Source organism: Siniperca chuatsi, linkage group LG24, assembly GCF_020085105.1.
Source record: "Siniperca chuatsi isolate FFG_IHB_CAS linkage group LG24, ASM2008510v1, whole genome shotgun sequence".
In the NCBI taxonomy this organism is placed as follows: Eukaryota; Metazoa; Chordata; class Actinopteri; order Centrarchiformes; family Sinipercidae; genus Siniperca; species Siniperca chuatsi.
This window is the reverse complement of record NC_058065.1, coordinates 9,699,907-9,973,643: the sequence shown is the minus strand read 5'-3', so window position 1 is coordinate 9,973,643 and position 273,737 is coordinate 9,699,907. Positions and strand designations below refer to the sequence as shown.

Here is a 273,737-nt window from a genome sequence, read left to right as displayed (position 1 = left end):
ATTGTTTTAAAAAGTTACATATTTTAAATACAGCCTAATGACACCTGTATCGATTGATTACCTGTAATTGCCATTTAAAATGAGTGTTCACAAAAACGCCGGCTTAGTGTGGACTGAGGGTCAAAACAGAGACAAAATGTGTGCGTTTTCAGATTTAGCCAGCTTAGAGTTGATGCAGTCTAAATAGTTTTTTGTATTTATGAAACTACTGAATGCAGTGTTGCATGCTTCATCTGTGCAAGCAACAGCTGTTTTCCAACATGAAAGAGAGCCAAACTCCTCATCCTATATATACTATATTATGTCCTTGAATGCATTGAAGTGATGTATATAAACCCAAACACACCTTCTGTACTCAAGTCTCTCTGAACAAACTTGCAAAAAGGTGAAATTAAAAGCCTCCAACGGAGATATAGTAACTCTGGAGGTGTTTTTACAGCATGTTGCATTACGCAAACATGCAGACTTGTATGTGGGTGAGTGTCTGCATATATAAATGGGTGTGGTTTTTCTGTATTTTGGCTTTTCAAGTTCATACTCCAACTGTCAACAACTAGTGGTAGCAGTAGTTAGACTGTGGCTCACAAGTTCCTGCTCTGTTTTGTTTTGCGTCCACCTACGCACGCGCAACATCTTTAGAATCTTCTCTGTCGGTTTTCCCTCCTGTGCCAGCTCAATTCTCTGTCTCTCTGTCTTATCTGTTTCTTCTCCTCCCATGGAGCAGTCAGCAGAATCTCATCACAGTGATTTTTAGGGAGGGCGGGAGGATGGATATCGGGCGGGTTCCGCGTCATCGTGCCAGTCGGATGCAGGGCTTGGGGGTGAGGTTACCAACAGGAGGTGGGCGTGGGGTGCCAGGCAGAGGCTCCAAACGGAGATACATGCTTAATTAGCATCTGAGATGGATGGAGGGATGAAGAAAAGGATGGATGGAAGGAAGAATAGATAGCAATACAGGAGGCAAATTATGCCGTTTGAAAAGAGACGTCGGAGGAAAGCGGTTTGGAAAAAGCAAATCTGAGCATCTCAATCATAGGATGAAAGCGCTGCTCAGGCATTGTGTCAAAGCACTTGGACTCTCATTTGAGGTTTATTGTACATATGAGCATCACTAATTTACAGCAAAGCCAAAATGCTCCAAGAAATTCATTTCCTGAGCTCTGGCAATACTTTGTGATGAATGCGACAGCTGTGCTGCTAGAGTTGATTGGTGTGTATATGTGTGTGTGTGTGTATGTGTGTGTGTGTGTGTGTGTGTTCCAATGCGTATCATCTGGCACTGTCAAGGCATGGCTTTCTAATTTGGAAAAATGGAAAAATGACTTTCTGCTCATTCACACTCACACACACGCCAAGCATTCTGTCAGAGTGTTTGTCAGCTGGTGAATTGCGGCAATGACTCGACACAATTCTACACTTTATAAGAGAGATTGTTCTGATATGTTTAATCTCATTTGTTTTCCCCGATGAGAAAGTATTAAAAGCAGTCTGAAGATCTGCTGATTGTAAGGTTTGGGTTTAGATTACACACAACTGCAGTGCACTCCAACATTAACAAAGTCTTTCAGCTTTCCAGTTTTACCACATGACACTCATGAGAAATAGGAAATTCCCTATCGTGTGTGTATGTGCATGTATTGTGGTCTGGCATGGAGTCCAGAGAGAATCTGGCTTTCTGTCAGCTACTGTCTGCGCAAGACATTAACTTTTCCACTGATAACCACACGGCACACATACATATACTGCAGATACATACAGTACTGTATATGATGTCACCAGGTTCAGGATGAGGACGTGAACTTGCAGGACGTGCAAGGAATAGCATAGCATAGCTATGTCATAGCTCTCCACCTCCGGAGCTGTGAAGGCTCTTTGCTCACTGACCGTCTCCTCAGAAGTCTGACTGCTACATTTTTACTCTAATCTATTGCTGTTTTACCAGTTGCCATAGTGAGACTGAGTTTTGTGTGTTTGTTAACTAGTGTGTGTGTGTGTACGCCACAGCAGTATTTCAAGGAACATCATCTGGCACTAAAGCTAGCTGTCTAATTTGGGGAAATGGGCTTCCGCATGAAAAGCATCCATATGACAGACATCCATAATGTGTGTGTGTGTGTGTGAGTATGTGTGTGTTTGTTAATAACTGAATCTTCCAGACCTATGGCTGGAGGCAATTATGTTAATACAATCAATGGACAAAGAATTTCACTCATTTTATCCAAACATTTCCTCCCCTCCTCATCATTCTCTTCCTCTTTCCTTCCCTTTCCTCTCCCCCGCTTCATACTCAGAAGATGTATTATGCCTTGTTCAACACACACACATCGCCACACACACACACACAGAAGGTCTTCCACCTGAGTCCCAGCTTCTTGCTGAGACTAATGCCCCCTTTACCTCACATTATGCATCTCTTTGCATAATGTCCCCTACCTAACACACACACAGCCATCCAAAGATGGAGCATTCACTTCCAACATCATATTAAACCTGCACCCAAAGACACACACTCCTGCCCCGACTACCACAATATTAACATACACACACACACACATAGGCACAAAGCCACTTTAGTAGATGGAGCAGCAGCCTTGCCCCAGCCTTGGCTCTGATGTGCTTTCACTTCCTGGCTCCCATTCATAGACATTAGAGCTCCCTACATTACAGAGACATGCTAATGATATCTGGTAATGCGCTGCTGCTGCATTGACATGCAGAATGAGTTTTATCTCATACATACATGCAAAACACAGCAATAGACTGATCCTGCGTGGAGTCATTTAGACTCTTTATAGTGTGTGTGTTTGTGATATGAAATTCTGTGTATGTGGGTGATTGCGGGGTTGTATCGCTTTGATAGCCTGGATCAAATGTATCTCTGTTTACCTCTTTAGATTTCCATGTATGTGTCTGCCAAACCTGTGATTGCTTGTTTATGTACGCATGTGCATGTCAGTTATTGTACATATGGCTACGTTTGTGTATTTGACCAACGTTCTGGTGTGTGGATGTTAAGCTGCAGTGGTTTATGGTGTGTTTGACCGATGAAATGTCCGTTGAGTAAACAGCCTGTGTTTGTATGTGAAAACTCAGAGCCCAGAACCTAGATTACAGATAATTGAAACTGTATGCTCTGTCCTCTCTGTCTACCCTCTGCCTTCCTCTTCGTTTGCCTTCAGGGATGGCTTGTTTAAACCCCCTTGTGTTGTTGTAACCTTAGACCATTTGACACCACATCTTTTTCTCTACACATTAGCCTTCGATCCACACTAAGCCAGTGCTTTTTGCACCATAAAAAGGATGATAGCATTTCATCCCTCTAAGAAAGTTAGGAGAGCATGTGTCAAGGAGTGTTAATGCTGTTCTGGAGGCCTGCGGAGGACCAACACCTTACTAAAACACTATGTAAGTCTCTGGAAATTTACTGGATTAATGAACACCATTATTCCAAAAGCTATTCCCCCATTTAGTGTTTTGATGATGGTGGTGGAGAGCGCTAACACGTCATCTCCCACAGGTGTTCAGTTGGGTCCATCATTTTCATACTCATTTGATGAGTTCAGTGAGCTCTCATGCCCTGTATGGGATCTGCATTTGTTATGTTTCTCCACTCATTTATCCAGATTCTTCCTTTAATTTATCACCCGTCTGTAAGTAATAGAGTAGAGGTACATCCTGCTGAGACCAAGCTGAGTAAACTGGCTGTGACTCCCCTACTCACACACAATGCCTTTAACCCTCAGTTGTTTGCCAAAAGAAAGAGAATGAAGAAGAAGAGATTTAGCTGGTTTTCTACTACTTTGACATTTCAGTGTGGAAAGAAAATGACCTGAAAATGCTATTGTGTACCCAAGTCATTTTCATACGTAAACAGCATTTCCAGTGTTTATCCGCCTGAGCGTGGATGTGGCTTTAATCAATCACTTCCTGGTGTGTGTGGATGAGAGCATGAACAACCCTCTGCCCAAAACCTACTCTCAATGTAATTTTTTTCATATGACTGGTGTGTTTGCATGAACGGTACACACACATGTTCATCGGAGGGGCACAGTGCTTACATGTGGTTACATGTGTTTATGTTACCACATGTGGGGCATTCTATAATTTCTCCCTCTCTTGTTTTGTTTGAAACCATAAGTCTGCGCACAAACACATTCATGCTTTAAATACTTGTACATGTGCATCCACTGAGTTCAATTTCCATAGGACTGAAATATTACTGAGGTTAAACATATAGCCTGCGGACATGTAGGGTCCACAAGGTTTAGCCACTTGAATAGGCCTAAAATCAGTTAAACACATTTTCTTTTCATCAAATCTCTACCTGAGTGACTTCCAGTGAGGGAGGTATGCCTTGCTCAAAGGAATTTTGACTGTTGAGTGACTGAACCCTGGACCTTTGTGGTCTACATACTTACATTACTTGTCCTGTGTCTCCTCGCAGATGGCACCCAGAGGAGCTGAATTTCGACCTGTGCATCGCCATGAAGAAGTGGACCCACAGTACCACACACACCCCAGGTGAGACCACTTGTGTGTGTGTGTGTGTGTGTGTGTGTGTGTGTGTGTGTGTGTGTGTGTGAGAGAGAGAGAGAGATTCTTAATCCTCAGTGCAGGAAATGAAGGGATAACTTCTTGCCACTCCCTCCCTTTGTGTCTACCCCACTCACACAAGCACACACACACACACACACATACACAGCACGGACTAATCCTCTTTGGAGCTTATAATTAAATCTGGAGTGTCTGCCTTGGGAGTGTGTACTCATCCCAGGAATAGTGTTCAGTTCTCCGGAGAGCAGGGCACAGGCATGAGCATCACACACACACACACACACACACACACACACACACACACACAGGAGGATGATTTGCTCTTATGAAGAATGTATAACCTCTAGTGTGGGTTTAATGGAACTCTACATGTTCCTTCTATTTGTTTAAACGTACTCTTGTCAAATTAGGCACATGTGTACACTCGCATACCTCTTCTGTTCTCCATATATGTGTTTCCCAGCAGTGCTACAGCACACATACATCAGTCCAACCACACCAGAATATTACCTGACTCGTGCACATGCTGCGCAAATGCCATCTTTGTGATGTTCGCGGCCCAACAGCTAAGTGGAGCATGTAGTGGCGTGGTGCGAGGAAAGTGAGAGGAGGAGAATGAGGAAAAGAGGGGACACCGGGATGGAAAGGAGGAGAGTGAGAAAAAGAGAACAGTCATTTCACGGGTTATTGCCCCTCCTGATATGACAGGCACCAGGGAGCGCAGACATCAGCACTGGCTCAGGGGGGACGAGACACAGTGAGAATCTGGGAGAGAGAAGGGGGGACATGACCAAGCAGCAGAGGGACTGAGAGATTAGCCAACTGTAACCGTGGAGACAAACCCAAATGGAGACAGACAGACTGAGGGAGACTTGGAGGATCTTTGACAGCTCAGTCCAAACTGTACTTATGTACAGTAAAACGAAGTCTGAGATCATGCCATCCACTTATCGAAACTTTCTCCATTATAGAATTGAAGCAAGTCCAGGAAATTGAAAACCTTCCGAGCCATTCAGACTGGTAGAAATGAAAGACGTCACCTTGGGCTCTGGAAAATAATTGATGTGCATTTGTCACCTTTTTTTTTTTTTTTGACAAATTATAGACAAAACGATTAATTGTGTAATTATTTAATTAATTTATCAGGCAAAAATGCCACATATTCTCTGGTTCCAGATTCTGAAATATGAATTTTTCTGTATTTCTTTGTTTTATACCATTGTAATTGAAATTCTTTGGGTTGTAGGGTTTTTGGTCAGACAAGACGAGCGAGTTGAAGATGTCAACTTGGACTCTGGGAAATCGTGACTGGCATTTTTCTCTATTTTCTGACATCTTACAAAAGGATTAATCAAAAAAATAATCAACGGATCAATTCATAATGAAAATAATCATTAGTTGCAGCGCTGCTGCATTTCCAGTGTTGCTCTATTGCTTAAACTGTGTATTTCAGCATATTAATTTACTGAGGCTTTTATTAACACCTTTCCAAATAAGAACATTTATCCACAAACTACATAGGACGACAGCAGGTTTTGGCTGAAATATTGGAATATATTATATATAATAACAGCTCAAATGTTTTTGATTTGATTTTTATTTAAGTGATAAAGTAGTAGCCGCTCCTATTCGCTGGCTTTTATGATTAGGCGTGACGATAACAAGTCAGGTTCAAATAATGTTCATTACCTAAAGAAATGTTCTCATTGTTATTTAACTGTTCTTTCCTTTTGATGTATTTTTAGGCCCAAGACCCATAGGATATCATCTGTTTGAAATGCATATGGTACAGTTAACATGCTTCTGGGGGACATTTGCCTCAGCGGAAGAGCAAGAGCAACAAAAGGCAGAGGAAAAGTGCCAGATAGAGTTTGAACACTATTCAAACTCACATGTTTGTGTTCTTGTTTCTGATGTTTCTGTAAAGATAAATCACGACTCCTTAGTCCCCAATACTCCCTCGACTCCCCCCAGCATAAATACAGAGGCAAGAGGAGGAGGGGACGCAAATATATTCCAGGAATGGGGTTTTTTTTTCTTGTTTTTTTCATTGAGGGGGAAAAACAGGAGAAAGAGAGAGCAGACACAGCAGTGAATTGAATGCATTTTTCAAAGTGGAGCTGAACTTTGTGCAAAATCCCCCCGGGGGCCGCCATTATTGAAAGCCATTTCCTCTCAAAATGAGTGCGGCTCCACCATTGGCCTGGCTCTCATTAGCATACATTTGGCCTGCCTTTGTGTGGAGCCGGCTGGGGCTGCAGCTGGAGGGTTGGGAGTGAAAGAGGTGAGTGTGTGTGTGTGTGTGCATGGACAGGAGATGTAGCAAAGCACCTCACAGATGGGAGCATATGGAGAGAGAGTAGAGGGGAGGTAAGAGTCCGAAGGATGGAGATGAAATCAAGACAGAATCAAGGCGCTCAGGCAGACATTTAAATATTTCAATTTCAGTGTTGTGTTGCTAAATGTCAACATGTCCATGCGCATTATAGCTCTCTGAATGAAAGCACACAAGTATGGTCTTTTTTTTTCTCCCATTGGTTGAAATGCTTTGGATTTTTTGAAGCTTTAAGGAAGACCATATATTCTTATATATATAAATATATATATTTTCTTACAGTCAAAACAAAGACAGAACTGCAATTCAGAGTTTGCCCTGTTACCTACTTACTTCCTTCACTGTATCGGAAAACATTTCTCATCACAGTCCTGCAGTCCAAATTGTGGGTTCAGTATACTGAGATCACCTCTCAGTTCAAGAGTTTCTTTGGACCTGAAGGAGTGGATGCCAAAGTAGCAGGGCTGATGGAAAGAAAGTGGACCTCAGCCTGGGACTTAGTGCTGAGGGCTACTGCATGGCAGCCAACAAGAGAAGCTGAAGTCTGGGGAAGAGGATTTGGAAAGAGGGCTGGAAGTGGCAGCGTCGAGAGGTTTGCCCCAGGGAGGGTGATAGTCCTACTTTGGCTCTTACCTCCCTCTCCATTGGCCATTAACGCTGGGGTGCAGCTCAGCCTGCGGATAGGCTCTGTGCTTGTGGACACACACAAATGCACACGCACGCACGCACATGGCCATATGGAGAATATTAACATCATTACCAATTCAAAGCAGCAGGTCATGGGCGCGGCGACCCAGCCTCGGGTTATCCAATCAGAGCACCCCCTGACCCACTCCCCCAAGGTGATTGGATTAGGGGGCCGGGTTGGCGCAGCAACGTTGCTGGCCAGGGCTGATAATTGGCTGATTAATGTGCAGCCGATGGCCAGAGAGCACAGGGCTCCAACCAGGGGACCATACTGGCCTCATGAAGCCCCTGTCACATCTGGACAATGGAGATGACCCACTGAGTAGGACACAAGGTGTGTCTGTGTGAGTGGTAAAGGTCTTCACAGGTCCATTCGGTTCCAAGACCACAGGAACCAAGTCAGACCGTGTCTAAATCAGTCTAATATATGTCTAATATCTAAGTGGATCCGAGCAGATCACTATCGGCTCTGATCACATGGTGAAAAAATGAGTGTGAACTGTGGAGCACAGGGAAAACGTGGCTGCTCGTTAATTCATAGCACATCATTCCGCTGGCAGTGTTGGCGTCCCGTTCTGTTTGGGTCTGTGTGGTTCGACCGATTAGGTCTAATAGTACTCGGGGTCTATTTCGGACTGGGTCTGACTGTCTTTGGATCTCTTTTGGATCTGGTTTCTTTTTTAGCCAGCCACGCTAGCGGTGTGGCTCCAAGGATAGCAATGTTGGTCTGTCGGTTTGCAGACTAAAATATCCCAACAACCATTGGTTGGGTGGCCATGAAATTTGGTTCAGACATTAATGATTCCCCACAGAATGAGTTGTAATACCCTTGGTGATCCCTTCACTTTTCCTCTAGAGCCATTGATCAAGTCAAAATATTAAGTCAAATACCTGCAAAACTAATAACGTTCCCATCATCCACAACTGTACTTTGTGTTTAGTGCTAATTATCAAATGTTACCTTACTAACAGGCTAAACTAAGATGATGGATTTGATAAACAGAATACCTGCTAAACATCAGCATGTTAATAATGTCTCTTTCAGCATGTTAGAATGACAACATTTGCATTTAGCTCAAAGCATTAATTCATTTATTTACAGCAGTTTGGGTTTGTTTTTCACAGGTCAGTTTGGATCAGGTCCAACATTTTGGATTCCTGAAGATCTCTAGTACACACATCTTTTTGCATATGTTTGCAGTCAGTCATTCGAAGAAGCCTCTCAGGTTCATTGTTTGAGGACTGACTGAATGCTCAGTACTCATCAAGCGCTCTCTGCCCCTCCTTAAAAAACAGAGGGCAACATCTTGATTGTCCTCAGCATGTTGAGTATCCTCTGTTATGTGGGAAAGTGTCCCTTAAGGACTCTTATCTGACCTTCCTGAAAAGTGCACACACACTTACGTGCACTTCCCAGACTTACAGCCACTTGGTTTTCTCCACCATGTCTCAGCACATGAACCTCTCACCCTGGCTGTGTCAGCTCAGGCCCTAATGAGCCACGTCCAGACTGGACACACCTAGCAACACAGAATAGGAAAGAATAAATGACTCTGCCCCCCTCTGAGTGAAAGCAATCTGTTGATTAGAATAGGATGAATAAATAAGGAAAGATGAGAGGAATATTAAAAATGAAAAACCCTTCTAAAATGCTCATATTCCCTCATTAATGCTCGACTGTCTGATTTTGTCAACTGGAAATAAGCTCCCAAAATTTCACTCCTACCTCGCATGGTTGTATTTATTACAAAGGTTTGTTATTATTTTAGCACAGTAATATTGCAGGGCCTGTAGTTTGGAGCTCTCAATGAATTTGGATGGCTTTTTCAAGGTCAGTGGAGAAATCATATTTTTGCTGCACTCGCCCCATCTTTATTAAAACCCAATCCTGCTTCTCACAGTTTCATAAGTGATCAACTGTTTCCCCACCTGCTGCTGTCCAGCTGTCGAATGACTCATTTTAAACTCACCCAACTCAGTTATAGTTATTGTCTCCGTAACTCATTTAATTTCTCGGGTCCCGGAGAGCTCAGAGTATGAATACTTTTTCTACATTTGCCCCATAACAGCTGGTAATGTCTTTCCAGGACCCTATGTGATTGGTTTAAAAGGTGATGTGACCCCCTATTTTATTGTTAAATAAGCAACCCAAGAGCATCTGTAGCAATGTGCGGATTATTTTGTTTGATTTCCCAAGAGTTGCCCTGACCCTTTTCTTATTTGCGGGCCCTTTATGAAGGAACGGGCGTGTGCAGAGGGAGCAGTGTTTGTCCAGCTAACGTTGTTTGTGCTCAGACACAGGAAAATGTAATGGAATCAGCAGTAGGAAATGAATGGGCTTTAGCCAGCTCTGTCACATGCACAGCTGAGGCACCAGTGGCTCTACCTGTTTACAATAACTTCTCTATTTCTGTTCTGTGCATTTTCCCCTGATTCCATCAATCCTTTTGTCGGCATTTTTGTGTCGCTTCGGTTTAAATCTCTCTTACGTCTCTTTGTATCTCGTCTCGCTCTCTGTCTTCCTCTTCCTCTCCATCCCTTTCTCCCACAGTCTCTCAGGTCTGTGTATGGGAAAATGAAATCACCGCTTTATAAATAAAACAAAAGATATACACTTTGAGGCCTCGGCGCTCTTCGTGAGCTCAGTGAGAAATACAAAGACTGTCATGTACGAGTCTGCATGACATTCAGTCCGCAAATACAGATGGACGGGCAGCTCTGTGGAAGAGACGTCACTATGAATTCAAATGCTCTCTTCTTTGCACAGAATAGAATAGAATAGGCCTACGCTGAACTTAGTTTGAACTGCGTTGAATCTGAGAAATTGAATATGAGTTGTGGAGAGCCTAAAAGTTTCTGCTTTTAGTGAAAAAGAAATCCCATCTGTTTCTGTCATTACTGCTTTTCCCCAGCACGTCTCTATTACATGATTGCTCTCCTTCTTGGAATACTGTCCAAGAAGTACATCTGACCTTTGACCTCCTTAGTAATGGCTGCATGTACTTTTGGTCGTCATTTTTTTTTGTACTCTTGCAGTCATTGTAATTCACTGTGGATAAGAGCAGCAGTTGAATGTCTTAAATGTAGTGCAAACCATTTGAATAAAATGAAATAGAATATTGCAGAATAAATGGTTATTGATAGTCGTCTAAAGCATGACATCACTAAAATGATGAATGAGTCATTAAATGTTCCTATGAGCTTTATGAGAGAGTGCCTATTCTTAGTTTACACACAGGTTGTTTGCTCTAGTGCCTCCCATCTCTCCTCACTTTCTCATTTCTAACCGAAAGCTCACGCTTTGCAGTCGGACCCACTGCTACCTGCCACTGATACTGTACACATTCCTTGTCATTGCTCAGTATATAGTAGCAGACAGTGTAAACATGGGCCCATTTAGATGAGGCACGTCTAGGTGAGAGCCAATTTCCACTGCTGTTGTTGTCATAGCCTGGTTTGATTAGCAGAGCTGCCTCGGCGGCCAGGGCCAGAGTGGCTAATGGTTTCCTATGCCGTGAAAGCCAGCCAGGCCTGCTCTGTGTCTGTAGCACTCACCTAGTACAGCACCATTAGCACTATGACTTTGTGTGTGTGTGTGTGTGTGTATGTGTGCAGGGCTCGGACAAGGATGAATTTGGAGAATCTGGAGAATGCCTCATACACTAATGAATATATCAACTTGCTAAATATACTGTAGTACATCTTTTAAATAAACAAGTTTTACGTGAATTGATTACCACCACCAGAGGGAATGTTTTGGTTCTAGCAACAACACAACTTATTATCTAGAAACCATGGACAGTGGTTTCACTACCTTAAACCACAGATTGAATACGGTAAATGCATGTCACGCTACTTTACTGTGTGGTACCGCTGCAAATTATGACACATTAAACATTTTACCCAGTGTGTGTGGACATGCATATGTATGTCTGTGCGTGGGAGTGTTTGGCATTGAGGTGCAGCAGCTGTTTTTTGCCAAGCAATTAATGTATTTTGCATGCAATGCATGTCTGTGACGCGTCAGTTGACTAACAGGTGAGCGCATAACTGGCAGATGTGTTTACATATGCATCTGTATGTTCTCTTCATCTTTGCAATCAGAACATTAATACATTTAATGTGCAAATGTAATTTAGAGCAGTGCAGTTAAACGTCTCAGCATTTGCACAAATTTTTTATGTATGCGTGTGAACAATAGAAGACAAACATACATACACACATCGTTAAACTTTAAACATAAGGCAGAGCAGGTAAGTAATAGTAAATAAAGAATAATATATACAGTAGAGTGCAATTAGCTGCCCCCAAAGCTCCAAATTGGTGCTTTGTTTCATTTAATTGTTTATTTTTTCTCTCTATTTAAGAGTTTGTTTCCAGCGCAAATAAGTAGCACAGAAAAGTAACTAAGACAGAGTTGTTCTGCCAATGCTTTTAACACCCTTTTGCTTTAACACCAACTTTAACATGAATGCTGATTTATGACATCTTAACTCAAACAACCACTGCAGATTTTCAGACATCTGTTTCTGGCTTTACAGATAACTGGCAGAGTTTTTAATTTAACTAACTGTGCCTTAACTTCATAAACAGTATGTTTCCTTGAATCCATCTTATTTATAGTTCTTCCTGCTCTTCTCTGTAATATATATAATAGATTTATATTAGCTGTCTATGTGTACGCCATACAGGAACTTAAATCTGTGTGTGTTTGTGTGTAAGTCTGACAGAGACACATGGTTGTTTTCCAGCTGTTTAGGACCAGGGGTATTTGGGGGCCCAGGATGGTGAGTGCAGGGGTCTAATAAGGAATTGGGAGTTAGGAGGGGCGCTACTAATTTCCGCCTTCCGTTTCCTAGGGGCAGGTGCAGGACAAACCCCCCATTCCCCATGCTACCACCATACACACAAATTCTTCACTGTCATAAGGCGGAAGCTATGTCTAAATGGCAACATATACTCTCACAGTCCCAGATGGACATACACACTCACACATGTTTCTTTCACTGTTGAGTATGTAATCATATACACTCCCAACACACATTCACATGCATATAAATATGGTTGTAATATTCAGTCTGTCATTTGCTTTCAACACACACACACACACGCACTCTCTCAGAGGGTGGTTGGGAGTGTGGTATATGGTGCTGATGTTCTCGAAGTGTGAGTCAGATGTATTACACGGCGTGTCATTACAGCTTTCCACTCTAGTTGGTCCCTGTGGTTCACATCACACCCTGCATTGCTGCTCTATATAGACCTCAGAGGGACAGACAAGCTTCTACATCTGTCTCTCTGCCTGTCTCCTGCTAAACATGGCTCGTCTTTTTCAACGCAGGAACTCCTTTTTTTTTCTGTCTGCCTCTCCTTTTCTTTACACTGTCTCCATTTTCTGTGCTGAATTTTTTATTTATTTATATATATTTTTTTCAAATCATGAATGCCTCAAATTTAAAGAGCAGAGGTAAATAGGAAAAATCTGTAACATTTCGGCTATATCCCACAAGGTTTCATACATTTTCATAAAGAAATAATTTAATACGGATGGAAATGCATTTGCTAGTGAATAATCATGTAGACAAATGGCTCAGTTTCATTGCAAAACAGATCAAAACTGGCTTTGCACTTTGTGGAATGTTATCTGTAAATTACCTCTTCCTAGTAATGTCAACTACTGTCACTCCCATGTCTGAGTCATTAAATAATAAATAACACTGAGAAAAATAACAACCTACCAAGTACTAATTCATTCTTGAAAGACTTTCCATTTTCCTTTTTTAACATTCATTCAAACCTATGTATTTGTTTCAGCATCGCTCATGGAAACTATCTAAATCAAAATTTCCTTTCGAATTTTTTATTTTATTTTATATTGTGACATTTCAAAAGTGTGCATAAAACTCGCTTGACAGTTGAATGAAAACTCAGCTAGTCTGCATGTGTCTTGTTGTCATAAGCTCTTTTCAAGCTGGATTAGCAGTACTGGCGGAGCTCCTTTAATTGTCATCACTGACGATTTTATTCTGGCAAGAATCTGCCATGTTTGGCATGTTTTTTGTAAGTCAAAAGCAACAGCTCTGGAGGAAAAACACCCTATCCTCGGGAAACTGTAACTCACTTGTTATGTTTTTAGTGCCAGACGTACATGTATGTTAATACTTAGAGGGAACTGCAATGCATTTTTCATTCTTTCTCTTCACTGGCCTCTCTTTTTGTCTTTCTGTTTCACCTTCATTTAGTTACTGTTTTTTAGGTGTTTTGTTCCTTCTATGTTAGTATTTCTTTCTCCTACTCACTCTTCCTCTCTTTTCCAAATTCATATGGGACATCGCACACAAACTTAGTTATGAAGTTATGTAAGTTAACAAGTAAACAAGAGATCTCATTCTGACACTTAGAATATACAAACGCAACCATGCACTTTTCCTCTGGCTCGCTCTCTTACTGAGGCACACACATACTGGAAATGTTTCATTTGGATCCGCTAAATTAAATCCTACTTCATGTAAAATTCAAATGTTGCGGACATATGACATGGTTTGAGGACTTTTCAGGTTAGCAAAGGACCACAGACGCACAGACTAAACACATTCACTTCCCTCCATCTCCCAACCAGGCTGAAGCCAGCTGTGTGACCCAGGGATGATAAAGTCCCTGAAGGTCGCTGAGGCCTGTCGACCCCCTAATCCCCCAGCTGCTTGGCTGGACACACACACACAGAAATGCATACTCTCATATGGTTGTAGGCAGACATGCTATCAACCACAATATCTCAGAACTTTCCCAATGTTTGCTTTTATACAATGTTTTTACCATAATATCAGATATTACACATTTTAAATCTGGAGGTAAAATGACTTACAAACTTAAGATACTCACTTCCCTTCTGCTCCTCCTGCAAACACATTTAAACTGTCAGACGCTCCTCCCTGAAGAAATACTCCCATATGAGCACACAAAAGGCAATTCATACACAGCTACTTGTCCTGGGCTACTAGGCCATGTCATGCCAGGGTCAAAGGTCATCCAGACCCTATGTACCATGACACTACATGAACGTTTGTTAATTAATTAAAACAGATGAATCTATCAGTGATTGTATAGCCAAAAGTTACAGTAATGGACGTTGTTTTTCCTGCAATTTGCATCCTTACATTTTCTGCACAGGTTACTATATTGTCAAAGGATTACTCCACACATGAATTTATTGTTGCTCATATCACTGCTTTGCCCTGGAGAAACTAAAAATAGCGGTGTAGATGAGTAGGGAGGAAAAGAAGAGGTGCAAACATGACAGGCATTTATATAAAAGAGTGCATAAGGAAGTGATGAACAGATATTAAGGAGAGAGGTCACATAGGTGATGGAGAAGGAGAAGAAGATGAATATTCAAGTGGAAAAGATGTGGAAATTGAAGATTGCAGCAGGGGGGAAAATAAGGAGAATGATGAGAGAAGAAAGGGGAAGCCGGCGGAGGTTCCTGTCTGTTTGGGTGGCCCTGAGTCAGGTTGAGCACCCAGGTGTTCCCCCTCCTCTATCCCTATATCACTCCATCCTTCTTTCTTTCTCTTTGCCTCCCCAGGTGGTCTTCACCATTTAATCTGGATTAATGGGGAGGTTGACCTTCGTGCCTCTTTCTCTCTCTAGCACTTTCCACTCCTGCCTCGCAACTCCTCAGCAAGCGTTACATGGAGGAATATATTCTTTTTACCCAGACTCCCTCCAGATCTGCTTCTCCTCACATCTAAATTTCAGATGAAATCTCTCTCTCTCTCCTCTTTCTACCTCTCAGATTCCTCTTATTTTGTTCTTTTTGGTTCTTTTCATGCTTCTTCCCTTCATTCCTCTTTTCTTCCTAATCTCAAGCCTTGGCAATGCATGTGCATATGTGTGTGTGTGGGTGTGTGTGTGTCTTTCCTGCTCTGCTGACTGACAAGGCAGTGCTGTTCATTCTTTGGACCACCTGTGTATCCTGTCCCACCGCTCTGTTTGGGTGGTCAGCCCTCCGAGCCCACAGAAAACACACTCAGTCATATCTGGAATACACACACACACATAAAGAAATCCACCCCACCACAGTCCATGAATATCCTCAAGGGAAGTCTGCTTATGCACAAGCACAGACACACACACACACACACACCCAAGCTGTGTGCGACCTAATCTGTGGTGAGTGAGTCATTCTAATTGGCCAGTCAACAGGTGCTGAGCTCGACTCAAGGGACTGGACAGAGGAGACGCAGGGATATGATTGCGGAACAAGGGAGAGGCTAAGCTCAAAGCTTCTGTATAAGTAGCAAGCAACAGAAGTATAAGAAGTAAATGTCTTAATCTGTTTAAATCTGTTGCCCTTTGTTGCTGATTGATATAGTATAATAGTGATTTGAACTGTAGCCATTTAACATAGCTTTAACATTTGCTGTTTAGGCTAAGACCAACAATAGCACTTCATCAAAAAATGTGCATCTGACACCAAGTAGCCTCTATAAGTATAAATAAGTTGGTTTCCACCACTGAACAGATTCACATTTGTGCTGTCAGTCCAAATGTTCAAATGTGCCACCAATCCATGAGGACACTCTCGGTCTGATTGAGGCTCAAACAAGTACGGCCAAATCGGTCCAATGTTTCCTTTAACTCTAGCCATCTTGACGCGCATCGCTCTCTCACCATGGATGTATGTCTCTCACCCACATCCACGCTCTCACCGGCACCGGTCAACCTTACATGCAGCGGTGGTGGGCGGGGCATTCAGAGATCCAGAATTGCTCAATGAGGGAGGAAGAGTAGATGTGCTTTCAACCCTGGTTTTTAATTTTTATGTGGGATAACCATGTTAAACAATATTAATCATAGCAGAGTATATTTACATGTTTTAAAATGTGTCTGGAAGGGAACTTTAACATTTGGCAAGGGGCAACAGATGAACATTAGCCTTACAGGGTAATTGCTGTTGATCAATGAGCACTTTGCCTGACAAACAAAAATAAAAGCGGATTTTGCAGCAACCAGATTTTAAAAAAACAAAAACAACGAATTGCAGGCTCATCTGGCCCAAAATAGTTGATCCTGTGTCAAAGTTTGCCACAGCACAGTGCAGCGTGAGCCAGGAACACATTGCTGTGGTCAAACACCAGTTTGTGCATATAAACAAGTAGAATATTGTACTAATTTACCTGACAAACAGCAGAGTAACTAACTTTGTTGTGTCTTTGTTTCTGATAAACCTTCAAACTGGACTCCTTGTTTCATACCGGCATTTCATCTTCTCACCGGTAACCTGCAGCAACAAACACACTAGCACAGACCCTTGAGGTGTGTGCATTTGGTTTGAATATGCCCTTTAACATCCTGCTGTGTATGGCAGAAAAGAGTTAGTGATGTGGTTTATGCTAAAGGTGGAAAAAAGTTTTAATGAATGAACAGAAAAGGTTTGTCTAAGTTTGTGTGAGTAGTGAGTAATGTAATGCCAAAAGTTATCATTTATGATGTTGACAGGGCTGTTGCAGATCACCACTTTTAAAAATAGGAGAGTTTCCCTTACAGCTAGGCCGATGAAGACCTGACTTTTAGATTTGCTTACTTGCTCTAGCTAAACTTGTGTATCACTCAGCACTGGAAACAGCACATAAGATGGAAAACATTTGAATGGGCCTATGAAAGGTGATGAGCCCTCCCTTTTCTCTTCCCCTCTCTCACTTTCTCTCTAGTCCCCTCTCTTTCTCAGTGTCTCTCTCTCTTTCCTTCCGTCTCCCCGAAGCCCGCGTGTCGCCTTACCCAGGGGTTTAGTCCCTAATCACCCAGAGCTAGTGGGAGGGAACCGTAGACTTCCAGCTGGCTGCCTCGTTACTGCAGACACACACACACATTCCTACACACACAAGCTAAACACACACACACACACACACACACACACACACACACACACACAACCTCATATATGCTTACCAAGGCATTTGCTGTTATCTCTTGGCATCTCTCCATCCACGTCTCCCCCACAACTCGATCCTGCCAAGGCCACAGCCTCGCCACGTAAACTGAATAACAGGAGGAGGCTTACCGCAAGGGAGGGCCAAATCTCCGGCACGTCCTCTCTCCAAACCAGTTTAAACCAGTATTAAATATTGTCTTCCTCTATACTCTCAAGCATACATACTGTAAATATGTGTGAGTGTGTATTTGTGTATCTTTACTAATGGTGTCAGACAGTCCTTCAGACCAGCTAGGCGAATATCAGCTCCAGTCACTACTTTCTAACTTCTTACAGACAACCCACCTTTCTCTTTCAGGAGGGATCCATATGATTATCCCACCCACTCCAAATCCATGCCAAGAGAGTCAGCCCCCTACCCTGGCCACTACCATGACCCTCCTGTTTCCAGCCACCCCAGCCGTGTGCCGCTCCCCCAGACGGGCACACAATCCCATGAGGCGCCCAGCAACCCGCGCTACTACCCCTCGTCTCCCCGCACAGGACAGCAGCACCGTGCAGCAGTAAGGCAGGACGTTCCCCCTTCACCCACCGCAGGCCGCAGAGGGCGGCACTACTACGAAGCCGTTGGAGGGCGAGGCGACGGCTACCGGCAGGCCAGCCCCAGCAAATACACCAGCCCAGAGCGCTACGACTATGGAGACGAAAAACAACCTGACCCAAGACGGAAGAACCCCATGATAGGTGCAGTGTAAAAGGTGGTCTTGAGTGACAGACCCCTCTCATCTAGTTGAGTCAGTCATACAAAGAATATAAACTCCAAAATTCATGTGTTTCCAGATTTGTGAAACATAATATCAGCTGTCACCTTGGTTGCCAATGTGGATAAGTGAGATTTTGCCATATTAATTTATCTGATCAGGAACCCTGAAAGCAATAAGTGACAAGCTGAGAGGCTAAAATGAGGCTTATTTTCAGAACCATCTGGTCATAACTGTCTCCGCAGGCCAAGACAGATTTAACAGCGTTAAGGACTCATATGTGTGTGTACATATATACATGTCTGCAATTGCTTGTGTATATTTACAAGTGTGCCAATGTTTATAAGAACAGGATCTTTGACATAGATTTTATATTGTAGAATTGAAATTAAATTAGGGGCAATTAAATTAATAACAGATATATAGAGTAAACTTAGTATATGTTGTATAGAATCTACTCTATTCCAGCAAACAGGGCATGAAGGCAGTGCTTACTTGCATTTTGCACAAGCTGATCAAACTGAAGGAAATAAAGAGGGATCACCTTGACCAGCCGGACCGCTATAAGAGAAGAGACACAGGAAGTTGAAGCGGACAAACAGGAAAAGGAAGCAACTCCCTTCAAAGTATCTTCTTGTCCTTGATGTTTTGTCGCTTGGACTTCCTTTACATCCTGCTGTCACACTTTGTTTTTTTTTTGTATTTTTGCCTTTCATTATTTGGATGTGGACATGGCTGATACATTTACCGTACATTTGTTAAACGTATAAATGCAATGCAAATGAGTTTATTTGTGATATTTTTGTGGTGTTTCTAATAAAATGTATAAATCTTGATCCACACGCAAGCAACAGACTATAAAAGTAAGCTGTGTGACTCCTCATACACTGTGCAGCTAATAAATTGCTTAATTAAACATTTTAGCCTTTAACATATCATTGCTAAATTTGCACTGAAAACTCACTAAATGTGTCAATGGTGGTTTGATTCAAACGCACTCAAATAAATGCATGATTTTTTATACAAATATTTTGCATTAAATATTTTGAAATTCTCTCTCTGTGCCGCACCAAATCTTTTCATCCTGTTTCTGTTTCATTTAACCGATTAGCCAGACTATGCATATTTAAAATATTCAGTCAAACTACGACAACACAATGAGTCATCACTTTAAAAATTCATTATAATATTCAGCTTAATTTCTCTGAGCACAATCTCCAGATAAATTTGCCCTGTGAGATGACTGATAAGAGTAGCCAGCATTCTGATAATGACTAAATCATCTTCAACAATTAGAGAAAGGGAAATCTCCACTAGAAGATGATTACTGCCCAATTTGCTCTCAGAAATAAAGATGGCACTGATTGGTGAAATTAGACTTGAAATGGGGAATAATTAGAGTGTGGAGAAGGCTTTTTCTATCAGTTAGTGTTTAATTAGCGTCAAGGCCAACAGGGACCAGGCCTCTGCTGATCCGCCTAGTCTCTGCACTGCTTTGACCCTCTTCTGTCTGAGCTGAAATAGACCTTTCAAACCAGCCAGCACAGGCAGATACATGGTTGATCAACTGTTTTATTTAAACCAATTTTAAGCAAATTAACTCTTTCCAAGATAGTCAGGGCACACATCAATGATCCTAACATATTTAAGTAGAGGCGCAAGCTATCTGAGTAACAGTAATAAACAAATGCTTATTATAACACATTTCTATTCATATAGTACATTTCAAAACAGCACTACAATGCACCACAAACCAGAATAGATAAAAGCTGGATAAACAATAAAGGGGAAAAAACATAGCAGCTGTCTGCTGACCATCCTGTGATGACAAAACAGGGGGGAAACAAAATGTCTTGCTAATACCTTGAACTAATTAAGCACATGCAAAGATGCAAAGCCAGTGGATCAGATTGTTCAATAAAAACATGATGAAAGGATGTAATTTGTGTTTTTCCTCCTTTTTGCAAGAATTGGTTACCGTCATTATATATTCACTGCGGTTTTGCATCGGTTTAGTTTTGCTCTTGTAAGCCTTTAGACACAAATATTTCATTCACGTTTCACACTTTTTAGTTAATCAAAAGTCACATGTACCACGGCTTTACCATTACAAAAGGCAGTACTAAACAGTAATCTAAACTTTCAGTGTCAGCTGATGAAAATGTTGCATTTATGGGCTATAAGACAATAAAATCCAGAAGACAAACAATGAGAGGGCCTTTGAACACACCAATAGGAAGATTTTTTTAAACCAGTCCCTCCTCACAATTACATACATTTCACTAAAAAATAGTTTTAACTAAAGGTGCACTTACTAGGTTTTTCCAGGGCTGAGCAACTCCTTCCTCTGGAAACTCCAGAAAAAGCCAGTAAATGGACCTTGAGTTAAGAAAACTGTTTGTGTGAAGTCTGACTAAAAGTAAAGGGGATCATAGAGGGTAAAGCAAAGAAACAATTGGCTGCATAGAAGAGATGAAAAGTATATAGAGTAGGCAGATAAAAAAACAGTAGTTTCTGCATGTTTTTGCATCACCGAAAAGCCAGTCCAATGTAGTCTTTATTTGGATTCATCAAAACTCAAAATATCATTCAAATTAGACAATCCTTAAATTCCACCAATAACTAGTGTGGAAATATTTCCTGTAGATCTCTCATTTGCTGAGGGCAAAACAACTTACAGCACTTAAGCTGGCTTCACTGGCTATTGGCTGTACTTTAATGAATAACTGCACAGTAAAAACAGCCTCCTTCAAGTGCTTGTGGTCAGTTTGCTGCCAAAGACAATAAACAACAGCAATTGAACATCCAACAATTAATTGCATTTAACGTCAATTAAACAAAAGTTTCCCAATAACTGTCAGGAGTATTTGGCTGTAACACACATCTGATTGAAATTACTCTTCCATCCACAGTTTATGTAATCAGTTACGGGGTGTGTGTGTGTGTGTGTGTGTGTGTGTGTGTGTGTCTTGAGAGTGTCTCCCTTTTGTTCATGGTCATCTAGAAGAGATTCTTTAGTTAAATCACATGACACACTAAGACTCAAACACACACACACACTCAGACTGGACGCAGTCACGGCCAGTTGATACACTGACAGACATATTTTCATGCCTGGTATCAGCTCACACACTTGCCACTGTATGACAGGAAGGCCATACCCTTCCTTAAAAGCTATTTGTCTATTCTCTACACCCATCCTCCTTTCGTTGAACTTCCTTGACGATTCTGCTAGGTTCTTTTTGGTGCTTGAAAATTCACTTACATTTTCTTCTTGTGTTATGAGGGGTTTTTTGCGTGAATTAATTTGACACCTCATAAACCCACATTCTTGTTGCAGTTCCTGAAAAAGAAAAAAATGCAGAGGCACACGCTGTTCCCCAGTCGATTGTCATGAACCACGGGTTGTGGGAGAATTCCCTGGTTATGTTCTCTTAGCATTACCTATTCTGCCGGCGCCCCTGTCGAACACCTTAGCTTGTTAGCATGTGTCAATCAAAAGCCATGCCATGGGGAGGGCAAAGTGGAGAGCTGAAGCAGTTATCTCTCTCCCACACAGCTCCCAAAAAAGACAGAGCTGGGAGAGATAGACAGAAAGAGATGGAGGGGGTGTGTACAGTAGAGAGTGTGTATGGGGACTATACACCCTTGCACCGCAGAATGAAGGTACGGGTGAGCGCCCACAGTGACCTCTGTCTGCTCTCGTTCCCTCCCTTTCATCCTCTTCATTAAAGGCACATTCCACCGCATTAGCCTGCTGTCCTTCTGTCCTTCACCTGCCGCCATTCATTTCAATTCAGCCCTCGTTAAGGCATCATGGTCTCAGAATTGAGAGTAGTCGGAGTGGGCCGAGCGGAGCTTCTCATTTAATTATACAGTTCATTAGAAAGCCGGCCACCCACCCTCCCAGGTCTGAGACAGGACATGGGAATAGCTGGTGGCTAATGTGCAGTTTAAATGGCCGGAATATGGAGATTGGTCGAGTTATGGATTACCGTTACCCGTTAGCCTGCCCTTCACCCACCTCATTCGCTTTTATGTCTGCTGTGTAGCCTTTTGATACAGTATCACTCAAGTTAGTGTGCTCTTTCAGCCAGCATGTTTGTTTGATATTGTTCATGAGCTGTAAAATTGAATTTCCACAGTTGGGCTGATATTGGAAATAATTTCATATCCTGTGCAATATTCTTGCTTGGTTTCACCTTGTGCTGTGTTTAAGACATCCATTTTTACTTAATGTCTTTTTCTTTCTTCTTTTGCAGAGGCATCACAGCAACACTGTTAATTTAGACCATGTTTACCCTAAAAGCAATGTTGGGTTGCTGACTGCCTCTCGTTTGCCCACAGACCACAGCCAAACCACCAACCACTATCTTTTACACCAACTGTCGCCATGGCAACATGGCCGCCGCTCCTGGCACAGCAGCCCTTTTCAGAGCTGATGACATCGTTGTGGCAACAATGAAAGGTTCATATATCCCATTATGGAGAAAAGCAGGATTTTTTTTTCTTCTTTTTGGGAATGCAGGGTCACTGAGCCCCTGAAACCTCATATACTGTAAAATCCTTGATCAAATACAACTAAAGTCCCTTTTTGCTTTGCACCAACGCTGGTACCAAGTAATATATAGGGAGCATGCAGCTGGAACGCCATCTGCATTACATTCAGCGTTGAAAGTGGGTATCAGTTCAGTGTGGTAAGCTCTTGTGGGTGCAGTCATTTATTCAGTGAGCTGCACAACATTTCTTCCTCTATTTTTTGAGGTGCTTCTGACATATTTCTGTCATTTGAAATCAAAAACATTGGCCCATTCAGTGAGTCATATTTTAAACCAGTGGGTGCAACATCAGCGTGAGACCACTGAATGGTTTGTAGTCCTGATCCCTGTGTGCTCCCACCTGAGTAGAACAGTAGTGTGGTATACCAGGATGAGGGGACTGCATTGTTTATTTGCTTCCTGTGCTAAGGAGGCTCAGAGCTGTTGCAGTGGTCAGACCCCTTCCTCTGTTCCCTCTTACAGCCCTGCAGGCCCCGGCATCCAAACCCTCCAGAATCTTCTCTTTATATATCTCCCCCGACCCTCTCAGCTTTCCTATCGCTCTGACAATGAAAAACACCAAAAAAGCGCTGTGCACTCTGGTGCTAACCCAAGGCTAGCAGTGTGGTTCACTGGGTTGTGATGTGGCCAACAACAGCTGAAGTCCGTGACCCCTGGACCCCATCCATCAGGCTTTCAGCACCAGCCATGGCCTCTGACACATACAAAACTTCAGCCAAGGAATGGAAGCATGCAACAGGGAAATGCATCAATGTCAGAGAGACACTGGAACCATATAAAATTATATGTAGGCACTTTGTCCAACACTTGATGCATGCATACAGTACAAACGTGTCTGCATGCAAGTTAACACACCAGTGTGGTTGTGCATGTGAATATAAAGTTATAAATGTTTCCAGAGTACTGACGCTGCCAAACTGTGGTTTTGTGTGTGTCCAGACTGAGCTGTCTGTCATGCACACACTGAATTCTTATTCTAACACATACTTTTCATATGCTTCCACTGCCGTCTCTCACATACACATGCCTGCTCTCTGCTCAGACACACACAAGTTGACTTTGCAGGCAGACAGCACATCCGTATCGCTCTGCCCTCACACACATGTTACCAATATGTGTGTGGCAGTCACTGTGAAACTGGCACCCTTCTCATCCAGATGCCAGGTGTTTTGCTTGGCAGTCAGGGGGTGCTGGGGGGGGCTAAGCTTGTGTCAGGAGTGTTGGGTTGCTGTGAAAGGCAGGGAAAGGATGGGGTAATATGTCTTGTGTCCCTGTTAGCCCGGCCGCTTGGCTAAGATCAAGTACTGCCAGGCCCAAGAGGAATTAGAGACTGTTTAGTTTCCGTATGAGTTTGAAACTGGTGTGTGATATATTGTCTTCTCTACAGGTTATTTCCCAAACACCACTGAAACTTGAAGGTATGAGCATCATCTTCAACTAAGCATATTTTACTGACTGACATAAGGATGTGAAACGTGATATTCCACACAAAATACACTAGACAGATTTTGATTCAACATTTTGACTTGAACTGAATTGAATAAAAAAATAGCACCCTTTGTCCTGATGCGTCAAAAGGTCAAAGGTCAAGATTTCTTGGGGTGTTTAGACCTGACACAGGTTAGTCAATGAACATGTTAGACAAACATTATGTGTCATTAGCGAGGAAGGTGACGTTTTGTTTGGCCTGGTGACACAATTTCATTTTAAAGGAACAGTTCAACATTTTGGGAAATACTCTTATTCACTTTGTTGCAGAGAGTTAGATTGATACCACTCACATATCTGTATGATAAATATGAAGCTACTTCCAGCAGCCGGTTAGCTTAGCTCAGCACAAAGACTGGAAACAGGGGGAAACAGCTAGCATGACTCTGTCTAAAAGTAACAATATCCACCTACCAGCACCTCAAAAGCTCACTTATTATAACGTTATATCTCGTTTGTTTAATCCATACAAAAATCCAAGTCTAAAAAGTGGTTTTACAGGGATTTATGTGGCAGACTATTTCTTGGCTGGGGGCAGTCACTTCCTGGAGTCTAAGCTAAGCTACACAGCTGCTGGCTGTAGCTTCATATCTACCATACAGATATGAGATTGGTATAGATCTTCTCATCTCAGAAGATTCTCAGAATGCAAATAAGCATCTTTCCCAAAATTTCAAACTATTCCTTTAAAATTTTAACTGGAGAAAATATGAACACCATGCTCAGTAAAACTATTCAGCTAAAATAATAGCATTTCAAATTTGAGAGAGAAATATTCAAAAGATTATTCCAATGAGTTAACATTGCACTTCTATAAAGTTGGGGGACTTGTGAGATACATTCAAAGGAGAATGGTCAAAATCCATGCAGTAGAGGCTGAGATAGCCTGACTTTTCATAATCCCATAATGCAACTTGATAGCATCTTTCATTAGTACCTACTTGCCTGGTAGATCCTGGTGCCTGGTTCAACAAAAATAAATTGACTTTGACAAGTAAAATCAGATGGAGTGGCCCTTTAATGTCCTTCATGTTTATACAAAGTCTGCATATGATGGAGACAGTCCTGGGTTTGCTTGTGTATTCCAGAGAAGACCTGTTGTTGATATATCATTATTTTGATGAAATTTGAAAGGATGATGCATTTGAAGTGCCTACATCATTCATGGTCACAACATGTTTGCTTCTATTCTATTCTGCATTGCATTGCGTCTTTATGTAGAACATATGTTTTATGAAAATATTTTTCCATTTGGACACTATATGGATACCAGTATGCAGTGCAAATCACACCAAGCGGTGTTTAATTTCTCAAATCACATGTCTGCCCATGCAGCTGTAACAAACAGGCAGGTCATTTGATTTCCGGCCTCATTTTCATTTTGCAGAGATGGTCATTCCAACGTGGATTAGATAAGGGTGAAGACAAAGTGGAGCCTCATTGGAAAGTCGCTATAGCAGCCAGCAGTGAAATCCATCCACGCATTCCTTCCAGAGAATGCCAAACAGCTCGCTGAAAATGAGCTGTGGACCCGACTCCATTAGATCTCCGTCCTGTCTCTCCGCTTTCTGTCTTTCAAAAACACACACACCTCACACTGTAGCTGGGAGTGACACACACACACACACACACTCACTCTCTCTCTCTGCGCCTGCCACCAGCTTCATTAGTGCTAAGAAATGTCCTGTTCATTAAGGCGAGGCATTTAGTGGCTAATTGAGAAGCTCTCTGCAGTGAAGACAAATTTGTTTCCTTGTGCTTCTCTTGTTCCAGCCTCCCCACAAGTGTGTCTGCATTTTGACCAGTTTGTACATCTGAATTCCTCTTCTAGCTCGTTTTCTTGAGGCAATTGTTCGCTACAGAGCTGCAGCCTGAGGGAGATAAGGAGCAAAACACAGAGAAGTTTGCTAGCTTTTTAAGTTTTTGACTCTTTTTATAGCAGGAAAGAGTTTCTGGTGGATGAGCAAACACATCTGACACATTATTATTTAGTATATTTGTTTATTTATTGTAAGTGCAGTTTGCTGAGACAGCTTAGAGCTTCTTTTGCAGAGTTGTGTCATGCGATACACAAAGAAAAGGCATAATAGGGAGTTTCACTGAGTCATTTTAATGTGCCTTCCCCTTCATTATGCCTCCTTTCTAGACATAACAGTCAAACTGCCACAACTACACTCTACACTTTCTCACACACACAAACACAAGTTACCAACTGCCTGCCCTTCTCACTCCGCAGCTTGACTTTCCATCCCTCCATCTCTCTGTTTCTCTCCGCCACACTCCTCTGTCTCCTCTTTCCATTCTGTCACTCCTCTCCCCCAATTCTTTGCAGTCCACAGATAAGCTCTATGATAGGGAGGAAATAAGAGTGACACATACACACACACACACACACCTGCCAATCTCTTTCACAAGTTGCTTTGATAAAAACTTACATTCACTTCACTTATTTGTGCAAGCTACACAGATGCTGATCCTGACTTTGTCCTACAGGGGGCAGAATCCTTGTTACCCCGATGCACTTTGTACTCGTGTGACCTCTTCCCTGATTTAAATACACATTCCCTGGCACGGCCTGGCACTCACAGCGTACCATCGCCTTGAGTGATATACAATCTTTCCCTAACAAACGTAGATAAATGAAACATTTAGCCAGTTCAGTAAATAAACTACACACACACACACACACACACCCACACACGGTTGTTCTGTCTCCTTGGACCCGTTCAGATCATGGATTTCCCCTGTAAACATCAGAGATATGTGACCTGCCTGCTCTGACCACCCTCTGAGCGAGTGTGTTTTTATAACACGCCTTACCTCAGCCCACCCCACTTCAGTGGGAGAAAGGCGGGGGGCTGAGCCGGGGATTCCCTGTGTGTTTTACTTAATTCACAGCTAGCACACACACACACACACACACACACACACACACATACATGCACAAACCCAAACCCATTTTCATACATTATAGCAGAATAGAGTTGCCATAGCATTGGTGTGTGTGTGTGGGCAGTCACATAGACACCATACTGGTAGAGGTGAGGGTCTGGACACATGGTCAGCCTGGGGCTGACTTGACTTGATAATGACTCATGAATGACACACACACACACACACACACACACACACACACGTATAGAGACACCCTGGAGGGGTGAAGACCTATGGGTGTCCATGAGGGCAAGTCACATCCTATTCCTCCTCTTGAGTGGAGAGCAAAGTGAGCAACAGCCCTAGAGATACCAAGTTCTCCTATGTGTGTGTGCGTTTACATGTGCATTTACTGTATGTGTGTCCAGTTGTAGCAGAATGACAGGAGATGTGTGAGCCAGTTGAGCAGAATTGACAACAGGAAGTGTGTGGACAAGATGTGACAGATCTTTTAGGCTGTCAATGTTGAAGACTATATTTTTATATTCTTTAACAACCATGTGAACTTTTAATTTCACAAAGTGCAATATGCATATCATAATGATGAACAGGTGTTTTTAAAGGTTCATCATATCACTAGAACAGCTTATGTGGCCCAGCTTTGCCAGGCGGTCTGCTCTCTAATACGGGCAGGGACAACTGAGACACATACTTGTGTTAAAGCAGCTCTTAAGAGTCACTTTGATAATACTTCAGCTCACACTTCCTCTTTGCTTGCTGCTGCTGGATTCATAACATTTCAGGCAAGCCACTCGCCAAACAAAACATTGATACATTGGATGAATCTGCAAAACCCCAGATTAGGTTCAATGTCATTCAGCATAATGTCAGTGTTAATGACTGCGATTGGGCCATTTCAGAAACAGTGGAAGAATAGGATTTATTTTCATTGCTAAGATTTTTACACAAAAAACATCCACATTATATTTCTTACTGTAGTTCAGTTAATTGTATTGGTGTGAATATTACTGGTAATGTACTTTTTCATATCTTACTCTGCCAGCGTCAGTCGAATTGATGCCTTTTTACTCTTCTTCAGTTTATGATGCCTTCCAGTAAATCACACATAATCTATGGGAATGTTTTTTTCCAGTTTGGTTGTTACTATTTACAGAGCCTCCATTGAACGCACCATCAGTCTTGACTGGTCTACTTGCCATTGAGCTAATGCTAGTTGAAGTAGCATATGTAATGCCACAGTATACACCAGTATCAGTCAAGCTTTAGTTTTAATTGCTTCTTGGCAACGGCATTGTGTGTGCGCGCATTCCCAGTATCTTGCAGCAACCACGTCAACTTTTACAGTGAAGTAAGTGATGAAATTTGTACACCAAACTGATAGTTATGTTGGCATACACTGGGAAAATAAGGCCCAGGTTGAAATTAAACCAGATCATCCTTTAAGTGTCCTCTATTATGAATCCTACAAACTACAAGAACACAAGCGTATTTTAATAAATATGCACAAATATATTACATTTGTACTTTAATGTGTGTGACGCGAATGCTCAGCATGCATGTGCTCTCACTCTCCAGCAGCATCCAGGCCCTCCTCCTCCTTCCCTCTCCGGTGAGGCATATTGATGCAGTGTGAGGAGGTTAAGCCGTCGGTTTAGTGTCCGGGCGGCCGTGACATTCTGCCTCGCTGGCCTGTAATTGACTCGTCGGTGTGTGTATCAGTTAAACCTCGGCTCACCTGCTCCGTGCGTGTCAAAGGGGTCGTGATTGACAAACTACTCTAATGCCGCAGCTCTGCAATTTGGAGTGGCTGGGGTTTCTTCCTCTCTGTGGCATTTCTCACACTTGTTTTGTTTTCATCCCTCTGCCGCTGTGTTTGGCTGTCAATCTGTCTCCCCCATTCCCTTTCTCCACCTGTATCTCTGTTTTCATCTTTCTCTGGTCCTACCCAGGGCCTCCTCCTCTTGGATCCAGAGTGTCAGTTCATGTTAGTGGAGCGTAGCAGCATTAAAGTTACACTGCTCTTTTGAGACCAGCTGGGGGTCTCAGTTACTCTGGAAAGTTTGCAGCTCATGCTACAGGCATGCCGTTCTGCCTTTGGCTTGGTTTCAGCTGTCTACTCCTGTACATGCACCCACTCTCCCTGTCTCTCACTCACACACACACACATACATGCTCACATGGACTATATGCTCAGCTTCCCCAGTGACTGGACCCCAGTACAGGAGCATTATCTATTTAAGGCCACTAACTCCGCGGATTAGTTCAAGATTCAGCCCCATAATGGCTAGTCTGGCACAGCCCCCTGCTTCAATTAAGGCCTACCCCGACATGTCACACACACACATACTCACGTCAGAATAATGTGATCTCACTCACACCCAGATGTGATCACACAGAGTAAAAATGGCACACACACGTTTTAAAATCTTGCATTGAATTTAATTGTATTTTTATAGTTTTCACTTTTTCCTTCCAAAATGACATTTACATCATTTGGAAAAATCTGTGCCTACTCATATAAAATCCCTGCTGGCAAGAAAGTAAAGCAGATTACATTATTAGCATTATGAGACATACCTTTAAATGTAAAAGAAGTAATAGCTTAGAGAATAAAAGTATCTGTGCTGTTGAAATGTTAGGATCATCTTTTCCTCCCCAAAAACTGAGTGTGTAAATCTGAAAACGGCGTCATTGCATTGATGATAAAAATGGAGCTTTTGGAAAACTGATATAAGCCTGCTCAGTGACGTTCACATTTGTGTTTTGTTTTCCCTCTGGCATTGTTGGAGAACATCACCGTGGGAATTGAATGATAATGATGATTTATAAAACAGAACCATCCATAAGTTTTAGTAGAGAACCTACTTAGAGTTTTTTGCATCTGGCCACTGGTGTCATCACCAACCTGTATTTATGTTTATTTTGGCAAATGCCACCTTTCCTATTGTTTGGTTTTGTCTTTTTCACACATACAAAGCATTTTAAGTTTTGGTCGGCTTAGTGTGAACATAGTCTTAGACCTCTGACATGAATAGCCAAAGGAGAATCACACACACATATATTCATGCAAAAAGGAAGCACTTTTTCAATTATGGTCAACCCGAAGACTGTAACCAACTATCTTCACATACTGTCACATTTGTAAAAATAATGTGGACACCACTTCCCACACACACACAACCACACACCATCTTTCCATAATGATGAAGTTGGGCCATTTGCTATTCTTGGCTTCTGTTTTTATTTGTTTATATCATGGAAGCAGCTCTGTGGAGTACTTAGAGTTGGGAATGTTAGAATAATGAGGCAGGCCTGTAAATAATGAAACTAAGGATGTAGCACATCAATTAAGATCCATTTACTGCCTTGCATCCATCTCATCTCCATGTGTGAGTTTGTGCCTGTGTAAGATTTCAAATGTGTTTTCGTGCGTGGGTTTTTGCAAATACGTCCCTGCGCGCTGCACATGTCCTTCTGAAAACACATTAATCAAATTGTGAAACATCACGGTCTCCTCTGATATGAAAATGAGCCGTCCAGAACATTGAGGACATTGTCACCGTAATTGCTCTTTGACAGCTACGCACACACACATGCACGCACACACACATATAATCTTTAATTGCCTCCAAAATGTTTATGTCAAGATGGCATTGCTAAGATAATGGCTGGGGATTGCCTGGCCCACACTAATGGCATCTCCGTATTTAGCGCTTCATATCAGCAGAGAAATCGGTATCAGATATTTAGTGTGCGTGCAAAGGCTTCTATTGTTGGGGTAATATTGTGCTGCTGGATGCTGGCCAATTCATTAAAAAACTTATCGCACCAGAAGGAAATCTAGAGCACAGTGAGGCATAGCAGGAAGATTTTAATAAATATAGCTAATGTGACATTTTCAATACCCTGCTTCTCTGTTTACATGCTGGAATTTTATTCTTCATGTTGCTTTAGCGCCAGCTTGTTTGGTACTATGCAGCCATTTTCCCATCCCGCTCTTCTATAGTTGTTACTTACATTCCAGAGTTCATTAATTAATCATTACAAAGACAATGATAAAACATTAAACAGCTGTTTGTTATTCATGAAGTGGGCTATAGTAGAAAATACTTGTGGGTATGTCACTGAAAATAACACCCGCGATCATCGTGTAAACACATTAGATAGTAGAGAAAGTTTTAAGAGTGCAGATTTATAATAAATAATCTTAATTCTCCACGTAAATCTTTTAATTGGTACCCTTTTCACATTTCTTCCAACTGAAAAATACGTGTAAACTGTTCATTTAAACTATTTCATCATTTTAAATTTAGGTAGAAGCTCGTCACCTGATCAAAAAAATATGCATAAGAGCCCTCTAACAATGACTTTACTGACTGTCAACAAGGAAAAACAGACATCTGTTCCAACCTCCACATACAACTGTGGGTCAGTGAGCTGCTACTGGTGTGAGGAAAGAGCTTCCACAAGCTTGAAAGCTACAGTAATAAATATTTATGTTAACATTGGATCAAATGACAATGTGCAATGTGAAAGCGATCGCTCATAGTGACACAACTACAGAGAATTATCATTTGATGTTTTTAGCTTCTGTTAGCTACTGTAATTGTTTAGGTTTTCCCAAAGCTCCACTTTAACTTCCAGCCGCAGAAGGCTGTGATTTCAACAAACAAGCTCTGAGAAACCCACTGAAAGCTACCTGCCCAGCACCAAATGGCAGACAGACAAAGCTACCAACTAGCCAGTGAACATAGTGGAGTATTTAGTAGCTAAAGAGCCAGATATTTTTCTTAGGAGTCGGTGGAAACCAAAACAGAGCTCAAAGAAATGTGAATATTGGACTTACATTCACCAGGTGGCCGACTCCAGCACTGATGTTGCTCCCTGTCTGTCGGATGTATAAATAGGCAGCTGTTTGCTAACACCTTTGCCACAACAACTTTAGAAGGTGATATATCAGTGTTTTCAGCGTGTTCCACTGTCCCCCGGTGGCCAAAAATCTCTTGATTCAACTTTAAACCATTAGCCTCAAAGTAGGATCAGCATCTAAAAACATTACTTTCATTAAAGAGTAATACTATGCTGGAAAGTGTGGTACCGAGTGGTATCTTTCTTTCTGGTACATGAAATTTGGTGACCTCACATAATTGCCTGCATAACTCCACCCAAATTCACCCTGAGCAGAGGTCTAATCAGCCAGAATAAGTGAAAACACCTGTGCTTGTGTGCCTTTAAATTGGCATTTCAAACCAAATGTTATGAGCTGATAGTCTCAGTTTGTCGGTCTTTCTTATTCACCATACAGGAAATAACTGATTTCGGAGTTGACTTGTGGGGGGTCAGAGTCTCCATCACTGAGGAAAAACACCTGAATAACAACAACTTCACTATCTATCAGAACTCTCAGCTCACAGGTACAGTCTGTTCCTCTGTTTATGCACACGTCTCTCTATTTTCTCGGTTTCACACCCGACTCGCACTATAGACAGGTTTCTAAGTTTGTTTTTTTTGCACATCATGAAGTGTCATATTAGAAAAACTGTATTGGAAAGGAAAAATTTTACTAAAAAAAAACATTTTCTGCTTGCTCTAGCCTGGTTTTGCTTTTGTCACTTAGGAGTTTATACTTGGATGGACAGCGAACAGACAAGTAACATGACTGATGAGCTGTTTTGACTGTGATATTCTTATGACAGTCTCCAGACAACATGAAATACAATATGGCAACATGAAACATGGAAAGCAATTCAACTTCAGTTCCTTGATCCATTTTTCTCTGTGTAGTTTTGTTTTGTTTTATGTGACTCAGCTCTGGTTTCTTATTAGATGGCTAAATGTAGCTATGCATTACTACCATCAACCCAAGACACCTACCAGACATTTTGTGTGAGATATTTTTAATACGCTCCAATAATGTTGATGGAAATGCACTTAATTTGCATTTTATTAGGAAAGTTAGAAAAGTCCTCTTAAAAACCTTTCCGAAATGGATGGAAATGTAACCGCACTCTCTCACACACTTGCCAACTCCCTCCTCTCTCTCCCAGGCTCTCCATCACACACTCTCTCACACACACAGTCCTGCGGCTGCAGTAGTGATGACCTTGCTATCGTTTACAGCAGCTGCCAGTCCATTGTGTACTGTGGATCAGCTCAGTTACCCTCCCCGTCACCACCACCACATGCACTCACACTCTGCATATGGTATCCCAGTTGTAGCCTGCCTCTCCAACCTCTGCCTAATTATCATGGTACTGAAGCTGTCATAAAAAGCCTATTGTGGTCGCATGGAAGCAATTCTCTTCACAAAACCTCTGAAAGATTGACATTTACTAAGTCGGAAACTTGCGCCGGGATTTTCTATCACAATCGCAGAGAGCAGAAAAGACGGGTATAATGTGGGATAGGAGGCTGTAGACTGCGATGCATTCGTCTCTTCCATATCTGGGTTGCAGAATAACAAGTGAATGATTTATGAACGCTAGTACTTTCCCACAGCGGCTGAGGATTTGAAGTGGAAGTGAAATGACAACAGGCTCAGGCAGATTGTTGTATTTACTCAGCAGGAATTCAGAGTGTAAACTGAAACTGGCCTGTTGTAATGACAGGTTTGCTGTTGTCATAGCATGGATATTAAAAACCTTGTAATCACAATCAGTTGCTAAGTACAATAACTGTGCGGGGATTTGTCTTTGTGACAGTGGAGAGAAAAGCTTGGCAGCTTGTAACGACGCATACCAAAAGTCTAGATGCATCTATGATTCTAAACTACAGCCCCAAACCTTCCCTTTGTAAGTCAAATAATTGGAAGAAACTACTTAACTTCAAATACTAATGATACTGTTCTCATTAAGGTTAATGCAACCGCAAGGGGGCACAAGCCAGTGTCTTCTTGTGCCAGTCCCAAGTCTGGATAAATGCAGAGGGTTGTGTCAGGAAGGGCATCCGACGTAAAACACATGCCAAATTAAAAATGCGTGAAAATGACTTCCATACCGGATCGGTCGGTACCCGGGTTAACAACGACCGCCACGGTGCTGTTGACCTACAAGGTACCGGTGGAAATTGGACTACTGTTGGTCAAAGATGAAGAAGGAGAGGAGGAAGGTGTGTTCGTAGGCAGAGAGAGAAGAGGAAAGCTAAGAATGTAGGACTGACAGTAGGGACTTTGAATGTTGGGACTATGACAGGGAAGGCTGGAGAGTTAATTGACATGATGCAGAGAAGGAAGGTGGACATACTGTGTGTCCAGGAGACCAGGTGGAAAGGTAGCAAGGCTAGAAGCTTAGGAGCAGGGTTCAAGTTGTTCTACCATGGGTCAGATAGGAAGAGAAACGGAGTAGGAGTTATCCTGAAAGAGGAGTTTGTGAGGAATGTTCTAGAGGTGAAAAGAGTATCAGACAGGTTGATGAGTCTGAAGCTGGAAATTGAAGGGGTGATGTTCAATGTTGTGAGTGGTTATGCCCCACAGGTAGGATGTGAGTTAGAAGAGAAGGAGAAATTCTGGAGTGAGTTAGATGAAGTGATGCAGAGCATCCCCAGAGGTGAGAGAGTGGTGATTGGTGCAGATTTCAATGGGCATGTAGGTGAAGGGAACAGAGGTGATGAGAATGTGATGGGCAGGTTTGGTCTTCAGGACAGGAACGCAGAAGGACAGATGGTGGTAGACTTTGCAAAGAGGATGGAAATGGCTGCAGTGAACACTTTCTTCTAGAAAAGACACGAACATAGGGTGACATATAAGAGCGGAGGTAGAAGCACTCAGGTGGACTACATCTTGTGTAGACATTGTAATCTGAAAGAGACCAGGGACTGTAAAGTAGTAGTAAGGGAGAGTGTAGCCAGACAACACAGGATGGTAGTGTGTAAAATGTCTCTGGTGGTGAGGAAGATGAAGAGGACAAAGGCAGAGCAGAGGACAAAGTGGTGGAAGTTGAAAAAGGAAGAATGTCGTGTAGTTTTCAGGGAGGAGCTGAGACAGACTCTGGGTGTTCAGGATGTGCTCCCAGATGACTGGACCACTACAGCTACTGTGATCAGGGAGACAGGTAGGAAGGTACTCGGTGTGTCATCTGGAAAGAGGAAAGCGGACAAGGAGACTTGGTGGTGGAACGAGGAAGTGCAGGAGTGTATACAGAGAAAGAGGTTAGCTAAGAAGAAGTGGTACACTGAGAGGACTGAAGAGAGTAGACAGGAGTACAGGGAGATGCAGCGTAAGGTGAAGGTAGAGGTGGCAAAGGCCAAACAAAGAGCATATGAGGACTTGTATGCAAGGTTGGACACTAAAGAGGGAGAGGTGGATTTGTACAGGTTGGCCAGACAAAGAGATAGAGATGGGAAGGATGTGCAGCAGGTTAGGGTGATTAAAGATAAGGATGGTAATGTATTGACAGGTGCCAGGAGTGTGATGGGAAGATGGAAGGAGTACTTTGAAGAGTTGATGAATGAGGAAAATGAAAGGGAACGAAGAGTAGAAGAGGTGACTGGTGTGGAGCAGGAAGTAGCAAAGATTAGCAAGAGTGAAGTGAGGAGGACGTTGAAGAGGATGAAGTGTGGAAAGGCAGTTGGTCCTGATGACATACCTGTGGAGGTATGGAAGTGTCTAGGAGAAGTGGCAGTAGAGTTTCTGACTAGTTTGTTTAACAAGATCTTGGAGAGTGAGAGGATGCCCGAGGAATGGAGGAGAAGTGTACTGGTGCCAATTTTTAAGAACAAGGGAGACGTGCAGAGCTGTGGCAACTACAGAGGAATAAAGCTGATGAGCCATACAATGAAGTTGTGGGAAAGAGTAGTGGAAGCTAGGCTAAGGGCAGGGGTGAGCATTTGTGAGCAGCAATATGGTTTCATGCCTAGAAAGAGTACAACAGATGCAGTATTTGCTTTGAGGATGCTAATGGAGAAGTACAGAGAAGGTCATAGGGAGTTGCACTGTGTCTTCGTAGATTTAGAGAAAGCATATGACAGGGTGCCGAGAGAGGAGCTGTGGTATTGTATGAGGAAGTCTGGAGTGGCAGAGAAGTATGTTAGAGTGGTGCAGGACATGTATGAGAGCTGTAAGACTGTAGTGAGGTGTGCTGTAGGTGTGACAGAGGAGTTCAAGGTGGAGGTGGGTCTGCATCAAGGATCGGCACTGAGCCCCTTCTTGTTTGCTCTGGTGATGGACAGGCTGACAGATGAGGTTAGACAGGAATCTCCATGGACTATGATGTTTGCGGATGACATTGTGATTTGTAGTGAGAGCAGGGAGCAGGTGGAGGGAAATCTAGAGAGATGGAGGTCTGCTCTGGAAAACAGAGGAATGAAGCTTAGCGGCAGTAAGACAGAATACATGTGTGTCAATGAGAGGGACCCAGGTGGAACGGTGAGGTTACAGGGAGCAGAGGTGAAGAAGGTGCAGGACTTTAAGTACTTAGGGTCAACGGTTCAGAGCAATGGAGACTGTGGAAAAGAGGTGAAGAGGCGAGTGCAAGCAGGTTGGAACGGGTGGAGAAAAGTGTCAGGTGTGTTGTGCGATAAAAGAGTATCAGCAAGAATGAAAGGAAAGGTGTTCAAGACGGTGGTGAGACCAGCGATGTTGTACAGCTTAGAGACAGTGGCACTGAAGAAAAGACAAGAGGCAGAGCTGGACGTAGCAGAGCTTAAGATGTTGAGGTTCTCTTTGGGAGTGTCAAGGACGGACAGGATCAGGAATGAGTACATCAGAGGGACAGCTCATATTAGATGTTTCGGAGATAAAGTCAGCGAGGTGGTTTGTACATGTTCAGAGGAGAGACTGTGAATATATTGGTAGAAGGATGCTGAGGTTGGAGCTGCCAGGCAGGAGATCTAGAGGAAGACCAAAGAGGAGATTTATGGATGTAGTGATAGAGGACATGAAGTTAATTGGCGTGAGTGAAGAGGATGCAGAGGACAGGGTTAGATGGAGGCACATGATTCGCTGTGGCGACACCTGAAAGGGAACAGCCGAAAGGAAAAGAAGAAGAAGACTGTTCTCATTAAGGTTCTAAATTATTTGTCTAGAAATTGATTCAGATGCAAAACCTCCCTACTAGTCTTCTTGGAACATTCTGCCCAAACAACACTACTAGACACACTAGAAAACAGCGTTCAAGAACCACTCTTATTCAGCAATGATGTATCCAAACAAACCAAAATGACATGTGGAGTTCCACAAGGCTCAATCCATGGTCCTCTTCTATTCTATCCCCTTCCACCCTTTACATGCTTCTATTTGGCCAATAAAACCATCTATCATTATGCAGGCAACACCCAAATGTGCCTAAGCTAGTTCCCATAGGTGCATTGAATCTGTAAGAGGATGTTGCTGACTTCCCTCCAGCAAACTAGACAAAACGAAGATAATCATCCTTGGTACAAAAGAAGAAAGGCTGAGGCTCAATGCTCAACTCAAACAATGACATAAATCTTGGTGCAATCATGGACTCAGATCTAAATTTTAATCAAGCCAATACCAACGTACCTTACTTTAATTTTAAGAAACATGGTACAAAATCTGAGGATTCTTCTCCAGGCATGACTTGTCCACCCTTTAATTTACAATGGGGTAGACTGCTGTAATGGTCTTGTCTTAGGTCTCTCCCCACTTATTTTCAGGTCTCTTGCTTTGGCTTTCAGTTTGAAGTAAAGTTTTAAAAAGTTTACTACTGCTTGTCTGTCTATAAAACTTTTAATAGTTTAGGACCAAAATATATCTGTCTTTTAACATATAAGTCTTGTGGTAACAGTCCAAACTAAACATGGAGAACCAGCATTTCTTTTTATGCGTCACAGAGCTGGAACAAATGTCCAAAAGATATATTTGATTTATTTCTCTGTATTTATCATTATTTTAATTTATTTTTGAATTTGTTTCTTCTTTCTTAACATCTTATGCTATACTTCTTAATTCATGTCTTGCATGTATTATAAAAAGCACTTTGAATTGCTTTTGTGTATAACATGTCCTTTTATAAATAAACTTGCTTTGCCTTGCATATAAATGTTCATTATGCACCTGTCTATCACAGATTAGTGGCTCAGCCTATAGCCTTCATAACACCCAGTGTCTGCCTGGAGGCTTGGGAAGTCCTTTGGCACACAGCAAATGATGCATTTTACATTAAGTAAAAGAACTGGGTTGTTGAGCATGAGCAGCAATACCCACCAATGCTGAAAAATTCAAAAATTCTAAGTTTGTCAATAGAGAAACAGTCCAAGGAAACAGTGCTGCCCACACTGTTTGACTGACAGGTGATCTGTGGAAAGTGCATAGCAGAAACACATCCATAAGTGTAAAAAAAAAAAGAATGTCAAAGATTAATCATTTTAGATACACTGCAGATGCACAATAGACTCAACACACCCACCATTCTGTTGTTGTGTGGGTTTTAGCAGCATGGCATCCAGCCTGCTTCCAAATCATCTCCAGTTTTGAAGTTTGACTTGCTCGAATTGAAACCATATTGACCCCGAGCAGGGCGTGAGACGACGCAGTACTATGGCCATTATTAATAATGAGCATGACACGCAAGGTGCTGGCTTGACAAACAGGTTGGTGACCCCCAAAAACAATTAGAGGCTATTGTCATGACCTTTAGATGGTAACCATCCTGGACCTGGGATTGAAAATAATGACTCTGGCTGCAATCATTACCTGTAGGGGAGGAGTGTGGGGTGTGTGTCAGAGAGCAATTGGGTTACAAATAATCTCAGTGTGGTTCATATTTTGAATGTTTTTTTTTGTATTTTATATGTGTATGTTCTGTGTTTGAGAGTAATTTCCTGTACAGTACCCTTCACATGCATGTGTGTGTGTATGTGCAAATATATGTAGTGCAGCGAATATTTCCACAATTTACTGCATGTTAAGTTCTCTCTTACTTGGCTAATGTCAGCTAGACTCTCTGAGAGGAAGAAGCTTTTGTTCAAGCAGGCAACTGTGTTGCTGTCTGAAGATTTGGACAAACATTTAATCTTACATGTGGACATCCAAGCCTTCTCTCTTTCTGGCTCTCGTCTTTCTCTGCCTCCTTCTATCATCCTATTTCAAATTCAATCAGTTCGACATGCGTAGTCATGCGAAAGTTAAGGACAATGTTGTGGACAATGCATCAGTGTAAAAAAAATCAACATTTCTCTCTCTCTCTCTCTCTCGCACACACATACACCCTCTCTCTCCTGGTTGTGTGTTTACAGTATGTTTGCCATCCACAGAGCAGGCTAGTAGCGCTTTGTTGTGCCTCTCTGGTCCCCTTCCTCATTTGCCTTTGACAACAGTGATAATCCCCCAACAAGATCCCCCATTCAAACCCCCACCCCACACACACACACACACACACACACACACACACACACACGCACACACACACATGCATATATACACGCTAACAAACATTTCCAGATGCTCAGAAGCAGATTCACATACACAAAACCCTGCACACACAAATACAAGCATGCACAGAGACACACACATACACTAGGTGCCAACCATTGCCATGGCAACTCCAATCAGCAAAGGCTCCCTTTTCCCTATTACAGCAGAGATATGACAGTTTCTCTCTCCTTCTTCCTGTCCTCCTTGCATTATGATTTTTTTCTTCTCTTTCCTCCCTCTTCCTTCCTCCTTCTTTCCCAATGTCTTTATTTCTTATCATCCTCCTCCCTTTTTCTTATTCCAGGGCCCTACTCTTTCACACCCAGTGATACAAATTATCACCATAAGTCAAAAAACAATATAAATTCATTTCTGGTTTATTTTCTGTGAAAAGGCCTTGGCCAGCATGATGGTACTTGCCTGAGAAGAGCTGCAGGGTGGCATGGCGAAACAACTTGGTGAAAGATACTTTTTTTTCTTCCTGGCCTGATCCCAATTCCTGATGTTCCGATCCTGCTTTTGCTCTGGATTCCATTTTGATCCCATCTTAATTTATACCTGTGTTGAATACGGAGCTTATATCCAACATGATAAGGCTACCCATTCATTATCTATACCCGCTTGTGCTGTGCAGGCTTGTGGGAGGCTTGGATTCCTGCACACATTGGAAAAGAAAAGATGGGGTGTATTGGATGTTTCTGCATTTCATAATCTACATCAAATGCCAAAATAAATGCCAATGCAGGAGGTAGTGTTCCCTATATGTAGCGAGGCTGAAAGTGCGGATGTGAAGGTCGGGGTGGTGGATGGGCATGAAGCACGTCTGGCTGTCATGCAGGAGTTCGGAGTTTGCCTTCTGTCACAGACCTGCAAACAACATTCCTATTTTTCAGTCACCTTATCGCATTTTTTACCTAACCTTAGTCTTTCAAGGGCAACTGGACACAGTCGTTAATGCAATCCAATACAATAGTCTTGCAACCTACCGTGACGGAGTTTGTAATGTTCAATTCATGTTAAGACTGTTTCAAAGAGGTATTTATTCAAACTCTGGCAGTTCAGCTGAGGAAGATGTATCCCTTTTTTTAATGCTTTCCTTCTCTGCAGGATGCAGCATTTGCACCAGTTGAGATATCTCTCAGCCCACTGGCTCATGAGGTCCCATTGCTTCCAAGCCTGCCACCTGCAGTGGATTGTTCTTCTAAAGCACAGACAGTAGAGGAAAAATACCGAGATTTGTTCAACATAGTTTCCTTCTCTGGATGACAAAGCTCCCTGTTGGATGCCCCAAACTCTCAGTCTAATGGCTCATGAGATCCCACTCAGTAAATTCCAAAATAGAGTGATATGATATAGTACTGAGGGCCTATACATCACTGTATTTGGGAATACACTGCCAGTTGTGTTTGATGGGCTATGCAGCAGAATGATTGACAGCTTATTCAGTTTTTATTGAGAGCTCTTTGCTGGTTGGCGGGTGACTCAGGGCGATTTTGACATGGTTTGACAAAATACAGGAGATGGATCTGCACTGGGGAAATGATACTTAATGGGGAGACAAGGGTGGAGGGAGGGAAGTTAAGGTGTTTATCATATATCAATCAAAATGATTGTCAGTGTTGTTTTGCATATATAAAATTATTGTAAGATTACAACATAGAGCATAGTTAAAAGTATTATGTTAAGTTATTATCATCTAAAACTGGTATTAAGACAGATCATCACACCAAATTTTACAACTAACAAGTTGGATATACTGCATTGAAGCAAGGTTGGCCTCCCCTCACCCCCCCTGCCGTCCCATCCCCCCTCCCATGTTTAGCTGTTGAAAGGGCCATTTAGGGTCCATTCACATCAAAGACCCCCCCAGACACTTAATGGTGCCATTGTTGTTTCCTCTTCAAAAGAAACAGAGGTGAGAGGTGGAGAAAGAGAAAGAAAGGGAAAGGAAGATAATGTTTTTTACATACCCGCCCCCTATACTATCACTGTCTCTTTCTCTCTCTCACACACACACACTGCAAGAGATAAGTTACCAAGTCATTTAGTCTAGTATTGACTCTTCAAATCATCTTTTTAAAGCAGTTAAAATATTCAGTTAATTAGGTGATACTTCCTCTGTTTCCAAATCAAATCAACTTTTTAAAGAACTTCACTTGAGTGACATTATCTTCTTCATATATGGCCACTGGGTTCGCAGCTACTGAACCACTGACTCTCAACTGGGCTTGTCACTATAAAACCACACACTGTTCACTTACAGATGGTACACACACCCGAGCCAGTGAAACCCAGCCAAACCAACAGTGTTGCTTCCAACTCACAACTCTGATACAGAATTAATCTCAAGAGTATCCAAAGTGAACACTGACACATTTCAGACTCCTCTCACAGGATTTAAAGTGTATACTTAGCAGCTTTTCACTAATGAGAATGTTAATAGGCAACTGTCTGTCTGTGATGTTAGAGCACCACAGCAATCAGACAGGAAGTGTTTTGGGAAGATGGATGATTTACAGCTCTTTTTATGAGAAAAATTCAAATTAAACATCAGTTTTGTAAATTTTTAATGAGCTGACTGTCTTGAATTGTCTTGAATTGAGCTGCAAGACGGCCAAATGAGGCAATACAGCTGACTGAGAGGTGTTTCCTATCAACAATGAATCAGGCAAAGCTTTTGTCAGTGTTTCATTCAGAAAATGAGAATCACGCTGAATAAGGTGGTGAGCTGTTAAAATAGTGGTGGTAGTAAATAGCAGTGATGGGAATTAAAGCATATAAAGCATTCAGCCTTGACTAACAGAAAATCAAACTCAACATTTCTTATTCTGATAGTATGCCACCAGAAATCTCATCTTCTTTCAATAAGTCTGCTTTAAAGATTAGCAAGCTGAATATTAGGTCAGCCAATCAGTGAGAGCTGCCCGAGGAGACTCAATAATTTACTAATTAATTGATAATTCATTAAGAAATAAATACAATTATTTCGCTAGACTTTTGACCTCGGGGTGGATTCCCATTATGTCAATTTTGCACCACAGGAGCTTTATTTAAATGTCTCCCTAGTCAGATTTAGCCCAGCTCAAAATGCATTAAGCTCTACTGGCATGGCATACGTGTATGTATAATATAATATTAATAATAACCCTACAAAAACACAATAAACCAGCATCTTTGTTCCTTTGACTATCCACATCACTGGTCTCTATTTAAAACTAGTCCAAAAGTTGTTTTCAGTTGATATATTTCCATTTGATTAGACTTGCTGTAGCAGTATGAATACACAATTATTCAGTGTTTACTAGTCAATCTTGTAGCTTCCAGAGTAGAAAAACAGTTAGACCAAGATAAAACTGCTTGAAATGTGGGATCAATTTACAAAAATATAGCTGACAATTAATGAATAATAAATGTGCTAAAAAATCATTGGTTGTTTTACAGACTGCATTTATGCAGCTGGGGCCAATGAGGAATGCCCATCATTAGGTGGACAACAATGATTAGCCATATCTGATATTTAATAATTTAATATTGGACTGATATCAGAGTGGGATATCCGTGATACATATAACAATAAAAAAATCACATAATTCTCCTATTGTCTCTATTTTACATGGGATTTCTACATCATTTAAAGAAAGAATGACAAGTTAGAAAGTTGAGCTCTGTTATATTTTATAATTAAAGGCTGTGGAGACAGTATTAAGGCAGGATTCTGCTAATCTGGTTACAAAGGAACCTTTCTTATTACTTAACAAAGTCCCACTTTGGAAATACAAGTCAAACATTTTCTTTTGACACTTTCTGCCAGTTCAAGCAAATGAAAAACGAATAATGCTATTAAATCAGGAATTAAAAAGAGGATTTTAGTTTTGTACAGTGTACATTCATAAGCACCCTTACTTCAGTATGGTATTTATTTAATTTCAATGTAGGGTCACTGAGCCAACAAAAATGGCCTTCCAGCACTGGGCTATACATTAATCTAAAATGCTTCAGACAGAAATTTAAAATACACAACAACAAGAGTTAGCTTATCTAGGTCAGAGCCAAACATGAGTCTGGTTTGGCAGTGACAGCATTCACATGTTTCATTCATCATCATGGTGGTAAACCCTTGACAGTTTTGCCTCACTGTAATTAATAAGGTATAAATCCTTAACCATGTAGCTGCAGTGAGCACATGAGGTCGCCTCATTCAGTCTGAAGCACCAGGCCAGGTTTGGCTGGAAATCTCATACTCCTTCCATCCAGTCTGTCGGTGTCACATTTGTAAAGAAATATGATGATATTTCTTGATATGTTGATTTATTCTCCACAGAGTTGGAGTAATGGCATTAATTCTGACGTGGGTGGTGAATTAGGAAGTTAAAGTTGGAAAAACTGTAAATCCTATAATTTTCCTTTTGTAGAAGCAAAATCAAATTTTCCTCGAAGGTGAAATGAGTCCTACCAGTTTGCTTGTTGGTCTGTGGTCAGATTAAGATGTGGGGATGTTCAAATGTAGAGGAAAAAAGTCCAAAAAATACAAACTAAAAAGCTTTATTGATTTTAGCCCTTGCACTGTGCGGTTTTTTTTTTTTTTTTTTTTTTTTTTTTACTAAAAACACACCTCAGCGTGTTTCTGCCCCAACAGACCTTGTTACGTCATAAAGGACAATGAACAGTGCAGGTGGGTTGCAGACCCAGGTGTATTTAATTGCGCAGCTAATTAGATAGGACATTTCCTGTCAATAAATACTTTTTAAAAAACTTTTTCTCTAAAATTCTATCTCAGCTGGGCCCAGACCAACTACAGCGCCAAGGACAACACCTGGCTCTGACCTTGGACTTGTAGTGATGTCCACTCAGAGGAATTTGGTTTGGATTTGCAGCAAAGTTTTTAGGCTTTGGATTAATATATTTCTTGTTTTTAGATATTATCCCATTGATTTACAATATGTGACCAGAAAAGACCAGATGCTGTCTCCAACCACTACTGTGAAGGTAAGAAGATTAGTTAATTTGACTGGCTTATTTTTGGCAAATATTCTGTTTGTTGCTGTGCCTTAATTAGCCCACTGTTTGCTAAGTAATGACAATGCAATTTAATTACAGGCATACTATCTCTTTTAGCACCTGGCTGTTGATAGCATAGGCCAAACAGCTAGTTAACCACCTTGCTGCTTAAAGTGAAGTGAATTCATCAATTAAAATGTATTATAAAAATACCATAAACCTCCAATAAGTGGTTTTGGCCACTTGGAGGAAGCAGAAACAAGCTGTGAACACAACACTGACATATTATCAGCTTTTAAGTTGATTTGTTAGCTAACAGTTGCCTATTTACACATCCAGCAGACAAGGAGCAACAGCATTCATTTCAAGTTGTATTTCTGGCTACCTGGCTAATATTCACTCAACTTTTAGCTCTGTTTTCGGTTTCTCCTGACGGACATATCGGGTTCTTGAGTTGCTAAATGCTCCACTATGTATTGAGTGAATGAATTAAAGTAAACATAACAAGAATGTACCCCTAGCTATTAATTGATAAAACAATATATTGTGTTGATTTTGAGCTGCAGCTTCCTGTTTTCTATTGATCCTGACCTAAGATCCTGATTATGAAATTCCCAGTGCAGAACCAGTACTGACAGGCTCACTCAGTTCGGGTACAAGCGTTAGAAGTCAGCGCTGTGAGAGATCTGTGTTTGCATGTATTTGTTTTGTGATGTGTAGTGAAGTGAGGCTCATTGATTAAACATGCTATTTGCATACACTGCCCCAGGACCAGACAAAGAAAAGAGGAAAATAAGAATCAACAATGTTGAAGGTAAACGTTCTCTTTAAAATGTGTCCAGTGTTGGAGGATATATCTTGTGTGTGTTATGAAGGTGTAAGATGACCTATTCCCCTTCCCTGATAAACATGTTTGTTGTGTTTGCCCTGTCAGCCATTGATCTTCATCCATCTTTACTTTGGTTGCGCTTGGCTTCACCTGAGGTCAGTGCGTGGTTGATAACACCTTACTATCTCTGTCTTATTGCTATCTAAATTACAACCAGCATGAGCCACCACAGAGAGCTCTGAGAGTGCATACCAAACATACCCGTGTCACCCTTCTCTCCGCTGTTGCAGTGAGGGCTGAGACTCAGCCAAGCTTGATAAACACTGACAGTTGAGGCGAGGTATTTCCATGACTGACGGTTATTGACTTGGCGATATGGTGATTTGTTTCTGCGCTGCGGCACAATTGATTAGCCATAAGGAAACTCAGGAGACGTTATTGGATTACTATTCAGAAAGATTGAGTGTCAGTCTCCATCGGATTCCATATCTCATCCATCTCTCTTTCTCTCTGTCTTTCTCTCTTCAGAATATATTAGTCATTTTCAATAATAGCAGGCTGATATGGAGGCGCCTCCTGTCCTCCATTTGATATTCTGTATCCATGGCTAAATAATGTTCACTCGTTGGCCTATTCGTTCTTTCTCCGTCACTGTCTGTGTGTCAATCCCTCACTGCTGTTGTCTGTCTGTCTCATCCTGTATGCACTGAAGTTAAGGGAGCACTCCACCGATTTCACACAAGGACATTAGTTTACTCTCGAGGAGTACTACTCAACTTGTGAAAACAGTTGTACAGTGTCTTCTGTGGCTTTGGAGGGAGATTTCTGAAGTCTGAGAAAATTAACCCCTGATGATGTCACAAGGGTTACATGGCATGGGCTTAGAGAGCTTTTTTGAATGGAAAGCCTGTTTTACGAACTGAGAGCTTGGAGTTTAAAAGAAAAAGACATTTACCAGTCTAATAAAAGTTGCTACTGAGTTGAGAGCCAGTGTTTTTAGACCATGAACCAAGATATAAAAACAACATAAAGTCATATAATCTGCTGTTCAGTCTTTGTAGAACCAGATCAGACCTTCTCATCTGTGTGGTGGGCCCCCAGCGATGGATCATCTTTTTGTGGTTTTTGAAGTTACCATTACTGACTTGTATTTAAAAGTATTTCCTATACACTTCAATCTAAATACATCATTTGGGCAGGAGTTGTGCCGCCCCCAGTGATCACACTAAAGTTTGTCAATGTCCACGACTGTTATTGTGCTTATATTTGGCTTTGTTGAATCATTTTTTCCAGTACTCTCAGTATCACCTTGTACTTACCTGATTAGTGTATTTTCATTAAAAACGTCTAAAAAAGTCTTGAAAATCATACTGATACAATAACTTCAACAAACATACGAATAACATTACATTTATCATATTCATAGTTTGTAATTAGAAAATACATATTGCATGGCAATATTCAGCTTTTTTTTGGAGGGGGGGTTAAATGTTAGCAATACTACCTTTACCTTTTATTAATGGACATTTCTACTGTTTGGTAGAGCATGTTATAAATGTGATACTGTCTGACAGTGTGGGATAAGATGATTTTTCCACCCTTAAAGCTACTTAAGGGGAAAAAAGGAAGAAACTGTATGTTTAAAGGGGTTAAATGCCAGTTTTCACATGTTGTTCTGCAAATGCCAGTGTGTCTTTTTCCCTCTTTCCCACTCCGTCTCACCTCATTGTCCATATTGCATCCACTGGTGCATATCAAGGTCAGTCAGTGGCAAAGGGATGCACAATGAAGCAAATGTCATTTAAAGCTGTGTGTGTGTCTTTTTGTGTATGTGTGAGGTGACACGGGGCATTCACTTACATGACTGACACAGATGTTACCTTTGTGGTCAGAAGGCTGTAAGTCAATTAGGTTTTGCTAATGGGGCCAAGTGCTTAGCTGTCTCCAACATGCACGCGAAGACACACACAGACGATATTGATAAGATTACCATGGTAATGTGAATGCACCAGGGTTAAACCACATTAAGGGAGCCGCCTTTCTCAAAGATCCTTGCTTTTTTTTAAATTGTCAGCCATCTTATCCTAAGTGCCCTCTTCTGCCGCTCTCTCTGCCTCTTTTTGTTAATGGGACTCTTCTTCTTTTGTGTGCACTTCGCTCCCTCTTTCGACATCCTCTTTCTCCCACAGCAGATGCACAGCAAATCTCTTCTGTTGCTCTTTACATCTCAAACTTCCTCAACCCATCTGTCTCCCCATTTCTGTCTTTCTCTATTTAACTGAATGGCTCAGTGGCATGATTCTTCTTCAGAAGCACATAAAGAAATGTTTAAAATCCTTTACAGAGTCAAACTCCATTTTTCTCTCTTTCCTCTTCTTTCCATCCTACTCTATTTCAACATTTTTGTTTGTTGACAATGTAGAGAGAGAGAGAAATAAAGGGGGAAATATAACAGAAATGGCATGTTGTGGGCATGAAAAGGTAACATGATTGTGATCAAATAATTAAAGAATGAGGCTGGTGATATTCTAATATCAAGACCAAATCCAACAATAACTTGGTCCTACTAACATAACCTGTGTAGCCAAAACCTGATATAACTTATTCCTCTGTGCCTCCATTGTTGTCCAAAAGCTGTTAAAAACACACCAAAAAGCCTCACTGTTGCACTGGGGACATGTTCCTTCATTAGAATTAACACAAACACTGTAGTTTATTTTGAGTGAATCCCACATACACCATCCTGCTGTGATAAATATTCAATAGAGCACCAAAAGTATATTAATCCACCACTGAAAATAGTCCCCAATAATCAGAATCAGAATCAGAAATACTTTATTGATCCGCGAAGGGAGACTCTTTGTTACAGCAGCTCTTACAGTCTTTACGTCAGTGCACACAGGAGAAAAGTACTAGCAAAAAAATATATAATACAATACACTATAAAAACTATAAAAAACAGGTCAGAAAATAAATTAAGTACCAAGTGGGTATAAGTATAAAATAAAATAAATTGTGAAGTACCAAGTGGGTTTACCGGTTGATGATGATAATACGGTATAAATGCAATGTAATAATATGTCTAATAGGAAAAAAAAAAAAAACAACTAAATATTGTTCTTAGCCCAGTCCAGTTTATTGTCTAAGTGTACTCCCAGGTACTTGTAGTCCTCTACAATGTCCACACTGACCCCCTGGATGGAAACCGGGGTCACACAATAAATGCACTATTTACTCCTGTTTGAGTAATGTTTGCTAAAAAATACCGTACCCAGTTTTTTTAGGAAATTATGTAGGCTTTTTTTTTTTTATAAAAGTATGTATTTGTGACCCGTTTTTAAAGATTTATAACTTCAGTAGGAACCAGTGGGTTTGGGACTGTGTGCCACAAACAGGGTAAGGAAATAAGTACTGAAAGACAGGCTGATGCATTCTTGGTTTGGACCTAACCCTACACGGAATTTGTTGACAATAAGGAAAATAAAGAATAATGCCTATTTAATTCTTTAAGGGAAATACATCATACAGAAAATGTATACATTTAGCCTATGCACAGTATAAATATGTATATTTATATAAAATATGATGTAATATTACAGTGTGTCTTTAGTCACAGTTATAGCATTCATACATAATGTTTACATGCCTGACATCATACGATAAAGACATGATTCTTTTTATTCTGCCTCACATTGTGGTAGCAGCAGACAAAACTGTAGCTCCTAGCCATGCAGCACTTTAATCTCCCCTCACCAAAAAAATGTCTCTCTCATTAGCATGCACTTGTCCTCCAGTGTTTTCGCTCCCTGGTTTGTCAAGCGCTGATCTTTCCTTCAGAGGCCGAGTGATAAAGGCCCTGCAGAGTAAACAAGGCGTGGAGAATGGCCTCTTGTCTTTTTATTATTGCCTCCTAATGCAGCACTCATTCCTGCCATGATGGAGCGGGGTTGGAACCTACAAACACCATTACAAACACCATGTGGGGGTAAGGTATAAAAGATTAGCTGTAGCTGTAGTTTTTATGCAGTTGTATTTCCATTGTTCATTGAAAAGTGCTCAACATGTCAGGTATTGTATTGCTGTCTGGAAAATATGTGTAGTAAGCCCCCCTCTCTGGTCTCCAGACTGAAGGGGGTGATAGGGTGGCGAAGGTCACTTTGATGTGACTATAAAGACACACAGCAGGCCGGTGGAAAGAGATGAAAGAGACAGAGCAGAAGTAAAATAGATCCTGGTGGAAAAGCAAAGGAAGAGGAGCTGCATTCTCTCTTCTCTTCTGCAACATACAGAGGATAATGATGCTGTATCATAAACAAGAGGTGGCCGGGGAATAGAGCAGGCATCTTGCAATTAAAGTGAGCAAACAACGTTTTTGAACCAAGCCGACATCAGCTATGGGGTAGATACACAGGAGCGTGGCCATGTGAAACAAGCAAAGCTCACATCTGAATCAAAAACAGCAACTTATTAAAGCAGGTTAATAAATTATTATTTATCAAAATAGGGAATTTGGCAAATGCTGATCATCCACTGTGACTTATTAACTGAATAATTAATAAAATGCCTTATTTTAACTGCACTCTAAGATGCTTTGGATATGCCACAATTAAGCAAATTAGATCTGTCTAGATAGCTGTCGTAAGTGCAGTTTGCCTACATGCCTATTTTAATATCTTAACCGGTTTAATGTATGCATACTCTAACATCAAGTTTGTTTATATTTACACTATGTTCCTAAAGGTTGCCTGGAGCCTGGTTTCCTCACCACATCGGCTTGATGCAGTTGCCTGCCCCCATTAGGCTCAGTTGTGTACTGCAAATGAATCATCCTACACTGAATCAAGCTCTGAGTAGTCATTGAATATGACTCCAGACTACAGTGAGTGTTTTGTCATCTCTCTTCCCTGAATGGGTGACAAACTGATCTTAGCAACCACAAAATGTCAGATTAAGTATGTTAGAGTTTACAACAACACTGATGGACAAAAAACTGCAGAGCAAGATCACGAAATGTTGTGTTTCTGGGTGTCTCCTTAAATCCAAACACTGCATTTCTACACAGCTCTACTTTGAGGTTTCCTCCCTGTCTGGTGTGCATGCTGTTTCTAACTGCAGCTGAAAGTGTTTTGATGATTATACTGTTTTTGGTATTGAAGGTAGCACATACAGAAGCACACAGAGGGAGGAGGAAGAGGAGGAGGAGGAGGAGGAGGAGGAGTGGTAAAACAGCAGTCAGACACCAGATGTTTCCATACAATCCAAGCAACCAGCCAGCACAGCAGAAGCAAGATTAGTGTACGCAGTACAGTATGGTTGTAAGTAAGTGTGTGTAATTATTATCCTGGCCCTGGCCAGGACATGCCCATAGCCTGGGTGGCCCATCAGGAATTTGACGGTGGCAGTAAGTCTATAAATAGCACAAGATATGAGAGATTTGGAATTTGTGCCTCCTGGTGAAAAGGGGGAGATCCTTCTCACAGGAGGAAACAGTGTGGGAGTATTTAGAAATATCACAGGGCAGATGAGTGTGTGTGTGTGTGTGTGTGTGTGTGTGTGTGTACGTGTGTGCGCGCGCATGTGTACTTATAAGATAAAGATCAGATGAAACTTTAATGATCCCAAGGGAAAATTGGGTCACTGCCGCAGCAAAGAAAAGTGTGAAGATAAAAATACAACAAACAGGACATTTTGAAGATTACACATGCAGCAGCTACATCATTTTAATTCGGAGCTCCTATAGGCTTTGAAAGAGCTCTGCCTCCAACCTGTGTGTGTGTGTGTATAATAATTCTTATCATTTTATGTTTGTTTTCCCTAAAATGATTGGAAAGCTCTGATACTGCTAGCTGAGGAGATCGTAAAACTCCCTCCTTGACCCTCCACTACAATGCCCTTAGCTCCTCCCACACACACACACTGGAGATGCAATAGGGTCAAGTCAAGGCTATCTCTAGCTTATCTCCCCCACCATTAGATCTAAAGCCATGCCTGTCAGTGACGAAGAGAGGAAAGCTGAAGGCCTCGACCAAGATCACTCAGCCTCTCAAAAGACTACTAGACTTTCACACAGTTTCCTCCTTGAACCTACAGCCGGCTGACTGGCGAAACACACTGATGGGAGAGAGATGAGAGAGGAGAGGTGTTGAGAGAGTGAAAGAGGTAGAGAGGTGTGTGTGTGTGTGTGTGTGTTTGTGTGTGACAGAGACAAGGGAGAGAAAGAGAAAGAGAGGGAGAGTTATCAGTCATGCTGTCAGTCTCCGGGGCAGGTTGTGATAAGAGAGGCAGTATGGCAGCGGTTGGTATCTATCTCTCCCTCTCACACACACACATAAAGGGGGAGAAAGACCCTGTTGTGTTCTCCTCTACCGCCCAAGAGTGAACACAGCGCAGGTGTGCTGAGGTGAGGAGTTGGACTGTATGGCAGCCATTTGTCGACTGTATTTTGGGGCAGAGAGAAGACAGAGGGAATACAGATGGTAAGACCTGGGGAAAAATACATTAGAAAAAGGGGTTCACATATTGCAGCTGCAGGTTAAGTGTTTGATTTCACTGCTGCGGTACTTAAACAGCCTCTGACACTGAGATATACAGTGTCCTGTGGCTTTTTTAAGCCGGGGCTCATATTATAGCATGCCATGTGCTTGCAAGGAGTTTCATTTTAGTCATATGCAGCATATCTGACTCATTACTCTATGATAAATGTCTATTTTGCTCCTTTCTATTGGAGCTTATTTTATATAAATAGAAGTACAGGGTAGTTTGTATGAGTAGTGATAGCCACCATGGCTGAATGTGCGTCACCTAGAGAAACTCATATTTCATCAACGGAAAAGAAAAACGATGACAGAGTATCACCCATAGTTTGATTGACAGGTGGCCTCTAGGAAGTGCAGTGCAGCATTTAACATGTTGCCAAAAAGCAAATACTAATACATATACAGCCAAGAATTGTATACAGGAAGGCTACAGTATATGTACTCCCTTGTGGGGATAAATACAAACATATTCCACCCACAACATTCCCTCTCTATCTCTCTCTCTTTCTCAGGTTCTCTTGCGGACTGTTGCCCTCCATTAGCCATTCGTTGACCCAATATTTTGGGGGTTGAAAGCTGATGGTGGGGGCAGAGATGTTGACAAATGGGAAAGAGGAGTATCATATGACCCTTGGGGACTGGGGGGGGTAGAACAGAAAGTGGCCCAGTGTTGCTTGAAGGTTTTGTACTGGCTGTGTTTTCTCTCTCTTTATCTCTCTCTATCTCTGTGAAAGGGTCATTACGGGGGTTAATCGAGGATCACCCACTGCTCATCACAAAGAGTTTAATCAATGCTTTCTTATCAATAGACGCACACATATAGCACATGAGCGGCACTGGGGAAAAAAACAATCTCGCAAGCATAAACAACTCCACAATATAGCGCATGACAAACTGGTTTACGCCAGTGAGGACCACCGCCCAAAGGCTCAGATTAGCCAATCACAGTGACGTCTGACAGCCGCTGTGCCCTCCAGCTAGAGGTGGGCTTAAAAATGACTGACAGGCTGTAAGAAAGCTGCAAGTTGATGGCATCTAGTCAACCTGGGGGGTGTAGAGCAGCAGGGATGACAGTTGACTGAGGTGACAGACAGACAGTCAGGCAGTTACACCCAGACCTGTCATACAACCTTCTGTCAAGGGCATTGGTTTCCATGTTGGGGTCTTTTGTTGACATTGTTTACAAATCATGAGTGTCATGATCCAGGAAGAATAAGCCAAGATGGTTATGATTGTAAAAGCTTATGTGTGTAGGTGTTCATGACCATCATGTTGCTCTATTTCTGTTCTACAAGGCACCAACACTTCTAATGTTAAGTTCAATTCCCTTCAAAAAAGCATGCACCTATACATACCTATATAGTATAGCATGTTACATTGCCCCAAAAAGTTTCCCATGTGTCCTGACCTTTAGGAATGCACCTAGCTGTTCCAAATAAAGATGCCAGCGAGGCTACATACTGCACCTCATTATACAGCCAGGCCTCAGCCAGTCCATTACATTACACGGTAATACAAGCCATAGGCAGGGCACATGGGCTGGACGCTGGAGAGGCCTTTCTCAGCAGATTATTTTGAGCTCACTACTGTGTCATTATACAGCCTCCCGCTCTGTATTTAGGCCTGTTGATTGTAGGGCTGAGATTGGGCAGGGCTGAGGTGGGCTCTCCCTCTGTTGAGTTGAGGGCTTTGACATTGGCTTGGTCGTTTGATGTGTTTTGTGGTGAAAGGCTGCCTTGTGCCTGTTTACTGTGCAACCACCCCCCTACCCAGTCAGACACTCCTCCCTGTCTCACTCTTTCTGGGATTTTCTATTCCTCATCTCTCCCCTCTGTTCCTTTGAAAACAGCCCTAGGAGAAGTTCTGCTCCCTGGTTTACCATTACAATATGTCTTATCTAGGACTTATCTGTGGAAGAGTCCATATCTGTGGTATCTTCTGAAGGGGGATGCGTCTGTGTGTGTGTGTGTGTGTGTGTGTGTGTGTGTGTGTGTGTGTGTGTGAGAGAGAGAGAGAGAGAGAGAGAGAGAGAGAGAGAGAGAGAGAGAGAGAGAGGGGAGAAAGCAAGAGAGCGTGGGGCGCGTGCACGTGCGCTCTCTCTCCCTCCCTACAATCAGCGACCGACGGGAGAGGGCGGAGCCGAGGCGCCGTGACTGTAACGCGATAGCTGCTCAGTTCAAAAGCGCGATCACTCACTCACACACACACTCTACACACACCTCCCAGACGCGTACACAGGACACACGCCGGTGTCGGAGCAGAGCGCAGGCTGTACGGAGCCGCTACCAGAGAGAGACACACAGGAGAGAGTAGCGGTGCCGCAGGAGGTGGCATGGCATGAACGGTCTTTTTTGGAAGCAAGAGCGCAGCACTGTTTCTTATTTATTATTCTGTGACTTTTGTGCCGCGTTAAACAGCAACTTCTGACACTCGGACTGAGGCTTCCAGGGCTGTGAGAGCTGTTACTGTGGACTTTAGCTTGCTACTACCAAGCCCCTACAGGAGAACCAACCCTCGTGTGCGCAAAATACGCGGGGACGCAGAGAGGGAGAGACGGGGACTGGGATCCTCTCATTCGGAACTTTGCGCAACCTGGAGCCGCTGTCCAGACTCTCCGGAGCGCAGATATCGCCCGAAGCCTGCCAGCTGCGGAGCGCACGCAGTATTGATCAAGGAGTTTGTTTGTTCACTATTTTTTGGATGAGGTTTAGTGGCACCGCTCCGCTAAATGGACAGACTTAAAAGGCAAAGGGCTGAGCAAATAAAAAAATTCTGAATTTATTCAATGACATGTAGTTGGCACATAGTTTTCTCCACCATGGTTTAACAAACGCCGTGGGATCGTTACTGAAGCGGTCTAGTTTTGACTGCTACCAGCGTTTTTTGGTCCTAAAGGGGTGTGGATTTTTTGAAGGAACAGAAATATTTATATTCTACGAGGTGGAAACATTAGAAACATAAAGCTCTCCACGAGTTTCTGAGTCATCCAAGATGGATTTTGTGTCATCGTTGATTGGATTTTTAATGGCATTGTGTCATCTGGCATTGAGAGTCAGAGGAGAAGAGGGTGAGTTTTAGTTACTTCTTTGATTTTGACGCACGCATGGTCTGTCTCAACCAAAACACGCCAAATGGATATTCTAGATCACAGAAGCATGAATGTAGTGTAAACATCACATTTAGTTTAATCTACTGGGTCTATACATTACAATTATTTTACCGTTTTTCAAGAGCCCCTTGTCATGTGTTTCGTATTATTTCAATACACATACGCGCCTGGCATGATCAAGCCATTGTGTTCTAACCAGATCCATGTGTCTCTTGTTTTCTTGAATATTTTTTCCCTTAGACATGATAAATATGGGAGCTAGCGAGAAATGCAACGGGTTTATATATATACATATATATGTATATATTGGCCTAATGTATGTGCGTGTTTCATCATAATCATAGGAACCATGATGACTTTTTAAATTTAAGTCAGTGACTACTTCAGCCCCGCCAGCTGTTACACATATAAAACTAAAGAACTTGGATGCTTTCATCAAATATTTAGAAGATGGGAAACAGTTATCTGTCCCAGCTAGACTGAGAGCAGGATAGAGCCTCCCTTCAGCTCACTGGACTGTGAATGAGCTAATTATATGCATGAAGCTTTTGAAAATTCAAACACATTGTTTACCCCGAGTTGCCCGTTGTTTTTCTTTAATTGAATTATTCATCAAGGGAAATAAACAAACCCGTGGCTGATTAAAATGCTATTTCTCATCCGGATGAAAACAGGTTTTAGGCGTAGGCTGGGCTGCTGTTTTACAAATTCGCTGGTGTCCAAGAAACCGTGCGTAAAAGCTAGACTGTCATTGTAGGATTTGACTAATAGGACTGTAATCATCACCATTATAATCATTATCTTCATCAGCCACCACAAGCCTCTCTCCTTCATTATCTCCTCGTGCTCCTTGGAGTTGTCTGTGCAGGGTGAAGGCAGGGCTGCTGGTGGCTGAGCGCCGGCAGCTCCAGGCGGCGGCGCACCGTCACCTTCGTGCACGCTCAGCAGTCAAATAACAATAAAGTGGGAGATTATCGTGCAGGATGAGCCGCAGAATAACAGCCATGCAGCTGGTAGAGATTCAGAGCCTTGCTTTAAGGCACTTAAGCAGGGCTAATTCTTGCCGTTAAGCACGGAAACGGCACTGTGGCTAATGAGTCCATATTTGAAATACAAATGTATTTAGAAGCCTCATTAAATGTGGATTTAACACTTCGGAGCACAGTGTTCCATCTGGTGTCATGCATAGAAACGATCAAATGATAAAAAATAACGAGTCATTCACTAGTTGTTGCTTCGTTATGCCACCAGAAATGTGCATGATATTGACAGGTTTGGAGGTGTTGGTGGGAAAGGGTTGTATGTACTGGCTTACCATACAGAGAAGTGACGCCACTAGTGGGATGACACATGGCCTCTCGCTCACTCATCCTTGTAAGGCACTTGCCTACTCTAGCATTCTTGTTGCTTTTACGGTGGTCTGACTCCGGGTGTCCCACTTTTAGATTTCTTGTGGATGTGCGTTTTCGCCGCCTGTCGCCAGGTGGGATTTTTGCGCAGGAAAAATGACAATAGTATATATAATGTTTCTGTATGTTGTGTGTCTGTGGTACTTAATCATGCGTATTCACACATCTTACTTTATGACATATTTGTCTTTTCCTGTTATATTTGTATAATACAGAAGGGGGACAAATTAAAGGAAAAACCTAAATCTAAGAGTTTAAGTCTAATTTTACTGTTGTGAAGCACTTTCTGACCTTGCTATGTAAAAGCTACATAAACTTTACTTACATACTTACTTACTCTTGCAAAAGAGATCTGGATCTCAATGAGTACCTGATTAAATACAGGTTGTATATATAAATGAGTGAATATCTTGTAGAGGAATGGTGTTCATCCCTCCAATAGAGACTTAGCAAGGAGCACTGAAGCTGTTCTTGAGGCTCTGTGGTTGCCTGACTCCATGCTAAGACACTTTATGTTGGTTTTTCCTTTTGTCACCATATATATATAGTAGTCTACATTCGGCTGGAGTGCTGTGGTTCCTTTTCACCAGGAGTATCCGGGTGACAAGCTGTTCATGATCCCATGATGACTGTTGAGCCTTTACAACACCACCCACTGGGCTGCCTCAAAAAGAAGCCAAGCTCTGTTCACTTCATATGGGCTCTTCCTCTTGTTTAGGCTACTTGTTTTAAATAGGACAGTCACCCCAGCCATCCCTCTTAATTTCTGTGTGTGTGTGTGTGTGTGTGTGTGTGTTTTACTGGCTGCCTGTGTACCCGTTGATCAGAGACAGATGTGGGCCTCTTGGCAGCCATCAGGCAAGCAAGAAGCTAGATCCCCCCCCCCACTCTCTCTCTCTCTTTCCCCTGCCAAGACACTGCACCGCATGTCCCTGCCTCCATGCTCCCCTCAAGAGCCACATTACACACAGATGCCAGAGGAAAGAGAGACTGAAAGAGAACAGAACAGAGACAGAACAGGGAGGTTCAGAGAGTCAGGGGAGAGAAAGAGGGTGCAGCAGAGACAGAGAGAGATGTGAGGGGGACAGAAAGACAGTGGCTGCAGAGAAGAATGGACAGCAGATAGTCCTGTAACAAAAAGAAACCTTTGTCAATAACTTGGCACTGTGTAATACTGGGTTACTGTGCTACCTGTAAGTTATGAGTTATGTTGAAATATTGAACGGATATGTTATTATTCCTGTTTTGCTTTCATCACAGTAGTTGTCATTTCAGTTGGACAAAGAACACATATGGACATCAAAGCTATTTATTACCTTAATCCCAGTTTTCAAAGGTAAAGAAAGATACTAATGTTAATTTTGTGAACCTAAGCAAAGATATTTAAAAAGGGTATTTGCTGCCTTAGGAGAGTGATGAGTAAAATAATAAAAGTGCTTCTGAATTTGAAAAAAAAGCTACCCAAGGCACAGAAAAGTGAGCCACCAGAGAAGGGAAGAGAAAGACTTGGAGGAGAGACTGGGGGCATCAGAGTGTGAGAGGAAAGGGCAACATCAAAGTGTGCAAAGCGTGCAGGGGTCACAGAGTTAAAATGGCACTGGACTTAGAGGGAACTGATCGCATTAAGGGTTTATGAAGTGACACTATCGTCTGGGGTGACACCGCTAAAGTGGGGTAAAATCACAGCCAGACCTCTGCAGGGAGGTTGAAAATAAAAGAAGTGAAGTGTATCCACCATTAAAACACTCTGTTACAAAATGATGCTCTCATGAAAGTTCAGGAGTCACATTAAAGGTTTCCAAAGAGTTCCTGCTTTTGATGATAAATGGGTTTTAGCAACTTGATACATTTTCAGTAGCAAAAGGGTTTCCCTTAAAATATAATGATTTGGAACAAAATAATGCACGCCTGAGCCTGAGGCATCTCAGCCAGAAACCTCTGTTAGTGTAAACATCTTACATGCTCTGAAGATAAATGATCCATGAAAGATGTTTCTGTGTCCGGACATTTACAGTTGTGGCCTACTGTGCTCTGCTGGGGGCATGTGGTCCCTTTTCTATCCAAGGCAGAGAGACTTCCACTCCACTTGTACTGTAATCACAATAGTTTGACTCAGTGACATGTACATCAATTACTCCTTACCACAAGCATTAATATTCAGGCCATTAAGCAGCTCATTTGCATGTTTATTGAGTGGGCGGATGTGCATCCTCTCCACCTATGGTATCGACTTCTTCCAGAGTTGGAGTTCTACTCATTTAATCATTTCTTTTCCAAATGTTAGCTCCTGGCCCAATGGGCTTTCTCATTTTTATCTTCTTTGTTGGTCTTTTTTGCCTTTCTCTATTTGTTTTATTTTCTCTTAGGCCTTCATCTTTTCTATCCTCCTCTCCTCTACAACCCGCCCTTCGGTTCTTTGCATTTCTTTGTGTTTTAATCTGCCCCAGCCTCAGAGGTATCAGCTGCGAAAACAAGGTCACCTATTAGCATTCATAGCCAAAGACAAACTGAGCGGCCCGTTCAATACCAGTCAGGTATGAGAGTCACAAGCTCACGCAAAGCCCTGGAACAGCCCGTCGCACTTGGGGTGAAATTAAAAACAAGATCCCCATAAATAAAACGGAGCTTGGGTCTTTCACTCTGCCGCATCAGCCGCACAGGGAGGTCTTAACGGGTGCTCAGGGACGGGTTTAGATGGGAGCTGGAGGGGGTTAGGATTGTCAAGAGGCAAAGCATTTTAAATTCACTGTAATTCACAAGCGGGGTTAAAGAGGAGAGGGTACATGAGGAAAGAGTTATGGGTGTGCTTTTGTAAAAACTGCACTTCTCTCAGAAAGGGTATTTTTAAGCAGTCAGTTCCACTGAAAGGTAACATTCTGTAAGGTGGAGGGGTCGGGGGTGGCAACAAATCACCAAGACTCTTGCAGCAAAGCTCAATTCTTCACAGCTCCCTCTTGCTGATGTAGGCTCTGCTGTTTCCACTCTTTGGACAGGGAAATCTTTTGTGAAAAGTGCTTCGGCGGTGCAGGTTTGAAGCTCCCGCACAGAGACAAAAGAGTGCACCAAGGGAAAAGAGACATGATACTGTAGTCAGGTAGTGTTTAGGATTAGGCCCATGCCATTACCCCCCTGCAGGCAACAGCAACCATCTGTTTACTCGATTGATCCATTGAACCATTGATCGCCATGGCCAGCACAGTGCATTTAGCTGATTAGCATGGGGCACTTATCCTGTTAGGGAGGGAGGAGTAGAAAGAGAGAAAGAAAAGGAGACAGAAAGAGAGGAAAAGAGGATTTTGGGATATTATCTTCCTTTGATGTAGCTTTTGTTAGTTCTTAATAGAAAAAACTCCCCTCTTAAAAACCTGCATCTTGATGATATTTAACTGTGTATCAGTTTTACATTCATGTGAATTTTAAATTCTCACACACACTCACTGCTACTATGAGTAAGGGGTGGCCTCTTTTTCCCAAATCACTGTCATTCCACCTCAGCATAAAGGTCTTAAAGCACAGGGCAATGAAAGTGAATCTCTTTTTTTCACCCTTCCTCCCCATCCTCTCCCTCTCCTTGGGTCCAGTCTAGTGTGGAATGGGTGAGATTAAAAGCAGTCGGAGAGACAACCCCTGCTCTTGACTGAATGGATGACTGCTGCCCACTCTCCCCTTTCATTCCCTCACTCTGGGGCGATAGCACTTTTTAATTAAGGTGGGGGGGGAGCGAGCGACGGAGGGGCGAGAGACACTAGGAATGATGGAGGGATTTATCAGCGCCTCTCCTCACACTCGCAGCTTATCCCAGTGCGTGACGCCATACTTCCCTGATAAGGTGGCTAATAGAAATGAGAGTGCAGGCGTACACACACACACACACACACCACAGAACATGAGCTAAGACATGCAGACATATGCACATTTTCCCAGATAATGAAGATAAAGGCACTCACAGTGGGTACAAAGACGTCTCTGGGTTTGACTTGATCTGGAATGACTAGAAAATGTGTGTGCGCGCGCACACACACACACACACACATGCAGAGTTTTACTTAACGTTCATTTCACTGACACAATCTAAAAACAAATGGTGTGGCTGCATGTACAGGCATACACACATTTTTAGTATTTCTGCTGCCTTTCAGTCAGAATAATAATGAAAAACACACTTCTGCAAATACACTTACTCTTACATACAGTGTACACACACATGAAGTAGTAGACATTGTTCTCATGTAATATGGTCTTGGTCCCTGTATGGTAGAAATAAATGTGGCACTCGTGTGTGTGTGTGTGTGTGTGTAGACAGATTGGCTCCTATAGTAGAAGCGACAGTGTAATTCATGACGCTTGCTGGCAGCTCCTGAGTGCTTCCCCTGTGTTGCTCATCCAACATCACAAGTTCTGTTCTCACCAAAACATTCTGCTTGAAAGTGAAACACACACACATACACACACACACACACACACACATATATACATATTTTGTACTAACTAACTGCCATGGACATTGAAGCAATTATGAAGAAAAACACACATCTGTTATCATAATCAAAAAATCTTCTCACAGCGGTTCATTTAGTACAGATGTATTGCTGCTGCATCCCCATCATTCTTTCTTTCTTTTCTTTTTTTTCTTAGCAGCAGCAAACAAACACCCATCAACCCACACACACTCACTCAAACACACACACACACATGTTGCCAGTGTGAGCTGACTGGCAGAGGTTTCCCAATGGGGTCAGTGTCTACAGGGAGCCGCTGGATAGCAGGCATGTCTTAATGAGGCCCGTCAGGCTCTCTGCGCAGCACACACACACACACACACACACGCACACACATGCACACAGTCCCTTTGCTCCATCTCTTCTCTCACTCACTGCATCTTTCTCTCTCTCTTCCTCACCCTCTGTATTTTTCCTTCCTCATCACCTTTTGTCGCCTCCCTCCCTCGCTCTCTCTCCGCCTGTCACTCGTCCTCCCTCGTCCTCGCTCTTCACTGCTATGTCCTCGCACCATACATCAACCAAACCCACCGGCTTCACCCTCCTCCCCTTCCGATCAATCTTCCCCCTTCTTCCTCAATCCATCTTTTATCCATCGCCTCACTGTCTCTCCTCCTTTTCAATCTACCCCTTCTCCTCTCCCTCTCCATTTCTCTTCGCTTTCATCTTTACTCCCTTCCTCTCCTTCACCTCTTTCCATTTTCCTTCCCGCTGTAATCCTTTCCCCCTTCTTCCCTACTCCTTCTCTCGCCTCCACCCCTCCTCTTCATCCGCCTTGGAGGCCATTCAATGGGCAGGGAAAAAGTGTCGAGGCTGCAGGATTCTCCCCAAATGGCTTAATCTGCCGGGGCTCTGCGTGCTGATAGCCTCCTGCACATCGTTCCCACCATAGGCTTCCCAACAATGACTGATAAAGAGATGTCTGTGTGTGTGTGTGTGGCTTTCTGTCTGTCTCTGTCATTCTTTGCCATCCTTGCTATCTTTTTGAAAATATTTAGTTAGCTATTTTTTGCACCTCTGTCGGCCCTCATGATTGACAGGCCCTCTGTATGTATTTGGGTATGTGCGTGCGTGGGTGGCCGTTTGAACATGGAGCAGCGGCTGTGCGTGTGTGTGTGCATAAATGCGTTGGAGTGTGTTTAAGCATGCATCCCTGTACGTGTGAGTGCCTTCATGTGTGCACATGTAGCTGAACTGTGTGTGTGTGTGTGTGTGTGTGTGTGTGTGTGTGTGTGTGTGTGTGTTGTACGTTTGTGTAACAGCTTGTATGTGTATCTGTGTGAGTGCATGTGGGCGGCTGGAGTCGAGCACTCACATGAAATCACCGGCAGCTGTGTGTGCCTGGTGTGTGAGCGTGGGCATCGCTCCTCTCCAGTAACAAAGTAAGGGAGCCATCGCGGCTCTATCAAATGTCAGAGAATCTTAAGTGTGCCTTTTAAGCACAATAGGCGGTGGAAATGTCATCACTTGAAGAGTCTATTACACTTCAAGCATTTGCTGCCGATTTTTTTTTCTTTCCGCTTCCTTTATTGACGCTTTCACAGAAATTTGAAAGAAACAGGCAAGAATATCAACCCATTTATGTCAAAAATAGATTCAGCTCAGCGGCTGAGTGGTTAAGCTCACCATTTGGTAGTGCAGTGTCAATGGCAGTATACCATAAGCTTTGTTTGTTGCCTGATATAGCTGTTTTCCTTGCTCTGTATGGTGTTTTCCTTATTTGCCCGTCATACGTCAGCTGCAATATTAAAAAAAACATTTGTCCCTCTTTGTGTTCAATATCACAAAGTTCATTACATTTAGAGATCCCCCTGGTGCATCAGCAACCACACACACACACACACACACACATACAGAGGTTGGTAGCTAAACCACCCCCCGCTGTTGTCATGGAGAACACGTTTCGCCTTTGCCTCCGTAAAGAATAATAATGCCTGCAAATCTCTTGCAATGCAAGAGTAATAAAAGAACTATTGTGCACAGTGTTGTGTGTGGGTTTGTGTGTGTGTGATGTCTCATTGTGTGTGTGTGTGTGTGTGTGTGTGTGTGTGTGTGTGTGTGTGCGCAGAATAACCATATACATGTTTCTTTGTTCTTAACGTGTTTATGGGAGATAACGCAAAGCGCGAGAGCTGCCTTAGCAGTCAGGGCGTAAGCAGAGAATAGGGCCTTTGTTGCCGCGTTAGCTTCTCATTACAGAGTCGGGGTGACCCCCAGAACCCCGCTAGACAGGCCGTCTGTGTGTCACTTCCTGTCTAAGCCTGCTGAGCGATGCCATTGGCAGGCTATTGTTCCTGGGAGAGCTTGATAGGATCAGGGAATGTGTCCTAATGTTTGCAGATTGGCTTGCCGGAGCAACAATTACACTTGGAGAACGCTCCCAGCGGGGGGAACTGGAGAGATAAGAGCCTGGGTGTGGAAGAGGGTGAAAAAGGCTCTGTGTTTGTGTGTGAGTGTGTTTTTGTGTGTGTGTGTGTGTGTGTGTGTGCGCGCGCGCGTGTGTGTGTGCGCGTGCACCAAATGTGGCAGTGATGATCTTTTATTGTTTTAATAGCTTACCCATATGGTCCCACTCACCCCGAGAAGTCACAATGGAGAATTCTTTCCAATTTCCTCCTAACTGATGACCTAAATTGCTTTCTACTGTTCATTTGTTGCTCAACACATCTTCATACAGAGAAACAAGGTAAAAGAAGGTGAATCATCTGAGTCACTGTTCTAGGGAGTGTACCATTTACTGGGGATTTATATGGTTTGACGCCAGCCTGCCATGCAAATGACAGATCTAGAAATCCATCAAAACTATGTTTAAAATAAAAACATACATTGTTCCTGTATTTTGTCTATTTTACAATCAATAACTGTTACCTCCCGCTGTACCCCACCCTTCTGTCTCTCTGTATGTCTCTATCGCAGTGCCAGAGTGCGGAGGCGTCTTCGATGCCAGCAAGGCAGGTTACATCACCTCCCCTGGTTATCCTCTGGAGTACCCGCCTCACCAGAACTGTCACTGGATCATCACGGCACCAGAGCCCTCACAGCGCATCGTCCTCAACTTCAACCCACACTTTGAGATCGAGAGGCTGGACTGCAAGTAAGACGGGGAGGGGACAAAGAGGGCGGAGATGGAGGCATGTCATAATAGTGACGTCTGTAAACCGCTTGTGTCTATCAGAGTATAATTGCTTTGACTAATAAGACTTCATGGTGTATTATTATTCTGGCTGAATGATGATTTGTGTTGACATTTTCATTAGTATGCTGCAAAAGCATTTATATCTCAAATAAGTAATTTCCTGTTGTAGTAGACAGATTTTTACATACTATTATAATTCACTACCAGTTTGGCTTGATCCCAACTTGTTGAAACATTTTCCACATTTTGACCACAACAGGTAAATTGCAAAGGAAATTTTAATTGTAGATACAAGCTTTCTGCAAAACGCAGACCATTAAGTGGACTGAGGTTTTCTTTTTGTGAAATTATTATTTATTAACAGAATGGTGAGCACATAAGCTCTTTTCAGCGCCGTCCTTTTTCACATTCACACTATTACACACATTATGTCCTGGATGCTGCCCAGTGCAACCGCAGACCTTTAGTATTATATTCTCCAGAGCAATTACTGGGTTAAATTCCTTGCTCAAGGGCACGTCAGCTGCACATAACCTCAACAGTTCAGAGAGCAGAAAATGTTGCTCATTTTAGTTTCCACATCCCAAGCTTTCGGTCTCATTCGCACGATGGTGAATACAGACAAGCCAAGGGGGTCACAATAAAGACTGAATGGAAAGAATGATTCAAATGGCTAAATAATTAGTCCATGTGTTTCCTTCACTGGTTGACTGGTGATGTAGGACAAAAATACCTTGTTTGACTAAAGATATTTTCTTTTAGTCTGCTTGGAACCAGATTATTGATGTTTTTTACATGATGAAGGACAACACATTGATTTATACACCACATTTAGAAAGTTTAGATGCATTTTGGGAATCCTTTCTGTGTATGTGTCTGTGTACCTAGTTGACATTATCAGGACTGTCCGGCTGTAATCCCCCTCCATCTGATAATCAAATGCCAAGCAACATTTGAAAACCTTTATTCAATCTGTATTTGGACACAGAGGGCAGACAGAATGAGGCAAAGACTGACCAGATAGGATGAAAGAAAATAATCATGATGTAGTTTGAAGTTTTGTGTGTGTGTGTGTGTGTGTGTGTGTGTGTGTGTGGGTGGGGCAGAGAGAGAATAAACAGGGAAGGGAAGGAGAAGAAGAAGAAGAAGAGAATGGGGCCCAGCTGTTTGTCTGTTTGGATATGACTGCATTGGTCAGTTTCCTTTCTCAGAGAAATGAATAATCCAAATCATATGGTCTTCTATTGTCTTTGACCTCAGAGGAAGGAGGAAGAAGTCACGGTCTCCCCTGTTTAATCCACTTTTATACATCTGAGTCAGGGAGAATGTAACACAATTCACCTATTTTGATACTTTTTCATTGTCCGTTTGGTGTGTTTAAACTGAACACAGACAAGATTTATCAGTGTAGTCTCTGCAATTATGGCCCTCTATTTCTCCTCTCCTTGCTCCAACCCTCCCTTCTCTCTGTAAACTGAAGAATTAATAATCCTAGATGGGTGTTTTTGCATTGTTCACTGACAAAGCACTTTGTCTGGCCAGGAGAAAAGTTTAACTTTCATGAGGACATCAATGGCTGCTTTGGTGAAAGGGTTTTCTGATGATTGTCGGTTCTATTCACACAGTTGTGTCACCTTGCTGTGAATTGGAAATGTTATTTTGATGTCTCAGCTTTGTGTCTCTAGGTTTCTGTCGCTTTTGTCAAAGGCAAATTGTTGCATAATTATCTCCCTTGCAATATGTTTCTCAGTAATAACGCTTTTACACCAGCGTCACGGTGTCAACACTGTAGCACACTGGACTTCCCCGCTGTAGTGGTACAGAGAGGAATGGCTCAGCTGTTGATAAGCAGTGTGTCAAGCAGTTTCTCACAGCCCAAGGCGTGCAGGGCAGCAGGAGGCCGAGGGAGGAGGAAGAGTAACCTGAAATGCCTCCTCTTTTCTCTTCTCCACAGAGGGTTTTATTGGGATGGGTTTTTTTTTTTAACGCTTGCCTAGAGGGACTGAGGCCTTGGCCTGCCCTCTCACACACACTCCCACTCAATCTCCCTTCATCCTGTATGTATGAGTGTGTGCATGTGTGTGTGTGAGAAAGAGAGTCAGTGAGCGTGGGTGGGGAAAAATCGTCTACATGTGAGTAACTCCGTATGCATGCAAGTGAGTGTTAGTTTGTAAGACTAGCCGCTCGGCTTCCCTCTTCCCTCCATCCATCTATCCATCAGCCTCCCAGCAATAACCCCCATTTTAAAGGCCTATTAGAGAAATAGGGGATCACGCCAATATTTATTTATGCATAACCTCTAACACTAATGTGTTTGCTCTTCTGTGTTTCATGGAGGATGCATTTCCCTTTGGGGCACAGAAATAGCAGCAGAAATAAGTGGAAAAAGCCAAAGTACGGCTCGATATTCCTGCTCTTTCCATCCTGTGCTATGCTTTTTACCCGGATTGATCCGAGCCCTGTAGCACTGTTACGGGTAGCTTCCTTTTTTTTTTTTTGCCTGTATGATTAGGCACGGCAGTGTGAGTGAGCAGAGAGTAGATTTTTGCATGTTTTCACGGTACTCTGCGAGGTTAGGGCGAGGGGAGCCGTAGGGGTGCAGAGGTGGAGGGCTCACCATCTTGGTGAAGGCTGGAAATCCGCGTGACAGCTGGGATTACAGAGACGGCAGCAGAGAAAACCAGAGCTGTGTGATACCTGAAAGACGCAGAGCTATGTGGTCTAGACTGCTGATCATGGAAACACACAGAGAAAAAAAATGTAGACGATAACATGGTCATAAAGATTGTAAATGGACATACGTTTTCGGTGGATATGCTTAAAAACACATGCACATACACACTTAAACATGCAACCTGTCGGTGTAAGAGTGCTCATCGGCCATCATATCCCCCCTTGGGCACTTTAGGCCCTTATAAAATAGAAAAGTGCTTGGCCAGCCCAGGCAAGGAGTCTGAACTCTGGCTAATATCCCTGGCCAGCTGGTGATTTTCCTTCAGTGGGTTCAGACAGTCAGTACTCGGACGATGTAACGCAGCCAAACCGCGGTTCTACTGCAGCAATCAAATCTGCAGCCTTATGCAGGCGCTTCGTGTCTGAGGTGGCACTTTAATTCAGGATTTCATTTCAGGGGGAGTCCGGCCACGTGCCAAATAGCTCTTACCTCCAGGTTGCCAGCCGATTGATGTGAACTAAATGTAATAAAGGCTAGATGAAATATCAGGCCCATATCTCTAATGCAATCTGCCATCACCAAGCCCCAGGATGCTACCTAGTGATATATCTGGGAGCTGAGGAGGGGAGAGAGAACGAGAGAGAGGCGTGAGACGATTCTCCCTCCCTCTCTCTCTTTCTGTTTCTCTCCAGCTCCTTCTTCTCTCTTTTGCTTCATCTTCCTCCCTCCCTTTCTTGATCTGTCTCTTTCCTCCCATTGTTCTTCCATTCTCCCTCTCCTCTAGTCTGAGGAGGACGTGTTTTATTTTTACACACTTGAATTAAACATTGAAACAAGGCAGAATCACATACAGACGTGCACACACACACACACACACACACACACACACACACACACACACACACGCCATAAAACTGTAGTCATTCAGGAAGATCCATTTCTTACACCTCTGTGGTTTTTATTTTCTCACTTTTATTTGGTTATTTGTTATTGAGTGCAGCCTGAGGTGGGAAGATTTGATGATATAACTTTATAACATTACACACATACAGATCCACACACACACCCAAAGCTGTAAATCCCCTTGGCCTGTGACATGCATGCTCACAATGAGAGATGTCTCCAACACATAGCAACAACTCTCCTCTGTTTGCATGAGTGTGTGTGTCCATGTGTGTGTGTGTGTGTGTGTGTGTGTGTATGCATGATATCACTCACTTACTAATACCCAATGGGGGGCAGAGAGGTGTGAGATCAATGTCTGTATTCCGCTTGTAATGGGAAATCGATAGATGATCAGCAATGGCCGGAGGGAGAGAGGGAAGGAGATGAAGAGGAGGAGGAGGGTGATGGTTAAGGATGAAAGGGGAGACAGATGAGTTGCCAGAGGTCATAACTAAAGGGAGTTGTTCAGGTTCTGATTTGTCAATATCTGGCACTTGGCCGGCATTTAGGACAAGATCGTGGTCATCAGCATCCAGCGGTCATGACTATTACAGTTGCCAGTGCTTTAATGATGATATAATAAGTAATATGTATGATTAAATGTAAAAGCCAGTGTTAGCAACCATTTCAAATGCTTTCTTTGATCGATTTCTCATGCCCGCCACAGACACAGATCAGATATGAGCAATGCATCAAAGCTATTAGTCTAGCGTCGTGCAGCTCTGGTGTCCCGGTCCCATCTATGTGAAGCTATTCAGTCCAAGAACATGTAAGCAAAGTTGACTGGAGGATCTAAATTTGTTGAACAAATCATTGAACAAATGTGAGTGTGTATGAATTGCAACAGTGAGGAAAATCTCCATCGCAAATATATGTTGATAGAGGTCGATTAAAATGCATCCAGCAGGGGCAGCAGGGTCACGGCTTCAGCTCAGACAGCAGTTATAGTCTGATGTTTCAGATCGATGCAGCACTAGAAGGTCTGGGGCCAAGAACCAGACTGCCTGTGGTCAGCGGTTTGGCCCCAGTCATCTGTAAGTATGAATCTGTGATGGACAGTAGGAGAGGGAGGTGAGGCATGAGGAGATGAAGAAGGGGAGTGCTATTTGTTTTTGGGCTAGATTGAAGATGGCAGGCCCTGTGGATCTGCAGGGATTTTGCTCGCAGCATCTAGTTAATATTTCAGAGGCACTTATGGTTTATTAGAGTCCCCATCGAGGGCGGGAGGAGTGGGTGGTAGTGTGTGTGTGTGTATGTAGATGCTTGTGCATCTGGGTGTGTGTCTACTGTACACCCTCCACCCTACTTAATTTCTGCTTCTGTGCATCATCAAGAGGAAGAAGAAAGAAGCGACAGGCGGGTCGTCATTGTTTACCGGATCGGAATCTTGTGGGTTTCTGTGCTCAGAGAGTGGAAAACAGGGGGGAAAACACAATGGAGCAGAGAGGAAAATCATTTCAACTAAAGGCCTCAAGTGTCTGAGTACAGCCAAGTTCGGTTTGCTGATATTCTCGAACAGCTGTTGCTCTTTTATTGGCGTAAACAAAATAAATCAGACGACCATGATGCACCCACAGCAAATTATGTGTTAATCTTTTGTGTAATTTCACTGCTCCCACTGAATGCTTTATGTATTTATGTAGGCATTTAGATTAAACTAAATGAAACACAATATTCCATGCTAGTTTTATTGCAGACAAGTAGTTAAATAAGAATGATTTTACAAAAGATAAAAGAAGAAGGTAGCAACAGGGTTTGTATAAATATGACTATTTCTGATCCCTAGAGTAAGTAACTGACTGGTGTTTATAGCAGGGAGAATGACCACTAGTGGAGCCCTGAAGGCCACAAAGTTAGCTAGTTGAGAGACCTATAAATATACATACATACAGTATATACATGCTGCACTTACAGTATGTTTCTCTGTGGTTAGGTTCCAATTCCTGCAGGAAATGTCCCTGGTCCCCGACAAACAGCAAAGGTGTGAAGGCCAATTAATTGTTTTGGCAGAGGGGTGGAGTGATATATGAGAGGAGAGGAAGAGAGGACATGTCTGGACTGGTGCAGAATTACTGGCCCTTAAGGGTTTTTAGTTTCCTTAACCCTTCTCCCTCTGCTCCAGCTATTCTCCATGGGTGAGATGAGGGGGGGTGAAACTGGTGCCCCGTAATGGCTCCTTAAACACAGGGCCGGTCATGCAGACCCAGACAGACTGCCAGACAGACAGAAAGCTGGGAATGGGGAATGGATGGTGTCAGACATAGGCGGGGTTTGGATCAAAACAACCCCTAATGGAATCTGGATCTGGATGGGGGCTGTGTGAATGCTTGAATGTGTTTGTGAGTGGTATGCGATGCTAATGTGTCCCTTCATGGGTGCAGGTGTGTGTGTGCGCATGTGCAAAAATTTTTGTGTGTGTGTGTGTGTGTGTGTGTGTGTGTGTGTGTGTGCAATGTCATGGAATGCGTTCAAGTGTGCATTCGAGAGAGACAGACAGTGGGCTCTCGCACGTCGGGCCCTCATGCATGTATTCATCAGAGCCTGGGGAGAGGCTGAGCGAACAGGTCAATAATCACATCTGAGGAACACTCACTCACTGACGCTAATCCACGGCAGGAGAGAGCGAGACAGAAAGAGAAAGACAGAACGAGAGAGAGAGAGAGAAGGATAGAGACCCACTCCAAAATCAATTAAAACCTAATTAGGCTCTCAGCTCTTTCGCGGGCCTTTTATCCTTGGTGTTGGCGATACGGCACTGAGTGTGTACACGCTCGCCTGTGTTTGTCTATGTCTTCGTGTGCTTGTGTATACATGTCTGTCTATCTGTGTGTGTGTGTGTGTGTGTGTGTGTGTGTGTGTGTGTGTGTTTGTTGGCACATGTTTGAGTGTGTGTTTTCCCTAAGCATGTGTCAGTTACAACCCTAAGCAGGCGTACTTACGGATAGCCGTGGCTCTTACAGGCTCACCGTGGGAGCTTGCCGCTAAAGCCTTTACGATCGCCTCTGTAATGCAGGATTACAACCAAGACATGTATAAGAGAATTGGACAACGACTTCTTTACTCACTAGCTGTGCTCTTCAGGCCTACTTTTGTGCAGATTAGCTTCAGCCCCAACCATCACATACTTGAACTGCTAGGAGTGTACGTATGTAGTGGGACACTGAAACGTGTTAATATGTCTTCTTACCAATATCACGGGACTTTTAATATATGGATAGCTTTAGGAATAACATCTGCTGGTGCACAGATATAATGTGAATTTGATGAAAGAGCACTCCAGACAAATCAGAACAGTTTCCAAAATGGCTTCATTACAATTTCACAAAACAATACTTTGCTGGTGTAATCGCCTTATTCTGATCATTTTATACTTTTTTTGGTTTAATGAAACAGACACACTTCCTACACATTGTCATCTGTCAGATGCTTGCATGGCGCTGATAGTGTTGTGGTGACATTACAGGCTCATTGCAGTATTTTCACACTTTGATCGTCACCTGTATTTGTGCCACTCTGACCCACATTAATGTGGTTGGGATTATCCCTCCATCAGCAGTCTTAGCTTGAATGCTCTGTACAGGAATCAATACACTGCAGGAATGAGATAGCCAAAAAAGAGGCTTAGTGACTCTACTTAATCCAGGTTTCATTCCAAGCTGCAGTACAAAAGCTGTCTTAGTGCTTAGATGCCAGAGAGAAACACAGCCTAGTGCTGATTGGTGCCTCTCAGATATACTGAATACTTTTTTTAGTTTGGGGAAGTAATGAGAAAAAACTGTTTCCTATTTAGAACATTAGCAAGATGCTGTGTTTAAAAGTGGCTGAAAACCCAGACATGTCTGTGATGCTTTTTCAGCATCAAAGAGCCCATCACAGTAATTAGTGAGACAACAGCGGCCCGTTGTTTTTTTGACAGCTTCGTCATATGAACTAATTGAGAAGAGTGTGTATGTCGGGAGGGTGTCCGCAACGTAGCTGCAGGGCTCCTGTGGCGATGCAGTTAGTTACGCAGGGAATCACAATAAGGGGTGTAAAGAGACACTTGTTAGCACTGTAGTGAGGGAGAGAACCAGAGATGAATATTATGGAAACAAAAATTACACGGAAATTATTCAGTTGCACAACTTGAAAGACAACAACATGCATATTTAGCAGCAAATGCAGATACACACACACACATATAGCACCAACACAAGCACATGCTTACATAAAGAGGTAGAAAAGTTAAGATTACTTTTAGTATGATTGCCCGTTTGGGAAGAACATTACTCAAGTAAAATTCAGTGTAATTTATTTAAAACAGTAATTATGGAATTTTCCACACCTTCTAATATTGTCACAACCCCAAATTATTACTTTAAAACCTGGTGGTTCACTGTCAGCTCCCCGGCACAGGTTGGTCCTTTCTTAATCATATCAACAAAGCTATGGCATCAATTATTGGAGGTAATGCCTAGAAGGACTGTGTTTTAAAGTAAATGACAGTTTTCATTCTACAATACTGCCCCGTCTGAGACCTAAGAATGCTGTCAAGTAAATAGAGGAGTTGAAACTTTATCTGGAAATAGCATCTGAAGTACCACATGGCTTTGCCACACATGCAGGACAATTTAAGGGTAACAATGAGTGTAGAAGCCATTTGAACATACTGACAGCATTCATCATGTCTCACGCTGGTCTTCACTGGGGTGTTTATTCCCACTTAATCACTCCGTTGCCTCTCATTCTGTACTTTATATGGGCATATATTTGACCCTGCAACAATGTCATGTTTTGCATATTCTTAGGAACAAGTAGAAAGGCACAGCAAACTGGAAACATGGCAACATTAACATTTGCTGTCCGTGATGACATTTTGTCAATGGTAAATAAAACATCAACCACAGACAGTTAAGTGTGTCGCCTCTGTCTGTGACTGTGCTGCTGCATGTGTTTAATAATGTTAGAGTAGTGACACACAGGGCTATGAGCTAATTCTGGATCAGCCAGGTGGGCTCTTTCTCTCTTTTTCTCTCTCTCACACACACACACAAACACACACACACACACACACACACACAGACCTGACAGTTAAGAATTTGCTTTTATTGTTCAGGGTCAGTTGGCTAGTCAAAGGTCATAATGAGCTGAGAGCTCAAGCATGTGGAAGCTAAAAAGTGACGTGTCTTCACATTTATTTATCCTAATTTCTCTCTCTAAACCCCCAACTCACCGCCTGAGCTGCTACTGTCCTCACCTTTCCTCTCCCCGAGCCCTCTCCTCTTTATTTTTTCATGAGCTCCTGTCTATTTTTACGCTTCTTATTAATGAATCCATCCAGCTGTCTATTTGCCTGCATCTTCACCCTTAGATTACAGCCACTTGCTCAACACAGCTCTCCCTCCATTTTCTTTCCTGTGATCCAAAAGATTCAATGATTTGGGGATTGCTCGCCCCAAGCTGATGTAAAAGAGATCTGAGTTTGTTGTCCTGAGCAAAACTGGGTCGTAAGAGCAAAATTTATTGAATGCAGCTGAGGGGGAGATGCTTTGACTAAAAGCCAAGTCTGTGGCAGATATATTTATTTGTGTCTTGATGTTGTGTTGTGTTCCTTAATGCTTTGCTTGGACACTATGTATTCTGTCCTGAGGCTGGACGCTGATGGTAAATCCACACCTGTCTGGTTTTTATTAGCTTAGCTTGTTGCATAACCCCATAACTATCTTTCTATGTTTATCTACCCTCCGCTGCTCTCCTTTTATCTCTTTACCTCTCTTAATCCCTTCCTGCTGCATTAAGCTCAGTGTAAACTGAATGTTGAGATCATTTTCTAAAGGATGCTTGTGGGAAAACTTTTTAAAGCGACAGGAAATAATCTCCTTCTTTGTTATTTCTCCTTTTTTGTGAATCAGGTATGATTTCATCGAGATCCGCGATGGGACTTCGGAAAATGCTGATGTTCTGGGTCGACACTGCAGCAACATCGCCCCAGCGCCAATCATCTCATCTGGACCCTCCCTACAGATCAGATTCGTCTCAGACTACGCCCACCAGGGGGCGGGCTTCTCTCTGCGCTATGAGATCTTCAAAACAGGTGAGGAACTGGACCTGGAACATAATTGGCAGTTTAGAATAAGAATAATTGGCTATGTAATTTGATCGAAACTGCAATATAATTTATCATCCTACAATACGATTATTTACATGCTAACTGCTATTTTATAGTATTTAGTTTTAAAATCCATTTTTTATAATAACAAGTGAGAAAAATCTGCCAACTGAAAGACTATTACTGATAAGATTTTATGAGGCATTTCTTAATACAAGCGCTCTGTTTATATTTTGTCTATATTAACAAGTCTGGAAACAATTGAAGAGGAACTCCCCTTTTTGGTATTTCAATAATTTTAACAACAATAAGATTTAAAGCTAAATATTAAGTTAGAAAGAAATGTAGATATTCAGCAGAGGACAAAGTCTTTAGAGTGTTGATTATGCTGATGTGCAGTTTGGAATACAAAGTATGGTAGCTGATTTCTGTTTGATTCATGTTTATTTATTTATTTATTTTTACGATATGGACGAAATCTCACTAAAAGTGCTACAGCTACTCAGTCACTGACTGTGTCCGTTACCACTGTTGGCAAGGGTCTACTGCTCAAAGCATATAATTTACCTCAATGTCTAAAAGTATTCAATGGCCTTTGTGGGAAAACAGGAGTTTCAGACTGTTTTTCCACACTCTGAACCAAACATAGGGCAACGCTGTACATGAATACTGAAGTTAATGATTTTGTCCCATGTGTTAATGGCCCGAAACCTGTGATCATTCACCCCAACACTCTTAGAACAATTTGCATCAGCACAGGCAGCCAGGCATGTAAACAAAAGTTAAAGAGAGAGGAGAAGAAAAAAAACTAAACTACTTTCAAGCCGCCTGAAAGCATGTGAGGAATGTTTGCTTAATTGGAGCAGGATCCACTTCCTCTGGGGAGATGAGGAGGGTTTGGTGTGGGAGGTGGTGGTGGAATGATGGAGAGAGCTCCAAGGCAACTTGGAGTTGGACTTAAGGTTAAAGGTTTATGGGTAGAGGTGGAAGCGAGGAGATTGATGGGGATCAGTGTATGCCGAAATGGAATTTTCTCGAGGTCATTGAACTGTGCGAGGTGAAGTGCACGTTGCAGGTGAGGTTGTAGTGCAAAGTATATTTGTTTTGTTGGTGGTGGTGGTGTGGTGTCTGTGTATAGCAGAAGGAGAGGTGAAATGGTCAGGTGGCCTTGAGGCAGCTAAAAGATTTATGTTCAAGTGAGTTACCAGCTGATTGTCTTTGCAGCATTTGCAACATTTTTGGTAGCTCTACAGCAAGCCACCATTCATTGAAATTCAGATTTTTAGGTCTCAAAATGTATCTTGACTGAAAAACAAGAAATAAGAACTGTCTTTCAATTGAAAGCCAAAGTCAGGGTTTATGGAGCACAACAAATAAGTAGTCATCTAACAGAAAGAAGGCATTGAGTTATCACCTCCTACCTTTAAAAAAATATCTCTGCTTTTGTGTCAAAAGAATGTGACCCAGATTTGATGTTCAGCTCCGTTACCAAGGCCATCAGCTCGAACCCCGACAATGTAATAGTGTAGATTGCATCTGTCTCAAACACACGCGTGGATGGATGCAAGGCTGGTGGATGGGGGATGCGGTTGCCATGGCTTTAACAAGATCCTGGTATAAATTCCGGGGGTTATAAGAGATTGTGTCACTGTGTGAGCACATGTAGGTGTCTGCTCGCTGCATGTGTGGGTGGTTCCACTCAGCTTGTTGTGTGAGATTCTGTCTGTCTGTATGTATGTGGAGGCGGAATGATAGATGCACGTGTGTGTCTGTTTATGTGTGTGTGTGTGTGTGTGTGTGTGTGTGAGAGAGAGAGAGAGAGAGAGAGGGAGGTAGAGAGACACCCTGACAGAGACAGGCACGTTGGGAAAATGATTGGGGTGAAGGGAGACAGACCGACAAAGTGAGTCAGAGAGTGAAAATGTATTCAGGATGCGTTATTGAGGCCATGTGTTAATTACGGCGTTTCCAGCGCCTGCATCTCTCATCATCGCTGTTTGTCTTACCCTGGCAAGCCTGGGCCATGGGTTTCCACTAAACACAGCTTACAACTTGACGGGAACGCAGAGATCTTGGCTGAGATGTGTTTATTTACCAGAGTGGAAGTAATTGCGCTACCATTACTTTTACCCCTGTAATGGATTTAGTTGCATTTTTGTGTACTTGTAATTTCTAAACAGCTTTGGATTATATTACTTTTATTGAAGTATGTTTTAAAGTCAGTATCAAAGCTGTAAAAGTGTGACGATAATCCTAGATTGCACTGGAGCAGAATATTTTTGGTACAGTGTGTGTACAGTGTGTGGGTTTGTGTACGAGTGGGTGTGTGTTTATTGGTGCGTATGTGTTTTTAAAGGGTGCGTCCTAGAAGAGATAGAAATCTCAGCACACAGCTGGGAGATGTGCGCGTGTGTTTGTACAGCTTCCTTCCCATCTTAAACAGTACAGCTTACAGTCCAGACTGACCCTACCACGCTGTGTCTAGAAGTCAGACAGTGTATGTCTGGTTTTTTCCGCACGCGCGTGTGTGTGTGTGTGTGTGAGCGGGAGAGAGAGAGTGAGTGAGAGAGGCATATCTTGGCCTGTTTTCCGAAGTATGAACTAATGATACTGCGGCTTGTTTTTGTTTTGTTCATTCAACCCTATTACATAAGCGGTGACTGTAACAACTCTAGGGGATTTTAAATTGGACAAGCAATCTGTTTGCGTTAACGTGTGTGTATGTATGTCAGTGTGTGTGTGTAGAGGAGGAGCAGAAATTGACCTTTGACTCTACATCCATCCTGATACCCCTCTACCCTTCAGTACACCTCCTGAGGGGAGCCAGGGTGAGCGTTTGCCCCAACCCCCCAAAATAAAACACATACACACACACACATACAATACAATACACCCATGCCTTAATCCTGCTGTACAGTGAAAGTGCATGACTCCCCTCCTCCCCATTATTGTTGTGGCCTACTTTGCTCCTACTCATGCGTGCTTAACCCTTTATTCAGCCCCCCCCATGCCCCCATCCATCCCTCATACACTTTTACAAAGTCACGTGTGACTGACGCTGTTACCACGGCTACAGGGGGAAGACTTGCCAGTAAAGCCCCCTTTTTTCCCAGTTCCCCAAAGCCCACCACTAGAGCGGCAGGGGCAGATAACATCGCAGCCAATCCCGATTTAAGACAGGGCCGACAGCACCCCAGGGCATTGGGTCCCCTCCGTGACCGCTGCCGTGGCATCTGTGGGGTCAGGCGGCAGCGCAGCCTAAGGCAGGACCCCCACCCAAGCGCCAGCCATAACATTGGCCCTGTATGTATTTCTTATGCTATCGTGTTGACTGGATGCCGACCCTTGAGTCAGTGATGGCTGTTACAATATGGCTGATTGCCATGTGGTGTTTTTTCCTGAAACACCCGATTCCTCCCAACGCTGAAATTACACTCAAGTAATTAACTGGCAAAAGTAAATTAAATTCATGAATAAATAAACTGGATGAGGGCAAAATGTGTTTAAAACTGATCAGCGATGAAGAAAACGTGTTCCAAAATGAATCATTATAAGGCATGATCAGCAACTGCATGAATAAAGACTCAGGAAATCGAGAGCTGCACCAACACTTTGATCACAAACAGCAGGAGGCTTTTTTCCTGCTCAAGATAAAAAAAACGTGATGATGGCATTCCATTCCACAACACATAACAGAGGCATCAATGTGATACGTGACTTAGAAGGAGCATTCCTATCTATATAAAGCTGCTTCAGACGGATGTAGAATGTCTCTGGGTCTATAAAAGTGTCGAACTATGGCTCGCCAAGAATGTTGTTTTTCTTTTCTCGGGTCTTCTTCTTGTTCGTGATGTTGTTATTGTTGTTGTTATTGTGGCTTTTACACCCTAACCCCACCCCCACCCCCCACCCCCGGGGTTGCACACTCCTTCCGCCCCACATTCACGCATGCATACACACACCCCTCCTCAGATGCCTCAGGAGAGATTTTCTTCAATGAAATCATGAACTGAGCTCAAGCAGCGTTACATGAGAGGTCTGCGTGTGTCTGTGTATGAGGAGTAGATGTATGTCAGGCAGAGACAGGCAGGTAGAGAGCAGAGGGGGAGGCGGTTTTGATGTATGGCAGACACTCGCAAACGCAGAGGTGAGCCCTCAGCAAGAGTTGCGTGCCGAGGACAGGAAGAGCAAGAAGACGCCAGACAAGGCAGAGAGTTAAAAGAGTGAATGAACACAGGCTCTGCACGTCGCTGCTGAGAAGACAGGGACGGAAGGAAAGGATGAGAGAAGAAGAGAGGAGGAGGAGAAGGAGGAGGGAAGGGGGTTGCCCTGACACAACATGTGGAGCTGCTACTACATCAGGCACTCATGTGCAAGAGTCGAGTGGTTTCTACCCAGCAACTCACCCTCTAGCCCCCCTGCGTCACACTCACACACACACATACACACTCACACCATGACCTCCCCCTCTTTGCCAGCAAACAGCTCTTGCCAAATGGCAGCTCATGGTGCGATGCAAGCACCAACTGAGGGACTGTGCAAGGCAAGCACGCTTTGTGTGTGCGTGTGTGTGTGTGTTGTGTGTGTGTGTGTGTGTGTGTTAGACATGGGCTGAGGGGTGACGGAGGGAGGTAGTAAGGGCAACTTGTTTTTGGCATGTTCATATACTGTGAACTAATGAGCGCTAACGAAAAGAGAAGGTACTCATGCATACGCAAACGCTGCAAAGAGTACACGTGAACACTTAAATATATATAATATATAATAACACATACACGCATACCGTGTTGGCACGTGGCAGCGCGGAGCGACTATTTCGTGCACACCAAGTGTAAAACGCACAGTCTACATACAGAGTGGTGTGTTTGGAGGCGATGGAGTCAAGCTGTGCTCAGATTGGAGTTTTCAGCAGTAGGACTCCAGACTGCTGCACTGTGACCCAGTAAGAAACAAGGCCAGTGTGTTACTGGGTCTCACACATACTGTGAAGCTGTCACACACAACTTCAGACATAGACACACACACAGGAGACTCATACAGAGATACAAACATGCCAGCAGCAAAAGATACACATTTGAGGAGCTTAATGAAAGGCACAACACAAAAAATACATACTCATGCAAAGGCACTCACATGGCATATGGCTCATGCATACTGCATAGTTCATTTACTGTTTCATTATAAGTACATTACAATCACATGCATCTTACTGCTTTAATGGATTCATAGCATTCATATTTACTCCAATTTATGCTGTTTACTCATGCACAGTAATTGTAGACACACACACACACACACACAAACACATTTAACACAGAGAGGTGAGGTCAGTAGTTGAGGGGATAGGGAGATATCGCCGGTAGCTTGCTGTAAATTACCGTCATATTTCAGCATGCCTAGTTCTGTGTGTGTGTGTTTGCGTGTTTGTGTAGGCAGCCAGGCTACTGGCATGAAGGCAGATGATCCACAGGTGTTGCAGTGTGTGTGGGAGTTGACACAAGAGGTTGAGTGCTGGTTTTAACATGTGTAGGAAGATTCATACCTTTTGTGTCAACATCTTCAGTGCAACATACGCACATGTATATAAAATAGATTGATAGACAGACAGATCCATACATAGACGTAAATACATTAATACATACATGAGTCAAGGAGCGAAAAAATGTATGATAATTGGCATCAAAATAGACTGAAAAAAGGAGGAAAAAGCAAGAAAAAAAGTGAAAACAAAGTGAAGCTGCTAGACAACAGGAAAAACAAAGCAAGAGAGACACAGACAGTGTGTATCTCCTGAGTTTTTTTCCCTCTCACCGTGCTGATTGGGGTCAGTTCTCTGCCATTAACCAAGTGTAGACAGGGGAGGGCCTGAGCAGCCAGTTAACCTCTCTGCTTTTAAAGGGCTGCCTGATAATAAGGGCTGGTGCCTTGGAGGAATGCTGCAGAAGGAATGTGCTGAACATGTCATATATACATACATATATATATATATATATACACATATGTGTATGTATGTTTGTATCTAGTTATTAAACCAACCTGGTTGTTCTCTGAGACAGCTTTCCCAGGTTTGAAATCCACCAGAAGCATCTCCCTTGAGTCTCTTCAACCTAACCTCCCTATCTGCTTTCCAACACACTCAATGATGGGAAAATATTACAAGAACAGACTCGTTTCCTTTTGCTAGTTATGCGCTTGCCAGTTGTGAGCATCTTGGCAAAGCAAAAAGTAAAATGTGGAATGTGTTAGCCTTGCACAAGTAATTTCAACCGGTGAGAAGTTGGAAAAAACAACGTCCACTGCAAGTGCACTTATAAATAGCCACAAGAAGAGCAGTGATTTAAGTGCCATCAGTTGGTTTAGAAAGGCCACAACCACAGACATTTCTGACATGTGCAGTGAAACAAAGACCTAATGAAAATCCTGCAGTCTCTTAGCAACATTATCACATGAAGATATTTGCCCTTCTGGCAAGCATAAAGATAGATAGAGACACAGAAAGACAAATAACTAAACAGACCTGACTGTTTATAGCCTACATATAAAGATAGAAATGTTAGAGGAGAAGGCGAATGGACAGACTGAGAAAATAGCCAGGGTTTGTGAATGAGCCTGTGTGTGTGACATTTGTGTTAGCCCCCTGTCTATTTTGTGTCCGTGTGTGTGCATGTGCTGGACCGTCAGCTCTTTCTACCATCCTTATTGATGTGCCAGTCCATAAACACTCGGCCGTGACTCAGGCTCCCCAGCGGGCCTCAGAGCAGTGGCTGATGGGTAGATGATCTGAGCCACACAGCTGCCGCCGCTCAAGGTGAGCCGCCCAGGGCGCATAAATCTGCATGGCTAATGAGGAGCCGCCGCACAGAGCCCACTTAGAACCATTACACAACGTTTGTGGTGTGCGTGAGTGTTTGTGTGTGAGAGAGAGACACACACACATAGAGAGAGAGAGAGTGCAAAAAAGAACAAGAGAATATATGTTCTGAATGTATAAAATAGAGCAAGTGTGTATCATTAAATATGTCATATTATGTAACCTCAAACATATGAGGATGGGGTCTTTAAAGGACACAATAAAGCCACAACATAATATTACTACTTTTCTGAAAAACTGATTTTTGTTTACATTGTTTCTGAAAATATTGGTGCTTTGTGTCAAAAATGGTGGCCGATTGGTGGGTTGGGACACTGCAATGGAAGAGATCCGGCTGACAAAAAGAGCTATTAGCCTGCGCGTATCGCATGCTGCAACATTAGACACGCCCCCTTGAGCATTTGCTCACTATGTATTTTCTCCTCCATCTGTGATCATAAACTGTGTGTATTTTTGTGTCTTGCCATCACAGCTACTGTATATTCCAGCCTGCTGTCAGTGATGAACGACTCTCTGAAACACCCTCTACAAGTCAGATGAGATATCCCCGTGTGATCGATTGCCTATGCCTGTATCTTCTCCTAATATGACCGATTGCTTATTCCTTTCTAAATATCTTCTTATCCTTGTATCCGCACAGGGTCGGAATTCTGCTTTCGCAATTTCACCAGCTCCTCCGGCATGATCGACTCCCCGGGGTTCCCAGATAAATACCCCCATAATCTGGAGTGCTCCTACATGATCATCGCCCCGCCCCACATGGACATCACTCTCACGTTCCTGACCTTTGACCTAGAGAACGATCCCCTGCTGGTGGGAGAGGGCGACTGCAAGTATGACTGGCTGGACGTGTGGGACGGCCTGCCGCAAGGTGAGGACACACACACACACAAACATACACGAACGACACACATGCTGATGTTGAAATGACTCAACGAGACACAAGCATACACACATTGGATAGAATCCTTATACACTCACTTATTAAGGTGCATGGAAATATGCATGCAATGTTTCTGGGTTCTGGGAATAACACACACACACACACACATTGCCTCCATATCCACATTCAGAACTCACACAGACTCATGCAATTCCCCATGTTCTCACACAGAAATTTATATACCAGTCTTCAATTTCCTGAGCAGCCACCGCTCTCTTTGATGTAAGCAGCCTTGCCTTACATTCCTTCACATTACATAGAGGAAACATTATTTCACACGGGGAGCTGTAAGTGCCTCGACACCCCTAAGGAGCAGCCCTTTCCCATGCCCCTCTTCCCTCTCCATAATAACACCCTTCATCACCCCCTTCCTATCCTCCCTCCTTATCACCTAGCGCTTCCTTCCTCCCCCCGGGCGAGTGAGAGTGATGGCCTTGATGAATATCTGTTTGTATCCAATAGGAGGTGCCGAGTCTTTGCGAAAGTGGCCTATCAGCCGAGATCACGAAGTGGCGAGGAAAAAATATTTGAGGATGTTATCAAGGGCTTTGATAGTGACCGCCATAGGGTAATGTTAGTTGCTATAGTGCTGATGAAAACCCCATTAGTACTGGTGAGTGGTTCACTTCCCACCTCTCTCTTCCTGACTTTCTTTCCATCTCTCTTTCTCTGTCCATTTTTAAAAAATATAGCAGAGAACTGAGGATTTGCTCTAATTATTCTATTTTCAGTTGCTAAAAAGGGATCCAAGTGGATTTAAAATTCCAATTATAGCCTTGAATTTGGGAGCTTTCATAGCTGAAAACAATTTATACCATTTAAAGTTGAGAATTAGAAGGAAATTAAAGTGTAACCCAGTTCCAGTGAGCCAAGTCCTCGGGCATGAAAGAGCAATGGGAGACAAGACGGAAGGGTGAAGAATTTGGTGTCTGGTGAGGGAGCAACTCTTGAGACTACTGTAATCCTCGCTGGTGTGTGTGGGTGTGTGTGTGGGGGTGTGTGTGTGTGTGTATGCAGCTGATCCCAGTGCAGCTTGCATTAAGGCAAGGATTCCAATCCCCCTGCTGGGCCCTGGCTGAGACACACATGGCAGATGGAGGGACGGACAGGAGGGAAAAGGGAGTGAGAGGAATGATGGGAGGAAGAAAGATGGGGGGGAGGGCAAGCTGTGACTCATTAGACAACACTTACTGAAGCAGCGTGGCCACTGGAAACCTGTCTTTGCAGATGCTGCAAGATAAAATATTTCACATTTTTGCTTGTAGCAAGTAGCATCATATAGCAAAAGCAGTAAATGCAACCAGATACTACTCAGTTTTTCAAAATAAAAGCACAAACACCTTCCTGTTACTTCTTAATCAAGTGTTTTAAACGGCAATAGTGTTGCAATATCACCCTGAAAACTACTTAAAAACTATTTATAATACTATAACTAAGTATTGACCAACATAACACGAATGTTTACATCAGTTTGATTTATGCGTTTGTGTCTGCAGTGGCTCCTCTGATCGGCCGGTACTGCGGGACAAAGATCCCTCCAGAGATTCAGTCGTCCTCTGGCCTGCTGTCCCTCTCCTTCCACACCGACATGGCCGTGGCCAAAGACGGCTTCTCCGCCCGATACAACATGACGCACAAAGAAGTCAGCGACTGTGAGTGTGAGATAACTTTTAGCGACTGTGTGAAAATGCTCTCTATGTCGGTTTGTTTACCTATTTTTATTCCCAGCTCTATTTTCTCTCTTTCAACAGTTTCTTCTCTGTCATCTCTGCTGACACTCATCTTTCTTTCTTCATCTTTCACTCCTCTTACCCTCTCGATCTTTTCTGCTTTGCCTACTTTAATGCTATTTCAATCTCGAAGCGCTCTCTCACCCCTCTCAGCCTATTTTGCTCTCTCCTAAGAGAGCATGATTTCTCAGAAGCAGACTCATACTATTTTCTTTTAGAATATAAATTAACTTCACCTCAATTTACCTCTGCTCACCTGTTGGGCTGCTTTCTGTCTCCCTTTGCCCTTTTTCTGTCTGGATTTACATTTTCGTCTCTGTCTTCAAGCTCTATAATATGCTGCTGAGATCGTCCCTTTCAGTCTGTTTAAAACATTTTCTTGCATCTATCATCCATTCTATTCAACTTTCCCTCCCTGCTCTTTTCCTTCTCCCTTTCTTACAGCTCATTTTCCATCTGTAAAGCCATGTCACCAAATATACGGTTAACGCTCTGCTTTCTCCATCTCCCTCCTCTCCCGCTCTCTTTCTCCCATCAGCGTTCCACTGTAGCATGGCACTCGGCATGGAGTCCGGGAAAATCAGCGATGATCAGATCACCGCTTCAACAACATTCTACGACAACCGCTGGTTGCCACGCCAGGCCCGCCTCAACAACGACGACAACGCCTGGACGCCTTCAGAGGACAGCAACAAGGAGTATATACAGGTCAGGTTTTAAGGTGTTCATCCACACGATCCTTTTGTATCACACAACGTCTTTTGTATTTTTTTGCTGCACTTCTCAGAGAGCACATGTTTCCTGGATGCTACCTGGATTTGCTGAATAAGTTTCTTTTTCTTGACCTCAGGTGTTCAGAGGTGTAACAAAAAGCTTTATGACCTTTAAATACAGTAGGTTGTGTGACTTAGGAATCAGTAATAGAATATAGGCAATTTAAAGACCAAGATCATTTCAGTGTACATTTTTTTAAAGAGCCTTACTTTCACTTGCTGAGGACAATAAACGTGGAGGGTGATAATAGTATAGAGGAGAAGATGCAGCGGGCAACAGCATCTCATATACAGTGAGGACATACAGCAGGACACACACACACTGAAAGGAAATGGAGAAACTATGAACTGATGATAAGGAAGTGCTTCTGCGCTCTCAGTCTTTCCTGTCTCAAACACACACTGGCCCACGCGTATGTATGAATACACTCACTCACACACACACACACACACACGAGCAAAGAGGAGAACGGCGAGAAGCCTGTGATTGATGAAGGTGCTCTTCAGGAATGCATCCTAACACTACGCCATTGATCTTTGCTTCCAGCCTTCCTCCCCTTACACACTCAGACACAACAATACAAAGATACACACACACACACACACACACACAGATGCACAGCACCTAAGCTGCCTCAGCAGTAGGGCACAGTCGGTGTCCATCCCCTGCTGTGTGTGTGACAGACAAACACAGCAGCTGGTTTGTCTCTGTTATCTACATCCCTGAGCACCATAAATCTAGTCGTTCTATTTCTCTATTCTTTTCTTTTTTAATTCCAGTCTTGAATTATTTCTTTTTCGCTGCTTTTTCCAGGTTGACCTCCACTTCCTGAAGGTTTTGACAGGCATCGCCACACAAGGGGCCATTTCCAAGGAGACGCAGAAGTCCTATTACGTCACCACCTTCAAACTGGAGGTCAGCACCAATGGGGAGGACTGGATGGTCTACCGGCACGGCAAGAACCACAAGGTAGGCTTTTATATGTGCACACGTACGTACTGTACATTAAACATGTAGTGTAGTTGGAAACTAACCTAACTTATCCCTGTGAGTGGCATACATTAAGATTGACGTACTCTACACAGAGACAAAGTGATGAAACATTCAAGAAATGGAGCCTCTAAGAGTAAAAAGCTCACTTTCCTCATCCAGAATATGAAGTTGAAGGCCCCCCTTTCTCTAACCTTTATACTACCGTCATGATATCTTCTTCAACAACAGACGCTGTTGTGTGCGTCCAAGAGCCATATCAATAGATGCAGCATTCCTCAAGTAGCCGTTCCCCTTCTAAGACTGTTTATGAACCTGAGTCATGACCCCAGTCATGAGGTAGAGAAAGAGGGAATGGGAGGGAGGAAGAGATAGAGATAGAGAGATGAGGGGAAGCTGACAAACAAGAACAATGGAGTCCTCTATGTTCCCTTATCTGGGCTTGCTATTCATCATCTCTCTCACACCAATGCACACACATAAACACACACCTGGGGTTGTGAAACCCTTGGAGTCATACCAGGTGTGGACTGAGCACGTTTGTGTTCTCGAGACTCGTAGCAACATTATTTTCTGAAAGTGGTGGTGTTTAGTGCTTCAATCGAGCCTCATTGTATCCATCTTTGTGTGTAAGGGTGGGGGGATTGGATTCATACGCAGGCTTGCGTGTGAATGTATATACAGTGCAGGTTGTTGTTGTCATGGTGTGACCTAAGCCCGTCTACAGGGGATTTGAACTCTGTCCCTCATATCTGGTTTAAGGTCACTGTGGATTTCAAGCAGAAAAATAGTGAGTGGCAAGGGTGGGGGGGCATATGTAGAAGGTTAATCCACAAATACTTAGCCACATGGACTGGGGCCCTTCTGTGTGTGCCAGTGATTGGTTTGGGTGGGGCCAGTGGGGGGTATTTGATGTGGAGATTATTGAGTGAAACGTGGATTTGACTTCAAAAATCAACATCTGTGCAATTTATTAGGACCCCCCCCCATGCCTCCCACTCCTTCTACATACACACACACAAAATCCACATAACCCCCCTTTAAATAACCTCTGGCTGATCTCTGTCTGGAGATCTGTGCGCATACGTATATGATGTGTGCTTGTCTGTACCGTGTAATCTGAGTCCACTAATCTGTCTGAGCAGAAAAACTGTTCAGATACTTTCAGACATGGACAGATGCATCGACATGCATTTGGGAGAGATATTGCTTGTACTATGAGTGGTCACTTTGAAAATGTTTTCTGCTTTTAGAATGAACAAAATCCAGCAGGAAAAAGAAAGATCAATAAAAGATAGCAGATTTGTGATATAGTTTCTAAAGATTAAAGGCTGAAGTGATTTTTGCAGTGGAAGATATAGAGGACTTTTTTATGACTAACACTGAATCCAAGTCCACACGTTCGAGAGTTTGTGAATATTCCTCAAAATCAAGTTGAAACCAGGAATTCAAGCCTGCTACTTTTACTAATGGAGCCTTTAATTATCTATATAAAATGTAGATATGATTAAGTATACCATCTGTTTTTGATGATTGTAAAAAAAAAAAGACGAGTTACAACATGCATGATAGTCCTCTCAGATTATGTTTAAAATCCACAAGGATTTATTGTGCATTCACATTCTCTGATGTATAATATAGAGGCAAAGCGTCTCAGATTACGTTGGATAAAACTTTCTCTTTGTATTTTTACCGATCACAGACAGCGATGGATGGATGGGATTCAGGAAAAACACTTTTGAGGAATTGTGCAATTTGTAGTCATGATTTCAGCCTGGCCTGACTTTATATTGCTGAAACTGAAGAGTTCACTGTACTCTTCACTCTCCCCTTCAGTCAGGTTCTCCTGTGGTCCCCATGGGCTGCAGCTGAATCTTCCGTGACTGCTAATCCACCAGTCATGTCGTACAAACTCCCAGTTATCCCATCCTAAGCTCCCCAAAGAGCCCTTAAGTGGTTGAAGCTCAATTCTCGTCAGGGGGTCCTGTAATGACTGGGATTTGGTTCTTTTAATTGTCATTTAACAGTGAGCTTGAAGCTAATGTAGCTTTGGAAGTGTGTTGGTAGTGTACAAATGTGTGTGTTTGTGGAAGGTTGAGCCATGAGTGTGTCATCAGATATGAATCACCCATGAATAAAAAGATTGACTTGGCAGTTCTTACCTCACTGTGTTTGTTATTGGGAGAGAGCGCGTTGCCATTTATTGTCAAGATTTGTGTCCTTATTTGCTGTGTTAACAAAGACCGAAGGATTTAATGCCAATAAAGATTATTTGACGGAAAGAGAGGCAGAGGCAGGGAGAGAGAGAGAAGCTGAAAAATAACGCTTTTTGTAAAGAAATTAAAGTGCTGTAGGAAGAGAAAAACACCAGCACTGCAGATTGCTATCACCTCAGTCACACCAGCAAACAGGCTTTGCGTGTGTGTGTGTGTGTGTGTGTGTGTGTGTGTGTGTGTGTGTGTGTATGTGTGATTTTTTTATTTATTTTCTGCATGCCAACACATTTTCAGTTTGACACCCATGTGACTTGTTAATTCTAAATCACACTACTCATATATGCACATCATTTCTTGATGAGACGCTAGCACACTTAGCATATATCACACTCACACACACACACACACCCACACAATGATTTTTTTTGTAGCAGTAACAGACACACCCAAACAAATTAACATTAAAGACACACACTGTCTGTGAGGAAAATCCCATCAGCCCCAGTGCTAACCAAGCACTGTGTTACTGAAAAGCATTGTGAGGCTGTACTAAATCTGTTCAGCGCGCGCACACGCACACACACACACACACACACACACACACACACACACACACACACAGTAACCTGGGAGAGAGAAAAAACAGCCCACACAGCATTTCAGCCTGCTCCTCCATCACACTGTCTCACACACCCTCATACAGACACACACTAACCTTGTTTTTCAAGCTAATACATAATACAAACATAATTCTGCATATTTCTTACAAAGGTAAAGATTCACACACACACAAGCAGACAGAGTCAAACGCACCTGGTAACATTGGTACAAAGTGGGAAACTTCAACATACGGTGGTGTAAGACAATTTCTAAGGATCACTGCTTCAACCTTAGCACACACACCGCTAGCCCCTCTTAGAGCCAGTAGTGGAGAGCAGCCAGCTGGAACCAGTTCGTACTGTCAACATCTTCATACTGAGAACGAGGGAGGGGGAGAACGTCTGGAGCAAAGATGGGGGGTTAATGGCTAGAAAGAAAGAGAGAGAGACAGGGGGAATAACTAGAGCAAGAAGACAGGGATGACGAGTGTAATGGACAGAGAAAGAGACTGGGATCGAGGGAACAACACAGGGATGAAAAACGGTCAGGAAACGAATAATGTCTTGCGCAGCGCTCGCCACATCTCCCTGTGGTGCCATCAGCTTGAAGGAAAGCACTGGCAGAGGAAGGAGACGTGCCAAAAACACAGAATGGAGAGAGAACAAGAAAGGTGGGAAATGAATCAAGCTATGATGTATACATCTATCCACGCCTTATTTTCCAAAGAACAAATGTTCTTCACTCTAACAAAAGTTTGTTTAGACTGCAGACTACCTTCTTTTTACTCTATTTGCTAGTCCAGAGCTTTAGATCATTACTATAACACACACCTTTCACAGTGACCTCGTTCTCCGGAGAGATCATCAATAGTTAAATACCAATTGTGCCTGACTGTGTCCCACCAATGTCCACAAAAACAAGTCTGGCCGTCGTATGCTGCCGCTTTTGTGTGTGTGTGTGTGTGTGTGTGTGTAAGGGGGGCTTTAGACTACAAGCAGAGCTTCGTTATATTTTCATGACTTTCCACACTAGCAGACACGACATGACAACGTTAATTATTCACCTTGCCTGCACGTCACATGAAGGGCGGGGCTCACATAGACACACACACAAGCAAAAAAAAAAACATGCCAGTCGTCAGGCAGATTACAGAGGTGGCCCAGACAACAGACTGGTAGCTTTTCCAGTCTACAATATGAACATTTCACTTCATGTCCGGTAGACATTCTAGTGTCTGTATGTGTAGCCTAGTTAATCAAAAAGTAACCACGTTATCAACAAGTTGGTCAATGACCAACCATCTGCTTCCTAAGGCCATTGACCTTTAACCTTGGAAGTAATGGGTCAGGGGTCAAATGAGTGACCTTTCAGGTATCCTGACAATAGATGGGAGGAAGTGGAAGAGACAGAAGAAGCTGAGAGCTGACGGACAACTTTTCATTGTCTCTATTCCTTCTCTTTTAGGTTTGTTCTCTCCTCTCACATCCAAAAGTAAAATGGAAAGAGCCTCTGGAGAGCTGGTTCTTGTTGAACAAATTGTTCTTTTTGTGTCAGTAATGCTGGCCATGTTTTCTGCTTTTATCTGAAGATGAGAACAAAGACAAGCAGCTGGCAATATTTTAATGCACCAGCTAATGGCCTTTTAGTAATAGCGGGAATCTCATACGATTGAAGACATTTCTGGGAAGTTACAGTGGACAAATATTTTACAGACACTTCTGAACTTTCCACTTTTGAACCTAAACGGTTTAGGGACCTAATCATGCCACATTTATTACAAAATTTCTTTATTGAAAAGAAAATCAAGCCAACGTTAAAACTGTTGTAAGAATGTAATATTTTACACTTGTCAGATTATGTTTTTGCACTGAACTTTAAATAGTGAAAGCAATTAATTAAAAAATTTAGAAAATTCCCTTAAATTTGGCTGTTTGGCTGCCATATTATGAACTAAATACTCTTTATTTATTTCCTGCTTCAGTGATGAATCTGTTCGTTGTTCTTTCCTTCCTACTCACCACCACTCCCTGCCTTCTCTTCCACATTCCTCTGTTCATATTCCTTATTCAGTTATATCTGTTGCCCTCCATTCAACCTTTTCTTCTTCTCGCCTCTCTCTCACACCCACCTCCACCCCTCTCTTCATCCGTTTTTAACTATTCTTCTGAGGACTCTTCCTCCCTGCAGTCATTTTCAGTTTTTCCTGTCCTTTCTGTCTTTCCTCCCTGCTGCTCTTTGTTTCACAGACAGAATATCTGGGAGCGGTAAAGATGGGTCGGTTGAATGTGAGGCAAACCCTCCAGCGTACGCTTGTCTTTGTGTGAGCATGCGTAGGTGTTTACATTACCCCCATAAGAGCCCACATCCACTGTTTGGCCTCTTAGGTAAACATAACGGCTGTCTATCCTCAATCCAGCAGCAGATACAGCAGAGATAGACCCGCTTATCTGTGCAAACACTCATACTGCTTTGTATTACCAGTGTCAGCTCAACTTGATTAAATCAGGCCATGCCCAAAATCAAATAAAACCCCTCGAGTAGGATTTTGAAGTCATATCACTCATATTCCCACTGGTTATGGAATTTCTGGAATATCATATCATTTTTGGAGGCATGTGCCAGACAGGGAATTTTACAAATGGGTCACTTTACACCAGTATGGCAGAATAATGTTTTTAAACTCGAACTGAAACCAGACTGTTTATCATTTATTATGAAAAACATTATCAAAACAAGAGGGAATCACATTTTTAGGCTGTGGGAGTGTACTGAGGTTTGATCACCCTGTGCTTAGATTATAGTAAAAGAAAACTCATGTAAGGACCTTTTTTAAGAAATGATGTCTTTAATCTTTAATTCAGCTGCTTGTTGCATTTGTCTTTCCATTGTGTGTAGTGACCGTGATGTCAGTCAGTGTGGTTTTGCTAATATCTGTCGGTCAACAACAGCTCTCCTATCAGTCAGCCCAGTCAACCACAGACAGATAGAGTGAATGACTGTTAACAGTCACTCGGTTAGTTAAAAGACGCTTCCTCTGCTTATCTGAGTGTGTAGGATGCATGTGCATGTGTGTGTGTGTGTGTGTGTGTGTGTGTGTGTGGGTTCCTGTGGTTTCCTGTGTCTTTGTGTGTGTGGTTTCAGGTTGTAGCCACCAACAAGAGGAAGAAAGGCAATAGGAGTGAGAGAGTAAGTGTGCAGAGATATGAATTGTACGGATTTGAAGAAGAAATTTAAGGAGAAAATGGAGGTGTTGAGATGAAGGTATTCAGAGGGATGTGGTAACGACAGACAAGGGAAGAGGAAGTTATTTATAATTCCAAACAAGGAGTTATGGGTTGGGGAAAATTTGTCTGCCACAAAAGGGAAAGAAAGTAAGTCTGTATGTCTGTCATTGAGTGTCCCCATCCAATGCCGTCGAGCATCACGGGATGCTTTTCTGCCCAAAACAGGAAGTAACTTGACCACCCTGGTTACATTTGCCCTCCGACCCCTGCTGCCCCACCCCACCGCTTTGGAAGGAAGGGAGTGTTCATAGAGAATGTTGATGCTTTGGGGCGGACACCTCAGGAAGTTAATTTCAATCACATCCTGCCCACCTGGACAGACTTCCTGCATCTGACGGCCAATCATGTTTGATTGTGTCAGGTCATGTCTCCCACAGCTCTCCACGGCCACCAGCATAGCGGTGTATGGCAGTTGGTGGATGAGTGAGCAGTGTGTATGTGTGTGGGTGAGCATGGAGGAGAGAGAAACCCTCATCCATCGTCGGGCTTTCCCAGCCTCCCAGCACCGAACCTTTGACCCCAAAACACATCGACAGCTGGGCTGGTGACATTGGATCCATGTTTGGGTTGTCTCTGCTTTGTCCGGCCTGCCACTGTGTGTGTGTGTGTGTGTGTGTGTGTGTGTAGCCAAGCGAAACCATGCACTGTGGGTGGGTGCAGAGCAAGATGTAGTGTGCGTGTGTGTGTGTGTGTGTGTGTGTGTGTATGTGAGAGAGAAAGAGGGAGATAAGAAGACAGTGCTAGCACTAATACCAGCATGAACAGTACATCTCCTGACAGTAACCAACGTTTGTTTGTCTTCTATTTGTCTTTGTTTTCGCAGATTTTCCACGCCAACACAGACCCAGCTGAGGTGGTTCTGAACCGGGTCCCGCAGCCAGTTTTGGCCCGGTTTGTTCGTATCCGACCACAGACCTGGAGGAACGGCATTGCTCTGCGCTTCGAGCTCTACGGATGCCAGATTACAGGTGTGTGTGTGGGCGTGTGTGTGTCATGAGGTTAGAAATTTCTGACCTTTTTTTTTTTGCCTAAAGAAAGTTGACTTTGCCAGTGTCATCGTACAGTTAGACTGAACAGAAACAACAACAGTTTTCTGCTGCACTTTTGGGCTCAGGTTCAGGCATTTCAACAGAGGTGATAAGGGAGAGGAGAAAGTTATTCAATCCCTTTTTTGTCCTCTTTGGTGATTTAGGGATACGAACCAGCAATGTTGTGGTTAGAAGCTTGCCTTTTCTGTTGTCTTGCCATGAAAAAAACACTAAATATAATTTGCTTAAAAAAAGATCTACTGTAAAGACCTTGAATATCAGCAAAAAATAACCTCCTAAACTGTAAAAACCAGGAACACACACACTCATTGGCATTCACTCACACATACATTGGTATGTAATGTATTTAGGCTCTCTCCCACATTCTCCCTGCTTTATTTTTAACATAACAAGCCTTGGGCTAATTAAAGGAAACTTTTACTCTCTTCTTCCTTCCAGAGGCACCACCAGTGTCATTTCCCTCTCTCGACGCTCTCCCACTTCTTCTCTGTGCTCGCTTTCTGTCTCCCCCAACGCCGCCTCTTTTTCTCTCTTGGTTTTAGATACTTTTTTGATGTGTCCTCTTTGCTCTGTGAGTTCCTCTGTATGGAGAAATGAGTACCGATCAATCATTCATGGCTCCCTGTTCGCTCTTACATCAGAAACTGTGATTCGCTTCAGCCTCAACAGCTGCTATTGAAATAACTATTAGCTCTTACAGTGCAGGTACATCCACACACACATTCGATTTCTAAATATAGCAGATGACCTCAAAAGCAGGCACACACTTTGAAATGTACACAGACACCACCCGCTGGCACATACACACACACATACACTTCCTGTGCCTTTTATTCATTATTTAAATCTCCTGCTTTTGCAGTGACATAACAGCATGAAACTTTGATCTGTGTTCTCTTAAACCGTCAGCACAACTAACATCTCCCCCTCTCTCTTCCTCCTGCCCTTTCTCTCTTCCGCCGTGTCTCTCTCTCTTCCTCTTCCTCAAGCTCTCACCATCGTTATCCAACACCCCTAGTCTCTCGCTCATCCTTCCCTCTCCCACTGTTTGTCTCTGTAGGAGTCTCATCTCTACATCTTGCTCTTCTCCCAGTTTCCCCAAGCCGTCATCTTCAGCTCCAAGTCTCTTTCTGACGCTTTTTTTCCCCACTCTTTCCGCTCTCTACTTCTCTGCCTCCCGACTCCTCATATTATACCTTTCTTATCCCCTTAATCCTCATTTCTCCCTCTCACATAGCAAGTTACTTTCAACACTACTCGCCCATCCATATCTGAATGAGTTTCATTTCCAAGTGCTTTTACGTGTACTTGGAACTTTCCCCCAGTCTGTGAATGTACATCAAATGTGTGCATCACAGTGAGCAGACAAGCTATTGTATAGAATATAAAGATACAATACAGTGAAATAACATATTGATATGTGAAGTGCATGATTGCAAGGCAGAGATGTGTGCCCATTCAGCAGCAAACTTAACTTGTGCTTTTATCTCACTAATGGCAGTCGAACTGCATATTGAACATGAAGCAATAGTGCTGCACTACACATCTCTTTTCCCTCCTCAGTCTCTCACCTCACCCTCTCCTATTTGCTCTAAACTCTTAATGCTTAGTGGCCAGTAGTGCAATCCTGTGGTGCAGCTTAACAGCTCCCAGGTGGGAATATATGTAACAACAGATTGTAGGTTAGGTCATCGCTGAAATGTCTCCATCAACCCTCCCGAGGTGAAGGTTAACGTTATCTCTGCCCTGTCTTCCACCCCAGATGCCCCATGTTCAGACCTGCAGGGCCTGCTGTCCGGCCTGCTGCCTGATGCCCAGATCTCAGCCTCCTCCAGCAGGGACATGGTGTGGAGTCCCGGGACTGCCCGTCTGGTGGCCAGTCGCTCCGGCTGGTTCCCTGCCCCCGCACAGCCCCTGGCTGGAGAGGAGTGGCTTCAGGTACAAGAGGATTTTAATTGCATTTGTTGTACATTTTGACTGTATGTTTTCGGTTGATGTCACCATGCAAGCACCAACAATAAAATATGATAGTAATGCTTGTCTGCTCCTTGCAGATTGTACTTTTTTCTTATATGTTAAGATGCAATGTGTGGTATGAATGAATCACTCTAACATTAAATTACACACATCAGTATAATAGTATACTTGACTATAGAAGATTAATAGGAGAGTAGCCTGAATGGATCCCAGGCAGAGTAACTGTTTAGAGCTAATGGAGATAAAAAAAAAAAGCATTTACTAGTAGCTATAGTGCATTTTATATTATGTGCTAAATATGCAAGACAAAAGCTAGCAACCATCTGATCGTGTTGTCATTTGTTCAGGATGTTTGTTGTTACTTTCACAGTGAAAATGTCATGTTTATATATGTAATAAATAGTACCTTTAAATTCTGGCTTCCACATATTGCCATTCCAGCTGCCAGAGGCAAACGAGACAAAACCAGAAGCACAGCCACAATTAAACATAACTGTGTGTTTTGTGTAAAGTACATTAGTCACCATGCATTTATCTCCACTGAATCTCTACAGGTGGATCTAGGTGTGCCTAAGACAGTGCGCGGAGTGATCACCCAGGGAGCGAGGGGAGGAGACGCAGGAAGTGGGGCAACCACAGATAACCGGGCATTTGTCAGGAAGTACAAAGTGGCATACAGCCTGAATGGAAAAGAGTGGAATTTTATCATGGACAGCAAGACTAGCCTGCCCAAGGTGGGTGAGGGAGGAGGATAGATGGGAAAATTATGTGTTTGTGTGTTTGCAAATATCACCGGTTCAGTAAACCTCCCCCTTACAGACTCACCATCGAGATGACGTTGCACTTTTGTATTTGTGTATTTTGGACAGATCTTTGAGGGGAACACACACTACGACACCCCAGAGCTGCGTCATTTTGAGGAGATAGTAGCCCAGTACGTCAGGCTGTATCCAGAGCGGTGGTCTCCAGCAGGGATTGGGATGAGAGTAGAGATACTGGGCTGTGACCTTCCAGGTAGGACACTCTGCTGTTGCTTATATGGCAGGGAATCATTTTATATATGATAATTTGCTGCCTACACCATTCCAGGCTAAATTATTTGCCTCACACTGTAATAAACTCAATTGATCTAACCAGAACTGAATGGACCTTGAGGAAGGTGGCTCACCAGAAAAGTGAAACTCACATTAGATATGCATGAGAGTCATTAGAGCCTGCCAGAGGTGAAAAGAGACAACCAGTGTTGGCCGAGAAAGGGAAAGTGATAGCACAGTGAAAGCCTGACCCTGAAAGGTTGTGATTTTGATTTGTTTCTGAAATTGTTTCACCTGGAAAATATGAGTTAGGCTCTCTGTAAGCTTCTACAACAAGTGTTAGCATCAGCAGGGAGTGGACAGGGTTCGGTTTAAAGGAATGCGTCCCCAGAGAGAGAACAAGACAGAGAGAGAGCATTGGTTTGTTCACTTTCCAATGTGGTCTGTTATCCAGATGTGAGGTAGTGCTGGAGAAACACACACACATTCACCAGCACTCGCTCACATATGGACTCTCACTATTTACCACTCCCTCTGTGCCTGAACAGGATGACTGGGCTATATAGCACAACATGCTCAGCACTTACATACAAGCACAGACACGTATAGACACATTTACACACACAAAATAAACCACAGAAAGAGAGACATGTACATGTATACTGTCCAGACTCCTTACAGTACATTCACACACCCACACACACCATTGTAATCACACCACTTTAAATACAAGTTAGGCTATGCCTCTTCAGTGCTGATGAAGTGCACTGCTCTCTAGATGAAGAGAGAGGAAATATTAGGAAGAGCACATCATCATTATTGCTTTTACCATTTGTCCAGAGTAATGCACATTCAGAGACACACAGACATACAAAGGTACATCTGCCTTTACAGTGTTAACCACAGATATTACATATAAACATGAACGATATAAAGTTCTGTGTTTATTAAGGAGGTGGCTCTGTCAAAGATATAAATCCACAATGATGTAAAATGGTTTGCGTTTATAATTTGGTTATTGTCGCGGAAACTGAAATATCTGTTCTTGTCTAGTGCAGATGAGAGTTTATACTCAAATACCAGGACGACACAATATTTAAAATTCCCTTGGTCAAAGTTTATTGTTTGCAAACAAGACCCATCATCAGCTACGCCAATATGACTGAGGAAAGGCAGTCTCCCCTCAGTTCTTATAGCATTTTACAACAACACATTTACTGTAACCATAACAACAGGAACCACATGTTTTCACTCACGTTGTTATTCAATCTTTCTTTACTTGCGCATGATATTTTCTTATCTTAATCTTCAAACACATTGTCTTCTGTTATCCTTCGTATGTTACATCTTCTCACACATCTGTCTCATGATCCTACAAACTCCTCCAAACATATATTCCTTTGTTGGTACAAATATACTTACACAGAAAGAGGTTTCAACCCCCCTACAGGCTAAACCCATTTACAATGGGCTACCTACTGTATGTTCATTTACCAAACAACTTAATCATGGTTATATCTGGGTGGATACATAAGACATCTATTCATTAAGCATATGAACAACAGCAGAATCACAAAAACAAAAAACAGGGTCATTAAGGGACAAACAACATGATTATCAGGGAATTTCCCTCACATTATAAAAATGATGTAATGAAGCAATAATCTCTGTCAGGGAATGATAGAATACAGCCATGGAACTGGAAGCATTTACCTTTGCTGCTCTAAACACCTGGTATCTGTTCACTTTTCCCCTCCAAGAAAAATCCCGCACCACACAGGAAACGATGCGTTTTGCATTTACTGTTTGATTGACAAGTGACCTGTGGGAAGTGCAGTGCACAAACACGACAGCAATGAACAGCAACCCTGAAGATGGAAACAAAATGAAAAAACAAGAACCTCAAGGTCAGGGATTACCACTTTTTGTAGAGGGGTAATTTTTATCAGATGGAGTGGAGGGTTTTTGTGGAAATGTGGCACAGAAAACTGCTGTTAAGGGTCACACATTGTTCACAAGCCTCCAGAACTCAGCAGGAATAGCGGACTACTGCTGACATCCTGTAAATCATTCACTTCCCCTTACACTCAAACTATTCACTTCCTTCTGTTCTGTCTTCAGTTAAACCCTCTTTTGAATTTCTTCTCATTTGTATGATTCAGGCTGATGAAATGGATGTATTTCCCCAAATCTTGCTTAGTTCAGTTTTAACATAGCAGCAGCTACCACAGTGAGGCAGAATAAGGTCTCTCTCCCTATTCCTACACATGGTTGCAGTTCTTTCTTTTCCCACCCTGAGGCCCAGTGCGTGGGTCCATAAATGTTTTTGTTCTTTTTTTGTTACCATGCCTCCTCTCCTTTCCTCTCCTCCCCTCCTCCTCTGTTACTCATCACTCGCACCTCTTTTCCATGCTCACTGCTGTTGGTCCTGACTCCTTCAGTTTCCCCCTGTTGATGTGCAGCTGTCACACACACACACATACACACACACACACAGCCTGAACAGTGACAGTTTTTTTCTAGCATACGTGCTCCCAAAATGAAAAATGCATGAGCTCAGGAAGGAAATTTTAGAGACTGATCAGTAGAAAAAAATGCAAAATATCATCTCTCCTTTTTGCTCACACATGCACATGCACACCTGTAATGTGTAAAAACCTCATGGTGTCTCAGCTTCACACTGGCTTTCTGGTTCCTTCAAAATCTCAGTAAATATGGTAGAGCTCACTATAAAATGATGACCGTCACAGTTAGGTCCTATACTTATTTTGACTGTTCACATAAGCACTTTATGTCACTGTCTTCATAGAATCCCATCCTTTCGGAAAGCTTTTGTGTGTGTGTGGATGAACCTTGGTCTGAGCACTTAACCCCACCCAACAGAATATCAAACAATGGCTACTTGTCTTTCTCATCATGTTTTTTGGGAGTGTGTGTGTGTGTGTGTATGAATGCGCATGCATGCATATCCATTCATCGGTGTGTGTGTGTGTGTGTGTGTGTGTGCCTAGTGCTGCCAAGCTGAGATTTACAGAAAAGCTTTCTACATAATTGAAGATTCTTTTTGCTCTTCTCTGACATATTGCTGAGTCAGAATCTTTGGGAGTGAGCAATGTCTTTTATGCGGAGAGGGTTGGCCCTCGCCACCCTGTGAATGTGTGTGTTTTTGGTGTCTGTGTGTGTTGAAACACAAGCATGCAAAAGCATCTGTGTGTGTCTATGTGTATGTTTTGTGAGCATGTGTGAGTGTGCGTCTCCATTATCCATGCCAGCAGTTCCCCTGGGTCCAGTTCTAAGTGTTGGTGTCTCATCCCGTGCATGATGATGACTTGCATCATCACCTGCAGCAGTGACACATTATGTAAGACAACACTCCGCTGCAGAGGGACTTTTCCTGCATTACAAGGCCCTCTGCTGCGCATGTACAGTAGGCCTGCATATGCAAACATGGGCCTCCTCACACAGTGGAGTGACATAGTCCTCACACACATCAAGGACAAGGCTTGGGGCAAGGTAGGCAGGTCACATACGTTCACACACATTCTCTCTCTGTCTCACATAAACATACGCACCCACACAAACGCACAGGTCGGTCCCATTCCCATTGCCCCCGACACTTCTGTCACACCCTGGAAAGGTCAGCACATTTACACTGTGACAAGGCCTGACCTTTGAAAGCATAGAGTGCTCAGGAGCTGGGTAGAATCTTAATGGACTAGGCTGTGTGTTTTGTGTTTATGTGTGTTTAGTTGTACGCACACATGGGAGCGCGTGTGTGCTGGCGTCCAGGTAATGTGCAGGCACTCGGTTTATTTTAACGCCTGTTCCCAAGACTTAACTGGAGGACTCAAAGGTTAGACTGGAATAAAAAGGCAAACTCAAAAAAGCAAAAACAAACAAGAAGAGTAAGCACAAGATACGGTGGTCTTGCATTTGGAACTCGGAAGGAAGAGAGGTCTCCTTGCCTTACCTTCCCGGTGGGCCAGAAGCGATAAGAGTCTCATTAGGTAGTTAATGACAGGCGCAAAGGACATGACATTAACGCTGGGTTAATGTCAGATGCCGTCGCCAACTGTGGCCAGCCCTTTCATGTCTGCCATTTCTCCAGCTGGGGCGCCACCGTGCTCATTTCCACAGGAAGTTCCTTTAAGCGGATCAATTGTGTATCATGCTGCGTTTGTTGCCCTTAGTGCCTTTCATAGTCTTTAAATGATAATGGTAGTCATGCAGAAAGACCAGTAGGAGGTTCTAATATTGCCACTAACAGGCGTTCAGCAGAGTAAAGTGTGGTGATGAATCCATGTGACTTTTTCTTTTTTTAGATGTTTGCGTGCTTGTTGTATTTCTTTTCCAGCTGATGAGCTCTGTCTCATATGAGATCATCAGGCACCCAAGCCTCAGAGTTGTTTGGATAGGCTTATATGAGACATGCCAGGGAAAGCTAGCAAAGCCATATGCAATATAATATGCTTAAGAATCCACTTACCCATTTTAGTGGTCATTAATTTCAGTTAAATAAGAAAAAGAAGCAAGGGTCATATATCTTTATCTGCAAAAAAAAAAAGTGCAATATGTTTGAATCTAGTGTAGTGAAATGTGACAAAAACAAATCAGTGTAAACATGTGTTGTTAATGACTTTTGCAATGGTTATACAGACATAAATTGAGGGAGGAACAGCTTTCACAGTTTATTCACATGATAAATTTGAATCTTTGGTTGAGATGTGACCCAAACCTCTGTGTAAACTCCCATAACACACCAGGGTTGACCCATCTGCTCCTAATAACACAGTGCTTTCTCCCACCTCACATTCCAACTGCAGCCTGCTCAACATGTGTCTGTTTATGCGCACATGTGTGTTTTAATGAGCAAATTGTTGCCGTATTTATGCCTTTGTGTGTTGTTAGTCTTTCTTTGTGATGTATGTGTGTTTAAGGGCAGAGAGAAAATCATACATTTCACTTTACGTTTGTTCTCCTTTCTCCTGAGTGCGTATGAGTTATAGAGCGAGGGAGATTAGAAACACACACCATAGCTCATACATGCACAAGAAAACAGAGTGCGAGACGGAGTGTGGGTGCTCTGTATCCTCCCTGACAGCCAGTGAGTAGTCCCAGTGTGATCATCCTGTCCAAGGTCGAGGGGAGTTTGTTAGACTCATCCATCCATCAGCCTTAGCACAGGCGTTCTGTATACATGAGTGTGTGTGACTCTGCATCTGTGTGCGTATTAGCATGTGGACATGTGTGCCTGTGCATCTGTGTGTCTGCATATTTGAGTCAGTGTGTGTGTGTGTGTTAGTCAGATACTGACGCATGAGCACCCAGACACAACATGATTGGGGCCCCCTTGGGTGCTCTGGGGCTATCTGTGCTTGCCTCTGCCTGTCTCTGACACTCTGGGTGGGATGCCCAAATGGAGACAGGAGACGAGAGATAGTTAGTTAGTTTCGGACCATGACCTCACACTCTTAATTATGACATGCGTTTTAATTCAATCTTAATATACAGGACACTGAGGCATGCTGTTTATGTGCTGAATTATGGTTGAAAAATACTCGAAAAGGCAGCATAATTCTTCAGTTTCCTGTTTAAAACATCCTCTCACTGCTATTAATGTAAACCTCAGCTGTTTTTGCAAAAATGAAAATTCGCCATTTTACAGGGGGTACGCGCCAGACAATTTCTTGGCTGGGACCAGTTTCCAGGCAACCAGTAGAGACTCCAGGAAGTTATTGGTCCCGGCCAAGAAAAAAAGTGATTTTTCAGTTTTACACTTTTTATGGATGAATCAAACAAGATATAATGTGTAAATTACTGAGTTTAGACATGGTGTTAGGTGTATTTTTTTAACTTTCGACAGAGCAAGTCTAGCTATTTCCTCCTGTTTCCAGGTTTTATGCTAAGCTAACCCACTGTTGGCTGTAGCTTCATATTTAGCATACAGCATGATAGTGGTATCAATGTTCTTCATCTAACACTCGTGAAAGCAAAAAATGTCAAACTATTTCCTTTAGCATTGAAAATTCAATGCTAAAGGAATGCTAAATCAGATCCAACAGCTTTCAAAATAATTGTAACTAGCTTACTTTGCTATCTAAATCAGTGGAATATATGCAGAATGCAGAGTTATTAAGTGTAGTGTATAAAGACACTATACCTCAGTACTTTCCGGTTCTTTCTGCCTATGTTGCTTGTCACTTCCTCTCACTTCCTGGCTCTCTCTCACGTATGCTACCAAAGGAGACATAAATAATCTCTTAAACAAACATTTGGGTGCTTAATGTGTCCTCTTTACAATAGTCTAATATCTGAGGATTGTTTCATACAACCACCTTTGACCTGAGTTGTGTTATGTTTGTGTCTGTAGAAACCACCACGCCGGCTGAAACAGTCACGCCAACGCTGACTTCTGACATTGAAACCACCACTGTCCCCATTACGACTACAGGTGAGACCGGTATTTTACATGAAAGCAAAAGAAATGCTGCATTAATAATGTTATTAGGAAGCTGTAATAACAAAGATGAAAGCCTTTGAAAAGGCTGTATGTCATTATGTAGAGCAGCTGTGAATGCTTCTTTATCTGAAATGACTGTGATTTCTCATGCCTTTGTACCCTTTGGCTCTCGCTCTTACTCTGTCTTTTCCTTCCTCACCGCTCTCCACCTCTACAGTAGCCACCGCTCCTCCATCAGACAGTGTGTGTGACTTTGACCATGACCTGTGTGGGTGGACACATGACCCCAACGCCCCTCTCCTCTGGTCCCTGCACAGCCACGGTGAGTCTCCTCATCAGTCATGTGAAGATTCTGCTTGACTCACCCCCTCTGTCTGGTTAGCAGAACGACTCAGAGCTTCTTCAGGGAGCTTACATTTTTCTCTATGTAGCAAGCATTTGATGGACAGTGATCTGCAGGGGTTGTTTTGAAACTGGTCTAACATTTAGGTCTGGATGATTTTACAGAGCAATGCAGTTCGCTGCGCATGTTGACTATGGACATCTCAAATTTTACATTGTGTTTCTGTATCAGCTTCTGTCAACTGCAAATGTTTGCTGCAGAGCTTTTATGTATGCAGCTGCAGGGAGAATTTCATTTGGGCACAGAAAATTGCACAAGCACAAATGCATTAAGTTTATTTTATCAACTTCAGTGGGTCTAGACAAGACACTGTTTCCTATAATTAAATTGAGTCATTCTCTGTGTATCTTCATTGAGTCCTTTTTCAATTTGATTAAAATAATTCCTTAAATTGAAACCAGTCTAATTTAGCTACAACACTGTCTGCCAGCCATGCCGCTCTTTTCCGAGTGAGTGGGACTGAAAATGAACTGAGGGAATCAGAGGAATAGACACCACAGCAGTCGCGTCAAGCACATACAGCCTTACATGTGACACATATGACACACACCAGCTCTCCGCTCGCTCGCCTCTGTGCGTCAAAACGTGTGACATCTCGGCAGGAAGGGGTTAAGACCCAGTAGCTCCAATTAAGTTAAGAGCAGAAGTTTCCAAAGACGAGCAGTTATTCCCAGCCGTCCCTTACTGCCCTTCCATTACCTCAGGCACATCCCACATCACGCTGTGTAGACTTCCATCTACTTAGACACTCCTTGAAGAAATAATTATATACATACCTGCAGATTCAAAAGTTCAGCTTTTGGCATGTTATTAAAAGCTATAGAAAATGTCTCCTGATGGGTTTAAGGAGGAGTTTTTTATAGCACTATTTATAATTTTCCATAGGATGGGTAAGGGATTGTTATCCCAACCTTGTTTTAAAATTCATTGCTTTTAAGCAAGTCTCCATGAAAAATTCATCATTTCTCCAGCTGGCAAGAATTAAACAAGAGGTTCAGCATGCCCCCTTTTTTGTCAAATTTGTGATGTCACCTGGGTCATGTTCAGCAGGGCAACAGATCTCACAGCAAAGGCAGAAATATTCCTGAAGCGTGACCTATTTAGGTCAAAACCATCTTTGACAGGGGGCTTCAAAGCAGCTTCTTTCATCACGGCCGGATTGGAAAGGGTTGCTTAGATTAGTCAGGTTGTGGCTTTCATGTATGGAGTATCATTTCCAGCCATTTTGACACGCCACGCCAGCCTTTGATTTTCCTGCAGATGTCAAAGGTCAGAAATCCAAGTCAACACAGGATCATTATTTCACTACTATCAAATCACAGTTTAATCCTCTATAGAATTCCTTTTTCTCATGAGACGCAGAAACCATGATCTCCTCACCTCTTGACCTCAGTAATGAAACCAGTAATTAGGCACAGAGGTGGAATTAGCCACCATATACTGTATTATCTGGCTTAATATACCCCCGCTAGTAGAAAAGTGCTAACTAGGCTTCATAGATTGAATCCTTGTTTGCTTCTCGCTGCAGGAGACCGCTGTGAAATGGATTAATAATGCTCTGTTGTGCTGCGTATGGTGAGGCAGTCGCGATTATGAGCTGTCTGGCGAACAAGAGGCACAACAATGGGGGGTTCGCCGCTAGACACCGCGCTTCAACACCAGGCAGAGGCGATGGAAGAGAATTTGGTGCACACATTAAAATGAGTGATAAAACGCCTCGCGGAGTCACAAATATGTTTCACTCGCACATCCTCTCTAGGCGTATAGACACATGCAGTATATACACACAAAAAAACAGTGTCATGTGCAGCCGGGGAGAGTACACAGAGACACACACACACTCATTGCAGGGCTGCGAAGGGCCAAGGGACACACTGTCACACACTCTGTCTGAAGTGTCACACACAGGCGAGTCTGGGCGTATGGCGGGCAGAGGGGAGCTGTCAAGTCGGAGGAAGATTTGTCCCTCCAGATTCTGCTTGTCGGATCTGCTGGAAAGACCGCACGCACGCACGCACACACACAGCGAAAGGTTATCGACCCAGTCACTCAATAACATGAGCATGGCTGCGCTAAAAACATACACCCTTACTGGATGCTGCTGTAAGGTGCTTTGAATAAAAAGCAGATGCTGTGTTACAGGCAAACCTTGTGGTGTTACCGGGAAACAAAAACTAAAACAGACACACACTCACATTTTCTGGAAAATACCTGTATGCTCCCTGACTTGCCTCTGCCTACTTTTTTCAAGACAGAAAGGCACATAGTTGCTCCGACACACACACACAAACAGTTGTTCATGATAAAGAAGGTTATTTAATCTGCAGCGTGTCGATACTGGACATTTTCCTACAGGGTCCATTTAAGGAATTCTTCACCAGACGGCTCTTTGAGTCACTCTCTCACACATACACACACACACACACACACACACACACACACTCATACATACTGTAGGCTCACCAATCTTACTTTCTCACAATGGAATTCATGTCGGCATCCAATTTGCAAACTAAACATCCTCTGGTGTAAACAAATGGAGTGGCATGTGTGTTGTTGGACTTTTCCGTTGTTTAAGTCATTTACCTGGAAGGGAATGAAGAGAAATAGGCCCCGAGGGTCTTGGCAGGAGTTCTGTTAGCACTCCATGTACGAATGACGCTCTCACTGGACCTATTCTTCTGTTTGTTTATATTTGTCATATCCCTATTGTTTGGTGTGACTATTGTGTGGTAGTGATCCCATTCCTGTTAGCAACTGGTGATTAGTTTCTTTTTTGTTTGAGAGTCATGTTGGAGATATCTGTAACTGTGTGAAAACACATACTGTATATGTGTGCATATGGATATATATGTGTCTAAGTCTGCCTGTATGTGCAAACAGCGATGATTAATGATTATAATTGTGACTGTATGCACACACAGTATGTGTACATGTCTCATTTGTGCCCCGCAAACTCATTCCAGCAGCATCCATTTACAGTGGATATCAAAAGTCTACACAGCCTTTCAAATTTCCTAGTTTTTATTGCCTCGAGCGCTGAAATGAAAGGCCATTAATCAGGCCTTTTTTCAGTTTCATTTGACTGTAGCAACCAGCAAACTCAAGGTTAAAACAAAGATTTGCTCATTTCTGGCAATGTGTTAAAAATACTAAAACAGCTTGGTTGCATATCATTGCTGTGAAATTCTCCAATGTCAACTATTTTTATTTTTCACTTGATCCTAGGTATTCCTGAGCTTATCCAACTGGGTGTTGAAAGAGTTTTGTAAGACCAAAGTTCATAGGATTTTCAAAACTGGTGAATACAGCCAAAGTTAGTCTGTACTATCATGATATACATCTGGATTTAGGACCTTTTCTCTATTTCCAAAGCAGAAGAGTTGAAAGCGTGTGTGGCGACTTGTGATATTGACTGTACATTTACATTACATTTCAGTCATTTTACACACACACACACTTATTCAGAGTAAAATAAAGTAATCTTTCATCCTATCTCACTCCCCTCCAGAGCTCAACAGCTATCTGTACATGGACGCCAGCCTAAAGACAGAGCAGCAGCAAGCCCGGCTCGTGAGCCCCGTGGTGGCGGCCGACACGGGGCCCCTCTGCCTCCTCTTCTCCTACCAGCTGTCGGGGGAGGCCCAGGGCCACCTGAAGGTCCTGCTGCGGGACGCCCACAATGACGAGACTGTCCTGTGGACACTGAAAGACGATCAAGGCCCCGTCTGGAAGGAGGGTCGCACCGTCCTGCCTCGCTCACCAAAAGACTTCCAGGTAGTAATAAACTCACTTTTTTGGGGGGGGGTAAAATAAATTGGAATGAACTTTATCTTTACTGGTATGAAAAAGTGAAAATGCTGAAAAAGTCATAACAGCAGACAGACCTCTGACAAATATCAGTGAGCTATATTAAAGTATGTTTGTTTGATAAATAGGTATCTGGGTCAGACCCTTTATTATATGTCTTCCCAGAAAGAGAAACATATCTTTAATGTCTTTATCAGGGTTGGTTGGAGAGAGATACATCTCAGAGCATATGAAAGCATCAGTTTTAACCTCTCTGTCACCTTAGGCCAGGTTTGACTTCAAAAGGAGCTAAAGTAAGCCATATTGTCTCTGTTGGCTGTGTGATTGTTTGGGAATCATCGTGCATTTGTCAGAGACATCACAAGCAGTTAATGTTCTCATAAAAAAGTAAGTTGAAGACGCTTGCAGAGAAGGGGAGGATGATTGCAAGTGTTGAGTGCAACTTTGAAATCACAGGCACCATATTAAGTTTTTATCCTCTTTCTCCTCCTCCTCCTACTTGTCCCCGTTCTCAATTTGCCTCCACCCCCCTGCTCCCCCTTGCCTTCATCCTGTCTCCGTCTTCCTGTTCCTCCTCTTCTTTTTCAACTTTTACCTCCTCCTCCTCTTCCTCCCCTGTTTTGTCTCTGGTAGGTTGTGATGGAGGGTTTCTTTGTGCACGGCACCAGAGGACACATCTGGATAGACAACATCCACATGAGCTCTAGCATCCCTCTGAAAGAGTGTACACGTAAGTCACACACAAACACACACATCATTTGACCCACTCCCTCTCATCCTCCGTCAACTCTACCATCGCCTCACCTTCGCTCTCCATCAATCTGCCATTCCCTCTATTTCCCTTCCACCTCCTCCACTTTTAGCCTTAAGGCCCTTGAACAGTGACACACATGGTAAACACCCCCACCCGCTAATCCTCCCTCCACTCCCTTGCCCTCCCATCCCAGTTTTGGAGACAGCCTCTCCTCCAAAGAGCCCACTGAATACAGAGATGAAAGGAGGAAGGAGAGGGAGGGACAACGTTTATTCCTCCACAAAAAAAAAGAAAAGAAAAGAAGAATAGGAAAACTAGGCCATAAATGCCCCGTGGGCCCCGACGATGCTAATCTATGTTTCATTAGATTTTTCTTTTTCTCTTTCTTTCCTCTCCCTCTATCTCTCTTGCGCTCACTCCTCTGTCGTATTTGTAAACAGAGCTTTTCCAGAGCCGTCAAAGGGAATTACTAGACAGGCTGTTTCCTAAGCAAGTTTCTGGGTGCCTGGTGTGAGCCGAGTGCCAGCACAGCTTCCTTAATCTGGCCCGCGCAGGGGCTTTGGAGAGGGTCTTAAACAGATCAGAGACCGAGCCGGGGGTTCAGAGCCAAAAACCTGCCGTCATCACTTCTGACTGACGTCCAGCGTGCTTTGGAGCTGGACCACAGTGGGGAGAAGGCAAAGTGTAATTGAGGGAAAGGGTGTGTGTGCGTATGTGTGTGTGTTAAGTGTCTCTAGCACTTCTGTTTTTGTGTGTTTTTGTGTTCTATCAGTTATTTTTTTGTTTTTGTGTGTGTCATGAGAGTCTTGAGAGAGTCTAAGCAGCACAGCAGCTTGGAAGGCAAAGATGACAGCCCAGCCCCCTCCTGCCTCCATGCTGCTGTGTTTCCTCCTTGCTCCCTTCCCTCCCCCCTACTTCGCCACTCCCACAGCATTCTGGGATGTTGCTTATCACCCAACGCAGTTGAGTTTTTCGCAGCACGTTGGCGTTCCCGCCAAACGGCGCCAGTTCCCAAGTCGATTTCCCTCTTTCTTTCTCTCTCACCCGCCCCCCGACACAAACACACATACACTATCTAACGCACACTAAGACACACACACCAGTTCTTTGTGTTTGCATTCCAGGCAATCAAAGTGAAGGTTCTGCTCTGTGCATTTGCAGCAAGCCAAAAAAAATCCCCTACCCGCTCCAGTTTAACTGGACTCCGCAGATAAACAACTTGAAATGTGTGAACTTTGCGAACATGGACACACACATACACGTAGCCTATACACTCTCAGCACAGCCCATCTCAAATTCCCAACTCACGCAATGTGCTCTGTTTGAAATTGCATTCTAGCAAAGAAGCTGAGTAAATGCCATAATTCATGTGAGTTATCTGAGGAATTAACTTAAATTTCCTCAGGAGGAGTTTGATAGTCTTGTGACATTTGTGTGACATTTGGCTGACTTTTCCCTCGCATTTAAAGTTATCTAACAGTTCTCTCTCTCTCTCTCTTTCTGTCCCTATCTCTATGTCTGCCTCACTCTCTCTCTGTCCTCGCAGAACCCTTTGTAGCTTTTTCTCCTGAAAATCCAGGTGAGTTTGACTTTGGTATGATGTCACTTCCTCTCTGGTCTTGCTTCCTGCCCGTTGATATGCACTAGCCTGGGGTGTTTTGCTTGGTGGCACTAAGTTGTTTCAACTGCTAAACAATCAGCCCAAAGTAGTCCTTCACTGACAACACAGAGGCTGAGTCTGCTAGAGCTGTGTGATCTCAGATTAATAAAACTGCATTCATTTTTAAAACTAGTGATTCATTGCATCATCAGCAGCGAACCCCTTGCTAAAATCTAAATTATTACATTTGCAAATATTTTCTCAAACTCTAACCAAGTTGGAAAATAGATGATTTCAGTAAGTAGTTGTACATTAGCTGTACCTTGTCAGTCTCAGTGGAAACAAAGGATTAGTCTCAAAAGAGCAAACTCTGCGTGTAAGGCAAGCTAAATCAAGCATACCTCATGGAGTCAGATATTTGAAAAGAGCTACATATTCTCAGTTCTAGGCTCCCTGACACAGCCTGGAGGGTTTTAAATAACTGTCTGCCTCATGAAAAATATTTAGAGCATCCTGGGGGACTCTGTGAGATTGATGTTAGTGTTTTGGCATCTCATAATGTCTTCCAATAAGATAAGAGCTTGGCGTTTTCAGTGCGAATGTGATGTGTGTGCACTTCTCCAGCTTTTCTACTCCTCTGCCTTCACACACACACACACACACACACTCACTCACACAGTCTCTAACCCTTGACAAACATGCTCAAACACACACATTAATACCACTACACACATACACACCAGTGTCCCCAGTGAAAAGCAATCAGATAGAGTGACTGAGCAGCGGCAAGCACGGGAGTCTCTCTCTCCTCTCCCTAACTCAGCTCTGTCTAATGAGTGTGTGCAGTGTGAAGTAGCAGGAGCATGCACCATTTCCCTCTGTAATTATGTGACACGGTCCAAAAATCAGGATGTATTCAGCTCTGCTTCGCTTTCCCTAGTTCAATTTGACATTGTCTCGGTCTTACAACTCTCCACATCAAGTTTGGATAGTACATGTGGGCTTTATTTTTTAGTTTTTCAATGTCTTCAGGGGTACGTTTTTGCATAGCCGCCTTGGATAGTCGAGTAGAGGCTTCTTGGAAAGTGGTTAGTTGGTTCTAACTAAGAATTTGAGAAGGGGGTTCAAGCCAGGGGCAGCAGTGTAGAGGATCTGTGGAGATAGTCTCCAAAGAGACAGAGCTTGGCTTGAGGAGGAGAGGACTGGCCACGAGGCTGATGCATGAGAAAAAGGAAAATGAAAAACCAAGAACAGAGAACAGGATAAATTATGCACTCAAAACAAATCTGCCAACTCGAGCCAGCTAAATAACAAATCCCAATCCAATATCAGCTCAGTGAGAGCTCTGGAACATTGGATTCCCATGTGGTATCCGACTGATTCTTGCATGGTTCTAAGACTTTATCAGGGGGCTGTTTGTGACTTCCTGTGCCAGTGCGAAACAGGAAGAGGAAGCTCCTTAATTCAATGTGTGTGGGTGCTTTTATGACTAATTATTTTGGCTTTCGTTTCACACCAAGTAATTTCATTGGGGCTTTGAAAAAATGTACTTGCATTGAATTTGATTGGATCAAACATCGGACTGATTTCAAACCAAATCTCTTGATGATCTTGGTGTGAAAATTTGTCCTCCAACTGCAACCCAAGCTACATGAGAGATATGGATGCATTTTGATTTTTTCTTTTTTTGGCCTTGGAAATTTATTTTATTTTTTGCAACTGGCATGCTTGTGCATGCTCATATGAGGTGCACGCCTGCTGTTCGTATGATGAAGACCAATAGGGATGTAGAAAATAAACAAGTGCCACTCCTCTCTTTTCCCGCTGGCCAATTATTCTGTATCTCTCCACCAGGGGGAGGCGTTCCTGTGCCTCCCTTGCCCATCCACTGGTATTACATTATGGCCGCCGGGGGCGCCCTCCTTCTCCTGGCGGTGGCCATCTTGGTCAGAGCCCTCTGTTGCTGCCGACAACACCTGGCCACCAAGAAGAGCCAGCTGTCAGTGGCCTATCACAGCTCCTCGCAGTGCTTCCAGTATTCTAACTGGTCCTCCAGTATGGCCGCCCCAGGGGTGGAGCCAGTCCTGACAGTGAGGTTGGACAGCCGGGACCGACACCGTACCCTCTGCTGAAAAGAAGCACTTAGCTGCGTTGTGTTTGGCAGAGCAGGATGCCAACTTGTGATTTCAGTGGCAGAACATCCACTCGACGAACCCCCTCCCTCATTTAGTTTACAGTTGCAAGGGTGATAATGACACAGACATTGTCCTAAATTGCCAAGTAAAATTTTGCAAAGAAACACTGTGCTCTCTGTCTCTAATGGATGTGGCTTCGATTGCTGTTTTCTTCTTTGTTCCATTAATAAGGAGTTTGCTGTTGACATTTCACACTATGCTGCTCCTGATGAGAGGACTGAAGTCTGAGTAAGTTATTTATCTGAACAGCTTGTTTCGGACCATTGAGTGCCGTCTGGCTCCTCATAGCCTCAACGGTCCTCCTGAAATGACCCCAGCATGGACATACACACAGACATGTGTGGGCTGGGAAGAGGAGGGGGTCGAGCTGGTTCCACTGCGAAAGCCAGCCAGAGCTGCCAAACCACAGGCTAAAACAAGACCCCAGAGACATGAGGAGCTCAGCAGTGCTGAGAGAGAGAGGAGAAAACTGTTAGGCTGAGAGGCATTCAATGTGTGAGCTGTGGAAATGATCTGGCAAGCCCCAGAAAATAAAGCTCTTGGTATCTCTGTAATAACAACACAAGATAGCGGTGATATGAGTTGTACCAATAGTGAGGGTGTTTTAACGGAGGAGAAAAAAATCCTTCCATTGTTCTTTTCAACAGAGCATGTGCACATTTAAAAACAAAGGAATGCAAATCCATCATACTTTAAGTCCTGCATCACAAATGGAGATAACCAGCTCGTTTGATTGAACGTCTTGTCTTCTCCTGATAAAGGCATCAGTCAGTGATGGATGCAGCCGTCTTCAGTGTTTAGTGTTTCATCTTGATTCTCTGGTGTAATAAAGCACGTTGTTCCACTCCCGTTTATGCTTGATACCACCCACTCCCGTTGTTCCCCATGTCTTTGAGCTGCCCAGATGAGAGCCTTGCCGAGCCAAGCCTTGTTGTGTTTTCAGTGGGAATATGTGCTTGTTGTTTTTAGGGTTGTAAATAGACACAGCTGTCTGCCATCACAACTTTTTTCTTGATTTATACTCCTACAAATCCCACAATGCCGCAGGACCAGATGGAAGCCATAAGTACAGTGCTTTGCTGTATATGTGCACCCTTGAGAGGGATCCAAGATATTATGAAAACCAGAGCAGAGCTCCAGCTATTGATGGTTCTTCCTTTAGTGCCATAAGACGCCATAAATGGCTATTAACATAAAATAAGACATAGCTAATGCACTTCCTACTAATATTTAACATATCTGGGATCTAAAAGCCTATTTCATTGTGAAATTTCTCAAAACTCTGACTGAGATAGACAATTTGGCACCAATTTCTCTCTTATCAGTCGGTACAGAGGTGTTGAGATTTGACATGAGCTCAGTTTAACACCCTGGATTGAATGAAATTGAGGTCTTCACTCCTTGGCTTAAAGGGCCGTGCTTTCGTGATCTGTCACACCAGCAAAAATCCATCACCTACTAGCCCACAGCTCAGCAGAATGCACCTCGATTTGTTACCACAATTTAGAAGCTGAACTTTTCTCTCCAGAGTGAAAAAAGTGTTTATTGGCTCGCTTTTGCTATGTGCTTTTAAATCAACTTGGGGAGGAGGAGATTGGACACCCTACTTGGTCCATCTCGACACCGTTACGCTCCAAGCCTCTAATAGTTGTAATTAGTTAATGGACATATAACATTTATTAAGGCTGCAGTAAGCACTTTTCCCTCCCATTTACCGCGCCTCTGTCACCCAATCCACTGCCAACTTCAGTTGCCCTGGAAACAGTATTAATAACGCCATTGGCCATCAAAGACCTCCGGATCTAGACGTGTGCCTTGCCAAACAGTTACTCCCACTCCTGCGTGCTTGCCAAGAGCAGCAAGCGCAAAAACACAATCACACACATAGATACAAATGCACACACACAAAAAGTGAAAAGAAAACTCATCTGAAGTATAAGTACACTTGAGCTATTGGGCTCAACTAAAGTGCTGCAGCCATTGCTAGTTTTACCACACTTGTAATCTTCCTATTCAGACACTCACATACATATGCATTTTTGGTTCACACCGCCTTGCAGTGCCGTGAGTTTCACAGAAATCAAGACTGTCACAAGCACTACTTAAATGTAGACATTTGTTGCCATTGTTTTGTTTTTTTTACTTTGATCATCTTATACACCACTCTTAAACTTGACAGTAACAGTGTCGATGATTTTAATGGTGATAATGATGGGTAATGTTAAATATTTGATGATGACATGTTTGCATCTTTATTCACACAGAATGAACAGTCTTATACCATCAGTATGCTATGTGATGACTGTGTGTTTGACAGGAATGTATCATAATGATCTTTCTCTATTAATAAAGTCATATTTTTCTATTATTCCAAGACTTATGTGTGTGTGTGGATGCCAAATCTCTAAATTGTCAGAAATATGAATTTACAATATCCAAATGGTTATTTATCCGTAAATATTATGTGCTCTTGCAAACTCATAAGCAGTGCCACCAGCATTACAAAAGGTATTAAATTTGAAAGCCAAATATTAAATATAACAAAAGTACCAAAGCACCATCTTTTGGTGCACTTGCTGTGCCATGTAACAATAATTATGTGTAGAATTAGCTTGATGCTTAAAGACCGTGTTTCCTGTGCTTCTCTCTGACAGTTAAGAGACCAAATGAATTTGGAGATGGACGCCTTTTCAGTGGCAGAGACCCGCTAGGTGGAGGTAAGACACAAGGAACACACATTTTGATTAGTTTTAGTCACTTTTGTCACATTTCTGTTTCAAGAAAACCAAAGCTAATTCAAAAAGTTCTCACTGGCCACTCCCTCCTTCCCTTCCTGTCACAGTTTTACAGTTCCCTGAGTGGAACACAGCATCCCCATCATCTGAGCCTCCGGTGACCCGTGTCTCAGAGAAGGACAACTCATGGTTGTACACCCTGGACCCCATCCTGGTCACCATTATCGTCATGAGCTCCCTGGGCGTCCTGCTCGGGGCGGTCTGCGCCGGCCTCCTGCTGTACTGCACCTGCTCCTACAGCGGCCTGTCGTCACGTTCCTCCACCACCCTGGAGAACTACAACTTCGAACTGTACGACGGCCTCAAGCACAAGGTCAAACTGAACCAACAGCGCTGCTGCACCGAGGCGTGAGGAGGTCGAGAGGGGAAACACAAAAGGAGACGGAACGAGAACGAGAGATACAGCCATTTTTGTGAAAACCTCTCACTATTTTCTTCATTTCCTCCAGTTCACTTTAGCGTCAGTTTACTTCTTCAGTGGTGCAGATCCCTGGACACATGAGAAAGCCACTTTTTTAGCTCAAATGAGAACTCGTTTCCTGCTTGGGAAACATGGCACAGTCCAGTGTTGGTAGTTTTTGTGGTGAAAGATCCAATGAGAGAAGGACTGGGGTTACCCAGATGGATTGTTCCATTGCGGGGATGTTGGGCCTCAAAAAAGAAATATCTACACATATCAATTACAGATTCCTGCTCCACCAAAAGAGAACTGTTTATAAATGCATCATAGATTTGTAAGAGGTCTAGTTTTGAAACTGGATACTGTAAGCTACACATACTGAGTCAGAACACATTGTGTTGGAAAGGTGGTAGGTTAGGAACGTGCTTAGAAAGCGTCTTTTTTGATCACATGTGAACACAGTGGCCTAGAACTTAGCTCCTTTGTGTGGCCTGTTGGCTTTTTTGTTCCGTCGTAGACTCTGCTACCTATCAGCCTCAGTTATCCTCTTAGTTCCTGACAGTCTGTGGTATATTTAGTCACTGACGTCCATCAAGTTTGTCTTTCTGCTCAGTCACTCTCTTTCTGTTTTATGTTTTTGTTCTGGCCTATTGCCAGTCTGTGATGGAAGATAAGTAGAAAAAAGAGGCAAAGAAAGTGTATGTGTGTGTAGAGGTGGGGAGGGAAGGGGGGGCAATTTAACACGTTCTTTTAACGACAGAGAGAGTTATTGTTAGATTTAGTTGTCAGAGACTGCTGTTACTGGTTCCTGTCAAAGAGAAGGTCATGTTTACATTGTGGTTAATGGTGAAAGGTCAAGGAGCTTTGGTCGGTGCAACCTATGGATTGCTGGTAAGGGCAGAGACTGAAAACCACTGAAGAAAGAGAAACAAAGAGAGAATGAGAGAGACTATGACTGACAGAGCACTAAAATCCCCTGCCTCTCTCTCTCAATGGGGCAATGTTCTCCCTGTGCTTTCGCGAGGACAAAAAGCAAATGGGATCAAAAACAAATGCACAGCCAGAAACAGCTCTTCTCAATGGACTGACTGACTGTGTGCCCAGACACACGACAAGCCTTAAAAGCAAACTGTTCGCGGAACTGTTGAAAAAGGAACATTGAGATGACACCAAGACAAGAGAGGAGGTCTCCATCTCTCTCTCTTTTTACACGTGGACTTCAAAAGCCATGATTTAAAGGACCTACTCCCCCCAACTCACACATACACACAGATCACACCACCCCCACCTCAACCTACTGGCTAATTGTGGCCTATCTTCTGGAGTTGTTTTTGTTTTGTTTTCTTTATGTCGGCTCTGGCACAGTAAGGCGGTCATTCTTCGGGACAGTTTTGAACCAATCAGAAAGTCTTGTCTTGCACGTTCTGAATGGACTCAAGCCATGAGAGGGAGAGGGTGAGAGAAAACGTCTCGAGTTCCCTCCCATGCACATGCACATACACGCATTACTTCACTTGTATATACAGATGTGTATACAGAACATGAATACACACCCTCTCTCAGAAACACTTTGGACTCACACACACACTGACAGGCACTCAGACGTAAAAATTAAGGGAACAATGGCTGCTGCTAAGAAGCCTGAGGTATATATTTGCCATGGATTCACTACACACACATGCACTCAACATTTCATCCCATTTACCCTCACCATGTGTACACACACACACACATACACACACCCCTCTCCTCAGAGGCCCGCTTCTCTGGACCCCACTGACTCTTTTCAAAGTGCCTTAGAGCCTCGGGGATCCAGCTTGCCTTTGGAGCCAGTATCAGATACAGTAATTTGACAGACAGTGACAGTCACAGCGCCCCCTTCTGCTTGGGAGGACCAAACAACGTAAAAGGACAGGATCCCCCCCTTTCGCACTGCTCGGACTTCTGTTGTTGTTGTTTTAAAGGGGTCTTTGTACAGAAATGCTCTTTTTATGATTGTTATTATAATTATTGTTATGATTATTTAATAAAGGATTTATACCATACTGAGGAAAAAGCTTCCGAATATTTTCTTACTGTGTTACATTTAGAAAATGTGTAAAAGAACAGTAAAGTTTGATTGGTGAAATGTTTTCTTAGCATTGTTGACATTCCTGCAATACTTGTGGACACAACTAAATACTTCCTGTGCAATTACCCACAAACTCCATCTGAGACTTAGAGCCAAACTTTAACTTTTAATTGCAAAAAGAATACACATGGGGAATCACACAAACACACAAGCTCATGTTTTCGTTCTATTTCTCCTACCTACAGTACATACATAATGCTGTGTTGTCAGCCTGCTACACTCGGCCTCTAATCGCCCCATGATGTCCCATTAGTCTGGACCTCTGGTGGCCCTCATTTAGGAGCTTCAACATCAAAGCTTTGAAGTGCCCGGCGTCTCAGCCACACACACACACACAGACTCATACAGTACACATGCAATTACTCTGCTTCTCTTTTATACAGCTTGCTGAGTCTCCCACACATGGTTCCATTTATCCACATAAGCTTTCCTCACCTAAATGCAAACCCTGTTAGCAAATACAGCACAGAGTTTCAGATGCAGAATGTGATATCTTTGGGGGGGGCAAGCTTATGATGGCTGTTACAGTTGTAACTTGGCAGATTAATGAGAGTGCCAAAGTTAATGTTGCATTTCTTAGCTTGTATGTGCTCCTGAAATGTGTCTTTCCTTACTGAAGTAGACATCGTAGCGTATTAATTATAGCAATGTTTAACACAACTTTGAGTTGATATGGATGGAACCTGTAGCACAGGTACCAAATACAAAGCAGAATGACATGTGTTGTCGCTGCACAGCGGCAATGGCAGTGGCTGTTAGCATGCTCCGGTCCGTGACATAGCAGGCCAATTACCATCTCTGAAAAAACACAGACAATCCCGAGTCCACTGGAGGAGTGCGATGCCATCTGCTCACCGGTTTGATTGATCCCGGCAGAACAGTCACGACCACATCACAGGAATGAACGCCGACAGGAAATTACCAAAGGAGCCAGATTGTCATTGTTCCATACCGCCTCTTGTTTTCACAACCAAATTATTCTTAATTTTTTTCCCCCCCTTTGAGTGTGTGTGTTACCCAAATGTTTTTCGAGGTTTTTATCAGTCTGTAACGGCACACTGCAGGGGCCCTTTACTTTAGCCGTCAGATCAGAGAGTTCTTCTGCCTCTGAAGCCGAGGCGGCCTTCAAAGAAAAAGCACTGGCACCCTGTAAGTCGATAGGCCAGATTGCAGAGGGAGCCGATTTGAGGGTCGTGCTACAGGAAGTGACTGAAACACACAGCTAATTAATCTGGGGATTATGTAATCAAGATGGAAGAGAGGGCAAACAGGCCTCACAGTTAGGGAGGAAACTTTGTTTGGTTTTTTAACTTAATCACTTTATATAGAGGCTTCTCGCAGTGTAGCAAGGTGAAGACTTTGCGTATCAAGGTACATTGGCAGTTAAAACCAATGTAACTGTTGTTGCCAGTTAAAAGGGATCGGTGTCTAATTGGGCCTCTGCTTTTCATTGAAGTTAAACATGCAATTGAAGTTAAACATTAGCTAACTAGCTTTGCTAGCGTCACTTACACTTAGCTTACCTTTATGCTTCCTTTCTAAGTGCAGATAAAAGTTTGACGTGGTCCCAGCTGCAGCTCAGTAAGCATTGCCTTGCAGAATTTACATACAGCTGTGTGTTTTCTTTTGGATGCTGTTTTTCAGATGAACTCTTTGTAGTTTGGGTAGCCAATTTTTATTACAGAATATTTAGCTGACATCTCCTCCCAGACAGCCACAGCTTCTTCTCCTGTCCCCCACATTCATTTTCTTGGATAGTGTGTGAAGCGGGGCGGGGAGGGGTGACAGCCGTTGACACTAACAAAAATTTTAAATTAGAAATGAGTCAAGTTATTGGTTGCATTTGAAGCAGGAAGTTTTATATCCAATCACAGTAACCATGTTAACAAATAAATCAGACAATGTACAGGTAATTTAGCAGTCATGGTCTTGACCGATCTCGAGTACTACAACACTGAGAAATAGCTTGTGATATAGTCATGTGGAATATCAATAAAATAGAATTATACCTTCCTCGGAGAGACTCAGAAATCATAAATTCAAAAATCTTCCATGTCTTCCTCCTTGCACCTTCAAGAGAACCACCTGGAGACTAAACCTTACATCTCTTTCAACAGCATCCAAAGTGCTGTCACAAACTGAAGCAGCGTTGCATATACACATGCACATACAGAGACTGACAGCACGCTTACATGTTTTATGTGCACACACACCACCACGCACCCACATCCCAATGGTCTTCCTGGGAAGGGGGCCCAGATAATCTTGTTGGGCTTGCCAGCAGTTCAAAGCACCTATATGGGTCAGAGTGGGGAGGGTGTTTGTGTGTGTGTGTGGAAGATGGAAAGGGGCTTTGTGGCAACTTGCCTGCCAATGACGACAGACCCAATGACAACAAATGCCAAAGTCTTGTGTAAACACCAGGCAGACCATCACTTTCCTTCCTCCGTGACATTATCATCTCCCCACCACCAGAGGAAACTGCCTCAGAAAACAAATACATGGAGGAAATGATTGGAATGAGAAATGCTCCATTCAGAGCTCCAAACTAAACCAGCTTTCTTGTCATTGTGAAGCAGCACAGAGGAAATTAACTTGATAAAAAGATACTCAGGGTGATTTAATGCTTTTGGATGCTACTCCCTCTATGCTGGAGCTAATGCCTCATGCTGTAATTGCTCAGCAGCAATGTTTGGGTGCAGAGCTCTGGATTTGAATTCCCAGAAGCATCTCAGCTTTGATATTTTCTCCATCAACAGATTTTAAGGCCATCATGTGGTATCGAGCAATGAAAAAACCAGAGCATTTCCACATAACTGAACTTCTGTTGTAGACACGCAACGTGACCAGTGGTCCTATGTGGTGGGCCACCTGTTCGCTCCACTTGAGGCTGGTGTGTTTACAGCCACGGTTCCCCTATATAGCACAAGAAACTTGTTATCAGGCATGGTGGGAGGCCTCTCGCAGTGGGTCCTAACCATCTGTCTGGAGTGTTTGTCATTGAGTTTGAGTGAAGGTGTTGCAGTTCGAGTGCTTGACGTCAGGGACCAGTACAATTGTTACTCCAGTAGAAGCACTGCTTGAGAAGTTCTTTATTTTCAGATTAAAGCAGCAGCTCTCAGAGAGGAATCTGTGGACCTACTGGTCTGACTTAAATCTTCAATTAAAAAGAGTTGTATGTTTACTTTGCCCAAGGAAACCTTTTATACCACTGATACTATGTTCAATTAGATAAAAGCTCTTTGTTGCCATTAAGTGTGAGCACTCCACCGATTTAGCATTGCATTTCTATAACACTGTCAGACTCACAATGGACAGTTCATCAAAATCAATGTCGCAGGAAACAGAGATATCGCCTTTTTTTATTCCACGCATTCTTCTTCCTTGTCAATACCTGGCGCCTACATTACCCACAATGCAACTCAGACAGTTCAGTCTGAGATTTGGATGTGTTGTGCTAGTAGCGGCTAATGAAACCTCGAGCCTTTAGCCTCAAGCAGAGATGAGGAGCGGGCTACAGAGGTCTTGTAAGCTGTATATAACTTTTTTCACATATGTAGTAGTATTCCCCTACACCTGTAAACAGGTGGGACAGGAAGTCACTTCACATTGTATCCTGAGATTTAAGAGTTTTGTGTTTCCTCACATACAAATAAACCTTCCTAATAAGCTTTTCTCATTTGATCAGGATCCTATATTAAACATCCAGTTCACCCATCAGCAATTAAGTCTTTAAAATTGTATTTAGGAGGAAAGTGTGATCATTTTGTTGGTGCTCTAAAGATGAAGGAAGAACTGATGAATCTTAAAAGTTTTAACAAAGCCCAATTCTAAAAACAGATCAAATAAGTTCTGTGAAACCTTGATCAATATGAACTCTTGAACCTGAGAGAGAAAAGAGCTAAAAATGTATCTGTCAATCACAAGTTAAGTAAAGGAAAGCGGTTAGTGAAGCAATCATACTTGACAGGTTGTCAGGATTTGAACATTTTTGGACAAAACAACTTAAAGCTTCTGTAATAATCTGTTCGATGCTGGCACCGTAGACAATTCTTTACTCCGAATCTGTCAAATGATTTCAGCAGAGTTGAGATGCCAAGCCTGTCATTATTTGAACAAGCGTGTCGATAATAGAATGAAAAACAAAGTTGTATTTCATGGAAAGTGGTAATCAATTAACAATAGTAAAAGCATCACGCTTTCAAGAATGCAGCTGGGGCAGATTTCAGAAACAAGCAAATAAACAGCTGTGCTCATCATGATTCACTCTGGCTGTCATTAAAGGGGAAGAAAGAAAGGAAATAAGAAATAGAAAATCATCTGAATGCCTGAGTCTGTTGTGTGAGGTTGGTACCCAAGTTTAGCATGCAGAGTAATTGAAATGGCCTTCTCATAACTTTCTCTTCAAATTAGGGTTTTTCATTATGTATTCCATTGAGGCGATAATCAAATTCAATTGCACTTTGAGACCCATCTGTTCCAAAATAATTGACGATTCTACCCTTCAAAAAAACAACCTCCCTAGTCTCCTCGGCTCTGCACATAAATCTCCTCATCTGAATCAAATTAGCTCCACAAGTGACGTGTGTTTACGAAGCGGCTTTGTAAGAATACCCGCCACATTTCCCCTTTGATGAAGTTGGACACTGCACTATGATGTCGGCAGAAATGCAGCAGTAAATAAAAACGAAAATATGTAAAAAAAAATGTTGCCCTCAAAAGGCATTTCAATTTTATGCTACTTGCTATAATAAATATGAAGTTATACATATAGGAAAAAGTCTGTAATCATACATTTAGACATATCAATCAATCAATCAAACTTTATTTCTATAGCACCTTCCAACAACCGAAGCTGAACCAAAGTGCTGTACAACATATAGTAGATACATTTCTTATAGCTGGAAAAAAACATTTCCCTTATAACAACTATTCCCATCTTTCATTTTATTTATACACGCTGATTTCCATTATGGCATGAAATTGTAGCTGTCAGTCAGTGACTGTCTTGTTTGTTGTTTTCTGTTTTCATGATTTGATCATAAGCAGTGTAAGCTGTGAGGAAAAGTGATGTGGCAGAGGGAGATTACATGCCAGTGAGGCCAGTGTGGATGTGAAGCCTCAAGAGAGGAGAGCTCTCTGTGTTCAGTTAATGTGGGATGGAGCTCTGTGCTCTGTGTATATCCTCAATCCTCTGAGTGGGTTGCTGTTGATGGTACGAGTTATATATTATGCCTTGTAGGAGGTAGAAATAGTGTGTGTGTGTGTGTGTGTGTGTGTGCGACAGTAATGTGGTGACATCCTTCCCTCTCTGTGATAGTTCTGTATCATGGCGCTCTCAGTAAATGCACCAGGAGAAAGCGGATTTACAGCCTCATTCAACTGTGCTGAGCTCCAGTTAAACATCATTCAAACCGCCAACTTAGCAATCCCTCTCTCTTTTTCTCTATCTCCCCCCACACACACACACACACACACACACACGCAAACACCCTTCTTGATAACAACACACACACACAGGCTCTTGCTGAATGATGTCATGGAGGTAGATTCATGGGACATTTGCAGTGTTTTGGAGATTTATCTATTTATCTGTGCATTCCTCTTATTTTTCTGTGTGGTATTGTTTTTTCACCTGAATTATTACATCGCAGAAGGGAATCTTACAGTTGCGTGGGCTTGAAACAGCCAAGCTTTAGCACTTAGTGATTTAAAGAGGAAACAGAGAGAGAGAGACCTAGTATTTGTATTTTTATGTGCAAGTCAATATTTTTATTATTATTATTGTTATTACTATTATTACTATATTATCTTACTTATCTGTATATATTCTAATAGCACATTTTTTCTGGGGGTTTTTCTTCACACATGCTTTGGCAATGTTAACATCTGTTTCCCATGCCAATAAAGCCCAATTGAATTGAATTGAATTGAGAGAGAGAGAGAGAGAGAGAGAGAGAGAGAGAGTGAGAGAGAAGGCAGTAAAAAGGAGAAAATACATTGTACACAAATGAAACAATCGTTCTGCATATAACCAAACAGAGCAGGGAGGAAAGGGGCCTGCTCAATTTGCTTATCTGTCCCTCTCAAGCTACAGTTTGGGCCCTTGGAGACATAACAGCATCAGGCCACTGGGGCACAAGCACGGAGTCAAGTAAACACATTGTAGTAGAATAAGCAAGCCACACAAAAGGCCTTCCTCCCATGACCAAGGCCACACACAAAGTTGCAGCGCTGCAGTTTCCATATATACACTGGGAAGAACAACAAACAAGCAACCAAATCCACTAACAAATACTGTTGCAAATATCAAATCAATATCCCGTCTTTATTTTTAAAACAGTTTGGACTTGGCGTCATCATGGGATTATTTGTAACAGTAATAACCCTCAGAGGATGGAGTCAGGGGAGTGCGCGCACCACCTGCCCTCTCCTCTGAACACACATGGGGAGGGAAAACAACAAGAGTGGGAGGATGGTTGGGCTGCTGCAGTCTGGGTGTGTAAGATTACGACCACACCTGCATGGATGTTTGTATTTTTGTTTGCATGTATGGACCTGCTTGCTTTATATCAACTGTGTGTGTGCTTGCACAGGTTTAGTTCCTGTGTGTCCTTCCACCCAGGCTGCTCTGCGTTTGTGGTTAGAGGCCTGTCTCCTTCACATTTAGTTGTTATGGAAACAAGAGCGGCTGCAGGAACAGCATTAGCATGGGTGTTGTATGTTAGACCCATAGAGCATGGCATGCTAAACAGAGCAAGATCAGCAGGTCAAACTATAGTATGTCTCTCTCTCGGCACCTTGCCAAGAATGAGAAGTGCTTCTGTTCTTGGGCGCCACTGTATTGAGTTCACTTCTGCACTGCTTTTCACCTGTATTTTCCAGCCATTTGTTTTTAACTTCCCTGCTAACGAGTCGAAGAGAATGTGAGTGTTTTGAATGGTGACACTGTCAAAAATGTTGTTAAAAAACAGCTCTCATAACTTATGAATATGAACTAATATATTCTGAGTGCGTAGGCAGTATATACATATACATATACAAGTGTGCATGTTTCTTATTGCATAACTGTGTTTCCTTCCTTCCCACTAATCAGCCTAGTTGCATGACAACATCTTGTGTTGAAAAGGTAGCCTTTGACACAAAACACATACCACCACCGGCATTGCAGTGTGTCTGAGAGCATCAGTTCTTCATCAGTAAGAAGATGCTTCCAGTATTCCCACAACCCCCAACCAAATAAATAACCCGCCCCCGCTTGACACCAGTGAGAGTCCTTGTCTCCAGATGCTCTGCCTGCCTTGCATCTTACCCGCAAGGCCTCCTCCTCCCCCCTCCCTTTCCATAACCACACTACTACAGCCTTGAGGAGAGCAACACTACCTGCATATAATCAGGACATCCACATACTGTGCACACACACAGACCAATGCATGCACGTAGCCATGATGGATGGCCTTCCCCTCCCAGTAATGCACAAAAGCATTATCCGTCACCCTCCAGCCCAGAGGAAAGAGATGCTCTTTTAAAATTGACACTCTGCTCTGTGGCAGTGTCCCCGGCAAGCCCATGTGGAAGTCAGCCCAGCTGCGGAGCTACTCATGCAGGAAGGTGCCACCCCCTCCTCCTCCTAATCTTTCTGGGGTGTTGGATCATAGAAGCACTTCCAGTTCATTTGATACTTCTCACTTCATACTCCATTACTCAAAGTTGTTAAGGATAAATCACTCCAAGTGTGCACTTATGTCTCAAGGAAAGACTCTGTGCATGTTGAGAATACTCAGTTACTGCAAGTGTTGATGATGTGATGATGTGCATACCCAACCAGCGTCAAATTTACCCTGCCAGGACAATTCAGAATATAGTTTGTTGTACACTTTTATGGTTCCAGTCATTTTTGATATCTGATTTCTCCCATAAAGTCTAATTTCTCTTTGTTACCATCAGATTCTAATAAAGGGCAAGATTACTTTGGACAGAAAAAAACTATTTACATGTATCTATTTCTTGCTATTTCATATATCATACATATTGCTAGTCACAGTTTTTTTCTGCTGTATGCTTTGCTGCAGTTATTTTTGCACATGCTAAATATTTTGTAACTTTAGCATGCTTTTATGCATTTCATGCATAATATGTTTCAACTGAATATGGTCTAGTGTTGTGTTATGTCCTGTATAGTGTGTCTGTGTGCCTGTCTGCTCTTGTTCCCTGTATCAAGAAGCTACAGTCCAATCAACTGCTCCTGTCCAATCAGTGGCACCTGACAAAGCTATAAAATGCTCCTCCCACAGAAGCGGTGTCTCCTTGCACCACTGTTTTATTTTAGATAGTTTCATTTTCTACTTAATGTTTCTTCTGTCTGACCCAGGTTTGTATGGGGCTTGAATGATCCAGAATAGATCATTTTTGGTAACGCCCCTAGGTTTAAGAAGGTTTGTGTTTTGATTGGTTCCTTATTGTGATGTTTGGTAAGTAGCCTGTCTCTCTCTTTGTTGTTGCACAGTGGCGTAAGTCATCTTGGATGTTGGAGGTAAACCCAGGTATGATAGACAGCAAGTGAACCAGTTGAACTGATTTCTTAGTTCTTTCATCTGCTCACGGCTTCATTATTTTTGCCTTCTTTTGTTTTGATGTAATCCTGGCCAGAGTCAATTATCTCTGTTGGGGGTATGTTGTACAGCGGTTTTGCCAAGACCACTGCTGGATGGCTTTGTGTCACAGTGCTTTGTGTTGATTCTGGAGCTGTTGCTACCTATTTAAATGAGCAAAAGGTTTAAAAAGTAGGGAAGGCTGCAGTGCTATCTGACAAATTTGTGCTGACCCACAAGTCTGCTTTTGCAGGCAACCACCGGCCTGAACTCAAAGACCTATCTCAGGGGTTCTGCTCCCCAGAGGTTGCTGGTTCTGGTCCTTATTCTACCTCTACCGTGAAGTTGGAAGCCTAGACATATTGTAGCAGAATGTCCTGTGTTGAGTAAGGACCAGAAAAATGCCAAGCCTGTTGCAATGGTAAAAAAACTGTGTAGTTCCATCACATTACAATCATGAGGAAGACCTTATTCCTTGACTTTCACAGTTCAACCTGGCCATAACATATCATCTTGAGTAGATCTTTAAGTGGTTGGCTAATATGTCTACATGTTTCCCTTTTTTACACGAGCAGTGGATTTTAATTTACCATTCACCATTAAAATGCCTAAATATGATACATACATTTTGTCACTTTTTATTCACAAAAATTACAAAGACAAGACAAAACAAACAAGTAAAACAAGCACTGGCTGTTATTTCATTATTAAAGCTCATATGACTTCATCCAGACAAGGTAAAGTGACAATAGATAAATTGAGGTATTTCTTCTCTGCAAGGTGTGGAATTACAACAGGTGGAGGACTTGAAGGCAGAGGAACCTGAGGGACAACACGTCGCTTCACCATCCACAGAAAGAAACCCAATGTTTTTCAAATCTGGGTACTTGTTCTCGTGAGTGTCTCCCATGTGAAGCACGCACTGAGCAGGTGGAGGAGTTTGAGGCAGTGGAACCTGATGAAGCAATAGGTTGGGCTGCTTTGGTTCGATGACCTCATCTACAGAAGGAAACCCTATGTAAAACAAATCTGGGTACTTATTCTCATGAAAGTGCCTTACATGACGTGCAGCATCAGCAGGTGGAGGGCTTGGAGGCAGTGGAACCTCACAAGCCATTACACGGAGAGGATGGGACATCAAACAGGCCATTTCATCATCCAGAGAAGGAAAGCCTACATTTGACAAATCTGGGTACATCTTCTCTTTTGTCTCTGGAGGCAGCGGGCTTGGAGGCAAAGGGACTTCATGGGGCAGTGGGCTGAGAGGCTGAGAGGCAGGCAAACATTCAGGTCTGCTTGACTCTTGCTGTCTGGCAGTGAAACCTTCTCAGCAAGAAAGAACACACAGTAGAAGTATTCCCTTGGTGGAGGTGGTACAGTGGCTACCTCTTGAAAGCTGCACACTGTGCGAAAATGGTGTCAGCATCAAACAGATAACAAAGGACTCATTATTACACTAGTTAATGCTTAATGCTAGTTTTTCTAAATGTAATTGAAAGAAAATGAAATGTTGAGCGCTGAGTCACAATGACTCTTCCACTTGTAGCACAATAAAACACTTTATTATTGTAACTTTTATTTACAATACTTATAACTTAAGGAGTCTCCTTAAGCTCAAAGCTCAAAGTGGTGCCTCAACAGACAGGACAGCTGAGGCAGGATCTGGAAAGATGAGATCTGGAGCACAAGGTTTTAGTAAAAGCTTTCAATAAGGTGCAGCCACTAATGTTTCAACATAAAGCACGAGTAAGAAGAGGCACTTTTCAATACAGGTAACAAAGTGCTTTGCAATCACTATAAAACACACAAACAAATATTAATTATAAATAAAAGATAAAATAAAAATAGGCACCACACAATATAAGCTTCTTTTTTTTTTTAATGTTAAGAAGTGAGCTAAAACAGGGGACTGCCTCTACAAGCCTGATCTCCTCTGGCAGATTGTTCCAGAGTGTAGGGGCCCTGACAGCAACTCCCTGTCTCCTTTGGTTTTCAGCCTAGACCTTGGAATGGCTAGCAATGCCCTACCAGATGATCTCAGTCTGCGTCCTGGCTCATAGGGGGTTAAAAGGTCAGAAATGTAGGGGGGACTAGCCATGCCTGGCCTTTAAAGTAATTAAAAGAATTTTAAAATCAATCCTAAAATAAACAGGCAGCCAGTGCAAGGATGCTAAAACGGGGGTGATATGGTCACATTTTTTGGAATGAGTTCAAAGCCGAGCTGCAGCATTTTGGACTAACTGTAGGCGGTGGATTGATTTCTGACTGAGACAGGTATATAGGGAGTTACAGTAGTCGAGGCAGGAAGAGGTAAAAGCATGGATGAGTTTCTCCATATCTGTTGGTGAAATAAAAGTCTTAACCTTGGCTATAAGAAAACATGACTGAACAACTTTCTTTACATGGGGTTCGAAACACAAGTCCTGATCAAAAACTACACCAAGGTTTCTGGCTGAGGACTTTGCATAAGTTGCTAGTTCAACAAGGCTTGCAATGATTTAAATTTCTAATTGTGGTGGGGCAAGTACAATGACGTCAGACTATGTAAGGTTTAGTTAGAGAAAGTTGTGTGACATCCAGTGTTTTGGGGGGATGAAATTGAGCCGGCCACAGTCACAGAGAAACATCTATTAGATAGGTAGGACCTGAAGCAGTTTAAGGCCACATCAGTGATTCCTACCCACCTTTCAGTCTTTCAAATGTGATACTAATTGTTTGAATACAGCTTTTTCTAGGATCTTGGATAAAATGAGTTTTTAAAAAAGGTCTGTAGTTATTCAGAGTTGAGGGATCTAAATTGGGTTTTTTAAGGAAAGGTTTGACCAGAGCAGTTTTAAAGATATATATATATATATATATATATATATATATATATATATATATATATATATATATATATATGTGTGTGTGTGTGTGTGTGTGTGTTTTTAAGAAAAATCTGAAATATTTCCAGTCCTGTTTTCTAATTCTAGCTTTCAAATTTCACTTTTCAAATGGAAGATGATGTGGTCTCATCCCTTAAAATGACTTATCCCGTGTAAAACTCCTCTTGACATAAATATAAAACCACTCCTGCCTACAATAGTGTACCTCTTTTTGGTGGAGCTGACTCCACGGTTTTTAGACCTGACTAACCCAACAAGCATTTTTATTTACCTATTCTACATTCACTGAGAGTGAGGAGGCAGTTTAGTGGCTTTGATCAACAGATCCATGATGTCCAGAAGCAGCCATGGTCGTGTTAAAGCCACTGCAGCTCACTCCAGGGTTGAGGATTTGGCAGAAGTTGCATTAAAAGCATCTGAAGGTCAAACGCATCAACCTCACAACATTTGCAGCAGGCCATTGGAGGGCATGAGGAGCTGGATTCACTCATCAAAGCCTCCATCACTGGTGGTGGTGTCAACCCCCACATCCACAAATCTGTGACTGTAAGGAGGGGGCAACAGAAGACTGTTTAACCTTAAGCTGTGGAGATTGGACCATCTCAGAATACAGTCTCCATCAAATGGCTCAATTCCGTAGCTTCAGTTTGTTCAGCTTAGTGGCTTCAGTAATAGATTGTGTTTACTTGTTGGCTTTTGATGAGATAATCCTGCATTTCTGTGCATTATTTTGAGCTGTCTTGAATATTTGTGACATTCTATTTTTTAAAGAGGGTTTAATACATCTCCAAATTATTCAGAGGATTAAATTATCTTAAAACTATTTTGCATAACATCCATGAGTTTTCAGAAACCAACAGTGGTGGAGGAAGTATTCAGATCCTTAAGTTAAAAGTACTAATACCACACTGTTACAAGTAAAAGTCCTACATTGAAAATGTTACTTAAATAAAAGTATGTAATATGACCAGGAAAATGTACTTAAAGTATTAAAAGTACTCAGTGCAGAAAAATTTGACTGTTCTACTTTTATATATTATTAGTAGTTGGTAGAGGTGGAGCTAATTTGTAACAATTTAGCATAGGACTGCAGCTAATGATTATTTTCATTATGGGTTAATCTGCTGATTATTTTCTCCATTAATCAATTGATTGGTTTGCAAAGATTCTGAAATAGTGAGACACCTCAAAATGATTCAAATAAATTAGAATTATTAAAATTATTAAAAGGAAAAGCAGCAAATCCTCACATTTGAGAAGCTGGAACCAGGAAATGGCATTTTTATATGCTGATGAAAAATTACTTAAACGATCAAACTAACTGCCAATTGCCAACTAGTTGCTAATTTTCTGTCAGATAATTGTCATGGAGTAAAAAGTACAATATTTCCCTTCTTCACAATTGTAGTTGAGAAGAAGTTGAAAGTGGCATGAAAAGAATGACTAAAGAAAAGAATAAAGTAATATCTAAGATTTGTACTTAAGTACAGTACTTGAGTAAATGTACTTATTTACATTCCACCACTGGAAAACAATCTTCTCATAGGAATGGTCAAACAGACATCGCCTCCATTTATCTTTACACTTCCTTCACTCCACTTTTATGCCGTGCAGGAGAAAGGTGTTGCTTGTTTTCCAGTCCACAAAGCGCAGACTTTATTCAGTATGGATATAGTGGGACTCTGGTGCAGCTTAGCAGTCACCCTAAAGTGCTTCCTTTCAAGTTCATATTTCTTTCTGCTGTTCATCGTAAAGTCTTGTGCAGCTTCTGCTTTCAGGCCTGAGTACATAAGATACACAATAACCCACTTCTTTTATTCCATTAATGTTCTGTTTATCTGCATATCACTTGTATTTGTATGTAGGACTGCCCCTAGTGGTCAAAGCAGAATGTTGTAAGATGATTTTAGAGATGTGCTAACTAGAGTTTGCAGCTCAAAAGCCCAAATCCACATATTTATATTTCAACTGTGCAAGGTGTGTGTGTTGCCATGTGTGTGTGGTGTGCAGGAGAAAGGTGCTGCTAGTTTTCCAGTCCATTGTGCCTGAAGTGTGTAGATAGGTTAGTTTGGTGCTCTGCGTCTTCTCTAACAATACCTCTCTGCCTCAGCCTATCTGTCTCTGAATCTGTGACAGATTCGCCCACACACTGACGGCACTGGGGCGTCAATCTGGTTTCTCTAGCCTGTGTTATCTTGCACACACACACACACACACACACACACTCCCCCCTCTCCTCTCTTCAGTTCTCACTCACCTTCTGGCTTTGCCCCTTTCCACTCCTTTCCCCTCTGCCTCGCTATCTGTCTACATATAGAGGACTGTGGCGAGGGTGCAGTTTAGGAGTGGAGGTAGCCCCTTTGTGTTTGTGAAGAGCAGTTTGATAGGAGATCTTATCCCCTGTGCTGTTCTCTTTACAGCAGGAGAAGGTGGCTGAACTACTCTAAGTGGGCCGCCAGAGTTGGACAGTTCAAGCTCAAACTCAGAGATACAATGTCAAGCTCAGTGGGCCAAGTGGAAAGTCTTTTCAAGTTAAAAGCTCTTTCAAACATCTCTTAAGCTGGAGGTCATTGACTCCATGGGCTGAGAAGCTAGTCACCCGTTTAAAGGCTTTGGGTTACATTCATAAAGTATCAAAAAAATAAGAGCATTTCATTCTTTCATTCTATTAGTTCGGTGTGCCTTAACTCAGCACAAAAACTCTAGGTGGTCCATTCACTCAAGTACCACAATGATGAAACAGGTTGAAAACTTCATGAATGGAGAATTCCCTTTTCCCCTACAGAAAGACATCAGCATGTGGGCCAAAGGAAGAGTCTAGACCAGATGTCTAAACCAAGAACTTGGCACCCATTTTTTTCCAGGAAATTCTGTGTGTTATTTTAACTGTGGGTTGGTTCTGGCAGATAAGCTTGTCTCTTCAAAAACAGACATACAGTAGTGTTGAGGGTGAAGCTGTGGCATGAATACAGATGTCAAAATCATTCGACATACACCTGAATGTGATGTAGCATCATTTAAATATCCAAATAACATAAGAGCCACCCTTATTTATCCTCACTAAAAAATATGATTAAATGTTGCATCACTGGAAGTAAAGCAGCAGTTTATTTGCATTGTGGACATGAATGTGCTTCTGAAAATGTGGCTTATTAGTTCAGATGGTAAATGCAAGCTGGTGGAAATTCAGTGCCTTGTTCAACAGCACTGCAGTAAAGATAGATGCTTGCCAGCCCATATCCTCTATATGAACAGCCTGTTTGCTGTTTGCACACTTGCTACCACACAATAGATCATGGGTGATTTGCGAGTATTAAAGGTAGCAAAGGTCATCTGCCAATGAGTTGGTAAGAACTGAATTCACAAAGCCCAATCTTTCAGTGAATACTACAGCAGAACCGAAAGCTTTATTGATCGCCCTAGCACTAATGAGATTGGACATAGCATTCCTAACACCACCAATATTCTTTTCTCACAAAATCAAGGGATTAGATTGGCATACACATCCGTCTTATCCCCACCTGTTACCATCCATATGTGTCAGGCGGCCTCAAGTGAACAAAGAAGCACAAATGAGAATGAGAGAAAAGGTGGGATTGAATACAAGAAAAGACACACCTAAAGGACTTATAGGGCTCCAGCGGGGTCTGTATGCTCATGTAGAGACACCCACAAAAGGGGAGAGAGATGAGGGCTGTGATGGGCAGGCCATCACATCCACTGGGAGACAAAAGAGCGGGGTGACAAGCAGCCGATGGACAGAAGGTCCATTTCCACTCACACAAAAGAACCGGGGAGATGAAGCAGATTAGCAGCTCTTTATGCCCATTGTGAAGGCTCTAAATGATAAGATTTACGACCATTTTCCATCTCAGCATGCTCCAGTGTGTGCGTGTGCATGTGTGAGTGTAAGCTCACACAAGACATCACAAGCTCTTTCGCTATATCTTTTTTCTATTTCTTACGCACACTCCATCAGGATATGCTTCCCATTTTTTCTACACACACACACACACACACACACACACACACACACACACACACATAAGCTTTTTCTGAAGAGTCTTTTATTCATCCTCATAGGAAGGACAGGTGCGACAGCTGGCTTTTGAGTCACTTGCCTTCTTTGTACTAAACCTTGAATTTACTGTTTGATGGGAAAGCGCTTAACTTAAACACCCTCATCACTGAAAGATGATGTTCTTTTTATGTTCCTTTGGCTTGAAAATTACTCTTTTCAGTGGAAGAGGCATACATCCTATAGTTGCTATAGTCATTAATCAATCATTCACTGGCCTTAATATAGCAGTAAAATTACACACAGTTAGCAATTAATATCATGCCATTATATTAAATTGATATTATGTTCCATCTCTCACCTGTGTGACCTATAGTCATGGAGGTTTTATTAACTATTGTTCTTACATGGGTGTATTGTATTCAGTAATTTCCTCTGATTATACCTTAGTATTTAGTGCCATCTACTGATCATCTTGTAATATTGCAAGCTCTCATTTTTCCCGATTTGATCAAAGATTTCATACAATCCATTTTATAAAAACCATTGCATCCTGTAAATTGTATGAAATTAGAGTTGTTTCAATCTTAGATATAGTCTACCAGTGTTGATGTTTGGTTTATGATGTACATGTCATTTGAACTGAAAATTCAATTCGCTCAATTCGTTCATGAAATTCGCTTAATAACATTACCAGTATAAAGTTATACTAGACCATACGGGTTTTCATTTCATTTAACTGCATTGGTGGAATGTAACTAAGTACATTTGCTCAAATACTGTACTTAAGTACAGTTTGAGGTACTTGTGCTTTACTTGAGTATATCTATTTTATGTTACTTTACACTCATTTCAGATGGAAATACTGTACTTTTTACTTCACTACATTTATCTGACAATATGTTTACAAGTTACTTTTCAGATTAATCCAAAACATATGATGAAGCATTTTAATCGATTAAACTACCCAACTGTATATAAAGTAGTGCAAATTAACACACTGAGAATATTAACATGCTGCTGACACGTTCATGCATCAGTGAAAATATTCAAATAATAGTCTATATATGATCAATATAAAGCCTGCTTAGCCTACTTTTACCTGTAATAATAGTGCGGTGCTACTTCTACCTAAATAAAAGATCTCAATACTTCCCCTACCCATGTTCATTTCATCTTTCTTTTTGGATCTCTGCTGTTCCCCCGACAACCCTAACATATTTGTCAGTTGTGTCGAAACAGAGAGCGAGAGAAACGAGCAGACACACACACACACACACACGTTGGAAGTCCGTCCCTGCAGATCATCACACAAGGATCCTTTTAACTTCATTGTTGCAGAAGAAGCAACACCTTGCAGCAATACATAAAAAAGCTTAACGTTATAAATAAAATTCATGAGATTATTATAGATTATTACAACTCTATGTATGATTAGAAAAGAGCGGAGCTGCGGAATCGCTTGTTGACCGGCGCGGGAAAATGCGCGTCTGGTGTAAAGCACCTTATACACAGCCAAAGGTGCGAACGGCCAGGCGACTGCTCCTCGAGAACTGACCTATCGCGGCGCTTTGCGGCACTTCCGCCTCCTGTGTGTCCCAATAGTTATGTGAAGAGCATCTGACACCAGCAGGTAATGTTATAACTAATGACAGTGTGTTACTTTATGTCTAGAGCCTCTGAAATACATGTATAACGTTGAAGTGTTTTGCTTGTCCCTTAACTTCTCAACGTGAATGCTGTTGGAGTGGGTATGTTAACAGTTTATACAGCTAATTTGTCATTCGTATGAAGTGTTTGTGTAAACTGCTCTGCTGACCCCATTTGGCAAACATGTTGATAATGTGTGGCAAATGGCTTGTGTGGTGGTGATTTATAACCAGCAGTAAGTCAGTGACTGTCACAGCCTAATATAGCAGAGCCAAGCAGACAGCCACGTTTGTGACTGAGACTTCAGAGGGGAACTTGCTTTGTTTGGAGAATATTTTCCATTGTCAGACTCAATTTCATGTTGTTGTTATTTTATTTTAAGGTGTACAGTCTTCTGGACATATAAGCTGTTACATTTAACCTTGCACTTTATCAGCGGTTGTACTGTATCTCTAATGAAATCCTTTCTTCCCCCCAGCTGCAGCCATGGTGTTTATGCAGAGCTACTGCGAAGCCAATTCCTCCATCTCCCACACCTGGGTGGATGAAGGAATCTCCCCCTGCTTCTACTTCACACTGGTCCCCGCCATCCTGCTTACCATATCCTTCTTCCTCGGCACCATCCACTGCATATGCTACCAGAAATATGGCACAGCAATGGAGCCCAAGTTCATCCCACGCTCCCACCTCTACAGTTTCCAGCAGGCCATCTCCGTCCTTCTCCTGATCCAGTTTCTGAGTGGGCTGGTGTGGCGGGCTGCCAGCGGAGGAGAGCTCCCAGGCTACGTGGTGTTGTATGGCTGCTTCTCTGCGCTGGGCTGGGCCTGGGCTATAGCCCTGCTCAGGGTGGAGAGACGTAGGGTCCTGGTGATGGACCGGACAAGGGGCCACAGCACGGCCCTGCTGCTGTTCTGGGCTGTGGCTTTCTCAGCTGAGAACCTGGCCTTCATCTCCTGGTACAGTCCTCACTGGTGGTGGGGCCTGGAGAACGATCAACAACAGGTGAGGAAAGATCGAACGTCACATTAGATCAATTTTTTTAATCATCATTTTGAAATTAAAAGCACAGTGTAGCACAAGTCTCTGTTTTTAGACTATTTTCAACCTGTTGAAACCAGTTTGGTCAAAATATTGTACACTGCATTCAGATCATAAGCGCTGCTTCACTGTTGTCTTCTGTACCAGCATGCAGCTTGTGTTACACAGTTTATCTCCATTCCTATCTATTCAGGATTAAGTTTAGTTAACTTTATTTCTCTAATGTTGATCCAAGAATGCGCTGAAAGTGTATACCCTTATTCTGCACAAAAATAAAACTCTTCACTATCATTTCTGTTAATGTATTCTAATTGAAACGATGTATGTTTTAACAGTCTAATGGGCCAACGGTTAGTTATTTCTGAAAGATGGGTGTGTCTGTTGAGTCATTGCTCAAAGCCATGCAGCCTGTCTTGTTTCAACCAAGCCATCACAGGGAGAACAGCTGGCAGGTAAAAACACCAATGTTAGTGAGCAAGACTAGAGCCTTTTTTTTGCCCAGTGTGACTTTCAGATCCCAAAAGCGACACAGTATAATTGTAAGCATGACTTGAAGTTTTTGTCTTAAAGGGCTCTTTGTATTATTTTATCTGTCCGTGTTTTTTTATAAAATGCAGTACTACTCAAACTGTTTATACTATGTTTTACTCAATTTGATACCTAATTTTCAGTCTAAAGTCCCCTCCCTTTATAAAGGAGCCTACAACAAATATTGCATAATCTATAATTGTAACTTGTATGATAAGATATTAACATAAATTACTCAGAGGATTGGTCTTGTATAATAAATGACACATCTAATGCAGTCATCAGTTTAGTTTAGTATTTTCTCAAACACAGCTGGGTTATGAGCATCTCTCCACTTGCTGATTAACTGCGGTGTGGTATCCGTATTGATCTATTTTTAATTGCCTATGAACCCCTCAGGTGCAGTTTGCCCTGTGGCTGATGCGCTACATTGGCACCGGGCTGCTCTTCTTCGTTGGTCTCAAAGCACCAGGGTTGCCACGGAGACCATACATGCTGTTGATAAACGAAGATGAGCGGGATGTAGAGAACAGCGGACAGGTAGTGACACACAAATAGCACTTGCAAGCTTCCCCATCTGTTTTGAAGTAAGATCAGGTTGTACTGTACTGTCAATTTTTTCTCTACTGGTTTAATTTGCTACATTAAAACCTCTGACACTCCTATTTGGCAACAATATTTTGAAATGTCACATCTCAGGCATGCCCTCTATTCCACTGTTATACACTATGCAAATGCTGTGTTAGATATTTAATATATTTCTCCAACTCAGAGCCTTTTGGGCAGAACAGAAGAGAACCAGTCTACCTGGCAGGGTTTCAGGAAGAAAGTCTGCCTGCTTTGTTCCCTACATGTGGCCCGGGGCAACATCTTCCTCCAGCTACTGGTCCTCTTCTGTTTGGGGCTGCTTGGAATCGAGAGAGTTATTAACGTCTTTGTACCCATTTACTACAAGAATATTGGTGAGTGGCATATCTTTTTATCTAACCCTGTAGACTCAAATGTTCATTTATTTCAGAGCTGCTTCTCAAGTTAAATAGCCTGCAGCTACATTGCTGCAACAAGCCTGAGCCACAAGCTAATTGTTTTTTTATTTATTCAGTTTGAGCCACAGGTCATAGCCTCAAGAGTCACATTAAAAAAAACATGACAAAACACAATGTTGAATATACACCGGGTGGCTTGTAGACAGACACATACTGTTCCTTATAATGTGTGATGTGATGAAATTGAGACATCCCTCTCCTGATAGAATAGTGCCTCCAGAAGCCCAGAGAGAAGAATATAAGATACTCTGGTTAGAGAACACCGTCCGAATTTTACATGTCTCATTTAGCAGCATTTTATCTACCGTATCTTCAAGCTAAATACCTGACCATATGACTTAATTACCTTTATGTCTTTGTCCCTCTCTCAGTGAATGAACTGACTGATGGCAGCAGCTGGAGCACTCTGTCTACAACAGTGTGTATTTATGTGCTGCTCAAGTTCATGCAGGGCGGCGGGGCAGGTAGGACCAACTCATTCATGTTAAGGATGCATAATGTAGAGAGTGAGCTTTGTAGCGTCACAGAAAGACAAACAAATGCTCTATAAGTGATACTGCACATTGATTTTCTGTCTCAAATCACATTTCATGTGGCAGTAGAGATAAGGCTTGTCTATCACTTTCACCATTATCTTCTCCTCTTCCCAGGTGCCTCAGGGTTTGTCAGCAACATGCGCTCTTTCCTGTGGATCCGGGTGCAGCAATACACCAACCTCGTGGTTCAAGTGCGTCTGTTTGCCCACTTACACTCCCTCTCCCTGCGCTGGCATCTGGGCCGCAAAACCGGTGATGTGCTGAGAAGCATCGACCGCGGCACCTCCTCCATTAACAGCCTGCTCAGGTAAGATGGCACTGCATGCGATGGAGGATTATAAATGTTGGAATAATTAAACTGTAGTTAAACTGTTTAGCTACACAGTAAGAGAGCTAGTCAAATAATGTAAAAACAAAAATGGCTTCTAGCTTTGCTGTAATACTGCAATAGATTATGTATATATACATATTATAGATCCATATTTTTCCTGAAATTGTATTCTATTTGAATTTTAAGAGAAAATTGACTTAACTGTCACTTTTTTTCCCCACAGCTACATAGTGTTCAGCATCTTCCCAACCATCGCTGATATTGTCATTTCTATCATCTACTTCATCACTTATTTCAATGCCTGGTTCGGCCTTATTGTCTTCGTCTGCATGGCCCTGTACCTCAGTAAGTAGTGCATGTTGAACCATAGCTATCCAAAATGCCATTGAATTTAATTCATAATATTAAATAATGTTCTTAGTTTAGTTGAGCATATAAGATAAAACGTTCAAATTTTCCCTGAAAGATTTCTGATTGCCTGATAATATTTCCACCAGCTGTGACCATCATCATCACTGAATGGAGAACCAAGTACAGACGAGACATGAATCAGCAGGACAACAATGCCAAGTCCAAGGCTGTGGACTCCTTGTTAAACTTTGAGACGGTACGTCAAACATTTTGTTGTCCATCTGCCTTTTGGTTCATTAAGTAGTGTCAGTTATTCCAAGATGTCGAATTTTGTTCCACTTATTTCTTTATTTTGTCTGTTCAATAGGTAAAATACTACAATGCAGAGAACTATGAGGCCAGCCGCTTTGAGGATGCCATCTTAAAATATCAGGTAAGTCAGAGGTATTGAGACAAGTCGCAGTTATCATCACTTTGCAGTGGCATCTTGAAACACTGTTTCTATAGATTCTAATTATTATTTACAACCTGGATCATTTATCAAAGACATTAATAATTTGTATACCATACCAGGGGTCTGCTATTAAAAACTGTTTAACAAAACTATTTAACAAATCACTTGATTACAAATCTAGCCTCAACAGTGTCCACAACGTCCTCTGCTGTTTAGGAAAGCTCAGTCCTGTCTGTGTGTAGTTATCACTGCTTTTGAGATTGCTATCAGGACAAGCTGCACAAGATGCTTTGTGGAAGCAAATCAGCAAGTTGCCCAACAGCAGATGGCCAAACCCCTCCAGGAAATATGGTTATTTATGGCAGGTTTAGTTTCAAAACAAATACAATATGAAAAAGGTGAATATAACACAGTTGTTTCCAGCAAGAATACACACATATGATCTAATATAGTCATTATAGAAGATTACATATGCTATTTGTGTACAGGTTAATGCCCAGCACTCAGCGTTATCTATTTGTTTGTTTTTGTTATAATGCAGTGCTTAGAAAATACAAAATTCTCAGTTCTCAAAAATCTGTTTTTGTTCAATGGAGCTAAGAGCTGTTTGGGAGCTGGAATGAAGAACTTCTGGTCTGCATCAAGCAGATCATGAAGACATGAACAGGGCATTGTTGTTTAAATCTAGAAGATTATTTTGGTCACATTAAATCTGCATTTACAGAAGGAGTAGTGAAGGAGCTAGCCTTCCATTGTGGCTCCCAGTATTGCTCTCTGTAAATGTTACAAAGAAATCAGTAGTTGTCTGTGCATGCCTTTTAAAATGTATTATTAAAATATTTAACCAGCCCATACAGGCATGCGTCTAACAGTTCTTTTCTCCTCCTGTTTTTAGGTGTCTGAGTGGAAGACCCAGGCTTCCCTGGCCTTCCTCAACCAAACACAGAACCTCATCATCGGATCAGGCCTGCTGGCCGGCTCCCTGCTCTGTGCCTACTTTGTGACTGAAGGAAAGTTTAAGGTACTGATGACTGATGCCTTTTACTGAAAGTGACGTTTCATGACGTTATTATTTGTCCAAAATAGTTCTTGAAATAAGCTAAAATGTATTGTACGTTTTACTGATCAAAATGTGAAGAATAACAATGCTGGTTTGAATTGACCCATTCAGTTTGACTGTGGAAAAAAATCCTCTTATCATAGGTTGGAGATTTTGTTCTCTTTGGTACCTACATCATCCAACTTTACACACCCCTCAACTGGTTTGGAACCTACTACAGGTGAGAAGAGGCAGAAACAGCTTAAAACGCATCCATCTGCCTTAAAGGTTCTTACCTGTGGTTTAATAATAATAATTATAGCTGTTCAAATGTATATTTTGACCTGAATTGTAAGATTGTCCTGTGCATGTGGTTAACTATTGTCATTGTTGTAAACTGTTGGCTCTATTTCTTTTTTACTGCAGAATAATCCAGAAATCTTTCATTGACATGGAAAGCATGTTCAAACTTTTTGAAGAAGAGGAAGAGGTACTTTTTAAACTGGCGAGGTTTGGTCTGTGTTTTCACTTTTAACCCTGTATTATGATCCACTTTTTTTTTTTACATTCTCTGTATTTGTTCACTTATGCAGGTGAAAGATGAAGTAAATGCTGGGAATTTTCTCTACAAACTGGGAAAAGTGGAGTTTGAGAATGTTTACTTCAGCTACACAAATGGGTTGGTTCACATCTAATCAGGCAATAAAATCTTATTGCCTGATTTGAACTAAAATTGGGTAAAGTTGTCAACTACATGTAAGCCAACATGTAGATAAATCAGTTTTATTTTACAATACTCAGTTCTTAGATTTCTTTACTGTTTTACAGGAAGGAGATTCTCAAGGATGTTTCCTTCACTGTACTTCCAGGACAGACAGTTGCCCTGGTAAGTCTAAGGAACAACTTAAATCCTCTAGTTACTCCTACAGTAAAACTGCCTGTGTTCTGTTAGGACAATTATAATTTTCTGTTAATCTCCCTAGGTGGGACCCTCGGGCTCCGGGAAGAGCACCATCATTCGACTTCTCTTCCGTTTCTATGACATTCAGGGAGGCTGCATTAGCATCGATGGCCAGGATATATCAAAAGTAAATGTTTGGCACCAGAACTAGTACATTAGAAAACACAATTCCAAGTACAATTGACCATACAGTAATAAAAGCACAATAAAGGCACATATTGATACAGTGTGTATATACTGAAGGTGAACACAATCATATAAATACAATACATTATCTGTGCAATAAATACTTATGATGTTTGTAATTCAACTCTATGGTAGATTCAATAACATTATGAACTGTGACCACAAAAAGTACATTAGAGTTCAAACAATGCCTCTGTGATAGATTAATTCAGTTAAATGTAACATAAGCTTTACAATATAAGCAAATATTACTGAATTAGAAGGCTAGCTTAATATAGCACCACCAGAGCTAAATAGCTCTCATATGCAATAGAAGGCAGTATACATCATTTCATGTGCAAATGAAGTCATCTAACAGCTATAAACATAAATTAGCCCCTTGTTGTGTTGCTGATTACCAAGAGCAATGAAAGTACCTGTTACTATGTCTTCAATATAGCTGTATGCAACTGTGTGTGTTTACAGGCGCACTATGGACTAGTAATTACTATGCCTTCATTGTCTTTCCTCAGGTGAAGCAGCAATCTCTGCGAGCTCATATCGGAGTGGTTCCCCAGGATACTGTGCTTTTCAACTCCACCATCCGGGATAACATTCGCTACGGCCGCATCTCTGCTAGTGACCAGGAGGTGGAGGAGGCTGCTGTAGCTGCTGATATCCATGATAAAATCATGACCTTCCCTGAAGGTAACCTATAGATTAACGAGCCTGTGTTTGTGTTCTGTTTAGAGGTGTTTTGTGGGTTTTTTAAACTGATTCATCAAGTACATAGTGGAAGTTCAAAGTAATGTGAGGAATATGAATTCCCTCAAATGGCTGCCATGGATTTTGGTTTGTCTGAGTGCCTCAGAGCAACTGTAAGATCTCTGGTTTTGCCCCCAACTGTGTTTTTCTCTGGCAGGTTATGATACGCAGGTGGGTGAAAGAGGTCTGAAGCTGAGTGGAGGAGAGAAGCAAAGGGTGGCTATTGCCAGAACGATCCTCAAAGCACCACAGATCATCCTGCTGGATGAGGTGAGTTTACAGAAAGGAGCAATGATATCTGAGTGGACAAGCAGACAGAAAACAGAAACTGTCATGTTTTGGACCCATGTGGCCGACTTGTTTCACTATCATTCCACTTTGAATGGCTAAAGTTATTGCTGTTATTTCTGGTTTTAACAAATAATGTGTCTCTGCAGGCCACATCTGCACTAGACACACAGACAGAACGCAACATCCAGGCCTCACTGACTAAAATCTGTGCCACTCGTACAACAGTTGTTGTAGCTCACAGGTAAGAGATGCGTGTACTGTAGGTTTGAGTTTTTTCTATTTCCTTTGTTTAAGGAAATTAGAGGTTTTAGGTTATGAGTTGTGTGAATCTCTTTTTTTTTTTTATATATATATATATAAAAGGTTGTCCACCATAATTGGAGCAGACCAGATTCTGGTTATCAGTGATGGCCGGATTGCTGAACGAGGACGGTAAGTGTGCCTTATTGACCTATTGTTCTGAATGTCACACTGACGACCATACAGTACATTCCCCTTTTCATTGAATTCCAAGTGACTCACTTTCTCTCCATCCAAGACATGAGGAATTGTTACTCAAGGGAGGCAGGTATGCAGACATGTGGATGAAGCAACAGCAGGCCCAGGACTCAGATTCCTCGTCAGAGACAGAAGCCAAAGACCGCAAGTCTGAGAAACTGCAGCCACCGTCAACCTCTTCAGGGCACCATGGCCACTGAATGTATTTTCATGTTGTTTTTTCTAAAAAGGAATAAAAGTTGATAGATGATTTTAACATTAATGTGCGATGGCAAGTCATGGAGAAAAGGGAAACTTCCACTTTTTGGACAAATTTTGTATGTTGATTTCCTGCCATGAGACACAAAGTCGAGACGATGGCTTCGTCAAGGTTGTCCAATGGCAATTCAAAAGGGTTGACATTGGACAATGGGTGTACCAACTATACACTACCATTTGGTGTCAGTTGTGTGCCGCCATTTGAGCCGTCCGCTTGGCTAACAAATGGCTGCCTTTTGGACAGAACCCTTGTCCTGTCCGCTTGGATGACTTTTTGTCCACTTCATCCACTTTCCCATTTTTCACCCGAAACACGTCAAAATAGACACAGAGGCCCTAAATTCAACACTTATGACCGCCAAGAGGTTCAGACAGGTCTATGGTCATTATTCATTTCAAGTTGTCTAAGCGGGCCAACACTCGGGGATCAGGAAGAGGGCCCCCGAACCTGACTGGCAGTCAAAATAGGGGACCTGTCACTTGTGTCAAAGACACAAATTAAAATTTGGCTCCAATGGCCTCGGGGACTGTCCTGCCCACAGCCCGGCAGATGCCCAGGTGTCATCCGTCTTGATTGGGAAGTGTCCCATGTTTCCCTTGCAATTTTCACTCTACAGGTATTGAGACTGGACAAAGTCCGCTGGCAATACCGTCGTACTAATGCTAAGATATTGACGGGGGACAGTGTCCAGTGGCAATACCGTAGTGTCAGACAGTTGTCAAGTATTGCCATCAGACACCCACGTTCACTGGCAATACCTTTCTTCTAACACTAAAAAGGTACTGCCAGTGTACAACAGCTGTCCACTCCCAATTACCTCAAGCCTGCCAAATGTACATAGCCTGGGAACCAGACGAATCTGCCGAGCTCGTGTTTCATTTGCTCTGGCAGATACGTCTGGCCCCCTCCCATTCAGACAGATTTCCACAGAAAGTGGATCCGGTCGGGCTAATCACAATCGTTTATCTAAAATGGGTGGGTTTGATATGATGACTGACAGAGGACAGATTTGAAAAGTCACACATTTCGCAGCTCTGATTGGTTGTAGGTCTGGACCTGTGTCCAGTCTGCAGGTCCGTACAGCGCAACATACCAGGCTCACGAAACACAGATCAAACTGTTAAACTAGGCAGTGCTGATCAAATATGAATCAAGATTCTGTTACTGCATTGCCTATTCCCCTCCTCAAATGTTTCCAGAAACACGTTTTAGTGTACTGTAATTGTAATAGAAAGGATTTAACAGTGTGAAAATGAAGCCAATCAGATTTTGATTTGGGCCTCAGAGGCTAGTGAGCCGAAAATGACCTCTCAAATGTCAATGTTAAGGTGTTACCTTTTTGTGACCTTTAACCAATTAAGGCCACATTTTCAGTTCTGCAATGAATTTTGACTCCAAAATCACACTAGGTGATCTCTGTGTTGCTACGGTGCCCCTGAAAGGTAAAGGCCGTGGAGAGGAGATAGAAGCCAGAGACACAGGATTCTGGATTATAGGGTCATTTGTAATTCCAATTCAATTTCAATTCCGAGGGACATCTTCCCGTGGAGTGTACAAAATAGTGCAGATCAACATATTTCAGTTTCAGTACCCCAGAAGCTGTAGAAATAGTTTTTGTCTGAAATGACGGAGGCAACGCCATCAGAGTTTTTTAAAGACCTTTTATTAAAATCACTAAAGACCTGAATCGGTTTGCGAAGCGACTTAAGTTAAACAAGCATACAACTCAGTATTTATACATATCATAGAGGGTTGTAACCACCGTGCACCAATTACAACAAATCCTGATTGCACATCTCTTGACTTATTACCTATTGGATGTCACAGCGTGGCCTGTTTTGCTATTTTTATCATATCCAAATTAAAAGCACAAGCGCAAACATCAAACAAACCTCTGGGACACAATGCTCTGGGACGAGGTGTGCGGTCATCGATCTGCTGCAACACACAAATTCAAGAAAATCATCGCACATGATTTAAGGAAATATTATAACGACATTATTCTGAACATAAATTTAAGAAGTATTACCTATTATCTATGAATTTCCACCACATGATATTTCTCATCAATAGGTCTAGGGCTCTGAGCCTCTCACCCCCTTTGGAGGTGTGAAAATAGATTAAATGTTTTGCAGAGACCCTAGAACCACCAAATTTAGGTGCTGAATCATGAGCCCAAGCAGAGAATCTGCCCCCAGTTTGGGGTCTCTAGGTGCTCTGGTGCCTGATCCGTGGCCATATGAAATCTGAGAATAAGCGATATGACTGTCCACTTGGCATACCATAGGCCTAATAGGAAGTTATTTGAAGTGGACAGACTTTGGTCATATCTCCCACATGCTAATGATTTGGGAGCTGAAATTTGAATAAGTTGGTCGCTGGGGCTCCACGAAATTAAATTTCAGCCTCCTAGCCCAAGGCATTGTGGTTTTTATGTAGGGACGGGAGCAAAAAGGTCAAATTATTATTTAATGATTATTATTATTAGAAGCACTCCTGCCACCTTTTTAAAATTGTTTGTCATTATTTTTCATATAAAACACTGATTTCTTTTAAGACGGTGTTCGTCTAGGAAGTCTTCCCATCCGGAAGTCATTCTCAATTGAAAATGACTTTTCTACGACTGATTTCTTTTGTTAGTTTGTGCTGTCTGATTGTCTACTTAAAACAAAAACAGGCATTTTCTTTTCCCAGTGGGACATAAAATATTCTAAGACCTGCCATAAATTGTTTAAAGATACAAAAGGGAGTGTTGCAAGAAATATGGGAATAAAAAACACTAATCACAGCCTCAACACTGATTGAATTGAGGGGCTAATGATTCTGTTGCCCACTGAATAATATATGAATGACAATGGGTTGGTATACAAACTGTCAGGGATTATATTCATCTTTGTTTTATTTTTAGGTTTTTGGTAGCTGATTTCTGAGCTCTGCTGTTATTTAAAGTGATACTTTTTTTAAATGTGTAAGCCTCTGTATACTTTTGATCACTAAGGCAAATGTGTTGCTCATCTGATCACTGTCCTCTAAATTGTCAAGAATTAGTGAATACACAAAACGTTAAGGTAAAATTTGGCAATCGTGTGAATATTTTTGATTCACATATAAAGTTGTACAATCCATGTCTGCCTGTCGTTGGCAGTTGAAGACCTTTCTCATGGCAGACATTTTGACTTGGTACATGGATGTATTGGAGCCAAGTTCTTAGTTAGATCTGTGCTTTTGCTGCATTAACAAGTCAAAATATCTTCCATGAATAAGATACACCATCAAACTCAATAGCCCATGCAGAAATAATACCCACCATTATTCTCACTTAATGTATTATATAAGTGTATATGTCACAAATTCTAAATGGATCTAAAGGATTTGATTTGTTTGTCATATCTACCTTACAAAAGGTATTGTTCATGATTATTACATATTTATTAAGATACATATTCTGTTTTGTACTTATGAAAAATAAAATGCGATTTTTCCATTTGTTCCAGTCTGTAAAATCAATTGTCAAAATCAATCATTATTCCATTACTTAGTTCTGCATTTTGATTGGACAAAACATCTGGTTAACATATCCAGGAAAAGACCTAATTTTTTATATATTATATCATTGCAGTCCATGCCATCGGAAACAGACCAGATATACTCTATGAAATATATGATACACTATTCACACTGTGTTAGATAGAGACAGCAGTCAGGTTTTTGTGAATCCCAGCTCATGGAGGCATCGAGGGGAATGAAATGGCAAACTCTTTTAGTAGTAGCTTTCAGTAAAGCCGAAACTAAAGCAGTAATACATACCAATATCATGACTGCCTGGCAAAAGCACTGGGATGACGGAAACAAAGGACGGCATCTTTATAAAGTAAAGCAAAAAGTGGGAAGAATAAAAACAATGAGAAAAAAATACAGAGAGCAAACAATCACATCAAGACTAGGACAGGTTAGGAAACAAAGGATTAAATAAAACAATGCACTTAATGGGGAAACAAACACCCATCAGGATTATGTGAATGTGGCATGTTAGTATAAAACACAGTGAAAAGCTAAAGAAGGAACTAAAGAATTGGGGGGTGGGAGTATTGAATCTTAATGTATTAAGCATTGAGGAAGGAAAATATAAAGCGTTATTTGAGTTTTTAAAAGAAACTGAGTTAATGAAGAGAATTTATATGTTGTTTTGGGGGTTTTTTGGTGGAGTTTTTTCCCTCCAGTCCTTAAGGAAATACACTCCCACACTCGAGCATAGTAGGTGTCGATAATGAACCTTAAACGTTAGTTGCCACCCGCCATTAAACCAAGCAGAAGAAGAAGAAGAAGAAGAAGAAGAAGAAGAAGAAGAAGAAGAAGAAGAAGAAGAAGAAGAAGAAGAAGAATCAGAGACGGTTAGTGCATCTGTGGAAGAATCCTCTAGGGGGCGCTGAGTTTCGGGCCATGTAGTCAAATACTGTTGTGTAAAGTGTCGATTGCCGAGTCATGGATAGCTGTTGTTTAACATGCACGCAACAAGGACAACAGCCGTAGCAGTATGTGTACACAGTTGATGGTAGCGATGACAGACACCTAGCAATGTATCACTTACACTCTCATCAGTCCGTCACGTTATAAACTGGCGTTTGTGTTAAATCTGTGTATAGCCGACTAAGCTAGCTAAACAGCTTATAGTTTTTAGTGGACTTCCTAGCTTCCCTGGAGTAACCTCTGTAACTGACAAGTGGAGTGTCTGTATCGTTGAGGTACTTGTTAAGCCGACAGCAAGCGCCTGGCAAATAAGGTAATGTTACAACTAACAACAGTGTGTTACTTTATGCATCGAGCCTCTGAAATACATGTTAATAGTGTAATTAAATTAATTTTGCTTCTTGTCCCTTCTCATTGTGAATGCTGTTGGAATGAGTATGTTAACAGTTTACACTTAAATTGTCATTCGTACGACGTGTTTGTGTAAACTCCTCTGCTGACCCCAAACATAATGGTTTGTGTGGTGGTGGTTTATAACCAGCACCTAAAGCAGGTGCAATAGTGAACCATGAGTCAGCGACTAAAGATGTCATGAAAGTTCACAGCCTAATATAGCAGAGCCAAGCAGACAGCCACGTTTGTGTAGAGACTCCAGAGGGGAACTTGCTTTGTTTGGAGGATATTTTCCATTGTCAGACTCAATTTCATGTTGTTGTTATTTTATTTTAAGGTGTACAGTCTTCTGGACATATAAGCTGTTACATTTAACCTTGCACTTTATCGGCGGTTGTACTGTATCTCTAATGAAATCATTTCTTCCCCCCAGCTGCAGCCATGGTGTTTATGCAGAGCTACTGCGAAGCCAATTCCTCCATCTCCCACACCTGGGTGGATGAAGGAATCTCCCCCTGCTTCTACTTCACACTGGTCCCCGCCATCCTGCTTACCATATCCTTCTTCCTCGGCACCATCCACTGCATATGCTACCAGAAATATGGCACAGCAATGGAGCCCAAGTTCATCCCACGCTCCCACCTCTACAGTTTCCAGCAGGCCATCTCCGTCCTTCTCCTGATCCAGTTTCTGAGTGGGCTGGTGTGGCGGGCTGCCAGCGGAGGAGAGCTCCCAGGCTATGTGGTGTTGTATGGCTGCTTCTCTGCGCTGGGCTGGGCCTGGGCTATAGCCCTGCTCAGGGTGGAGAGACGTAGGGTCCTGGTGATGGACCGGACAAGGGGCCACAGCACGGCCCTGCTGCTGTTCTGGGCTGTGGCTTTCTCAGCTGAGAACCTGGCCTTCATCTCCTGGTACAGTCCTCACTGGTGGTGGGGCCTGGAGAACGATCAACAACAGGTGAGGAAAGATCGAACGTCACATTAGATCAATTTTTTTAATCATCATTTTGAAATTAAAAGCACAGTGTAGCACAAGTCTCTGTTTTTAGACTATTTTCAACCTGTTGAAACCAGTTTGGTCAAAATATTGTACACTGCATTCAGATCATAAGCGCTGCTTCACTGTTGTCTTCTGTACCAGCATGCAGCTTGTGTTACACAGTTTATCTCCATTCCTATCTATTCAGGATTAAGTTTAGTTAACTTTATTTCTCTAATGTTGATCCAAGAATGCGCTGAAAGTGTATACCCTTATTCTGCACAAAAATAAAACTCTTCTCTATCATTTCTGTTAATGTATTCTAATGGAGACGATGTATGTTTTAACAGTCTAATGGGCCAACGGTTAGTTATTTCTGAAAGATAGGTGTGTCTGTTGAGTCATTGCTCAAAGCCATGCATCCTGTCTTGTTTCAACCAAGCCATTACAGGGAGAACAGCTGGCAGGTAAAAACACCAATGTTAGCTAGCAAGACTAGAGCCTTTTTTTTGCTGAGTCATTGCCCAGTGTGACTTTCAGATCCCAAAAACGACACTGTTAACCAATCAAATCATAAGAGAAAATCTTGCCCCTCCCACAGTAAGTCCGTTGCAGTAGTTTCAACTTTGTGGTTATATAATTGTAAGCATGACTTGAAGTTTTTGTCTTAAAGGGCTCTTTGTATTATTTTATCTGTCCATGTTGTTTTATAATATGCATTACTACTCAAACTGTTTTACTCAATTTGATACCTAATTTTCAGTCTAAAATCCCCTCCCTTTATAAAGGAGCCTACAATAAATATTGCATAATCTATAATTGTAACATGTATGATAAGATATTAACATAAATTTTTCAGAGGATTGGTCTTGTATAATAAATGACACATTTAATGCAGTCATCAGTTTAGTCATTTTCTCAAACACAGCTGGGTTATGAGCATCTCTCCACTATCGCTTGCTGATTAACTGCGGTGTGGTATCCGTATTGATCTATTTTTAATTGCCTATGAACCCCTCAGGTGCAGTTTGCCCTGTGGCTGATGCGCTACATTGGCACCGGGCTGCTCTTCTTCATTGGTCTCAAAGCACCAGGGTTGCCACGGAGACCATACATGCTGTTGATAAACGAAGATGAGCGGGATGTAGAGAACAGCGGACAGGTAGTGACACACAAATAGCACTTGCAAGCTTCCCCCATCTGTTTTGAAGTAAGATCAGGTTGTACTGTACTGTCAATTTTTTTCTCTACTGGTTTAATTTGCTACATTAAAACCTCTGACACTCCTATTTGGCAACAATATTTTGAAATGTCACATCTCAGGCATGCCCTCTATTCCACTGTTATACACTATGCAAATGCTGTGTTAGATATTTAATATATTTCTCCAACTCAGAGCCTTTTGGGCAGAACAGAAGAGAACCAGTCTACCTGGCAGGGTTTCAGGAAGAAAGTCTGCCTGCTTGTTCCCTACATGTGGCCCCGGGGCAACATCTTCCTCCAGCTACTGGTCCTCTTCTGTTTGGGGCTGCTTGGAATCGAGAGAGTTATTAACGTCTTTGTACCCATTTACTACAAGAATATTGGTGAGTGGCATATCTTTTTATCTAACCCTGTAGACTCAAATGTTCATTTATTTCAGAGCTGCTTCTCAAGTTAAATAGCCTGCAGCTACATTGCTGCAACAAGCCTGAGCCACAAGCTAATAGTGTTTTTTATTTATTCAGTTTGAGCCACAGGTCATAGCCTCAAGAGTCACATAAAAACCATGCCAAAACACAATGTTGAATATACACCTCATGGCTTGTAGACAGACTTCAGGATAGTGCCCTTCAAGCTGTCCATAATTAACCAATATTACACGAGAGGGTGTGCTTTAACGCTTCTCCTTGTTTAGATTTTGCCCTGAGCACCACTAGCTGTCCACTCCCCAGTGATATAAGTGGTCTTGCAGGTTTATATTGCTTAAGTATATCAGTTTTTACATTTATTGCCAGCTAAATATTTATAAATAAGTAATAAGACTTTAAAAATCTATTCTGTGGCTTATTGGCAACCAGTGTAGATATTTAAGAACCGGGGTGATGTGGGCTGTCCTTTTGGTTTTGGTAATAACTCGTGCAGCTAAATTTTGGATAAGTTGCAGGTGCCTTATGGTCTTTTTAGGAAGACCTGTCAGAAGTCCTTTGCAGTAATTAATTTTGTTGGAAATAAAAGTATGAATCAATTTTACCAAATCTTGTTTTGTGAGGTCCCTGACTTTGGCTCTGTTTTTAAGGTGATAAAATGCTGATTTTTTTGTGTTAGTGCCTTGTCCTTTAGGTGAGCAGCAACCCTGAGCCTCTCATCTTTGTTGCCAAAGAAAATTACCTCTGTTTTGTCTTTGTTTAATTGTAAGAAGTTTTGATCTATCCAGGCATTTATTTGTTCAGTGCAATTGGATAGTGATTCAATGGGACCGTAGTCATTTAGTGAGAGAGCTAAGTAAATTTGGGTGTCATCTGCATAACTGTGATAAGCAAGGTTTTTGTTCTGAAGGATGTGGCCAAGTGGGAGCATGTAGGTTGAAAAGAAGAGGGCTGGGAAGTGATCTTTGAGGGACACCACAGGTTAAGGGCATGCATTTTGATTAATGGTTCCCAAAGTAATCCCAGCCCTCCAAGTACGATTTCAGCCATTTTAAAACTGTTCCTGATAAACCAATACAGTGTTCCTGTCTATGTAAAAGTATGTTGTGATCAACCGTATCAAAAGCCACACTGAGGTCTAAAAGCACTAAAATTGATGTCTTGCCTAAATCACTATTAAAACGAATGTCATTTAAAACCAAAAGCCTGATTAAAATTCATCAAAATAGTCGTTTAAGATTAAAAATTGTGTTAGCGGATTTAAAAACTGCCTTCTCTATAATTTTGCCCAAAGAAGGGTTTGAGTTGGGTCGTAAGTTGCTGAGGGTAGTATCTGGTTTAGCGGTTAGCTTTTTTTAATAAGAGCTTTACAACTGTCTACAACCATCTGACTTTTTTCTTAATTATCTTTATGTCTTTGTCCCTCTCTCAGTGAATGAACTGACTGATGGCAGCAGCTGGAGCACTCTGTCTACAACAGTGTGTATTTATGTGCTGCTCAAGTTCATGCAGGGCGGCGGGGCAGGTAGGACCAACTCATTCATGTTAAGGATGCATAATGTAGAGAGTGAGCTTTGTAGCGTCACAGAAAGACAAACAAATACTCTATAAGTGATACTGCACATTGATTTTCTGTCTCAAATCACATTTCATGTGGCAGTAGAGATAAGGCTTGTCTATCACTTTCACCATTATCTTCTCCTCTTCCCAGGTGCCTCAGGGTTTGTCAGCAACATGCGCTCTTTCCTGTGGATCCGGGTGCAGCAATACACCAACCGCGTGGTTCAAGTGCGTCTGTTTGCCCACTTACACTCCCTCTCCCTGCGCTGGCATCTGGGCCGCAAAACCGGTGATGTGCTGAGAAGCATCGACCGCGGCACCTCCTCCATTAACAGCCTGCTCAGGTAAGATGGCACTGCATGCGATGGAGGATTATAAATGTTGGAATAATTAAACTGTAGTTAAACTGTTTAGCTACACAGTAAGAGAGCTAGTCAAATAATGTAAAAACAAAAATGGCTTCTAGCTTTGCTGTAATACTGCAATAGATTATGTATATATACATATTATAGATCCATATTTTTCCTGAAATTGTATTCTATTTGAATTTTAAGAGAAAATTGACTTAACTGTCACTTTTTTTCCCCACAGCTACATAGTGTTCAGCATCTTCCCAACCATCGCTGATATTGTCATTTCTATCATCTACTTCATCACTTATTTCAATGCCTGGTTCGGCCTTATTGTCTTCGTCTGCATGGCCCTGTACCTCAGTAAGTAGTGCATGTTGAACCATAGCTATCCAAAATGCCATTGAATTTAATTCATAATATTAAATAATGTTCTTAGTTTAGTTGAACATATAAGATAAAACGTTCAAATTTTCCCTGAAAGATTTCTGATTGCCTGATAATATTTCCACCAGCTGTGACCATCATCATCACTGAATGGAGAACCAAGTACAGACGAGACATGAATCAGCAGGACAACAATGCCAAGTCCAAGGCTGTGGACTCCTTGTTAAACTTTGAGACGGTACGTCAAACATTTTGTTGTCCATCTGCCTTTTGGTTCATTAAGTAGTGTCAGTTATTCCAAGATGTCGAATTTTGTTCCACTTATTTCTTTATTTTGTCTGTTCAATAGGTAAAATACTACAATGCAGAGAACTATGAGGCCAGCCGCTTTGAGGATGCCATCTTAAAATATCAGGTAAGTCAGAGGTATTGAGACAAGTCGCAGTTATCATCACTTTGCAGTGGCATCTTGAAACACTGTTTCTATAGATTCTAATTATTATTTACAACCTGGATCATTTATCAAAGACATTAATAATTTGTATACCATACCAGGGGTCTGCTATTAAAAACTGTTTAACAAAACTATTTAACAAATCACTTGATTACAAATCTAGCCTCAACAGTGTCCACAACGTCCTCTGCTGTTTAGGAAAGCTCAGTCCTGTCTGTGTGTAGTTATCACTGCTTTTGAGATTGCTATCAGGACAAGCTGCACAAGATGCTTTGTGGAAGCAAATCAGCAAGTTGCCCAACAGCAGATGGCCAAACCCCTCCAGGAAATATGGTTATTTATGGCAGGTTTAGTTTCAAAACAAATACAATATGAAAAAGGTGAATATAACACAGTTGTTTCCAGCAAGAATACACACATATGATCTAATATAGTCATTATAGAAGATTACATATGCTATTTGTGTACAGGTTAATGCCCAGCACTCAGCGTTATCTATTTGTTTGTTTTTGTTATAATGCAGTGCTTAGAAAATACAAAATTCTCAGTTCTCAAAAATCTGTTTTTGTTCAATGGAGCTAAGAGCTGTTTGGGAGCTGGAATGAAGAACTTCTGGTCTGCATCAAGCAGATCATGAAGACATGAACAGGGCATTGTTGTTTAAATCTAGAAGATTATTTTGGTCACATTAAATCTGCATTTACAGAAGGAGTAGTGAAGGAGCTAGCCTTCCATTGTGGCTCCCAGTATTGCTCTCTGTAAATGTTACAAAGAAATCAGTAGTTGTCTGTGCATGCCTTTTAAAATGTATTATTAAAATATTTAACCAGCCCATACAGGCATGCGTCTAACAGTTCTTTTCTCCTCCTGTTTTTAGATGTCTGAGTGGAAGACCCAGGCTTCCCTGGCCTTCCTCAACCAAACACAGAACCTCATCATCGGATCAGGCCTGCTGGCCGGCTCCCTGCTCTGTGCCTACTTTGTGACTGAAGGAAAATTTAAGGTACTGATGACTGATGCCTTTTACTGAAAGTGACGTTTCATGACGTTATTATTTGTCCAAAATAGTTCTTGAAATAAGCTAAAATGTATTGTACGTTTTACTGATCAAAATGTGAAGAATAACAATGCTGGTTTGAATTGACCCATTCAGTTTGACTGTGGAAAAAAATCCTCTTATCATAGGTTGGAGATTTTGTTCTCTTTGGTACCTACATCATCCAACTGTACACACCCCTCAACTGGTTTGGAACCTACTACAGGTGAGAAGAGGCAGAAACAGCTTAAAACGCATCCATCTGCCTCAAAGGTTCTTACCTGTGGTTTAATAATAATAATTATAGCTGTTCAAATGTATATTTTGACCTGAATTGTAAGATTGTCCTGTGCATGTGGTTAACTATTGTCATTGTTGTAAACTGTTGGCTCTATTTCTTTTTTACTGCAGAATGATCCAGAATTCTTTCATTGACATGGAAAGCATGTTCAAACTTTTTGAAGAAGAGGAAGAGGTACTTTTTAAACTGGCGAGGTTTGGTCTGTGTTTTCTCTTTTAACCCTGTATTATGATCCACTTTTTTACATTCTCTGTATTTGTTCACTTATGCAGGTGAAAGATGAAGTAAATGCTGGGAATTTTCTCTACAAACTGGGAAAAGTGGAGTTTGAGAACGTTTACTTCAGCTACACAAATGGGTTGGTTCACATCTGATTTTATTGCCTGGTTTGAACTAAAATTGGGTAAAGTTGTCAACTACATGTAAGCCAACATGTAGATAAATCAGTTTTATTTTACAATACTCAGTTCTTAGATTTCTTTACTGTTTTACAGGAAGGAGATTCTCAAGGATGTTTCCTTCACTGTACTTCCAGGACAGACAGTTGCCCTGGTAAGTCTAAGGAACAACTTAAATCCTCTACTTACTCCTACAGTAAAACTGCCTGTGTTCTGTTAGGACAATTATAATTTTCTGTTAATCTCCCTAGGTGGGACCCTCGGGCTCCGGGAAGAGCACCATCATTCGACTTCTCTTCCGTTTCTATGACATTCAGGGAGGCTGCATTAGCATCGATGGCCAGGATATATCAAAAGTAAATGTTTGGCACCTGTGAGAATACAACACATTTCCAAGTACAGTTGACCATACAGTAATAAAAGCACAGCAAAGACACATATTGACACAGTGTGTATATATATACTGGAGTTGACCACAATAACATGAATCATCATCATCATCTTCAGTGGGCCTGAAAATACATCAAGGATAGAAAGAGTGCTCAAGGGAGGGAAAGCAGGGACCTCGCATTGGTAAGTACTTCCTGAGAAGTCAATCAAGTCAGTCGAATGAAGTCTAGCAACTGGAGTCTCACCAAAGTTTGCAGGACATCAGCCCCCCTGAGGAAGGAAACTCAAGCACAGTGATGGAGGCAGCAGAATGTATGGAGCCCATCCAGCAGAGAAAACCAGCAATGGAGAAAAAGATCCGCGGAAGCAAACCCTGGGTGAAATGGAGCCTCAAAGAAGAAAGAATGAGAGACCACAAATGCAGACCTGACCAGTGTCCTACAGGCGATGAGGGGCACAGTCGAAAGATAGCTCTATGGCTATGGAGCAGAACGATAAGGAATAAGGAACAAAAAGGAAAAGGCACCAGCGTTGGAAAAAAAAAGTCCAGACGACAACAGGCGATGGAAGGCCTGATCCGGGAGAAGCCAGCTCAAGAAGCAGTGGAGGAAGGCTTCTGATAGTGAGAAGAAGGGCATTACCATTCTCCAGGGAAACATAAAAAGCTGTTTAACAGCAGAGAACCTGCGGAAATCACGAAAAAAAAAGAACGAGCAAGATCACATTTCTTCAAGGAACCCCTTCAAGTTCGTGAAATCACTTTTCACCAAAGAAAAGGGAGGAAACCTGAAAACATCAGCCAGTTCCGTCCCATCAGTCTCCTCAATGTAGACTGTAAGATTTTCTTTAGCATTATAGCTCAGAGGATGACCAGTTATCTGGAGAGAAACAACCTTGTGGATACAACAGTTCAAAAAGTGGGCATCCCAGGCCTCGACCACACCAGCATGATTTGGCACCAAATCCAGACTGTAGAAAATGAAGAGTGATCTCTGTGTCATTTTCCTTGACCCTGCCATTGTATTCGGACCTACCCATCACAGTTTCCTCTGGGCATTCTTTGACTTCTTTAGGATACCAGAGACCATCACAAACCTAGTCAAGGCCTGTTTCCAAGATCTTCAGCTCTTTCACCATGCCAGATTTTACCACCACATGGCACCGCATGGAAATTGGCATAATGGCAGGGTGTACCATTTCCCCATTGGCTTTCACCATGGCGATGGAAGTCATCATAAGGGCCTCCAAGTGGATAGTGGGTGGCAAATGGCTGAAGTCTGGAGTCTGTCTAACGTCCTCCAGGGCCTACATGGATGACATGACAACCATGACAACAGCACCATGCACCAGGTGCCTTCTAGGGGAGCTTCAAGAGAACATCAGTGGGACCAGAATGAAATTCAAGCCATCCAAATCAAGAAGCATCTCTATAATCAGGTAAACTGACAGAACAAAGGTTCTTCATCGATCAAGAACCTATCCCAACTGTGTCAGAGAAGCCGATTTAAGAGCCTAAGAAGATGATACGAATCAGAACTGAAGTACACTGATCAGGCACACGAGCTTAGGCAAGACATCATCAAATGTCTAGAGCACCGCTAAGCCTACTGGAGACAGGCACACTCTGGACTAGTAATTACTATGCCTTCATTGTCTTTCCTCAGGTGAAGCAGCAATCTCTGCGAGCTCATATCGGAGTGGTTCCCCAGGATACTGTGCTTTTCAACGACACCATCCGGGATAACATTCGCTACGGCCGCATCTCTGCTAGTGACCAGGAGGTGGAGGAGGCTGCTGTAGCTGCTGATATCCATGATAAAATCATGACCTTCCCTGAAGGTAACCTATAGATTAACGAGCCTGTGTTTGTGTTCTGTTTAGAGGTGTTTTGTGGGTTTTATATATATAGTGGAAGTTCAAAGTAATGTGAGGAATATGAATTCCCTCAAATGGCTGCCATGGATTTTGGTTTGTCTGAGTGCCTCAGAGCAACTGTAAGATCTCTGGTTTTGCCCCCAACTGTGTTTTTCTCTGGCAGGTTATGATACGCAGGTGGGTGAAAGAGGTCTGAAGCTGAGTGGAGGAGAGAAGCAAAGGGTGGCTATTGCCAGAACGATCCTCAAAGCACCACAGATCATCCTGCTGGATGAGGTGAGTTTACAGAAAGGAGCAATGATATCTGAGTGGACAAGCAGACAGAAAACAGAAACTGTCATGTTTTGGACCCATGTGGCCGACTTGTTTCACTATCATTCCACTTTGAATGGCTAAAGTTATTGCTGTTATTTCTGGTTTTAATAAATAATGTGTCTCTGCAGGCCACATCTGCACTAGACACACAGACAGAACGCAACATCCAGGCCTCACTGACTAAAATCTGTGCCACTCGTACAACAGTTGTTGTAGCTCACAGGTAAGAGATGCGTGTACTGTAGGTTTGAGTTTTTTCTATTTCCTTTGTTTAAGGAAATTAGAGGTTTTAGGTTATGAGTTGTGTGAATCTCTTTTTTTTTTTTTTATATATATATATAAAAGGTTGTCCACCATAATTGGAGCAGACCAGATTCTGGTTATCAGTGATGGCCGGATTGCTGAACGAGGACGGTAAGTGTGCCTTATTGACCTATTGTTCTGAATGTCACACTGACGACCATACAGTACATTCCCCTTTTCATTGAATTCCAAGTGACTCACTTTCTCTCCATCCAAGACATGAGGAATTGTTACTCAAGGGAGGCAGGTATGCAGACATGTGGATGAAGCAACAGCAGGCCCAGGACTCAGATTCCTCGTCAGAGACAGAAGCCAAAGACCGCAAGTCTGAGAAACTGCAGCCACCATCAACCTCTTCAGGGCACCATGGCCACTGAATTTATTTGTTTCTGTGTATGTGTGTGTGTGTTTTTTTTCTTCTAAAAAAGAACTCTACATTTTGATTCCCCTCCTGATTGTAAAAAGTTGATAGATGATTTTAACATGATAGAACACTCAGCAAGATGAAAATGTTATTTATTTTTAGAATTTTCAAACTGAATGAGCGATAGCAAGTCATGGAGAAAAGGGAAGAACGACACTGATGAGGTACAAAGCCCTCAAAGTATTAGTTGTAGTGTAGTTAATAAAATCTCAAATTATTACCACATCATAAAAACAGAATTTCCAACCATAATAATTTAATTACGGAACTAAAGAATAAAAAGTAGTGCATGTTGTCTCATGCCTTCATCTGGGTGACACCCTGATTGTATACATTTTTAGTGCCTGAACTTGTTTTCAGGATATTATTATTTTTAGAAGCACTCCTGCCACCTTTTTTAATATTGTTTGTCTTTATTTTTCATAAAAATCACAGATTTCTCTTGTTAGTTTGTGCTGTCTGATTGTCTACTAAAAACAAAAACAGGCATTTTCTTTTCCCAGTGGGAAAGATACAAAAGGGAGTGTTGCAAGAAATAAGGGAATAAAAAAACACTAATCACAGCCTCAACACTGATTGAATTGAGGGGCTAATGATTCTGTTGCCCACTGAATAATATATGAATGACAATGGGTTGGTATACAAGCTGTCAGGGATTATTTTCATCTTTGTTTTATTTTTAGGTTTTTGGTAGCTGATTTCTGAGCTCTGCTGTTATTTAAAGTGATACTTTTTTAAATGTGTAAGCCTCTGTATACTTTTTATCACTAAGGCAAAGTGTAATGTGTTGCTCATCTGATCACTGTCCTCTAAATTGTTGTCAAGAATTAGTGAATACACAAAACGTTAAGGTAAAATTTAGCAATCGTGTGAATTTTTTAATTCACATATAAAGTTGTACAATCCATGTCTGCCTGTCATTGGCAGTTGAAGACCTTTCTCATGGCAGACATTTTGACTTGGTACATGGATGTATTGGAGCCAAGTTATTAGTTAGTTGCATTACCAAGTCAAAATATCTCCCATAAATAAGATACACCATCAAATAATACCCACCATTATTCTCACTTAATGTATTATATAAGTGTATACAGTCATATACACAATTTCTAAATAAGGATTTGATTTTTTTGTCATATCTACCTCACAAATATTTTGTTTTGTTTTGTACTTATGAAAAATAAAAGGCTTTTTTTCATTTGTTCCAGTCTGTAAAATAAATTTTCAATTTAAAGTTAATCATTATTCCATTACTTAGTTCTGCATTTTGATTAGACAAAAACATCTGTAGACTGAACTTCAGCTTCCTGTCATGTTTCTGAGTCTTTACATCCATAATAACTGATGCAATACCAGAGGTGAACTTATTGGTATGTGTGTGTGCTGTAATGACTTGAGGTCAGTGACAGTAATGATTTTGTGACTTTGATTCACAAAAAAACATGTTTCTACTTTTGAAGAGTTTTTGCATGCATCTCTGTGGAACAGTTACTTTCCAGTTGTATTTAATTTACGAGGCCCAAATAAAATTGGTATCAAATTATAAAGTTCAAGTATGAGTGAAGAATTATGTTAGCAGCACACATCAGTACATATTTTGTTTCACTAGAGATAAATTCTCCCTTACTAATATTGAATAGGTATTTCACTTCTGATGCTCAGATTTCATTCAGATGTCATTTGAGGCATGGCAAACTGCCAGCATCTGGTGTCATTTATCAATAAAACTTTTAAACCTGCTAAGAAACTAGAGAAACATCATCAGTACGTTGAAAATAAATGTATCCTTTGGCCAATAGGCGTTTATAACTGTAGCTGTTCTACAGCGCGCCCCCTCCCCAGCAGCTGTATTTGCCTGGAAAGAGAGGCAAACAGCTGGAGGCTGCAGTCGTCTCGTCACTGACTGTCCCCGGTCAGGGCGTGTTGCTAGCTGAGCTCTACTACGTTAGTTAGGCGGGGGCCAGGCCAAGCAGTCGTCTTTTTAACATTTGGCAGACTAATGTTTAATCTATAGTTGATATGGATTTCGACGCTTTATTTAACGAAAATACATTTCAGTTTTCGGACTTCCAGGAGTTCACGGTATGTTGTTGAGCTAAGACCACACTCGGTCAACAAACTACGGAAGCGTTAGCTAAGTTAGCTGACGTTTATGTCAGTTGGTTAAGTTAACGTTGGGTCCCTTGTCCGAATATGTTGATTGATGTCATTACCTAGCTATGACCTAGTCAAGTTACCTGTACGACTGTGTGTCGTTTAAAAATTCTAAATGAAAAAAAAAACTGTTTTAACATAAGTAAACGATAGCTCATATAGCCAGTTAGCTAACGGTAGGAGTTCGTTAGCTACTGTCATTTTACGCTCTCTCTCCGTTGGTCAGCTGCGGGCCTAGCGTTAGCTTAGCTAACGATGTACAACAAGGTATATGGGTAACAGTTGCTGTAAATGATAAATAAATGTAGTGTTGATGGAAGCTTTTGTAAATTTGCGTGTATATAAAATTAGTGCTGAACATATTGCTTTGTTTATAGGTAGCGGTTTATGTTAAGTTAGAATTAATAACAGTTAACTTACTGCTTTTCAACTTAGCTAACCTAGCTAGTTCCCCAAAACTACAGTTAATATAGCTAACCTAGCTAATGTTATTGTTTTTACAGTTTCTTCCTGGACACCAGAAGTTGACTGAACGAGTGAGAAAGCGACTGTATTATGGCCTGGACAAAGACGTTTCTTTAGATGCCCTCTCTTGCCCTGTTACAGGTGAGTTAATGTTAACGTTTAAACTAAGTTAGTAAAGAGAAGTAAGATCCTCCACGACGCACCTTCATAAGAAATACTGGATGTGCAAGTCTTTTTTTCCTGACTTGCTATAAATCAATGTCAGCATAAGAGTCTTTTTGTCTTACATGAAACATTTTTGGGACAACTTCAAAGTTGTGCCAGTATGTAACTTACATGTTACATGTACAGAAGTTACTTATACACTTGCAATCACATGAGTTGACTTTTGTCTTTTTACTCTGTGTTTCCAGATATTGCCGTTGAAATCTTCCAGAAGTCTGCCCCAAGCCCAATACGAAAACTTCAGAAGAAGTATGCTGCTCATGTTTCCAGGTTTGTACTGTTTATTATGCAGGTATGCGTAGATTATACATTCTTTCAGGAACTTAACGTAGCACTACCACTCATACATCTGAAACTAATCTATTTCTTGCTTCAGGGAGGCTTGCATCTCTCCTTGTGCCATGATGCTGGCTCTAGTTTACATAGAAAGGCTCCGACATAGAAACCCTGAATACCTACAAAAGATCTCCTCCTCTGACCTCTTCCTGATCTCCATGGTATGTGTGTTGGGTTTAAAGGTCATTCTAAATGTGTCACAGTGTTATTTCTAGCATGTTCAAATTTCAGAATGGAGTTTGATACTTTTGTTCCCAGGCTGTTGGGGCCTGCTGTTTTCTGCAATTAATAAAGCGAGTATAATATTGCATTGACAAACGCACTGATCTCTCACTGTGAATTAGATGGTTGCCAGCAAGTACCTGTATGACGAAGGAGAGGAAGAGGAGGTTTTCAATGATGAGTGGGGAGCAGCTGGAAAGCTGGATGTCAAAACTGTCAATAACCTGGAGATGAACTTCCTGAATGCTATTGTAAGTGTGTATGCACTGCATGTGGTGTGTGCTTACATGTATGTTTGGTTCAAGTTCTTTGTCCCAATTATTGTGTCCTATCTTCTAGGAGTGGAGCCTCTTCACAGAGCCAAATGACTTATTTGATATACTAAGTCAACTGGAAACCAGGTTGGTGGTCCGCCATGTACAACTTACACTACACTAAAATACAGTGTTTGTAAGAAATATTCAACCCTAAAAAATTTAATTAAGTCAAACAAGCCCACTTACATTCACTGTGATTTAATGTTGTAAAACAAAACATGAAAAAGCAGGGTGAATACTTTTCAGCACTGTAACACCTAAGACTATTTCTGACTCTGGCCTTTGTATCCCCAGCATTGCAGAGCGGCAGGGGATGAAACGTGGCTGGTTCACCTACACTGACCTCTGTGTGCTGCTGGATCAATCAGCATGGAGTCAAGCCCTCACAGCCATCTGCCAGCACTTTACCAAGGTGAGAAGGGAATTTGAGATGAATGGAGCTGAGAGGATTTTTATATGCTTGGAATGTGTCAGCTTCTGTTTTTGTTCTCCATTTATAACTTAAGACCAAAACCAATATTGTAACAACAATACAGTCACAATTATTAAATGAGGAATTAGGTATTAGGATTGTTAACATGTTAGGTTTGATCATCAGATTTGAACTCATTTTGTTTTCAGGTATCCTGTATGCTCGGCCTGGTCTATCTGACCAGTGTGGCTGGCCTTATTGCCACCAGCGCTGTGCTGCACCAGCTCAGTCTCTCCAGAAGCGGCCAGTCCCTGCTTCCACCTCCGGATGAGATTAGCCTGCCCCACCTTCCGACCTTTAACCTAAACTCAGAAGCCCCGTCTGCAGCCCAGCGCCTCCCCTGTTTTGTTCTGGCCAACAAGAGTCAGAACCATCAGACCAGTGCACTTGGAATCGGCCAGCAACACACACAAAGTCCCCCGTCCGCTTCCTCACAGACATCAATATTGTGTCTTTGGGGCTCCCTCCTTGCCTCAATGGGTCACATACATCCTGAAACAAATTCTGAGATGGAAGCTCCCCAAACCTGGTCTCCTGCCGCCTTCTGTCCTGGCTGTCTTGCATCTCTCCCTCCTCTTCAGTGTGGGCTTAGAAACACCTCAACACTCTTCACTCATGGTCCCCTTGATAACCATCAGCATCATGCACCATGGCTGGCCCCCAGCCTTCTTGGAGGGGCGCAACCAAGTCTGAACTCTCGCTTGGGGGTGTTTCCCCCTGTACAGCTGGGACCCTGCCATCCAAAGTCTATGTTACCTGTCGACAAAGCCCAACCTCTGCTCATGCCCGGCTAGAGACTGGTAAACTCCCTTGCTGTCAGCCTGTAGTAATGGACTCTGGAAATTAAACCAGCATTGTTTTCATGACTCATCAACCGCTTCAAGTCATGTTTTTGTTTACTTTTCCAGATCTAAAATACAGGTGCAAAGGCAGGAGCAATTAGGCACTTTTCAGACAGGGTGAGAGTTTCAAAACGCAGCACAGGGTGGAAATTCACTTATAGTTCACTAATGCAGAATACATTTGCCATAAGCAATATGCCATAGTGTTCACTTTATGCTCTGCAACTTGTCTTAGCTGCAGAGATGTTCGCAAGGAATTCGAAGATAATTTGATATGTTTTTCTTGGCTGCAGCCAAACTTGTTTTTGTTTCCCCCACATTTATCCTTGTTTGAAAGTTCATACCGGTCAGATGGTGATGCAGGGCCTGTGTGAGGAGTGTGTTTTGAGTTATTATATCACAGCGGTAATTGTAAAGCTGCTTGCTACTTGGCAGGTTGATGAAAGTGTGTGGAGGATTCACAGCATATCTAAAGGTTGAGGGTTTCACAGTATGTTTTTTTTATGATGGAGCTTTGTGAGAAGAAGGGACTAAACCAGTTTACTTTGTCTTCTAAATTTTGGCTTATCAATATCTGCTTAGTGTTACCATATATTTTTCATTTATGCATAAGGATCTTTACATCAGATATTGGTCATAAACTTGCAGCAAGCACTGATTTTGTACACCAGATTTTGTTACTGTTTGTAAAACAAATTGTCCCCTGCCCTTGTAAACTTTCCCCTTTATTCAGGAGAAAGCATTAATGAAAGGAAACCCTTTGAAGGCAGACTCTGTCTCCATACCTCAGTTTAACTGTCATTGCCCACACAGAAATCAAAAACATCAACTTCTCTTATTCTGGTCAATTATAGCCCAAAAAAAATGTCATAGTCAATATTTGCTGGATTTTACATGGCAACAGGAAGTCACATAACATTAAAGCCACTTTTCTGTAACAGGGTAATGTTTAGCCAAATTTAAGAGATTAACCTATAAGTTTCCGTTTCTGCAAGGGGAAGAAGGTCTGTATAAAAAGAATGGTCCCCTGGGGTTTCATGCAGTTTCTGGTTGGTAAAGGCTAACAGCAGTGTTTCTTTGTTGATGCAGTCTGGAATTTGCACATCTGGCTCCATTTTCATTGCTACAGGACATTCACTCCATCATTACTGCATTGCCAAGTATCTTTACCAGAGAAAAATTTACAGAATTGATTACTTTTTACATACACAGTTGCACATGGTCCCCAGGACATTTACTTTGTAATTGAACCTTTGACAAATTGCTCTGAGCATCTAAATTTGATACAGTTTGAAGCATGAAGTTCTTTAATTTTGTACATGGTGTAAAATGCAAATATTGTACAAATCTGTAGAAAAACTAATAAAGAATGCATTTCTTTGTGACATTTGTGAATTATCGTCTGTGTCAACAACATAGTGTGTAGCCCAAACACACTACTGTGACAAGTTGACAGCCAACAATATGCATTGTATGTTTGGACTCTCGCAAAGACCTCCACTGTATGTAGCCTTGACATTTACTGTATATAGCCCAAGAGTTTATGCCATTTTCATTTCTGGCATAGCAGGGGAAATTGTACCCTCTATGTGGGCCTTGATAAATCATTTAAGCCAGATTTGTAAAACATCTTTAAGGACTAATTCTACGCCAGAAGTTCCACCTTGTGTGTGTTACACCCCTCTGCAGCCAATAAATAGTGGCAAATTAATGTGATTTGACGTGACAGTAAGTGTTATAACAAAGATGGAGAATGCGTCTTGAAAGCCAACGATTCCTTTAAACAACTGTGGAGGCAAGCTGATGTCGACGGTGTTTTACAGAAAAGGGCAGCACATGTCTGGTTTTGGAAGAATCTGGAATGTCCCTCCTCCTGAGCCTGTGCCAGCTTCTTTTACCCCTTCCCTGCGCCCCTCCCCTGACACGTACCACTTGACAGTTCCTAATATAGTTCCCAACTGCTTTGTAGGAAAGGGTAACAAACGGAGCGGAGTCACCAACATTTTGAGCGTGCTGCTTTGAAAACAACTTTTTCATGGACACACAACAGAATCATGGAGCCTCCCTCACAGGTGAAATGTTACTTTGGAATGAGTATAATATGGGGGAAGTGTTTGTGGAGTTTAAACTATTATTGGAACCATTGAAATGAGGAGCCTTGTGGATTTCTAACTATTTTGACAATGTCATGTGGAGAATGTTTTGCTTGCTGTGTTGTAGGTGTCATTCCCAGAAAAGAAGCAGGAAATACAGAAACAAGGTACAATTTCAATAATTGGCATACATGTGTGTTTTGATCTGTCTTTGTAAATATAATAATAATATGTACACATGCAAGTATATGGATCGCATGCTTGTTTGTAACCATGTATGTGTAGGTGTGTGTGTGTGTGTGTGCATGAATGTGTCATGTCTATATCAGCTCTCTACTTAGGTAGTGTGATCAGCCATTGTAATATGTGGTATAATATGTGATTCCTCCCAGACGCCGATGCCACGGTCTACATGAATTTCATGAAAAGTCACTGCTGCTATGACGCCATTCCAACCAGCTGTAAACTGGTTATATTTGATACCACACTACAAGTAAGACTGCAGCATTTCAGTGGAAACATAAAAACAAGACTAGTTCATACATCCAGTATCTCATACTGAAACACACAGAAGCTTGTAAATCCTCTCACTGACTGAATGTATTACTTCCAAAGGTGAAAAAGGCCTTTTTTGCACTGGTGGCAAATAGCTTGAGGGCTGCGCCTTTATGGGACAGCAAGTTACAGAGATTTGTAGGTAAGACAAGGGATTAATGGTAGCCATAGTAAAGTATTGGTCACTGTGAATTATAATAATGGGAACATAAATCCTTTTCTCTTGCAGGTATGCTGACTATTACAGATTTCATCAACATCCTCCATTGCTATTACAAGTCCCCTATGGTGAGCATGAATACCAGACAGTTTAGTTTTCCCACACTTTTAACACAGCATGGATATCATAGATTATCATTTGACACCACGTGTTTTTATTATAAGCCACAGATGGTCATAAAACTATGTTATTTGATCAGCACAGCTTGAATATTTGAGACATGAGCTCCCTCAATGCTGGCAGTACAACACAGTGTGAAACTCCCACACTTGACAGAAGGTTTTGCAGCATTGCAGTATTTGATTTGACCGGTCTTTGATCTGTAATTATTGATTCATAACTTGACATTGGGGTTTCCCTCTAAAGGTTCAAATGTATGAGCTGGAGAGCCACAAGATTGAGACATGGAGAGGTGATTCATTTCAGAGTAAAAAAACCCACATAGATCAATGATATTATCTCTGCATGCACATCTCTGTGATTTCCATTAGAGCTATCTCTCTTCTTCTGTCTAGATGTCTACTTACAGTCTTCCAATCACTTCCTCATTAGTATTTCTCCTGCAGCCAGGTGAGTTCACACCACTCGAGATGCACTCTTTGATACTATTTTACCTTTTTACATTCCAGCCAACTGTCTATCCCGCCAGGCAGTAAATTCCTCTGTTGTCTCTTCTACTCTTTCCTCTCAGCCTCTTTGATGCCATCTATTCCTTACTTAAATATAAGATCCACAGGCTGCCAGTCATCGACCCCGAGTCTGGAAATGTCTTGCACATTCTGACCCACAAAAGAATCCTAAAGTTCCTCCATATATTTGTGAGCAAGCTTCAACTCAGAGGTTAAGGGTGTCGTGTACTTTCATTTAAACCTGATGTTTGTGTTTGTCATAACCTTGCTATGAAAAAAGGACTGTGGCAACAGTGTTCTTCTACTACGGTGTTTGGATGTTTTCAGGGAAAAAGAGTTCCCAAGCCTGCATTCATTCGAAGGCAGATCCAGGAGCTTGGGATCGGAACTTTCAGGAACATCGCCACTGTTCAGCAAACAGCAACGCTTTACGATGCCCTCTCCATTTTTGTGGAAAGGCGGGTGTCTGCACTGCCTGTGGTGGACGAACAAGGTATGCTCTTATAATTTTTTTACATTATAAAGCTGTATTTATTAGCATTGATTGGGTATTACAGTTTACCAATAAACTGAAGAAAGTATCCAAACTCTAGCACTGATATTACAGCACCCAACAATTTGTTTTCTCAGGCAAAGTGGTGGCACTCTACTCTAGATTTGATGTGATTGTAAGTACTATATAGAAACATTCAAGAAATCTAACATCTTACGCGGTTTTTGCTGACACCTGCTCAGACACCGGGGTATCTGTGTTTGCTCTGTGGCAGAATCTAGCAGCCCAGAAGACTTACAACAATCTGGACATGACTATGCAGGAGGCCATTCGCAGACGCGGATGTTTTGTTGAGGGAGTAATCAAGTGCTATCCCGATGAAACCTTGGAAACCATCATAAACCGTATAGTCAAAGCTGAGGTAGATATTTCCTTCAAAAGAGTTTGCTCTCTTCGAGTTCAAACATTTCTCGTAAGATCGGAGAAATACAGGAGAACATTCTTTGCTTGTCATTTTCCTGCTTATCCCAGGTCCATCGGCTGGTCCTGGTGGACAGGGCTGACGTGGTGAAGGGCATCATGTCTCTGTCTGATCTGCTGCAGGCCATGGTCTTAACCCCTGCAGGTATTGACGCCCTTTTGTCCTAGCACCAGGGGACAGAGGGTACCCTTCCCTCCTTTACCACCTGTGTAGGCTTGAGTCCTGGCCAGTGTGCCCAGCCAGGTAGACTCTGGAGCCCATCCCGCCCACAACAACCCCCTCCCACGCACCCAGAGGCCTTGACCCCACATGTCAGCTTTTCGTGTGTTTCTCAGCGCAATTTTAAAAAAACATGCTGCTTTCACATTCGCTCCACTGTTATGTGCAAATGACCAAATCTTGCACACAAACCCACAGACATGCATGTGGTCTCACTCACACAACCCCGGCTGCTTGACTGATGCTTTGCAAGCACGGATCATGTAGATTTTGTGAGGATACTCATGATAGTTGCTGGGTAGAATCATAGTAGCTTTTGCTTATGTCTTTCAGGAATCAACTTGTGACTCAAATGAAAGATCACAAGTGGAAGAAAAATTCCCTGGGTGTGCTGCTGTTTACATTAAGATGCCTTCCCTGATTTATGTGCTGTATTCAAGTACCAATGGACAGTGAGCTGACCTTGAGACTGTTATGAATCTCTATAGGTCTCCAGCACAATGTCCATATTGGCTGCATTTGATCAAATTGATCAATATATGTTTACTCAAAACTGTATATTTCTGTATTAAACATTTGTATCAAACTTGCTGGTGTGTGGGCTTTTCAATGCTTGACATGTGCTTCTATAGAAGCGTTTACAAAATAAGAATAAAAATTTAACATACATAGAGCTATAGTCCTAAATATACACAATATAGATTACCAGCAATAGTAGTTGCAGTAGTAGAAGTAGCACTGGTAGTGAGAGGCTGTACATATTGGGGGTGAGACATTTCATGCATGCAGCAAAATCCCCAACCACATGGTGGTACACTTCGGCTTTAACCCGACTCTCCATAAACAGTAAACAAGGAAACACGTGACTGTATTTTTTTTTTCCTCATCCATGACGGGCCTTGTGATCCGTCCGCCCATCTGTGTCATTGGTACATCAAGTTGCCAGAAGTTATCAAGCATAAGGCCGGAACTTGATGTTGCCTTCAAAGTAAAATAAACTTACCTCACATAAAATCTCTGTAACCAAATTTTTATGAAATTATTACTAATCATTATAATAAATATCTGTAAAAACACCTTGCATATGTTTTGTATTTAGAGTCTGTAAACTTTAAACAGCGCCATGTTTTGTAACCTGCGTTGGTTTAAATAACCATGAATAGATGCATTTGTATGCTATATGCTATAAATTAAGTTATCTTTTACCAAAACATTTGTGACTTAATTTTTCAAAGCTTGTATTGGCATTCACCAAAATAAATATTCCCTATTCATCATGTTCGCTTTGGTACTTTTTGTACCAGGCAATCTATTTGAAAGTCACAACCGGAAGCTTTTTTTTATTTTTTAAGTCCGTCACACTTGACGCTGATCTTTCCATATACCCCGTGATACCCAAAACAACATAACAAAGTAGGGGAAACATGGCGAGCGAAGAGGAGGCAAGAAGACACCCTTCGGTTACCTCGTCTTCGGTCGGCCTAGAGGCTCTGTTCCCTGCAGGGACATCGGAGCAGGCCTGCGGGGACGCAAACCCGGAGCTCGTCCGCTTGCGGGAGCGTCTTCAGGGTTGGCTATCGCAGTATGAGCCCCTACTGCTATGGGTGCAGAGGCTGCTGGTGTGGGAGAGGCCGTTGTACAGCATCACTGTCGCCCTGACACTCAACACATTATTCTGGTAAACGTCGAGTCCGTGCCCCACCTTGTTGACAACTCGATAAGGTTGCATTGAACATCATTAGCTAGCTGGCTAATGTCAGCGAGGATATTACGAGTGAATGTCAAGATAAGTTAGCTAATCCCACGTCTTTAGCCTATTGCTAACGTAGCTTGCAAGACAGTTTAAACTTAATTTTCAGCACGGCAAATTTGGCGTCTTGTATTAAACACTATTAGGAAAAACATTATTGCGCTGATACAATAGACAACCAGAGTTACTTTGAGTTGTTACTCCTGTTTTGTTCTGCTAATCCTAATAAACACTCATGTCATGCTGAGTGGCCCAGGCCTTGTTAACCAGCTGTCAGTGACAGCCAACTAACACAGGTGCTATGTAGATGTATTTATTAAGTCTGATTTGGAAGTGAGTTTCGTGACATTATATGTATGTTTATTATATTTATGTGTTGAACATAAGCCAATTGGTGGTTATCTATGTGGCTCCACAGGCTCCTGTCATCCACCTCCCTGCGGCCTCTGTTCCTGTTGAGTGTGTCCCTGCTGGGACTTATGCTACTGGAGAGATGGAAGCCCAAGTTGCCCATCATTACTGGTAAGCCCAGGCCTTTATGTAATTTGAATCTGGTCCTCAGGCTTTGTCACTCATTGCCCAAGCAAATGTTCACTGTTGCTGAGCCAATTAAAATCTATATTTATGGAAGACAGTACCTTCACTGGATGGAGACACCTGCTACAGATATGTCATTGTTTACACTGTGTGTGTTTATCTACTTTAGATGGTTTTAAAGTACTTTTATTCAACTTTCATTAAAAGCATCACAGCAGGGCGTTTGGTTTCCAGTAGAGACATCAAATTGTTCATAGTCATGATACTATAAAAATCTTTTAATCAGGAGTGGTTTCCATTGCAAATACCGTGTTGCTATTGATTTGAAGCTGCTGATAACTGACAGTTCTTGAATATTCAGCATTCAGTGTTCACTTTCATACAAGTATTTGTGAGATTTTACAAGCTTTATTTTTCCTGCAGTGGTTTTGCCTTGTCAAGGTGGGAAATCCTCAAGCAAATATGTGACTGAAAGATTCTAAATCTATTGAAAATAAGCATAGTGTTATTATTAGTATTCTTATGTATCAGGTAATGCATACCGGATGGGAAATCTTACATTCTAATCAAGTTTAGGTTTTAGTTTAGGTTTCCCGCATACAACCAGTGTAGGATTGTTTGATTTTTCTATAAATATGTAATCAAACACACTGCATCATATCAGATGTGGCAAAATAAACGTGTTTTTATGCTCCAAGAACCACAAGCAGAAACATTAAAAACACATTTTGTAAAATAATCTTTCCACCCCTTGAGGCTCTATGGTAATCCTGAAAAAATGGCCATTTGATTTGTTTACTAAAACACATTTTTTGTTCATGATATGCTACTAATTGTGTGTTTTTCTCCTACTGTAGTTCAACATGCAGAGGCTCACCCTGTACAAAGGTGTGTAGTGTGAGCATATTATTTGCAATATATTTTTCTTCATGACACTGCTCTTGTGTCTTCATATCCTGTAGTAGTTCAAAATAAGAGCATATGTTAAATTCCAACAGCGTGAAGTCCTGTCTTTATGTTTATGACATTTTCCTCACATGTCACACCATATCATCAGAAATAATTATAGGCTACTGGTCTAGTTTAGTCAGTTGTATTTGTGTTCATCTCTGTGTGTGTCATCACATTAACATGGAATCCTACACTACCTGCTCTCTGCAGTCATTTAAATACAGCTTGAAGTACCTTAAGTATAGATTTTCATTCTTTTCAAGTCTTGATTTTCTCACTCTCTTCCTGTGTTTGTTTGTTTGTGTGTGTGTGTGTGTGTGTGTGTTCTTGTTTGCGTACAGTGAAACAGTGAGCGTGGAGCAGCGTCTGCTCAGTATTCCTGAGCTCAGCCACCACCTGGCTGAGAGCTACCTGACCTGCTGCCTGTACCTGCAGGAGATGCTGCAGTACAAACGACAGAACCATGGCAAGGTACGGCACGTTGCCAGTTGTGAGAACTCATCCAGACATATCATACACAAACACGCCACACACCTCCAGAGATGCCACTTTTTCCACTTCCTCATCTAAGCCTAATTTCTCTTACTTGTTCTGTTTCCCAGTTCTGTGTGATGATGTGTAGTGGCTGCTTTGTACTTGGTGTGGTTGGACATTATGTTCCAGGAATCATGATCTCCTATATTATAGGTGAGTCACCTCTTGCCTAATTGACTTTTTTTTTTTTTTTTTTTTTTTAAACTGTTGTGCTAAGCCCTAAATTTCCATTGGATGTGTGCATGTCATGACAGAGAGTGTGTGATAATAGGTAATAATTGCAGTCAATGGAGTAATCACATTTCCTTGTGGTCTTGCATTCCTTGTTAATGCATTTACTAAATATCAGGAATCCTGTTGGTGTAGGTTAATGTTTATCTAATAGGTCATGCTTGTATTTTAATATTTTGTAGCATATGGATATTTTTCTATCAACTGTTAAAATGTAACTCCTTATACCTCATTCATAGATCAGGTAATGTGATCCTCATTAAAAATCAGCCTTTCTTGCATACACTCCATGTGCATTTGGAGCATCTTGCTTTGATACTCGTGAAGAATAAGGGCAGTATAACGTTGTGAATGTTTTGTCTGTGCATCTGTTCAGTCCTGAGCGTGCTGCTGTGGCCGCTGGTGGTGTACCACGAACTGATCCAGAGGATGTACACGGGCTTGGAGCCAATCCTGATGAAACTGGACTACAGCATGAAAGGAGATACCGAGCACCGCAAGCACGACAAGAGGAGTGAGTGCTACTGTGACACCTTCAGGCTGTAGATTTAGCTCTAACTCTCGGGGAATTACATCAAATTAAAATCCTGCAGCTATTAAAACACGTTTGTGTTTGTAACATTAATACAGGTCTTTAGCATGCGAGGAGGGAGTGGTATACAACGAGCTTGAGTTTTGAATCGATGTAGATCACCTTTCTTTTCCCTCTTACTGATACCCAACCTCAGAAGCAAACCACTGCAAATATAATAATTTAAATAATTATGTAAATAGAACTGTGTTGAATATCAAGAAAGTGTGATTAAGTCTCTCTGGTTACATTTGTACCTAGATCCCATATCTCCCAGTGTAACGGGATGTTACACATGCACTGTTGCTCATTCTGAAAGTATGACATAAAACCGAGTGCCATTCTGCCTTTGAATCAGCTCTCACAGTCTTTTGTTACTATCGGGTTCTCCAGGGTGACATTTTAAAAGTGTGTGTGTGTGTTTTAACAGAGGTGAAGAAGGAGGTGGAGGAGGGGGACGAACCTAGAGCTGAAACAGAAAGTGAGAGTGAGGAGGAGCTGTCCTGTTTCGCCCCAACGGTATGGACACACACCTGAAACCTCATCCCACATTACACTGCCACATAGAGTAGACTTTTCTGAGGGTATGTATAGCATAAGACCAACTGAGGAAGCAGCAGTAGTGTTGGGAGCAGGGCATGTGCTGTGCCTTGGCTTTTATGAATTAAGCTGGAATGAGAATGGAGCTCTGTAGTGTGGAGCAGTAAATGTCTTCAAGGAATATATTTCAGGTACTACCACATTCCATTACTGTAGGACTTACATAGTACTTCTATTCAGCAACTGACACTTTCAATGTAAAGTCAGGTATTAAGTCACAATGCTGTGTCTATGGAAAGAAGTCTGCAGAGCACAGTGCAAATTTAAGAATTTAAATGTAAATGACAAATTTATCTGACTGGTTTACTGCTGTGATTCTCAGTACTTGAAGGTCACAGTCCCCAGCAGGGAGTTCATGCCTGCTGTTGCATGTGTAAATTCACATAATGATGAACTCTTGATGTCAAAGTCTTACTTATATTCACCCTTGTATTGTTTTGTTTTTCTGTTGTATTTTTACCTCAGGATTCCAATAAAGGCGATTATGGAAAGGGGGATGATGATATGTTTGTGTTTTAGCAGTGATATAACGCTGTGTTTTTGTTGGTCAGGTGGATGTGAAGACTACAGCTCTGGCAATGGCCATCACAGACTCAGAGTTGTCAGATGAGGAGGCATCCATCTTGGAGAGTGGAGGGTTCTCAGTGTCCAGAGCCACCACTCCTCAACTCACTGATGTCTCTGAAGGTAAATGATCACTCATATCAACGTCAGAATTTTTTGCCTGGGAGGAAAGATAGGGAGTCAGTTCAGCTCTGGAGCCAGATCATATTATAGCCACAATGCTGGTCTGCCAGCAGAAAACGAGTATTTAGCTCGTAAGTAAAGTGTGCATGCAGATGTTTTTTTCCTTTGTCATGCTTCAGTGGCTCTGTGCATCAGTGGTTTTCTTTATAACTGGGTAATTACAGGATTTTCAGCTCAAGTCTGCACTCTAGTAAACAGAGCAACATACTGTATATTTGTGATTTATTGCTGTTACCTCCTCTCTTGTGTAATTTGCCCTCACCTCCTGGTATATTCACTTTTTCTGTCTTGTTTTTAAAACCAAAAACATCTTGATCTGTGAAGTGTTCTATAAATTATATTTGGTTTAAACGCTCAAGTCAGTTGAGAATTTTTTTTCCACTGTCTCATTTCTACTGCAGACCTGGACCAGCAGAGTTTACACAGTGAACCAGAGGAGTCCTACCTGCGGGATCTCCCTGAGTTCCCCTCAGTTGAGGAGTTTCCGTCCATCGAGCACAACCTGCTCCACTTCCCTCTGCGAGGCCCCGGCCAGGGTGACGGAGCCCAGCCTGGTGCTCAATCAGAGGGGGAACCATTGAGCCCCGCCAGCCTCCTTATCCAGCACCTAGCATCTCCGCTCCACTTTGTGAACACACACTTCAACGGACATGGACGACCACCTGGGAGTGAGGAGGGCATGTTGCCTGTGCCAGGCGCAGGGGAGGAAGCAGGGGGGCAGGAGGGAGAGGAGAAGGAAGCAGTGACCCAGGGTGCACAGCGGTCTTTGGAGGCCTTGAGCGAGGAGATAGTGAGCACAGCCATCTCCACTGTGGTGCAGAACACTCTGTCAGCCCTGCTGCGTTCCAGTGAGGCCAGTGAGGAGCCCACACTGGCTGAGTTTCTTCCCACTGAAATCCCACCGGGTGCTCTCGAGACCTCCAACCAACCCACTGACACCACTGCTAACACTACAATTACTACAATAGGGGCGCTGGGGGCTGACGGGGACCCGGATGAGGCGATTACGACAGAAAGCGGCGCCGGCGAGGAGATGCCTGACGACACGCTAGTTCCAACCGAGGAAGAGGACTTTGAGCTTCTGGACCAAAGTGAACTGGAGCAGTTGGATGAGGGGCTGGACCTCAGCTCTGACAGACAGGTGGTGGGAGGAGCCTCAGGAGCTCCAGAGACACCTCCATCTCCTCAGCATCAACCACAGTCATAGCTTCCCTGTTGCCTCCCCCAGCCCCCACAACTGTTTTGTTTTTATTTTTACATTAGAACTACATTATATCCATACATACTGCTATATACAAAACATTTATCTCAGAGTTTGGCGTTTAATACGACTGGTTGGTGATTGTGTGGGAGATGGTTGAGATTACTCGATGCGTTCTGGGCAGAACTGGCTTGGGTTAACAGTTATAGAGACATCATTATTGTCAGGGGTTGCAACGCATTTTTAGATCTGGTTTTGCTTTATCATCTAGCATTGAAATTAGCAAGCAAATTTCTTACTGCGTAGTGAAAACCTTGTCCATGTTCAGTCTCATGTCACAATAATGATGCCTTTATTTTCTACATTGGCTAAGAGCTTAACCCTCCCACCTTGTTTTCATTCACAAGCAGATGTTTATCTAGATGGTGTTATGAAGAGTTGAGATGTTGGATTATATAACTATTAATATATGCTATAAATTATTTAATTATTTAATTAATAAATGTAACGGTCCGTCGATGAAACTTTATTGTTGAGGAGGAGTTTAAAAGTAAATTTGATCACTTCAGTTGCCCATAATGATTGTATGATAATCATTTTAATGACACCATAGATGTCCAGGTTTAACATGTAGTTGTGTATTCCCAGAGTTAGACTTGGTAAAACAATAGTATTATCCTTCACTTTATCCTAATCTCCAAGGTGTCCAAGGTTACAGTTTTGACAGAAGCATTCAGTCAGTAGTGGTCTTTCACTTGTTGCCTAGAAATGGAAACTTAATCTTTGACATTGTTGGATGTTGACCAGTAGTAGATCTTTACCCATACACATAAGTGACTTTGATGTGGCAAGATAAAAGAAATGTTCCTGAATTTCCTCTCTGTTATTGATGCCTCATTTTTATTAATACTTGTGAATAGATTTTAATTTCATACATCCATATGTAATTGGTCCATATGTAATTGAATTTATTCTTGATCTACAACTTTGTTGGAAAACACAGGCTTCTTGTCAGATAGGCCCATCTATACCCAACTATTTGTACATGTATAGTCATAACTGGGATATGTATATCTACCAAAATAACCTCCTTTGTGCCACGACAAGTCCATGCATGCCATACATCACGCATGTATTTACCATGATCAATATTTGAGGTAAATTTTCAAAAGAATGTTACTTTTACTGGAGCAGATTTGTTTTCTGTTTTTGGAGGGACATAATAGTTAAATTACACATTATGTATCTGGCCATTGCAGGGGATTTGTGGAAAATGGTTTACATGACAAAAAGAAATCTAGTACTATACTCGACTGTATAAAGAGGCCAGTTTTGCTTTTGTAAACCACTCAGCATCCAAATCTCAGGGGTGGGTTGTACAAATTGAATATAGCATTGCAGAATATGTGTCCATATCCCGACTTGTCGTAGTGCATTGTATTTGTACTAACCTTTACTTTTTTCAGTCAATGCCTCCTTGTGTATAGTGTAGAACGTGTATATTCTGCATGTAAAAACAGCACTCTGTTCAAGTTCTCCTTGTCAACTGACAAAGTACTGCACAATTTGTGAGAAAAAAAAATCAATTTGAATGTTTCAGGTTAAAAGAGCCCATTAAATTCCGTTTGTTTAATATTTAATTACCAACCAGGGGAATACATGTTTTGATGTGTCCTCATTTTTAAGACTACCCAACTGTAAATGGAAATGGGTGGCAAGTGATAACATCAGATTTAGAGGATATTAACAGACTAGTTTGTGTATGGTAGTAGTGTGTGATATGCTTCAAATATTGCTTCTTGAATTATTAAAAAAAAGCACCTACTGAACTGTACAATTTTAAAAAAAGGAATATATTTTCTAATTTCTCCTTTTTCCATAAAGTACTCAGTTTGATCTTTTACATCTAAAAATATAACAGCTATGGATGAGTTTCATGAAGTGGAAAAGATTTATTGTCATTAAACTGGTCAAATAAAACTGCAACTCCACATGTGAAAGTAAGAGAATAAAAGAACAAACTGAAAAAAACTTAAGATGTGTCACTGAAATGTATCTGGATTATTTCCTTTGATCATTTTAACCAATTTCCAGCCTATGTTTTTAGTCTGTGTTGTCAATATGCAATTTTTTTTATGTCTTATCAGCGGTCTTCTGTATTCATAACAATAGGGAATTTTCTGATCCAAGTTCTTTTTCCTGGGAAAGAAAAACAACTCTGTTAGTACCTTTTTTAGAAGCATTTTTTGAAATGTGTATTGTGCAACATCCGTCGTTAATTTTGTAACTTGACATACCTGCCTGAGTTCACTTGCAGAAAGCTGAAGTCTCTCCTTCAACTCGTCTCCAACAGTCACATCAGACAGCACAGACCATTTACCGTCTGTGAAGGTTACTGGAACTGAGAGGACGATGTCATCTGGGAGGTTGTAGTAACCTACAAGTAGCCAAAGACAATCACATTTTAACACTAGTTAGATAAGTCAAAATCAGGAGAACTAAAATGTGGATTTGGATATTGATCCCTCATTTAAAATGTTTCTTAAACATAAACTTCATCCCTGCACATACTACCCGTTGCCCATTACAATGTTTGTCACACATTGTGCTCGGCTGTGTCTTCACCTGGGCAAAGTACACCCATAGAGAAGACCACATCTGGACTATAAATGCCATTCCAAGCCTTTAGGACAGTGAGGATCCCATTGGCGGTTGACATGACAGCTGCTCGGCAGGTCTTTGAAGCCACAACCGCACGCTGACGACATACCGACTCCTGAAAGTCTGGTTCTAACCATTTCCTGGAAGAGAGAAGGAGATTATTGGCTTTTTTGGCATTTCCCAGCACAGGATGTTTTTGATCAGAGCAGTCAGACTGATGGGGTCAGATGTATTGTGCAATCAACACTGGCACAGACCTCAGTCGCAGCAGGGTACAGTTATCATATTATGTTATCATGCCTTATCATGTTTTGTTTGTTTAGCCTGCCGAAGTGCTAGATGGGTGGAGTTAATCAATAAAATTAGATATGGAATTAATCTAGTGTTTAAAGCACACTAAGAAATAATTACCTGTACTTCTGAACCAGGAGTCTGAAGAAATACCTATTACTTATTGAAATCCTGTTTGTTATTCTAACAAACCTTTCATGGAGAATCTTTTGGACTGGCTGGGAGAAGAAAGCTGGTCCTTTGATTGCCCCATCATAGTTGAAAACTTTTGCCCTCTGCAGGTCAATGTAGAAACTACCACTGATGTTTCCCCACACCATGACATTTGTAACATCTAAAGCAGAAGAAGAGGGAGGACTAATTAATCTTGCATGAAACGTAACTGTGGGAGTACACAGTAGGTAAATGTGAATCAGCTTCACCAAACTGAGGGAGAGGATTTACAGTAGCTACCTGAAGACCTCACTTTCAGCTTCTTTGCAATAATGGCCCTGGCTTCATTCTCCAGCTGAGTTGCCATTGTGACAAACTGGTGGCTGTCAATGGAGCGTGCCTTGTCCAGAAGAAGTGAGCATCTCAGGTTGACAAAAGAGTCACCAGACACAATCACCTTCACCTCCTTGTTGGCCCTTGTGTCAATGAGTTGTCCGTACTCTCTGTACCTGTCTGAGATTCCCTTTACCTTTTTCTTCTTCTTTTCCTCCTCATTCTCATTCTCTGTATCACTGTCATCAGACCACCACTCATCCAGCAGTAGAATGACGTCCGCTTCTTGGAAGGCCTGTTCCAGATCTGTGTGAATGGTCACCTGTGAATAAATATAGTTAGATGGCTTTATGTTCCTTCTGATATGGTTGAAAAATTCCTAAAAACTACCATACTTGATGGAGCAGATGGAGTGCCAGGTCCTCCGTCTCCATCCTCAGCCACTGCAGTCCCTCCTCGTTTCCCTCCAGGTCCAGTAGGTGGAGGCTGATTGCAGAAACGTGGGGGAACACCTCAGCAGAGAGCAGACTGGGGATCAGGAAGTGGCAGGTTGGGCTGAGAGCACTGGAAAGTTATGGAAATGCATTTGACACTTGAAACATTTCCACAAATTCCTCAGGGGGGGAAAATGTATCTTTCTCTTGAGTTGTTCAGACTAACCCACCTGACGATCCATATATGAAGGGGATTGATAAGACTGAAACGATGCTGCTCCTCTACAATAAGGTTCATCTTGGTTTCCAGATTCTCTGCTGCAACACTCAGCATTACATCTGTAGGCATGTCTGATGTGATGCCGTAGTAGTCCTACACAAACATTGATTAAAGAACCTGATTGGCAGGTTTGAAAGTTTGAGTATGGAAGTGATTTTAATTAAGAAAACCTAACCTATGCCTACCTGACAATGCTCTAGGAAGTCACTGAAGCCCCCTAAGAGCATCCCTTTCCCCCCTTGGGCCACCAGTTCCCTCCAAACCAAAGGGGACTGCTCGTGTTTCCAACCATTTCTTTTGCAGGTGGCCTCCAGCCATTCCTGTCAGAGACCAGTGAGAGGTTACATTCAGGTGTATATACTAATATTTACAGAATATTTATAGAATATACAAATTATTTGTAAATATAATAATATAATTAATAATCTCAAAATAGGAATATGACCTTCCATTTATCTGGGAGGATGGATATCTTGTGGATGCTGAAGTTTGGCAGAGATCGTTGCAGACTGTCTGCTAATAGTTCCGCTTTGGCATAATGTGGGCAGTCTGTTTTACCTGCAGAGGTTAAAATTGTAGAAATCAGAAATGCGATATTTTGATATAGTTACAGTTAAATTCTAAAAGATAAAAAGTAAAATCAAACTTTACCAGCAAGCACAAATTTTGCCATTCTATCCGGGTGGTATTGGTTGCTAGGAAACCGGCGGTGTAGCGCTTATTTGAGTCCGTGTAGGAAACAACACAAATAAAAAATATCAAGACGTGTTAAGATGACTGTGAGACCTATGATTTAAAAAGGTCACAGGTTGTTTTTATTAACTGTAATAAATATTATACTTGAGACATTTTATATTCACAATAAACACTGTTTATTATATTTTGACACATACGTGGTGTACCAAGTTGACAGGGGGATTAAATATGGCAGCGCACATAGCAAGAAGCAGCGTGTGAGAATGCTCGATAACATGAATTGGACTATCTATTTGATTTCAGTGTAATGTAACTCTGCGTCTCTTCGCTAAACAGCCTTTTCTGCCAAATGTCACATGATCCAGCAAGTGCCATGTGTTACTTTGTGGACAATTGTTTGTATGTTTCTACGGTTAGAGTAATAAGGTAGGGGGCATCACTTAGCTAACCTTAGCTAATGTAAGCTAGCCAGTGTTTTCATAACTTGAAGGAGGTCTGTTGACCTTGTTGGCAGGTCGTTGTACGTTGTAATACATTATTTGTACTAACTACTTACATAATTTAACAGTCTATGCAGCCTAGAATGTAAAGTGGAAACAGTCGGATAATAATTGTTGCCATTACATTGATTCCATCTACATAAATTGCTGAATACCTGACGTCTTTGTTGTTAGTTGGTAGCTATTAGTTAGCTAGTGCTGAAATTAAGGACGCCATAGTGTCTTATTTCCATTTTCACCCTTTTTTGCGTCCCCTAAGTTATTAGAGAACAATGTCTGTCTGGATGACAGAGGAGGTCATGAGGTGGGGCCTGCGCTTTTGCAGCCGCAGGTCTCTATGGCAACAACGCAGTTTCCCGGTGACAACATCAATCAAAGACACATCTTTCCCTAGTCAACAGTTAGCACACATATGGGGCACAAGGCAAAGCCAGACATGCCTGGCTAGGAGTCTTGTCAGTTCAGTGAGGTTTTACTCACAGGATAGGATCCACAATGAGGACTTGGAAGAGAAGGAGCATCTCTCTTCTCCACTAGCACTAGAGTCTGCGCTGCCCGCTGAGAGCCAATCTGATGAGACCGCCTCAAGGCAGAGACAGAGGAGGTCCCCTTTCTTGGACCACCTGCGGCGCTGTGGCTCCCCATCAGACGTGTTAGACCTCACCTGTCAATACTCGCCCACAGTTCGACAGGTCAGCAACTCCCTTACCCACATGTGGTCCACCACTAAGAAGATGTCAGATGAGCAGCGGCGATATGAGCTGCAGCTGATGTTTGAGCATCCTGCATTTGACAGGCTACTGCAAAGGGCCATGAAGAGTGTGGGGCACATGCGCACTGAGGACATGGCTTATTCTCTCATAGGTATGGTCAAACTGGGTGTTCCCCAACGTAGCCGCGTGGTCCAGACTTTCCTCCGAACCTGCCAGGTAGGCATTGAAGGACTGTCAGTCGGCAACATGTTTTCATATTAGCAATATTTTTGTTTTGTTGTTTATCCAAATGAAATTAAATGATTGTTCACTTACAGGAGAAACTGAATGACTTTGATGAGAAGGGCCTATCCATCTTGGCCTCCTGTCTGGAACATATGGAGGGCAGCCCCAACGTTGCTGCACTTAAGGAGGGCATGAGGTCAGGATTTACAAATGATGCATATGGCTTAGCCAAAAATATAAGCATTAGTATTTTAGAATTGGTGCAGAAAATATCAACTTCCAGCCTCAGAGATATCCATGCATCATCTGACAAAATCATGGCCTTTCTTCATGTCCTAAATTACTATATAGATTTTTATCACTTCTTTTTCAGATCAATTTACATTGATGTTTATTGTGCTTATGTCCTAGGCTGGTAGTTGAGGCCCGTCTTCCTGGGATCAAGAATGTAATGGCTCTCCAGACCATGATGCGTCTGTTGGGGAAAGATGCCCCACTGGACCTCAAACGGAAACTAGAGGTTGGTTTATGAGTCTTGGTTTTGACCATATTAGGTATTCATATCCCTGTATATGTGATTCTAACATTATCTAGATTTATGATTGCCAACTCTTGTGCAGGCATATACTTGACTGCTCAACATTTTCACCACAGTTTACAGTCTGTACGGTGTCTAATCATTGCAGGATTTAATGCTTTTCATGTTTATTGATGATATTCTGATTGCTGGAAAACAGAGAATAAAAAAATGTTGGTGAATAACCAGCAAATATTTACTATACTAGTGTGCATTTAAACACACTTGATGAAAGCTCCAACCTTTTATCTGGTGCAATCTTGTATTTGCTTCTGTCCCAGTGCCCCTGTACTTCTGTCTCATCTATTCTGTAATTAAAATTTTTTAGAGACTACAAGTCAGTCAGTCTCACCATTTTCTTTCTCATTGTAACATTTCAGTATTTTTGAACCTTGTTGTATGACCAAAAATGACCTGCATTTTTTTACCTGTAGCTGAATTCATTCCACAATGACATTCATTCTGTACACTGCTTCCTCCAGGGAAAGGCTTTATCGATGACAGACCAGTTCAGCCTTCCCAACACCCAGTACATGATCTCCACTATGGCCACAATGGGCTTCTACTCCAAACCACTGCTGAACGTTTGCAGTAAGAAGATCAAAGGTAAAAACCTTTTCCACAAGATAAAATTGTTAAATATTTTAAATTGTAGACTAACTTAAAGGAAATGTATGGATTTCATAAGGGGTAATGATGTGGTCACAAAATTGGAAAAAAAATCTTTTGCATGTTTGCATGAGTGTGTGGTCATCCTGACTTGTCAGCACAGAATCAGTTGAAAGAGCCTGAAATATTATATTCTATAAAGACTTCTATTTTATAGCCTGATATCCCTCTTTGGTTCTTTTCCACATCTGTCCTCTCTGGTAGAAAACCTCCATGGAATCCCCTTCAACAGATTGTTTACAGTTCTGCAGTCCTGTAGGGAGCTGCACTACAGAGACTTAGATCTGCTCACTGACATTTCAGACTATGTCGCCTCTCTGATAGACATATGGACCAACAAACAGGTGCTGCAACAGACAACTGTTTTTTAACCTCTTTTGTTTAATGTTAAATATTCTTAATGTTACATATAGTTTAGCAAGAATCTAAAAGAAGCTAATGCTTTTTTCCTTGTCTCTGTTCAGTTGCTCCTCTTCCTGTCTGTGTTTGAGAACCTTGTCTTCTGTCCCGCTGCCTTAATGGAGGCATTTGCTGAGAAGGTGATCGACAATCCAGATGCTCTGACACTTAAAGACCTCCTCTGTGTCCTCAAGGTGTACTCCTCTTTGAACTATGATCTGCAGCACCAGAGACAACAGTAGGTCACTCACATGTCTCCATCTTTCAAATTTTGCTCATACACAGGCCCTTCATGCACAGGTTTGTGTACAGCTAACTCAGTAAAGATGCCATCCATTGTTTTTTGGCCTGCTGTTACTTATTACTTACTTAAGTTACATTCAACTTACTTGAGAGTTGCTAATTCTAAAAAATATACTCTCAAAACCAGGTCAGAGGATGTGTCATTTACCACATTAAAAATGCCAAGTTGCTGTTTGGTACAATCGATGAAATTTACAGAAAATAAAATATTGCGTCAAGGCCACATTTCCTGTTCTAATTTCAATCACTGCAGAAAATGGGTGCAACTGTCGTTTGTCAATTGTTGGTTTCGGAAAGTTACAAAATTCTGTCTTTATATCTAAACGTCTGGAAGTGACTGTGCTTCAGACTGTCAGAACAGCATTTCTGGAAGACTATATATTTGGCCTTTACCATCTGTAGAGGGCAGAAACTCTCAAACATAACAATTGACAAGACCACCATCATGACAGGCTAACAACCTTACAAGAGTTTTTTTCTCATTATCTTCAAACAGTATATTTTGCATAGGCATCCAGGCTTGATGTCTTTGTTGGGTTCCCTCTTGCTGTTCTAGGTTCCTGGATAGTCTCTGCCGGGCTTTGGACTCCTATCTGCCCAAGATGTCTGGGTTTGAGTTGTTAAAGGCTGTATACTATCTGTGTCTACTGGGCCACTTCCCCTCTGCACTACTGGAGCAACTCCTGCAGAGCAGGACCCTGGAGCAGTTTAACATTACAGGTAAGACAGTGGTCTCATTCACACATGCACAGTCTGGCCAGTCTAGTCTCTCTTTTTCTGGCTTGTAACTTCTTATTCTCCTCTTTTTTTTTTTGTCTGGCGCTTCTCTTTATTTTCTATTTCGCACTTGGGTTTGTGAAGTTTATCCATCTGAACTTCCTCTGTTTCTCTTCAGCACCCAAGTTTCTCCATGGCCAGGAGAGAATGTTTCAGACAGTGAACTTGTGCCTCCGTCTTGACCATCCTCCGCTCCTTCAGCCCCTGTCTGTTCCCCCATCTCTCCTTGGAGACCCTGCCCCCAGCAGTCCATCAGCCAACCCGTGGCTCTCACAGGGCCTGCAGAGTGTGTTGGGGGACCAGGCAGACACGATGCTACAGGAAATGGTGGTGGTGGAGGACTTCTACTTAATAGGTAAAGACAGTAAGAGCCACAAGTGAAGATAAGCAGACTAATCATTTTCTATTCCTGTTATAGAATTGATGATTACTCTAGTATGAGTTTATTGTGTCTGCATTTTGCTCTTTAACTTCAAGAAAATGACTACAGAACACAATTTCAGCTAATTTTGAAACTGTGATACTAGCAAGCGCCTGCGTTTGTGTGTGTGTTGACTCTCAGATGGTGTGATAACCAAACCTCTGCCAAACCAAAGCTCTGTGACGGAAGCGAGTAGTTGTGTAGGAGACGAGTGTTCTCCAGCAGAGAGCAGTCAAAGGTAAGACATCAACATCAGTTTGCAGCCGATAACATCACCAGACTCAATCTTGAACAATTCTGCAGTGGTATTTTACTTCAACGTTTTGTTTTTGATTTAATGTGCTTATGTCATGTTTAGTGAAGTTGGATGATGTGAAAGCAGGTGGAGAGCATGTTTGGCCTTGCTGATCTGACAGCATTGATGCGAGCCATAATCGTGTACATCAAACATCTAATTACACAACTTTGCATGGAACAAAGCGCATATAGTCTACATTTCGACCCAAGACACTCAATATATAAAGAGCTCCTTAAAATAGTGCTCTAAATGCCAGACTACTTTTTACTTATATTTAACACCACAAATGCTACAGAGTTTAAATCCCAGTTTGAACTAATTTAAAGGTTTGATATAGGAAAATCAAATATATTCAGTCACTTGCTTTTACTGAGCAACAAGGTCGTAAACCACTTTAGACATGGTTGAAAATTCTGTGTTAAGAAAACTTAATCATAAGAAGAAACTCAACAGATTTTGTGGGGGGAAAAAAAGAAATTAGAAAAGTTTATCCAGCTACTCTAAATAATAAACTTTTACACAAGTTTTAAATTTTCATAAAGTTGTGTAGTGTACATTTAGTTTATTAACAACTGTTTAAATAGTTTGGATATAGCTTTGCATTTAGTGTTTTTACTGTTTTGTGCACATCTGTACTTTTTATGCGTCTTCTTTGTGCCTTTTTTATATGCATTTTTGTTCAACTCTACGCATGTCGAGAGTCTCCTAAGTAGTCATTTCATTTCTCACTACTTTTTTTTGTCTGGGTTTTCTAAGTTGTTTGGTTTTAAATCAGTCATTAACGGCTTTAACTAAATAGATTTCTCTTGCGTCTGCTGGTGCATTTTACCTGTGCAAATTCAACCAAATGGTTCTGATGGATGTACAATGTTCAGAAAAATTATTAGAAATAATTATTTATTGTTTGTATTGCACAACCCATCTTCTGAACTTCTATCATTATGCATAAAAAAGTAAAATTTTGGAATTTAAACTAATTTTAAAGATGAATTAAAATACAGTACAGTAACTGACAAAAGAACTAATGAAAAATCCAAAACTTTAATAACCCTACTGAGTGAAGATCTGTAGTTTAGCAGTGCTCCAAGCACAACACTGTCTCAGTGAAAAGAAAGCCACAGTCTGCTCTGTTTTTCAGGTTTCAGAGTTTTGCCTCCCAGTGATGTTTTTATAACCAAACCTCCACATTCAAATTCCAACCTTTTTAAAGCTGAGAAACCCTTCTCTTGATGTCCTAGAATTGCAGTCATTTGCGCACCACACTCTGGTTTTTGCTATGGTACGTCCAATCCCCGTGGTCCTCTGGCTGTCAAGACTCGCCACCTGGAGATCCTGGGATATAACCCTGTCTTGGTGAGACTCAGAGATGATCCAGTTTGAGTTTGGCTCTTCTTTATCTACGGATCCAATAGTTACTGATACTTTACCAAGTGTTCTAATAATATTTCTACATTTAAAAGCTTTTCTCAAATGCTAAAGTTGTTGAGTATTAAAATCCTCATATCTGGAAGGGGAAAAGTTACAAGTTTGTTGTAGCCCCCTACATGTAGCTGCCTGCGTAGCTGCCTGCGTTCAGCCACATGTTCCTTTCAGATATGAGTGTTACATTTACTGTCCAAAATGTCAGCTGGAATGAAAAATGCTAACACTAATTTCCTCTGAACCTTGGTCTATAGTTCTAAATATTATGTTCCTCCATGACAGTAGCTTACTGACGTTTAGTAAAATGCTTCTTCAGATAACAAATTATACTACCACACATGGAAGAAGTATCAATGTTGAGTGCATCTTAGTGAGAGCGAGATTAACATTGTCCAAATTCTGTTCTCCAGGTAACGGAGCAGGAGCTGCAGTCTGTGTCTGAGGAGAAGAGGACCGAGTTTCTCAGGGCGCGGATTTTTCCAGAACACCACAGATCAGACACACAGCCCTAAAATGGAGCAACTGGGATCTTGAGGACAGATGTCAATGTTAAATTGATGCCAAGAACCATACGTGGTTCAGTAGTCTCAACCTGTGCAATCATCATGAACACACAGATTTTGTTTTGCTATTCAAAGCTTTGTAAACAATTAAGAAGGAATAAATATATTAAAGTATTTAAATAAATGTGGTCCCTGGAGAAATTGAGCTTAAAAACCATTGTGGTACAAATGAAGGGCCATTTATCCTTTACAGTGTTAATTTTTTTTAACCTCTACATAGAGTAAGAAAGTACAAGTGGACATAGTTTGCATGGCGTGAACGTGGGAATAACAGCTTGAATAATAGTTGAATCAGTTGTTTATGCAAGATTTAAAAAGCCAAACTCTGATGAAGGCAAAGGCTAAAATATTTAAGTGCCTATCATGCAATAAAACTTAATCGGAGGAGTGACTGTGGGGGAAGGAAAAAATCTTTTATCAAAAGCAGCTGTTTTTAATCAACCATCAAAGTCCCAAAATAGCTTAAAAACCTAACAGAAAAAATATGTTACGCTTGCTGATGCTTGTAGTAGTTGATGAGTAAGACCATGCTGCTGAATGAAACCAATAAAACCAGTGTGCGCTTGCAATAACTGTACAGAAACTGCAAGGTGAGCAAGGTAAAAGGTAGAGTCCCTTTGAAGCAGCCACATCTGCAGAAAGCATGAGGGAGGAAAAAAGTTGAGGGAGGAAGACAGGAAATTGTGCAGATTGTTATTGTTTGAAGTGTGCCTCTCCCTGTTGTACATCTGGTTCTCATCGACCTCAGTGATGTTAACTCTCCGAGAACACATTCCGATTTCTTAGAAATAAGAGCGTGCAAACTGGGACTTGTGATGTTAATCAGTCGCTTGATATTTCGATTTTTGACATCATGCTTTATAGAGGCCTGTAATGGCTTTTGTTCATTTTTGAAATTGTGGTCACTGATCCACATTATGTCACAAAGATTTACACGCTGAATGAACCCCCTTTAAATGTGGTTAAATCCCCTCATTCAGACACCAACTTCTGTTTCGACCACAAAGATAGGGGTTCCTGCTACATATCTGTGTGTGAGTGTGACAGGCAGAGACTGAGTGTAACAGGAAGTGAGCAAAGCCAAAACTGTTATGTACGTTGTTTTATACAGCCACAAATTTAAGAAACTGCTACTTTCGCTGTGCAGACACAAAACAACTACTGCTGACAACAAAATGACCTTAACAAAACCTCATTCACAATAATGTTATTTTCACGGCTAACTGCTACAATGACACCCCTATGTTTACTGTATAACTAAACTAATGGGGGTAGCTGTGCAAATGGTCAGAAGATGCGTGGGTAGTCAGAAGTGTCGTGGTATAGGTGTTTGAACCCCTCTTTTCTTCTTGCGGTCCCTGGGTGCTCTGGGTTTGGTGTTCATGTAGTCACTCTGGGAATCTGTCCTCCTCAACTTCACCTGTAAGACACGAGAAGACCGTTGAACAACCGCGTCATGCCTGTGAAGGTTCACGCACAATATGATGCGTGAGCGGCGCAAGGGCTGTGCCTATCATTGAGGACATAGAACTAAATCAGGGTTAGTGAATAACACTTTTTTTAACACGTTTTTCAGCATAAAACATTACGTTTGTACTTACGTGTACGCGTTACAGTCAGTCGATAACTTATTTTAAGAAGTCGGTCAAAATTTTAAACTTATTCTTAACTTATTAATTTAGGTAACAAAAAAATGTCGATGTTTAAGGTCTAGCGTTAAAGTTGGTTAATTGAGTCGCAGCTAACAAGAATATTGCGTCCAGGTGCAATCTGCATAGAGGACACCTGCAACACTAAATGTGTGCATTCCTTTACACTTAGTGTGTGCAGTGTGTTGCACAGAGAGCGAAGAGCTGGCTCCAGTCCGGGGGATCGGTTCTTCAAAATTTGAATATGTTTTCATTTTTGATTGAGGGCAACTTCCTGGTGAAAACCTGCAAATATTTGACGTGGCGTGCTCATTTCCTTTGAAGCTCAACACACTGATGTTAGACCTGAGGAACAGGTTCAGTCTGGCCTTCATTTTTATTTTTGGCCAAGTACTGTTGGAAGTGGGCATGTGTGCACAGATGATGGTATAAATACGATCCGTTGTTAAAATAAACTATTTGGATATAAAGAGTTTCGTAATAAACAGTCTGATCATAAATACTGGAGTTGCTATTTATTCTGACTTAAGTGAAATTAATTACTAATACTCAAAGAAATTAAGGTAACAATTTGCATGGACATTTTTGAGTAGGATGGAAGTCAAAGATGATTTATCACCACAACTTTTGAATTAATATTAAGTTGGTTCAAGCTTTTAGAGTTCAAAGTGAATCATGTTTGTACTAAACAAACTTTTTTTTCAAGTTGAGCCACTGTAGTCTTTTTTTTAGAGTGCACAGAGTCATGTCCTCTGGATTTTGTGTGGGGGGGTTCTTTCTGGGAATTTGGGGACCTGAAGCTGTAGCTCACATTTAATCATTTAAAAGTTATACATGGTGGGATTTTTAAAGGCAGATGACAACATTTTTTAGATTTGGCTGACTCTTTTTGGGCCTAGAAAAATTAATAAATACATAATTAAAAATAAATACAACAATTTTCCCCAAACAGATTTTAACTCCTTTCAGCTCTTAGAGAACAGTTTTTAGAGCATCTTGGTGGAAAATTGGGACATACAATGGTTTTTTGAATGAATTAAAAACAAATAAAAATGAGAAAACAAAGCAGTCCAATGAACTGGAAAATAACATACAATAAAATACATTTCACAAAGCTTCTTTTGCATTATACATTGGTTAAAAGATACAATGGTTTCCCAGGGTTGAATACTTTTTCCTACGACCAAAGGGTCAAAGAATTTGCTCAGAATGACTGTTTCTGTGTCACATAAATATTGTATGTGCTTCTATATATAAGTTTCAAACTCTACTTTTTCCTGGGGAATGTGGTTGAGGAAAATCTTACCCAGTTGATGAAGGCGATGATGGTGACAATTATGCTGTAGATGATGATGAGAAGAACCACCAGAATCCAAATCCAGGGAAAAACACTGTTTTGATCTCTAGAATCACTGCAGTCTTTATTGTGTTTGCATTGGTGTCCTGGAAGAAACATATTTAGAGAATTATTCAGATACAGATGTGCCTGGTGTTTGTTTTAAAACCTTATCACCTCTTAGGAATATTTACCTTCTACAAGTACCAGGATCCCCAAAGGATTTCGTTCTGTGATATAGGGAGGAGGGAACATGACTATGCCCTCACATCTGTAGATACCATGGAAACTGGCATTCACTCCAATGAGCCTGAAACTGACATTATTTACTTGGTTTTCATGCAGTTCCACTGCTTCAGAGTTTGATGCATTTTTTTCTTGAGTCTTTGAATGGTTGTAAATCACTTTTTGGTCCTTAAGGAGGTTAAATGCCATGTCTTCACCATCCAAATTTGGGCAGGGCACAGTCACATTGCCTCCAGCAGGTACACAGACAGGTTTCAGGTGGTCTGGAGAGAAAAAATGTGATAGGGTGCAATTTTATTTTGATTTCTGATTAGAGGTGTCTCACAGTATAATGTAACATCTCTGATTCATGAAGTAAGGCTCGCAAAAATACTTAAGAACACATTAAAAGGGGCGCCCTGGTAGCTCACCTGGTAGAGCGCGCACCATTAAGGCTGAGTCTTTAGCGCAGCGGCCCGGGCCCGGGTTCAGTTCTAACCCGGAGCCCTTTGCTGCCCAATAAAGGCAAAATGCCAAAACACAACAAAAGTATCACACACATTGAAACTTTGAAAAAGAGAAACAGTGTGCAATGCAGAGAGCAGAAGTAGCCCAGCATTGTGTTTGTTGTTGCAGTAAACCGTGTAAGGATGCCTGTGTCTTTGTCTGTAACCAACCTTTGCAAAGGAAATGGCTTCTTTCAGCTACAACTCCTGCAAAGATTGATTTATTTGCATTTAATTCCCCTGACTGATATTCAAGCTTTGAAACTCATCATTTCACAGCAACTCCACCCCCACGTGGAATTTATTCAATAACAGCACATTTACCTCTTTTAACCTGCCTCACATTTCACATGAAGAACATTTAGTATGCCGAGTATGGCGTATTTGAGTCAGACGCTGACTGACTCGGCTGACTCAAGTATGCCACTCACAAGGTTGTGGTTTATGTAATGTAGTGCTATTTGATGCATGGATTAGTGTTGAAATCAATGCCTTCTGCACTCTACATAAACAGTAATTATCCTAGAGTTGAGGCACTATACAGTTTACTGATACATGCTGGTTCACACAACGTGTCTCTCCACTCACAAATACACATATTCAGCCAGCATTAGGAGACTTTAAGGTTCATTGTAAGTACTAATCAACAGATAAACAACCAATAACTGAGGATATATTCACTATAAGTTACAGAGGAACACACTCCTGTTCCTTGCAACTCAACTTTCCACGTTTTATGTACCTAAACTTAGCCAAAGCTGTCAGCCTGAGAGTAGTTACAATACCTAGCCTGAATATCTAATGATACCACTGCTGCAATTTAACAGTCAACCTTCTAAATACATTGATACTAAGTTTTACTACACTACTTATGAGGGTGCTGCTAACCTCAGTGTTTACACACGAAACCCACTGGCCCACTCTAACCACATATGCACACTAAAGTGTTGTTAAGTAAAGTTAGTTAAAATAATAGTAATTTCTAGCAAATTACTAGTATTCTTAGTGATAACTACTACCTGAATACCAATCACTATAAGCATATGAATAGAAATGTATGTGTTGCAATAAAGTCTACAATTTACCTTTGCAGGTGCAGGTTCCCTGCGACTGAGCAGCATGAGATAATCTGTAGCCCATGAAGATCATGAACATCCAGCAAGCACTCATCTTGATCTTTTGCACCGAGAGTGTGAACTTGCCTCAAGCAGAATGATGTTCTTGAGGCTTTCCCTCATCACCTAAAACTTCAAGCTCCTCCAAAAAACTACATTAACTTGTATACTGCAGAGAAATCTGATCTGGTAATCTGATATCAACCCTGGTTCCATGCACGCGTTCCTTCGACTGTAATGCATCATATCCTCATTCTGCCTCTGATTGAAGCACTCCCACGGTGCTGCAGTGACTGAACCTCACACAGAGCTTCTTCTCACTTCTCTAAGGGAAAACATCCTGTGGCAGAAACGCCTCCTCTTCTGAAGTTTCCGCTCTCTCCCAGAGTATGTGACCTTTGGTGCCCCAAGATTTATTATTATTAAATTTGTTTTTAACATTAGCCCCGGGCTGGAATCGAACCCCGGCTGCTGCAGTAAGGACTCAGCCTTAGGCCCTGTTTACACCTGGCATTAACATGCGTGGACAGTTCTAAGTACAGGTGTGAATGCACCCAAGACGCATTCATATCCTGATGGCCAGATAGCATTATTTGTTGCTAAAGTAACCGCCATAGACTGGTAACCGCTAACTGCTGCTGACTGTACTGCCGTTAGCTAGTTAGCAAAGTTAGCCGTGCAGCTAGCAGTCCCACATGCAAGCTAGACTTATACAAAACATCCACCTTTTACTACCTAATTTGAACATTTTAAAGCACCTGATTACCTGTAAGTACTTATTAATACCTTTACCAGACTAAAAAAACCTTTTGCATGAAAGTACAGATGTTGGTCATACTAGCAAGACTGCAAAGTTGTTAAAAAGCTATAATACTAACATGCAATGCAAGATATATTAGAGAAATACTTGAGTTGTATGTGTCCAAGCAGTATGAGAAGAATAATGTTGCAGCCACAGTTGGAGTTGGAGTGAGTGACCTAAAGAGCAATGATCCAGTGTAGCATGTGGAAAGGTTTACTGATCACAATGAGAAGCACCACCAAACAGATATGCAACAGGTTTGAACTGACATGTGTGACTGCCAAAGTGTCATTACCTCACAAAAAGACAGGAAACCCAAAGGCTGACTGGCAGAGAGACTATGTCTAGGAGAAGTAAACAAGAAAATTGTCTCTATACTCTGAGTCATTGACTAAGACACATGTACAGTGTCAATGAGGAAAAAAACACTGTGTTTGTGCTGTGTAGCAATACCAGCAATACAAGAAGGTAATTCCCTTCCATGGTGTTGTATCAAGACACAAGTTTTGAATATTTGATTGATTTAAAAACCCATGTAGATAGCTACAAAATGGGGTTGAGTTGAAAGTGCAATAGCTTTCTTGGTCCACTAGATGACAACAAAGCATTTTATTTTGATCCGTATGTTGAGAACAGTTTTTTTACTGCCTTAAACTAGGAAAAAAGCTAAAATCTTTTTTTAATTGCACCAAAATTTCCCTTGCTTCATTCCCTTTTCCTGTTTTATACACCTGCCTAGAGCAGGGATAAGAGACCATAAAAGGGTAGAAAATGTTTATTTTCTGTGGCAACACATGGTGACAGATTCATGGGATTGTGAAGTGGGGATTAAAGCATTTGTAAAATGTTGTCTGTAATTCTAACTCAGAAAATGGATGAGGGGGGTTAATAATGCCATGTGTCCATATGGATAACACGCAATAATCTCCTAATCTGGAACAAGTCCCTTTTGTATGGTGGTGGTGGTGGCTTCGGGTGAGCATCAGCAAGAACCCATGCAGCGCTCCAGTGTGGTTAAATGGGTCTGCTTCACTAACTGTAGCTGTAATATTAACATATTTTACCCGTTTTTAAAAAAAAAAAAATCTTTTTATCTTGCAAAGCATGTTTGAGTACAATAAAAAGAGCAATATAAATTGATTTTATTAGTAGTAGTATTGGGTTTATTATTATTGTTATTATCATCATTGCTACTATTATTATTATTATTATTATTATTATTATTATTATTATTATCTACTACCACTGACTAGAGGGAATAGCTACTGGATGCCGATGCTGCCTTCAATGTTACTCTAAAACTCCGACTTTCTACGTTATAATCTGTAAAATAAAAATTCCTCATTCCGGTGCTTTTGAGATGGCCCAGTAGACCCTGAAAAGCCAGTATTTGTCATCTGTTTATGTTAGAAAATAAGGAGCGCAGAATGACTTCGCATTAAAGCGGCAGGATGAAGAGCGGTCATATAGTCTAATTAGCGTTTTCACCAATTAATCGGCAGAAAACTGCGCAAAAATGTGTCAATTGGTCAACTAGGGTAACACCGCAATTTGTCTCTTTTTCAGTAATATCTGCCATTTAGCCAGGTTATTCCTCTTTTCTGCGACTAACTCTAATATAAGATTTTCCCGACAGGCAATGAAGGCAGCGTAGGGTTCTGGGCTGGACAGGAAACGACGGAGACGCGCAGCGTGTCTCCTCAGCAGCTCCGGGAGAGAAGAATGGGAAAAGGGAATGGGACTGTATATGTAGACGAGGCAATTCGTAAAAACATGAGGACAGCAGCCAGTTTTTAACTAGATTCCTCTTTAAAACCGATAATTGCACATATTGTATCAGGAGTTTTTCTTATTTTTTCCCTGAGGAGAGGGATATTTGCTCCCACTGGAGAACATAGCAGAGGAGAGGAACGTCTTTGTGAATCCCTTTTGACAGTAAGTGGATTTTTCTTTACTATTCCGGCATGTTTAAATTTTGTAACGCCTTTTTTTTCTAGTGTTTCAATAAGCATAGTCAGAGACTAAAAATGTCAATTATAAATAAATGTCAGTTTATTATGCCATGCACTGGCAGCCCATCCTTGATCGTGTCATCTGGAAAGGAGACAGAGGAGTAGCTATACTGTTTGTTTAACCTGCTTCTTAAAGACAAGGCCAATAGGTGTTAAGAAACAAGCCACTGTGAATGTGTTGTTGCCTGTAAGAGAAAGTGTGTGTGTTGTGGCTGGCTGTTTGAATGGGGGTTTGTGTGCCCCTATGCGGCCATTGAACAATCCCTTTCTTGGGGGAGAACGGGCGTGCAGCGTTTGTGCCGACTTGGAAAAGAGCCGCAGCTTTCATGGGAGAGGCAATTGAACATGAGCCTATTGTTGTATTGTATTTGTTAGTTATGTCGCTAAAGCCAAGCCCTCGGACTCGTGGTCGGCTGGAGGTATTTTCAGCCTAATTTTCCTCCCCTGCATCTAACTGAACAGAAGGGAGATGTGTAGTCTCCACCCTGTTCAGCGGGAGAAGGCTATCTGCTTAATGGCCGATGGTTTTGTCGCGCTAATGTTTGTATCTTACTGGTGGGTTTTTTGAAATACCACATTTCATGTCTACAAAAACCTGTAAGATAAGTGGTAATGTATGTTAGTGTGGCTGGGTGGAGTTCATCATTAGCTACCTCCTTCACTGCAGCTCGTGAACACTGTTTTAATTCCCTTTGTTGGATGACGCCGCCGGTCGCAGATTGGATAACATGTAACCAGTTTGACCAGTGGCTTTCTCCAGTTTAATGCTAGCATCCACTTTAGTCAGAAAAATAACTATGCAGTGTTTATAGCTTTTTTATTTGTTCAGAAAACGTGTAAAAGTAAAATCTCAAACACATACTGTGTTCATACTTAACTAGAGGTTCCCAAATAACCAAACGACTGTAAATGATCCTCTACACTGAAGTCAAGTCTTAGCCTCAGACTTTGCCTGCATTCAGGCATTAACACTGGAAAGATAATGACCCTTCATTGACAGTGGGGTTCAAAGGTCATTTTTCTAGAGGGGTTGCACACCATTCCTCTCTCTCTCTGGCTAGCTACCATATAGGCCGAGGCAGTGTTTCATCCAGTATATGTTCCCTGTGTGTGTGTGTGTGTGTGTGTGTTATTTACACTACCAAGGCCATGCGAGGACAGCTTTTTAACTGTATCTCTTCCATTCAGGGGTGAATACACAAAACAAACTGTATTTGCTCACAAAAAAAGGCCTCTAAGAAGCCACTTGGCCCAGCCTTTATTCCCCACAGTGGCATTATAATAGACTGTCTGTGTCCTTAGGGCAAGCTTGATTTGCATCCACAAAGCACTAGACTAGAAGCACATGGGCATTGAGACAGTGCAGCAACAATGCAACCCATTCGCTTACAGTGCAGTTAATGGGTTGAAAATAACTTCTGGCCTTCTGGTCACTTCCCCTCAGGCAGATGCCTTTAAGCTTGTCATGTGTTTTTGCGAGAGGAAAATAGCAGGAGTTTGGAGTCAGATTTCACTTGCCGTCTGATCGGAGACACAGAAGAGGACAGAAAATGAGTGATGCCACAAGCATCGCTCGTTTCCTGTGCTGTGTCCCATTATGAATGTGTTTCTTAAGAACTTAATTATCAACTGGTTATATAAAATTGGAGGGTTTGAGAATATTTGCTCAGTTTTTGATGTTAGACGCAACTTTGTTGGGCTTATTTTAGGCCTGTGGCTGAATTCCAACAGGATTATTGTCGCCATAGTTGTAGCAATATCACATCATTTAAGTTCAACAAGTGCCTGTTTGATTTAGTATTATTATTCATATCAAATTTATATGCCAAGAGCAAGATTTTGTTGTGATGGAATTGATGCAAACACACAAACAACTTAAAAAGAAACCGTGGACATGCACCTCACGTAATAGGATCATACAAGACATTTACTCAGTAGACTTAATAGTCCTGAAGTCATTGCATTCAGGCAGTATGGTATACAGCTCAGTCATAAAAAGCTCAGTCATGGATTAAATTTCCAGCCACAGAGGTAAAACATATGTTAGAAGAGAGCATGTCATTTCACTGCCCCTCTTTAAAAGCACATGTAAGGAATTTTTCACTGTCAGCTTTCTTTCTGGAGGCTATTGAAAAGAGAGCCGAGGGAGAGAGGGTATATATTTTGGAAGAAACATCAGCTCAAAATACATAACCAGAAACATGGTTTTCTCATTCACCCACTCTGTCTTGTTTTGCCAAAAGAAGGGAAGAAAAAAAAACCTTCTGCTCTTCTCCCTCCATCCCTCTACTCCTCTTTCATCCCTTTTTTTGTATGCTTGATTTCCTTGGGATGTAGTTGATTAGATGAGAAAAACAGTTGTCAAAGAAATTTTGGGCTTGCGGAATGATCCTCAGAGACCGTGTGCGTTAGAGCTTTGAAAGCTATTCTTGGTTTGTGTGTGTTAGCATCTCCTGCGTGCTGGTCTGTCCGTCTGTCAGCACTTCACTGGCTCTGTTGTGCGAGTTGCAAGGGCCATGTCTGTCCTCCGCCCATCCATCCACCCATGTCCCTGGGCATTAGACTTTTCTGCACAAAAGCTCCAGAGACGAGGCTGGGGGTGGCAATGGTGGTTGGTGTAAGTTTACCCCGGTTATGTTACAGCCCGGGGGTTGGGGAGGATGGCACTTCAAACGCAGCCTTCACCCCACCTGATGGAGAGCCGGAGGGGTGAGTGTAGCCTGATAGTTCCACTGATAGGAGGTACCTTGGCTTGGGTTGGAGAACAAACTAGAAAAGGCCACCAGCTGCATCAGGGCCCAGCTCCTTAATGCCAAACAAGATTCCACATTATGGGTGTGTTGTGTGTGTGTGTGAGTGAAAGTGTCTATGTGTCATTCCACCTGGGTGTGTCCCCCCTCTTGTCACAGGCACGTGGTCCCACCCTCTATAGGGCCTTGTTCTGGTAACATTTTGCTGACCTTTGGTGGCAGCTGCCCCTGCCATTTGGAAACAATGACAAATGGCTAACCAACCCGCCTGTAGCCTGCAAAACCTCTTCTGTTCCAGATAGAGAGTTTCTCTTCCTGTTGGCCTTTTCATACATACTGAGCAACTTATATCCTCTACGGCAGGAAATCAATTGTTTGAGATCTACATGCAGGCTTTTGTTTTGTGATGATTGATTTCTGTTCGTTGGCAAGTAAGGATAAGGTGGTGGAGCCGGTAAAAAAACATGCCCTTTCACTCTTATGCCTCAGTTTCTCTATTGGTTTTCAATATAAACCCTCCACCAGGAAATGTGGAAGGTGTAGAGATGTGAAGGTGTGTCATATCGTCCGCCTGTGCTAAACCAATGTATGGACAACATAGCCTCTATCCTCTGCACTGCTGATTGGAACAGGCAGATGGAGGGCACCCTCCTTTCCTTTCAGGGCAATACATGATCTGGGTCCTCGTTCAGCAGGTGCACTCAAGCGCACAGGCGCATCGCAATATAAAGACAACTAGAGATCCAAATGGCGAAGATTGACCTACAATTGGATGTCTTTGTTAGTTTTAATATCTGTGCCTTTTGGGTGAACGTTTTCTCCTGAAGCACTTTGCAATGTTACAAGTGTATACATTTTTAGTACGGATCAGCCCTGGTGGGATTTACACTCTTACTTTTACATTGCTGGATATTATTGATTCACGGTTTTCAGTGTGTTCCAGGAGTTATTTTATGATGAAATGTTGTAATTTTCCCTCAAACAGCCTTGTCTTCCTTCCTACATTTCCCAGGTTACCTTTCATCTACCATCAGAGAACAGGTCTGCACTTGTTGCATCTAGCCGTGGGTTTTAATTTGTAGGTAGAGAGAACGAGGGTGAGTATTCAAGTAGGGAAAGAAAAGTGATAGTTGCACCCCTTCCTCAATACACAACATTTCTTGTTGTGGCTGCATAGCATTCTGGTCTGCTGAGGATACTGTAATTAGAGAAACTGATACCTGCGCTTCTTTTAAGATCTTCTCCCTGTATAATTGTTAAGCAACTGTAGAAAATTGTGGGTCTGGAAATAAGCCTTTATTTTTTGATTCAGAAGGACAGACACCAAAATTCTGTTATATTGTTTTTAAAAGCATGTTTTTAACCACTTCAGTCTGTCAGTCTTTATCTCCACACCACTTCTTCCATATTTTTTCTGAGCTGCTATAATACATGTCCAGACTGTTGTATTGTTCATTCATTAATTGTCCCTTTTATTTGCTAATTCTCTCCACTGTACATTTTGTTTAAGCAGCTTAGGCAGTTATTACTCAGTGTGACTTGGACAATGGCAGGTGGCTGATTCTCACTGCTGCCCCCCCCAAAACACACACACATACACACCCCCTCCACCCGCTGTATCACAGATGGTCTGATCCATTCAGTGTTGTAGGGGTCAGGCCTTGTAAACCTAACAGTGCAGGTGACAGGAAATGGGGGGCCCTGTAGAAATTTGGTCTTGTGTGAAACATACTGTCTCGATTGTAACTTTCTGTCACACAGTCGATCATGCAGTCAGCATGATCAACCCCTGTGACTGCCACAAAGCTTTGAGGCAATTTGCTGTGTTTTTCTGCTCCTATCTTTAAGTTAAGTTACACACAGTTGGGTAATCAATCTGAAACTGATCTTAGCATCCAAGGTTGGAAAAGGGAATCTCATCCCAGTGGGAATTCTCAGCTAGAATTCCAGCAGCTGCGTCAGGTATCGGCAAGTAGAACGCAGAGGGAGGAGTGGAGGAGGTGATTTATGGTATCGTGTTTCTTTCTCTACCCCACCTGCCTATGTAATCCACCGCAAAGTCCAGTTAAAGTGCCACCGCTACAGCCACGGGATGGGTTGATGGATGGGACGGCCTGTCTGTGTGGATGGACAGCCTTTAGAACTGGGCCATGGATAATGGGTCTTTGACATGAAGAGAACACAAAATGCTTAAGGCAAGCAGGAGTGCTTCAGAGAGAGAGAGAGTAGTATTAACAGCACACAAAGTGCAAACTCAGAGGAGAAATACATGTGCTGTCTAGCTGCTGTATAGAAAATATGCATTATTGACTGGGTGATGTATGAGCTGCCTGGTGTGAGACATACATATGGAAGTAGAGTGTATTTATTTCCTACTCTCTGTATTGCTTTCACATGCGCCATTTTGCATCCCTAATTGAATCAAATGAAATGGCCAGTTCTTTGCAGCAGATCATGCCATGCATTGTAGTCTGGGATAAACATCAGCACCGCCAGTTCCTGTGTCCTCTCTGCTCGCTGTCTGATCAGAGTTCAGCTAGTTCTCATGAAACCATAACAGCAGTTTGCATGTCTGCGTGTTTATGTGTGCAGGGTTGATGGCCTTTGTTTGCCTTTTTGCCTGCCTCTGGTAACACTTACAGGCCATCATACAAAGGGTTTGAGAGAGAGAGAGAGAGAGAGAGAGAGAGAGACCAAACACACACACAGATGCAAGCAACGTGAACTGAACGGTTTTCCCTCACCCCACTGTGAAATGCCTGCCTCTTGGCCAAAAATGTTTAGATGAGCTCTGTTTAGATTAGAGGTTTATGCTTATAAAGTTGCTTTATAACCATTGACATCCTTGTTACATTCCAGTCAAATCCACTGAGGATTTAGTTTTATTTACCACTCAGAATACACTAACAATAGCGGCATTATAAGACTATCAGAGAAAGTCAAGGATGCAGTTACAGTGATTATAGTGTTTTTTTCCCTGGTGTCTCTTTTAGGAGGTAAGCATCATATTGTATTGGGTATTTATGTTTGTGAATGCATGAATCACTGGAACAAACAAATATCTTGCCTCACATAGAAAATAGATTCCAGACCTGAGCATGCACTGGAATTAAGTTGTCATCCTCTTGAATTGTAGCAGTTGTAGGGATTCAGTTACACTACATTCATATATCGAAGGCGAAAACAGGCTCACCCTTACAAGATTTAAATGTTCCAACTGTTTCAAGTGTTTCTGTGTTCAGTTCAAGTCACGAACTAGCAGTACCCCAAAAACTAGGGCTGAAATGGCATGTTTTGCCATTAAATATGCACTGCAGCCTACTTTTCCCTCCTCAGAAACTTTAACTACACTCTCACCCATAATCATGAAAGTAACACCAGCTCATGTCTGTTAGAAAGTAGCTACACTATCGAGGCGGCACTTGAGGGTGCGGTGAAACCTCAAGGAAGGGACATGAGAGGGGGTTGGAAAGCAGCCTGTTCTTTTCACATTGCCCGTTTACAACATCCCAAGCCGAGAGCCACAAGGGTCACCGTACATTGGCATGTCACTAGTGACTCCACAACTGAGCTGGCTGCCAAAAGGACTTATGGAAGTGGAAGAACACCTGTGAGGAAGAGATTGAAAAACGTGAAATGGTGAGAGGAAAGACGTATCAGATGGAGGAGGCGCAGAGGGAGGGAGAGGACAGGAAAGAGGTGTATGAGAACCAATCAAATGTTCTTCAGTGCAGCTGATGTCATGTGAAATATGACAGCTTGGAAACACTGAGGTCATTCTTCCTTTTCCTTGCGTCCTCTGCCAATGTCTGGAAGTCACACTTTTTCACAACCCTTGGCTTCAAGCAAGTGCTCTGCATTGTACAGACTGATGTTGGCAGGCTGCTCCATTTTTCTTTCTCCATCAGGGTTCATGTAGGACACTGAAGGAATCTAGACTTTCATTCAGTAACTGCAGTGACCTACAATGCAGAGTGAATGCAAGTGAAAACAGCCGCGCTTGCCGTGGTAGAAGTGGATTGACACATTTTTGTGAGAGAATCCCTTGACAGTCACTCAAACCTGCAGGCTTAATCCCACAAAATAGTGGTGTGTGTGTGTGCTTGTGTGGCTTCCTCTTGCCAAATCTCATTGACTAATACCCTGGCAGCTCTGCGAGTAAGCCCGAGCCTCTATTGACTGAGTCTCTGGGTTAAGTTAGTGGCTGAGTAGCTTGCTAATCTTTCTCTGCTCCGCTGATCTTCACTCTCTAGTGATTTCTGATTATTTTGGCCCACGTGCCACACAGGCAACTCCAGTGAATCAATCGAGATCTGCCCCAGAGTTTGGCACCATGACTGGCTTTGAGGCCATGGGGAGGGTCACTGGCATATTTGTGGTCAGTCAGCTTGACCCGTCACCCCTCACTGCTGTTGATGGTCCCCGTTGGGAAATTATCAGAATGAAACAGTGTAAATGAGAAGTGAGATTTCTCTCTTTTAAGCTGCTCAGCTGTGAGCAAGCTGTGCTAATGATGAGGTTAAAGAGTTGAGCGCACTGATTTATTTTGCAGTTAAATGAAACCAGTGCACGCTTGTTCAAATGCTCTGACACAAAGGACTACTTTGATCTAACACAAGAGGAACAGGGTCCAAATGTAGGCTAACACCAGAGGCATTTGACCACGTAACTCTGTATGTGTGTGTTACATTACCCATAAACCCCATTAGCCCGCCAGTGGGACCTCCATCAGATCCCACTGGCCATCGTGGGAACATTCCTGACGCAGCATTATTCCATAATTCCCACCATGTGTGGTTTTTCCAGAGCCGAGTGCTCGCTGCACGGACCGTGGAGAATCCCACTGAGGAGAGGAGATCAGCTCCTTGTAATCGCAACCAGACTTCACTGTGTGTGAGTGGGAATAGCAAAAGTAGTCCGTAAATGAGGGTGGAAGGTCAGCTCAATAACACCTTCACCACGGGGTAAAGCTCATAAAGAGAGGAGGTTATTTGTTTAGCCTAGGTACAGAGACTCGCTTGTCATGTGACCAAGAGGCACTTTCGTGTGTGGAGACATTGAGTACACTGAATGAAAATAAGTACCCACATGGGTTGTGTTAATATTAGTCATGGTTGTGTCACTTAAACTGAAAAATCCAGTATTCACCAGGAAAGCACCCGCAAAAACAGTCATGACATGGATGTGAAATGATTATACAGGACTTTTTGTTTAACATATCTTTTGTACATTGCCGTGGCATGTGCAACTTAATTTGTTCCCAACTTCAACTGACCCAAAAGCAAGGGCCTTTCAGACTTGAAATTTGACATTGACCACTTTTGAAGGGATTTTTGTATTGAACTGCTGAAGAGGTCAGGCAGTTCACTGTGCAACGATGGAAGCACTTGCCTATATGAGTTGCACTTGCTTTGGTATAAAAGCAATGCGCTGATCAATACTAATGCACCTTCCCAGTGAGGATCGGATTTGTAGTGAACCATCAATCAGCTGACTGATAGTTTACCTCAATGCCCTTACGAGAATTCTCAGGGTCACTGCTAAGGCCTTATCTTATTCTGAAACCAGATTAAGATGCTGTTGGGCGTTTCTGATCAATAAATCTCCCCTGGTCCAGCCATTGTTATACAGATCATTGGTGAATTAGGGAGTATATCTATTTTGTGTTGCGAATTAGAGGTCACCGCCAAATTATAGCATTGAATGGTCTTTTGCTCCATGTGTTTTACAAAACACAATGCAGTAATATATCTAATTTCCAGATGCTATCTTGTCGAGCAACACAAGAATGAGCAGAATGCATCTTTAATCATTAATCTGCAGTCTTAGTTGTGTCACTATGACATGATGTTTCTGCTTCTTTGTGCGGGTATGGTTAAGAGCAGACTTCCCTCTGTGTTTATAAGATGGTTGTCATTATAATCTTAAATTGTGAGTAGATGCATTATCTCACAACATTACAGATAACCTGGTGTATCCAAAATGTCTAGACACAAATTTTTAATTAATACATTCACAAAGCAAATCCTTAGACATTGCACAAGGGGTGGATACAACGTTCCTACCACTTGATCCGATCCATTCCCACTACCCTGCAAGATTATATTAAGAGATGTGTTGATTCAACTGTATAGTCATTTTTAAGGCTACAGGTGTTGGTGGTGTTGTACTGGATCATATTCAACTGTAAGTTCTTCCTGATATTTTGTCCACATAGTTTTTCCTTCCCAAGTGTGACACAAGTGGAGTAGTAGACAAAAAATACTGGAATTTAAAAGGAGAAAAGGAGTTTTTCCTTTAATGTATTGGTGTGTCAAAACCTAAAGAAAAAATCCAGTTTTTACAACCAAGGCCTTACTTTTGTTGGTTTGGCCGTCATTCCTATCATATATGTTAATTATATTGTTGTAGAATGACTAAGAAAATGTTTAATGTGGATTGGGCACATATGGCCGATACACATTACATTTATTATGGTCTGTATTAGCGCTAATACCGATCCAGTATATCGGATTTGGCATCACTATGTGTAAGCTGGAAAATCAGAATGATACATATACAGTTTATTTTGTAATGTGTAATGTGAAAATTCTACAATAGATGAGATGTTTCTGTATGGTGATAGTATAATTTTTTTCTGATGGTGTTTATTGGCAGTAAAATAAAAAAGGCAAACATGATTACAGTATAATCTTTTCAACATTGGAATCCTTGTGAATGAATAACATAACTGAAATCAGTATGAGGGGTATATGCTCTTTGAATGGGTCCGACACAAGTGCCTAAGGGCCATAATGTACACTGATCTGCCCAGTTATTGTGGTGTGTCATCCTGATCATCAAAGACGCTGTGTTAGTAGCATGTCTGTCATTTTTGCTCTTCTTTAATGTCAGTTTGGGACCAGTCAGTTATGTGGTCATGGAAAACCCATATTACAGTATGTGTCTTTATTTAGATGACTAGTCTGCCACGCTAAATTCTCATCACAGGATGTACTTCTCACAGTATGATTAGTAGAAGTCACATATTGGGGATTTGACAAACATACAGTACCACACAGTACACATGTATCGTGTGTTTAACTCTGCCTCATGCGTGCTTACTCATTTGCTGTGCTTCCCCTACAACAATCCTGTCTTTCTTTTCCTGCTGTGACATCATCATCACATCTGCTTGCTCAGTGCCCTGCCCTCCTTCCCACTTCCTGCCCCGACAGGAAATGAGCTGCCCCAAAGGATTGCTGTTAATGGGGGAAGTGTGGGTGGACAAGGACACACCTGTGTCCACTACATTGGACCCTGTGTTTCCCCTTGGTCTGTTGTTGAAGTGGGGCACCAATCTAGGCCACATAAAAAGTCGGTTGAAACTAACTGTAGTGATGGCAGTGATATTCAGGGCACCTTTTTGGGCAGTTGTGTGTTTTCATAGTGCCTACAGAATCGCCTCAGAATTCAGTCATAAGAAAAGATATTGTTTTCGGGGGGTGTTGCTGTGTGTATCTTAATGCACAGGCTCCATAAACACAGATCTGCTGTGTATGTACCTGAGCATTTATACTTCTCATACCCAGGAAAGTTGTGTGCCAGAACTGTAATGGTGCTGCAAGAAAAATCAGATATCTGAATATTATATGTAAAAAGCAGTAATGCCAGTATTGGCTAGCAGCACTGTTGTAATTTTTTGTTAACCCAATCCTTGTTAGACTCACCTCTGTGTAAGTGTGATTCAAGTGATACATGAACAAATACACCAAGTGGTTTGATCCTATCATAAGTTGGTTATGTTTGTCTGTGCATTTGCTGCAGACCTGCCTTTGTTTTCAGCATTGGAGCAGCTGCCTGCTGGCCCCAGTGCTGTTGTGACTGGAGCAACTGTGTTTCCTGCAGCTGCACAGATCCATGTGTCACTGCCACACCTGTTCAATGGCCTTGTGTACACCGGAGAGATGGATGGGGTGGGGTGACCTGTAATCTGAGCAGTTAATTGTGTGTTTTTGACACACACACATGGATGACACACAAAGTCATACTCCTCCCGACACTCTCCACACTAAAGAAGTCTGTTTGCTGTGAAAACACACACTCACATGCACACACTTTTTGCCAAGAGAAGGGCCACATGCTGTGGCTGAACAACAGTTGGTGTGTAGAAAAACGAAGGAACAGCTGAGGGCAACAGGAATAGCTTCCTAGTAGTTAGCCACAACATCAGCTGCCTACCTCTCATACACACACACACAGTAAATACACACTATGACCAAATCATTTGCAAAGCATTGATATTTCCCGGCCAGCTCAGCATGCTGTAACCTATAACCATCAGGCTGTGTGACATGCCTTAATTAGTTTTTATTACCAGACCGTGATGCAGCATCCAGATTGTTTTAGATTAAATAAGGTTAGGCTGGTATGAGTCAGCACTGTTGTGGATGAGTTGATGATTCGTTGAAATGTTTAATGCCGGTCAGCATTGTTGAGAGCTGGTGGAGACTGGTGAGTCACAGTCAATACACAAGTAAGAGTTTTGATGAGGTTTGAGTTTCTACTCTGACTCATGTTGTGAAATTATTAACCTGTCGTGGTTTCCATGCTTATTAAGTTGGCTGCGTGTGTGTATCTGAAAGGCTTTGTTGTCAAATGAAGGAGGCCTCTGCAGCTCAAATGTCACATTCTTAATCTTGCAGTAATGATGAAGAGAGATTATAATGAAGGGAGAACTGCGCTTGATTGCTTTCAGAGCTTCGCGATAAGTGTCTTTCTGGCTGTGCGTGTCATTTTTGTCTGTGCTTAGTTAAGTCTCTCGCTCAAGCACCCTCCATAGTTAATCCTCTGCATTCTTGTGACAGTGAAATTGGTCTGCTCTCCTGCAGCTACCGGCTGCCAAGTCTCTGAATTCTCCTGCAGTGCAGTGAAAACGAGCGCATGCGATCCATAAGTTTGGTATTTCACTGACAATGACAATAGCCTTGGATGATGTGACCAAAACAGGGATTGTGTTTTGCTGCTATAGTTCACAAAAATAGACACGTAATCATTATATTCTTCCTTCTTTTTTTTCATTTTCAGGGGATAAAAACCCAGTCACAGTGAGGGGTGGCGGTTTCATCTGACCTCAGTAGGAAAAAGGGAAAGCCGCTTCAGAGGTAAGAGTTCCTGTAAACTGGAGTGAGTAAATGGTGCCATTACTATTTTCTGTGGGTAATAAATTCTGAGCGGAGGAAAAAGGAAAACAGTGTTAGTGTTGCTGCCAGTAAGCTTTGCAAAACTCGGAGTTCCTTGCACAAATGCCACAGAGATTGTTATTTTGACAGAAGTTGCTGCTGTAGCAAGCTGCCAGGGAAGTTCTCTTTAAGGTGGTCTCAAAGGTTGGTTTTATTGCAGTGCCTCTGACATGCATGTCTGAGGCATCAGAAAGTGGAATCCCCAGTTCAGTGTGGATCCATGTGTTTGTTGGCTGTTGAAAAAAAAAAAAAAGGATCTGGTGGGGTGTGGAGAGCCCCCCCACCCCCCATCTCAAGGCCTTGTAAATCAAAGCCAAATGAAAGAGGAGTCAAGCCTCTCAGGATCTTGTCAGGGGAGAGTCTTCCTCGCCGAAGGAGATAATTCCTGACTAAAGTGGAACCATGTGAGGGCGAACCGTGGCTGTAGTTTGTCCTTACAGTGAGCCTTTATTCCCTCACTATCACAGAGCTGCGTTGAATTTGCAACCCAGAGTCTCAGAGTTTCCACTTATACAAGGGAGGCAACTTTTTTTCCAGAGATCAAGTAATGCATAATGTACTAATTTTCAGATTGATTACTCGCACGGCAAATGTATCTATTTTTAGAGTGCCATCTTGGCTGTGTGACACTTACACAATAGGAAAATGCACACATGACCGCACACATCAGCATCTAGATCCCCCCCTCCCCCCATTAATGTTTAGCCTTTTGTCAATAAATACAGTCAGTGTCAGATTTGAATTGAATGGACAAAGGCCCAGACGCATACTGTGTTATTTTCATCTTGGAAAACAAACCTGTGATGTGTAAAAAGCCCGGCAGAGAGGATGTGGAAGGAAGCCGGGTTTTAAACTGGGACTCCAGTGGTGATGGAGCCTGAGGCTGAGAGGAGGAAGCCTGTTCCCCTGGACTTAAACTGTTCCAGGAAGTTGGGATGCTTATGTGTCAGAGAGGTTTATAAAGGTTTATAGCTGTGTGTTGGCAGGTGACTCCGTCTGTGTCAGTGTCATGTGTTTTTAAGGGGTGTCATGTGGACATGCTTAGTAACTTTGACACTCAGCTGTCACTATTATTCAATATGTACATTAGACATGCAGGGCCATGGTTATCATGTCATTGTTGAGTGATGTGGTTGTCTTGGCAACTGTTGGCAATCTCCCCTGCTGTTCTTGAAAATTACAAATTACAACCACAGAGACCTTTTGGGAAATGAAAAAAAATCTTTGTGTGTGCGCATTCCAGAAAGGATGGCAATATTGGCACGGCAGGAATGCTGGAGGTGGTGTGGCAGGAAACCGACTGGCACATTTTTTTGTGTCTGTTTGATGAGACACACAAACACACACTTGGACAGTTGCTCTGAATTCAGATAACAAGAAGCTTTTCAGCAGTAGCCAATCAGTGGCCAGCTGCAGGGGTCATGGGTTATTTGAAGGGCTGAGTAAAGGGGAGATGGGAAACGTAGTAAGCTAACAGAGGAAGTCATTTCCAGCTGCTAGTGGCATGTGTGCAGACGTATGTGTATTTCTCTTCGCCTTTAGGTACAGCACATTGCACGCGGCTGGCTTATTGCAGTGAGAATGTGTTGTTCACGCATGGGTTATCCATCTGTGTGTGTGTGTGTGTGTGTGTGTGTGTGTGTGTGTTTGGGCATGTGTTGCCTGTGCAGTATGTTATACCTACTGTGCTTTGTATTCTCTAACAGGTGGCAGATGTAAACCTCCTGTTCCGCTAGACCAAGCAACTTAAGGATGATGAAAAATTCTTTTGGCACCATAATGATTACATTCATCTAGAGTAGATGATAACAGAGGATGAAAGGAAGCCTGTGGCATGCTTAAATTTTCACTTAAGAGTGAAAGATATTTTTAAAAGATGTACAATCTGGAATTATTTTGTGGAGTTTGAGTCAGCACCATGAGACCTATAGCAAGCAATGTGACTACTGCTGGCTGCAGTAGCTAGGATGTACATCGTCTCATAATGGGCAAGTGTTGATTTTAGCAAAAACTTAAATTAATTAATACTAATTTATTGTTTAATCCATCCATCCATCCATGTTCTGCTGCTTATCCTGATCCAGGTCGCGGTAATTTGATGAATTATATCATAGGAATTATTGCTATATGCTGCTGGTATCTAAAAAAGGTATCTATAATAAAAGATGATTCTAGGTCATATCATCTCTAGTGGTTTTCCATCATACTGTCATACTTTGGTTGTGAAACAGGTATTAAACTGCATTCTATGTGGTCTCAAAAATACGTTACAGAAGGTTCTTAATGTTGTAGGGCTACGCATTTAAAATAAGGGCTTGCATTACTAAGCAACAAACTTCAATTTAGCAAAATGAAAACACAACAATCAGCAGTTTACTTCACAGCATTGCAGCTCTTTTTACCAGAGCAGTGGGCCTCTCAACTTTAAAGCAGTGCCTGCTTTTAATGTATGGCTAGTTCTTCTCAGCAGTCAGCCTCTGTTGTCTGCTGCTGCAATGCTGCATCATGTTTAAAACTGTGTGTGCGAGTCCACTGCAGCAGACCACCTGAGCCCCTCTGTGTGTGTGTGTGTATACACGTACGTGTGTGGATGTAACCCGATCTCGCCGAGGGCACGGACAAGACTATTGATTTCACAATTGGACTGCTGCCCTGGAGGGAAGCTGACACATCCTCGGTGTGTCTGTGTGCAAGGGAGAGAGAGAGGGAGGGTGACAGTCAGAAACAGGGAGAGAGAGACACATGAGAGCAAATAAGACAAGAACAGAGACTTACCCACTTGTGTGCTGTGTGAAGTCAGCCATTTTACCCAGCACAGACCGCCTCTGATTTTCTTTCTTTTCTTACCATGACATGAAATATTGGGAAATTATGTAAATCCAGGCAAATGTCAGCTGAATGCTCTGTGGTTATATTAACAAACAGATGGACACCCTGCGGGCAGGGATGCGGAAACATCACGTCAATATGTTAGTTATTACTGAGGATCTAGGCCAAGCTCACACTGAAGCCTTGTGATAGCTGCATGTCTGTCTGCGGAGCCTGTCAATGTGGAGATGTGCATATGTGTTGCCATGGCAATGGCTGTTCGAATAGATGCAGGGCAGCTGAAGTTTGGCTCACTCTGATATTGGTGAGCTGTTGAGTCCTCACACCTACCGCCCACCACTGTGACCATGCATTTTCACACCCCCTCTCTTCCCTCGTCTCAGTTTTTCCTGCGCTTCCTCTCTCTGTCTCCCCCCAAACTCCTTCTCCATCTGTCCGCCTCTGACGTCCTCCTCATCTTTCTGCTCTCTCTGTATCCCATCTCTTTCTCTGCCCCTCCTTCCTAATTGGCAGTATAAGCCAGAGTGGCTCACTGTGTCACACTGTGCTTGAGTGAGCTCGTATGTGTTTGTGGATCCATATGTGTGTGTTTGTATGCGAGTTCCTCCCCTGCTTGCAGGCTGTTGGTCATGCTTGAGTAATGACACTGAAGCTGTTGTTTTGGCCAGCAGGCCCTCTCCTTTAGTCACAACATAATACCTTGTCACTCCCTCCATTATTGTACCTATCCATCATTCCCACCATCACTCCCCCCGCTTCCTCACTGGCCTGTTAGCCATCTCATCTCTCTTCCCCCATCAGTCCTTCCCCTTAATACTCTCTCCTCTTTTATGTGACGTGAATCATGTTTTGTCTATGTTTTGTTTTTGAATTTTGTAGGACAGAATTGTCTTGACATTAGTGCACATTTACATTAAAGCTTTGGGAATAGGGGGTTGGCGGTATTGTCTTAAAATAATATTATACTGAAGGGTATTTTTTGATACCAATATTCATGACGATATGCTAAAATACAGAAAAATACTTCATTGTATTTTTTTTGTACATGTCTGGGAATGCTGAATAACCCCTCCACAGCAGAGCCATCAGCAATTTTACTTTCATTTTGAGGCCATGCTTCTTGCTGCTGTACGCAGTCATATGTGTAATATGTAAATGTGTCAACACATCTCAACATTGATAATATCATGATATGACATTTTTATCACATTAAAAATCATATAGGCAGGACGCCCCGGTAGCTCACCTGGTAGAGCGCGTACCATTAAGGCTGAGTCCTTACCGCAGCAGCCCGGGTTCGATTACAGCTGTCACTGTCCAATAAAGGCAAAATGCCCCAAAAAAGGAATCTTTAAAAAATAATAATAAAAATCATACAGGCACATTCCTATTTGGGTATGACTTTTACTTTGAAGGGGAACAGGCTTTTTGATGTAGGCTTCAACTTTGCACTGCCTTTTGACAAAAAAACTATTTAGAATACAGTGTTTGGGACCATTCTACTAAAATTTGACATTTACTGTGACTAGAACGTACTCATTGCTTCGTCTAGCTGCAAAGAAAATAAAATGGTACATCAACCTTCTTAGAGAAAAGTACATACTTTCAAACAATTATATACTTTTATCTTGTAGCTGCCAATTCCAAACTCAGTTTCTGATTCTGAGGAAATGCACAGGGAAAGCATGTGGTTTAAGTGCAAAAACCACCTTAAAAATGTCAACATTTTTAAAGGCGGCTGTTAGTGATTTCATTTCTGGACATTTATTTTTCTTCTGCACTAGAGTTTGAAAGCAGAAGAAGCTAAACAGAAAGAAATCCATTAGAGAGGAGATAGAGAAAACAGCCACTGGCACAAGCCTCAATTGACCAGAATCCAGTGCAGTCACAAGAATATGCAGCATTTTGTATAAGTGTCATATTTGCGTTCTGTTTTTCTTAATTGAGAAAGTCTTTTGCCTTGCTGCCATGAACTTTTAAATGGAAAGATTGAGGGAAAATTGGTGCAACAAAGGAGTAAAGCACAATACGTTCACATTATGAAGATCACCTAGAATTCTCTAAACATCATCCATTGATGGTATGTAGAATGTATACAGGTAGATTTTTGCTTTAAGCTCCTTGCCATAGGCATTTCTTGTTGTCCACCCTACATTCCTCATTCATCAAGGATGCACACACACAGAGCATTATGTCACTTTTTGCGTCAGACATCAGTGGCCACTACAGGTCAGTTGAGGTTGACGAACCAACCACACCCAGTAGGACTTTGGACAGCAGCCGACTAGCCGCTCCCTTGTTCTTTCACTGGCACTGCTAGCTACAGATTTTAGCCAGTTTCCTCTTTCCACTTTTAACTTGCATAATGTCCATTTGACACAGTGACGTTGGTTTCTGGTCTCCTTCGGTCCTCTCCTGGTGTAACGTCTGTACATGAAGGGAGTCGACCCGGGAAAGAAGGGATGGGAGCAAAAATAAGCAGACTCACTGAAAACATGAGCCTGGAAATAACCATTATTACATGCTCGCACATTTACAATGAGATTGTATCTGTTTCAAAGGCAGTGAAACCAAACATTTGAGTGCAGCAATAAAGTCTTTGTTCATTCCTGAACAGACTGACTGTCTAGCCACACACAAGATCACAAGACACGCTCTTAAGTTTGTATTGGCTTTTAACAGCTTCACTATGACACATGACGGGAGTATGATATCCTGACAATTGGCATTTCAGTGTGTGTGTTTTATGGCTTGAGTTTATAGGCCATGCAGGCTATGATCAGACACACATATGTGTAAGAGGTGATTCATAGTCTGTCAAGCCAGAAGCACAGTTTGCACCAGATGACATGAGAGAGAGCGAAGGAAAGGAGATCAGGAGGAGAGAAGAGGTGAAATGTATGTGTTTTATGTATTTGAGAGTGCAACAGATGGTGAGTTGAGTATTGGTCATATATCTCTCACATATGGAAACACCTATACCATACAACTTTGACAATGTAGTATCTGAGAGTTATTTTATGTTATGTTAAGGGGTGGGTGAAAGCTAACTTGGAAGATTACCATATATTAGAATGTTATGTAAAACATTATATAAAAAAGCATTCATTTAACATGTTTGTTTATTCAAATTGAAGTCATTACCAGTTTGCAAATTAGCTGCAGTTGCAGGAACAATTAGGCTTACAATTACTTGATTTTAACAAGAAAGATAGTAACCAGGGAATTTACATGAAAATATTTGTTTGTATTTATACACAGCAGTACTGGGACACACAGCAGCTTTGCTATTAAAAGATCTTATGTAGCTAGGGTGCGCCTGGTAGAGTTCCCCACTCCAAGTATGACGTAAATTGAAAATGGCCCTTCAAACATACATAAACGCCCAACTACTTCTCAAAATCGTGTACATGCCCCAGTCACTCTCGCTGTTTCTCTCACACAATTTCCCCCAGAGTCAATCAGCAGCATTTAGAGTATGGGGGCACGCATTGCCAGGCTGGCCTGGTGAATGGTGTTTGGAGCTATTCCTAGCCATGGGTATGCTAAATGTGTTAATTGTTCCCTCTGTTTGAGCTTTGTCTGCCTCTGCACCCTGAGACTCTTGTCAGTGTGAGCGTTTGTGTCCCACTAAACTCTCAAGAATTCCCGCTCTATATTTCCAGCCGAGCACCATGGCACCATATTTATGCCTCATAAGAGTTCACTGACTTTCTATAATCGCCATACTGTTTTCTAGCCCCATGCCCGGTCCTTTCCGATCGCTTTCTTCTCCATTTTGTCTTAATTTGGTGGGATGATATGATGTGTTGCGAATATTTTTAGAAGAGAGGTGTCAGACATTTGCATAAAGTTATTTTTGTAAAGATAATTTGAGAGAAAAGGAAAATAGCTGTGAGGATATGGTGGCTTTGGAAGTTTGTGTGTAACCCGTTTTTCCGAGGTGGACACGATGAGAGCTAAAGGACTGATGCCCGGTTTCATTAACCTCCTCATCCTCATCGCAACGTTAAACACTAACACACACACACACACACACATAGTGGTTAGGTGGAGTATTTGGTCCAAAAATAGTCTATTTAGAAGTGCTTTATGGAAACATAGACTCAGTCGTCATTGCAGCAGGAGTTTTTGGCCACAATACTGTCTACACAGCTAAGGTCATACTCCACATCCCAGCCCTCCTATTTCCTGTGTGATTGAAATATGAAAGGATTTTATTTGTAACTCAAATGTTAGAAGCAGTTCATTATTTGAATGTCAACTGGGAACAGGGCAGGTGGTACTGAAACAGTCAGTGAATGGCTGTGGCATTATTGTAGCAGCCCGTTTTCATTTCTCTCATATTTTGGGATTATATGAATTCAATTAGCTGTTTTGTTTAGTAATTAAATGCAGTCCCATAAACAGGATTATAACATTCATATGAACAATATGGAGATGCACAGAATGTAATTGTGGGCATTTCCAAGCATTACCAATGCCTTGTAGCCCTCGACTGGGCTAAATGCCCAAGCACACAGGAAGTGATGCACTCTTACTTTATAGCAGCAACAACAGTCTTTCTGTTTCATTTTTAATAATCGGAAGAAACACTGGGTAGTAAGCATGAGCAGTGATGGCCAGCATAGCTGAAGAGGCAAAGAAAGGAGCACCATCTACAGAAATGTGTGTAATGTCTTAAGAAAAAGCATTGAATGGAGTGATAGTCAGTGATTGTAACTGGCTAGTCTTGGAATAGGTCCACTATCCCTTTACTATTATAGTGACTGGAATGTGAGCAAGTTACAGTACTTACCAATACCCAAACTATCCAAACATAAGTACTACTCCTATACTAGTATGGTGAATCGTGAAAGTTGTGGTTGTCCATCCCAGATTCTGCTTAATATGAACCAAGTGAACAACAGTAGGCTGTTCACACCATGCAAACTGAATTAAGAAGGAGCGAGCCATGGAGACCTTATCTGACCTATGATGTCATGTTGCACTCTCCCTTTTTCTTTCTGTCACACCCAGATACTTGGCTTGGCTTTGGCTGTTTTCCTCAATCCCTCTCTTTCTCTCCTTTCTGTATCTTTTTTTGGGTAGTGGTTAGCACTGTCCCCTCTGCCAGAAAGTTCAGGGTCCTCAGCTGGATGTTTTTCTTTACGGAGTTTGTATAATCTTTGGGTGCTCCAATTTCCTCTCAACCCACAGACATGCATGTTAGGAATACACTGGCCGTTGCCCTTGACAAAGGCATTGACCTCAGAGCGGAAGTTGGTCCTAAATATTTAGGAGAATCAGTATGCTATAAGTTAACCTAAAATGTCTCGGTCACTAACCCGCTTGTCTGCAGTTTGGAGCGACTACATTTCTTTCTCACATTTGGTGTGAAAATATCACTCAGTCATTCCAAGAAGTGTGACCTAACATGTGACAAGAAGTCAGTGAGTTCACTTTTGAACCAATAGGGCGTTGTTTACTTGCCTCAAGTGAAGGTGCTCTTTCTTGTTCATTAACCTACTTTCTGTGACAGTGTGTACTGTAATCAGTTTGCGTGATTTAGGCCTGATACATTTTTAGCCTGTTGGTTAACTAAAAACTTTCCAGTTTGTAAGCTACAGCATATTCAGTAGAATAGTTATTAGGAGTAGGAACTATGGAAAACTATTTTAGACACTGTTCTCCTCTTCGTACAGCAACTTAACATCTAATCTTCATACCTCTCCCTTTCCCAATCCTCTTGACACTCTCTGATATGAACGACTTAGTCTAAAGATAGACATGTCCTCCTCCTCCAACTTTTCATCCTCCTCAGCACCGGATGCTTGCTGTGCTTTCTCTAAGATTTCGAGAGATTTGTTTTCTCAGAACGCACTTTTCATCTTTCCTTCACTCCTCATCTCCTTTTGCCGGCACTGTAGCATCAGGGGGAACTGCAAATGTTTATATGGAACTGAAAAAAGGCTGCAGAGAGAGACTCCACTGGGAAGACCTTTGACCTTTAACCTTTCACCCTAGACCTCTGAGCCACCCAGCAGTCACAGGAGGCAGATGAGTGCTAAGACCAAGAGAGAGAGACCGTGCAGTATCAGGAGGGGAAAAGGCCAAGTCTGTTTGGTTTGCGATGATGCCTGTAGGAGTGCATTTACACACACGCACGCCCCCCACACACATGCACATGCACACGCACACAGATTCCTCCCATGCCTGTCTCTCTCAGGTCATGCTCCATAAGCTTAAAAGCAGGGCCTCAGGTGGTAATTCACTTAAACCCGCAGCATCATCTGCCATTGAGGCTATGATTACATTAGAATGACAGCAGCAGGGCTTTTTCACAGTGCTGTTTTGTTTTTGTGTGTATCATTTTTATTCTGTGTTTTGTTGTTTTAATTTTTTTTACTTCTTGCCGTCACATTGAATATGTATCTACAGCGTATGTATATTTCTGTGTGTTTACCTATCTGCAAGTGTGTGTGTGTGTGTGTGTGTGTGTGTGTAACTATTCTGAGGGGCCGCAGGCATATTGCTGTTTAAACACAGTTGTTAAAAGTGTCCTGCAGTTGGACTCATTTCTTGTCTGTGTGTTTACATATGGAAGCACCTCAGAGAGTATTGGCAAACACATTGCAAGCTCATTTGATTTTAGTCATTTCCTCTTCTTGTCTGCTTCCAGCAAGCCATGATGTCCTGCATTACAGCAAGGACACTCAACTCTTTTCATACTGGGAAACCCCCAAATAGATATGTCTGTGACCAAAGGGCCCCATATGTAGCCACATTTGAGGGTAGCCAAATAGATGAACGATTCTTCATTGGTAGTATGTCACTACGTAATTTAAATGATTGATTGTATACTTTTGTCATTTTCTGGTCAGCCATTGGGTCATCCTAAAAGACGCTGTTGGTGAGTGTAGGGGTGGACGGGTCTCCCTCCTCCCACCCAGAAGTGCCACCCTCCAATAAGTGGCACGGATAAACCCGAAGGACAGCTGGAGTTTCCTGCCAAGGAACAGGCCATGAGGGAAATTAGGAATTCTGCACATCGTAGCCATTTCCTGTTCTGACTCCCACACACATTCAAGTGCATGGATATAATTACACACACACACACACACACACACACACACACACACACACACACACACACACACACACACGGTTGACTTGTTTTTGTTTACATACTTTAGACTCCATCTTTCTCGATTCTGATTGATATGCGTGCCAAAACAGGAAACTATCCATCATCAGCACTGTAATGTGCACACACACACACTCCCACAGCAGCTTTGGCTTGTAATACCAGCTGTAGAGACACAAAGGCTGGGATGAGATGGGAGACTGGGGGAGTATATTTTGTACATGCACTCCATACAGTGACTTTAAGGAGCAAAACACGTGTGCTGTCTGGAATGTGACCGCGTCTGATCTGAAACAAGTGCCCCTCAACTGCTCTGTGTGTGTGTGTGTGTGTGTGTGTGTGTGTGTGTGTGTGTGTGTGTGTCTTCAGCTCTCCGATTTTCAATGGTGTTATCATATTCCTGTTTGCTTTGCCAAACGCAGCCTGTTTTATTGCCTTTCACCTACTGCCAGTTAGTTAACTGCTTTTATCACCTTCTAACAACAAAGCATGACTTTTAGATTGCTCTCAAGTATTCCCTGTAACCATAAAGGCTCAGACACACAAAAAGAAACATACACATTAAGCCACACACGCATTTTGCTGGATCAAAAGAACAGGGGTCGTCAGAGGGGTTAATCCTGGTTTGGTACAGTCTCCTCTACTGACTGACACCATACAGCGTGGTTAACGGGAGGGAATGACACCCCAAAAAAAAAAAAAAAAAAAAACATCAATGGGATTTCTCAGGACTATTCCATCTGAGTGGACTGTATTGGGGGGCACTGGACTTTACCAAGACAGGGGCACTCCTTAAGGAAAGAGTACCTTGTCAAGTTGTACTTCAGTTTTATTAATTGTAAATGATTGACTATGTATTGTTATTAAAGTTGCTATGGTGTAACATTTTGCTCTGTGTATGTTAGGCTGGAAGTGTGCTGTAAGCATGTGTGTGTGTGTGTGTGTACATGTACGTCCTCTTGTATCAGGCATCCCAGGCGTGACCTCTCCTGTGCTTGACCATGTTTTCCTTCCACTTGTCTCTCGTATCGCCAGATTAGACAACATTCTTCTTCAATGTACGTTGGCATTCATGGGTGTTTATTCATTCCCCGGCTTGGATAATATCAGATTATCTAAACAGTTTGACTGCCCAGCTGACCTAGAAATGCTATGAAGAAACAGGCCGGACGTCACCACACATTGACGCTACATATTATTACACACAGAATGGACTCATTTTTGCACTGTTCTTGAAGCCTTATCTGTTATGCTCTGTCTCTTTGATTTTTGATTTAGTGCTTTGTCTACTGAAAAGTGTCCTTGTATACACTGAAAAGGGTTGTGCTGTTGTCACTTGTATTCAGGGCCTTTTCATTTTAACTCAATACTGCAAGGTTAGACACAGAATTATATCTGTAGTCTTTTGTCATGTTTGTGAATGTGCTATAGGTTAGTTACAAGACAGGGTTTTTTAAATGAAAGCAAGCAAATGATTGCCAAGAATTCTCAGAATATCTGATATTTGGTCATTCGTAACCATTTGACATATATCCATAAGAATGAAATTCTTCTACCTCTGTAAAATGTCAATATTAAGATGCTTTTCAGAGACGATCACCTGCTTTGTTGCATTACTAGATATGAGGTGCTGGAATTGAATCTACCAGCCACACAGCTGCATGTTGCAGTTACACCACTTTCCTTTGTTTCCAGTAGAGGGAGCTCTGTCATCACCTTTGACAGAACACAGCTGGGCTCTCACAACCAGCTTGCTACGCCTTCCTTCACTCACACTGGCCCATATTGCCATTAACACTACCCGCTAGTGTTGTTCAGTGTGGTTTGATTGATATCTTCTCCATGGGTGCGCCACTGGTATAGTGATTCACCGCAGGTTTATAGATCCCAAAAGCGCTCAGTATGTCAATTTAGGCGATATTTATTGGTGTTCTGCTCCTGCTTTCTTCCATCAGCAACCCTCTCTTTAGGTTTCTTTGTTGGAAGTAGAGGTGTTGGGTGTGTCAGCGGCAAACAGCGAACAAGACACTATAGGGCATTCCACCGATTACATTGCACAGGGTGCCCACTAGGGGTCCGGAGCGGTTGTCATGGTAACAGGCAGTGAGGTTGGCATGGTCTGAGCTGAAGGTTGTAGTTTTTTTTTTTTTCTCCTTTAGATAATTTCTGCTGTGTGGGTGTGATCTGATAGCATGTGAATTTGTATGTGTGGAATCATCTGACAATTTCTCATTTGCTTTCGTGTGTGTGTGTGTTTGTGTGCAGATGGAGCAAGTATCAGATGATGAGTTGGACCATGGAGCAGAGGAGGACAGTGATAAGGAGGACCAGGACCTGGACAAGATGTTTGGAGCCTGGCTGGGAGAGCTGGACAAGCTCACACAGGTTAAAACACACACAAAGAGAGGGTGGTTGGTTACACAGATACAGACTCACACAGGTAGAAGTGTGGACAGAAAGGAAGGGGCTGTATCCATAGCAACCTTAACACTGCTAATCCTGTCTCCCTATACTGTTTCCTAGCAACTCCCCTCCCACCACCACTTGGTATTGCGCATTTGTGCAGGTCTGTGTATGTGTGTGATTAAGGAGTCTAGCAGGCAGGCATGGTTGCTTAGATCTTATGGTTTAACTGTAATATCAGAATGTGTGTGATTGTTGCATACTGTATGTGGACCTCATGTTTTGCTTGTGTGTGCGCATGTGTGTGCTCTGTAGAGTCTGGATGATGGCAGGCCCCAGAAAGCACTGCAGAAGCCTCCCCTCAGGCAGGAGACAAACATGGCCAACTTCTCCTACCGCTTCTCGATGTATAACATAAACGGTGAGACCTCACTCATCTCATTCACAGTATCCAGATCAGATCCCAAAAAGATCAGATAAATGAAATCATTAAACCCCTTCCCCCCTCTCTGCCTTCCCTGCTCTCTATTCTTCCTCTGTCCTTGCTCCCTGCAGAGGCGTTGAACCAGGGCGACACAGTGGACCTGGATGCCCTGATGGCTGACCTGTGCTCCATCGAACAGGAGCTCAGTACCATTTCCAAACCAAACTCCGCGTCACGTGGCCACAGCAAAGGCCAGCAGCGGGCCCCTGGAGGGCGCAGTGCCAGTACCAAGCACACAGGCACCAGTGGAGGGGGAAGCAGCGGAGGTAGTCCTGCTGAATAATGTGCATTTATAATGTTGCTTTATGTAGTATTTTAACAACAATAAAATAATTACTCCACCAATTCCTAAACATAAATAGAATCATTGTAAATAAATAAGGCTGTTGTGTAGACCCTTCTGCCATACTCTGCTTTGTATTTTCACATCGCTGGGCTTAGATAATGTTTGGACTTGCTATGCAGCACAAAACAGGAAGATGTCACTTTTCTTCTGCTGCAAATGGTGTTTCTGGTTGTGGCAGGGGGTGGAAGAGGTAAAAGGCAGATGGGGAAAAAATCTCTTCCAACATGTTTGTCCTCTTTTATTAAAGCCAAAGAGAAAACAAGCACATGCAGAGTAATAATATAGAGGAAGGGGGGACAATTAGCAGCATCCTGTTTGCAACAGGGAAATGTAGTCTTTAGTATACAGGAGCGATGGCTATACCACTGGTATGATATAAATGCAGCCAGTCGTTTTTTGCTATGGTCTCATTTGTTAATGGTAATGATAAAAATGTTTCCTAACAACCTAACCTAATTTATGGGATTATACATATTGTATACATATATTAATGTTTAAAAATACTACATGTAGAATTTAACTGGAATGTGTCATGAATATAATGTAATGTTGAGAAATGTATTCATTCTAAAAAAAAAAGCATCGTCTATGAATCACATTATTTAAAATGCAGTCCATTAACAATTAATTTCCTCTTCCTTCTGGCTGTGTTTAAACTTTGACCTCCCCAACAGAAAGCGCCAGTAGCAGTACCCGGGCATCGCCAGCCAACACAATACGAGGTGGCAGCGTCGGCTCCCGCCCCACGGCCTCCAACATCTCCCTGGATGACATCACCTCTCAGCTGGAGAGGGCCTCTCTAAGCATGGATGAAGCGGCACGTCAGACCTCTTCCTCTTCCTCCTCTTCCTCCTCCTCTTCTTTCTCCTCCACCACTCTCCGGCGGCCCTCGTCGGGGTCATCCGGCGGAGGGCAGCACCGGAGGACCGGCTCTGTCGGCACGGTCAGCGAGCAGGAAGGACCATCACAGCGGTCCAGTGTAAATTCAGCATGTGCCTCAGCGTCCAGCATGGACTCCCTGGACATTGATAAAGTGATGACGGGTGGAGAGGTGGAGGGCCAGAGCAGCCCGAGCACACAAGGACAAAACCAGACCAGCACAGAGGTATGACTGACACTGAAATACACACAGAAAAACACACACCAAAGATATCAAAGAGGTAGATATAGTAGTATCAGCTAATGAGAAAGTGTGTGTGAGCCACGGCGTGATAGACTGTACATTTCTACATGTAATGGTAAGTGAATTGTGTGTGAATCAGGATTGGGGTCAATTCAGTTTCTCAGGTTTTATTTAAATAGAACACAAGCACCTTATACCTTTTACTATCTTTTACTTTCTCTGAATTGACCTCAGTCTGGCTCTGATCCTGCATGTTTAACCACACAGCATGACCTTTGGAAGAAACTGCATGCCTGAAGTGCATTGAGAGTCAATCCACAATACAGCCCATGTATTGTGCATTGGATGGTGTGTTAATGAATACATTGTAATTTCCTATAAGGCTGGTGTGGATTACAATGTTAACATCTACCATTTCTGAATTCTTTTGTTCACTCACCAAGCATCTTTAACAAAACAAGCTCTTTAACAAAAGCTAAATATCCTCTAAAGTATGTTTGAGAAGAGTTTAAAACCTAAGCTAATATACTGTACGTAAATGTATGTTTCGGTGACTTGTAGGAGAGGGCGAAAGCTAGAGAAAGGAGCAGAGGAGAGTAAAACCGTGACAGTGAGATAGTATTTTATTAACACAATATCTTGCATGTCTCCTGTCCCCCTGCATGTGATCATATTATCTGTGTTTGCATCCTTTCCTATATCTGTGGTCTCTATCCACACACACACCTTGCCTGCACCTCCTGATTTTCCCAGCATGTCACACTGCGACGGGCCAATGGTAAGGCAGCCAGGCGGCAGCTTGACTTCACCTCACAAGAGGGTGAAGTGGATCGGGCCACTGTAAGTGCATGTGTGTGAGCGTGTGTGCGTGCATGCATGCGTTTTGGCATTTGCCCATGTAAGGCTGCAGGTTAATCATTTAGAGTGTAGTCATAAATTGAAATTTTGTGATTTTTTTTTTTTTTTTTGTGTGTGAATTTTTTTTACAATTAAATTTGAATTGGCTGTATATCAGTCGACATTTCAGCTATAGTGTGCAGCCTTTGGTTTTTGTGTAATTAATGCACATGTAATAATAAGCATAAAAGTGTGTATGGCGTGAAAGAGGGATTGTGTGTATGTTTGAGAAAGTAGCTTTAGACTGTAGGTTTGGTACACACACTCCAGTCTATTACAGTCATGTTTGCTCTGTACATATCTTCTCACAATCATTGCTTCTTTACCCACAGCTGCAGCTAATGACAACCACAACTGCTGAGCGCTCCCTTTATGGAACCTTCTCTCGCTTCCACGCTTCTTTATAGAAAAAGATCAAAACACCTGCGATTAATAAGCCTCCAAGAATCATCTGGCACTGAATTTTCTATATTTTGTCTGTTCCTCTGCTCTCCTTTTTATCTTATCTTCACCCAAGCATTCCTATCTGGACCGAGAAACCTCGCTCATTCTGAAAAGCATAGCTGGGAAGCCTTCTCACCTCCTGACCAAGGTGACTTCCTCATACACTCGCGTCTTTAGTTTTTCTCTCGTGTGAGTGTGTGCACTGCTCCTCTCTTCTGCTTTGCATGTCTTTAAGTAGAAAAATCCATGCTTAGAGGACTGTTGAGAAACAGCTGCTAGAAATCAGACCGACTGATTTACTTATGAAGTAAAAAATTAGGCAAAGATTACTATTTCTCAGCTGACATGGGGACGTCAGCTTTTGTCAATTGGAGAAGCACTCAATGTCTCCAACAGGATCAGGCCTATTCTGCGAGGCCTGTCAAATAGTATTCTTGGAAATTTAGGAATGCACAAAAAAAATACAGAGAAATACATGAGGCAAGTTGAGAGAAATTTGGCACGGCAAAAAATAAATTATAAGACCATATCACAAGTAATGAAAATCAAATATTCAAATGTCTGACTGTGTAAGAGTATCAGAATGGATTTTTCCCTTACATCATTTTTCAGCATTTACCATGCACACACTGTACCATTCTTAGAGATTAATTACACTTTTTTTCCTACTTGCTTCCACATTTATCTTTCACCAACAGGTGGTCTTTCATTCATATTTCCTCTTTCATCATGTAGCTGGCTTTTGATTTGCACTAAATCTTCATTAAGAAAGGAAAGCTTGTGAGGGGGGCAGCAGCTGTTTATGCAGTGATCTTATTAGAGCTGTAACGATTAATCGATTCATTTGTCAACAGAAAATTGATCTTTTCAACAATTTTGATCATCGATTAATTGTTTAAGTCATTTATCAGTCAAAATCTCTGACCATTCTGTGGTTCCAGCTTCTCCAATGTGAGGATTTGCTGCTTTTTGCTGTTTTATATCAGAAATTGCACATCTTTGGGTTTTGGACTGGTTGGTTGGACAAAACAAGACATGTAAAGTAGAGCGAGAAAGTTCTTTCTTTACTTTGGAAACAGTAGTTTCACCAACAAACTTAAGGTGAGAAGAAGATTTCAATCACACCTGACAGTCATCCTCAGCGAATGGAGTTTATTCAGACTGAGGACCTTGAGTTAAGGCTTTATTGTTGTTGTTTTGTTTTTTTTACAATTTTCTGACATATAGACTGAACAATTAATCGATAATTAAAATAATCGTTATTTGCAGCTATATATGAGTCTCAAAGTTGTGTTTTTATGTGTGTCATGCTTGAATTTGTGTTGAATTGGGAACATCTAATTGGTAATGCAGGTGAATGTTAAAGAGCTTTCCATTTAAGGGGGGATTTAATGCATTTGCTCTGCTATTACATACATTAAATGTATATGCATGAACCTAACAGTGCTCATACAAACAGACGATAAAATGCACAAAGATCTGGCAGATGTGTGCCTGAACAGTGAGGGAAGAATCATTTGGAATGTGAACCCTCTGTGCTCCACTGCTTAATATACAGTATCTTTCACATCTGTTTATCCATCATGTGTTCTCCTTAGTTCCTAACTTTCCCAACACTCAATTTTACTGTAAACCTCTTGGCAGCAGTCAGTATTCCCAGCAAATGTATTGGATGCAGCCTTTGGCTTACTTGCAAAGCTTATGCCCATCAGATGTGTGCAGAATTGTGTTTTGAAGTTGATTGTGATTTATCCTACTATTGCTACACGACACGTAGAGTGCTTTCCAAGTGCAAAGTAGCGGATTCCAAAAGAGGTAGACGATGCAGGCCAGAGTTTCTTAAATCCTATTGAGATTGAACCCAAGAGCATTTGCTGAGTATGAGGCAAACCGCAAATTATACTAATCGTAGACAGTATAAGCGTTCCTCCATGGGTCTGGAAAATTCTGGAGAATGATTTTGGTTATTTTCAGGACTTTAAAAGTCTCCTTCCTTTTAAAGACTTCAATATAAAAGACATCCTTGTACTATTCATGTAAGAGTAAACTGAAAGATCTCCATTAGCGGTCATTGGCACTGAATTGTAGATTTCTTTCCAAAACCCTCTGTTATCTCCTTTTATTTGAATATGATGGATGCCAACAGTGAAGCTGGCTGACTCTCACAGTAACATCCACACAGTTCATCTGCCCTCACTTTTTACAGCCCAAATCGTACTTACTTTTTCTCTTTGTATTACAAATGAAATGGAATTAATTCAATGTTTCAAGGCTATTGGTTTCTGGCATATCGGCTCTCAGTTTGTCCGTGTATGCAGAGAGATTTGAACGGTTTTAAAACAGGGAAGAGGATAGATTGCCCACGGTGTACATGCTGTGAGGGAGTTTATGTGTTAGTGTTACACTTTTCACCAGAGAGTGGGATCGCGATAGCCTGGACTCTCAAATTCTCTCCCTCTCCTCGCTCGCAAATCAGAATACTGAATGAGCGCGGGATGTTTGGGAACAAGCGAGGGGAGAGAGAGAGTGGAAAGACATCAAAGGGAGAGGGTGCCAAGATCTTTACTTTTTTTTTTCCCCAGGCTAGGCAGAAGAGCCTTTTAAAATTGGCTCTGGTGTGGCTGAGTGTGAAAGTGGAAAGGAAAATGCCTGTGGAATGGAAATCAGACTAGTGTCTAATAAAAAGCAGGGTGTAGGTGTCATGTGGAGAAGAAGTAATGGAGGGGAGAGGGAGATGTAGGGGTGTTACGCTGACAATTATGGGGCTAAGCCTATAGTATGACTCAGATTGACTCTGGACTGTAATCTGCACAACCCCCGTGACCTCTCTTCTCTCACTGTTTTTCTTACCCACACATGCTCACACTTGGCTGACTAAAAGCCTGCCACTATGTGTTGGCCAAACAGAGTGTTGGCTTTATGCATTAATGTGTATGTGCCCTGGAGCTGGTCATGTGGAAAAGGTAGTCTGGGTCAAGGAGGCAGGGTTCTTGAGTTAAGAGGCTTGGGGAGCGGTTGTTAATACCCCTCACCCCCTCTCTTTTAACGCACATGCCTGTGTATACACACATGACTTCAAATATTCAGCACCTCAGCTTCTCATTCACCCAAATTCTACTCTCCATCCTTGTCGTTGTAGTTTAGCTCCGGGGCCAGTGTCAGTCACGGTCTCCCCTCCTCGTCCTGATTGGCTAAAGAGTAGAAGGTCTTGCAGTAGGGGCTCACTGGTTGGCTGAACCCTCATTCTACTATTTTTGTGGGGATTATGCTCCATCGATTGGGCACGCTCCCAAACTCCTGCATCTGTTATAGAGGAGTGATAGGGGGGGGGAGCAGGAAGAGAGTGTGGGAGGGGGGAGGGGCATCGTCTTCCCTACTGTGCCTCACTTGGCGTTTTAGTCAAGTTGTGCTCATCTCAGGCGCACATGTCTGCGTGTCAGTGAACCTGCGCTGCCACAAAGTCTCTGCTCAGCACATTCTCAGCTAGCTTATCCGCTGTCGTCTTTGAGTGATGGAAGATGTGGATGACCGGCTGAATTTCTCCCACTGAGGATCATTGTGGAATAACTTTTTATACGCCAGTAGCTTAAGATTATTATTTTTTTTTTTTTTTTTTTTTTTTGCTTAATCTTGCAATGTAAAGACAACTGAGCCCTTTTTGTCTTCATTTTTTAATACATTAATTATGGACGAATCTGCATATTTTATTTTTTTTTTTCATTTTTGCCCTTGAGATCTGAATATGATCTTTGCAGGAGATCATTGTATCTTTGAGTGGAGGGCATAGAGGGTTTCTGAGCTGATCCTACACTCATCCGCAGCCTCTCGCCCTTCGGGGATCTTCTACTATTGTTTCCCTTCTGCTGTATAGTGAGATCAAAGGAAACGGCTGCAGCTCCATATGAATCCAATATGGAATCATAGACAGCAAATAGAGCGCCATATTTGAGGGAACACCAGACCAATGTCACAATAGCAGCGATTTAGCATTGCGGTGTTTATTTGTGTTTGATCGAATATTCAAAGTGATAAAACACACGTGGAAGCATACACAACCTGCGGAATGGAGGTGATGGCATCTTGTTGGAGGGGGCAGGTAAGCAACCCAAAGCATGGAAAAATTGGATTTCGTTTGCGCCATCATGCCAGAGGCTTGTGCATTTAAACGGTTTAGAAGGCTGCTTACTATTTAATGAAGTTGTGTGTGCATGATGTCTTATTCCTGCAAGAGAATTATGAAAGACATGGGTGATGAGGCAAGGCTATGAAATCAAAAAGCCTTTTTGTTTTTTGTCTGTGTTCTGTGTGTGTGCGAGTGGTTTTGTTGTTGTGTGAATGGTAACTGTATTAACCATGCTCCTGTGTGTCCATCTAGGAGGAGCAAGCTGCCAAATTGAAGGCAGAGAAGATCCGAGTCGCCCTAGAAAAAATCAAGGAGGCACAGGTCAAAAAGGTAGGACCACCTCTTCCCTTTGTACACGCGCTCTCATTTACTGACTCAGTTTCTCTTTTAAAAGACCATTCTGACTCATAGTAATTGCTGTCTTGTCATATTCACTGCACAGCGCATTTTTTGTGAACTTCATTCACAGCGAGGCGGTGAAGCACAGAGAAAATAGGTCATTGCAGTGTTTGATTATGTGTGTATCTGCTGGGGAGGGAGCAAGAAATCAGAAAGAGGCTTCAGAAAAAGACAGACTGCCAGACAATGCAGACACATTCTACACAAAACATCTTATTCACCCCATCCAACCAAACTGGTTTTTCGATGGACAACTGGGGCGCCTTGCTCCATTGAAAGCAATGGCGTGTGTGTGTCTCCATCGGGAAGTCGGTATGGGACTCCACAGGCAGGCCATTTTACCAGTGTTTCCACCAGTGAATGAACTGTCTCTGTGAATGAGAGCAACAGAATGGTGTCCTTTTTTATATGCAGTGAATAGTTGAGACCCAATAGTATTTCAACGAACAGGGCTAGACTTCACTCTGTCAAGTGAATACAATATGACAAGATAAAGAGTGCTGGTACAGCCGGCACATAAAAAAAATCTCGGCCAGCACAGGAAGATGCTGTGATGTGCTAAATTATTAGTCCTGTGGTTGTCAGCAGTCTGCACAGCCAGCTATGACATTGAAGCAGTTGTATGCATTTGGATATAAGGTTCAGAAATGTATCTCGTAGAAGCAGTGGGATTTTTGGTTTTATTTAACTTTCTTTTTGTTGTTTTTTTTTTTTTTTTTTTTTTTGTTGTTGTTGCCAGGATTAGGGGGTTTTAGGGGTCTCTCCTGTGAGAAATATAGGTCAGACTCCCCATGTCTTAGTCTCACAGCTCTCCCAGTATTCTCATTGGTCCAAGTCTCTGTTCAATCAGCTGTACCCACACACTCATTGGATGTCAGGATCCCATTGGGAGGGGACAAACAGGAGGTCAAGGAATTGAGAGTTTGGACCAGGACAAGCCTTATGTAGGCTGCAATTGTGTGAAGCTGGATTTGGCACGTGTGTCTCATCCAGATTAGTTCAAGCTTGCTTGTTATGGAGGACTTTTGGTTGCCTATGGATGTAAAACTTTGGCCAGATTATTGGATTTTAGTGTTTAGTGGCTGTATATGCAACATTGTGACTGTAGTGACCCCATAAATACTAGTTTGATGTATTTTAAACAAGCCTTAAACGCACATGATCAGATTTCATCCTTGAAGCTGTCTATCCCCAACCACAGAAATTATGTGGTTAATATTATTATTTATGTTCACATAAAATTGACCCCAGAGGTCTTTAAATGAACTTTTGGGGTTATTGTTCCTTTGGTCAAGATTCCTGCTAAGTGATAAGAGACGATAATCGGCCATTTGTCCCCAGAGATTCCTGTCCCATGTTTACTATGCTAAGTGAAAGTAGGGTGCTATTATTATGACAAAAGTGATACATTTAAAGCTTGTAGCAGCTACGATGCTAAATGGTAAGCAATGTTAAATGAAGGGTGACTAAGTATGTCTTACTAGGTTCTGCCGATGACATCTTTTCCTTTTTCCATAGGTCCTGAATATGGTGGGCAATAGATAATATAGAATAAAAGATTATAGATAAATAAGTCATAATAAAGAATAAAAGAGTGCATCAATATGTGGTTGTAAGTTTTAAAAAAACCTACATCTGTCATGAAGAATGATTTTACATTTACATTCCATATAATTAAAAAAACTAATTTAGGACTAACTTAAAATGATGACATTTGCTGAAATCATTGAACATAGTTTATGCTGAAGTGCATACATAGGGATTATATTGGTGTCTCTTTTGTCCTTACTTTTAGCATTAAGTTAAACAACAAGCCATTCTCCTTTCTTCTCCTCTTTCTCCTCCTCTTCCTCAGCTGGTGATCAGGGTCCACATGTCAGACGAGAGCTCCAAGACCATGATGGTGGATGAGCGGCAGACAGTAAGGCAGGTGCTGGACAGCCTGCTCGATAAGTCACACTGTGGCTACAGCCCTGACTGGTCTCTCGTGGAAACCATCACTGAGCTACAGATGGGTAAGGGAGGAGCCACAGATAGTTTAAACCACACCTGAGTCAAATAAACATTGTTTATGGTTTGCTTTAGACTGACTGCACTGTTGGCATTTGGGTCTCTGGTCTAAGAATAGTCATTGTTTGTGACTTGAGGCTAATTGTCAGGCTTACAGTTAAAGGTTCTGCCCCACCCAAAAAACAGAAATCCCTGGAGGGAGGAAATTAAGTGCACATTTGCAGGTCAGCAAAAAAAAAGCACATCTTATTTTCATTACTCCATATTCTCTCTCCTCTCTCTGTCGTTCTCTCTCAGAGCGTAATTTTGAGGATCATGAGAACTTGGTGGAGAATCTATTAAACTGGACCCGGGACAGCCACAACAAGCTTATGTTCATTGAACGCATCGAGAAATATGCTCTTTTCAAGAACCCTCAGGTGACTGTCCATTCATCTTCAACACACATATACACGAGAGCAGGGACAGATCATCTTCTCATTACCCTCTGTAGCCGCTCTGCATTCAGTGTATGAATGCTGAAAGCATATGCTATACACACAAACACACATGCATGCTGAGTGCCTGCACAGCCCAGAGAGTGAACAAGGGAGTGTGTTTGTGGGAGAGTTGGAAGTAGGTCAAAGCTCTAAAGCGAGTAAAGGTGAATAATTTATTTAACATAAGACGACTTTACACTCCCCCCCTTCCTCCCCTCACTGTCCTCTATTTACTTCAATGTTCCTCTCAATCGTCTCCAGAACTATTTGTTGGGGCGGAAGGAGACATCCGAAATGGCTGACAGGAATAAAGAGGCTTTATTAGAGGTGAGATTATGTACAAGCACACAAACGACTGACTTTCCTATCATTCCTACAGATCAGGACTCACAAGATAAACTTTGACATCAATTTCTGTGTGTGTGTGTGTGTGTGTGTGTGTGTGTGTGTGTGTGTGTGTGTATCTATCAGGAGTGTTTCTGTGGCGGCTCTGTGTCGGTGCCAGAGATTGAGGGTGTCCTGTGGCTGAAGGAGGATGGGAAGAAGTCGTGGAAGAAACGCTACTTCCTCCTCAGAGCTTCAGGGATCTACTACGTCCCCAAAGGCAAAGCAAAGGTCAGTGAGACTTGAGATGGTGAACTTTAGGCACACAGTCACGCTACTCAGACAAAATGAAGATGGAGAACAGAAATGTGGGTTGGGGTTATGAGAACCAGATTCACACAGTCTGCTCTGTGGTATTTCCTGTTTAGTGCCTGATCACTTTGAACACAAAGTTGTTGTTTTTTAACCAGGGAAGATTTGTTGTGCACATGTGCTCCATTTTTAGCCCTATCATCTTTTTCCAAAGTCTTCAGTGACACCACATCAGCATTCAGTAGCTGCTCTACTAGAGTCCAATACTGTTCATTTTGTTGCCTTATTTAAATTCTGCAATCTTGTGTGAGCTAAAAAGTAGGTTGAGTCCTACAATACATTATAGTGCCAGCACAGGCATTGAATAAAGACTGTACATTTAATTTTGTTCTGTGTAATTACCCTCAAAAACATGTACACACAAGACTTGGACTACACTGGGACTTAGACCTTCTTAGCATAATTATTTCAAGCCCATTTAGAGTAGCTTGATTCAAGCACAGAAACAGCAAATGCTCCAAAAATACTTTTAGACCATTTATATGTAATTTAGACTTTTGCCTTGCATGTTTCTATACTTCTAGTCAGTCCAAACTGCTAGCAGTAATATACCTGTAGGGAGGTCTCAATGCCTCAGGTTTTTCTGGCATCATGGACAGCATGCGACTTCACCATCCTGCACAGAGCAGCAGCTTCACTCAGCATCCGTCCCTTTTTAAAGTTAACTATGCGTCAATCTGTCTCCCTCTCTGCAGGCATCCAGAGATCTTGTGTGCTTCCTGCAGTTGGACCATGTTAACGTGTATTATGGCCAGGACTACCGCAGCAAGTACAAGGCTCCCACTGACTACTGCCTGGCCCTAAAGGTAAAGCCCTCTTCCTATGTCTTCCACTGAGTGGAGAAATTTTGTGCTCTGTGAAAATCTGAAAGAGCCTTTAAATGTCATGGAAATGTATTCACGGCAACAGATGTGTAGCATGTTAACACGGACACCGAGAGAGTGTAAATTTGTGGCCCTATGTATGCATTTAAAATAGCGAGTGTGAACATGTGAAATTATTCTAATGGTCCCTAGAGACTTACCAGAGCTTCTCTCTTGCACTGTCAGACAAGCATCCCCAATGCATTTACTGCCATTAGCCTTCCCTTAGAAAAGCCATTGGTGGATAGTAAAATACGTATTTACTTTTTTTGCAGCATCCACAAATCCAGAAGAAGTCACAGTACATCAAGTATCTCTGCTGTGATGATGTCAGGACCCTGCACCAATGGGTGAATGGAATTCGCATCGCCAAGGTGCGTCTAAACCTGAGTTTCTGCACAACACTTCTATGTGAAACTGTGTTAATTAATTCTATGTCATTGTGTTTTTTTCACCATGTTTGTGTGTAGTATGGGAAGCAACTATATGTGAACTACCAGGAAGCCATGAAGAGGACAGAGGCGGCCTACGATTGGTCCTCTCTCTCTACCTCCAGCATCCGATCAGGCTCCAGTTCTGCCAGCATACCTGGTTAGTTCATTGTCTAATCAGGCTGAGCAACCAGTATATCTTACTTTTATTGTACTAAGAATATATTTAACTCATAATGTCTTACTGTCATTTGTATGTGCTTCCAGAGTCCCAGTCTAATCATTCAGGCCATTCAGACAGTGGGGTGGACACGGGCTCTTCTCATGGCCGGTCCCAGAGTGTGGTGAGCTCCATTTTTTCTGAGGCCTGGAAGAGAGGTACCCAGATCGAGGAAAACACCAAGGTATGGCTTCCTTTCAAAGGCCACAGGGCTTGTCACATGGATATAAAAAAATTCAAGTTGCTTATTTTTTACAGAATATGTCATTCACTTCACTGATCTAACATACAGTCTCTTTCTAGCAGATGAGAATGGAGGCATCCAGAGGGGCCACCCTGCCGCATGCTTCCCACAGTCACCGGCATCACAGCCAGCACTCAGTTGATCACCCAGCCCTGACGCCTCCTCCCCAACTGCAGCCCCAGCCCCAGCCCCAGACCCAGCCCCAGACCCAGCCCCAGACCCAGCCCCAGACCCAGCCCCAGACCCAGCCCCAGACCCAGCCCCAGCCTCAGACCCAGCCTCAGACCCAGCCCCACCCACCACAGCTTCAGCCCCCATCAATGCACCCCCAGACACTGACCCAGCCACAACACCAGCACCTGCCTCCCCAGCCTCAGTCTCCTCAACCGGCCCCACAGCCACCACCCCAGTTGCATCAGCGCCCTCAGCAATCACCACAGTCTCCACAACAACAACAGCAGCAGCAGCAGCCACAGACCATCAGCAACTACAACCACGTGCCCCAACAGCAGCAACAGCTGGCTCCCCACCCCCTCCTCCTCCACCGCCTCCCCCTCCTCCCCTACCCCCAGTTCAAATGGTGTCACACCACTCACCGGCTCCCACCATGTACAAGTACAGCACGATCACCAGGCTGCAGAACCAGAAGGCCTCCCAGGCTGCCAATCACCACAAGTTGCCCAGTCACCTCCATGCAATAGCTCACCAAGTTCTTCCCTCAACTCCGACACCACCTCCAGCACAGGTGTCCATCAGACCCAATGTGAATCACATTGCGGCAAGGACTAATGTCCCGCCTCCCCCTCCACCACCTCCTCCCCCTCCACCCTCCATGCCAACCCCTGGGTCAGCCATGGCTGTGTTGAAGCTGGGCCCTCCCAGCCCAGCTACCCCGCCTGCCTTCATTCCTCCTCCCCCAGCACCTCCACCTGCTCCACAGACCAATGGAGTAGCATTTCCTCCCCCTCCTCCTCCCCCTCCATCCCCTCCTGCACCAGCTCCCATGAGCGAGCCTGTTTACCCCAACGGGCTGAAGCAGGCACTGAAGGAAAGGTTTCCCAGCCCGCCACGGGACCTCCTCTGTCCAAATGGAGGCCTTGAGGAGTCTCCCCACCTGCCCCTGCACCCCCACCCCCACCTCCCCCCACCACCACCTCCGCCACCACCACCTCCTCCTCCCCAGCAGTTCCCAGTGCCAGCCCAGTTCCCACCTCCTCCTGCACCACCACCAGCGCCACCCAAAACCTTCACCCCAGGCTTTGTTCCTCATACTGCTCTCAAACCTGTGTCACCTGTCTCCCCATTCCCTCCTGCCCCACCTCCTGCTGCCCTGGGTGGCCCGGCCCCACCACCACCTCCACCCCCTCCTCCACCTGCACCCTTCAAGAAGCAGTTCAGCCTCCAGGCAGGCCACACCTCCAGCCATCCCCCTCCTACTCTGCCCAAGCAGCACAGCCTGTCTAAGCAAACACCCGTTTCCACGGGAGCCCCTCCTACTATGTCTTTGGTGAAACAACTAGCAAGTCAGTTTCCAGGAGCTTCATCCCAACTAGCCAATCACACAGAGAGCTCCAAAGCCCCCCTCTCCCCACCTGCAGTCAAGACCAAACCAAAATGGCAGCCAGGGGGTGGCCAACAGTTGCAGTCTCCAGAGTTCCCTCCTCCTCCTCCAGACAGCAACACTGGCTTCCCTGCCCCTCCTCCGCCTCCGCCACCTCCCCCAGCCCCTGTCACGGGCCCGACTCCACCTCCTCCTCCCCTCCCTCCTGGAAACCTGGGCTCCCCCATGAAGAGGTCACCCTCTGGCTCCTCCAATTTGGGAGGCAAAAAACCTCCTCCCACCCCGCAGAGGAACTCCAGCATAAAGTTCAACGCCTCAGCTTCCTATGAGGAATCCAGGAGGAACTTGCTCAGCAAGTTTGGTCCCAAGAGCAACACCCCTCCTTCCTCCCCATGTCCCACCTCCTCCACTGGATCCCCTTCCAAGGACCCCTCAACTGGACCCCCTGCTCCCCCAAAACCAGGCAAGCTCAACCTGTCCAACCTACCACTGGCACTCCAAGCCAAAGTGAGCCAGGTAAAACAATCCAGTGGCGACTTCCCTTCCCCACCACCTGAGTGTGCCTACTTCCCACCTCCTCCCCCAGCCTCTGAGCTCTTCCCCCCTCCTCCACCTCCGGGTAGTGACACTCATAGCGGAGGACCTCCTAGGGTAGCTGTGGTCAACCCCCAGCCCCAGGCTCCCCCTCCTCCTCCGCCTGTCTCCCTTGTCAGCAACTCATCATGGGGGAAGAGCTCACTGAAAAAGACTCCTCCACCCACACTCTTGCGGCGTAATAACACCACCCCGGAGCCCCCTCCTCTCTCACCACCTCCACCCACCTCCCCAAAGGGCAGCTCAGGCCAGCCCAATTTTCTGGAGGATCTCCACCGGACACTGAAGCGAAAGTCAGTGGGTCGCCAGGGTTCTCTCAACTCGGCTGGCCTCACAGGCAAGTCGGACCCTGCGGGAACTATGGACGACATGGCACTGCCTCCGCCACCCCCTGAGCTGCTCCTGGACCAAGGAAAGCAAAGCAATGGAGGAAATGGTGGCTACATGTCCGGAAACATCTCAGGCTATGCAACACTACGACGAGGACCCCCACCTGCACCACCCAAACGGGGGGACGCCACCAAACTTACTTGAGTGTTGAACTTAGAGATCAGGACACAACAAAGATGGATGAATAGACAATGAAAGAATATATGGAAGTGAACATTCATTAGTGAAATGGGAGCGAATTCCTTCTTTCCTCTTGGGATCACAATGATAAATAGAAGACTGTGTATATACTAAAACCCAAACCAGACCATGGTCAATTAGTGTTATTACATTTTTAACATGCTTGGCATTCTGGATTAGTGGGGTTTACAATATTGGGACAATTAAGACTGGAGCAGGTAAGTTTGAGGTCACAGAAAAGTAAAACAGTTTTCTGCGATTGTCTAAACTCTCTGGAAGACATTGAATTGTCCTGTATGATAAACCCCACCTATCTGGTAAACCAAGCAGATTTAAATAAACACTAGTAAGCATTGTGCAAATATTACTGGATCCAGGTCTGAGCCAAACCATGTATCCGCTTCTTTGCCATAAGTTTGTGCCGCATACTGGAGACAAAAAAAAAAACACATCTGGATCTTTCTGCTTTGGTACTGCATGGACCTCATGTAAGAACAAGCTGTAAAACATGAAGCTGTTCCGGTGTGTATGCATGAATGAGAGAGAAACAGACTGAATATGCATACATGCATTGTGTGCATGCATGTATGTATGATTTTATGATGGTAAAGTAGTTAACCGTTAGGGAAGGCCTTCGTGGAGCTGGGATGGTTAGGTTTGCTTTTATATAAAATTATTTAATGATTGATAAATGGAAGGATTTTTTTTATAAGTCTGTCTTTTAATAGCTGGTCAACAAAGTCTAGAGAGGAACAATACATTAGGGCACAATGGAACGTATATGGGAAAGCGTGTTTGAAAAACATTATGAATTACACACATAAAAGCAATTTTTCAGTAATAAAAAAAACCTCAAACTGCTAAAACTTTAAAATCTGTTGTCTTAAACTAGACTGTTTTACAACTTGTCAAATGCAAATCAGAAGGAAGCCTTATCCCCAAAGTCTTGCACAGAGGTCAAAGCAGAAAGGAGATTTCTTCCAAAGGTCCAGCAGAGTCTGGACGGTGCAACTGGAAAAAAAATACACTTGTTTTTTTATTTAATGGACTTCTGTAAATGGAGGGGGGAGGCCTGTGATGGCGTATCTTCGTGGACTGTGCGAGTTCTCCGTGCGTTGGCTTGATATTTGGACCTTATCCTTCAGTTTGTGTCTGTACAGTTGCAGCTGCTACTCCGTTACTGTCGGTTCCCGCCGCCTTCTAAAGTTACATGGTATCACAATTCAGGAAGTAGAATGTACAGGTTGGATTCAGTCATGTGAAATATACTCATCTTATCCACACAAGGTGACCCAGTTAAAAAAGATACATTTGTCTGGTTAATGTACAGAGCATAAAATCATGTAGTCAATAACAGAAATCATCTGACTGGCATTAGACTGAATGTTGCTTTCAACTGTGTGTGTCTATCGTATCTTGTTTCTTCATGGTGCCATTACTGCTTCAGCTCTTGGTGCAAATGGACTATGGTTATCTCTTGATTTTTGTACCTAGAAAGTGGATCATGAAGGATTTTAATTTCCTGCAGCAATGTGGGTGCTAGTGCTGTCCTTCAAGGAACTCATTCTCAACATGTGCCAGGATGACATATCATTAATATTTCAGACCATTCAAACTTTTAATTTGGCTTCAGTGTGGAAATGTGTGCTGTCAAAGTGGTTTACATGATAGTGTTCAGAGGAGACAATTATGTCCACTGATCATGAAGATGGTATTGGTTGTTTCCACACGAGCCCTGTTTAACATGCTATTCTTTTGTCCCACTCAGCCACAGTGGTTTGATTGCCACTTGAAGGCAGTGTACCATGTCTTATAACTGAATATCATTGTCCCTGAATGTTTGCTACAGTACAGTATGTAAGTTATTAATGTGCTGATGTGAACATGGGGGGCCAAGTGAAATGAAGAAAAATGGTTGCAGACAGAGTAAATGTGTCCTCTTGCATTTAAACTGAAAATCACAATATAAATGTTCAAACCAGACCTCAATCTGTCTGAGTCCTCATTTGTTCAAATGATTTGGATGAGGTGTAGCTGGGAAGATCTATATAGGTAATTCACTTTAAGCACTGTGATCATCACAGTCAAAGTACAAACGTTTAAAATGGGAACAGTATTTGTTTGGTCAGTGAACCTTACACTCCCTCTAGTGGTCTTATCCTGCCCTACACTAAGAAGAAAAATCTTTTGCACAGACTAACTGCATTTAGGAGCCTTTTTATAGCCAAATAAATTAAATTATGGGGATTGAACCCTGAACTCCAAAACGTCATGAATCGTTAGGTAGAATGTGTTTTCTTTATGTGGTTCACTGATCTGCCAGCAGCTCTTTAAATCTAACCAATTCAATATCATAAAAAGGGACAAAAACCACAATGTGCAAATTCCGTTTTTTAATTCAAGTTTGTCTTCTGATCAGCACCTAAATGTTTCTAGAGTGAGCTGAACTTTCACTCCAGGTAGTTGCTGAAAGTGTCTCCTCTGGGCCGGACTTCCACTGTCTGGCTGTGGATGGAGCGACCAGGCTGGGCGGGTGGAGGAGGAGGTGCAGAAGGAGCCGGGACTGATGAAAGATTTTGGGGCTTTGGTCAGTTACATGAAAACCATTAGCATGATCTTTTATTTTTGAAATAAACATAATAAAGTGTTAAGGAGTTTAACACTTCAGTAACTGATTGTACTGTCCCATCACTAGTTAAAACATGTTTACCTCTATTTGCAAAGGGGATATTGAACTGGTGTCTCCCTCTTGAGACCATCTGTGGAATCAAAGCCTTCATTATTTACATGCACTATATAGCTCAGGACACCATTAGACAGCTTAGCTTTTTTACCTTTTTATTTTTCACCTTTATGTAGGATATGGGTTTATTTATTAAGATTAGTTTGCTGATTAATGGAAAACTTCCTTTTTGGTGACTAGCAGCTTTTTTCACTTTTTGGTAGCCAATATAATTTGCTCTAACTCAAAATGGAAAATGAGCTTGAGAAATTAGAAATAAATGAAAATGACAGCACTGCTACTCCCCCTCCCCTCTCTACCCCATCTCCTGTCTGTGTCCTCACCTCCTCACTGGACTCTGAGCTGGAGCTCCCGTCGTGGCCGCATCTGAGAGCAACCACCTGGGCGGAGGTGGCCGACATTCGAACCCGACTGGAGCAGGAGAAGGATGGCTGATGGGAAATGGGGAGAGAATGGTGTATTTAAATATTCTGTATAATGCAGATATCATAATAATTTGTTATAGCTCATTTAGTTTTATTATGATCAGAAGTCACTGTCCCACTGCATCATGGCAGAACAGATTTTGATCGACACACTCTGTCCCAGTGAATTCATGCCAATGCAAACAGTGGACAGCATCAGTCTGTCAACATGTGTCCTACCCAGAATTGAGATATCTGGCCTTCAGTGTAGTAGTGGTAAAGTACAGTGAAATATTTAACAATCAACATAACATTCCAGCTTTTGGCTGTGATACTATTTATTATTTAACTGAAAAGTGATAGTTTGCTGAAGAGCATTAAAGTGTTTTAGTCCATTTACTTTATTTCAGATATTAATGTCACTTAAGGTAATGTCATTTCAGATGAGCACTATTTTTTTTCTAAGCTTTTTGTTGTATTCTCTTTGTGTTATACCCCAACCCTGTTGCACCAAACTAAATGGACTAAAACAAACCATAATAAGATGTAATTCGGGTTATCTTTCACCTCTGATGACATTAAATGTCTCACCACAAAGAAGCCAGGTCTGAAGGGGCATGTCTGGGGGTCGTTTCTGGAAGCCTTCACACACTCCGTCTCTTTAATGCCAAATATCATCAGCAGGTCAACGGTGTCTTGGCCCATGGGAATAACCTGGCATACATGTGATATTTGTCATTATCTCACAAATAACCAATATATGAAAAATGGGTTTAGCCACATTCCTTTGAATATTGACATTCTGCATAAAGATAAAACACCTGCAAGTTAACATATCTTAAAGATTAAAATGTGTGCAGATTTACCCTTGTGACAGATCCTTGAGTTGTCCGGTAAAGATGGCTGACAGCATATGCAGAATTGACCTCTGCCAGAGCTGCTCCAAGACCCCTCTGTGCCATGGACTCCAGCTGAGAGTTGTACAGTGGGATTCCTGCAGGGTCAAAGGACAAAGATGTGGGGGGGAAAGTCAGCAACAGTTACTGGATCTACTTATGAAGTGATCAGTACAGAGAGCCGCTCACCAGAGCATCCCAGAGCCTGCAGCAGGGCCAAGAGAGGCACGTATGACTTCATCTTGACTAGCACCAAACCAAAGTGTCTCAGTCCTTCATTTACCTCCCTCTAAATATGTTCAACTTTTGCCCTAGCACCCCTATGCGCCGCCTCTTACCCTCCATAACCCCTAAAAAAAAAAAAAAAACCCACCCCTCCCCTGCCGCCTGTCCAGCTTCCTCCACGCAATAGCTGTTAACCTTTGTTCAGCACTATTGATCCCAGGGTGAATTAAATGAGCACTACGATAAGAATTCAGATCAGACTTTCAGTCAGACCCTCTATCTGATATACTCTCAAACTTGTTTGATTTTAATAAGGATGATGTTGATGATGTTCGAATCTGACTGTTATTGAGAGTTAAATTCAATTCATTTAGCAGCTTCTTAAAGCACTTTAGGCCTTTTTATATTAAGTGTTTTGAGTCGTTTAAATTAATAAATAAAATTTGCTTAGACAATGAAATTTCAATAGAAACTTTTCACTTTTTTTTTTTATACAGCTGAGGCCTTATCACTGGTCATTGAGTCACCAGCAATCCAATTGTGACCAATATATCACTTTGGTAAACCATAATTTTGTTATTTTAGGTTCTTAATGTTTAAAATGACAAGAGCTGAAACGATTAGTTAATTAATCTATATTCATCTGTAATTTTTTAACAAAAATTCACTGGTTTCAGCTTATTTCAGCTCAAATGTGAGTATCTGCTGCTTTTCTTAGTCTTCTACGATAGTCTACGAAATGTTGTATCTTTGGGTTTTGGATTGTTGGTCAGACAAGACATTTTATAGACCAAACAATTAATCGATCAGTCGAGAAAATAATCTGCAGATTATTTAATAATGAAAATAATCGTTAGTTGCAGCCCTAAAATAACTATTCCATTTCTCTATCTTTTTAACAGAATTAAGTAGTTACAGGAGTAAATGAGAAGTTCAAGCAAAGTCTTGTCACATATGTTTATGGAGGTAGAGCATAAATGATCTGTAATTTAAAACTGCAATTTGGACAAAGTGTCCAGAGTTGTTCTGATTTTTATGAACATATGTAGAGTCAAATTTGAATGGTAATCTATAATGTTATGAATGAGTACAGCATCATGTTTATGTCTACCTGACATAAGTCTACCTGCTGAGGTAGTCCATGACTGACTGATGACTATATCCAGCTGTTTGGGTATGACAGGCCAGTGGAGCCAAAAACACACAAAACAAACGTAGCTACATGGAGCAAAAAACATCTGAGAACTGTTTTTCCACGAAGCAGTGTTGGTCTTTGTCCCAGCTCTGCTAATCTGTTTTTGGTCTCCTTCCTCTGGACAGATCACTGGCCTCTCTGTTACAGCTCATTTCAACATTTTGATCATCTGCCACTATAGGTGGAATCAAATGGAGCAGAATATGAATAGTTCCTGGGTGTTACTTTTTCCAAAGTGCATTACAGTGTATTTACAAATATGGTGATTACTGAATTTCCCTTCTGGGGATCAATACGGGCTTATCTTACATCATTGCAACAATCCCTTACTACCATCATCTTTATTACATTCATCAGCAATATCAAAAATACTTCACATTTTGGGCATGTAGAGCATTCTAGTACTTGTAAACAATAAATATGTTTCTGTTTAGTATCTTTAGTCACATTACATTTTTCAGCACATTATTCTAAAAGACTCATTTGTTCCCCTTCAGCCGTTTTCACCATATTAAATATAATACATCTCTTTTTAATTAAACTGACACTACTGACAAAGGAATGTGTCCTGTAAAAAATGCTGTAAAAAGAACTTGAACTGTCATTTCACAAAATATTTACAAATACAACTCTAACAGAACTACACAATTTTCTGTAGCTGGATTTGCTCTAACCATATGAGGATACCACAGTGATGATACATTTTTCACAATTGGGAGTTTTCTGATTCCAATATACACTGCTTTTTTTTCTGGTTTTAGGCCACATCCAAGTATACTATGCTTTGACTGGGGAGCCAACAACTAAGTACAATCTCAGCATGTGTTAGCAATTTCAACAGCCTTCTGTGTGAGCATGTGAGTGACCTCTGCATCAGTTATAATCGAATTTTGTCACCAGTCCTACGGTGTAGCCCTAAGTGCATCAAAGTAAAGGTGCTCAACGTGTCAAATAGCTACTATCACGTTAGCTACACACGCACACAAAGAATGACTTTTCTTCTCATCGTTCAAGTGTTCCCATCAGAGGCTCCATAGCAGCAAGGAAGCAGGCTTCAAACTCCTGATCTGAGAAGCGAGCCGCGGACTGACGTGCGTTGCGTCTGATCTGCAGCCGGCTGGCGGGCGGCAGTGCCAGGATCCGCTCTATGGCCTCCGCGTAACTGTCCTCGTCATCAGCCAGGAAGCCTGTCTGGCCTCCCTCGAAAGGTACGACAATGTCCAGCTTGGGACCGCCGGACTTGTGCGCCAGAATGACCTTCCCTGCTGCCATACACTCCACGATGCCTAGAGGGGAAAATAAAGAGTGGAGATGCACTTTTAATATCATTGAAAAAGTACATTTTTAAATTAGACTCTAAACATAACCTCAGACAGATTAATTACCTATTCCAAAGTGTTCATTCCACATGGTGTGCAGTCCGATGGTGGCTTCCCCCATCTCTCTCTTCAGCTCCTCGAAGGGTACGTTCAGTTTAAACTCCACCCTGTCGGCCACACCCAGCTCCTGGCACAGCCCCCTCAACATAAGCACCCTATCCTCGTCTTCCTGGTTTCTGCATCCACCAATCAGAACCAGCTTCAGTGCCTCCCTGCCTGCCGCCCCCTCCCTCCTCCTGTCTAACACCTTCTTGAAAGCCCTGATCTGCAGCCGGTGGTCCTTCTCTGGCCTGAACTGCCCGACAGAGATGATCGAGTGGCACTTCCTGTCCCCGTCCTCCTCCAATGGGACATCCATGAATGCACTGACGTCGCAGGGTGGGTAGACCACGTTGGTGCGGTTGGGAGCATGCCACAGTGACAGGATATGATCAAGCGTCCAGGAGGAGTTGACCATGATTAGGTCGCTGCAGGAGCCGGCCATGCCATAGAGCAGGGCGAACAGGCAGTAGTAGACCACCTTGAAGGCACTCAGGAATAGACTGTTGGAGACGTAGTCTGGGTTGTTGAACCTAGGACATAAACAGTTTGTATTATTCAAGGGTTTAGCAAGCAGCAGGTTTTAATTATGAGCCCCATGACCAGTCGATCACTGGTCATTTTTTACTGGCACATAGTAACATAAAAAAGACCCTGTATGATGTGTTCACAACACAGCCATGTGAGATTTTTACCTGGGGTTCCTCTCTCTCACTACAGACAGCATGTCAGTGCTGATGGTGGGGTAGTGAACGTAACTCCCCACGCTGCAGCCTCCCAAGTAGCGGAACAGGGGGAGAGTGAAGGCGTAGCCCATGGAGTCGATGTAAAGGTCGGGGACAAACTCCGTCAGCGCCTCCCATCCCAGGAAGACGGAGCCCACGCTCTGGCCCAGCAGGGTGAAATGAGGAAACAGGCCGGGCTCCACAAGCAGCCGGTGCCTCAGGAACACAAACTGAACCGGCCGGGGGAGCATGATGTTGAAACGACGCCGTGCCCCTTCTAGAATTTGCTGGCCCGTCACACCCAAGTCCCCTGTGTACACCACAAAGTTGATGTCCCTGTACCTGTGCAGATGTGGGTTAGGGTTAAGCAAGACTTCACATAAGCAGAAGGTATTTTGATGCCATTAAACATTACCTCTGCTACACCTTGTTTTGATTGTGTTCTTAACTCATTTTTCCTCTCTACTCAGTTCTGATTGTGCTTCTTTTCCAGCTAGTTCACTCATTATATTTGGCTGCATATAATGCTGTCAAAAAGGAAAGATCTACCCAAGAAGGCTTTACTAGAAGACAGTTTTGAATACTTTGTGACTACATACTGGAAAATGCAATCAGCCTTACCTGTTCTGTAGTGCCCTGATAGCACACCAGAGCACCCTCTCTCCCCCACCACCAGCATTGCAGTAGGGGTGGAAGAAGGCCACTGTGGGACGGCCGTCCCTCGCCCGCCGAGCGTTCCTGCTGCTTTGAAGCCAGAAACGCACCGCCAGTACCAGCAGGACCAGGACAGCAATCAGCAGCACACACAGAAACAGCAGGGGCAGCAGCAACTTCCACAGCAACCTGAAACACAGAGAATTATACTCTAAGTGACAGCAAATCAAGCAAGCAAACTTTATTTATATAGCACTTTTCAAAATATACATTTAATAGACATAAAGCGGTTTACAGGATGAAGACAAGGGACAAGAGGGAGATAAAAGAGACAGAGAAGACAATATATGAAGCAAGCAGAAGTACACAACCCACAGAATTTATAAAATCAAGAGAAAGCCGAAGAAAACAAATGGATGCTTTTTAAAGATGTGCACTGATTCGGCTTCTTTGAGACTTTGTGTGAGGCTGTTCCAGAGTCAGAATTAAAGATGTATTTAGAAATACTCTTATGATTAAAAAACTGTGACCCTAACGTGCATTTAAAAAATAAATAAAATAATGATCACAGCAAAACCTTTAGTGAAACCAAGCTGTAGGAGTAAGTGACATGGAACATTAATACTAGTGAACTATATGCGTACATAACGCATTAATAAATCATTATAAACTGATGTCTACAGAATTATATTACATGTTGCGTAACATGCAGACAGACACTGTACGGATATCCTGTATGGGAGAAAACTGATAAACATGCTCGGCTTTAGCTAAATGTTATTATAACAAACAGGAAAAATATATATATATATATATATATATATATATATATATATATATATATATATATATATATATATAAATATAACGTTATATATCTAAAGACTACAACCAACGAAATAGCTCGTTAGCTAGCATAAATAACCTGAAATATTGCCAATATTTACCGGTATTGCCACAAGCTAATATACAATGAAATGAAACAAGCTAACTATCGTTACGTTATGTCAAAATTGGCAACTAACATTTCAACCATTGCTTTAAATGCTTGGTTTAAAACCTAACATATCTTACCTTGTTAATTCACACAAACAGAGGACCAGTTGATCATGGCCCGACATCTTGCCCAGAGAAATTTAACAACACATCCTTTTCACTTTTCAGGTTGTCACTCTCCTCCTCTGTTATTTATATTTATCTGGCGCCACCTACCGCTGAGGAGGTATTACTCCACTGACTTTTGTAGCTTGTATTTGGACGCAAACAAGGGTCATTAATATTTTGAGCTTGTGAAATGATGTTCACAAATAATTTCACAGCCTGCAGTTGTATATCACCTTTTGTGTGCATGTGAAAATAAATGCATGCACGTATCTGAGTGTGTGCATTTGTAAAAAAATAAAAATAAAATTCTCACAAATTCAAGTTTGTGAATGTGTAATAAAGTTTTGCAGTTGTGGAAATATTTAGTGCATGTGTGAAAAAGGTTTGTGCACACAGGTATAATTTGCAAATGTGTAAAAAAAAGTTTTGTAGCTGCTGAAATATTTTGTGAATGTGTAATTAAACTTTGTGCAGGAATATTTTCAACAGTGTGGTTTCACAAGTCAGAGATGGGCACACAAATTTCCTATATGTGTACGTGACACTCGAGTTACAAGCACGAATTTTGACTCTGTTTTTACACCTGAGCTGACTAGCCAATCAGCACGTTGCCCACCGACCATCCAATCAGAGGAAGTCAAACTGTCCAATCAGGAGGCAAAAGGTTCTAGCGCATTCTGGTTATTGACTGCTATGCTAGTTTTGAAAATAGTGACATGGGGCAGCGAATATAATGAATTTACTGTTTAGAGTGTTGTTGGGTAATGGGAAAAGTTCATTCTGAAGGGCTATGAGTTAACAGTTTCCCCGGTAAAGACACACACCGACCAGCGGACCCAGCTCCGGCCTGGAACCGGTACCTGCCGGCGGCGTGTCTGCCAGGCCTGTGAGCTGGCTGGAGCTCTGTCAAGTGACCAGTCTCATAGACAAGCGGCTTTTATTTCCCTGTTGACGGATGATTTAAATATCACAACACAAATGTCCATTATAAAATTAATAAAATTAACCCGTGGTTATCTGCCTTGTTCTCTTGTGGGGTGTTTTGATTCAAGTCTCTCCCGCACCAAAACAGCAGAGAAAAGCTCCCCAAACTGGCGCAACAGCAAGCTAGCGCCTGCAGGGGTTGCTAGCAAGCCAGCCGGCCTGTCACACTCACAGACCCCGCTGTGAGCTGGCTGGAGCTCACTTTTTGTTCCCGTTTGTTGCATCTACTGGAGCAAAGTTAATCTGAAATGCCGAAGCAAAAGCTCACAGTGAGGTCTGCGAGCATGGGTGGCCGGCTGGCAAAGCTAGCATAGCAGTCAGTAAGCAGAACGTTCTAGAACCTTTTGCCCCCTGATTGGACAGTTTGACTTCCTCTGATTGGATGGTCAGTGGGCAACGTGCTGATTGGCTAGTCAGCTCAGGTGTAAAAACAGGGTCAAAAATCGTGCTTGTAACTCGTAGCTTGTACGAGTGTCACATACACATATAGGAAATTTGTGTGCCAGTGTCTTCTTGTTCCAGTCCCAAGTCTGGATAAATGCAGAGGGTTGTGTCAGGAAGGGCATCCGACGTAAAACACATGCCAAATTAAAAATGCGAATCGTGAAAATTACTTCCATACCGGATCGGTCAGTACCCGGGTTAACAACGACCGCCACCAGTGCTGTTGACCTACAGGGTACCGGTGGAAATTGGACTACTGTTGGTCAAAGATGAAGAAGGAGAGAGAAGAGGAAAGCTAAGAATGTAGGACTGACAGTAGGGACTTTGAATGTTGGGACTATGACAGGGAAAGCTAGAGAGTTAATTGACATGATGCAGAGAAGGACAGTGGACATACTGTGTGTCCAGGAGACCAGATGGAAAGGTAGCAAGGCTAGAAGCTTAGGAGCAGGGTTCAAGTTGTTCTACCATGGGTCAGATAGGAAGAGAAACAGAGTAGGAGTTATCCTGAAAGAGGAGTTTGTGAGGAACGTTCTAGAGGTGAAAAGAGTATCAGACAGGTTGATGAGTCTGAAGCTGGAAATTGAAGGGGTGATGTTCAATGTTGTGAGTGGTTATGCCCCACAGGTAGGATGTGAGTTAGAAGAGAAGGAGAAATTCTGGAGTGAGTTAGATGAAGTGATGCAGAGCATCCCCAGAGGTGAGAGAGTGGTGATTGGTGCAGATTTCAATGGGCATGTAGGTGAAGGGAACAGAGGTGATGAGAATGTGATGGGCAGGTTTGGTCTTCAGGACAGGAACGCAGAAGGACAGATGGTGGTAAAGAGGGTGGAAATGGCTGTAGTGAACACTTTCTTCCAGAAGAGGCAGGAACATACGGTGACATATAAGAGCGGAGGTAGAAGCACTCAGGTGGACTACATCTTGTGTAGACATTGTAATCTGAAAGAGACCAGGGACTGTAAAGTAGTAGTAAGGGAGAGTGTAGCTAGACAACACAGGATGGTAGTGTGTAAAATGTTTCTGGTGGTGAGGAAGATGAAGAGGACAAAGGCAGAGCAGAGGATGAAGTGGTGGAAGTTGAAAAAGGAAGAATGTCGTGTAGTTTTCAGGGAGGAGCTGAGACAGACTGGGTGGTCAGGAAGTGCTCCAGATGACTGGACCACTACAGCTACTGTGATCAGGGAGACAGGTAGGAAGGTACTCGGTGTGTCATCTGGAAAGAGGAAAGCGGACAAGGAGACTTGGTGGTGGAACGAGGAAGTGCAGGATTGTATACAGAGAAAGAGGTTAGCTAAGAAGAAGTGGTACACTGAGAGGACTGAAGAGAGTAGACAGGAGTACAGGGAGATGCAGCGTAAGGTGAAGGTAGAGGTGGCAAAGGCCAAACAAAGAGCATATGAGGACTTGTATGCAAGGTTGGACACTAAAGAGGGAGAGGTGGATTTGTACAGGTTGGCCAGACAAAGAGATAGAGATGGGAAGGATGTGCAGCAGGTTAGGGTGATTAAAGATAAGGATGGAAATATATCGACAAGTGCCAGGAGTGTGATGGGAAGATGGAAGGAGTACTTTGAAGAGTTGATGAATGAGGAAAATGAAAGGGAACAAAGAGTAGAAGAGGTGACTGGTGTGGAGCAGGAAGTAGCAAAGATTAGCAAGAGTGACGTGAGGAGGACGTTGAAGAGGATGAAGAGTGGAAAGGCTAGGAGAGTGTCTAGGAGAGGTGGCAGTAGAGTTTCTGACTAGTTTGTTTAACAAGATCTTGGAGAGTGAGAGGATGCCTGAGAAATGGAGAAGTGTACTGGTGCCAATTTTTAAGAACAAGGGAGATGTGCAGAGCTGTGGCAACTACAGAGGAATAAAGCTGATGAGCCATACAATGAAGTTGTGGGAAAGAGTAGTGGAAGCTAGGCTAAGGGCAGAGGTGAGAATTTGTGAGCAGCAATATGGTTTCATGCCTAGAAAGAGTACAACAGATGCAGTATTTGCTTTGAGGATGCTGATGGAGAAGTACAGAGAAGATCATAGGGAGATGCATTGTGTCTTCGTAGATTTAGAGAAAGCGTATGACAGGGTGCCGAGAGAGGAGCTGTGGTATTGTATGAGGAAGTGTGGAGTGGCAGAGAAGTATGTTAGAGTGGTGCAGGACATGTATGAGAGCTGTAAGACCGTGGTGAGGTGTGCTGTAGGTGTGACAGAGGAGTTCAAGGTGGAGGTGGGTCTGCATCAAGGATCGGCTCTGAGCCCCTTCTTGTTTGCTCTGGTGATGGACAGGCTGACAGATGAGGTTAGACAGGAATCTCCATGGACTATGATGTTTGCGGATGACATTGTGATTTGTAGTGAGAGCAGGGAGCAGGTGGAGGAAAATCTAGAGAGATGGAGGTCTGCTCTGGAAAACAGAGGAATGAAGCTTAGCCGCAGTAAGACAGAATACATGTGTGTCAATGAGAGGGACCCAGGTGGAACGGTGAGGTTACAGGGAGCAGAGGTGAAGAAGGTGCAGGACTTTAAGTACTTAGGGTCAATGGTTCAGAGTAATGGAGACTGTGGAAAAGAGGTGAAGAGGCGAGTGCGAGCAGGTTGGAACGGGTGGAGAAAAGTGTGAGGTGTGTTGTGTGATAAAAGAGTATCAGCAAGAATGAAAGGAAAGGTGTTCAAGACGGTGGTGAGACCAGCGATGTTGTACAGCTTAGAGACAGTGGCACTGAAGAAAAGACAAGAGGCAGAGCTGGACGTAGCAGAGCTTAAGATGTTGAGGTTCTCTTTGGGAGTGACGAGGACGGACAGGATCAGGAATGAGTACATCAGAGGGACAGCTCATGTTAGATGTTTCGGAGATAAAGTCAGAGAGGCCAGATTGAGGTGGTTTGGGCATGTTCAGAGGAGAGACTGTGAATATATTGGTAGAAGGATGCTGAGGTTGGAGCTGCCAGGCAGGAGGTCTAGAGGAAGACCAAAGAGGAGATTTATGGATGTAGTGAGAGAGGACATGAAGTTAATTGGTGTGAGTGAATAGGATGCAAAGGACAGGGTTAGATGGAGGCACATGATTCACTGTGGCGACCCCTGAAAGGGAACAGCCGAAAGGAAAAGAAGAAGACACATTCAGATACAAGCATGCAATTTCTTTTTCACACGCACACAAAAGGTGATATACAACTGCAGGCTGGGAAATTATTAGTCGGCATCATTTCACAAGCTCCATTATTTGCTTCCATAGTATTCCATTGTATTAATCAGAAGTCTTATTGTAAAGCTTACATTTAATTTTATTTTGTGTATTTAAAAATATAGCACCAGCAATATACTGACTTGTTCCCTCTCAGCCATGATGGCTGATCTATGCCCTCAGTTAAAAAAAAGAAGTAATGTTTAACTTCTAAATAAACAGTGTTTTAATCAATAATGTCTCCCTACCCCCATGGTTTGAACAAACCTCTGTCATTTCTAGTGTGGATCCTGACATCATGAAAACTGCTTTGATTTTGTTTGTTTTAATGAATTTGGACAAACTCCTGAAGACAGGACACTGCATAGAAACGTGGTAAGTTTATTTGGTGAAAAATTTTAAGAAAATGTATTTATTTGTTATCTAGGGAAGGGCAGGTAACAGTTTTCCACAAAGAAAATAGGTTATGAAACACTTATGCAAACACACACCCTTACTCCATGTATGTTATGGTACCTGAACACAAATGTAAACTCTATAGGTCAATGAATTTGTTAACACAGACACAATTTTAACAAAACTTCTGGACATTATACACCTCCCTTTTGCATTCTGGAACTGTCAACAATACAGGTGAAAACATTGTGACATGTTTATGATTGGCCCAGAGAGGTCTGCATTATTCACAAGGGACAATGTATTTTTTTTTTATTCAGGGATCAAATTCTATCAATCAACCCTAAAACACAAGAACAAGTGGACATTGTGAAGAATGTGTCCACTCATTATGAGGTAGAAATTTGATTTTTCTTTGTGAGTAATTGCTCTATTTTATTTTCCTCCTGTGAATCAATATGTGACACATTTTCTCCCAGACAGCTTTATGGCAGCCTGTTTCACCTCAGTACATCAAAGAAGAAACTCAGGTCCACCTGTTTGTTCCTGCAAACAGCTCAGATACTGTCAAAGATCTGCTACAGAAACACGCCATAACACATGAGTATGTTGTCTGAAAACATACTCACAAAGAATTATATCATGCTTCATGACAGTTGTGCAATTTATATGGATGTCATTTACTTGTATGTTTCATTTAGGGTGCTACTGACCAACACCAACGAGTTGATTGAAATGCAGACGAGGAACGATTCCACCGACCCGCGAAGCGGCTCAACTTTCTACGAGAGATATCACAGTCTGGAGGATGTATGCTTACCATCTTTAACAAACAGATTCCAGCTTCATAACATTCAGTTTTTGTTGATATTGTGTCAGAGAGGTGTTAATTCAACTCCATGGTCATTTTTAAGGCCACAGTCAGTGGTATATTAAGAGGTGTTTAAAAAAACTATTGGACTGGATTGCATTGGAGAGTCTAGATGTACTTAGTGGATATATTACAGTTTACATCCAAACACACTGTCTCTCCATTGTAGATCTATTATTGGATAAACAGGACCCAACAGGACAACCCCAGCAAGGTTAAAACCATTCTCATTGGCTCCTCATATGAGAAGCGACCCCTCTACGCTCTGAAGGTATGCACTCATCCATCCCCTAATAAGCAGCAATGATGATAAAGATGCTTGTTGATCATTTTAACTTTTTTTTGCTTAAATTCAGCACATATTAACCAGAATTATTTCAATAAGTATTTTTAGTTGAAGTGTTCAGAAACTGTTACAGAGCTGACTTGTGAGAGAAATTAGCTGACTGTTTTTTGACACTCTGAATGAAGTCCATAATACCTCAGATTAACGTTTGATCTCTCTTCCTCAGTTGTCTCTAAATAACAGACCAAATAAGAAAGCAATGTGGATTGACTGTGGCATCCATGCCAGAGAGTGGATCGCTCCTGCTTTCTGCTTATGGTTTGTACAATATGTGAGTATGTTAAATCTAGCATCAATAGGGTGGAAATGTGTTTAGGTTTTCTATCGGGTCCGTTTCACAGTTGTCTAGCACTAAAATCAATGTCCTTTCTCCCACAGTCTTTGTCATCTTACAGACAAAACCAAGACATTACTCACATCCTGGACAACATGGATGTCTATGTCCTGCCTGTTATGAACCCTGATGGATATGAGTACACGTGGACAACAGTAAGAATACATGGTATTTCCTGTATTGTTAAGTGCTCGAGCAGTCGTAAAGGAAGCAATTCCAACTGGATTCATGATCTGTCCCTGGTTTTTCTATGTCAGAACAGGATGTGGAGGAAGAACCGCTCTGTCAGCAAGAGCAGCAGCTGCATCGGGGTCGACCTCAACAGAAACTTTGATGCCAACTGGTGCAGTAAGTCTTCGTCTCACATTACAGCCCCCTCCCAACACCCCTTGTCCTCTAATGCAGAATTATTTCAAGTGTAGACGTACCTTCGTTTCGATCCTCTGAGAACACGTGTGTTGTAGAAGACATTTTACTTTCACTATATATTTTCATTGATTGGTGCAAATACTGCACCTTTATGAACAGTCAACAATTAATATTAACCACTCTATAGAGCCACAGAGACTAATATATAATTACCTTTGCTCAGAGAAAGGCAAAAAGGCAAGGCAAGAGGCAAGAGTCTTAAAGTAAAAGTTAATTTCTCCAATACAAAAATATCTTGAGTCACATTAAGCCTGTCCTCAACTGTGGGAATGTCCCTTTTCACCCATTTTCACCCAAGTGCTGTCTTACTTGCATTTAAAAAATATCAAACATATTTATTTATACTTCTTCCATAATCTCATTGATTTCTTTCAAATATTGTGGAAGCAATGGGCATTCACAGAACACATGATCTGTAGCTAGTTTCCCTTGTTTGATTCCTTTTGATAAACCCATTGAACTCTGTCTTCTGTTTATCACTTGATCATTTATGACAGCCTCAGTAGCATCTAGAAGGTAAAGTGATACTGTTTCTTCCAGCTGAGGGGGCCTCTAGTGAGCCCTGCACTGAGATCTACTGCGGTGCGTTCCCCGAGTCGGAACCAGAGTCGCAGGCTGTGGCCAACTTCCTGCGCAGTCATAAGGACTCAGTTCAGCTCTACCTCAGCATCCACTCCTACTCTCAGATGCTGCTCTTCCCATACTCCTGCAGCTTAGATGAAGTAGAGAACCACAAAGACCTGGTGAGTGTTTCGGTCAGTGGCCGATCAATCAAACACTCAAGCTAAGTGGTTTCCTATTTAAGCAATAAGCTCCAGAGTATTTGGAGACTTTATTCTGCATGATGGCTGTCAACTGTATCAATGCACTCTTTTTTTAAAAAGCTTGAGATGGTCCAAGAAGCTGCCCAGAAAATCAGAAGACATTACAGGAATACCTACAAATATGGTGCTGGAGGAAAGACAATATGTAAGTACTTATTACTGGGACTTATTTTTAGTGCCAAATTAGCTTGACACAGTACACATGAGTGTCATGGTCTGTTCTCTAGACTTGGCTCCTGGTGGTTCTGATGACTGGGCGTACAACCTTGGCATCAAGTACTCCTTCACATTTGAGCTCCAGGACCGCGGGCGTTATGGTTTCCTTCTGCCACCTTCTCACATTTCCAAGGCCTGCAATGAAGCTCTGATTGCTGTGAAGACTATTGCTCTCAAGGTTATAGAGAAAACACAAGCTCCAACAAGTCCTCCTCAAACTGCTTAAGCAGTTACATCTGCCATTAGGTTGATTTTTTTAAAGTCCATTTTTGTGAATGAAGCCTGTTGACAGACTTTGTAGTATCAATAAAAGATCAGCTAGCCTGTAAGAGCCGTAATCATAGTACACAATGTTAGGGATATTATGAGTGTTATTCAAGGTATTTTTTGCTTTAAGGAGATATGTTTTGTAACATTCCTCTAACATATACTATGGGTGTCTATTTTGCAGAGATTCTTTTGAGTGTATGCATATACAGAAAACATATAAACGGTGCAGAAAAGTTGCTACATTTTATTGATTAAGGACAATTTGTGGACATGTTTAAATAAAAAAGATTAAACTGACTGAAGTTACAGATTATGTATCTATTTCTTTTTAGTGGTTCAAGCCCTGAAGGGGCTGAAACCCTATTGAGTTTGTGTCTGTTTATTATTATTATTATTTGTCAAACTGCTGTAAGCTGGAATGAGCTAGAAACACGAAACTTGGCCCAATAACTGAAAATGATGTGCAAGTGCTTCCACAGAAATATGAGACCAGATAGTGGCGCTGTAATTAAGGCCCAAACAGGCCATGCCCCTCACACCTTAAGTCCGATCGACTTGAAACTCCTCACACAAGTCCATCTCTTTGGAAAACACATTTTTGACATCTCCTCCTAAACCGTAGGTCCTATTGCTACCAGATTTTCGGTGGATCTTCATTAGATGAAGCTTATCAAAAGCCCTATAAAGCTTGTTGATATCTTATGTAGTTTTCAAGACATTGACCAATGAACTTCAAAAAGGGCGTGGCTCAGCACATAAATAGACCAAAGTCAACAACAGCTGGGCCAATCATCACAACTTACAGGATGTGTCCACATAAGTGCCTGAAACATACCCTGAAGGTTTCACTCAAATTGACCACTAGGGGGCGCTACAAATGCAAAAAATGTGTGTGGCTTTACCAAAATCAGACTATAAATCAGAAATTGTTTGTGAAAATGCAAAAAATTACGGGGGGAGATTTCACTGCTTTTTTCACGTCTAGGCCACATTTGACCAGGTCCAGATCAAAAGCTTTAAACTTCTTACGGTCTGTGTTGGCTGCATTGACATTGACCTGTCTGGGAATTAGAAAATCCATGTGTAGATCTGGAATTACTTAATATTAAGCACAGTAATAAGACTGCCGATTTAACCAGTGAATACTATAGTTATAGGGACTGTAAATATAAAGACAGTGTTCAGATTTTCACAGATGGATCAAAGGATCCCCAAACAAATGCAAGAGGGTCTGCAGTTGCTGTACCTAGTTACCAGGTGGGATATAGCAGGAGAACATCTAATTGTTTGAATCTGTATACAGCTGAATTGTTTGCCATGTTGATGGCGTTAGAATGGTCTGAACAGATTAGTTGTAGCAATGTTTTAATATGTAGTGATTCTGTGTCGGCTCTTGCAAGCATTAAGACAGGTACAGCCAGAAGTCATCAGGATCTGCTTTATGAAATCTTGTTTAATAACTCAAGAATAGTTAGGCAAGGGGAAAACATCTCCTTCATGTGGGTCCCAGCACATTCAGGTGTCCTGGGAAACGAGAGAGCAGACAAATTGGCAAAAGAAGCAATAAAATGTTGAAATCAATATTAAATGATCCAAATCAGAGGGGAAACGCATAGTGTGGAGAAAGGTAAATCAACAGTGGCAACAGCATTTGGATAATGCAATAAAGGGGAGACATTTACATTCAATCCAGATGTGTTAAGACATAGCGGAACAAAACAGAAAGAGCAAGTCATAATAAGCAGGCTGAGCATAGGAAAACATGCAACAGGTCTTTGGATCTATGCCATGAGGCTGAGACAGCTGAGATGTCCTTATATCATGCAGGAGATGTACACAAGAAAGACAAGAAATTATGACACAATTACGAAAATTAGAGCGGATAGAGGACAACGTTAAGTCTATTAGAGTGTGGAGACAGTGTTCCAGGGAGGAAATTTAGGTTATTTAGTTTTTTAAGGATGACTGGAGTAGAAAGACGGCTGTAAAATGAATGGACACTAAGGGGGAATAAAACCTGAAGGTGGCGGTAATGCAACATCGTGGATGCCAACTGCCGTGAAACATCAAAGAAGAAGAAGAAGAAGAAGAAGCCGAAGGAAAAAAAAGAAGAAGAAGAGGAGGACAAATGATGCGCACCCTCCGCCAATATGAAGGCACACAGGGCAGTTTCTGCCTTTGATTTTAAAGAATAAGCCTTGTTATGTCTACTAGTGCTGAATCCACTAACTGGACTAAAGTAGATGAGACACCGAATTAATATCTTGGGTGAGACGGATTTTTTCTCTACACAATGTCTAGCAGGCACGCTACTGAAGGTGGCTTGAAGGCCCCGCGCTAAGATAAAACATGAAGTCATTAGCTCTTTGGTTAACTAACTTTAGCATTAGCCTCCGTTCGCTTGTTTTTTCAAGCATGCGGCATGGAAAATAATTAACGTCAGTCATTAACCGGCTGAACATTTGAATCTCACATACACGTGTATGAATGTAAGACACTTAAACAACAGTATTAAAGTCATGTAGTTAGCTAGGAACTTTAGCTAACCTTAAGCTAGCATGCAAGACTGCTCGTTAGAAGTAAGCGCAGAGCAGCTGCACAGACAACAACAGGCCAAGCCATTTGCATGTGTTTATGTTTTGGATGTGTCGCTACCTATAGGAGAACTAAAACTGCAGGCAGCCCAGTGTATACACTCCAATCGTTTCAGGAAAGTTGCTTGATTAAAATGATCTTCTTAGTCTCAATTTAGGGTGCTAAAATACGCAGCCTTGCACTCGGAATGAATGAATTCAGGGCTGGTAGTGCAACACTGGCAATGCAATCACACAGCAGAGAAAGTTCAGTGGACCACAGATTCAGAAATATTGTTTTTAATGTCATTTGATCTAAACCGGTTACTGTTAGTAACCTTTCTCAGTGTTGAGAAGCAGCAGCAAAGATGGGAATAACTTAATGACATTGAGTTATTCCATTAACTCTTTAACATTCCTGCTAAAGTCTTAGATTATGTAGTGTATAGTTGTATTGATGCAGATGAATACCCAAAGACATTTCATTAAGCATTGTTTTTCATATTTCCAGTCCTGCAGAATGTCCAAGATCAGGCGGAAGGTAACAGTGGAGAATTCAAAAACCATATCTGATAGCAGCAGCAGCAGCAGCACCACGACCAGCAGCACCAGCAACCCCACCGCCCCCTCCCGCCGGCCCAGTGTGTTTGAAAGACTCGGCCCCAGCACTGGGAGTAATGCTGCTGACGTATGTATAACCTATAGTCAAAGATCGGGGTTGGCCACAAACCTGTGCTCCTGTTGCAGAGTTGTTAGTGATTCAGTACCTTGATTAGGGACCCTTAAGAGGGAGCACCCTTTTTAGCAGTCTGATAATATATTATGTGTTTTATGTGAACATGATATCTTCATAGTATCCCTACTGTGATAGCTGTTTCATTTTAGTGGGTGTTGCCTTATCTCATCAGGCTCATTTGATTATGTCTTTCAGAGTCACTGTAGAAATTGGCTGAAGACCGGTAATTGCAGTTACGGCAACACTTGTCGCTACACACATGGAACTCAGCCACGAGGCAAAGGATTTAGCTTTAGTCGGTAAGATGGCTTGTTTAATCTATGTTGGCAATCAGGATTTCTTTGTGAAATTATAGAATGTGATTTTCAGGACTTAAGTTTTGGGACCCATGATTCCTGTAAATTTCTAATGCTGTTGTTATTGAGTTTTCTTTGTGTTTTTTGTGGTCCTCCTGTCCACATGAACAAATGGCTTATTATCTATAGCTTCATATAATTTATATTGAACTTGTGTGTATTTTTGTTTGTGTATGTCTTAATGGAGCAGGTCAGCCGAGAGACCCACAGGTGATCTGCGGGAGAGGATGAAGAATAAAAGACAGGATGTTGACCCAGAAAACCTGAAGCGAGACCTAGACGAGCCCACATCCCCCACAGCGAGAGTGAGTTCTCTGCTCCTTCAGTCTCTACTTTATTAAAGTAATAATCTATTGCCGAAAGTGTAAATAATGGCTGATTTTTAAATAAAGAAAAGGCCACTGCTGACCCTGAGTCTGACTTGGAATGTGAAAAATCTTTTGAAACTGCAACACACATAGCCTATATAGAATAAGAAGAAGCAAAGGAAGCGATGCAACAATCTAACATCTGTGTGTGTGTCCGTCCGTTCGTCCACTGCAGAGAGATTCCACCAGAGGCCGACACAGGGAAAAGGAAGATATAAAGATCACAAAGGAGTGCACCCCAGCCAGTGAAGAAGAGCCCACAGAGTGGGAAACCAATCGTGAAGGTTCAATAGCTTGTTTTGTTCAAGTTTAAAGAACAAGTGACCCAATGATTTGTTAATGTCATAACAATTTGAAATGACCTAATGAACATTAATATGGCTTTGACATGACAGATTCTAAGATTTGAACTTTTCTTTAGAAGCCTCTGGTTGTTTTCTTTTTTTGTTTGACCTCAAGACTCAGATATCGGTGATTACGACTACGAGTTGTCCCTGGAGATGAAGCGCCAGAAGATTCAACGTGAGCTGATGAAATTGGAGCAGGAGAACTTGGAAAAGAGGGATGAGATTGTCATCAAGAAAGATGAGACCCACACCAAAACAAGAGCCACTGCCATGCCCAAGGTAAGTAACTAGTTTCTACCTTTGCTTGGATATTTTCTAAAGTATCTCTCCCTGCTGGACAGCTCACTGCCCTCGCTGAAGTAGCTGTCCGAAGGAGGGACTCTGATTTGAATTTTAACTTCATCTGTCATCTCTGTCCTTCAGGCCTCCCCTGAGCAGTTAAGCAATAAAGATTCACCCTCACCCAGGAAGTCCAGTGGATCCCCAAAACACAAAAGTGGAACCAAAGGCCCAGGCTCTGGGAAGAAAGAGAAGAAGATGTCAGAATGTGTTACAGAATCTGCCAGGTAGGAGTCTGAGAGTGGGCACTGGGCGCACTGGGCTTGTTTTTTGGTTGCCGGGATATTTAAAAAAATTACTCAACAGACTTCAGTGACATTTGGTGGAAAGTTTTGTCATTTGGCAAGGAAGAACTGATGAAGTTTTGTGTGCAGATAGCTCTACTATGTGTCTATAAATAATTTTTCCTGGATTCCTTAGTTCAACATGTGTGAAAAACCTTCCCCCTTGTAGTAGTAGTAGTAGTAGTAGTAATAATAATAATAATAATAATATTTGAGGAAGATATGAAGGATGTTTTCTATGCTCTTCCAACCAGGTCTTCAAAAGGGAGCCACAGTAAGAAGAAAGGACCCCGTACCCCCAGTCCTCCTCCCCCAGTCCCTCTGGACATTCCTGTGATTGGGAAGAAACACAAAGGCAAGCACAAAAACAAGGAGAAGTCTGAGGAGAAGCAGAAGGATGGAAAAGATCGGGGACGAGATACAGAGAAGCACAAAGAGAAGAAGGAAAAACGCAGGTATGGTGTGGATCTATCATGGGTCAACTAAATAATATTATCACACAGTATGTGTACATGTTAATATTCTTTCCATTTCACTGAGTAATCACCATTAACATGGCAGTCTTATTAGTGTTCTTTGTGGTCATTTGTGCAAGGAAATTCTCTTCACAATTATCTTCAGTTATCTTCCATTATAACGCTCATCCTTTTGACCATAACCGTGCTGTTTATAGGGACCGATCAGACAGTTCCCACAAGGCCAAGCGGTCAGTGACATCAGAGGAGCGTTCTGGTAGTGTGTCATCTCCCTCCAGGGGCACTTCACCCTCAGCCAGGAAGAAATCCACCTCCCCTAAAGCTTTGTCCCATAAGACCCCTGTGCTGGCCTCCCCTCCTCGCAGGTTAGCACATGTGGGCCACTGAGCAAAGGTTTTCTTGCTCAAGGCTTTAATAAACTCCTCATAATATTGTTTAATCAGTAAATATTTGACACGGTGCCTGCCAGGAAATAACCGTCTTTTGTCACTGCAGGTCTCCCTCTCCTCCACGCCGCCAGCGCACCCCCACTCCTCCCCGCCACCACTCCCCTTCCTCCCATTCAGGTTCCTCTGCCCAGCGGCATTCTTCGTCTCCTCGTCGCCGTCGCTCGTCCTCTCCCACCTACCACCGGAGCACAGCAGCCCAGGCCTCCCCTCCAAGCTCCCGGCGCTCCCGATCACCTCCTGCCTCCCACAGCACCTCCTCGCCCCACCGCCGATCTGACAGGTCGAGCCCCAGCCGGCGCCACTCCAGGGGTCGCGAGAGGAGCCGTGGAGAAAGAGAAAGGAGTCCGCCTGCCCAGGAGCGCAGCAGACATGAGCGCAGAGATGGTAACTTTGTGTTCTATTACTGTATTTGTTTGTCTCGTTTCTCTTGTCTGTTTATATATATATATATATATATATATATATATATTTTTTTTTTTATATATCTTTTTGTGTGTTTTTTTTTTTTTTAAACCACATTAAATGCTTTTGAGTGTGAAGTCTGCTTGCACACTACCAGTGATTTTGGCACAAGTTTCTTAAAAATCATTTTCAGTTTGTATTTTTCACACTTTGGCTTTGGAGTGTTTTATAACTATAATATATGTTGTAAGACTTCATTGTGATTTTTATTTGTGGTGTCTTAAGTCTCTGTTAATAGCGAGTAAAGGTTCTCTGAGTGGAAAATAGAAACTTAAATAATTAAACATGGGTTATTACATTTTACGTAACCCCAGTCATTCACTTGATCTCGTTAGAAGTACAGACAGATATTTTGTGTGGAAACAATTAATGGAAAATTAAACGTCAACAATTTTTATAAACAGTTCATCGTTTTGAAGTTATTTATTAATCAAAAATGCCAAACATTTGCTGGTTCCAGCTTTTCAAATATGAAGATTTGTTGATTTTATATTGTTTAAAATTTTGTTTTGAGATTTATTCTGTTGGTCTGGCAAAGATATTTTTGGACAGATTCATCGATAATCAAAAGTATTATTTTTCCGAGCTCCATACATATTACATTCTAACCTCAAAACGACTGTGGATCTGTATAGAATCTGTGTCATTTTGCACAGCATTGTTTGGGTTATGATTGGAAATGTAGCAATCTATTAGTTGTTTATTCCTCCCTCTCTAGAAGTGGGCAGGACTGGGACCGATACTGTATCTTTAATATATATTGAGCTTATTTGATTTTAAATCAGTTGTTAAGCTTTGTGTCTCTCTTCTAAACAGGAAGCCGCAGCAAGCGAGAGAAGGACAGCATCCGCGATGACCGGGACTATGACTCCGAACAGGTCTCATCACGGGACACTCGCGATGACAGGGAGACCAGAGAGGCTCGTGAGCGACGGGACACTCGCGATCGAGGAAGGGAAACAATCCGAGACTCTCGCGACCACCGGGACAACAGGGATGTAAAGGATTCCAGAGAGAGCAGGACAGAGACCCGCTCCAGTCGAGAGTCACTGGAAATTCGTGACCGCGAACGGGAACGGGAGAGGGAACGGGAGAGGGAGAAGGACAGAGATCGAGAAAAGGAGAGGGAGAGGACTGACACCCACAGGAAGGAGGACCTGGCTCAGGAGGACAGGAGTTATGGGAGAGGTCATGGACGCGAAGATGGAGGGAGAGCTGATGGAAGGACGGAGAACAGGACAGACAGAGCTGAGAGGAATGGACGAGGGAGAGGGCGTGCTAATGAAATGTCTGATAAAGGCAAGAACTGACATTACATTCAGCCTTTATATCCATAGTTTGTGTTATTTGTGGCCATAAGAAAATGTTTAATAACAGGAGCTTCTTAGGTAATGCTTACAGCACACTACTGTGCCCTTTATCTAATGTATCACCATTGTACCATTCCTCATGTCTTTTTTCAGGGTCTAACAGAAACTCCCGGGGTTCGCAACTGGAAAGCAGCCATGACAACTGGGAGTCACGGAGCAGTGCGGTGCGTGAACGCAGTGCAGAGAGGAGCACCGATCGCAGTGCTACCGAAAGAAGCTCTGAGAGGGGTTCAGACCGAGATCGCTATGAGGGTGACAGGAGAGGAGAGCCAGCCCGAGACTCCTCTTACGACAGGAGAGGAGGGCATGGAGAGCGGGATCGCAGAGACAACCGAGAAAGAGGTGGGAGTTAGGGTTTGCTTTATTTGAAGCCTATACAAAATCTGAACTGGGATCACATATAATGTATGATAGTTTTTTTATTTTAAATTTATTTGGCTAAGCTTTTTAACTTTCTGTTTTCCCAGATCAAAGAGCCTCTCCAAATAGACACCAGGGGAGATCAGAGGAGTCTGAGAGGGAGGAGAGGAGGGAGGAGCGCAGGACAGATAGAGCAGAAGACAGACGAGAGGACAGGCCCCGCGACCGGGAACGAGACAGGGAGAGAGAGAAAGAGAAGGATAGAGAGAGGGAGAGGGAAAAGGAGCGAGAGAAGGAGAGGGAGGCCGAGAAGGAGCGGGCCAGGGAGAGAGAGCGGGAACGAGAACGGGAGAGGGAGAGGGAGCGAGAGAGGGAAAAGGAGCGCGAGGAGAGGGAGAGGGAGAGGGAGGAACGGGAGAGAGAGAGGGAGAGGAAGGAGCGAGAGAGGGAGCGGGAGAGGGAGAGAGAGAGGGAGAGAGAGAGGGAGCAGCGGGAGCGAGAGAGGCAGCGGGAATGGGAGGAGCGAGAGAGAGGGAGAGAGGAAAGGCGGGAGAGGAGAGATGACGTCAGGGATGACCGGCCCGTTCGAGACACCCGGGACGATCGCAAGACGAGGCATGTATCAGCCTACTCAATGTATTTACAAGTTGTCTTTACCTCTTCTGTACACTAGCACAGTATTCAAACTGTACAGTTAGTGAAGTGTTACTGTTAATGTGTATTTACTGTTACAATTACACTCAAAATAGTTTCATAGATTCATCCCTTTTACTAAAGTTTTCCTTGTGACCCCAAGGTTGCAAACCGCTGAAGTATTCGTAGATGTCCAAAAATTGGAAACTTTTTTTACTTCAAGGACAGCTTATATCAAGCCATTTCTTTACCAATTCCATTGCTCTTATCAAAATGCCCTTTAAATCTTTCAGAAACAAAACCTATTATAATCTGAAAATAATGTTTTCAAATTTTTTTTAGAAAAACCTTTCCTAGAAGTGAGCTATGTGGAACACCACGCTTTACTCTCAAAAATTCAGAAGCACTTTTATCCATTGAAACACAATACCTACAATTCTCCAAACATTTACGTAGCAATGAATGTGCTACTTCTCTCAACACCATATTTATGTAATAATTCTCCTCTCCCTTTAGTCGTAAGAGGCCCAGGGTGGAGAGCAGCCCGAGCCCGCGAACCTCACCTAAGCGAGCAACACGGGACCTCAGTCCGGCAGACAGCGATGGCTACAACAGTGCAGAAGAGAAAAGTGAGCGCCCAATTGGCCGAGGGCAGGCCAAGCTCCACCCACAGCCCCTCCTCCCCAGCCCAGTGTGTCCACCTCCATCTGACAGTAGGGAAATTCTTTTTGAAAGGACACACTTCTGTTTAATGGGGAATGCACTTTTTATATACTGGAAACACACTCTCTGATAAAGGGAAATGCACTGTTAATCATTTTAAGTTTTATTTCTTTTTGGTATAACTTTACACTTTATAAATTGTATCGCCTAAAGGTTTTGTTTTTTGGTTGTATGCATTCCAGCATTGGCTGTCCCTTTTTTATCGCTAATGAAACAATATCAAAGGGAATAGAAATGTATGAAAGACAAATTATTCTTTAGAACACTAAAGTAAAGTGCACTTTCTTGTGTATTGATATTTTTTTTTCTCCATTTCAGTCATTGCCAATTTAAATGGCGCCTTTTAGTTAGTTGAGTTTAAATGAAAGGGCATTTATATCAAATTATATAATATTTAGCTTTCACAGTAATTGTGGCACATTGCCTCCAATGAAGAGCCTCAACCGGTAGCCCAGAAGTTGCAGTGAGAGGCAGTCTGCTGTCAAAGCTGTAATGCTTTAAAGGTACTGAGTGTGGTTATGTGACTGTTCTGTGTGCAGGTGCCGACAAGCATCGTCTGCTGAGCCAGGTGGTGCGGCCCCAGGAGCCCTTGCTACGTTCTCCACCACGGGCTGCTCCATCTGATGACAAGCCCAGTCACTGGAAGGATGAGGAGCGCAGAGGAGCCGGGGACAAAAGAGAAGCACGCAGCCGCCTTGAGGACCTGGAACCTCGTGTGGAACGAAGCAGAGGAGGAGGCGACAGACGAGGAGAGCACCTTGTTGCAGACACCCTGTCTGACTCCCGTAGCAGAGGCAGAGACCAGCGAGAACCCACGCCGCCTCCACCTCCTTCAGCCCTCGCCACTGGCAGCGAAGACAGAGACACTGCTGGCTCCCAGTCCCATGAGGAGGGCAAAAAGAAGACAAAGTCTCAGAGGAAGGGCTTGAAGAAGGTTCGCAAAGAAGAGGAGGTTGGAGGTGGCATCAGCCTGGCTGGTGCAGGAGATCGTTTCAACCCTGAGCCCCCAATAGGCAGTTCTACAGATGGACCTCCACCCTTACACTCCCCCAGGAAAGGGGCCAAGAAGAAGGCGCTTGAACGAAAGAGGAAACTGTCACGAGGAGCAGAATCTGATGTGTCTGACGAGGATTCGTCAGCCCATCAACCACATAGTAAGAGGAAGAAAGGTCCCCGGACGCCACCACCCTCGATGAGGCCTGATCACCGCAGTACTGGAGTCAACGCAGAGCCGTCTCCACTGTCCAAAATGGACAACTTCAGTGACTGGTCAGATGAGGAGGTCACAGACCGAGGAGGACCACTGGAAACGCAAGCACTCCTGGCTCCCGCTGAGAGGGCTTCTGCTGAGACTCTGAGGAGAGGTGCTCCGAGGATGGGCAGGGACAGGGAGCGATGCAACCCCCCTCCCATCGCCCCTCTACTCCCCCAGGATCCTCCAATGCTGCTGCAGACTCTGACTCCTCAGCCCCTCATGTCCCAGCCCCTGCTCCGCAAACCTCCCCCAGAGCAGACGCGCAGCAGCAGCATGGGAAGCAACCAGAGCCGCACATCATCCAGACGCCTGCGATCACCATCCAATGAGTCAGCCCACCGAGATGACCCCCAAGGTCCGCGATCTCGTCGGGGCAGGCTGCAGGGCACCAACTCTCGTGACCGAGAAAGAGAACGAGAGCGGGAGAGAATAGGAGAGAGAGAGCGGGAGAGAGAGAGGCCGGTCGTGAATGACCCTCCAGGGGCAGAGAGGAAGTCTCGAATTGACCAGTTGAGGCGAGGGGAGCCCAGCCGCAGCACCTCCTCAGGTAATAAACACTGATACACACTCACATCTTGACACTACATTTCTAAACAAGAGCATCTATTAACATTAAACCTTTTTGTTTAGGATCATGCTTAATTAATAAGACGAACTCTGATCCCACCCAAACTTATATCCGTCTCTATTGTCTTACAGACCGGCAAGATTCCCGAAGCCACAGCTCCAGACGCAGCTCTCCTGACTCTGAGAGGCAGGCCACATCCAGGTCCCGCGCCGGCTCCTACGACAGTCGGGAACGTGAGAGAGATAGGGAGCCATTCGAGCGGGAGCGGGAGCGAGACCGAAAGGATCTCCGGCCTCAGCAGCAGCAACAGCAGCAGCAGCAGCAGCCCCTCCTCCTCCAACAGCCCCTACAACAACAGAGAGACTGGGAGCCCGAACCTAGGGACTGGCCTAGCAGGGGACGGGAGCCCCTACTGATGCGTCCTGGCCGTGAACCTCTCCTGAGAGAGCGGGATATCAGGGACAGAGAACGCTTACTCCCTGAAGGACTCATCCAGCAGCACGAACGGGAGCGAGAGAGGGAGCGGGAGAGAGACAGTAGAGGTGACAGAGGCGGTGATCGTGAGAGGGAGAGGATGATGATGATGGACCTACCGCCCCACTGTGACCCCAGGGCTCCAGGACGAGGGGACCTGAGGGGTGAAATCAGAGGAGACCTGCGAGGGGACATGATGAGACAGGACAGGGGCGACTATGAGCCTCTGCTGCCAAGAGAAGCCTTCAGCCCTCCAGAGCCGGAGAAACCGAGCAACAGTCACCATCTCATGGGAGAGCAACGGGAACTGGAGAAGACAGACAGCATCGACGGTAAGAAGATAACGCATGTATGCATTTTTCTGTCACACTGATTCAAAATTTCCAACACGTATGTAAAGGAATCTATGTGCGATGTTCTCAGGGGACGATGATGGGAAAGAAGACGACGGTCAGTCAGTCGCATCTGTTGGAGAGGAGTATGAACCAATCAGTGATGATGAGCTGGATGAAATTTTGGCTGACAGCCAGAAAAAAGAGGATCAGCAAGACGATGAGAAAATTACAGGTACTAGGAAATACCTTTTTATGGAAAATATCCATATGGAAATGTTATGAAAATGTATTTATCCTTTCTTTAACTTGAGAAATGATTTGTTTACTTCTGCTTGAGTGATTGATTTGTTTCATTCCAAAACTATTTGAACAAGTTGGGAAAATGTTGCTGAAATCTACTAAAATTATCAGAAAATGTTTTTTTATAAAATAAGAGATTGTTAGGACTCTCCTCAGAAGTTCCTTTTTAAAATGAAACCCCCAATGTCGTGTGTTAGGTCCTCTGGATGTGATTGATGTGGACTGGTCCAGCCTGATGCCCAAACAGAAGCAGGAACCCCGGGCAGCAGGGGCAGCGTTGCTCCGATTCACACCAGGGGCCGTGCTTCTTAGGGCGGGCATATCCAAGCGACTTGCTGGGCCTGAGCTCATGGAGCAAGCCAGAGAGGTGTGCAAGTCTGAGCTGGACGACCCCAAAGGTAAGAGTTTTGACATCATGGAATAATAGCCTTTGTTTTATTTTATAACATCAATGCTTGTTTTGCTTTCCTTTATGTTTCCTTTTTTTTTAAATTGGTAACATGATCACATTGTTTAAATCTGCAGAACTAGTCATTTTGATCAGTTTGTAATTGGGATTATGATAACGGCCATTATTTTGCAGTTCTTCATCGAGAATTCTGTTTAGTTTCATTGAGTTTAGTCTGTCTTTGTGTGATCTATCCTTCTAAAACTCTCAACTCTGTCCTGCTAGATGCTGACAAGCTGTTTGAGCATGACTTGGGGGCCCTGAATATGGCAGCCATGAACAGGCGGGTGGAGAGGGCAGGTTTACTGAGCAACCTTGGGCCCTGCTGCAAGGCCCTGTGTGCCCGCAGAGACTTCGCCATCCGCCGGCAGCTGCTAAAAAATGACAAGGTAGATGTCATCCAGTCACTGACAGGACGGTGAATTTATTACTGCAATTGCTTTGTGTCGATCTTAGCTATATTCTAACCAGTTTCTCTGGATGTCATTTAAATATGCGAGATGTGTAAGAAAGATGTTTAAATCTATTTCTCTTTGTTCAGGGCCTAACCAAGCAGTATCCCACTACTCCCGTGGTAGACAACGAGCTGCTGCAGATGAGCATGCGTCTCTTCAGAAGGACCATGGCTGGCCAGACCTCAGGCCCAGAAAGGTCTGACGGTGGGTCAGTGCCTGCACCCGAGGTTGCTGCAGCTGGTAGCAGTAGTAAGCTCAGCACAGCACAGCCTGAGGTGTGTGTGTCCTGAAAGAAACAAGCTTAGTAAGTCAAACACATGAAAGTGAACGCTTCTAAGCCTTTACTTCTTCCAGCCCCTAACTCTCCCTGACTCTGTCGCATTGCATTACATACATACATACATTCATTACATACATAGCCTTTTTAGTCATGAGAGGAAATAAAAAAAAAACAAATGAAAAATTGTGATTCTTATTCAGTTATGCTTTACATGTTTTTGATGATCTGCAAGTGCTGTCCCATAGACCACTGGACATTGTAGCCTATGGAGGTGTGTAATGAATCGTGTACGAGAAACATAAAACTCACCTAAAATGACTTCATGTTTTTTGTGCAGTACAATGTCTTAGAGCAGCTTTTTAATTGTCAGTTTTACCTGCCTAACCAAGTTCAAATGACTGTTTTGTTTTCATATATTGTGCATTGGTTACTACAACTGTGCATTAAACTGGTTAGATGTTGATTTTTTGTAACGGGTCTTTTGCTTTGTATGAAGTGACTGTTCAGCCTTCACATAATGTGACACTTGATGTTATTACTATTTTTTGTTTACACCATATTACAAAATATCTGCAGAGAAAATCTATAGCATTTGCTGCAGAGTGTTACTGAACAACAACACTGAAACATCCTGCAGGGTCTTGAATGAACATGAATAAGCACTGCCAAACTATTCCTTCAATGAATGTAATTTGTTATAACTGTTAGTCTTTGGAAACATTATTGCTTTTTGCTTGATGTAATTGTTTTGAATGGTTTGGCAATGTCTCCCTGAAATGAAATGAACTGAAGTGAGTGCAGAGCACACTATAGACTGCAGAGTACCAGATCTCCAACACTGCCATGTGGAATTCCTCTCCTTAACGTTCACCAGCCCACACCATCCAAAAAGGAGTCAAAATGTTCCCAATAGGAAAAGACACTAGACTGTTTTAGATAAAAAATGTCTGAAAAGATAATTAATTTCAACTTCACATCACGTTTCTGTGTTCCAGTGGTTGACCATCCAGTCACAATAAAAAGACTTGTACAGGTGGATAAACTGAACCTCTGGGATGTTGTATCAACACTCTTAGTTCCAGAAGTGACACTTGAAATGAGCAGATTGTGCATGCTGTGAGTGCTTGGACACAAATTCAATGGACAAACCAGCTTCACTGAGCAGCTTAAAGAACATAATAAGAATGGAAAAAGGCTGTTATCTTAGAGCCCTGGATTCAACATGACACCTCCCGGCCATGCAACTGTGACTTGAAATCTAAGTGACATTACAGACATGGAGAGATTGGGCTCTGATCTAGCCCGCTATCTTTTAGTCTGACCACAACTCTATGTTGTTGGAAACACTTTTCCTACTACATATTTATTTTGTCTAAGGTTCAAGGTCATTTTTGAGATGTGCAAGTAATGATATCTGGTTTAACGCTGTATATTTTTTACTGTAAAATAAATGTAGAATGACATTTTTAAATTGTAATGACATTTTGCCAAATAAGGACAACTGGTGACCTGAAGGAATCCAAATGTAGTGCTAGTTTATCAGGATTATCACATATCACATATTACTATAACAAGAGCTATGAGGACCACCACTAAATGCAAAGTTTTGCATTTTGAGGTAAGTGCTGAATTTGACATATAAACACCTTTTTAAATGAGTCTTTTAAGGCTAATTCATAAAGAGTTTTAAGAATTCTTACAGTCCTACGGAGGAAGTGTTGCATCTAGCGCATGTTTGGCTCCCCCGCCCCCCTAAACTGTAAGTCACACTTTTAAAATGTATGCAATGTTAAAATGCCACTTTATGGCATTATTTTTGTGGTTTGATAACAGTGTTTGATGAGCACTTAAGACAAAAATAGAGTAGGTGTCTGATAGCTGGTCAGACACACAACATAAGAGATCTGTTAAATTGTGAATGGTTGAAATGCCTCTTCTTATGTTCGGTCTTAAACTGGTTTAAAGCTTGTACAGTTAATGAATTTGTTTGTGTGTGTCTTACAATTGCAATGGCCCATCTCATATGTGATGACCTCATTCACAATAATACCACACTTAAGGCAGCTGACATTATCATTCAAAAGAAAACCAAATCATTACTGCATACCACATACTATACATGTTCCTAAACAAAATAAACTGATATAAGCAGAATAGAGACCTACAACATAAATACTACTCATACAACATTTATTTCTGTCTTTGCTTTATCTAAATAGTCTGATAATTCAAAGATGTACATCTCAGTGAGTCTTCATTATCTCAAAGTCTTTTAAATTCTATTAAATAACCAGTTTCTCGGAAGTGTCATTTCATTTTCTATTTCTTTCCGCTCACATACTGGCAACGTCTGCCCGGTTCATCAATACAAATGTTAACAGTACTGATGTGTTAAACAAAGCGAGGTAGCAACACCAGGAACGAAGTACTTGTACGTTTGTTGTTGAGGAACGTCATGTAAAACGGACCGGTTTCCTTTACCCACAATCCTCTCCTTTAGGTCCGTCCTTCCGACTTCCGCCTCAACTAAGAGCCGAGGTGAGTATTTTTTCGGAAATTCTATTTCTACAATCTAACACCATCCTTTGATATTAAAGCCTTAATTTACCACATACTCCTTCTAAATATACACATTAGTGTTGCGTTGTCTTTTATATGAGGTTTTTGATGTGGATGATAGTCTTTAAAGTCAATTAAAAAGCGACGAACGGTAACGTTAGCATTCATCCGAGCGGAGTGGCGTCAAATTGCGTGGCTGTTCAGTGCTCATTTTCTCTACGCTAGGAATAGTGTTATTGTTTTAATGTAAAGCACTGGTCTAAGTTGCTGTTTTTAATGTATGTGCTATTTATCTTATTCTTTAGGCTGCAGGTTAGCTTGCGTTTAGTAACAACATTAGAGCTAGCCAGCTTTATCTTAACCGTAGACTTTAATTGGGTGTATCAGAAACATGTCGGGTTAAAGTTTGCAAAAAAAAAATCGCTAAATAGCTAAGCTAAAGGTGCTATTTCTCCAAAAGGCGTAGATGTAGCGGGTATTTAACGTTAACACTTAAAAAAACATGCGTGTGTGTATGCTGTTTCTAGATGGCCCCAACCAAGAAAGGAGAGAAAAAGAAGGGGCGTTCAGCCATCAACGAGGTTGTGACCAGAGAGTACACCATCAATGTCCACAAGCGCATCCATGGAGTGTGAGTACTACAAAGACAGAAGGCGCTGGAAATGCTTGATTCAGGGAAATTAATGCACAGCATATGCTGTCAGCTAACTGTTATCCAGTTATATTTGCTACTTCCCAGTTACATTTAATCCAAAAGATGTTTCATTAAGTAGCACACCTTCCTTATCCAGGAATATGAAAGTGGTGTTTGTTGTCAGTGACAAACCCTGATAAGCAGAGCATGAAACTATCTTGTTTTCAGTGCTAAAATGTGGTTAGTACCATTTTAATAAATCTACAAAATTTAATTTATGGCACATGCCCATCACCCAAGCAATGTCTTTAAAATTGTTAACCCATAGTGTTCAGATACAATGAAATGACAAAAGTACAAACTTATGTGCACAAAACTGATACCAGCAAGTGTTTGATAAATGACAAAATACTCATCAGTATTGGTATCCATTCATTCTGTATGATTTAATGGCGTTGTCTTGTTGCAGGGGTTTCAAGAGGAGGGCTCCACGCGCCATCAAGGAAATCCGCAAGTTCGCTGTGAAGGAGATGGGAACTCCTGATGTCCGCATTGACACTCGCCTCAACAAGGCAGTGTGGAGCAAGGGTGTCAGGTGAGATGATGCACTGTTAATACTCATCTCTGAGCAAAATCGCACTGCCAACTTGGCCTGAGCGATGTTTTGATTAACTCCGTAACAATCTCTGATAGACATGTTTATTTTTATCAAACAAAAGTAATTGCCTGCCCACCTACTATCACTGCACACTGTCCTGCAGGGAAAGGGCATGGTTTGTATAGGGTTTCTGTGAGATGGCATATAGCAAAATATGTATTTTTGTCTGACAATCATTGCTTTAATTTCATTTTGTAGTGAATTTTTCTTTTTGTACACTGTGTAAACTGCAGGTTAAAGGGTGCAGCACTGGCTGTCAATCAGTGACTGCCACCAGCTTGAATTTAAGAAGTGTGACTGGGTTATATTAATGTCTGCTCCACATGAATCTCCAACATGTGGTCTTAGCAATATTAATGTCATTGTAATACTAAATGTTGCATAATTCTCACAACTGTTTGTAAAATGTAATTTCCCATAACTGGCAGAAAAGTCCATAAAAACAATCTTTCTTTTTTTTTTTTTTTTGACAAAAATTGTGATGAACATGTTGTAATCGCTCTACCCTATTGTCAGCTCCTGACATGAAGCCTACTGTACACACACGACTGAGAAGTCACTGGTTGACAATTTCAGGACAGATGTGTAGAATTTGAATATATTCTGAATGCTGTGCTAATGAATACACATGATGGATGGAAGACTTGGTGACAAATACTTTGAGTGAAGTGTTACAGATACTTTTATTTTTCTGATTCAATACTGACAACAAGGAAAAGAGACTGCAAGATAAGACAAAACGCTGTGTTCCCAGATTTGTCTAGATATCTTATTTTCAGTACTTTACACTGGAAATAGGATGTCTAAAGTGTCAGCTTTTCAGAATAATATTATTTTCAGAAATTTCAGAAAAATTGTTGTGTGTGTTGTGCAGGAACGTGCCGTACAGGATACGCGTACGTCTGTCCAGGAAGCGTAATGAGGACGAGGACTCTCCCAACAAACTGTACACCCTGGTCACATATGTTCCAGTCACCACATGCAAAGGTAAGTGTGCTGCCATCTGACATTGTCATTCACCTACTGAAGCAATAGACATTTCATTAATTTTTTCCCCCCTCTTTTTCCAACAGGTCTGCAGACTGTTAATGTTGACGAAAACTAAATTTGTCCCCTCTGCGAGTGGAATAAATGAAATAAAAGGACCTCTTGTCTTGTGTCTTTTTCTGTTTCTGCACTTAACTGAATGTCTTATTTGGGGTGTTTCTTACATTTGGATTAATGGTTATAATCATTGCTGATAAATGGAAATTCTGTTCTCAACAGTAATATTAACCCTTAACAATGGCTCATGAATGTCAATTAGAACTTAACCCCATTCCCTGAAAAAACAGATATAGTTTGTAATGCTTGTTACTGCGCCTACCTTTTCACAGTGAAGGGCATTGTTTCAGGGATGCAGACAGACCACCTCTCTTTCTACAGCAAAGGGATATTGTTTCAGTCTTAGTATGTCTTCTTGAACGGTCACAGTCCTGTCTTGGCAGTAAGGTCTGATATTGTGGCATCCATGTGGCAATACGCATCTTTTAAAAAAGCTTTTTATACAAATGGGATGCTGGGTCATTGAGATGTTATGATCAGATATGGACAGTATACAGCTTTTTACTCATTCAGATGCATGTTGTTCAAATTTCAATTGGATATCCTGGCTGTTGAAATTAGTTATTATCATGGTTGCATATTGAAAAGATTGCATCTAATCCTTTATTAAGCACGTTATTTAATGGAAGAGAAATTACTTTGTGTTATTCCAATGCCTTTTGAACAGTGCAGCCCACATACAATTGTCTGAGCCACACATGATTCAATGGAAATATTTCGTCCCAAATGGGCTCCATGCATTTGGTAATATGGCCATATCCCAGTAAAATCACCATGTCTGCAGTCTTAGGTGTCCTGACTGTTTCACTGTTTATAGAGCGACTTTAGGTGCCATCATCACGATACTAGAATGGATCAAGTTCACAGATTAAAACGGCTGTGGAAATCAAATGAACACTATTAATGGATTTCAGCAGTTAACGTGCGTTACTACTGTGCTGCCGCTAGTGGGAGCTACTTCTTTGTTAGCCGTCGGATGTTGTGAAGAACAGGGACGCAGTAGGCTAGACGCGATGGCATCATCCAACATCTTCTCCAGAGTGTGTTCAGCTGTAACTCCACAAGAAGGTAATACACAAGGCTGCTCTGGTACTGTGTCGGTTTTGACACATTGCATTAACCTCACCGAGGAAGACTTAGCATGGTTCAAGTTGTCTGCTTCGTGTCTTATCACTGTCTGGGAGGGACATGTGTGGCTAGCAATTGGCTAACTAACTGACCAGCTAGCTGCCTTAAATACAGTTAACGGTAGCTAACTACTGTATTTTGATAAGCTAACGTTAGTCGTTGGTAGCTATCCATATCAAACCAACTGACAGCGGAAACGTTAGCTAGCTCTTGGCCATATACAGCATCCATTCAGTAAGTTAGCTATAATCAATTAGACATCTCCAGCTAACTCAAAACTTGTCGCGCAGACAACGTTAGGTAGCTTTAACGTTGATATGGTTAATTTATAATCAACACATTAGTATTAGGAATAGTGTTGTCAATAAATTTTTAAGCTAACAGCTAGCTAGTCATGTACAGTCGTCAGTCAGCGGTCTGTCTGTGTGTATAGGTGGGAGCGCCGCTTAGTGTTTCCATGGCCGTCGGCTGATGGGCGAAGCGATGCGGCACCACTGGCTGCTCCTTGGGGCTTGCGGCTGGGTGCTGCTCATCCTGATGTTTGTTAGCAAGTTCATCAGCTTCAGAGCTGTAGATGGTAAGCTGGCGTTTCTTATGTTGATTACTACATACAGTCAGTTATAGGGGTAAATGTGATAAGCCTAATATGTATTTTCAGACTATGGAGAGAGGGTTGGTGGTCAGAGTTGGACAGTGCCGGGCACCAAGGTGGTTAAACCCATTCCTGTTTCCAGCCCAGAGAAACCAGTTCCAAAGCCATCCGATCAGGTGACTAATATAGCTGATTACCAATTGTACTCCATCACTGAGTTAATTTGAAACAAAGTCAGTCACTTTTTTTTCTCTGCAATAACTCTGCAGTCAGTCACATGAGTGTTGTATGTGTATCTCAGCCCTCAGCTGTACCTACAGTGGCAGATTGGCAGTCAGTCTCCGAGAGGCGAACCGAGTTACTCTCAACTGTATGTAAGAACAGCAGCCTCAGGAATTTGACTCACGTCTCCATCAGCAAGTTTGTCCTGGACCGCATCTTTGTCTGCGACAAACACAAGATCTTGTTCTGCCAGACGCCTAAAGTGGGCAACACACAATGGAAGAAGGTCCTCATTGTGCTCAATGGTAAGTATAGGTTGGATAAAGGTAATAACAATGCACATGTTTACTAAAATGATAAGGATTGGCTGATAAATAACATTTGGGATTTTGTGAGTTAGCTGTACACATACATGGGCAAAGCATGACAGCAATCTTCCAAAAATGAAATGAAAGCTTTGCAAAACATGGTGCTGTATATCCACTGTGACTCAGGTCTGTTTGTTTCATTAGTTAATTCACTTGATGACTTATGTTGTTAACACTGACAGGAGCATTCTCCACTGTGGAGGAGATCCCAGAAAACCTTGTTCATGACCATGAGAAGAACGGCCTGCCCCGTCTCTCATCACTTACGCCACAGGAAATTACTCACAGGTTAGTTAAGAGTTACTGTGATACATGTAGACTTGTCTGGGCCAGGTAGCAGGATGTGCTAGTGGTCACTGTGGATGGATGACAATTCCTGATATAGCATCAACTTTTAGCTTAGTTGATGCTACTGTATGATGCATTGCAAGGCATGTCAAGTATTTACGATAGTCAGCAAGAAAGCAGAAATGCCTGCTGTGACAATCCAACCAATCAGTAAAATTGTTATCCTACACAACCATTTTCTCATAAACCCTAATGTGCCTCAACAGATTAAACACTTACTTTAAGTTTTTCATCGTGAGAGATCCCTTCGAGCGCCTTATTTCTGCATTCAAGGACAAGTTTGTGAAGAACCCACGCTTTGAGCCTTGGTACAAGCATGACATCGCTCCAGCCATCATCCGTAAGTACCGCAAGAGCCACCGTGACAGCGACCTTGTCGCCTCTGGCCTGCATTTTGAGGACTTTGTCCGTTACTTGGGTGATTTGGAAGGCCGTCACCGCATGGACCGGCAGTTCGGTGAGCACATTATTCACTGGGTGACTTATGCAGACTTGTGCGCACCATGCGAAATACACTACAGCGTGGTGGGCCACCACGAAACACTGGAGCAAGACGCCCCGTACATCCTCAAAGCAGCAGGCATCGACCAGCTGGTGTCCTACCCAGCTATTCCTCCAGGCATCACCCGCTACAACAGGACCAAGGTGGAGCACTACTTCTCAGGCATCAGCAAGCGGGACATCAGGCGTCTCTATGCACGTTACCAGGGTGACTTCCACCTATTTGGTTACCCGAGCCCAGACTTTCTACTGAACTAAAATGATTAATACTGACTAAAAGACATGTTTTCATGTAAAATCCTCTCAACATCTTTGGTTTACAGAGACAGGTGTATCGTAACTGACTGTGTGCCACATTGCACACTGTAATGTCTTTGTTCTGATTTTAGCCACTTGTGTTGGAATAACTGGACAGGTTGTTGCTATGTTGGCTGTATTTGAAATGATTGAAAAGTGCTGCCTAATATTCATATATTTAATAGCTTTGTTTTATGGAGAGAGGAGCTGTCGGGAAACCTGTAGTGTGAAGAGAGAAAGACAGTGTTGCTGCAAAAGGTGGGATGTGAGTACAGGCAACACAGTCACATAATGAGATTCAGCAGTGATAAACGCTGCAGAATTTATCATTTTGTGTGGGGAGAGTCAATATAAAGATCAAATACAGGTACAGAAAAAGTGGAGAACACATTTGCAATCTTATATTTAATGTTCATGACTGAATTATCCTTGTATGTCAAAGAGGTGTACTCTGTAATGCCTGGGATATAGGCCCGTTACCCTGTAATGTAGCTATTATACTGCACTGTGTGGATCACCAGTTTCAATGATTCATCCTGTCGAGGAAAGATATGGACAGTGCTATGCGTTTTGACATGTTGTGTCTTTTCTGTACCTATTGCTATCATGCTAGACGTAGGCGAAGACAGTCTGTATCAGGGATGCTAACATATTTGGACAGGGAGGGTGAATGGCAAAAATATAATACCAACTGATTGGACATTGATATTTTTATTGATGTTTTTCTACAAATCAGCGTTAAGTCTTTAACATTTTTTTACCATTGATTTTTGCTTTATGCAAGGTATATCAATGTCTTATAAGACAGTAAATTACTCTTCAGATACCAAGAAATAGCATCAAAATGGTCAAAAAATTAACTTTCACACAGAAATGAAGACCTTAGTCCTGCACTGACCTATAATGTAGCCATTGTTCTAGTCAAATTCTAATTCAATTCTAATCAAATTGCTTTTGACTCCATTTATTCAGCTGTTAACTGCACTGGGACATTGAAGGAAATTGGCACTGGATTTTAAAGGATCATTTTTCTATAGGAAATGTTCTGTGTAAATGTTCTTAACATGACTTGCAACTCAACATTTGTATTACATGTTGCTATTTATATTATTATTAACCTGCTGACTGGTGGCACAAACAGTGTCGTCTCACTTGTAAGACAGTACTGCCTCTCTACAGCCACCTGGTGACCTTTTGGACAGGTGGTCATAATACAAGGACAACACTAGTTAGTAATAAAGTTCCATGTGAAATAACATAATAACGTGCTCTTAAGCTTAAACAATTTCTTCTGTACATCCTAAACTATGTCTAAGTGGTTGGTTCATTATACAAATATTTTGTTTATTTGAATCAAAACACTGCTGCTAATGCTTTCTGGTAGGAGTCAGAAAACATTCACACATGCTTCAATCTTTCTTCTTTGCTAGTAGAAAAGCTACATTGTCATTCCCAAATTGTTGGTAATGTGTGCATGTAAAAACCAATTGATGTGAGCTCTGAAAAGGGGCAGTACACATACCATCATATCACACTTCTGGAAGTGGCCTCCTTTAATATGTGCTGTGTATATT

At 42.3% G+C, this 273,737-nt stretch overlaps 17 protein-coding genes and 1 long non-coding RNA gene across 41 annotated transcripts in view; 14 read left to right on the top strand and 4 right to left on the bottom strand.

Moving 5' to 3' along the window:
- Positions 1–19,325, top strand: part of pard3ba (par-3 family cell polarity regulator beta a) — a 153,419-nt gene extending 134,094 nt beyond the window's left edge. For all 8 annotated transcript variants that reach the window (XM_044187794.1, XM_044187788.1, XM_044187789.1 and 5 more), the window contains 2 exons: positions 4,445–4,521; positions 17,869–19,325. In XM_044187794.1, coding sequence (XP_044043729.1) covers positions 4,445–4,521; positions 17,869–18,265 — 474 coding nt within the window. In that variant the 3' untranslated portion in view covers positions 18,266–19,325. The remainder of the gene's footprint in view (positions 1–4,444; positions 4,522–17,868) is intronic.
- Positions 19,326–32,467: 13,142 nt separating this feature from the next.
- LOC122872183 lies at positions 32,468–50,603 on the top strand. 2 transcript variants are annotated; one of them, XR_006377043.1, is made up of 4 exons: positions 32,468–32,627; positions 44,503–44,572; positions 50,154–50,292; positions 50,570–50,603. It is a non-coding gene; the product is annotated as an uncharacterized LOC122872183 (long non-coding RNA). The 2 variants fall into 2 exon arrangements; XR_006377042.1 differs by lacking the exon at positions 44,503–44,572.
- Positions 50,604–54,136: 3,533 nt separating this feature from the next.
- On the top strand, positions 54,137–115,739 carry nrp2a (neuropilin 2a). Of its 3 annotated transcripts, XM_044187413.1 has the most exons (18): positions 54,138–55,016; positions 63,883–64,060; positions 73,613–73,794; positions 81,321–81,551; positions 83,120–83,275; positions 83,892–84,061; positions 84,941–85,096; positions 92,041–92,185; positions 94,029–94,204; positions 94,798–94,977; positions 95,113–95,257; positions 101,648–101,728; positions 101,955–102,059; positions 105,652–105,917; positions 106,584–106,680; positions 108,251–108,283; positions 113,154–113,216; positions 113,342–115,739. In XM_044187413.1, exons 1-18 carry the CDS (start codon positions 54,941–54,943, stop codon positions 113,644–113,646), a joined length of 2,745 nt encoding a protein of 914 aa, XP_044043348.1. In that variant the 5' UTR covers positions 54,138–54,940; the 3' UTR covers positions 113,647–115,739. The 3 variants fall into 3 exon arrangements, with proteins under 3 accessions (XP_044043350.1, XP_044043348.1, XP_044043349.1); XM_044187415.1 differs by lacking the exons at positions 113,154–113,216; positions 113,342–115,739 and adding an exon at positions 110,159–112,867 and having other exon boundaries at positions 54,137–55,016; XM_044187414.1 differs by lacking the exon at positions 108,251–108,283.
- A 17,075-nt stretch (positions 115,740–132,814) lies between these two features.
- Positions 132,815–158,037, top strand: LOC122872176 (ATP-binding cassette sub-family B member 6-like). Its single transcript, XM_044188045.1, has 21 exons — positions 132,815–132,952; positions 133,448–133,971; positions 134,935–135,075; positions 135,308–135,497; positions 135,953–136,045; positions 136,232–136,424; positions 136,672–136,793; positions 136,946–137,055; positions 137,167–137,232; positions 138,149–138,274; positions 138,457–138,533; positions 138,719–138,782; positions 138,886–138,971; positions 139,121–139,178; positions 139,276–139,380; positions 139,952–140,126; positions 140,341–140,453; positions 140,621–140,715; positions 140,838–140,906; positions 141,013–141,178; positions 156,450–158,037. The coding sequence occupies exons 2-20, from the start codon at positions 133,456–133,458 to the stop codon at positions 141,170–141,172; spliced, it is 2,559 nt and encodes an 852-aa protein (XP_044043980.1). The 5' UTR covers positions 132,815–132,952; positions 133,448–133,455; the 3' UTR covers positions 141,173–141,178; positions 156,450–158,037.
- Positions 145,639–158,037, top strand: abcb6a (ATP-binding cassette, sub-family B (MDR/TAP), member 6a). The gene is made up of 20 exons (XM_044188044.1): positions 145,639–146,011; positions 146,525–147,048; positions 148,091–148,231; positions 148,466–148,655; positions 150,130–150,222; positions 150,409–150,601; positions 150,849–150,970; positions 151,123–151,232; positions 151,344–151,409; positions 152,326–152,451; positions 152,634–152,710; positions 152,896–152,959; positions 153,058–153,143; positions 153,280–153,337; positions 153,435–153,539; positions 155,238–155,412; positions 155,612–155,724; positions 155,892–155,986; positions 156,109–156,177; positions 156,284–158,037. Exons 2-20 carry the CDS (start codon positions 146,533–146,535, stop codon positions 156,441–156,443), a joined length of 2,559 nt encoding a protein of 852 aa, XP_044043979.1. The 5' UTR covers positions 145,639–146,011; positions 146,525–146,532; the 3' UTR covers positions 156,444–158,037.
- Positions 158,038–158,323: 286 nt separating this feature from the next.
- cnppd1 (cyclin Pas1/PHO80 domain containing 1) lies at positions 158,324–162,908 on the top strand. 2 transcript variants are annotated; one of them, XM_044188049.1, is made up of 8 exons: positions 158,324–158,572; positions 159,148–159,250; positions 159,523–159,604; positions 159,711–159,831; positions 160,015–160,143; positions 160,232–160,293; positions 160,504–160,621; positions 160,831–162,908. In XM_044188049.1, exons 1-8 carry the CDS (start codon positions 158,510–158,512, stop codon positions 161,473–161,475), a joined length of 1,323 nt encoding a protein of 440 aa, XP_044043984.1. In that variant the 5' UTR covers positions 158,324–158,509; the 3' UTR covers positions 161,476–162,908. The 2 variants fall into 2 exon arrangements, with proteins under 2 accessions (XP_044043984.1, XP_044043985.1); XM_044188050.1 differs by lacking the exon at positions 158,324–158,572 and adding an exon at positions 158,744–158,911.
- A 137-nt stretch (positions 162,909–163,045) lies between these two features.
- Positions 163,046–166,703, top strand: prkag3a (protein kinase, AMP-activated, gamma 3a non-catalytic subunit). 4 transcript variants are annotated; one of them, XR_006377041.1, is made up of 13 exons: positions 163,046–163,595; positions 163,744–163,783; positions 164,009–164,109; positions 164,232–164,313; positions 164,401–164,459; positions 164,758–164,803; positions 164,907–164,961; positions 165,083–165,209; positions 165,348–165,513; positions 165,651–165,688; positions 165,788–165,934; positions 166,045–166,237; positions 166,547–166,664. XR_006377041.1 is itself a non-coding variant. In XM_044188054.1 (13 exons), exons 1-13 carry the CDS (start codon positions 163,578–163,580, stop codon positions 166,558–166,560), a joined length of 987 nt encoding a protein of 328 aa, XP_044043989.1. In that variant the 5' UTR covers positions 163,046–163,577; the 3' UTR covers positions 166,561–166,703. The 4 variants fall into 4 exon arrangements, 3 of the variants coding, with proteins under 3 accessions (XP_044043989.1, XP_044043987.1, XP_044043988.1); XM_044188054.1 differs by having other exon boundaries at positions 166,045–166,138; positions 166,547–166,703; XM_044188052.1 differs by having other exon boundaries at positions 166,045–166,670.
- Positions 166,704–167,551: 848 nt separating this feature from the next.
- Positions 167,552–175,371, top strand: retreg2 (reticulophagy regulator family member 2). The gene is made up of 9 exons (XM_044188046.1): positions 167,552–167,891; positions 168,382–168,485; positions 169,358–169,388; positions 169,793–169,922; positions 170,054–170,138; positions 170,593–170,730; positions 171,218–171,306; positions 171,939–172,074; positions 172,536–175,371. Exons 1-9 carry the CDS (start codon positions 167,638–167,640, stop codon positions 173,339–173,341), a joined length of 1,773 nt encoding a protein of 590 aa, XP_044043981.1. The 5' UTR covers positions 167,552–167,637; the 3' UTR covers positions 173,342–175,371.
- Positions 175,264–178,190, bottom strand: mdh1b (malate dehydrogenase 1B, NAD (soluble)). Of its 2 annotated transcripts, none has more exons than XM_044188047.1 (10): positions 178,139–178,190; positions 177,933–178,045; positions 177,673–177,807; positions 177,438–177,580; positions 177,169–177,337; positions 176,741–177,095; positions 176,408–176,621; positions 175,961–176,136; positions 175,633–175,772; positions 175,264–175,534 (listed from the first exon to the last, which is right to left on the bottom strand). In XM_044188047.1, the coding sequence occupies exons 1-10, from the start codon at positions 178,158–178,160 to the stop codon at positions 175,496–175,498; spliced, it is 1,506 nt and encodes a 501-aa protein (XP_044043982.1). In that variant the 5' UTR covers positions 178,161–178,190; the 3' UTR covers positions 175,264–175,495. The 2 variants fall into 2 exon arrangements, with proteins under 2 accessions (XP_044043982.1, XP_044043983.1); XM_044188048.1 differs by having other exon boundaries at positions 176,480–176,621.
- Positions 178,191–178,398: 208 nt separating this feature from the next.
- On the top strand, positions 178,399–185,178 carry fastkd2 (FAST kinase domains 2). Of its 2 annotated transcripts, XM_044188038.1 has the most exons (12): positions 178,399–178,609; positions 178,943–179,612; positions 179,714–179,817; positions 180,033–180,141; positions 180,681–180,804; positions 181,072–181,211; positions 181,332–181,504; positions 182,126–182,289; positions 182,465–182,701; positions 182,909–183,005; positions 184,304–184,418; positions 184,898–185,178. In XM_044188038.1, exons 2-12 carry the CDS (start codon positions 178,956–178,958, stop codon positions 184,997–184,999), a joined length of 2,022 nt encoding a protein of 673 aa, XP_044043973.1. In that variant the 5' UTR covers positions 178,399–178,609; positions 178,943–178,955; the 3' UTR covers positions 185,000–185,178. The 2 variants fall into 2 exon arrangements, with proteins under 2 accessions (XP_044043973.1, XP_044043972.1); XM_044188037.1 differs by having other exon boundaries at positions 178,399–179,612.
- A 959-nt stretch (positions 185,179–186,137) lies between these two features.
- On the bottom strand, positions 186,138–190,639 carry si:dkey-1h24.6 (T-cell-specific surface glycoprotein CD28). 2 transcript variants are annotated; one of them, XM_044188041.1, is made up of 4 exons: positions 189,852–190,631; positions 188,230–188,544; positions 188,006–188,142; positions 186,138–186,470 (listed from the first exon to the last, which is right to left on the bottom strand). In XM_044188041.1, the coding sequence occupies exons 1-4, from the start codon at positions 189,934–189,936 to the stop codon at positions 186,357–186,359; spliced, it is 651 nt and encodes a 216-aa protein (XP_044043976.1). In that variant the 5' UTR covers positions 189,937–190,631; the 3' UTR covers positions 186,138–186,356. The 2 variants fall into 2 exon arrangements, with proteins under 2 accessions (XP_044043976.1, XP_044043977.1); XM_044188042.1 differs by lacking the exon at positions 188,230–188,544 and having other exon boundaries at positions 189,852–190,639.
- Positions 190,640–192,324: 1,685 nt separating this feature from the next.
- Positions 192,325–230,628, top strand: raph1b (Ras association (RalGDS/AF-6) and pleckstrin homology domains 1b). 5 transcript variants are annotated; one of them, XM_044188032.1, is made up of 18 exons: positions 192,325–192,618; positions 204,512–204,588; positions 216,887–217,006; positions 217,340–217,445; positions 217,580–217,774; positions 218,529–218,959; positions 219,731–219,817; positions 220,392–220,466; positions 224,694–224,771; positions 226,696–226,855; positions 227,148–227,269; positions 227,591–227,656; positions 227,801–227,944; positions 228,721–228,831; positions 229,164–229,262; positions 229,359–229,479; positions 229,587–229,723; positions 229,843–230,628. In XM_044188032.1, the coding sequence occupies exons 3-18, from the start codon at positions 216,887–216,889 to the stop codon at positions 230,482–230,484; spliced, it is 2,694 nt and encodes an 897-aa protein (XP_044043967.1). In that variant the 5' UTR covers positions 192,325–192,618; positions 204,512–204,588; the 3' UTR covers positions 230,485–230,628. The 5 variants fall into 5 exon arrangements, with proteins under 5 accessions (XP_044043967.1, XP_044043968.1, XP_044043969.1 ...); XM_044188034.1 differs by having other exon boundaries at positions 192,333–192,618; positions 229,846–230,628; XM_044188033.1 differs by lacking the exon at positions 204,512–204,588 and having other exon boundaries at positions 192,332–192,618.
- Positions 230,629–234,886: 4,258 nt separating this feature from the next.
- On the bottom strand, positions 234,887–236,901 carry spp2 (secreted phosphoprotein 2). Its single transcript, XM_044188043.1, has 6 exons — positions 236,741–236,901; positions 236,522–236,649; positions 236,247–236,369; positions 235,575–235,682; positions 235,219–235,267; positions 234,887–235,071 (listed from the first exon to the last, which is right to left on the bottom strand). The coding sequence occupies exons 1-6, from the start codon at positions 236,790–236,792 to the stop codon at positions 234,959–234,961; spliced, it is 573 nt and encodes a 190-aa protein (XP_044043978.1). The 5' UTR covers positions 236,793–236,901; the 3' UTR covers positions 234,887–234,958.
- Positions 236,902–238,293: 1,392 nt separating this feature from the next.
- alg11 (ALG11 alpha-1,2-mannosyltransferase) lies at positions 238,294–241,995 on the bottom strand. Its single transcript, XM_044188040.1, has 5 exons — positions 241,843–241,995; positions 240,736–240,957; positions 240,085–240,456; positions 239,357–239,922; positions 238,294–239,257 (listed from the first exon to the last, which is right to left on the bottom strand). The coding sequence occupies exons 1-5, from the start codon at positions 241,887–241,889 to the stop codon at positions 238,974–238,976; spliced, it is 1,491 nt and encodes a 496-aa protein (XP_044043975.1). The 5' UTR covers positions 241,890–241,995; the 3' UTR covers positions 238,294–238,973.
- Positions 241,996–246,716: 4,721 nt separating this feature from the next.
- Positions 246,717–250,463, top strand: cpb2 (carboxypeptidase B2 (plasma)). Its single transcript, XM_044188550.1, has 11 exons — positions 246,717–246,850; positions 247,192–247,267; positions 247,351–247,475; positions 247,573–247,681; positions 247,912–248,013; positions 248,255–248,359; positions 248,467–248,577; positions 248,680–248,770; positions 249,392–249,594; positions 249,736–249,820; positions 249,903–250,463. Exons 1-11 carry the CDS (start codon positions 246,774–246,776, stop codon positions 250,115–250,117), a joined length of 1,299 nt encoding a protein of 432 aa, XP_044044485.1. The 5' UTR covers positions 246,717–246,773; the 3' UTR covers positions 250,118–250,463.
- A 1,767-nt stretch (positions 250,464–252,230) lies between these two features.
- Positions 252,231–264,215, top strand: zc3h13 (zinc finger CCCH-type containing 13). Of its 2 annotated transcripts, none has more exons than XM_044187100.1 (20): positions 252,231–252,429; positions 253,246–253,422; positions 253,666–253,769; positions 254,014–254,131; positions 254,370–254,478; positions 254,654–254,820; positions 254,965–255,107; positions 255,419–255,619; positions 255,838–256,005; positions 256,136–256,473; positions 257,368–257,850; positions 258,015–258,263; positions 258,389–258,896; positions 259,431–259,543; positions 260,177–261,439; positions 261,592–262,266; positions 262,358–262,501; positions 262,767–262,967; positions 263,243–263,406; positions 263,559–264,215. In XM_044187100.1, the coding sequence occupies exons 2-20, from the start codon at positions 253,255–253,257 to the stop codon at positions 263,760–263,762; spliced, it is 5,520 nt and encodes a 1,839-aa protein (XP_044043035.1). In that variant the 5' UTR covers positions 252,231–252,429; positions 253,246–253,254; the 3' UTR covers positions 263,763–264,215. The 2 variants fall into 2 exon arrangements, with proteins under 2 accessions (XP_044043035.1, XP_044043036.1); XM_044187101.1 differs by having other exon boundaries at positions 252,232–252,429; positions 254,017–254,131.
- A 2,018-nt stretch (positions 264,216–266,233) lies between these two features.
- On the top strand, positions 266,234–268,748 carry rpl31 (ribosomal protein L31). Its single transcript, XM_044187104.1, has 5 exons — positions 266,234–266,290; positions 266,839–266,942; positions 267,415–267,540; positions 268,478–268,590; positions 268,677–268,748. Exons 2-5 carry the CDS (start codon positions 266,839–266,841, stop codon positions 268,706–268,708), a joined length of 375 nt encoding a protein of 124 aa, XP_044043039.1. The 5' UTR covers positions 266,234–266,290; the 3' UTR covers positions 268,709–268,748.
- An 822-nt stretch (positions 268,749–269,570) lies between these two features.
- chst10 (carbohydrate sulfotransferase 10) lies at positions 269,571–273,424 on the top strand. Of its 2 annotated transcripts, none has more exons than XM_044187103.1 (6): positions 269,571–269,775; positions 270,269–270,412; positions 270,494–270,603; positions 270,729–270,954; positions 271,200–271,305; positions 271,572–273,424. In XM_044187103.1, exons 2-6 carry the CDS (start codon positions 270,307–270,309, stop codon positions 272,122–272,124), a joined length of 1,101 nt encoding a protein of 366 aa, XP_044043038.1. In that variant the 5' UTR covers positions 269,571–269,775; positions 270,269–270,306; the 3' UTR covers positions 272,125–273,424. The 2 variants fall into 2 exon arrangements, with proteins under 2 accessions (XP_044043038.1, XP_044043037.1); XM_044187102.1 differs by lacking the exon at positions 269,571–269,775 and adding an exon at positions 269,818–270,069.
- Positions 273,425–273,737: the final 313 nt, after the last annotated feature.

What these genes read in the sequence shown, in the direction of transcription:
- nrp2a (XM_044187413.1), top strand. Translation starts at nt 54,941, where the DNA reads ATGGATTTTGTGTCATCGTTGATTGGATTTTTAATGGCATTGTGTCAT. An exon ending in GTGGGACGGCCTGCCGCAAG is followed by an intron (nt 81,552 to 83,119) that starts GTGAGGACACAC and finishes TTGTGTCTGCAG; the next exon opens with TGGCTCCTCTGATCGGCCGG. An exon ending in GCACAAAGAAGTCAGCGACT is followed by an intron (nt 83,276 to 83,891) that starts GTGAGTGTGAGA and finishes TTCTCCCATCAG; the next exon opens with CGTTCCACTGTAGCATGGCA.
- LOC122872176 (XM_044188045.1), top strand. Translation starts at nt 133,456, where the DNA reads ATGGTGTTTATGCAGAGCTACTGCGAAGCCAATTCCTCCATCTCCCAC. An exon ending in TGGAGAACGATCAACAACAG is followed by an intron (nt 133,972 to 134,934) that starts GTGAGGAAAGAT and finishes TGAACCCCTCAG; the next exon opens with GTGCAGTTTGCCCTGTGGCT. An exon ending in CGGATTGCTGAACGAGGACG is followed by an intron (nt 140,907 to 141,012) that starts GTAAGTGTGCCT and finishes TCTCCATCCAAG; the next exon opens with ACATGAGGAATTGTTACTCA.
- abcb6a (XM_044188044.1), top strand. Translation starts at nt 146,533, where the DNA reads ATGGTGTTTATGCAGAGCTACTGCGAAGCCAATTCCTCCATCTCCCAC. An exon ending in ATGTAGAGAACAGCGGACAG is followed by an intron (nt 148,232 to 148,465) that starts GTAGTGACACAC and finishes TCTCCAACTCAG; the next exon opens with AGCCTTTTGGGCAGAACAGA. An exon ending in TGGTTTGGAACCTACTACAG is followed by an intron (nt 152,711 to 152,895) that starts GTGAGAAGAGGC and finishes TTTTTACTGCAG; the next exon opens with AATGATCCAGAATTCTTTCA.
- cnppd1 (XM_044188049.1), top strand. Translation starts at nt 158,510, where the DNA reads ATGGATTTCGACGCTTTATTTAACGAAAATACATTTCAGTTTTCGGAC. An exon ending in CGGACTTCCAGGAGTTCACG is followed by an intron (nt 158,573 to 159,147) that starts GTATGTTGTTGA and finishes TTGTTTTTACAG; the next exon opens with TTTCTTCCTGGACACCAGAA. An exon ending in ACCTCTTCCTGATCTCCATG is followed by an intron (nt 159,832 to 160,014) that starts GTATGTGTGTTG and finishes ACTGTGAATTAG; the next exon opens with ATGGTTGCCAGCAAGTACCT.
- prkag3a (XM_044188052.1), top strand. An exon ending in AGTATTTCTCCTGCAGCCAG is followed by an intron (nt 164,962 to 165,082) that starts GTGAGTTCACAC and finishes CTTTCCTCTCAG; the next exon opens with CCTCTTTGATGCCATCTATT. An exon ending in GCCTGTGGTGGACGAACAAG is followed by an intron (nt 165,514 to 165,650) that starts GTATGCTCTTAT and finishes TTGTTTTCTCAG; the next exon opens with GCAAAGTGGTGGCACTCTAC.
- retreg2 (XM_044188046.1), top strand. Translation starts at nt 167,638, where the DNA reads ATGGCGAGCGAAGAGGAGGCAAGAAGACACCCTTCGGTTACCTCGTCT. An exon ending in TGTCCTGTTTCGCCCCAACG is followed by an intron (nt 171,307 to 171,938) that starts GTATGGACACAC and finishes TTTGTTGGTCAG; the next exon opens with GTGGATGTGAAGACTACAGC. An exon ending in ACTCACTGATGTCTCTGAAG is followed by an intron (nt 172,075 to 172,535) that starts GTAAATGATCAC and finishes TTTCTACTGCAG; the next exon opens with ACCTGGACCAGCAGAGTTTA.
- mdh1b (XM_044188047.1), bottom strand. Translation starts at nt 178,160, where the DNA reads ATGGCAAAATTTGTGCTTGCTG. An exon ending in CACTCCATCTGCTCCATCAA is followed by an intron (nt 177,096 to 177,168) that starts GTATGGTAGTTT and finishes ATTTATTCACAG; the next exon opens with GTGACCATTCACACAGATCT. An exon ending in TATGGGTGTACTTTGCCCAG is followed by an intron (nt 175,773 to 175,960) that starts GTGAAGACACAG and finishes GGCTACTTGTAG; the next exon opens with GTTACTACAACCTCCCAGAT.
- fastkd2 (XM_044188038.1), top strand. Translation starts at nt 178,956, where the DNA reads ATGTCTGTCTGGATGACAGAGGAGGTCATGAGGTGGGGCCTGCGCTTT. An exon ending in CTTTCCTCCGAACCTGCCAG is followed by an intron (nt 179,613 to 179,713) that starts GTAGGCATTGAA and finishes GTTCACTTACAG; the next exon opens with GAGAAACTGAATGACTTTGA. An exon ending in GCACTTAAGGAGGGCATGAG is followed by an intron (nt 179,818 to 180,032) that starts GTCAGGATTTAC and finishes CTTATGTCCTAG; the next exon opens with GCTGGTAGTTGAGGCCCGTC.
- si:dkey-1h24.6 (XM_044188041.1), bottom strand. Translation starts at nt 189,936, where the DNA reads ATGAGTGCTTGCTGGATGTTCATGATCTTCATGGGCTACAGATTATCT. An exon ending in GGGAACCTGCACCTGCAAAG is followed by an intron (nt 188,545 to 189,851) that starts GTAAATTGTAGA and finishes TTTTCTCTCCAG; the next exon opens with ACCACCTGAAACCTGTCTGT. An exon ending in TCATCGCCTTCATCAACTGG is followed by an intron (nt 186,471 to 188,005) that starts GTAAGATTTTCC and finishes CGTGTCTTACAG; the next exon opens with GTGAAGTTGAGGAGGACAGA.
- raph1b (XM_044188032.1), top strand. Translation starts at nt 216,887, where the DNA reads ATGGAGCAAGTATCAGATGATGAGTTGGACCATGGAGCAGAGGAGGAC. An exon ending in TGGAGGGGGAAGCAGCGGAG is followed by an intron (nt 217,775 to 218,528) that starts GTAGTCCTGCTG and finishes CCTCCCCAACAG; the next exon opens with AAAGCGCCAGTAGCAGTACC. An exon ending in CTTCTCACCTCCTGACCAAG is followed by an intron (nt 220,467 to 224,693) that starts GTGACTTCCTCA and finishes GTGTCCATCTAG; the next exon opens with GAGGAGCAAGCTGCCAAATT.
- spp2 (XM_044188043.1), bottom strand. Translation starts at nt 236,792, where the DNA reads ATGAAGTCATACGTGCCTCTCTTGGCCCTGCTGCAGGCTCTGGGATGC. An exon ending in TCAGACCTGGCTTCTTTGTG is followed by an intron (nt 235,683 to 236,246) that starts GTGAGACATTTA and finishes ATTTCCCATCAG; the next exon opens with CCATCCTTCTCCTGCTCCAG. An exon ending in GCTCAGAGTCCAGTGAGGAG is followed by an intron (nt 235,268 to 235,574) that starts GTGAGGACACAG and finishes TTGATTCCACAG; the next exon opens with ATGGTCTCAAGAGGGAGACA.
- alg11 (XM_044188040.1), bottom strand. Translation starts at nt 241,889, where the DNA reads ATGTCGGGCCATGATCAACTGGTCCTCTGTTTGTGTGAATTAACAAG. An exon ending in TGTTTGTGTGAATTAACAAG is followed by an intron (nt 240,958 to 241,842) that starts GTAAGATATGTT and finishes TCTGTGTTTCAG; the next exon opens with GTTGCTGTGGAAGTTGCTGC. An exon ending in GTGAGAGAGAGGAACCCCAG is followed by an intron (nt 239,923 to 240,084) that starts GTAAAAATCTCA and finishes TTTATGTCCTAG; the next exon opens with GTTCAACAACCCAGACTACG.
- cpb2 (XM_044188550.1), top strand. Translation starts at nt 246,774, where the DNA reads ATGAAAACTGCTTTGATTTTGTTTGTTTTAATGAATTTGGACAAACTC. An exon ending in GGACACTGCATAGAAACGTG is followed by an intron (nt 246,851 to 247,191) that starts GTAAGTTTATTT and finishes TTTTTTATTCAG; the next exon opens with GGATCAAATTCTATCAATCA. An exon ending in AAACACGCCATAACACATGA is followed by an intron (nt 247,476 to 247,572) that starts GTATGTTGTCTG and finishes TGTTTCATTTAG; the next exon opens with GGTGCTACTGACCAACACCA.
- zc3h13 (XM_044187100.1), top strand. Translation starts at nt 253,255, where the DNA reads ATGTCCAAGATCAGGCGGAAGGTAACAGTGGAGAATTCAAAAACCATA. An exon ending in CAGCCGCAGCACCTCCTCAG is followed by an intron (nt 261,440 to 261,591) that starts GTAATAAACACT and finishes ATTGTCTTACAG; the next exon opens with ACCGGCAAGATTCCCGAAGC. An exon ending in TGAGCTGGACGACCCCAAAG is followed by an intron (nt 262,968 to 263,242) that starts GTAAGAGTTTTG and finishes CTGTCCTGCTAG; the next exon opens with ATGCTGACAAGCTGTTTGAG.
- rpl31 (XM_044187104.1), top strand. Translation starts at nt 266,839, where the DNA reads ATGGCCCCAACCAAGAAAGGAGAGAAAAAGAAGGGGCGTTCAGCCATC. An exon ending in GTGTGGAGCAAGGGTGTCAG is followed by an intron (nt 267,541 to 268,477) that starts GTGAGATGATGC and finishes TGTGTTGTGCAG; the next exon opens with GAACGTGCCGTACAGGATAC. An exon ending in TCCAGTCACCACATGCAAAG is followed by an intron (nt 268,591 to 268,676) that starts GTAAGTGTGCTG and finishes TTTTTCCAACAG; the next exon opens with GTCTGCAGACTGTTAATGTT.
- chst10 (XM_044187103.1), top strand. Translation starts at nt 270,307, where the DNA reads ATGGGCGAAGCGATGCGGCACCACTGGCTGCTCCTTGGGGCTTGCGGC. An exon ending in CAGCTTCAGAGCTGTAGATG is followed by an intron (nt 270,413 to 270,493) that starts GTAAGCTGGCGT and finishes ATGTATTTTCAG; the next exon opens with ACTATGGAGAGAGGGTTGGT. An exon ending in CCACAGGAAATTACTCACAG is followed by an intron (nt 271,306 to 271,571) that starts GTTAGTTAAGAG and finishes GTGCCTCAACAG; the next exon opens with ATTAAACACTTACTTTAAGT.